Source organism: Erpetoichthys calabaricus, chromosome 2 (genome assembly GCF_900747795.2).
Source record: "Erpetoichthys calabaricus chromosome 2, fErpCal1.3, whole genome shotgun sequence".
In the NCBI taxonomy this organism is placed as follows: domain Eukaryota; kingdom Metazoa; phylum Chordata; class Cladistia; order Polypteriformes; family Polypteridae; genus Erpetoichthys; species Erpetoichthys calabaricus.
The window spans coordinates 188794005-189082362 of record NC_041395.2 but is presented as its reverse complement, the minus strand read 5'-3'; the positions used below and the strand labels follow the sequence as shown (position 1 = coordinate 189082362).

The 288358-nt window shown below is 39.8% G+C and overlaps 3 protein-coding genes across 3 annotated transcripts in view; 2 read left to right on the top strand and 1 right to left on the bottom strand.

The window, feature by feature from the left end:
* LOC114642656 (cleavage and polyadenylation specificity factor subunit 7-like) overlaps positions 1-13789 on the bottom strand; it is a 209011-nt gene extending 195222 nt beyond the window's left edge. Inside the window, exon 1 of the mRNA XM_051922065.1 lies at positions 13502-13789. The gene's annotated coding sequence lies outside the window, so the exon portion shown is untranslated. The remainder of the gene's footprint in view (positions 1-13501) is intronic.
* Positions 13790-22701: 8912 nt separating this feature from the next.
* On the top strand, positions 22702-87394 carry sdhaf2 (succinate dehydrogenase complex assembly factor 2). The gene is made up of 4 exons (XM_051922072.1): positions 22702-22816; positions 64161-64381; positions 86180-86289; positions 86466-87394. The coding sequence occupies exons 1-4, from the start codon at positions 22790-22792 to the stop codon at positions 86594-86596; spliced, it is 489 nt and encodes a 162-aa protein (XP_051778032.1). The 5' UTR covers positions 22702-22789; the 3' UTR covers positions 86597-87394.
* Positions 87395-152496: 65102 nt separating this feature from the next.
* ppp1r32 (protein phosphatase 1, regulatory subunit 32) lies at positions 152497-283800 on the top strand. Its single transcript, XM_028792591.2, has 11 exons — positions 152497-152613; positions 178974-179091; positions 213589-213736; positions 266577-266640; positions 266835-266929; positions 267094-267165; positions 274352-274432; positions 274543-274626; positions 281766-281860; positions 282671-282832; positions 283093-283800. Exons 1-11 carry the CDS (start codon positions 152508-152510, stop codon positions 283112-283114), a joined length of 1047 nt encoding a protein of 348 aa, XP_028648424.2. The 5' UTR covers positions 152497-152507; the 3' UTR covers positions 283115-283800.
* Positions 283801-288358: the final 4558 nt, after the last annotated feature.

Here is a 288358-nt window from a genome sequence, read left to right as displayed (position 1 = left end):
GAAGGGAGGTAATGATTAGTGACCAGCAGTATGGTTTAATGCCAAGAAACAGCACCAGAGATGCGATGTTACCTCAGAGGGTGTTGATGGAGAAGTATAGAAAAGGCCAGAATGAGTTGCATTGTTTGTCTTTGTGGACCTGGAGAAAGTATAAGACAGGGTGCCTTGAGAGGAGATGTGGTATTGTATGAAGAAGTCGGGAGTGGCAGAGAAGTATGTAAGAGCTGTACGGGGATAAGTACGAGGGAAGTGTGACAATGGTGAGGTCTGCAGTAGGAGCGACAGATGCATTCAATGTGAAGGTGGGATTACATCAGGGATCGTCTCTTTCTTAGTTGCAATGGTGATGCACAGGCTGACAGACGAGATAAGACAGAAGTCCCCATGGACTATGATGTTTGCTGATGACATTGTGATCTGTAGGGAGAGTAGGAAGCATGTTGGGGAGACCCTGAAGAGGTGGAGATATGCTCAAGAGAGGAGAGGAATGAAGGTCAGTAGGAACAAGACACAATGCATGTGTGCAAATGAGGAGGTAAGAGGAATGGAGAGGATGCAAGGAGTAGAGTTGGCGAAGGTGTAGGAGTTTAAATACTTGGGATCAACAGTACAGAGTAATGGGAATTGTGGAAGAGAGGGGAAAAAAAGAGTGCAGGCAGGGTGGAAGGGGTGGAGAAGAGCGTCAGGAGTAATTTGTGACAGATGAGTATCAGCAAGAGTGAAAGGGAAGGTCTACAAGACGGTAGCGAAACCAGCTATGTTATATGGTTGGAGGCAGTGACACTGACAAAAAAACAGGAGACAGAGCTGGAGGTGGCAAAGTTAAAGATGCTAAGATTTGCATTGGGTGTGACGAGGATGGATAGGATTAGGAATGAGTACCTTAAAGGGTCAGCTCAGGTTGGACAGTTTGGGGACAAAGTCAGCAAGACGAGATTGCTTTGGTTTGGAAATGTGCTGAGGAAAGATGCAGGTTATTTTGAGAAAAGGATGCTAAGGATAGAGCTGCCAGGCAAGAGGAAAAGAGGAAGGCCTAAGCGAAGGTTTATGGATATAGTGACAGAGGACATACAGGTGATGGGTGTAAAAGAGCAAGTTGCAGAGGACAAGAGGATATGGAAAAAGATGACCTACTGTGGCAACCCCTAATGGAAGCATCCAAAAGAGGAAGAATAAGGTGTTGTATTAAAGCATAAATCGCAGAAATTTATCACCAACTCTACAATTAAACTAACCTGGACATTCAAGTGCAGAATTACTTTGTCTGTTAGCACCAGATGACCCTGAGGCACTAAGTTCTCTGATTCAATGTCTCGTTGTGGAATGGATGAATATTCAAATTTAACAAGGTTAAAAAAAGAAAAAAAAAAAACTCAAAAATTTTGCTTATTGGCAAAAATAAAATGTGAGGATGCCAGAAATTAACTCTAGATGCTTCTGGTTTAATCTGTAATGCCAGATGATCAAGTCTAACTTCATAACATGCTATCCACATTGTTAAAACTAAGAGTTAAACCTCTTATAATACATATAATCATATAATGCATCAAGACACTAAGTAATACATTCATTAGCTCTTAGCCAACTGGATTACTGAAATTAACTCATGACAGACAACCCCAAAAGAGGCACACATCAGGTGCCAACTAGTTCAAAATGTAGCAGCAGGAATAAACAAAAACAAAATTTGACCACACTTCCCTGGTCATAATATTATTACACTACCTATGTCCTTTAAAATATGTTTTCATGACCTATACATTTAATAGTATTTGCCCCCTTCCTGATTTCCCCTATAACACTAAATTGTTTCTGATCTCCAGTACAAAACCCATACCGGAGTAAACACAATACAGTTTTTAAATGTTCATTTGATTTATTGAAGGAAAAAAGTTCAACACCTCCATCACCAGTGTTAAAAGGTTGTTGCCCCCTTAGTCACTCAATCAGCCAAAGAATCTAATTTAAATAACTTCACACCCTAGCTTGATTTGCTGCCAATTCTATTGAATTTAAACATCACTTCAATAGAACCTTTCTAGCAATGTGAAGTTGGCTAAAAGGTCACGCATCACACTATGCTTTAATCAAATGAAATTCCAGAAGACCTGAGAAAGAAAGTTCTTTAAAATGTACCAGTCAGGAACAGGTTACAAATTAATCTCTAAAACACCGGGACTCCAACAATCCACAATGACAGAGATCAACTTCAAATGGAGGAAACTTGGAACAGTGGTAAATCTACCCAGGAGAGGCTGACATAACAAAATTACTTCAATAGCACATCGAAAACTAATCCAAGAAGTCACAGAAGAGCCTAGATGAATATCTAAGGAACTGCAGACCACTCTCACCTCAGTTAATAGCAATGTTAATGATTCCACCATTAAAAGACACGGGGAGGGGAATGATATCCTTGGGAGTGTTTAACAGTGGTTGTCACCGTGTAACAAGAGGAACATAAAGGCTGGTCTAACATTTGCCAAAAAAACCTTGACTCCCTACAAAATATTTGGCAAAATGTTCTGTGGACTGATGAGCCAAAACTAGAACGTTCAGGAAGACACAGATCCCATTACATATGGTGTAAAGCTAACACAGCTTTCAACAAAAAGAACATAGTGCCCACAGCCAAACATTCCAATGGCAGTGAAATGGTGTGGAGTCACTTTGCACTTTCAGGGCCTGAATGAATTGTCAAAACTGAGGGAAGCATGAAATCAGGTCTCTATCAGAATGTTGAAGGAAAATCACAAGTCATCATTCCATGATTTGAAGCTCAAACAATTGGGTTATGCAGTAAAACAACAATTCAAAGCACAAGAGCATGTCCAGCTCTGAATAGCTGAAAAACAAAATTAAAGTTTTGTACAACTGTACAGAAAAGACCGCACAGAAAGTAATTGAAAGTGTGAACTGCTGGGTATTCTGCAGTGATTATAGTTAAACACCCTAAAATTAACTTTGTCCAAGTCATTAATTTGTTCATATTCAATACACTATATTATTAAGCCATAATGAGTAAAAGGCTCATTCAGAAAATTACGCTAATAATTTTTAAAGAGATGAAATGTCTAAACATAGTGTGAAGCTACCAAATCTATGACAGAATTTATGGTTTACCAGTAATGGCGCACTGCATGTACACTTGACTTGAACATTAGTTTTCAATGTTCATACATTGAGTATGTACATACTCTTTCTCTGTACATTTAGCATTCGTTTGCTCAGAGGCTGATGCGCCTGCTTCTTCCTAAGCAGCTCTTCTTTTCTCCACCCTAGCAGCCTGCTTCTTCTCTTCTTTCGTCGGCTTCTATTCACGTTAAAACTGATTAAGGCAGTGTTTGTGTTGCAATTACGTAGTACATTTTCTTTCATTTTTCACTAAAGCTGGCACTGATGTCTTCAATATGCCTCAAGAATGATTTAAGATATGAAGAGGTAGGGGAAGTGACGGAGAAGATGGTAGGGATGAGAACGGCACCTGTACACATGCGCTGCATGGCCGCCCTGCTGGCCGCTGCCAAGAGTTGATTCTACAATAAAATAAAAATAAAAAGAGGAATAACCTTGGAGGTCAATCATCACCCCGAAAGCAGGTAGTACACATCACGTAGTATATATGTACCAAATTTCAGGTCAATAGATAGATAGGTCAAATGGTTTGCGAGTTATATGTGATTTAAAATCCTGGACAGACAAACGAACAGCCACAGTAGCATATTATATATAAAGATAAAGTGGAGGTTAGTCAATCTGACAAATTACCTTTGTATTCTATATAAAAATGTCAGCTTAGTAATCCTTCGTTGTACTAAATTGATTTTGTTAATTGATCTAAAACATACTGCAGAGTTCTTTTGGAAAAAGGCCATCTGGCTACTTCACTCCACCAAGAAAACCAAAAAAAAAAAAATTCTGGAGGAACTCCATTTACCAATAAACTTCTAAAAACCTACTTCTTTAAATTAGCTTTTTAATAATTATTTTTATGGCAATTATATAATAGGTACTACAATGTCATACAGTGCATTTATCAACACAGTAGTTAAACCACACTTTTTTGCCTCTCTCTATTTCCAGTTATTTGTGGTAGCATCCTCTACCGGATACTCCAGATACTAACAAAACCCACAAAATGTAATCTTCAGCAATATCTACATATGAGGTCCTAAAAGTACTTTACCACATTTACTGTATATTTTTAATGTATATTTTGTAGGACATCCAGTGTGGGCTGTGTTGTCCTCTGGCATTGGAACTCCGGAACCATTTAAATCTGCAGCATCCAATCGGCTGGAGTTTTGTGTTATTCTCTCTCTTTGGCCATCTGACCACAGTATTAGACTATAATCTTTACCATAAATAACTTAAAAACTGTATCCGTTAGGTCAGATTATCTCGGGGCATAACGCGAGTTACCACAGCTATGCGGATGACACGCAGCTGGATTTAACAATAGCACCTGATGACCCCGATTCTGTTGTTTCACTAACACAATGTCTTACTTGTGTTTCTAAGTGGATGAATAGTAATTTCCTCAAGCTAAATAAAGAGAAAACAAAAATTTTAATGATTGGCAATAATGGATACTAGCAGGAGTACCGGGTGTTGCCCAGGAATCTATAACTGGTGAATTTTCCAAATGAAAGAAACAGAACATAGAAATAGAACAAACAGTTTTCTGATTCACATTTTATTGTAAGTTCGTCCACTTTGGATTGTGTCTGCTGTCGCGTTTGAGACGCCCTTGAAATATACTTTTCTCTGGCATCTGAAGTGGACCGTGGGATTGTACATCTTTTTTTCGGTGGCATGGGTATATTTACGTAAAGCAGGAGAATTATAATGTGTTACATGGTATTACATATGGAATATGCACCACAGTGAGATGAATTTACTTTATTTACACTACGTCGGAAAGTGAACAAATCAAAGACATATATAGATACACGCCGCATTAACTGTATTGCCCAGTCGACACGATACGTCAGCGCATCCGCCCTATTACGAGTGGTAAAAGTGCCATTTAAACTAATACACGTAGACGTGAAAACTGGCATTTCTGATGAAAAAACAATAGCATTTAACACTAGAATTACCAGAGTCTACGAAAAAACTCGTAGATCCGGCCCACCTTAAAACTGTTCTCACCTCTCTTTTGTCTTCTAAATGTGCCGATTAAGACAAGCCAGCCAGCAGCCGGCTATTCCATCCCCCACCATCACAGAATGTTCACTAAGTATTCCCAGCTCATGCCTTGTTTGATTATCTGGGAGTGACTGAACTGCTAGAGTTTTAGAGTAGAAATAATAGAACGTTATTTGGAACATGCATTTCATGTGTGTTCCGTTTCTACAGTAATCTGTGTAAACACATTTTTAAAATAAACATTTTTCATATTTTAGTAGTAAATGACAAAATGTAGGCATAAACTATATAATATATGAAGCCTGAAGTCCAAAGATCAAGTAAACACTTTCACAAAAGGTTAAAGAAAAAAAACAGCAGTTTCCGTAGAGTAGTGGTAATATTTGCTGACTTGTAATCAAACGTCCCCGGTGTAATCAAGAGTCCCTGGTTCGATCCCGTCTCACTCCTATATTTGCTATTTTCAGTAATGAGCTGCTCTTATTGTTAATATTATACAGTACACACATACACTTGGTTTGCGTCTGTAACACATGGTGTACATTTATAGTATCTATACTAATAAAAGGCAAAGCCCTCACTGACTGACTGACTGACTCACTCATCACTAATTGTCCAACTTCCCGTGTAGGTGGAAGGCTGAAATTTGGCAGGCTCATTCCTTACAGCTTACTTACAAAAGTTAGGCAGGTTTCATTTCAAAATTCTACGTGTAATGGTCAAAACTGGAACCTCTTTTTTGTCCATATACTGTAATAGAAGAGGCGGAGTCATGTATCGCGTCATCACGCCTCCTACGTAATCACGTGAACTGAAAACAAGGAAGAGATTTACAGCACGACTCAAACGTGGGAACGAAGGTAAATGACGTTAATTGTTGAGTGTCTTTTAATACTGTGTAAGCATACATATTAACACATGTGCAATTAAACGTGTGAATTTACGGGGTGATTTCTCAGGCTTAAAAGCTCGCCTTTTATTAAAAAGGTAAATGCAAACTGTTTTCATTCTGAAGGGCACAAACCACGTTAGATTTCAGCCGTTAAACACACAAAAATGTCGGTACACCAGATAAATAAGCGCAACATATTATCAGTTGTATTGTATGCTTACAATACATATAGAAATGTGTTAATCGTTAACTAATAGTATGGGATGGAGTTTTTCGACTCGCGCCTTGATTTAAACGATTGCAGGTCTTGGTGGGTTTGTGTAGCTTACTGTCAATATCTTTACACCTCTTTTTAAGACTTATTGACTGAAACGGGCTTTCACGAAAAAAATTAGGGCTTTGCTACAGGATACACCCTCCACAAGTTAAGGAAGTAAAAATAAAGGTGTATATTTCTGTTTTATTTAAACCTTTTAAGTTCGTATGCATAGCCCCATTTGGCTGTTTTAGTTTTTTTTTTTTTTCTTTCTTCAGTAATATTTAATCTCCTTAAAGAAAAACAACATATGCATTTTACTTTTTTGTATCTCTTTAGTAATATTTTAGAGTAAAAGGATAACCAGTATTTAAACCTTTTATGTTACTTTATAAAGTTATTTTACACAATGTTGAAAAATTAATAAGAAAGCTACATATTTTGGCAGCTGCTGCTTTAATTTTCAATGAAATAAAAAAAGCTCTCCAAGAGAAAACCTCAATGAAGAAGAAACAGTTTGCACTATCTAAAAAGGAGAAACCCTCATTTATAAAGGTTTGCTGCAGACGACTTAACTGAAAATAAATGAATAGTTCCTATGTGTATAATACATATTTATCTATTTGACTTATGCCTTTGAACCGTGAACACACAACTGCTGACTCCCAATCAAGAGCTTCTGGGTTCGATGCTAGCAGCTTCTCAAGTTTGCCGTTTTGAGTAGAGAGCTGCTGTTATTGTTAATATTATACAATAAAAACATACATTTGATTTACGTCTGTAACAACCACTGTAAATTTATAGTGCTTGTCAAAGTTAGCGTTGACGCTCGCCCCAATCTGACACTGCTGTTTTCAAATAAAGACGCGCAATAACAGAGGTGAACTCAGATCGGAGAAAACAGAAGGCCTCCCCGCAATAAATGTCGACTCACATAAAACAACAACGCAGCTACACCAGGCGTAAAGGCGAAAGTCCGGCGTCATCCTACCAATCACCTGTCCTTCAAAGAAACAGCACGGCTTACAGAGCTCGCCAACACTACGCCTTCCAGATCTAAACACTAGCGTGGTGTACAGTATGTGCCCAAAAAAAGTCTAACTGCATTCTCGTACCATTGCTCGCGTACTAAAGTGTCAGCAGGTATTTTTCGTGGCATTACACGTGTAATTTGTGAGCATGCCCTTGACGATCAAACAGAGGAAGCTCAACAGTTCACTTGTGACTTTATGCTATAGGAAGATAAGTAAATAAATCCGCTCAAATGTTATTTATTTGGATCAAATAAAGACGCGCTATAGCTATTTATCTATCCCCTTAGCTGTTTTTATATATATTAACAGTTATAAAGACACTTGTTTATGCTAATTGCAGTCTCAATTGTTAAAAATAATATTTTAAAAGGAGCATCCCACATGAAAATACAACAATCTGACTGACTGACAGTGCATACCACTTTATATGGTTAAAAAGATAAAAAAATAACACTTTCTTTCCAGCGGGGAATCGAACTCGAGTCTCTAAGGCTCAACAGGCCTGCTGCGCACTGATTGGCTGAACAGTCTGTGTCAACTATCCGCGACTTAGTATGTATCGTGATCGTGATTTAGAGAGAATAAAAGTGAAAAAAAACGGAAACTTTTACAAGTCCTATAAATGTACACCGTGTGTTACAGACGCAAACCAAGTGTATGTGTGTACTGTATAATATTAACAATAAGAGCAGCTCATTACTAAAAACAGCAAATATAGGAGTAAGTCGGGATCGAACCGGGGACTCTTGATTACACTGGGGACATTTGATTACAACTCAGCAAATCTTACCACTACTCTACGGAAACTATAGTTTTGCCTTTAACCTTTTGTGAAAGTGTTTACTTGATCTTTGGACTTCAAGCTTCATATATTATATAGTTTATGCCTACATTTTGTCATTTACTACTAAAATATGAAAAATGTTTGTTTTTAAAATGTGTTTACACAGATTACTGTAGAAACGGAACACACATGAAATGAGTGTGTTCCAAATAACGATCTATTATTTCCACTCAAACTCTAGCAGTTCAGTCACTCCCAGATAATCAAACAAGGCATGAGCTGGGAAAACTTAGTGAACGTTCTGCGGCGGTGGGGGATGGAATAGCCGGCTGCTTGCTGGCTCGTCTTAATCGGCACATTTAGAAGACAGAAGAGAGGTGACAATGGTTTTAAGGTGGGCCGGATCTACGAGTTTTTTCGTAGACTCTGGTAATTCTAGTGTTAAAACAGTATCGTTTACATACAACAGATTTTGGCGAATCGTTTAAATGTAATTATTTATATCCATTTATACACTAATAAAGGCAATTATTAAATAATAATTATTAAATAATTCCTCCCATATAAGTAACATTTCGCGGACTGCTTTCACCATCTCCGAAACATTTCTAGACTTTGTCCTGTTCTTACGCAGCACAGTACTGAAGTATTAATTAATGCCCGACTCACCTCACATATAAATTACTGTAATGCTACTCTATCTGGCATACCACAAAAACTTATCCATTGCTTACAACTTCTTCAAAATTCTGCTGCCAGGATAATAAACTGCTGTTCTAAATCCACTGAACATATTACACCAATTCTCTCTCAACTTCACTGGCTCCCTGTTAACTACAGAATACAATACAAAATATTGCTCTTAACATTTCAAGCTCTCCACAACCTCACTGATCTCCTACAGACTAACACCCCTCTTGCTCACTCAGATCCTCATCTGCAGCTCTACTTTCTGTACCACACGTCAGACTCTGTTATAAGGATCTCGAGCGTCTCTCATAGTGCTCCTGAACTCAGGAATTCTCTTCCGGCTCATATACGTCAGCTCGATTCAATAACACATTTTAAAACTGCCCTCAAAACTTCTCTTTTCAAACTTGCATACCAATTGTGAATTTTGCACTGTTACTGGCAGTTATCTTTGTTTGTTTGTTTGCTAAGTAATGATGTTTGATTTATCATTCTCTTGTTTTAATTTTACCAATGTTGTTTAATTTTATTGTAAGGTGACCTTGAGTGCTAAGATTATAAAATGGTATTTTCTAATGGCGAAATATAACCAAAAGAATTGTTGATCCTCATCTATGAAATGTAATCCCCCGGGATCTGGTTTGGAGCGTACAGCGGTTTGTACAATCCTATGGTTGGCCTTCTCATACTTGGGACACTTCCGCCATCTCTTGGCAATTTAAAGAAACATAGCGACTGGGAGCCCGATCGAATCGTGCTACAAATCCTACATTTGTGAAATCCATACTTTCTCTGCAAAGAATTATTTGTTTTTTTAAGTCATTGAAATGATTTTGTTATCATGGCACGGATTTGTGCTTAAAATAAACCTTTTCGGCCGATGTAATGAAGAGCTTCCCGTTTAAACGGGGCTGCGAGACGTGAATTCAGCTCTTCGGCGCACCTCATTTGATTTTTTCCAGCAAACAAATTTTCAAAAACCAACTATATTTTACGACTCTATTCAGAGCAGGAGTAATAATTATGCTGCCATGGTCATTTTAGATCTGAGATCGGCTAAAATTTAAACAATGACCGTTGTTAATACCCAGTCATCATTACTCAGTTTGCCAATAGATGTCAGAAGGACGAATGTCAAAACTGAACTGCCCAAAGACAGATTTCGACGTACCAAGCAAATGGCGATACGTTCTAAATTACTTACGGTTCCGGAGCTGTCAAAGGGTTTAAGTCAGTCGACAATGTTAGTCTTGGAAAGTACGCCCCACCAAACCAATGTTCCAAAAACCAACCGAACTTACTGTTATGTGCTTGAACCAACACCGACTTACTATACTCGGCCGTCCAGCGGCGTCACTGTAGCATTCGAACATTCTTAGCCGATCATGCAATACTGCGTCCACGTTTGCCACGTTATGTTCTAACTACAGAGGCAGAGTCCCATTGCACGGTTCTAACTTGTATTGAGTCGAGGTATTGACGCGAATACCATACATTGTCAAACATACAGGATATTGATGCGAACACCACACATACGGATACTATCAAATTATATATAAGGACAATGAGGTTATTAGAAATACACTTGATGCATTAGGATTAAAAATCAAGATGGAGGTAAAGAATTTAGGGGTAACTGTTGACTGTGACCTGAATTTTAAATCACATATTAAATCAGATCACTAGGACAGCATTTTTTCACTTAAGAAATATAGCAAAAGTTAGACCTCTTACATCATTGAAAGATGCTGAGAAATTAGTTCACGCTTTTGTTTTCAGTCGACTAGATTAGTGTAACACACTCCTCTCAGGACTACCCAAAAAAGACATAAATTGTTTGCAACTAGTGCAGAATGTAGCTACTAGAATCCTAACTGGGAAAAGAAAATCTGAGCACATTTCTCCAGTTTTGGTGTCACTACACTGGTTACCTGTGTCATTCAGAATACTGCTCATGGTTTACAAAGCCTTAAATAATCTCGCTCCACCTTATATACCAGAATGACTGACATCTTATATTCCAAATCGTAACCTTAGATCTTCAAATGAGTGTCTGCTTAGAATTGCAAGAGCTAAACTTAAAAGAAGTGGTGAGGTGGCCTTCTGCTGTTATGCACCTAAAATCTGGAATAGCCTGCCAATAGGAATTCGCCAGGCTAATACAGAGGAGCACTTTAAAAAAACTGCTAAAAACACATTACTTTAACATGACTTTCTCATAACTTCATTTTAGTTTAATCCTGATGCTCTGTATATTCAATTAATTATCATTACTATTCAGGGTGGCTCCAAAATCCGTACTAACCCCTACTCTCTCTTCTGTTTTTTTTTTCCTCGAGTTTTCTGTGGTGGCGACCAGCGCCACCACCACCTAATCAAAGCACCATGATGTTCCTACATTGATGGATTAAAAGCCAGAAGTCTACATGACCATCATCATCAAGTTCTTCCATGAGAATCCTAAATACAAAGAGGACTGATCCTTTATGTTAGGTAGAATGCCCAGAGGGGGCTGGGCGTTCTCATGGTCTGGAACTCCTGCAGATTTTATTTTTTTCTCCAGCCGTCTGGAGTTTTTTTTTGTTTTTTCTGTCCTCCCTAGCCATCGGACCTTACTCTTATTCTATGTTAATTAGTGTTGTCTTATTTTAATTCTTACTTTGTCTTTTTTTTCTTTTCTTCATCATGTAAAGCACTTTGAGCTACATTATTTGTATGAAAATGTGCTATATAAATAAATGTTGTTGTTATAGTGAATTCCAGTTTAAGTTATGCTTGGTAATGGTTCAATTTCTAGCTCTTATTTGTAGTGTGTATGTATTTAGCTAGTATTTGTCCATTTCCTTCCTAACTTCATCTTTTGTTTTATATTTCTTGCAAAGCTCTATGAGCCACACTTTTTTCTGAAAATGCGCTAGAGAAATAAATGCTGGTGACATGCTTGAAATAAGAACCAACACCAAAAAAGAAAATGTTCAACAACAAAAAAAAAAAAAATCAACCACAAAAAGATTAATTTTAGCAACTGCTGTTGACTAGTCACTACACATTCAGTAAATGACTAAATTGACAAACTGAAGAAATTAACTAACTATTGGACACTCAGCTTAATTATTTTCTGAACTATTCAGCAGGGCTATACCGTGGATAAAGGACCATTACTATTGTAAGTAATGTTAATTTTGAGATTTTCTTGAAATACAGAAATACAGTACTCAGTATTCTGTCAGGGTCAAGTAATCCCTGACCACGTGAATAACAGACTATTTGTCTGCAATGCATTTCATTTTGAATTCAACCCCACACAAAATTAATAGAAACACTCAAATTATGCATTTTCTGAACCCAGAAACTTGAACACATGCTCTTGGGAACATTAACTTTCCAGCGAACTCCAAACCTTCTCTGGACAAAGCATATCAATCAATTTAGAATTACAGTTTAACCTAACCTGCACTTCTTCGGAATCTGGGTGAAAAACTGGATTGCTCAGTGAAACCAACAATGACAGCGTGCAAAAACTCCATGGGAAAACCAGTAATGAATATGAGCAAAAGACTTACATGCAGCTCTTATGAAACTGGTCGGGAGGAAAAAAAAATGTTTGATTACAAGAAAAAAAATATACTGTGGTTTAAATACAAGGACTTTTTTTTAATCAAACTATCATTCTGGCACAATAATCACATATATAAGATTTTAAAACACCCGCTGTCATTACACATTTTGAGCAAGAATTTATCAAAAACCAAACATTAAAAGGAACAATCCATAAATCCTAAGCCATGCCCGCCTTGTCTTGACAGTATGACATACAAACTAGAGTTAAATTTTCTTTTCATCTCACCACCGTTATTAATACTAAAGGTAGAGGCTTTGTATTAACAAAATGCAAGTGAATGGACTACCAGGTTTAAAATGGTATTCTCTCTCCTCCACTGCCATGTACACATATCGTGGCTGGTAACAGAAACCAGATTGCTTTTACTGTATGTTTGTTTACTTAGAGAAGATTGTTTATGTAAATATATTGTGTGGTTATGCACTGTTTTTTTATTTCACGCAGAAGCGATGAACCTGCATTTTTGTAATTATTAAAAACAAAAGCACAAAAAAATTTCCAGGTTCGAGCAACTCGACAAAGCAGTACGAACTAACTTACAAAACGGTAGAACTTAAGCAACACCGGTAATACGTTATTGAGGAAAAAAATATTGAATGTAGAGTTACGGCTCAAATAGGCTTGATATTTATTTTTTAACCTGCCTGAGATCAAAGTGCAATTAAAAATATTTAAACAATAACGTACCAAGAAATTACGACTTTTACTATCGTGTATATGACATACGTAAACTTTACAAATATGCACAGTAAGGTTAAAATGCTGACAAAATGCCAATGTTGCGAGCTGCAGCACGTTTTGTCAATTTATGTCTCGAGCTACAAAACCTTAAAAAAATCCAGACACAAAATGCTGAACAGTAGAAAGTTTAAACGAAACAGCGAATCAACTGCAAATGCGAAATAAGATGAAGATATACTCTAAAATGTTTTTTTTAATACCCCAACAATGTTTAATGCATTAGGAGCAATGATTAGTCGAGCACGAATAAAAATTTGAGTCCTGTTCTAAATGTCTAAGAAATAAAGGCTGTCTGCTCTCTTCTAAATCACAACTCTAGTGAACAGCGCACCTCCGTTCCAACTTGATTAAGCTCTTCCTCGGCGTAGATATCGATGACATCTGTGCCTTCAGTCGGCCCAGTAGCTGCCATTAAAGAAACGTGTCACTCCGCCCGAAATTCGTCACAACAAAGACACCGTCAAGGGACTGATATGATGTCCGTTGCTTGAGTCTGCGTTAAACCAAGAACTGAGAACTATGTCCTGCTACAAAACCGCCTCCGTAAAACGATCGTCTTTTCACGTCGCCGGAATCTTCTAAGAGAACTGAGTAACAATTATCACCCTTCCGGATAGGAAACACAAGCCTTCTGATAGGTACATAACGTTCCGACATGGCTTGCTGAAAAAGTAATACTCGTCTTCAGAGGCAGAGCGACATTACATCGCTAAGGCTTTTAGGGAACATATGACGTGTAGACGTTACAGAATGTTAATAGCGTAAATTTTGGAATTAAGGATTTATTTCTATAAAACGCAAAGTAAGTAAGATAGGCTTGCTCTTTCACGTTTGTCCAGAAGCCCACTATGAGCAGTATTGCTCCATTATGATTAATTTATTTTATTTTTTAAATGAAGTTTATAACTTACATGGGTTCATCATTAAGATGAACAGTCCGATTAAACGCCTTTTAAGGGTCTCCTGAGGAGTTTCTAACTGAATGTTTTTCTTTAGGTGGAATAATGAGATATATAATAGATGTTAGCTTATTTAATAAACTTAATAAATTTATAATTTATGCAGATTAAGAAAATGAGTTTGATAAAAACATAATTTGCAATCACGTTTGTAAATAGTTGTTTTTAAATAACTAATTTCATTCTTCTGTTCTAACAGAGAGTAGCATGGTCCTGTCGGGTTCAAATTCCACACCCTCTTTTACTTTCCAAATTATTTTTTCTATGTTTTTGTGAGCTTTCTTTCCATATCCCCAGTGAAGCGCAGTATAGGTTAATTATTGTTTCTAATTTAACTTTGTGTGGATACTATGGTGAACTGACATCAACTAGGAATACCATGTTGGTTTTGATTAAGAAAGTTTGAGAGAAGATTAAATGGTAATAGTTGGTAGGCTATTTTATGAAGTATAAAAAGTGTCTCTAAAGTACTGGTTTCTGTTCCCAGACCCATAGGACTACAGGTTTTTCTTTAAGGTTTCTTCTTCTTTTGTTATGCATTTAGAAAATACATTGGTGATTTTGAAATTTATAAAAAAAATATTAATATTTATATTTTTGCCATAGTTTTCACATTTTAACTTTCTTTTGTTATTTTCCCATTCAAAGCTTTCTGTGGAATATGCCCCACAGCAACTTCTTCCATTATTTCTCTTAGTAATGACAACTAACAACAAGTAGACACAAGCGCAAATGACTCTGAAGAAGAAATTGCTAAAGCTATAGACACAAGGGCAAATGACTCTGAAGAAGAAATTGCTAAAGCTACTTTGTTTTCAAACCCCTTGCTTGATTTATAAGAAATACAGTAGCTGGTTAAATAAGCATACCATCTTGAAAGGCTGAATGAAAATCATAATGATGATGATGAAAATTTTAGAAAACAAAATAAAAAACGCTTAATTATCTTCCTACAACACAGAAAAATTTTGTTACAGTCCAATCTGTAGTACTAGGGTGTTGTACCGTGTTAGCCATTATGAATGTAGAGAAAAGCCAAGCAAAATGACACCTTTTATTGGCTAACTAGAAAGATTACAATATGCAAGCTTTCGAGGCAACTCAGGCCCCTTCTTAAGGCTTACATCTTGCCTGAAGAAGGGGCCTGAGTTGCCTCGAAAGCTTGCATATTGTAATCTTTCTAGTTAGCCAATAAAAGGTGTCATTTTGCTTGGCTTTTCTTTACAGTCCAATAAAATTTAGCAAACTCAGTTTTTAAATTTCTGATATGAAGCCTTTTATCTGTTCTGTGTCATTAGCTAAGCCTGGTGTCTTCTTCATTAATTGTTAATTGTAAATATTAAGATTCAATTATGGGAGGAATCTATATATATAAAATCCCTATGTGCGTCCAGGTGTCTGTGTGTGGGTGTCTTCTGATGAAGTGCGCATGCGCGGGGCACGGTGCGATATTACTGTCAGAGAAAGTTAGAGTCGTTTTACGGAAATACAAACCAGTATTACTGCGAGAGGAAATGAAAGGTACACAATACAGTGACGCATATTACAGCCACATACAAGCCAGTATTACTGTCAGAGGAGATTAAAGGCATATTACCGACGCGCACGCCTGTATTACCGCCAGAGAAAATTAAAGGTATATTACGGACGTACAAGCCAGCGGACGTACAAGACGGTATCCTTCAATAAGGGTGCGCACAAAAAGACGAGCCTCAAAAGGGCGACCTCAATTGGGAGCAGCGAATAAAGGCGGGCTCAATTGAGGTCACCTTTTTTGAAGTCAAATCCCCTTGCCATTTAATATAGACTGTTCCTACTAATGTTTATGCACTACTGTTCTAGCGCCCGTTATTATAACGGGCTAAATGACTAGTATTATAGATAAATGACAAAAAAGAGTTAAGAACTTACTACGGTAAACATATACATATTTATATATATATTTATGAATTTCACACTAATTCCCTTTTCTAAATGCAAACTGAGACAAGAAAGAGTGACTTACTAAAAAAGCAAAGTGCAATCTGCCTCAGTTAGAAGTTTTTTGCTCAGACTGACTGTGATGAACTCTTTGGGACTCTTTTATACATGTCAAGGCTGTTTTACATCTATACATTTTTTCTTTCTTGTTTATGTAATTGAATAATCTTGCTTTTGAATGCCAGAAGTTTACAAACTACATGTAAAGGAAATTGGAGAAAATTTAGTACAATGCCAAAATAGAACAAGTAGAAACTGACTTTTGCAATGAAGATGGAAGATGAAAGGGCAACCAGATTTGTTGAGGAACTGATTTATGCCTACACAGAACTTGAAGTGTCAAAGGGTATGAAATCTAAATGAGGGGAGGAACCCTGCAGTACAATGTCCTGTTGTCTGAAGAGGTTGGTTCCATCTCAAAGCCATAGGACTGGCATAAAATCAAACTAATAGAGAAGCTCTGAGTCGTTACATCATTCCATCATTCCTTCACCCATACACCATGGCAGAGAGAGATGTCAGAGACCAAAGACCAGACTGACTGGTAGTTTTAAAAAAGCCATCCTGGACAACAACCTCTTTTAGCACTGCTGCTAATCTTCAGAAAGCTTTCTGACTTTAAAACAATATTACATTTTTCTTTACACACACATACACTAGGACCACTATAGCAATGCCAATTCACCTAAGTTTAATCAGGCTGAAATTAAGTGTTTAGTAAAGTTGTTTTACCATAAGCAAAGTGGAAGTGCAGAGCAATCCTCACAGCAGTTCCAGGAATCTGCGAAAAAATGTACTATTTCCAGTTTACTTTTGTTGTCACACGCATACCGCAGAAATGTGGAAGACATGGTCATTTAAATCAAAACCTTTGCAACCTCAAAATCAATGTATTTGGTAAATTTTCACAGTGGGAGCGCAGTACCCATTAGATTCATTATAAAATGTCTGCCTGCCTGTTTCCCTAGGAAAACACTCTTCACCGCTTTTTTTCACTCCAACCCAGCTATAAATACTATGACTGTTTAAATACCCACATTTTAAATGTGTTTTCTTTAAATCTTCTAACATCAATGCACACTAACTTGTGCTTATTGTACCCAATTTAACTATTAATCCTTTACTACATTCTTTACTGTAAAACTCATTTGCGTATTTACTGTTAACAAATATGAAGAGTAGGTAAGAAAAAGCTGCCATTTGAGAAGATGGGAGAGAAATTAAAAAGTTAATTAGTCATTAAGAGTTGAAGCAATATGTGATTCGAGGGTAAAATGAGCTTAGCTTTTTCTGTTTTTCTTTAGAAAGGGTTTTTGAAGCCCTGTGAAAGACAACAGACATATCAGTGTGGCTATGATCAGGGGATCTTAAGATTTCCACAATTGGCTTTGTAATGTCTTTGATATTAATTGCTTGAATAGGATCACATATTTCTCCAGATCCTGACTAACATTTTAATACCTCCTTTTGTCTTCTTTAATTGCAGCGTTTTCATTTGTACTCTCATTTTTACCTTTCCCCTGCCCTGCTTTTATTCCTTCATTTTCTTTTAAGTTGCACATTTGATGAAGCCAACAGAGCAAAAACATTGTTTCTTTTACATACTTTCATGGAAATAACTTATTTTTTTTCTTTATTGTAATATATCTACTATATAGTAAAACACTACTGTCTGTGGGTGTCCTGTCCCTTAGAGTGATATGATTGGTCAGTTTCACTTTGGTCACGCAATTGACACACGAGGAGCAGATTGCGCTCAAGAGAAGGAGCGCTGGTGAAGAGATGTTCAGACACATGAGGATACAGAAGAAAGGCACTGAAGGTACATGAAGGGCAAAAGATACCAAATACTTTTAAATTACTTTACTACCTGTATAATGCATTATGTACTATACAATAGAAAGGACATTTGTATTAAAATAAAGTGCAAGAGAATCTACAGAAGGATCTATGAAGGCTTGTATTTTGATCAACTTTTTAATCAAATTAATACACATTCACATGACAAAACAAAATTGAATAGAAGTGATGAGATATATATATTTATATATAGTAACAAAACAAAACAGACAGAGAGAGTTGAGGCACCTTGAAGGCAAACTCTGTATATTTGTTGGCCAAAGAGAAAATAAGAAGCAAGGCAAAATGCAACAAAGTATAAATGTCTTTCCAGACTGTTGTCAGAGCTTGACCATCTTGAACACGGTGGCGTTGCCCCTTTAGAGGAAACCAGACTGGGGCCAGGAGACAAAAACCTGGAAGTGAAGTCAGGTAGACATGCAGCACTTTCAGCCAATGAATTTTTCAGCCATTCATAAAGAAACACTACTGGAGTTCCTTCATATCAACAGTATTAAGATTTTATAATGCATCACTGTGACTGTGACTGCTCTTCTTATTTTTAACCAAGTAAAATTTTCTTCCTTTTTAATCATTTTGATGTGTATTTGAGTGCAAGTTTTTTTTCATCATAATATAATAATACAGTACCATAAAGTTTTAAAGATGGTATGCTGGGAAGAAGCAAGACAGAGTAAGTTGGGATAGGATTGGAACTTGTTTTCAGTTGTTACTAGTTTTACAGTTTTAGGTTGCTTTTTTGCAAGTACTGCTGCTTATTTAAGGACAGTTGCATTTCAATTCATGGGCAAATCAAAGGTTCTTTATTTGTGGACTAGCACCCAGATAGAGCTGATTGACTGTAATAGCCTATATGCACATGGTAGAGCTGATGTACTTCTGGTGAAATCTCAGCCAGCTCAGTCACTTCCATTGTCCATACTGCAGTTTAGTGGCAAGAATGTCAAGAGAAAAAGAAGTTTAAGTTTCAGAGTTCAGATGTCTCGACAGCTGAACATTGTTGTGTACCTTTATGTTGAGAATACAGTAAATGCAACAAGGTACTTAGTGTTCATACATTTCCCGCCAATGCAGAAACCCAATCTAAATGGATTGTCACTACTGTAGCTTTACAGTTAGTCTCCATACACTGTTTTGTAGCCGGCATTTTAAAAAAGAGGATTTTCGCAAGCTAGGGAAACAGGACGACAACTATTGAAGAAGGGAGCACTTTTTGCGTTGTTTGAGAACAATTTCACTGTTCTTCTTACAAGACTGAGGGTTTGGGAGAGGAGAAAGCAACCAACAAAGGATGACATACTAGGCAAGGAGGAGGGTGACAAAATCCTCAAAGACCACAACTATGCTATGGATCCAGCAGTGGTCCATCCAGCGCTTGATGAAAACATGTTTCTCAGAGAGGAGATCTCTAGCTGAGGAAACAAACTGAAATCCTTACAAAGAAGCAATGGTTTGGCATTCACCATTTTGCTGGTTCAGTCAGAGAATTTCGCTTTTTTACAAGGTGAGATGTCCACCAGACTCATGTTATTATTATTTGACTTGACAAACAGGGACCTGTCTCATGAATGAGCCTGCGGGATAACATTCCATTATGCTCAAACTGTGAGGTTTTTGTTTTTTTCTCATTGGTCTGTAGTACTGAGCCCTAATGGTAACCTAACTTATCCTTTCTCTGAATCCTTGTTTGAAACTGAGATTGACAAAGATGTTAGGAAAATTGTAACAGTGATTGACACAGACACATGACATTAGTGGTATCATTATGTTAGACTTGGCTAGTACATAAACATGTTACTACATCCAGATCTTACCTTTGTAATTGTGGATGTAGCTTGAAACATACTGTATAGCCCTTAACCTTTTTAGCTCCGGACGTTTGGCACAATGTTTGAAAAGTGGAACTTGCGTTGTTTACTATAAATCTGGACATGTCTTGAAGCAATCAGGTGAAAAACACCATAGCTAGTCCTTTTTAGTATGTAGTGCCGGAAGTGAGGCAGCTGCATGATGCAGACTCTGGAACAGAGTGTGCATATAGCCTATCTATCTATCTATCTATCTATCTATCTATCTATCTATCTATCTATCTATCTATCTATCTATCTATCTATCTATCTATCTATCTATCTATCTATCTATCTATCTATCTATCTATCTATCTAATTGAGGCTTTATGTTCCTTCTTGTCAACATCACTCATACTTTCCACAATTTTAATAGAGGTAAAGATGCCCTTCTTTTGAATCCGATCAAACAGATATGCTGTAGTAATACCGTCGAGGGGACTGGGCGACTGCTAATGATAAACTAGTGCTGATATGCTTTTTATTAGAATTCAAACCTTTCATATCCACCCATTCTGGAGGACCCATTCGAAGTACATAGAGGATGACTTTACTAATTCCACGACATAAATATTGATATCTATACTCATCTATCTATGAAAGGCTATGTACATACAGCAGCAGAAAGGCTTTTCGAGACTGTAAAATTAGAATTCTGTTCGTTTGTACCATGCAATGCATCTTTACAAAGCATTGCTTTTCTGCTTAGCTGTAAAGTTATTTGAAAATAAAATTACATTTTAAATTAATGCCACGTAGCGTTTTCCTTAAAGGAAGGTTAACTCTAATGTTTTAACTTGTGACATTTTGGGTTATATATACATCGGCTACTTTTTTCTTAATATGAATGCAAGACATTGGAAATAAACTGTCTGACAATGACTGTTACCTGCTTGCTTACAAATTGCAAGAGCTACTGATTCCCACACAGTGTTCTGATTGTCAGAACCATAGACATAGAATTACTAGACGCCTCATGACCAGCAGCATCGTACGTCAACGTCGCCGCCATATTGCGAGTGGCACTGCTGTGGAGTGAAGTGATGGATAAAGATGCCACACGCATGTGCTGCTTGGGATTGTACAAACCGCTGTACACTCCAAACCAGATCACAGGGATTACATTTCATAGGTAAAGCTGAACAGTTGTTTTGGTTATATCTGGCCATTAGAAAATCCCGTTTTATAATCTTAACTTTAGCTATGCCAGGCTAAGCTAGCAAAGCTATGCATTTATGTGCTTAAGTGAGCCTCCAAACAACATTTTGGCTAAACGTATTTAGTCACTAACTATGTAGATTGTTGTTAGCTGTTAACATTTCTCAAACTTTGAAAGTTTCCCAAAGAAATCCACCTCAGGAAGCAGTGGGAGGTAACCCTTAGACAGGATTTTGAGAAAGCTGTCCTGTGATTTGTGCCGTGCAAGTTTGGTAACAGATGCTGTACCGGCATCACATGATCAAAGCTACCACTTGCTCACATTAAAAAACAAAGTGACGTTTGATGATTCCTTCTGAGGGTACAGTCAAGGTGGTCAAAGTAGATGAGCGTGTTATCTAACAGTCGACATTAGGGCAAGCTGTCAGTGTATCTTTGATCAGTTTGTTCGGGCTGAGGTTGGTTCAGATGATGTGTTTTTTCTCAAGGAGCACATTGAGGAAACACAGTTTGAAATTGACAACCATCATTTTATGCTCATGTCTTCAGTTTTGTCTGTCTTCCACAAACTAAGACTGCACCATATTGCCAGAATGAATACTCTCAAATTACAGAGTGGCGACACACGGAAAAAGCTATGTAAGACAGTTCTGTTTCATGGATTTTAGATCCTATCCTGTATATATTTAAGTAACCACATTGTGTGTGTGTGAGAGAGAGAGAGATTGAGAGAGGAATGAGTGAAATGTTTTCAGAAATTATTAAGCCAATTTGTATACAATAAAATTGTTTATTTTTGTCATTGAGTGTATCATTTCACTGTTAAAAGAAAGACAAACAAAGATAACTGGCAGTAACAGTGCAAAATTCACAATTGGTATGCCAGTTTGAAAAGGGTTTTAAGGGTAGTTTTAAAATGTGTTATTGAATCGAACTGACGTATATGAGAGGGAAGAGAATTCCCGAGTTGAGGAGCACTATGAGAGACGCTCGAGCTCCCATAGAACAGAGTTTGATGTGTGGTACAGAAAGTGGAGCTGCAGATGAGGATCTGAGTGAGCGAGAGAGAGTGTAAGTCTGGAGGAGATCAGTGAGGTTGTGGAGAGCTTTAAATGTTAAGAGCGGTATTTTGTATTGTATTCTGTAGTTAACAGGGAGCCAGTGAAGTTCAGAGAGAATAGGTGTAATATGTTCAGTGGATTTAGAACAGCAGGTTATTATCCTGGCAGCAGAATTTTGAAGAAGTTGTAAGCGATGGGATTTTTTTGTGGGATGCCAGATAGAATAGCATTACAGTAATCTATATGTGAGGTGACTAGGGCATTAACCAATACTTCAGTACTGTGCTGCATAAGAACAGGACAAAGTCTAGAAATGTTTCGGAGATGGCGAAGGCAGTCCGAGAAATGTTACTTATATGTGAGGAATTTAATAATAATAATTATTATTTAATAATTGTCATTATTAGTGTATAAATGGATATAAATAGTTGCATTTAAACGATTCGCCAAAATCTGTTGTATGTAAACTGTTTTAAACGTTATTGTTTTTTCATCAGAAAACCCGGTTTCCACAATTACATGTATTAGTTTAAAATGGCACTTTTGCCACTCGCAATATGGCGTACGCGCTGACGTACCGTGTCGACTGGGCAAATGCGGCGTCTATCTATATATGTCTATGGGCAGAACTTCTAAGTAATATATACATATTATAATAAGCAGTAACGTCACTTCCTTATATTGTGCGTCATGAAAAATTTCCGAGTTGCTATTTAAGTAACGCGTCTTTCGTGGTCACGACTGAGGGAAAAATATGGCTCATGTATTTAAAGCTGCAAAGGTACGTGATAAAAGCACGAATACATATGCGTTTGCTTTTAAACATTACCTCAAGATATCGTTAACTGTTATGCTTCCTCCATTATTGTGAACAGTTAGTGCTAGTGTACCGCCGGTCATTGAAAATCGGCGCTCCAGGTTAAATACTGAATTTACGACAACTACACATACTGTATGTAATTTAACATGACAGAGTCTATCATTTTTTTTTATATATGTGGGTATCAGTACTGTCATTGTATTGCTTCAGGTTCGTAATTTAAATGTTGTTACGCATGGAAAATTAACCTATGTTACAGGTCTGTTTGGATAGGAAGGAAGATGCTGAAAATGTGGTAGTAGTAACAAAGTACTGTAAGGAGGAGGTAAAATGAGCGCAGGGTAGCAGTGAAGCTGGGCAACTACAGCAGAAGAGTAAGGCCAGGTTTATACTTCAAGCGACGCATGCTCCTGCTACGCAAGCGTTTACTTGCGCGCGTACTTTACGTAAATCTGGAGGAATCCACCAGGTGGCAGTGCGAGATGTCACGGTGAGAACAGTTTCAGCTTCTCTGTGTTGTGAATTGCGCCAATGTGATAAAAGTTGGAATGTGACGTCAGAGTCTCTGGTTACTATTTACTAGTGATGGGCATAGTGAAGCCTCACGAAGCATCAACACGTTTGAAGCAATTGTGTTAGAAATCGTTTCGAAGCATTTGACACTCACCTCTCTAGTGACACCTCCTGGTCATTTTCATTAACTTTACACAAACGTATGATTAACTTCAATGACGTCTGTTACAACACTTATTGCTTTATTTTTTCGCTGCTACAGACTGACAACGAAGAGAAGGGTTAGTCAGCAGGTTCTAGTGTCTGATGTCTGAAAAATATAAATATAACTAACGCCGACAGGCAGAATGCACTATACGATAGCAAGAGTTAAACAAAATAAGACGCCTCACTCATGGATTCCCGGCTCTTTCAATTAGTATATACTTTTGCACTGTATCATTATAATCGCTCCTGTTATTAGTATTATAATTAACCCTCATCTTTTCTTGAGATCACATTTAATAGCCTTAAATGTTTTCTTTGGTCTGACTTAATTAAAACGGAGTAGACAGAAAGTAAAGGTTCATCTCTGTACTTTGCCATGATATAGGTAAGCACATTTGAGAAATAAAAGGTGAAATCCATAAATCACATATGTTATTATTCGATCAAGTATTGAAATATTTCATTTATTAATACTTTACAATATTTTGTGGAGCTCAAAAGTAACGAGTTCGCTACAAAGAAAAGACGCCGTCAGTGGCTCAACTAACTAAGGTGGTTGCTTTTCAAATTCTGAGAGTAGTGCTAGCCCAAGTTCGATCCGAATTAAATACTCATCATAATTAATAATACTTAAAAAAAATAATCTGGAGTGAAATCTTTATAACCAATTTGAACTAAATAATTTTGAGAGATACTGTGGAAGGATCGCATAAGAGATCTGAATCATCCCCACTTAAAATCGCCATCATTGCGTAAAGCAGCTCACATATTTACATTAATTCATCTTCTATTCATTGCCATTTGACGTCCATGAACCCCTCCATTGAATAAGGTGATAACAAACCCACTGTGGTAGATCAGGTTGAATTTGCTGTGTTGCACCATACATTCAAAGGTGTCAATCCAGAGCACATCAGAGAAGCAGAGAGACACGGAGCAGATCAGTCACCGGCACACAGACACACGGGACACTCCAAGGTGAGCAGTGTATAGATCAAGGTGGGCATTAAAGATCCTCTTGAGTGCTGAGGCAACAAAAAGCAGCGGGATAAATACATCTGGACCTGCTGTCGAAAAAGCATTTGCTTTTAACAGCAGCATCCCTCCCTCGTGAACACATCTTCAAGGTCCTGACAGGCGATCACTAAAAAGATGTCTTAGTCACAGCACAGTGCAATAATAAAACATTTCCTAAAACATATAGTTGTCCAGTCTGTATCATTCCTAAGCAATCTTCAGGGTGGACGTGGAACCCGAACCCATGTAAGCCTTATTATGGAGCGGCAACGCTACCGCAACACCACTACTGTTTTCAGCAGGGTGAATGTATAAAATGTATGTTTTTTATGTATGTATGTGTGTAATGAAGACGAAAACAATTATATATAGATGTATACTATATGACATACAATCAGTGTTGCATGAAAACGTTGCATGATGCGAAGAATGGATGAGAGTATTATAGTCAGAGATGTGTTGTCACCCATATTACTAAAGCTGTTCTTTGCAGCATTATGCATTCTACAAGTCTGCATTCATATGATGTAAAATTTATAATTTTATTTTTTTTGCACAATCATTTAACATGTATGGATCATCCATAAACATTCATTTCAATGGGAATTCTGTCAAGTTTTTGAACTCTGTTAATGCCATATGTACTTCAGACAGGAACTCGATGAATAATGATTCAAAGCACTAAGCAGACATGGGCACTGGAATCGTCAAGCTTGGTTAGAAGCACTGAGCGGACATGCGTACTGAAATTGCATCTTGATGGGGCTTTGAAGCCTCGAACATGCGCACTGGGTTAACAGAGGCTTCGAAGCCTCGAGCAGATTCGAAGCCTCGAACATGCGCACTGGGTTAACAGAGGCTCCGAAGCCTCAGACATGCGTAGTACTGAGATCATGACGGGGCTCTGAAGCCTCAGACATGCGTAGTACTGAGATCATGATGGGGCTCCAAAGCCTCAGACATGTGTAGTACTGAGATCATGACGGGGCTCCGAAGCCTCAGACATGCATAGTACTGAGATCATGACGGGACTTGAAAGCCTCAGACATGCATAGTACTGAGATCATGATGGGGCACTGAATCCTCAAGCAGACATGGTCACTGGTTACTGAATCTTTGTGAAGCCTCAGCACACTCGTAAGGCATTGACCTCTATATTTTGAGAGTCTATCTGACATTTAACTCTCTAGTTATATTTTGTAATTTGTATTGATATTACACACTTTAGTTGATATAGTTAAACTACAATTCAGGTAGTTGCTGAGAATTAATTATTGTTCTTGTGGATTGCTGTGATTTCCTTTGTCTGATACATAGTGTCAAAGATATATTGTCATATATCAACTTTATATATATATATATATATATATATATATATATATATATATATATATATATATATATATATATATATATATATTTATATAAAGATTAGGTAAATTGTGCAACCTTTTTATGGAACACTTAATTTTGTTCAAAACCGTACATCATATAGTATACATCTATAAATATAATTTTTTCGTCTTCATTAGGAGAATACAACAATGATACTCTCGTGTCAATTAAACCAATTTAACGTGTGTATGTCAAACAACATATTTTTACATCCGCTGCAGTAAGAACAGTAGTAGTAGTTCAGTTGTGTGGAGCTCGTTAATTATCCCGATTAGGTGGCTCAATGGTATTGCAACTGTCTTTCAGTAAAAATACCAGGGGTTCGCGTCGTTGATCCTCCTCTTGTGAAAGGTTTTTTTTTTTTTTTCAATTCCTCCATTTAACAATATTTTCAGCTTGGACGGATAGCGAGCAAATCGAGCTATCGAGGGAAGGTTTGGCCGCCATAGTCAGGCAGGGGGCACACGTTCCTAATTATATTGTGTATGTAAAGAGTTTCACTGTAAAACGTAATAAGCTTCATTTGTGTGTTTGGAGACCCTGGTGTCATACTGAATTTGTATTGTGGAAAAAGAAAATACTGTGCAGCATGCCCTAATGTGTCTTTTCGTTTCTGATCGCTTACCGGCACTTACAACTTGGGACAATTCGCTATAAACAGTTTCAGCCAATCAGCGCCTTCTAAACTTGCAGAATGACAGTGTGAACCTTTATTGTAGCGGCGCAGCATCTTCGTTTCAGTCACTCATTGTCCTGTTAGACTATTTACTGTTAAGTGCTGCTTGAGCTACCGTTTATAGTACAACAGGTAGCCTACATAGTTCTTAAATTGATATTGAAATGCACACACAAGTCTCCTAAATTATTTATTGAAATGCCTACATTTACAGTGTCCGTTTTAGGAAGTCGTAGTTTTTACTTGTTCCCGTTATTAGGAATTATAATTTCTCAGTGTCACATATTATTCGTTCCTACTCGCAAGTCCTGTATCATTGAGATTCTGTTTTATATTCTGTATAAGCAAACTTTTTAAAAGTAGCGTTAATTGAACTGACTATAGCAGACTTGTCATCTTCTTAAAATGACTTTATTGATTTGATATTGACAATTAATCATAAGGTCAAAAATCAAGGAGGCTGTGAGTTTACATGGACTGAGCTGTTTCTTTGTTTTTGTGACATCGCATCAGTAGAGAGTGCGTCAGGTTAACAATGCATTCTGTCCTAAATGACAGCGCACATGCTTTTTGATATTTCCTAAAGGCCAATGTGTCTCAATTTGCTCATTAATATATTTTGACAGTGTATTTTACTGAGAATGATTATAAACATATTACCCATGTTCATTTCCCATATATGTAAGTAACAACACATATAATAGTTATGTTGCATTGTTTATGATTAACAAAATTCAGTTTATCTGAAATGTTCTACTTATACAGTTGATTTATTCCACTTCTGAAGGTGTACATTGTCGGTATTCTCCATTGCATTTGCTCCCCAGTGTAACGTGTGCCAGTGCAACTGAGGGGAGGCAGACAAGCTCACGTAATGGGTGACAAGGTACATCCATACCCTGATGCCAAGGCTCTTGTCATGAATATTCCCATCTTGTGCTTTTTCTCGTTCCTGCCAGTTTACTATTATTATTGGACACGTATGTAGAGGAAATGTGAGTCTTATTTTATGTTTATGAAAAGAAGGACGGTAAAGCCTTGAATGAAACTGAGTGTTGATGCTTTGGGTAACAAGACAGGTAAGGAGCAGGGAACGTTAAATGTGACAGTGACTGCGGGGGATTGTATAACTGGAAGATGGTTTAAGAATACAGAAATGACAAAAGCTTAGTCTTTCAATTATTCTATTTACATCAATGATTTACTCTGTTGTGTTGCAGTTCGGAAGATTACTTATTTACCCCCCCAGCGCAGCCTTTGATAAGATGCATTCAGAAGGAAAGGATGTTGCTGACAAAGTCAGGTGCTTTTTTGAAAGTTTGGCTCCAGATGTGCTTATCCAGCTGCTCCTTCTTGTCAGTACTTGAGAGATCTTTATGTTCACCTCAGGATAAATTCGTAAAGTTTCTTTACAACTTTTTTGTCTCATTAACGCAGAAATCCCGAGGCTTTCCTAAAATTGCAGAAGATACTGTTGATGGCGCTGATTCTGTTTTAAAGACTGTTGTGATTAGTTATGCAGCATACGCTTTTACTCACATTGCTTTTTGGAAATCAATAATATAAATCAGCTACAGATCTGGGAATCACTGAATAGTAAAAAGTTTAATGAGGAGTGTCTTGCGCATATACTAGTGTAATGACCACGTCGGCTTTAGTGAAGCGTTTCTTAGCCTCTCTGATATGATCGACAGGGGGTAGAATAGATTCTGGATTGTTGTAATACGTGCTACCTTATGCAAAATATGCTCATTAATTTGTTATAGATTTTAGGTGGACACGATTCCACACCAAGGAAAAAGGTGCCCCATGTAAATCGTTCATAATGTCTCCAAAATATATTTGTTAATTTATAGACAAGTACTACTTAACTGTTTTATACAAAATCCTTATTTCAACATAAGCGAGCCCCAATTAGGATTTGAACTCGGGTTAGCACACCTTACTGCTGTAGCACAGACAACTGCTTTTACGCTTTGAGCCAAAGCACTTTAGCAGACTAGTGAGTGACCAAATCGACTGCTGACTGCACAGATATCAATGACGTCATTACGCTAGTGTGCCTCAAAATCACGTGACGGGGCGCATTTGAAATAAGCCTCGAAGCAGTGCTTCGAAAGCTTGACACAGTGTCGAAACCTTTAGTATCAAGCGGCCCATCACTACTATCTACATGTGACAGAAAGCCGCTTTGCGGATCCTACGAGATCAATGTGTGTGCTTTGATGTTTGATGAATAGTTCGATGTGGTGAAGCAAAATGCCAACATGCAGATGCATTCGTGGTGCTTTTATATTCAAGCGTCGCATATTCCCGATTGTAATGACACATGCCAAGTCTCACATGCCATCTTTTGTGCTGTCTTTTTTTTTTTCTGGAGCTTCCTCTTGTCCTGACAGCAGTGGCAAACAGCAATAGATCACCACACAGAACACATTAAATTTATGATATTCCAACTCTGCACATTTAGAATCCTTAAGATTTATACTTGATATCACTTTTTATTGTCCAGTTATTGACTGGAAGTCAAAGTGTTACTTTTATATAAAAAATGAGTAGGAAGAATTAACATAAGCTTTTGCTATATCCAAAATATGCTACAACTCTTGACTTTTCCAGAAAATATTTCCATGATATTTATTTGTTTGAATTTCCAGTTTATGCTAAAGGGTAAAATCACTAGCTAGCTATATACAGTGCATCCAGAAAGTATTCACAGCGCATCACTTTTTCCACATTTTGTTATGTTACAGCCTTATTCCAAAATGGATTAAATTCATTTTTTTCCTCAGAATTCTACACACAACACCCCATAATGACAACATGAAAAAAGTTTACTTGAGGTTTTTGCAAATTTATTAAAAATAAAAAAAACTGAGAAATCACATGTACATAAGTATTCACAGCCTTTGCTCAATACTTTGTTGATGCACCTTTGGCAGCAATTACAGCCTCAAGTCTTTTTGAATATGATGCCACAAGCTTGGCACACCTATCCTTGGCCAGTTTCGCCCATTCCCCTTTGCAGCACCTCTCAAGCTCCATCAGGTTGGATGGGAAGTGTCGGTTCACAGCCATTTTAAGATCTCTCCAGAGATTTTCAATCAGATTCAAGTCTGGGCTCTGGCTGGGCCACTCAAGGACATTCACAGAGTTGTCCTGAAGCCACTCCTTTGATATCTTGGCTGTGTGCTTAGGGTTGTTGTCCTGCTGAAAGATGAACTGTCGCCCCAGTCTGAGGTCAAGAGCGCTCTGGAGCAGGTTTTCATCCAGGATGTCTCTGTATATTGCTGCAGTCATCTTTCCCTTTATCCTGACTAGTCTCCCAGTTCCTGCCGCTGAAAAACATCCCCACAGCATGATGCTGCCACCACCATGCTTCACTGTAGGGATGGTATTGGCCTGGTGATGAGTGGTGCCTGGTTTCCTCCAAACGTGACGCCTGGCATTCACACCAAAGAGTTCAATCTTTGTCTCATCAGTCCAGAGAATCTTCCTTCTCATGGTCTGAGAGTCCCTTCAGGTGCCTTTTGGCAAACTCCAGGCGGGCTGCCATGTGCCTTTTACTAAGGAGTGGCTTCCGTCTGGCCACTCTACCATACAGGCCTGATTGGTGGATTGCTGCAGAGATTGTTGTCCTTCTGGAAGGTTCTCCTCTCTCCACAGAGGACCTCTGGAGCTCTGACAGAGTGACCATCGGGTTCTTGGTCACCTCCCTGACTAAGGCCCTTCTCCCCCGATAGCTCAGTTTAGATGGCCGGCCAGCTCTAGGAAGAGTCCTGGTGGTTTCAAATTTCTTCCACTTACAGATGATGGAGGCCACTGTGCTCATTGGGACCTTCAAAGCAGGAGAAATTTTTCTGTAACCTTCTCCAGATTTGTGTCTCGAGACAATCTTGTCAAGGTCTACAGACAATTCCTTTGGCTTCATGCTTGGTTTGTGCTCTGACATGAAATGTCAACTGTGGGACCTTATATAGACAGGTGTGTGCCTTTCCAAATCATGTCCAATCAACTGAATTTACCACAGGCGGACTCCAATTAAATTGTAGAAACATCTCAAGGATGATCAGGGGAAACAGGATGCACCTGAGCTCAATTTTGAGCTTCATGGCAAAGGCTGTGAATATTTATGTACATGTGCTTTCTCAGTTTTTTTATTTTTAATAAATTTGCAAAAATCTCAAGTAAACTTTTTTCACGTTGTCATTATGGGGTGTTGTGTGTAGAATTCTGAGGGAAAAAAATGAATTTAATCCATTTTGGAATAAGGCTGTAACATAACAAAATGTGGAAAAAGTGATGCGCTGTGAATACTTTCCGGATGCACTGTATAAATAGAAAAGATGTACTGTATGAACAGTTTCACAAATTTGGTATGATTGGATGGAAGAATAGTACTAAGCCAATTTGTGGAGATACTCAGTTACTTTATATACTTTCACTTTATTTTAAAGAAATATTTCCAGTATCTGTCAGCAAATCATATCAGAATGTTCAGTGTTAAAATAGATTGGTCTTTCATCCTAAACAAGGTGGCCTGTCTTTTTTTCTGCACTTTTTTTAAAGAAATATTTCCAGTATCTGTCCGCAAATCATATCAGAATGTTCAGTGTTAAAATAGATTGGTCTTTCAATCTAAACAAGGTGGCCTGTCTTTTTTTCTGAAGGTGGAGATACAGATTAAAACTCCTTACCATTTTGCCTGGATGCATGTGCAATTTTGTTTGTTGTGGAAATAATAGGCCTTTCTGATTTTGAAAGTTTTGGAGAGAGAGAGAGAGAGATGTGTATGTGAGCATTGGTATTGATACTGAAATATATGCAGTGCTTTCCCTTAATATTGACACCCTTAGTGTAGCTGTGTTTACCCAAAATTACCAAAGTGCTGCAGCTTTAGTTTGCTTCATGGGGTTTTAGCAAAAGTGTGATATGTTGAAACGATTGCACAGACAAAATGTCTTTGTTTTAAAAGCTTTAGTAAAAATTCAAAGCAAGTTCACACAAAAATAGTTGAAAGGTTGTTTTGCAAAGTAAAGTCCTTGTTTAAAGAAAAATTCCATTTTATTGTGTTTGTTTCTCTAAGTTTGCTCATACAGTCGGACCCTTTCTAAATGGTTAGAAAACTGCATGCCTATTCCATTTACAAGTTGCAAATGGGTCATCAGTGCATGCTGGCAATTCGACTAATTTCAAACTGACTTAATTAACACACTGTATTACAGGTATAGCTAAGAAGGTTCTATTTCACGTTAAGTACAGGGGTTAAAGGCTATACCATAATCTACAACAATGAAAGAAAACTATATTCACATTAAGCAAACAACAATATGAGTTTAACTTAAAGCATTAACTTTCTGAGATTGTCTCTTAAACGTATTACTGTATATATAAAAACGTCTACGCGTGGAAGTGTGTGTGTCTTTCCGGCTCGGAAGTGAGAGGTGGAGTTGGGGTAAGGGCTCCACCTCCGAGGATATGCAAGTGAGGCCAGCATGACGGCAAAGCGAAACCTCAGAAGAAAGAGTCGCTCGCTTAACAGCTAATACAGAAGTGAGGCGAGGACATCGGCAAAAGGAAACCTCTGAAGAAAGACAGTCACTTAGCCACTAATGCACAAGCAATGTGAGCACGTCTACAGCACGAAACCTCCTTTCAATTACCTGACATCTCTACATTCCAATTTTTTTCTGACGATTTCAATAGTTTCTAGGACCCGGGCTTACACCGCTAGTAGTAAATAAAAGCAAAATAGGCTGTGGAAATAAACTTGATAGTTTATAGGTAATAGATCTGTGTCTTCTCCTATAATGCCTAATGAGGCTGGAGAACATATTGCAAGAGATCTGAGACCATTCTTCCTTACAGAAACTTCTTGAACCTTCAGATTTTTAGGTCCTTGTGCATTCTCCTCCTCAGGTCATTCTATCATTTTTCAAGACACCTCTGTATGAAATCTTCAGTTTCTTGGCAATCTGTTGTATGGAATAACCTTCATTCTGCAGAAAAACAACAGACTGACCTATTTCTTCAGAAAACAGGTTCATTTGGCCAATTTTGAACCCAGAACCTGAACTTTAAGAATACTAGTATCTTGCAACCCAAGTGAGCAGAATGACACGTTTCTATATTAAATAATTAGCATTTATGGATGATTAATATGGATAAGCTAAGGGAGTTTAATTAGCATTTGGACACAGAAGGAAGGGCTACAGAAAATGGGACTTTGCAGTCATATGTGAATTCTTCTTCTTCTTCTTCTTTCAGCTGCTCCCATTAGGGGTTGCCACAATGGATCATCTTGTTCCATATCTTCCTGTCCTCTTCATCTTGCTCTGTCACACCTGCATGTCCTCTCTCACCACATCCATAAACCTTCTCTTAGGCCTTCCTCTTTTCCTCTTGCCTGGCAGCTCTATCTTTAACCTCCTTTTCCCAATATACCCAGCATCTATCCTCTGCACATGTCCAGACCAACGTAATCTCGCCTCTCTGACTTTGTCCTGTTTAACCTGAGCCGACCCTCTAATGTACTCATTTCTAATCCTGTTCATCCTTGTCATACCCAATGGAAATCTTAGCATCTTTAACTCTGCCACCTCCAGCTCTGTCTCCTGCTTTCTGGTCAATGCCACCATCTCCAACTCATGTAACAAAGCTGGTCTAACTACCGTCCTGTAGATCATCCCTTTCGGTCTTCCACTCATTCCACCCTGCCTGCACTCTCTTTTTCACCTTTCTTCCACAATCCCTGTTACTCTAGAATGTTGATCCCAAGCATTTAAACTCATCTGTCTTCGCCAACTCTACTCTCTGCATCCTCACCATTCCACTGACCTTCCTTTCATTCACACACATATATTCTGCCTTGTTCTTTCATTCCTCTCCTCTCTAGAGCATATCTCCATCTCTCCAGGGTCTCCTCAACCTGCTCCCTACTCTCACTACAGATCACAATGTCATTGGCAAACATCATAGTCCAAGGGGACTCCTGTCTAATCTCATCTGTCAACCTGTCCATCACCACTGCAAATAAGAAAGGGCTCAGAGCCGACCCCTGATGTAATCCATAACTGCTACCGCAGACCCCCCCACTATGACACTTCCCTTGTACATATCCTTTACAGCTCTTGCATACTTCTCTGCCACTTGCATACTCCTCTCGAGGCACCCTGTCATATGCTTTCTCCAAGTCCACAAAGACACAATGCAACTCCTTCTGGCCGCCTTTATACTTCTCCATCAACACCGTCATAGCAAACATTGAATCTGTTGTGCTATTTCTTGGTATGAAACCATAATGGTGCTCACTAATCATTACCTCCCTTCTTAACCAAGCTTCCACTACTCTTTCCCATAACTTCATGCTGTGGCTCATCAATTTTATTCCCCTGTAGTTACTACAGCTGTGCACATCCCCCTTACAGTGTTCCTAAAATCGGTACCAGTACACTTCTTCTCCACTCCTCAGGCATCCTCTCACTTTCCAAAATTCCATTAAACAATCTGGTTAAAAAACCCACTGCCATCTCTCCTAAACACCTCCATGCTTCCAAAGGTATGTCATCTGGACAAATTGACTTTCCATTCTTCATCCTAGCTGTCCTTACTTCCTCCTTGCTAATCCATTGCACTTCCTGATTCACTATTTCCACATCACCCAACCTTCTCTCTCTCTCTCATTCTCTTCATTCATCAGCCTCTCAAAGTACTCTTTCCATCTTCTCAACACACCCTCCTCGCTTGTATGTTTTCATCTTTATCCTTTATAACCCTAACCTGCTGCACGTCTTTCCCAGCTCAGTCCCTCTGTCTAGCTCATCAGTACAGGTCCTTTTCTCCCTCGTTACTGTCCAACCTCTTGCACAACTCATCATACACCATTTCTTTGGCCTTCACTACCTCTCTTCTCTTTACACCTTATCTCCTTGTACTCTTGTCTACTTTCTGTATCTCTGTGACTATCCCACTTCTTCGCCATCCTCATCCTCTGTATACTCTCCTGTACGTCCCCATTCCACCACAGGTTTCCTTTTCCTCCTTCCAAAGTCCAGATGTTACACCAAGCACCCTTCTTGCTGTCCCCCTTACTACTTCTGTTGTAGTTGCCCAGCTGTCTGGTAACTCTTCATTGCTACCCAGTATCTGTCTTACCTCCTCCCTAAACTCAACCTTGCAGTCTTCTTTTTTCAACTTCCACCATTTGATCCTTGGCTCTGCCCTTACTCTCCTCCTCTTCTTGATCACCAACACAATCCTACAGACCACTATCCTGTGCTGTCTAACTACACTTTCCCATGCCACCACTTTGCAGTCTTTAATCTCCTTCAGATTGACTCTTCTGCCTAGGATATAATCTATCTGTGCGCATCCTCCTCCACTCTTGTACGTCACCCTATGTTCCTCCCTCTTCTTAAAATACGTATTCACCACAGCCATGCTCATCCTTTATGCAAAATCCACTATCGTCTGACCTTCTTTATTCCTCTCTTTGACACCATACCTACCCATTCACCTTCCATTGAAATCCGCTCCAATCACCACTTTCTTTCCCTTGGGTACACTGTCTATCACTTCATCCAACTCACTCCAGAAATCTTCTTTGTCATCCATCGCACACCCAACTTGCGGGGCATATGCACTAACAACATTCATCATCACACCTCCAATTTCAAGCTTTATAGTCATTACTCTGTCTGACACTCTTTTCACTTCCGAAACACTCTTGACATACTGTTCCTGTAGAGCAGTGGTCCCCAACCTTCTTGACATCAAGGACCACTTTATTAGATGCAAATTTTTCCACGGACCGGTCAATGGTGGGGGGGGGCAGTTTTATACACAATTTACATAACATTTCTATTATTATTAAGTTATTAAGCAGTTCGCATACGTTTGCAACCCGAGATTTTTCTTCTTTTTTTGCATATAATAAAGACATATGCTTTGCATTTGTCATTCCAACAGATTGCACATCACAAACATTAACACTGCTATCTTTCTTTCGTGTCTGCCGTTTCTATAGGAGGGTGACAATGAGTTAAATTCCAATGGATGTTTTTCAGATGTTGACAAGCAATAAGCAAAAGGTATCACTGAAAACCACAGAAAACAAAAACAGCAAAAAAAAAAAAAAAGTATGAGGAAAGTTCGAAGAAAAAGATTTTTTTTACAATATTTCTGTTTTGGGGATCGTTGTGCAAACGTGCACAACTGAGCTGTGACCACAGATCTAACTGCTCTGTGGATGATTTGTTCAAGCATTTCAAGGTCACTTCGTTGTAATGAAAGCATCTGCTGAATGTACTTCGTAGTAACGCGATTTCTATAGACTCGTGTCATATGGGGAAACTGTCGGGACCATAACAATAACTTTGTTGTAATACTCTCTCACCTTGGTCTCTCTCCTCTCTCTGCGCTGCTGCAAAGCCCCGCCTGCCAAGCGTTCTGAAAAGTCTGAGTGAGTCTCCGTTGCCGGCAGTTCTCTCGCGGCCCGGCTGTCAGACGGCTGCGGCCCGGTAGTGGGCCGCGGACCGGGTGTTAGGGACCCCTGCTGTAGAGTAACCCCTACCCCATTTCTCCTCCCATCCACACCATGATAGAACAATTTGAATCCACCTCCGATCCACCTGGCCTTACTCCCCTTCCATTTAGACTCTTACACACACAATACATTAACCCTCCTTCTCTCCGTCATATTGGCTAACTGTCTCCCCTTACCTGTCATACTGCCAACATTCAAAGTTCCTACACTAAGTTCCACTCTCTTTACCTTCCTCCTCTCCTCTTTCCTCCAGACACGTCTCCCCCCTTTTTTTGTCTCCTTCTTCGGCCAACAGTATTCCAATTTCCACCAGCATCCTGTTGGCTAACAGTACTGGTAGTCATCGTTGTTAACCCGTCTAAATTTTCAAACTAGTAAGTAGTTCAATTGTTTTGTAAATGGTATACATAAAATATAAAAACATTAAATAAACATTTAAGTAAAAGGAACGTTACATTAATGAAAACAAGGTAGTGTAATTACCAAGAAAAATAATGCACAGACCACTAAGTTGCTTAAAGGCTTTAAATAGAGGCAAACAATGCACACTGCATTTTCCTGTAAATAGACTACAGTGCCTTTATAACGTCCCGGTTTTTACAAGGAAGACTAGCATGGCAATGTGCTCTTGTTGGGCTGTAAATGAGCTCAGAAATACTAAATACATGATCTGAAGCAGTGAAGTTATTGCACCTTACATTATATAGTAAATGTGATGAAATAGAATTTTAAAATCGCACATAATAAAGTAACACACTACAGTAGCATAATAAAGTAACACACTACAGTAGCACACTTTATGGTGAAGGTTTAAAAATTGAGAGAGCAAAGGAACTTTAGTGAACAGCATAGAATAAAGCTGGTTATCAAGTAAAATAAATTGCAGTCCACTGTCTAAATATCTTTCTGTCCTGGGTATGATGTTAAACTGCACGGAAAACTTGGGGGTTGGTGGCAGGATTGGCACTCCAGCCACCATAAAAAAAACTTCACACAGCTCCAAAATGGCAGACAGGACTCCTTTCTGCTCTCAGCGGGAGTAGCTCTGCTGCAGCTGCCCATAGAAAGGCTGCTCACCTTATGGGGGAATGCCCTTGGGAGCCTCATCTCTGGAAGAGTCGATACCGATGGAGAGCCAATGAGGTTGAGCTTGTTGGGGATCGGAACTGGTGAGGTGCTGAGGCATCACCTGCTGTACAACATCACCAGCACTTGAGTCTCAATTTGAAGTGGCCCATTCGGTTAGGCAAGTGGAAAATCTTTTCTGTCCAGCATGATGATGATTTTCCTCTGCTGTCGGAGAAGCTTCGTAAAGTCCGCATTTCGGTGGCAACATTCTCTGAGGTGCGCAGACCTGGGACTGGCCAGATCTCTGTAGGTGGGAACACCTTTTAATGGTCTGATCACTCTGATGGCTGTCATACTGGTAGATCGGGTCCTTCCAATGGTGTCCGATGTTACTCCTTTCAACGAGCATATTATGAGGCCCAGATTAAGGCACTCTCAGGGTGTCTTCTCTGTCATCTCAGTGTATGCTTTGACCATGGTGAGGGAGACACTCTTTTTGCAACTTCACTTGGTGGTTGATGGATGCCTGCGAGGTGACACTCCTCTGGTCATGGGTGACTTCAATGCAACCACTGACACTTACAGGGCTGGCTATGATGACTGTGTTGGTCCCCATGGGTCTGGTGACCGTGCTGAAAGTGGGTCCACTTGACTTGCATAAGGTCAGGGGCTGAACATTGCTGGATCCTAGTTCCAGCGCACTGAGCCACGTTGTTGGACTTGGTACTCCAATACAGGAGGTAAGTTGAAGGAGATCGATTACATCCTTGTGGACAGATGCTGGAGGCTCCAATAGAACTGTAGGGTCTACAGTAATTCCCAGTTTGGGATTTCTGACTGCATACTTGTTTCTACTCTGAAGATCCAGCTTAGGTCCAGTAGGCTTCCAACTACTAGGAGAATGAGGCTGGACTTGGCCAGAATCAAAGATCCGACTGTTTCTAATGAGTTTGCACGTGAGGAACTTGCAGACTTGGGTGTGACTGCCAATCCTAATGTGGTGTGAGAAACCTTCTCTGACAAGATCCTAAAGGTTTCTGAGGGTTGTGTTGGTGTTAATGGTGTTCCCAAAAGGAGGTGTTTCATTTTGCAGGGCACCCTGGATATCAGCCAGATGAGTCGCAGCGCATGGCTTAATGGCAACTCCTGTCTGTACCTGGAAAATGAGAAGGATGGATGGTAGGGCTCTGAGGGCAGATAAGAAGGCTTTTGTTAGAGGAATCTGTGAGCAAGTTACACACCATCTATGGTCTAGTGACCCGCGTCTTGCTTACAGAGTAATCAAAGCATTGCAGGGTCAAGTCCTTGCTAGTGTCATTCTCAATAGGATCTGTGATCACTTGCTTACCTACCAGCAACCGGAGCAGTCTGTTTTTATGCCCAAGAAGTCTACCATCAACTACATCCTAGCACTGAGGGCTTTCACCAAGTGCAAACATGAATATCAGCAAAGTTTCTTTGCAGCCTTTGTTTTTCTTAAAGTGTTTGACTCAGTTGATCGAGTTGCCCTGTGGGACATCCTGAGACTTCGTGGGATCTCCCCAAAGTAGCTGGGTATCATGGCCAGTTTCTACACTGGTACTGTGAATGCTGTCCAGAGTGGAGGCAGAACGTCTGCATTTTTCCCAGTTAATTCTGGGGTTTGTCGGTTGTGTTCTTGCTCCTACTCTGTTCAGTGTTTGCACGGATTGGGTGTTGGGCAGGGTTATGGAGTCCAGTGGCCGTGGAGCATCTGTTGGTGAAGAAAGATTCACTGATCTTGACTTTGCCAATGATGCTGTGATCTTTGTGGAGTAAATGGAGGCACTGATCGGGGTTCTCGAGAGACAGACCAAGGAATCCGAGTGTCTGAGCTTGTGAGTTTCCTGGATAAAAACCAAGATCCAGGCCTTCAGTGACCTCTTGGGCATAGCCATCAGAAGAATGACTGTCTGCAGAGGGAATGTCGACCTTGTCGAGAGGTTTACTTGCTTGCCTCGGCAACAACACTGCTTTCTCTGGTGACTCTTCCTATGAAGTTTGTAGACAGATTAGGAGAGCATGGGAGACTATTAGGGCCCTATGGAATCCGTTCTATTTCTTCACAAATTCGTTTTTTTTTTTTTTTTGATTTTCGGTTTTCACAGTTTTATTTTTCTTTGATTCAAATTTTTGGGTTTTTATTTTTATTATTTTTTTACTGTAAGTAGTAACAGCTACAACAAAACAAACAATGAAATAGCACGTCATATTCCTTTTAATGAAACGGCACACTAGCACAACTGAACCTTGATTTGTAGTTTTATTCATTAGGTAGGAGCCCAGATGCTCCATGATTCTCTGTGCTGAGACTGCAGTAGGACAGTGAGTTCCCTCCATAATTTTAAGAGCTGTTACTAGTTTGATCTCCTTCTGAGATGAAGGTTAACTTCACTTCTAGGGTCTAGGATATTTGTTACAGCCTGGGTTGATGTATTCTTGGCCAGAAAGAACTTTTTGTAGAGGTGAATATGTTCAGCGAGGTACCCTACTGATTCGAACCAGCTATTCTAACTGGTGTTTCCTGCCTCGGGGGTTCCTGGCAGGCTTCTTGAAGAAGGCAGACTTTACCCACATCACTAGTGATGCAGCCTCACTAAAGTATTTATAGTGCTGCCAGGTCTCTCCCACCAAACTGATGACATGACACAAGCAGGTTTAATGTACACTGTTAAGCATAACCCCTTTTAAAACTTCCTGGTATGCTTTTAGGCCGTATGATGCATTATTTATAACCACTGCTAAAATGTCATCAAGGTTCAGCTGGTGGCTGTGAAGGGACTGAGATTCTCCCTGTGATAAGGTGGAAAAGTTGCAGCTCTCTATAAAGATAACATCTGCCAAAAAGTACTGGTCTTCAGTACATGTAATTGTAATTATGTAAATTATTTCTAATGATTATTAAACCTTAAATGTTTACAGATTGAAAATGTGCACCATTACATCTGCAGCTTCATCTGCTGCATATCTTAAAATAATTCATTAAAAAGCAAAAGCAAACTAATCTGCAAGACGCTAAATCCGGGAATTAAACAGAAAAAAAGAAAGAGAGACCTCCTTTTAAGGGCTTATTGCATCTGAGGAGAAGCCTGCTGTTTTGCCTAGGTTTGTAGGTGCCGAGTTTATCGGAATGATAGAACTACAGATTATTCAATCGTTTTAATTTATTGGGAAGTTTTGTAACACTCACCCCTTCAGTGTCTAAGTTACACACATTTCCATTTTTAAATCTAAAATCCGTTATGCGATAATTTAGTGATTCCGTCCATGTTTTTTGCATTGTAGAAATAATAGGCCCTAGAGCATTAGATCAAATGAAAGGGGTGTGTGGCATTCTTAATATATGTGCAAAAGGATGAAGGTTCAAGTCTAACGAGTCCTTGTGCTGCCCGTTTTGTTATATGGTTGAGAGACAAGGACACTGTCCAGTGACCTGAGATGAAGACTGAACTCCTTCGGGACTACGTCTCTTCAGAGAATCGTTGAGTACCGCTGATTTGACTTTTGTGTCGACTGAGCAGTTGCTCATGGAGTCTCGAATGAGCCCCATTACCTGCATTGTGATGAATCATTTGCCAAACCACGGCCATGTGGCGCAAATCCCCAAGGGTGATCTGGCTCACAGGGTCCTCATTGTTGAGAACTTGACTCTCTACACCAGGCCAAGGGGACGCCCACTTAACACTGGCTGCAGCAGATAGACGGTCATTTCCAGGGGATGGGACTACACCAGACCATGTATCTGCCTGGGGGTTGCCAACAAGTATCCCAAGCTGTTTCATCATGTGGTGCGTACGGCAATGCGCTGTACCAGCGCATGCTCCCCAACCTGACCTGACCTGCCCTGCCTTGACCTGTCCTGTCTAAATGCAAGAAACATTTAACTGACTTCAAAAGATCATCTAACCCAGGGGTCGGCAACCTACTGCACATGTGCCGGAACAATTTTAAATGGCACTCTGATTGAATCCATATTACTAACCGAGAATACACCGGATATGGACGCAGGGACACCGCGATGGGACCATGAGACGTACTGCGCAGGCGCGCGTTCCATAAACTGCAAGCGAAGTCGTATCCACCGCGAACGAAGGAGTCACGGCCCAAGAACGAAAGAGCTCAACTAACGTGAATGAGAAATGAAGCAACAACGCGCCCATAGCTACCACTAACGACACAACCACACAGAAAAGAGGATTCTGCGCTGCACCCCAGAGTCAAACGTGAGAGGCTATGGATGCCCCACAGGTCCACAAAGATAGTACGAAAAGCGCAGGCGTCACCGCCATATTGTGAGTGGCACTACTGCGGAGTGAAGGCGCAGGCGTCACCGCTATATTGTGAGTGGCACTACTGCGGAGTGAAGTTAGGAATAATGTGCTTCTTGGGATTGTAAAAAACCGCTGAACGCTTTACACCAAATTCAAACACAATACAGCTCAACGATACAAACACGAGCCCACCTGGATAAGATCAATGAACACAGGCGCCTACAACGCGCGTCTGAAACTGCGGAAGCAAAGCAGGCACGGGTTCAAAACGAACGACCTTGACTGACGGATATACAAACACGAGCCCGTCTGGATAAAATCAATGAACGCAGACGCCTACAACGCGCATCTGAAATGCCGCGGGCAAAGCGGGCACGGCTCCAAAACGAACAAGCTCGATTAATGTATTTCAGGATACCCAACGCCGGGGGTAGGCGAGTGAAGCGAGCAGGGGGCGGAGCCCCCTTGTTGAAATATAGTGAAAACATATTTTAATTACAAAGCACGCGTTTGCGCCGTCACCTATGTTTTGCGTATACAACTCACATGTAAACGGAAACTATATGTTCAGTGCAGGCTGTGGCAAGTTAAAACAAAAATTGTTATACTTTAACTAGAGGGCAAAAAGGCGCCCAACCCCCAGTTGCTGCCAGAATATTAGTAAAATCTATAAATGTACAAAATTATTATTATTATTTTTGCCTCCTGCTCGCTTCGCTCACCAACCCCCCGGCTTGCGCTACGCATCAGCCTCTTCGCATCTCTGCCACTTGCATTGTGAAGAGGGGGGCTGAACGCACCCCAAGTAGATGCGGTCGCTTAAACGGTATTAAACAAAAAGTCACATAAAATCGTTGCACTTTTTTATATTATACAGTAATCCCTCGCTATATCGCACTTCGCCTTTCGCAGCTTCACTCCATCGCAGATTTTATATGTAAGCATATTTAAATATATATCGCAGATTTTTTGCTGGTTCGCGGATTTCTGCGGACAATGGGTCTTTTAATTTCTGGTACATGCTTCCTCAGTTGGTTTGCCCAGTTGATTTCATACAAGGGACGCTATTGGCAGATGGCTGAGAAGCTACCCAACTTACTTTTCTCCCTCTCTCTCTTGCGCTGAGTTTCTCTGATCCTGACGTAGGGGGATTGAGCAGGGGGGCTGTTCGCAAACCTAGACGATACGGACGCTCATCTAAAAATGCTGAAAGATTATCTTCACGTTGCTACCTTCTGTGCAAGCTGCATTCTGAAGCGACATGCTGCACAGTGCTTCGCATACTTCAAAGCTCAAAGGGCACGTATTGATTTTTGACTTTGTTTTTATCTGTCTCTCTCTCTCTCTCTCCCTGCTCCTGACGGAGGGGGTGTGAGCTGCCGCCTTCAACAGCTTTGTGCCGCGGTGGTTCGCATACTTAAAAGCCAAACAGCGTATTGATTTGTTTGCTTTTCTTTATCTCTCTGACATCTGCTCCTGACGCAAACTCCTTTGAACAGGAAGATATGTTTGCATTCTTTTAATTGTGAGACGGAACTGTCATCTCTGTTTTGTCATGGAGCACAGTTTAAACTTTTGAAAAAGAGACAAATGTTTGTTTGCAGTGTTTGAATAACGTTCCTGTCTCTCTACAACCTCCTGTGTTTCTGCGCAAATCTGTAACCCAAGCATGACAATATAAAAATAACCATATAAACATATGGTTTGTACTTCGCGGATTTTCTTATTTCACGGGTGGCTCTGGAACGCAACCCCCGCGATGGAGGAGGGATTACTGTATATATATATATATATATGAGAGAGCGAGAGAGAGTAGATTACAGCGCATGCATTCGCGCTCCATGTCCCCACCTACGTTTTGCGCATGTGACTCAAATGTAAAGGGAAACCATGTGTTCAGTGCAGGCTGTCGTACGTTAAAACAAACCTCTTGTTATTATTAAGTAATATACTGCCCTAACAAAAGGATCATGTTGTGTGTGCATTATGCTGTGAAAGTGCAATGTGTCGTATTTCAAGTGTACAAAGACATTATGAAACTAAACATCAGTCCACGTTTAAAAACTCTTGAGAAAAGTGAAACCGAATGTAGTTATACAATTGCTTCGCATTAACTGATTAATAGCTCTGATTAATAATAAAGAATGATCAATCATATTAGAATTCTTGATATTTTTTTCTTGTTCAAACTATGTATTTTGTTTTGAAAAAAATTGTATTACAATTTTTAATAAATGTGTTGAAAATTAAAATTTCACAAAACATTCTTTTCACATATGATCCTATGTATTTTAAAATATTGAATGACCAATAATATAAGATCCAGTTATAATGGGCTTCAAAAGAATGCCCATTATAATCAGACCAATTTTGATACCATATACAGTAATCCCTCCTCCATCGCGGGGGTTCCGTTCCAGAGCCACCCGCGAAATAAGAAAATCCGCGAAGTAGAAACCATATGTTTATATGGTTATTTTTATATTTTCATGCTTGGGTCACAGATTTGCGCAGAAACACAGGAGGTTGTAGAGAGACAGGAACGTTATTCAAACACTGCAAACAAACATTTGTCTCTTTTTCAAAAGTTTAAACTGTGCTCCATGACAAGACAGAGATGACAGTTCAGTCTCACAATTAAAAGAATGCAAACATATCTTCCTCTTCAAAGGAGCAAACAAATCAATAGGGCTGTTTGGCTTTTAAGTATGCGAAGCACCGCGGCACAAAGCTGTTGAAGGTGGCAGCTCACACCCCCTCCATCAGGAGCAGAGAGAGAGAGAGAGACAGATAAAAAAAATCAATACGTGCCCTTCGAGCTTTTAAGTATGCGAAGCACCATGCAGCATGTCGCTTCCCGAAGCAGCTGCACAGAAGGTAGCCAACGTGAAGATAATCTTTCATCATTTTTAGACGAGCGTCCGTATCGTCTAGGAGTGCCAACAGCCCCCCTGCTCACACCCCCTACGTCAGGATCAGAGAAAGTCAGCACAAGAGAGACAGAGAAAAGTAAGTTAGGTAGCTTCTCAGCCATCTGCCAATAGCGTCCCTTGTATGAAATCAACTGGGCAAACCAACTGAGGAAGCATGTACCAGAAATTAAAAGACCCATTGTCCGCAGAAATCCGCGAACCAGCAAAAAATCTGCGATATATATTTAAATATGCTTACATATAAAATCCGCGATAGAGTGAAGCCGCGAAAGGCGAAGCGCGATATAGCGAGGGATCACTGTATAACAAAATTTGTAGAATTATGTCGGCACACGGAATAACATTGTAACACAGGTTTGGCACAACACCGCTGAAAGGTTGCCGACCCCTGCTCTAACCTATAGGAAAGAAAACAAGCATCACATTCCCTACTTCGCACACAACAATTTTCATTCTTATACTGTTTCTGTAAGTTGAGATCCCTACCCCTTTAAATTCTTTGTATTGACTTCTGTGTCTGTCCTTTAAGTGTATGACTAAATTGCTTTAGCCCCTTTAGTTGGTGTCCCTCCATTGTCAATTAAGTATGCTGGTAAAAGCTCTGATACTACTAAAGTAGCAAAGGTTTTGATTTAAGAGAACATGCCTTCCATATTTATGAGGCATGCTTGTGATAATAAAAGTAAATTAGTAATAACTATTTTTTTTCACAGATTCTTGATCCTGTTGGTCTTGAGGTAAGAATACATTTCCTGTTTGTTTGTCTACTCATAGCCATTGTTATGAGTGGATTTATGACAACCAAACTCCCACAGCCCCTTTGCAAAGCTATATTTTATGCTTAATAAACTACATTTGTTTCTTCAGTGATTATGTTCTGCCATAGCTTGTAACAACAGACAGATGCTTAAATCGTATGATTATTTTTTTTGAAATAGCGCTGACTTTTTGTACATTGTAGACCAGGCATGTCAAACTCACTACCATTGGTGGGCCACTTCGACTGCCATACGTGCGTCAGCGGGCCGCACTGTAACAAATACTATTATACAAAGTTACTGTAGCTTTCTTTCCAATACTGTAAACTTTAAAAAATGTAACACTTAAAGTTTAAAGAAAAGCAATTTATTTCTATATAGTCTCCGTACAACAGTGTAGAATTACAGTCTTAGCCTCTTAGCTAGGTCCTTATTATATTATATTCATTATATTATATTCATTGCTTATATAGGAATCTTACAGTGTGAGATTTATTTCTTTTGTCCCAACACTTGACATCTCTTGTTAGTAACCAGTTCGTCAAAATCAGGCTTGAAATCTTGTGCAGCTGCAACTTTTATGAGGGATGAAAGGTGCTCGACAGTAAGTCTTGAGCGATGTGGGGTTTTGGTAGCTTTCATTAACGAAAACAATTGCTCACAAAGGTAAGTGCTTCCAAACATTGACAGTACTCTCGCTGCCAACTTACGGATCTGCACATACGAGGGTGGCAGGTAAGCATACAAGCCTGGCACACCAACTTCGTTGTATTTTGCCTTCAGAATAGAATCTGACTGCACTTCAATCAATTCCATTTGGATATTCTCAGGCGCATTCTCAACGTTGTAAGAGAACAGCGCAATGCCCTGTTTGTGTGAACTGAAATCACAAAAATGCTCACTGAATTCATTGCTCAGTAATTCAAGTTGGAAAACAAATCCTCCAAAAATCAAATTTTACTTTACTAAGTTTACTTCAAAGTTTATATTGTAAAATAAGCCGATATGCAAAAAGCCACCTGACCTACACTAATTTTACAAACTCAAAATCACAAAAATATGTTAATAAACACCTCACCAACTTCTCGCGTCCACTTCAGATCTTCAGCTGTAGTCTGCACTAACTGTTCGTTACAATACTAGCACAAAATTACATGAAACTAGAGCAAAAAAACGTGAAAATATGCGGGCTATTACTACTCGTGATGGTCATTTCTGCCCAGTGGCCAGTCTCAGCAGCCCAGCCAGTAGTGTAGCCTTAGCAGGGGCGGCTCTAGGCTCGTGGTGGCCCTGGGCAGAGAAAGAATCGGTGGCCCCTTCGCCTGCCAATGTCAATATGGTATCTTATGCACGGCGGATGGCCACGTCCATTGCAGACACTGCATAGCTGCCTCGTGCTCATGACACGCTTCTATATGCGCGTGTCCGTAACTTGAAAACCAAGTGGTGGCCCATGATATTCTCATTACGGCAGAACGTTATAATACTACATATAGCTTACTGCTCCGACTCAAGCGACATTAGTAAATACAGCGTACAAGAAACACAATGTTTTTCGGCCACATTGCCGTAAGCTGTGTTGTTACTTTCTCTTTCTGTTTTATATTCAATATATATTGGTGTGGCGGCCCCTGGGATTTGGCGGCCCTGTGCAGGTGCACAGTTTGCACATGCCTAAGGCCGCCCCTGCTGCACGCTGCTGCAGCCTAGCACTTCAGTTGTGACGCTGCAGCTCATTAACTTTGGTCAAGGCTCGTGGCTATACTAGCAGATGACGTTTCCGGTACCGTAATGCCATGGGAAAACGCGCTTTTGTCAGAAGGCACAAGTAAGAAAAGTCAATAAGTAACACCGAAGATGCAGAATGATTCAATCACAAACGATGGTAATCATTTTGTACAAGTTCAGTGCTAACTAGGATCTGTCATGCGGGCCGCACAGATTTCTGTTGCGGGCCATGTGTTTGAAATGCCTGTTGTAGACTATGTATAATAACAACTAAGAATTTAGAGTGGAATCATACGAAGAAACAGCATAGTGAAAAGAACACGTATGAGTATTATTGTACTTTTAACACATAGCAATAAATCTGAACTGAACTGATTATGGTGTATTGTATTTTTAATAAAAAACCTTAGGTTTTTCAAAGACTCGAGCCACATTTTTTTAAGTGGCTGTGAATAAGTAGCCAGTGGAATAAGCAGCTAACTTCAGCCTTGTAGATGAGTTGCTGTTGCTGTGAATATAACAATAAAAGAATTGAGGGCAATATATTTAAATGAGTAAACTTGCTAACACTTACTCACATCAATCAGTCTCTAAGGACACGGGGAGAACGTGCAGAACTTGTGCAAGCCACAGTGAAGTAGCAATGACAGCTATTCGCTCACTCAGCCTATGCTAAAATATATTAATCTTCAGCCTGATTAAACCTAGGTGAACTGGTGTTCTGCCTTTCCTTTGATCCTGCCCTCATGAATGGATGGATGCCTATAAGCAAGGTTTGAAGTGGTCTTACTGGTGAATACAGGCATTTTGCGCTTCAGCATGCTCTGCTTTGCAAGGGAGACTTCCAAGACTCTTCAATATCATATACTTATATCAACATACTCAGCTGTTTTGTGGAGATGAAATGTCCTGCAAAATTTAAACCACATTACGAGGATGACCAAAATGTCAATAACATAGAGCATTGCCAGTAATATGTTTCTGCTTCAAGCACTGCCTATAGTGTTGGCTCAGTTCTTATTGCAAGCTATGCAATAAGGACAGTAGACCCCCGTGAAGTCACGGTTCAGAGTTCTCAGCCTCGGTCTTTCGTGGATTTTTCCTTAGAAACTAACAATTGTTAGTGGAAACCGCAAATATCCTCCGCAATTTTTATGGCTTTTTTCGTGGCAATACTATACTGTTGAGAGAACAGAAAGCAACTGTAGAGGAAAACACTGCTTGGGATGGTGAAAGTAGCCAATAGAATTTGAAACTGCAACTCCCAGCAGTCCCTGCAGTGGCTTCGATTGGTCTTCTGCTGAGGTTGTTGGAGTCAAAGGATGTCAGCACGACTTTTAAAAAGGGGGCCGGTGACCAAAAGCTAAAAAAAAAGAAGTTTTTGTAATTTGTGTTTCAAGTTCCTGTCTGTCTGCCTTCACATGGGTTACCTGTGCTTATTTGTTTTGTCCTGGATCGTTTCGTGGTTGGCGTCTGGATTGTCTGCCGTCTGCCTGTATACATGAGCACTGTAAGTGGATTCATTGCCATCCTGCAAAGAAAGGAGCGCTCCTGAACCCGTCCACCCATCTTCACCATTTCAGGAACTAGCGGTAGGACTACCTTTACATTCCTATTCAATGTGCGGATCTCTGTACTATCTACTGTATTTTCATTACATTTCATCCGTTGCCGTTTTTCATGAATGTTTTTCATGATTTACTGTGTGTTTTGTTTGTGCTTTGTTGTATTTACAGTAATGAGTAATCGCCATAAGGGGAATAAGGGTGGCATCGTTGTTTTCATTTATTTCATTTGTTTTCATTACATTCTTTATTTGCTGTCTGATTACCGGTTTCCTTTGTTTTTGTCTCTGTTTGTGAGTGTGTGCTGGTCAAGCTAAGGCTAGGTACTTCCCTGTAATCTCCACCATAAAAATAAATAAATCGCCGTCTTCTCGACGGTGTGAATCTTGGCGGCACAGGACCGCTACGGCGTTGTTCATTTCTCCTTGCTGCTGATTGACTGTGTTGCATCTCCAGCTGAGTGTTCTTGTGTTTTCCATTTTGTTCCTCTTAACCCTTAAATTGCCACAACCAGCTATAGTCGTTTCCCAGTGCCATTTGCGAGCACGCAGGAGCTGAACAGTCAGTGCCGTACATTCGTTGAGCAGCCAGCTCATGACCACTGCCCGCCCCTTGTGAGGAGGGGGGCTGAACACACCCCTAGAAGACACAGACGCTCCTGAAAAAACCCTCTTTAAAAAAAACACTGATAAACTACTTTCACATTGTTCCCTTACTTGCTGGGCTTACTGTTGGGGGTCCCGCTCCCGTTGTGCTCCCCTATGATGTTTGTTTATTCTTTAATCGGTTTAATCGGTTCGGTGATTTACTGAATTTCATCCATGGCGTCAGTTGCACCTTGTACAGTAGTTTTTTTTAAACAGTTTTTACAGTTCATTGGCAGTGTGTAAAATGATCAGTGTTGCAGTAATGGTGATGTTCTTTGCATGAAAAAAATGTGTTCCATTAAAATTGCATTAACCCCCAAGTATGTGGCAATTTAAGGGTTAGCACTAGAATTACCAGAGCCAACGAAAAAACTTGTAATTCCGGCCCACCTTAAATCCCTTTGCACCTCTCTGTCGGCGTCTTTTGTCTTTTAAATGTGTCGATAAGCAGCAAGCAGCCTGCTATACCATCCCCTCCCACCGCCTCAGAACGGGCAAGAAGTTCTCCCAGTTCCTGCCTTGATTGATTATATGGGAGTGTGCTACCCAGAATTGTAAGGGGAAATAATTTGATGTATGTTTTGTGTCTACAACAATCTATGTGAACACATTGTTAAAACAGAAACATTTTTTATGTTTTAGTAATAAATAACAAAAGGTATACATGAACTGTATAATGTGTGAAGGCTGATGGCCAAATATCAAATAAACACTTTCACAAAAGGTGCAAGTACGATACTACAGCTTCCGTGGTGCTGTGGTTAGATCTGCGGACTTATAATCCGGAGGTTGTGAATTCAATACCAGCTCCTGGGCAAATTTACCATTTACAGTAGTGAGCTGCTCTTACTGTTACTATTATACAATATAAACGTACATTTGATTTGTGTCTAACAGCCAGTGTAAATTTTATAGTACTTGTAAAAATTAGCATTTTTTTTCATCTTTACTCTCTCAGTCACGATCACGGTACAACACCCCCCCAGCCCCAGATCTGACGTGGTTACTTTTTATCTGAAACTGGGAATAACTGTAGATGTCAGTGGTGTTTTCAGACAATGGAACTGGAAATTCTCTGTTCTGGAGGGATAAAAGCTGACACACAAACACTGGTGAATCTGCCTTCTTCATATCTCACCGTCGCTTGAATTTTTTTTTTCCAGTTTTATTGAGTGTTCTTGCTCATGCCAAATTAGTATGCACCTTATGGTCCATGATGTCAAAGCCGCACTGACAAAAAAACAGACATAGGTATATGATATTTAGAATAACTAATTTTATGATCTGTATAGTACATTTCGGAAAACATTGTGGCACTGATGCAACATTATTCATATTCATTCGCATAACACCTTGCGCTTGTAATCAATGGCCGCATTTTTTTTTTTTTTTGATTTTGCCAGTGTCCACTTTTGGGTGCATGTGTCCTGGAGTACAAACGAAACAACACGCAGAGGAAAGAATAGTACATAGAGGTCAGTTCCTCGCAATAGGCAATCAGCTATTCCACTGTCATGAGAATTGTACATTGTACAAAAAAACATTTTAATGTGCACACAAGTATTAATACAGGTTTGCATGGCCCCATAAAGTGATAGTTTTCAAGGGGGTGGCACTAATGAAGAGAAGGAATCACATTGCATGACAAATGTAGTCAAAATATAGAGCCTTTTTATTGAACAAAGTTTGCAAACTAAAATTTTGACAACATAGTCTAAATGCCTCTTTGGATGGTTAAAAATTAGTAAAATATCCAGAGGTGCTTGTCAAAAGTTGTATTGCACTGAACATGGAAAAGAAATAAATAGTAAATGTTTTTTGTAAATCAGCTAAACTTTGTTAATGTTAACAATCTCTGTCCACTGACACGTTAAAGTGACTTTTTAAACAACTTTACCATCTTTAAACTGCATAATATTTAAACTAATAAATAATAACAATAAAATAAATTATAAACTGCATAATATTTAAACTAATAAATAATAACAATAAAATAAATAATAGTATTATTACTGGAACTTGCACTATTACTTCCAAGACTTCAAGCCCAGGTGCATTGCACAGCATTCACCAAATGAAAATAAAATAAAAAAAACAAGTGCAACTTGGTGATGACATCTTTACCAACTGAACCATCATTAAGGCAAACTACATTAATATGGACCTTGCTTCAAGCTAAGCTATATACATAAATAATAAAACTGCAACTTGCATTTGTAATGCTATTTGTGGTATAGCCCTATGGAAGCATATTAGGGCCACGGTGAAAAAAAAAAAATACGGACACAGTGAAGAAAAAAAACAACTATATGTCGAGATTAAAGTCGACATTTCCACTTTATTCTCATAGTTTATTTTGTCATTAAAGCAGAATGTCGTAAACTAAACTTCATCCTAATATCAATGTTTAATTTACTAGATTTTCTCAAACCCTGTCATAAGTTAATCTAGCACATTAAATGCTTTGTGTTAAGTGTTCCCCGACCCAGTTATTAATTGCTACGCGCTTTCTCTGCACTAAGAGGTGGCACAGGCAGCGATCGCTGCACAGAATACATTCACTTCATGATATTCCTGCTCTCTGAAAATGTAGAATGCTAATCTCTGAAAATGTAGAATGCTAAGATAAATTTTCATGATGAAATGCATTAAAGCAGGTATTAAACATGCACAGTAGTGTTGCTTCCTCGCAGTAAGGGGTCCCCAGGTGTACGTTCAGTGTAGAGAACTTTATGGCAGGTGTGACGAGGCTCCAAAAAACTGGATGTATGAATGGGTGTCGCACAGGTTTAACGTAAATATTGTGTAAGTATTGGGTTCGGGATCTGGTGGTTGGAGACACGAACACTGAATTCAATTGATGTTCTTCTGAGCGGGCTTTCTTTATTGCATGCGTGCTCTATCTGTCTGATGTACCAAATCCCCAGTTCCTATCTTTCCTTTTTCTTTCTCCACATAACCAATCACCACACGATAAATGTCTTTGCGAAATTAAAACTATTTATAAACTCAGACCACGGAGTGTTCAGAACTTTTAAAAAATCTTTGTTATACATGTTTAATTATGCCATCCATTCAGGGTTGCACCCATCCCAGCAAGCAACAGCAAATCCTGAACAGGGTGCCAGCACATCACAGGGTGAATACAAGCAATACATACACTAACAGGGTCAATATAGCAGAACAAAACCCCACATCCAACATGACTTTGAATAAAACTGAAGCACACCGATTAAACCCACCAAAAAAACTTGCAAATTCAAGGCAGGGAACACCCAGGACCCCCTTGCTGCTTTTAATGAAGGCGTTCATGGAAGTTGGCCTCCACTCTTTTCAACATCGCTCTGTCGATTTGGGCGACTTCCACGCGAATGGCTTCCTTCAGTTCCTCCAATGTATGGGGCTTATGCTCGTATACATTTGCCTTGAGGTGACCCCACAAGAAATAATCGCACATGGATAAGTCAGGGGACCGAGGAGGCCAATGAATGTCACCAAAACTGGAAATGAGGTGACCAGGGAAGAGAGGGCGAATAACATCCATTGATGCTCTAGCTGTGTGGGCTGTCGCCCCATCCTGTTGAAACCACACACGCTGGATGGGAATACATTTTCATCGTAATTCAGGTAAAAAGAAGTTGTTTATCATCTCGATATAGTGCTCCGAACGATTACTGAGACCAAGTTCAGAAGAATGCTTCATAGCAGATCGACTTAGACTGCGCAGCAGGGCTAGTCGTACGCTTTCCACATTTTCAGGGGTACGTGCTGTTCATGTAGCCCCTGGCGGTCTTTTGTTCATTAGTGTACCTCGTGTACGAAGTGCTTTAACCCAACGTAGGATAGTGTTACGAGCGGGAACATCTTTATTTCTGTGGATATTGAAATGGCAACAAAACTCATGCTGAACTGCGGTAATACATTAGTTGTTCTTGACAAAACAATCGTACGAAAAACGCGGTGTTCTATTGTCCACGATTCCATGGCTTCAACTAAAAAGAAAATAAAAAAATGCTAAGACTTCGCGAACCTAACGCCACCTACCGCACATCTTACTCCACCTAGTGGTGAGTTGTAGCCATTTCAAAGACGTCCGTCCTTTCTGCCTCACCCTGTATTAACAGTAAGAGCAACTCACTACTCTAAATGGTAAATTTGCTTGGGAGCTGGTATCATACTCATGACTTCCGGATTATAAGTCAGCAGTTCTAACCACACCACCACGGAAGCTGTCGTATTGTACTTGCACCTTTTGTGAAAGTGTTTATTTGATATTTGGCCATATGTTTTCACACATTATACAGTTCATGTCTACCTTTTGTTATTTATTACTAAAACATGAAAAATGTTTCTGTTTTAACAATGTGTAATCAATCAAGGCAGGAACTGGGAGAACTTCTTGCCCGTTCTGAGTTAGTGGGAGGGATGGTATAGCAAGCTGCTTATTGACACATTTAGAAGACAAAAGATGCTGACAGAGATGCAAAGGGATTTAAAATGGGCCGGAATTACGAGTTTTTTCGTTGGCTCTGGTAATTCTAGTGTTAAAGCCCCAAAATGCCAACGAAACGCCCTGCACCTTCTAAGGCAATGAAAACGCGCTTGCATGAATTACAGTACATATAGCGGTAACATCAGTATTTTACATTCTAGCACTTTGGGTGACATAGCAGTACAGTATACAGGTTTATCTTTACATTCTTTTTTTTAGGTAATGTATTAAGCTGAGCTTGAAATTACAAGTGGTTTGGGGGCATATTTAGGGTTTAAACTATAGAAATAGGCATTTTTTTTAAACACATCCAAAATTCACGGTTTTTCACAATTCGCGGGTGCTGTAGGGATGTAAACCCCCGGAAATTTTGTGGGTGTATTTTCTAACTGCAGCATATGCATCTATTTTCAATCAAGTGGAAGCATATGTTACATTATTTGTGAAACAATAAAAATGGATGCATAGATGAAATAAGATAATAGATAAATCAGTATAGCAGAAGAATGTAAGCAAATATAATGTTGCCATTTTCAGTTATTATTGTCTAGTTGTCCACAGAACAGAGACTGCATTTCATTTCTGGGCGGCAACATTCAATAACGTCAATAACTGTGCTTAGTGATTACTTTATAAGATGAATCCATACCACTTGGTCTTAAAGGTCACTGCAAAGAAGGATAGAGTAAAGTAAAGGGAACAGCCAGTCTTTTAACACTAGAATCCCTGAAGCCTACAAATAAAGTCTTTTTCCCGGGTCACCTTAAATTCCTTCGCCCCTCTCCATTAGCATCTTTTGTTTTGCAAATGTGTCGATCACCACAAGCAGCAAGGACCCTGCTATCCCATTCCCCCCACTGCTGCAGCTCAAGTCAGACAAAAAGTTCTCTCAGCTCAAGTCTGTTTATCAGGGTGTGAGGTGCCTGAAGTTGTATACGGTAAAACAATATATCATTATTTGGAACACATGCATTTCATATATGTTCTGTGTCTATAATGATCTATGTAATGTAGTAAGACAGGAAATACAATGCGAAATGTTTAACACATAGCTAAAACAGAAACTTTTTTCATGTTATAGTTATAAGAGCCAATCTTAGAAGTTTAATGCTTTAAGTTTAAACTTTTTTTAGTACATGCACAATTTAAATAGAATATAATTTTTTTTCATAGCCATAGACAACGGTATGGCCTTCACCCCCTGCAAGTTAATATTAGATAGACCTTCTTGGTATATCTACAATACAGTGTGTTTATTGAGTAAATTGTTGTTTAGAACAGGTCCCACATGGACTGAAAGACCCATTTACAGCATGAAAATGGGATAAGCATACAGTTTTCTGACCGTTTACAAATGGTTCAACTGTAAGCAAACTTAACAAAATGAAACAAGATTTATAAGGTTTGAACAGAATTTTTCTTAAAAACAAGAACTTTTCTTTACTTTGCTATATCAATTTTTTTCTTTATTTTTGTGTCAACTGTTTTACTTTGAATTTTTACTAAAGTTTTTTAAAATGAAGATATTTTGTCTGTGGAATCATTTCAAAGCATCAAGCTTTTTGCCAGAATCCCACTAACAATGCCGAACCTGCAGAACTTTAATTTTGGGTAAACGCAGCAACAGTAGTACTAATGACAAAATTTTGAAATGAAGTGTATAATATGTGAAGACTGAAGTCCAAATAGCAAAAGATCACTTTCACAAAAGGTTCAAGTATAACAAAAAAAGCTCGCTTTTATTCAAGAGTATAACTAAACAAAAAGAAATTGGATTAGGTTACGATGCTGGTACGACCACTTGCCTGGTGCAGAGGTAAGAACTGCTGACTTATAATCAAGAGGTTATGGGTTCAATTCCAGGACCTTCCTACATTTACCGTTTTGAGTAGTGAGCTGCTGTTATTGTTACTAATATGGAATAAACATACATTTGATTTGAGTCTGTAAAAGCTGGTGTAAATTTATGGTACTTGTAAAGGTTAGCATTTTTTTTTTTTTTTTATTCGGTTTTATTTTCTGCCACGTTCATGCTCCCCCTGATCTGACACTGCTGTTTTCAAATAAAGATGTGCTATAACAGAGGTGAACTCAGATGAGGATCTACATCGGAGAAAGAGAACAGAACCCATTTCCGCAAGAAAGTCCAGTCACACATGAGAATAACACAGCTGCACTATGCATGAAGGCGAAAGATGGCACCATTTGGATGCAGCAACAGGTTGGGCGTCATCCTGCCAGTGAATCTGCCCACCCACATGTCCTTCAGCGAAACAACAGCAGGGCCTACTGAGCTCGCCAAGGTATTGTACAAAGTTCCGTTTGCAATTATGATTTTTGATGGTCTTTATATGAAAAACATTTATATGTTACTTACATAAACGCCACATTGAATGTTGTTTACCTATATTTATTTACTGATTTTCCTACTTTGTAAAGACAAAGTAGACTGCAGAGCTTCCTGTGTTTGATCGACATAGGCATGCTGACAAAAGTACATGTGCAATGCCACACCTTATTTAGGAAAAGATCAGCTACATAAAGTGTGACTGCAGCTTCCACCTGCAGCTAAAGTCACTTCAGTATGCAAGAAACTCTCTACGCTAGTGTTTAGATCTGGCAGTGTCATGCTGACGGTGTATGTGCCCAAAGAAAGAAGTTTGACTGCATTCTCGGTTCCATTGCTTATGTACTGAAGTGTCTGTAGGACCCTCATCCTCATAAATGTACACCACCTGTTACAGACTCAAATCAAATGTATATTTTTATTCTATAACAGTATCAATAAGAGCAGCTCACTACTCAAAATGGTAAGTCTAGGAAGGTCCCAGAATCAAACCCGCAACCTCTTGATTATAAGTCAGCAGTTTTTACCTCAGCACCAACCAAGTGGTTGTGTCAGCATCATACCCTAATCCTTTTTCTTTTTCTTTGGTTACATTCTTGAATAAAAGCACATTTGTTTATTTATACTTGTACCTTTTATGAAAGTATTTATTTGCTATTTGGACTTAAGTCGTCACACATTATACACTTCATGTCAAAATTTTGTCATTAGTATAACACAAAAAAAGTGTCTGTTTTAGCTATGTGTTCAACATTTCTTGCCTCGCATTTCCTGTCATCCTCCATTTACTCAGATCGTTGTAGACACGGAACACACATTAAATGCATGTGTTCCAAATAACAATTTATTATTTACCCTGTACAACTCCAGGCACCTCAAACCCTGATAACCAGACTTGAGCTTGGAAAACTTATTGTCCAACTTGAGCTGCGGTGATGGGGTGGACGGGGTGGTGGTAGTTCTGGTATAGCAGGCTGTTTGCTGCTTGTGCTGATTGACATATTTGCAAAACAAAAGATGCTAATGGAGAGGTGTGAAGAAATTTTAAGGTGGCCCGGGATTACGGCTTTCTTTGTAGGCTTGAGTGATTCTAGTGTTAAAATGATTGAATATCACAATGATGTTTTGCCTTTTGCTTTTTTTCTTCATAAAACAACATTGGTACAATGTTTTGCAATGTAATCTCAAAACACAGATCAATACTTGATAACATTTTTTTGGCTTGAAACACTGACGTATTCCAAGTTTCAAGGCTTTTTCTATCTATGGACCCGTTTTCCCATTAGCCCTATTGTAATTTAAAGGAACAGATAAAGTATTTATAAAATTTATGTGACAAATTGATATATACCATGATTGTGAAGAAACAAGTTCAACTAGAAAAATCGGTAACTTTAATATATCCTTTAATATATGTTAAATTGTTTTTTTAAAATCTGCTATTTAGTAGTTACAGTTTGGGCATGTATTTAATTGTGTGTGTGTGTGTGTACATACATACACATTATATATATATATGTATATATATATATATATATATATATATATATATATATATATATATATATATATATATATACTGTATATATAATCATGGCATTCATAGTCTGAATCACAATCTGATTGTATGGGTGGTTACCTACCAGGTAACGCTTGTGGTTGGTCTGCAAGTTGGCAAACATCCGCCATGGTGCCCTCTTTCAGTTGCGAGAAGCAGATCATAGAATGGTTGAATAGTTTACTGTCAAATAATGCAAAGATTACGCGACACGTGTTTCGCCCTAATTCTGGGCTCATCAAGTATACACACTCACTGCACCCCCCTCTCGGGGCGAAACACTTGTCGCGTACTCTTTGCATTATTTGACAGTAAACTATTCAACCATATATATATGTATGTATGTATGTATGTATGTATGTATGTGTGTGTGTGTGTGTGTATGTGTATATATACAGTGATCCCTCCTCGATCGTGGGGGTTGCGTTCCAGAACGCCCCGCGAAAATCTGCGAAGTAAAAACCGTATGTTTATATGGTTATTTTTATATTGTCACACTTGGGTCACAGATTTGCACAGAAACACAGGAGGTTGTAGAGAGACAGGAACTTTATTCAAACACTGCAAACAAACATTTGTCTCTTTTTCAAAAGTTTTAAACGTGCTCCATGACAAGACAGAGATGACAGTCTGTCTCACAATTAAAAGAATGCAAACATATCTTCCTCTTCAAAGGAGTGCGAGACAGGAGCAGGGAATGTCAGAGAGAGAGAGAAAAGCAAACAATCAAAAATCAATAGGTGCTGTTTGAGCTTTTAAGTATGCGAAGCACTGTGCGGGAAGCATATCGCGCAACAAAGCAGCCACAAGTAAGCCCAGCAAGGAAGGGAGCAATGTGAAGGTAGTCTTCAGCATTTTTTGAGGAGCATCCGTATCGTCTAGGGGTGCGAACAGCCCCCCTGCTCACAATATATTTGAAGAGTTTTTTTTATTATGTAATACGTGCTCTGATTGGGTAGCTTCTCAGCCATCTGCCAATAGCGTCCCTTGTATGAAATCAAATGGCAAACCAACTGAGGACGCAAGTATCAGAAATTAAAAGACATATTGTCCACTGAAACCCACGAACCAGCGAAAATATATATTTAAATATGCTTACATATAAAATCTGCGATAGAGTGAAGCCACGAAAGTCAAAGCGCGATATAGCGAGGGATTACTGTGTGTGTAATATATATATATCAGTCATGGCCAAAATTATCTGCACCCCTGGAATTTTCCTTGAAAATGCACCATTTCTCCCAGAAAATTGTTGCAATTACAAATGTTTTGGTATACACATGTTTATTTCCTTTATGTGCATTGGAACAACACAAAAAAACAGAAAAAAAAGCCAAATCGTACACAATTTCACACAAAACTCAAAAACCGGGCTGGACAAAATTATTGGCACCCTCTACTTAATATTTTGTTGCACGCCCTTTGGAAAAAATAACTGAAATCAAGCACTTCCTATAACCATCAACAAGCTTGTTACACCTCTCAACTGGAATTTCCGACCACTCTTCTTTTGCAAACTGCTCAAGGTTTCTCAGATTTGAAGGTCGCCTTCTCCCAACAGCAATTTTGAGATCTCTCCATAAGTGTTCAATCGGATTTAGATCCAGACTCATTGCTGGCCACTTCAGAACTCTTCAGCGCTTTGTCTTCAACCATTTCTGAGTGCTTTTAGAGGTATGTTTGGGGTCATTGTCCTGCTGGAACACCCATGACCTCTGACGCAGACCCAGCTTTCTGACACTGGGCCCTACATTGCGATGGATAGTTCGAGCTGACACTGTTGCACCCTGAGTCTGCAGAACAACTTGAATATGTTTTGAAGTTGATTAGGGTTGTTTATCCGCCATTCGGTCTATCCTTCGTTGCAGTCTTTTATCAATTTTTCTCTTCCGTCCACATCCAGGGAGATTGCGCACAGTGGACAAAGGAACATGAAGGTCTCTGGAGATGGACTTGTAGCCTTGAGATTGTTGATATTTTTCCACAATTTTTGTTCTCAAGTCCTCAGACAATTCTCTGCTCTTCTTTCTGTTCTCCATGCTTAATGTGGCTCTCTCAGACACACAAAAAAAGGCTGAGCCAACTTTTCTCCATTTTAACTGGCTTCAGGTGTGATTGCTATATCGCCAGCACCTGTTTCTTGCCACAGGTGAGTTCAAACGAGCATCATATGCTTGAAATAAAACGATTTACCCACAATTTTGAAAGGGTGCCAATAATTTTGTTCGGCCCATTTTTGGAGTTCTGTGTGATATGATGTCAGTTTTGGCTTTTTTTCTCTGATTTTTTGTGTTGTTCCAATGCACATAAAGGAAATAAACATGTATATACAAAAATGTTTGTAATTGCAATAATTTTATAGGAGAAATGGTGCATTTTCTGGGAAAATTCCAGGGGTGCCGATAATTTCAGCCATGACTGTATATGTATGTGTGTGTGTATATATTGTGACACTAGGGGTCGCTGTTGTCCCGTAAAACCCACAGACAAAATGTCCAAACACCAGGTTAAAAATCCCAGTAATATTTTTAATTATTACTATAATGTGCACAAAGCACCTCCACAATACACAAATAAATCAATAATCATTCAAATAATCAACAATAAATCAATCCTCCACTCCCAGCAGCTCTGTCACTCTTCCTCCCAACTCCGGCTCTCCTGCTGGGTTTCCCACAGTCCATTAAATAGTCCTTGACCCGGAAGTGCTCCTGTCCTTCAGTCCACGTGATTCCATAGCACTTCTGGGTCAAATAAAGAGTTATATTTTTCTTCAGCCTAGAAGTACTTCAGTTTTTCCGTCCCCGTGACTTGGGAGTACTTCTGGGCTATACGGGAAATAAAAATCCCCTTGTCTTCCTGCAGCGTCCCACGGTGGCCCTCAGGGTCCCCAACAGGACTGTGAAACCGAACTCCATCTCCCATGATGCCCTGTGGGAATCCTGGGCACTTCTATGCTGCAGGGAAGACGCCATCTAGCGGCCTGGATGTGTTGGCTGGGTAAGTTGCCGGTCGTCCATCACAGTTCCCTCCCCTCAGCAAAGCATAGTGGAGCGTAACGTCCAGCCCTGCGAGGGTCGTCTTCCTCCAGGAGGAGCCACTGGCTGTGGCCGGTCCCTGGCTACACCCTGTAAAATAATCATGGGAGAACCGAGGTGAGACATTGTATATAAATACTTTACTTTCTCCCCGGTTCTCCGTGGACAATTTTGCCACATATGGCCCGGCCGGCAGCATTCATAGCACAGCCGCCTTCCTCCTGTTTGTCTTTCCCTGCGAGACTGAAAGCAGTTTGGAAACCCTTGCTCCGCCCCTTTAGTCGCTAAGGAGGGGTCATCTGCCGCACATGAGCTCACAGCTCCACGCTCTATGTTATCAGGAGATCCCTGTTTCTCTTCCAGGATCTCCTTTTTAATCTGGGGCTTTCTTACAGTCTGAGTCTCTCTGTGTAAGAGAGAGACCCTTCGCTGCTTGAACCCCTTTAGATTTATAAATGACCGGCTCCGATGTCTTAAGGACCGCATTGCTCCGGGAGGCAACACTACCCCGCTGCTCCATCTTTTGCGATCCTTCCCCCAGACACTCGGTCATCATTCCATACTCCTTTGTAAGGCTCGAGGTTACTTGGCACCCGCTACTAATTAATTGTGGGCCCGTTTCACTCTGCGTCCTTCTTTCATGTACGGTACCGGTGACACTTACCTGAACCACCGAATTAACCATTACGGGAGGCTCCCAACAACATCGCCGCAGGTATTCTTCTAAGTGTTTCAAAGGTGCTTTGGCCGCTGGTCCCAGTTCCTCCACGATCTTCTTGATTGACGTCGCTACCTGAAAGAAACTATGTACGGGCTGGAGTAGTTTTTCCAGCTCCCGCACGTCCATATTATTAGTTGAATCGGCTGGAGGTAGGCTCGAGCCATCATCAGCCCTACCTCCTGGCCGTGAGCCAATGAGCACGCCCGTTTCTGGCACGTGCTCTGTTGGGTTTCGTAATGGCGGCTGGGATTTGGAGTTTTTCCCTTCAGAGGCCCGCGGTGCTGTCATCAGCTGACTGTGATCCGCCTGTTTTTAATTTATCGGCGGACCGATCAGTCATGTCCCGGACTCCCTTACCTTTATGTGGGGTGAGCGATGCCTCACACGCCTCCCCCTTCCTCTTCGGAAAGTCCAAGTCCGTCATTTCAGGGGCTAAGTAAAACGCAGCAGGATGTGGATCTTCTCCTTCCCAGAATACCTCGGGGTAGGTCACGTGTCCCTCATCGGCAAACTGCAGACGGAAGTCCTCATTACTCATACGATCCTGTATGAGTGCGCTACTATCTTCGGGATTATATTCTGCTTCCCGCAGAACCTCCGCATGATCTCCTACGCGGTATGAGCACGGGACAAAGTGCATTACTTTAAAAATGTTCTTAATTCTTTCCCCAGCACATAGCTTGTCTTGGACGCTGTCCTCCGGAAGTTTCTCCCGATGTGCATAGCCACTCCGTGGCTCGTTCTGAGTGCAGGCAATGTTGAGCTCTTCAGTTCCACTTGAGTTGTTGGTCTGCTTTGTCTTTTTCTTCCCCATGATGGACTGGCAAATAGGTTTGGCAGGTGCCTACGTGTCGTGATGCGGTCTTGTGGGTTGTGTGCACAGACTATTTTTCTTTTCAGGTTCTCTGCCAACAGATGGCCATAAAATCCTGCCGACTACGCCACTGTGACACTAGGGGTCGCTGTTGCCCCATAAAACCCACAGACAAAACGTCCAAACACCAGGTTAAAAGTCCCAGTAATATTTTTAATTATTACTATAATGTGCACAAAGCACCTCCACAATACACAAATAAATCAATAATCATACAAATAATCAACAATAAATCAATCCTCCACTCCCAGCAGCTCTGTCACTCTTCCTCCCAACTCCGGCTCTCCTGCTGGGTTTCCCACAGTCCTTTAAATAGTCCTTGACCCGGAAGTGCTCCTGTCCTTCAGTGCACGTGATTCCATAGCACTTCCGGGTCAGTACTTCAGTTCTTCACGCTCTTGGTAATAAGAGTCACTAGCAGAGCAAGCCTGTTTAAGTGCATATTCTAATGAGCTATCAGCATGCTGCAAGTGCACAAAATCTGTCTGCTCGCTAGTGCTCGGTTTGTGTTCGGAGGCATTTGTATGTTGAAGTTGTAGCCTCTCTAGGAAATTGGAGGAATCATTCCCGGTATCACTGGAGAGATCAGGTTCAATGTCCAAGGCTTGAGGCCTTCTCCGACAGCCACCAGTTCCTTTCCTTCGTTCATGATGACAGGGGTCTCTAGGGCTGATTCCCCAAACTCAGCTACGAGCCTAGGGAATAGGACGTTCCTCCTGTCGATCAGCAAGGGCCATGGGCAGGAATCCGAAATGGCAGTCCAAACTTTAAAGTTCCGACCCTTATATTTTAAAGGAAGCAGCACAGTCTCAGTCCTTAACATCCCCATGCACACAGCATATGTTCACAGTCTCGGTGCTACACAGGGACATACTGCTGAGGCAGTCAAGTCTGACAACACAAAGGTCACTCACTACCTGAGTCCAACAAGGCAGAGATCTCGTGGTCCACTAACATCACAGAGATCATTAAGTGGTGCTTTTTCAGTGAAGTAGAAGGAACATGGGAGCAAGACACCTAGGCTAAGCCGACCTCGAAGGACCGAGCAGGGGAGAGGTGACATTCTCTGGTGACCTGATCACACCGGAAACAACTGCGCTCGGCACCACTACAGAAATATGCACATTAGCGTCTATGACCAGGAGCCTGTCCAGATGTGGTCATATCAGCACCAATGGGAGCCCAGGGTTGTCTTTCTGAGGAAACTGAAAGTTCAAGGCCCTGAGCCCGCTGTTCATTGTGACAATATTGGGCAGGCTGTGAGTGTGCCCCTGGCAAAGCAAATGCACCACCCTGTCTCCAAGTGGCCTGGGAGCCTTCCAATCGTATGTCGAAGGTGGAGAATGAGTCAACATCATGACAAAAAAACTTATCGCAGAGAACTTCATTAATCCCCACCAGTACCACATCACTGGATACTTTCTCCACAATCCACTCGATCGAGTCCCCCTCAAACCAGCTGTGAATGAGATGAATTAAATCCTGCAACTGGGCACGAGGAGGGCGATCCAGGTCCAGTTTCCATTGGCAAAGTGTAGAGGCCTTAGCCAGACCCAGAACATTCACATCGTCTTAAGGATCCTTCTGTGCAACCACTCCTGGTATCACTTGTCACGCTTGGGTCACAGAATTGCACAGAAACATAGGAGATTGTAAAGACAGGAACTTTATTCAAACACTTCAAACAAACATGTCTCTTTCAGAAGTAAAACAAGCTTAGTATGCAGTTAGTTCTCATTTAAAAGAATAGGCAAACGTGAGAAGCATATCACACAACAGAGCAGCGGCAAGTATGCCCAGCAAGGGAGCAATGTGAAGGTAGTCTATCTGCGTTTTTAAGAGGGTTTTTTTGAGGAGCGTCCGTGTATTCTAAGGGTGCGTTCAGCCCCCCTGCTCACAATATATATTATATAATATTTTTTTTTTTTAACACAGATTACTACTTGTCTTCTGAGAATCTCGTGTTGTCATCTTTCGGCAAGAATTCCATCATTGGGATACTGCAACAACAACTGTGATGACACCAGAAAAGACTTGATTGACATTTCCATTCCATCATGGAAGCCTAGGCTCAAAGAAAAATTAGAAACAAAGCGAGCCCGGCTATTATATGAGAGTCGAAAGAGGGGCATGCTGGAAAACTGCATATTACTTAGGTATGTGATCAATCATTGTGACCTTAAAAAAATATTCTGTATGGAGATAAATTTAAACATGGCCACTGGATTTTGCTGTTTTTCAGTATGGCAATTTTACGACAAAGTAGTGATAATATCATTAATGATGCCATTTACAGTCTTGTTATATGAATTTCATTAATATAATTTTAGTTATTGGAATGTGCAAACTTCAGTGCAATAAATATCAGGTCAACTTTATAAAATAACTTTCAAACTCTTTTAATAGTTATTAAATGCTATTAACATTGAATGTGTTAAAGTAATTATTAAAACAGATTTTATTTTATATTCGAGATGCCCTTATTTAACAAATTGTAAATGGCACTTTTCCATCCATTTATTTTTTTTTACTCACTCTAGCTTGTTAACCTTTGCAAAACATAAATAAATGTCAATCTGTTACAGGATTCATTGCTCCTTTCAATGACATTCAATACACTTTATTCATACAGCCATTTAATATTTCTACATATTTCTGTTCTATACAGTGGAACCTCGGGTCACGACCGTAATTCGTTCCAAAACTGTGGTCGCAACCTGATTTGGTCATGACCCGAAGTAATTTCCCCCATAGGATTGTATGTAAATACAAGTAATCCGTTCTGAACCGTACGAGCTGTATGTAAATATGTTTTTTTAAAGATTTTAAAAAAATAGTAAATTTTACCATAGAATGCACAGTGTAATAGTAAACTAAATGTTTACTTACTTCTGTAATGTTTATTTCTTCTGCTTGGGCTCTCTCTCTCGCTCTCTCTCTCGCTCTCTCTCTCTCTCTCGCTCGCTGCACGGGGAATGCACAGGGAGAGACTGAACATGTGCAGAAATCATCGTCGCGTACTAACCGGAAGGGAAACTGGCTTGTTCGTCACCCAAGTGTGTGGTCGTGAACAGATGCAAAAGTTTGGCGAACTTTTTGGTCATAACCAGAGTTGTACATGGTCCGAGATGTTCGTGACCTGAGGTTCCACTGTATCTGGTTGCACCATACCCATTTTCAGTTTACCTACAGCCTGTAGTTAGAGGCTTGCTTATTATTTTCTCTCTCAAACTACTTTAAAAGCAGTGTAAAGTGTGCCATGCGAACATTTCATTAATTGTAAATTATTATTAGAAATGATTTTATTATCTTATATCGTCAAGACACGAATTCATCTGACAGAACACCACATCATGGGCGGTCTTTTGGCCCTGCAGAATTTTTTTTTTTTCTCTAGCCTAACTGGAGTTTTTTTTTCTGTCCTCTTGGCCGTCCAACCTTACTTTTTCCCTTGTTACATGCTGTATACAGTGGGGCAAAAAAGTATTTAGTCAGCCACCACTTGTGCAAGTTCTCCCACTTAAAAAGATGAGAGAGGCCTGTAATTTTCATCATAGGTATACCTCAACTATGAGAGACAAAATGAGAAAAAAAAATCCAGAAAATCACATTGTCTGATTTTTGAAGAATTTATTTGCAAATTATGGTGGAAAAAAAGTATTTGGTCAATCACAAAAGTTCATCTCAATACTTTGTTATATACCCTTTGTTGGCAATGACAGAGGTCAAACGTTTTCTGTAAGTCTTCACAAGGTTTTCACACACTGTTGCTGGTATTTTGGCCCATTCCTCCATGCAAATCTCCTCTAGAGCAGTGGTGTTTTGGGGCTGTCGCTGGGCAACACGGACTTTCAACTCAGTGGGGTTGAGATCTGGAGACTGGCTAGGCCACTCCAGGACCTTGAAATGCTTCTTACGAAGCCACTTCTTCGTTACCCGGGCGGTGTGTTTGGGATCATTGTCATGCTGAAAGACCCAGCCACGTTTCATCTTCAATGCCCTTGCTGATGGAAGGAGGTTTTCACTCAAAATCTGATGATACATGGCCCCATTCATTCTTTCCTTTACACGGATCAGTCATCCTGGTCCCTTTGCAGAAAAACAGCCCCAAAGCATGATGTTTTCTACCCCCATGCTTTACAGTAGGTATGGTGTTCTTTGGATGCAACTCAGCATTCTTTCTCCTCCAAACACGACGAGTAGAGTTTTTACCAAAAAGTTCTATTTTGGTTTCATTCCTCTTCTGGATCATCCAAATGCTTTCTAGCAAACTTCAGACGGGCCTGCACATGTACTGGCTTAAGCAGGGGGCACGTCTAGCACTGCAGGATTTGAGTCCCTGGCGGCGTAGTGTGTTACTGATGGTAGCCTTTGTTACTTTGGTCCCAGCTCTCTGCAGGTCATTCACTAGGTCCCCCCCCGTGTGGTTCTGGGATTTTTGCTCACCGTTCTTGTGATCATTTTGAACCCACGGGGTGAGATCTTGCGTGGAGCCCCAGATCGAGGGAGATTATCAGTGGTCTTGTATGTCTTCCATTTTCTAATAATTGCTCCCACGGTTGATTTCTTCATACCAAGCTGCTTACCTATTGCATATTCAGTCTTCCCAGCCTCGTGCAGGTCTACAATTTTGTTTCTGGTGTCCTTTGACAGCTCTTTGGTCTTGGCCATAGTGGAGTTTGGAGTGTAACTGTTTGAGGTTGTGGACAGGTGTCTTTTATATTGATAACGAGTTCAAACAGGTGCCATTAATACAGATAACGAGTGGAGGACAGAGGACCCTCTTACAGAAGAAGTTACAGGTCTGTGAGAGCCAGAAATCTTGCTTGTTTGTAGGTGACCAAATACTTATTTTCCACCATAATTTGCAAATAAATTCTTTAAAAATCAGACTGTGATTTTCTGGATTTTTTTTTCTCATTTTGTCTCTCATAGTTGAGGTATACCTATGATGAAAATTACAGGCCTCTCTCATCTTTTTAAGTGGGAGAACTTGCACAATTGGTGGCTGACTAAATACTTTTTTGCCCCACTGTAATATTCCATCCATCCATTCATTATCCAACCTGCTATATCCTAACACAGGGTAACGGGTCTGCTGGAGCCAATCCCAGCCAACACAGGGCGCAAGGCAGGAAGCAAACCCCGGGCAGGTCGTCAACCCACCGCAGGGCACGCACACACACACCCACACACCAAGCACACACTAGGGACAATGTAGAATCGCCAATGCACCTAACCTGCATGTCTTTGGACTGTGGAGGAAACCGGAATACCCGGAGGAAAGCCACGCAGACACAGCAAAAGAACATGCAAACTCCATGCCCGGGTCTCTTAACTGTGAGACAGCAGCGCTACCCACTGCACCACCGTGCCACCCTGCTTTATAATGTTATTGTCTAATCTTCTTCTTTGTTTATGTTTTATATATTAACTTCCTTTTTATGTCATCTTGTAAAGCACTTTGAGCTACATTGTTTGTATGAAAATGTTCTATATAAGTAAATGTTGTTATTTGTAGTAAGTGTTTTATATATGCTATATAGTGCAATTGCTATGTCCATATCATTGTCTACCCATCTTTATTTGTATTGGTAACCTACTGGCATATTAATCATTAGTATATTAGTGAAGGGCGGCACGGTGGCGCAGTGGGTAGCGCTGCTGCCTCGCAGTTGGGAGATCTGGGGACCTGGGTTCGATTCCCAGGTCCTCCCTGCGTGGAGTTTGCATGTTCTCCCCGTGTCTGCGTGGGTTTCCTCCCACAGTCCAAAGACTTGCAGGTTAGGTGGATTGGCGATTCTAAATTGGCCCTAGTGTGTGCTTGGTGTGTGGGTGTGTTTGTGTGTGTCCTGCGGTGGGTTGGCACCCTGCCCAGGATTGTTTCCTGCCTTGTGCCCTGTGTTGGCTGGGATTGGCTCCAGCAGACCCCCGTGACCCTGTGTTCGGATTCAGCGGGTTGGAAAATGGATGGATGGATGGATATTAGTGAAGCTTACTATATTATAGAAAGATACAATTCTCTGTCCCACTTAATCCAGTTCAGGGTTGTGGAGAGTGTATTTTTCATATCTGACTATTTTGTAATGTAGGGACCAGATGCTGCCTTGAGTCTTGCCACAGAGAATTCTGAAAGGATCATTTAAAAAAAAAAAAAAAAAAAAGGAAGATTTCCAAACAAAAAAGGACTTTGGTAGGTTTCCAGTGACTGGCAGAGGCACATTTTGCAGTGAATGCTTCTAAAGCAAATAGCCTCTGCTGGATAGCAGAAAATTAGGGGTAAGAAAGGTCTAGAACAGGATTGTCAGATTCAGTTCCTGGAGGTTGTAATGACTGCTAGTTTTTGTCTGAACTACTTCAATTATGAATTAAATTGTCATTACTAATGGATTGTACTACAGTATATTGTCTTGATTTTAGTTAACTTGCATTATAGCTTTTTTTTTCTTTAAACAGCAGCCAAATAATGAGATGGAAAGCACACCAACAGATGACCAATGTTACTGGATCCCATTGTCTCTCATACAATATCTGTCTCAGTAAACTATTATACAAAAAAATCCTGGAACGAGACGAGACTTTTTAGCCTGATACAAGACGTGACTTTTCAGAGAGATACTTTCAAGTCCCGTAAGACAAGACTTTGTGCCAAGAGATTTAACCACACCCAGGGCCCGAAATAAAAGACAAAGTGTAGATGACAAAGTAGAATATCATAAAGAGGTTCAAAAACGTTGGCGTGAAACACATGCAGAGCAGGATAGAGATAATGAAAGTACTAAAATTCGAAAGTCTCAAAGAAATGATAGTAAAGATCGCATTAGCGCAAACAAACAGAAATTATTACTTTGTGAAATAATGGAAAAGCAAAAAGAGATTGAATGTATTGTTCGGATTTAAACTTTAAGTCGGAGAATTGTAGACAGTCTATTTCATGTTGCCATTAGGGAAAAGTAGTGTTTCTTCCCAATGAAGAGGTGTATCCATTATAATTAAAAGATTTGTTTGATGAAAGTGAAATCCACAAAAGCGAGCAGCAGAGACACAAAATGGCTGGCAGGGTTTGGCGAGTGAAGCGAGCAGGGGACGAAGCCCCCTAGTATTTTAAAAGAAAAAAGTCAAGGTCTGAGAAATACTGATCTGTGGTGGTCTACTCTGGGAACAAGCCATGTAATTGAACAAAGGGTTACATTAACAACTAGTTAGGAAATTGATTGGAATGAATATAGTGGCCCTCCAGGACTGTTGGATATCCCTGAGTTGGCTGGTCATCTATTGACTTTGCATGTCTTTTTTGTTTTGCTGCCATGTGATTGGGGAAAAAAAAAAACAAGTAAGTCCGTTATAATTAAGAGTCTGTTAATTAGTAGCAGGAACTGGTTACTTATTGAGAATGTGGCTGGAATTAAAACCTGCAGCCACTGTGGCCCTCCAGGGTCTGAGTTTGAGACCCCTGGTCTAGAAATAGAAAATTGTTAGGAAAAATAGGAATGTGAATTGCAAGAGTTTATGTATGAAAATTAAATTGGGCACTCCAGTCCAAAAACTAAACACTGAAGGACAGTCCATTATCATGCACATACAGTGCATCCGGAAAGTATTCACAGTGCATCACTTTTTCCACATTTTGTTATGTTACAGCCTTATTCCAAAATGGATTAAATTCATTTTTTTCCTCAGAATTCCACACACAACACCCCATAATGACAACATGAAAAAAGTTTACTTGAGGTTTTTGCAAATATATTAAAAATAAAAACATTGAGAAAGCACATGTACGTAAGTATTCACAGCCTTTGCCGTGAAGCTTGAAATTGAGCTCAGGTGCATCCTGTTTCCCCTGATCATCCTTGAGATGTTTCTGCAGCTTAATTGGAGTCCACCTGTGGTAAATTCAGTTGACTGGACATGAATTGGAAAGGCACACACCTGTCTATATAAGGTCCCACAGTTGACAGTTCATGTTAGAGCACAAACCAAGCATGAAGTCAAAGGAATTGTCTGTAGACCTCTGAGACAGGATTGTCTCGAGGCACAAATCTGGGGAAGGTTACAGAAAAATTTCAGCTGCTTTGAAGGTCCCAATGGGCACAGTGGCCTCCATCATCCGTAAGTGGAAGAAGTTCGAAACCACCAGGACTCTTCCTAGAGCTGGCCGGCCATCTAAACTGAGCGATCGGGGGAGAAAGACCTTAGTCAGGGAGGTGACCAAGAACCCGATGGTCACTCTGTCAGAGCTCCAGAGATCCTCTGTGGGGAGAGGAGAACCTTCCAGAAGGACAACCATCTCTGCAGCAATCCACCAATCAGGCCTGTATGGTAGAGTGGCCAGATGGAAGCTACTCCTTAGTAAAAGGCACATGGCAGCCCACCTGGAGTTTGCCAAAAGGCACCTGAAGGACTCTCAGACCATGAGAAAGAAAATTCCCTTGTCTGATGAGACAAAGATTGAACTCATTGGTATGAATGCCAGGCGGCACGTTTGGAGGAAACTTGGCACCATCCCTACAGTGAAGCATGGTGGTGGCAGCATCATGCTGTGGGTATGTTTTTCAGTGGCAGGAACTGGGAGACTAGTCAGGATAAAGGGAAAGATGACTGCAGCAATGTACAGAGACATCCTGGATGAAAACCTGCTCCAGAGCGCTCTTGACCTCAGACTGGGGCGACGGTTCATCTTTCAGCAGGACAACGACCCTAAGCACACAGCCAAGATATCAAAGGAATGGCTTCAGGACAACTCTGTGAATGTCCTTGAGTGGCCCAGCCAGAGCCCAGACTTGAATCCGATTGAACACCTCTGGAGAGATCTTAAAATGGCTGTGCACCAACGCTTCCCATCCAACCTGATGGAGCTTGAGAGGTGCTGCAAAGAGGAATGGGTGAAACTGGCCAAGGATATGTGTGCCAAACTTGTGGCATCATATTCAACAAGACTTCAGGCTGTAATTGCTGCCAAAGGTGCATCGACAAAGTACTGAGCAAAGGCTGTGAATACTTATGTACATGTGATTTCTTAGTTTTTTTATTTTTAATAAATTTGCAAAAACCTCAAGTAAACTTTTTTCACGTTGTTATTATAGGGTGTTTTGTTCAGAATTCTGAGGAAAAAAATGAATTAAATCCATTTTGGAATAAGGCTGTAACATAACAAAATGTGGAAAAAGTGATGCGCTGTGAATACTTTCTGGAGTAGATTATGCTTTTTCTTTTTTGCATTTTTTTTCTCTCCTGCGCTTTTGAGTCTCTTTTCTCCATGCTGCTCTTTCTTCTTCGCTTAGTCGTCGAAGTTTCATCTATAACGTATTGTCCTTAAACGCTTTATATGCGCTGAGAGCCCTGGATCTGTGTGTGCTGAAAGCCTTGACATGACTGAGTGTTTTGCTGCCCGTGGTCTTATTTGATATCGGTTGTAAGTAGGGCGTGTCTTGCAAGAATCTCATGTTCTACATCCCCGCGAGACGGTCCAGGGTAAATTTCTTGGCACAAAGTCTCATGTTTAAGGTCCCTGTGAGACACTCCGTGGCCAATCTCTTTCATCTCGCGGGTCTTTTAAGTGTCTTCTGTGATCTTCACGTCTCATCTCCCTAGTCATTATCTCCCAGGATTTTTTTATAATAGAGATATATATAATAGTGTGTGTGTGTATGTATATCCATATTACTAAACGAGAATGGTAAACCGGATATGGACGCAGGGACCTGCCCATGGACGCAAAAGACATAGTGCGCAAGTGCCACACAAAGCCCCCCCCCCCCAGAGTGAAACGGGAAAGATTACGCACGTGCGCAGGCGCCACACAAAGCCCCCCCCCCCCCACCAGAGCAAAACGGGAGAGACTATGAACCGTCAGAGTAGGAAACAAAGTAAAACCTCATAAAGAGGTTAAAGAACAGGGACAAACACATGGAGAGCAGGTTACAGAACAAAGCACCCCTGCCCAGAGTAAAACGAGACAGACTACGAACCGTCTGACATGCCGCAAGCAGGATAAAGCGAGCGTCAGAGTAGGAAACAAAGTAAAACCTCATAAATAGGTTAAAGAACAGGGATAAACACATGGAGAACAGGTTACAGAACAAAGCCCCCCGCCCAGAGTAAAACGAGAAAGACTACGAACCGTCTGACATGCCGCAAGTAGGATAAAGCGAGGTCAGAAATAAAACACAGAGTAGGAAACAAAGTAAAACTTTATAAAGGGATTAAAGAACGGGGACGAACACATTGAGAGCGGGTTACAGATGATGAAAACTGGAATGCAACAGCTTCAAAAATACCTAGGCACGAAACACATGCACACCGAGATACAGAATATCTAAAGACAGAAACAACGACAGTTAAACGTCCACACCACACAGTGGAGGTACACAGCATGGTAAAAACCGACATAATACGGAAAGTGCAGGCGTCGCCGCCATATTGTGAGTGGCACTAATGCGTGGTGAAATCGCAGGAGGAGACATAGTAAAACAAGAGGAGTCAACGCCCCCTACGGAGTGCACAAAGGTTCATACATCAAACCCGAGATGGTACGGACACGCGTCTGAAACTGCGGAAGCAAAACTGTCTCGGCTCCAAAACCAAACAGCTCAACAAGTGACACAGCTTCGACACTGAGCCCGCGTGGACAGATCTAATGGACGTGGACGCCTACAACGCACGTCTCAAACTGCGTAGGCAAAGCAGGCACGGATTCAACACGACACAGCTCCAGTGACCGAGATACAAACACGCGCCTGCCTGGATATAATTAATAAACGCAGGCGCCTACAACGTGTGTCTGAAATGCCGCAGACCAGGCAGGCACTGCTCCAAAAAGAAAGAGCTTGACTAAACGAGATACGAAGTGAAACGGGAAACACTACAGAGTCCGCAATGCTCCACAATGCACCGCATAATAGTTCGGAAAGAGCTTCGTAGTAACAGTGGGGAGACCCACAGTGACACGGGCGAACGCTACGTATTAAACATACGTCATCCTCACACATCTAACCTATACAGCATAGGTAAATCACATTACAGTGATGTATTATTAACAGTACAATAAACGTCACAGTATCGCAAACAAATGAAAATTATTACTCGCAAAAGGGAAATTATATTCACCACGGACCAGGTGTCATTGAAACAAAAGCAGAATAAAGCGAGATCAGAAATGAAAGACAGAGTAGAAAGCAAAGTAAGACGTCATAAACAGGTTAAACGAGGGGGCCAAACACATGGACAGCAAGTTACTGATAATGAAGACTGGAATTCAAAAGCTTCAAAAACCAAAGCTCGATTGACCGAGATACAAACTGAAACGGCAAACACTACGGGGTCCGCAGTAGTCCACAGTGCACCGCATAATAGTACGGACGGAGCTCCATATTAACAGTGGGGGGCCCCAGAGTGACACGAGCGAACGCTCCGTATTAAACGTGCGTCATCCTCACACGTGGCTGCCCAGCGGGCACGGGTTCAAAACGCCGGGGGTAGGCGAGCGAAGCGAGCAGGGGGCGGAGCCCCCTTGTATGTGTGTGTGTGTGTGTGTGTATATATATATATATATATATATATATATATATATATATATATATATATACAGTGGGTACGGAAAGTATTCAGACCCCCTTCAATTTTTCACTCTTTGTTATATTGCAGCCATTTGCTAAAATCATTTCAATTAATTTTTTTCCTCATTAATGTACACACAGCACCCCATATTGACAGACAAAAAAAAGAATTTTTGAAATTGTTGCAGATTTATTAAAAAAGAAAAACTGAAATATCACATGGTCCTAAGTATTCAGACCCTTTGCTGTGACACTCATATATTTAACTCAGGTGCTTTCCATTTCTTCTGATCATCCTTGAGATCACCTTCATTTGAGTCCAGCTGTGTTTGATTATACTGATTGGACTTGATTAGGAATGCCACACACCTGTCTATATAAGACCTTACAGCTCACAATGCATGTCAGAGCAAATGAGAATCATGAGGTCAAAGGAACTGCCTGAAGAGCTCAGAGACAGAATTGTGGCAAGGCACAGATCTGGCCAAGGTTACAAAAAAATTTCTGCTGCACTTAAGGTTCCCAAGAGCACAGTGGCCTCCATAATCCTTAAATGGAAGACGTTTGGGACGACCAGAACCCTTCCTAGAGCTGGCCGTCCGGCCAAGCTGAGCTACCGGGGGAGAAGAGTCTTGGCGAGAGAGGTAAAGAAGAACCCAAAGATCACTTTGGCTGAGCTCCAGAGATGCAGTCAGGAGATGGGAGAAAGTTGTAGAAAGTCAACCATCACTGCAGCCCTCCACCAGTCAGGGCTTTATGGCAGAGTGGCCTGTCAGAAGCCTCTCCTCAGTGCAAGACACATGACAGCCCACATGGAGTTTGCTAAAAGACACCTAAAGGACTCTGAGATGGTGAGAAATAAGATTCTCTGGTCTGATGAGACCAAGATAGAACTTTTTGGCCTTAATTCTAAGCGGTATGTGTGGAGACAACCAGGCACTGCTCATCACTTGTCCAATACAGTCCCCACAGTGAAGCATGGCGGTGGCAGCATCATGCTGTGGGGGTGTTTTTCAGCTGCAGGGACAGGACGACTGGTTGCAATCGAGGGAAAGATGAATGCGGCCAAGTACAGGGATATCCTGGACAAAAACCTTCTCCAGAATGCTAAGGACCTCAGACTGGGCCGAAGGTTTACCTTCCAACAAGACAATGACCCTAAGCACACAGCTAAAATAACGAAGGAGTGGCTTCACAACAACTCTGTGACTGTTCTTGAATGGCCCAGCCAGAGCCCTGACTTAAACCCAATTGAGCATCTCTGGAGAGACCTAAAATGGCTGTCCACCAACGTTTACCATCCAACCTGACAGAACTGGAGAGGATCTGCAAGGAGGAATGGCAGAGGATCCCCAAATCCAGGTGTGAAAAACTTGTTGCATCTTTCCCAAGAAGACTCATGGCTGTATTAGCTCAAAAGGGTGCTTCTACTAAATACTGAGCAAAGGGTCTGAATACTTAGGACCATGTGATATTTCAGTTTTTCTTTTTTAATAAATCTGCAACAATTTCAAAAATTCTTTTTTTTTGTCTGTCAATATGGGGTGCTGTGTGTACATTAATGAGGAAAAAAATTAATTGAAATGATTTTAGCAAATGGCTGCAATATAACAAAGAGTGAAAAATTGAAGGGGGTCTGAATACTTTCCGTACCCACTGTATAATACGTGTATATTCCATTTATCATTTTGTAACAATTGTGTTGTCTTTGTAACTGAAATGTCAGTACAATTACTGAAAGAAGCTAGTTGCATCAACCTGGGTATGAGTCCCTGTAAGAAAGACGTAGCATTCATTCAATCAAATGAGCAGTTTTTGAGCCAACTGCTGGAGTGCCTATTAAAACAGCAAGCCTGCCGAAGCAGCATGAGCACACAGCTCTGGCTGGTGTAGAAAAAAATATTCTTAAAGTTTGTGATTTACATATATTCAAAGAGAATTATAAACGTGTATGAAAATAGGTATTAAGAGCTCTTTTAATTTTTAATCCACATTTCTATAGTAAGGGTTAAATCATAAAAACCTGTGTCTGCCTATTTTATTATTTTACTCTTTGCAGCCACAAGCCACCAATATCTTGCTGCTAAGCTTATAAACTTTAGTCAAGGACACTGTGTACTTTGAGAGGGCTAAGCAGACTATTGTTTTAGAAATGCAGCTGCTTAAACCTTCAACCTTGAGAGATGCTTGGACATCAAGTAACTTTCATTTGAACAACACAATGTCTCATAAGTGGGTCCTCCCGATTTCAACTTAAAATGTGTACTTGATCAATGAATAAGTTTTGGATATCTGCACAGGGTATTACTGTAAGTAATGATTGCAGTTTCGGTAAAGTGATGGACATTACGTAATCGTGGGTTTGAACATTAGGTAATTATGGGAAGAACTAGAAGGAGGAGAATATTTTGCATAAGTGATAAGAATTATGATAAATGTAAGCTTGCTGAATTTGCTAATGGCTCATCTCGCTTGTTTTGAGTCCATGTATGCATCACGCAATAAAAGCTTGATTCTGCTGCCTTCCCGAGACTCCATGTGCCTTCTTTGAGCAGCATGATTCTACCACAATATAAAACTTGGTGACCAACCAACATGAATAGAGAAGAGGCTGAGTGCTGATCCGAAGGCAGGGACAAGGGTCCGGGAACACACACAGACGGCAGCCATCTAAACAGAGGGTAAGCAATACTTTTTCACTGTGAAAGTGTTTTGTGTTGCTTCCATGGAGACTGCCCCTCTAACGGAGAAGTGGAAACGGGCCTCACTAAAAAAAACAGTATAGCACAGAGGAGAAGATAGGTACACAGAATTTAAAGCAGAAAAGCCAGCTACGCTTTGCTGATTTACACTGTTTGCTGTAAGGTCACGTGATTGACTGAGTGTGTGTGTGTGTATGTTAAAAAGCTCGAGCTTTAGGGACTGACAGATACCACCATGGTGAGGCAAGGGGCTGAAATGGTCAGTCAAAGACCTATGGTTAAATGCTCCACTGTGACGACAATGGGGGGGGGTGCAGAGGCTGCACAAGGAGTTGCTGAACCTAAGCCATTGTGTAAACCAGTTGGGTGCAGGAGGCTGCAGAAGGGGCCGAATTTTGGTGATCACGCAGGTTATGGGTGCAGGAGGCTGCACAAGGAGTTATTGAGCCTGGACCGATCCTGAGGGGGAAGTATCGGGGGTGTCCAGATCACTTTCCCGGTGAATTGCACTTGGGCTGGCTGGTGCAGGAGGCTGCACAAGGAGTTGCTGAGCTTTAAGCCAGTCGTTAGAGAGGGTGCTGGAGGAGGTACGCTAAAAAGCCACATAGTGCTAAAAGCACCTCTGTTCCTTTGCCCATCAGTGGGTGAATTGACTCCAGGTGAAGACCCACGGCTACCGGCCCCGGATTAAAGACGGGGGTCTAATACGGGCAGGTGAAATTCCCGTAAGATACTGCTCTCGTTCTGTCATAGTAGTACAGTCTGGAGAGGACTGAATCGAGGCAGGTGGTGTGAATGAATAGTTATAGGGCAAGAATAGCTTAGTGAAGGGACTGTTTAATAGATGGTTTAGAGAGGGCTAGCATAGTGTGTGAATGAGCTAGTGTGAGGGAAAGACCGCATTAGAATAAATGACATATTAGTGCAGGGAAACGTGGGCAAGAATAGGTCTAGTATAGCAGCATTACAAAAATAGATAGGTGAGCATAGGATAGAATAGAGGTTATGGAGAACAAGGGGGCTCCGCCCCCTGCTCGCTTTGCTCACCTACCCCCGGCGTTTTGAACCCGTGCCCGCTGGGCAGCCACGTGTGAGAATGACGCACGTTTAATACAGAGCGTTCGCCCGTGTCTGTCCTGCTCCACAGACAGATTGAGGAGATCGTTCCTCCCCCAAACTATGTGACTCTTCAATTTCACGCGGGGGGGGGGGGGGTTAAATGTTAACTTTTAACATTATTATACAAAGTTATTGTCTGTTTTTCACCTGCATTATTATCTTTCTTTAATTTAATATTATTTTTTGTATCAGTATGCTGCTGCTGGAGAATGTGAATTTCCCATTGGGATTAATAAAGTATCTATCTATCTATCTATGTATCTACTCTGTGTTTTATTTTTGACCTTGCTTTATCCTGCTTGCGGCATGTCAGACGGTTCGCAGTCTTTCTCGTTTTACTCTGGGCAGGGGGGCTTTGTTCTGTAACCTGCTCTCTATGTGTTTGTCCCTGTTCTTTAACTGGAGCTTTGCCTGCTTGTTTTCCGGCATTTCAGATGCGCGTTGTAGACGTCTGCGTTCATTTATTTTGTCCCTTCACTCTCGTTTTTGTATCTCTGTGACTCGAGCTCTTTCGTTTTGAACCCGTGCCTGTTTCGTTTCAGCACTTTGAGACGCGCGCTGCATGCGTCTACGTTCATTGTGTCTGTCCATCTGGGCTCGTTTCTGTAACTGTGTTAGTTGAGCTTTGCGTTTTTGGAGCCGAGACATTTATTCTTCCGCGGTTTCAGAAGCGCGTTGTAGGCGCCGACGTTTATTGTTTTTTTTCAAGCGGGTTCGTGTTTGTGGTCCCGTTACTTGAGCCGTATCGGTTTGTACCCGTGATCGTGAATTCATGACTTGTTTGTTCTTTATCGTTAGTAATATGGATAAGTAATAAGGAGGATCGCAGTCACTGTTAATATGGAGCCTTTTCTGTGGTTGTACGGTTAATAGTGCATCATTGTAATGAGATCCACCTATGCTGCATAGTTTGAACGTGTTCAGATGACATATGTTTAATACGGACTGTTCGTTTAGTAATATGGATTACCCATGAGGTGTCGCGCCTGTATATGTATTGTAGTCCGTTGTGTTGTTGTTTATGTATGACGTCGTTTGTTGACGTGTGTTTTTTTTAGAAGTGCGTGGAATGTGCTGTATAGTCTGTACGTTGATTTCAGATGCGAGTTGTAGGCGAATGCTTCTATCGTAGTATCTGCCGTTTTCCGAAACACAAATCGCTTTCTGTAATATGTTGGGTTTGATGTGTGACCCTTTGAGGACTCCGTAGTCTGTTCCATTTAACTGTGTTGTGGGGGTGTGAGTCCTGTTTTTCAGTACCATGTCGGGCTTGATTTGTGAAGTTTTGTGGACTCCTTACACTGTCCCGTTTCACTGTTAGGCGGGGATAATCAGATTCAAATATGTTGTGTTGTCCGTATGTGTGGGTGTTTTGTATGATCTCGAGTGTTCGCTTTTGGTTGCTCTTCCGTTTTTGAGCCTCAATCTCGGGCTCGATGGGTGACCGTGTGTGGAGTCCTAAGTCTGTCCCGTTTCACTTTGGGGTGTGTGTCTGAGTCCTCGTTTTTGTGTGTTATGGGCGCGTTGCCTCATTTCATATTTCTGTTAGTGGAGGGGCGCTTTGTGTCTCATTTCTTATTTATGTTAGTGTGTGAAATCCGTAGTCTGTCCCGTTTCGTGTGCTATGGGCTTTGTGTGGCGCTTGTGTCTGACTCCTTGTTTATGTGTGCTAGGGGCGTGTTGCCTCATTTTTTATTTCTGTTAGTGGAGGGGGGCTTTGTGTGTCGTGGGTCTGAATCCTCCTTTTTGTATACGTTTCGTGTGCTATGTCTGTAGTCTGTCCCGTTTCGTGTGCAATGGGCTTTGTGTGGCGCTTGCGTCTGACTCCTTTTTTTGTGTGTGCTAGGGGCGCGTTGCCTGACTTTTTATTTCTGTTAGTGGAGGAGGTCTTTGTGTGTCGTGGGTCTGAATCGTCTTTTTTGTGTGCGTACCATTTCGTGTGCTATGTGGCGCTTGCGTCTGACTCCTTTGTTTTTGGTGTTCTAGGGGCGCGTCGCCTCATTTCTTATTTCTGTTAGTGGAGGGGGGCTTTGTGTGTCGTGTGTCTCAATCCTCTTTTTTGTGTCTGTCCCGTTTCGTGCGCCATGGGCTTCGTGTGGCGCTGTGTGCCATGGGTTTGTGTGGCGCCGGCGTCTGACTCCTTTTTTCTGTTTTTCCGTTGCTTGGAGGGGGGCTTTGTGTGGCGCCTGCGCACTACGTCTTTTGCGTCCACGGCCCATGTGCCTGCGTCCATCCGGTTTACCATTCTCGTTTAGTAATATGGATATGAGGAAATGGTGATAAATTGACTGAATATAGATTCTGCGCAGATATACATATAAGCTTTGCATATAGGGTTGAATATACATATAGTGTGTTATGAGCTTGAATAAAATGTAATTCTGTGTAAGTAAGTGCCAGTGTAGACCTGCAACTGCGTTTTTAGGTTAACATTACTGAATTACAAAAGCACCTAGGTGAAGTGAAAGTAATATATATATATATATATATAAAACACATAAATAAGGAATGATTGAGTGACAGACTGCATGAGTTCTGCTATCTCTCAATGGTAGTAAGATAAGTCACACGATCAGGGACAAGTGTGAGTGTGCAAGAGCACCGGGACCCAACTACTAGGTAATGAGAGATGCAATAAGGTAATTAAGCATATAACGAGTGTGAGTGGGATTTTGTAATTGAGCACACAGATTTTTGTTAGGTCAGTGTCCCTTTTGGGATGTATAGCAATTAGAGATATGAAAGCCAAAGTACTTCAAATAAGGTTAGTATAAATTACAAAAACCTTTGGAAGCAAGTCCTGTGATACACATAAAAGAGTAGGTTAGAGATAATGGAAGTAGGAAAATTTGAAAGTCTCAAAAAAAGGAAAGTAAAGATCGCATTAGCGCAAACAAACGGAAAATATTACTTGGGGAAATAACGGAACAGCGAAAAGAAATCGAGTAGTGTTTGAGGATGTCTGGGGGAGAAAAGAGACAAAGCAGTGAGACAAAAAGACAGCTGCTGTACAGGCTTTTAAATGCTCAAAGCGCCGCAAGAAATGCAGATCACGCAGCAAGCCAGCAGCTGATCGAGCAAAGAGGAGGTTAAAAAACAATACTTGGTGAAATAACGGAACAGCGAAAAGAAATCGAGTAGTGTTTGATAGATCACGCAGCAAGCCAGCAGCTGATCGAGCAAAGAGGAGGTTAAAAAACAATACTTGGTGAAATAACGAAACAGTGAAAAGAAATCGAGTAGTGTTTGAGGATGTCTGGGGGAGAAGAGAGACAAAGCAGTGAGACAAAAAGACCGCTGCTATACAGGCTTTTAAATGCTCAGATCACTGCAAGAAATGCAGATCATGCAGCAAGCCAGCAGCTGATCGAGCAAAGAGGAGGTTAAAAAACAACTGTTATTTGTTTCCCGTTGTGTCACCGTTTAAGAGGGCTTTTGGAGGAGCGGCCACGTCTACTTGGGATGCGTTCAGCACCCTTCTTCACAATGGCGCATAGCGCTGGTGGGAGGGGAAAGGGGTTGGCAAGCAAAGCCCCATAGTGTGTGTGTGTGTGCGTGTGCATATATGTGTGTATATGTATGTGTGTGTGTGTGTGTGTGTATATATATATATATATATATATATATATATATATATATATATATATATATTCCTTCATAGCAAATAAACAAACCACACGCCATCGCAACATAAAGGGACTTCACCTCTGATGCTGACGTCCGAGGTTCGATCCCCGTAAGGGGTGCAGTACAGTGTCTACACCTGATGAGCCCAAATAAGAGTGAAACATGTGTCACATACTCTTTGCATTATTTGACAGTAAACTATGTAATATATATATGATAAAGAATGATGGCAATTAAGAAGAGTTAAGTAAAGTGGATACAGCTGATACTGTAACTGGAGTCTGTTTAGAAGAAGTCTGATTGCTTGCAGTCAGCATATAGAAGAACAGAGAGAGAGAGAGAGAATACACTGCAAAAATGCAATGTGTGTTTTGCCAGGAAAAATCTGCTAAAGGAATAACAAAGTTTATTGGACGAAATTTCTTAAAGTAACTTTAATCCCCTGATTTAAATACTCTCACTTAGCTTAGGTTTAGTTTTTTCTGTGTACTAGGATTTCATAAAAGAAGCATAACTGAAACAAGCATAAGAAAATTAGGAGTGGAAAAAGTAAGCATATGGGAATTGTAAAAGTATTTTAAGTAGAATTTGGATAATAAAATGTAAGAGTACTGTTGAAAAAGTTAACCCAATTCAAATACTTGTGATTCATGTTAGTTCATATCAAAGAACAATTTGAGCAGTATTTACAGTTTGCTGAGCAAAACAGTCTTGAGAGAGGAGTAGGAGGAGACCACTAAAAGAAAAATTAAGAGATAAGAAAATTTGTGCGTGTATAGACTATATATGTGTATGTGTATATATTTATGTACATATTTGTGGGGAAATAATGTAATTACTGTAGATGAGACAGAAAGCAATGTGCACTGTATTTGGTATTATAGGTACCTACCACACCCTGATGTCTGTGTGTGTGTCTATGCTGAATTTATTCAGTGTGTATGTGCATCTTTTAAACCTTATCTTCCTTCTCACTAGGGCTGTGTGGATTGAAAGCAGCTTTTTCAAACTTAGTGTTTGAACCTAGAGAGAGTGGTGGAATGGTATGTATGAGTGAGGGAGTAAGCGAAACATGGACACCTCTGGGTAATGTAGTTCAGTTGTAATTTGCTGAAACTATCTTGTGTGTATAAAATATCAGATATAAATTTCCAGTGCTCTGAGCAAATTTGGGTTGAAATGAGTTTTGAATATGTGTTTTGTTTGATAAAATGAAAACGTCTTCACTTTTGGTTATAAAAATGTTTATAAATGTGCAAAGCATCTTTCCTTCAGATCCTGATCAAGTCTTAGGGAAAGATGCTCTTTTGATAAGTATAAAATAAAATGGAGACAATTTCTTTTCTTTCCTTTCTTTTTCCTGATGTGTGTGTGTGAGGTTGTGTGTTTTGGGAACTATTACGGTGGATTCTGTAGTGGCGCAGTGGTTAGCTAACATGCCCAACAATGGGAAGTGAAGGATCAAGCTTTTATGTTCTTTGTGTCGAGTTGCTGTATTCTGTGTGCCTGCGTAGCTTTCCCTGGGAGTGCTTTCTTGCTGTGGTATTGTACTGCGTGATTTCTCCATAGTTGGATTTGATCTTCTTGTCACTGACTCGGTTCGCCAACAGAGATCTCCTTGATCTGGAGACCAGCACCATATAGATCTGAAGAGGATTGTGTTGTGCTCCCTATTTGATGACGTTTAACACCAGCTAGCATCGTGGGAGGTTGATTGATGTTTGCTTGTCGTGAGCAGTGCACTAAGTGAGAGTGGAACTTGGTCTTCTTCAGAGTTCATTTCTTTTCTGTTTTCCTTTGCTGCAGTGTTTGTTTTCAAACATAGTGTGTGTGTGTAAACAGATGTCTTAAAGTGTGGTGAATTAAGAGAGGGCAATTAGAAGCCTGAGAGATAAAGGGTGTGTTAATGCTTCAAATAATAATACTGAAGTGAGTTTAAATGTGTTAAAGACAGTTATGGTGATTTTGTATATGTTATATAGTGTGTTAAAGGGATCCCTGTGTGTGCATTTAAAACATGTATAATCATGTTTGAGAGTGTTTGCATCAACATATGTGCTGCTGTTTGAAAGGATGAGATGAGTGATAAAAATGTGTTCAAGAATGGAAATACGTTTGTTCAAAATTTAAAAAATTAAAAGAGCTCTTAATTCTAAATAAAAGAGATATGAACAGGTGGTGTAAAAGTTCTCCAAATTAGGCATGATACTGTATGAGCACCCCTTTCCTTTAGCCAGGCTATGTATAAAAACTAAACTTGGCATATGAGCTATTTTGCTTTTCTTTTCTCTGTACCCTAATACGCTTCCATATGACACTTGGACGGGGGGCTACGACTTGCCTTTTCACTGCGACTTTGATATCTGACCACTTCTTATTCATTTCAGGCACTTTGCAACTTTCTGAACATGAACTTTTGAGTTTCTCTGCCACTCGATCAGCTTCCTTTTGTTGTTTATATCACTGCTTAAACCAACAAATAGTACGTTTTTCCTTGCCTCTACTTGGTATTCACTGAAATGTTTTTTTTCCTTGTGCTTTTGCCATTGTCTTTTCACAGAACGCAAAACATAAGGGGCTATTTATATTGATTTGAATATTCAAAAAGAGGCCTAATTCTGGGAGGGGCGGCAGGTGCATGCACGAGCGTTACATGTCACACACACCAGATTTATGTAGCGGAAGAACGAGGAAGTTGGCGTACACATACTGTTTGCATGAGGGCCCTGGAATGTATCAGTGAAAGAGTGTTCAAGATCAGTTGGCTTTGATAGGAGATTATGAGGTGAAAGAATCTAGTATTTTCGTAGGTTAAGATTCTGTGACAAAGGAGCCCTTTCTTAACATGGGTGGGAATGCGCCAATTTCCTAGAGGGAATTTAAAAAAAAAAAAAACAGATTTTGTATTAAAAGGCATTTTGATCTATTAATTTCTTTTCTCATCCCCTTCTTGTGTTATAGGTAACTTATATATTTTAAATGTGAAACAGATTGGAATGCTGGTGTGTATATGACGACAAAGCTGGTGAAAAGTTTACTTTTATAATTTGATCCTTTAATGAAACATTCCAGACAATTTTTATTAAGCCTGTAAACCCTAAAATAGAAATGTATGTGGTACTTTAATTAGTAACACAATTAGTGAAGAAAGAGGAAATAAAATAGTACTTGGGATATATGTATATATATTTTTTAAAACTTTTAGATAGCAGGTTACAGGTGTTAATAGATAGGTTCAGAGATAATTTTTGCTGATCTAAGTGACATATGAATTAATTTAAGGGTCGTTGTCAGAAGAAGTACAGTATTTTATACCATTTACCTTGTTAATCTTAGATACGGTCAATTATAAATTTCTGCATAAAAGGAAAAACGTTCTTAATATTTTACACATTTGAACATATTTTAACTGTTTTGGTTATAGTTAATGTCTAAAAATAATTAAGAATTTATCCGTCCAGACTGTGGTTTCTTTCTTGACCTTTGCTTACTATGCTGGAGGACTCAGGTCTACATTGCCTTCCATTTACGGGAAGAGTACGGTGAACACTGAGACAAATTTATGTTTAGAGTAACTGAAATTTTCTTGCTTTTTACAGGAACCTCCACAGAACATGGCTGTATAACTAATAACCTCCATAACAATCTACCTTCTCTTTGCTTTTGTTTGTTTTCAATCCCTGGATGTATTTTTATTCTCTGTAAGAGAACATTTGGCTTTTATTAAGTTGTTATATTAATGGGATCGGTTTCAGGGTTTTTTGCTGTCCGATACCTTGTTGCTCCACATCTCCTCTAATAGTAAATAAATATTGATACAAGTGCCAATAAGGGGGGTAGGGTTGTTATAGTAAATTTTAATTTTTGAAGCCTGACACCTTATGAGACATTATTTCTGGGATCAATTAAATAGCTACCAATGACGAATTAGCATGCTGACTATTTAAATGAAAATTTCTAAGTCTTTACACCAGCAGATGAAAGCGGCTCTTTCATAGTACTTCGTAGATGACAGCATTTGAAGTTGAACTGAGAAACTGGGCTTTGATAAAGGTCTGCAGATAAATCAATCATCTGACTCCAAGGAGAACCCAGCCATACCAGAGTGGGGATCAAGTCATGGATCAGGCCTTCAACTGACTGACTACTGGGCAACATACTTAAATTCCAGTCCAAAGCACCCCAGGTCACTGCTGCTAAGAACTCGATTGTGCTGGTGACGGTTGATAGCAAAAGATCATTGTGGTTCCAAATTGTAGATGGCATCCATCCACTTTGGACCAAGAGTTTTAGATATTGGCTTTTTGCCTTGAGGTATTGGACACTAAGACTGGCTTAAAATCCTCGCCAGAAATTAAATTTTGTCACACTTCTATTCTGCAGGGCTCATTATTCTTTGCTGGAGCCCACTTTACCTGGCTACAGTTAGTCCACTTGTTTGACAACCAGCAGTGTCTTTCAAAAAAGGATTTGAACCATGAAATTATTAAAGATATAGAAGGAAAAGCTAATTATCTGCAAGCAAAGTGGCATAAAGGAACTCATAATATGTATTTGTTGACTATTTATATTAATGGGAATACTACATGACTATTATGAATTCAAAGTGGTTGGGTTTCACTGGTATAGAAATTGGAATAATTAAATAATTAAAAAATGTGATTAGCATTACATGGTCAGCACCTAGTATATAAGCAAATGTGTAAGAGTAAATATTTTTAGATAAGTACTTTTATATGCCCTTTGATGCTTAGTATGAGATGATAAGTTACCTTTAAGGACCAATGATTTTTGTAATCTGGAGCTAATCAAAATCTAATGTAACACATCAAGAAATGTCTATTTGAGATTACTGTATGTTAAGTTACTATCATTGCAGAGGTAGTCCAGCATTACTAACTAGGTAACAACCAGGTATATCTCAACTTTGTTTTTTTTGGGTTTTTTTTAGTCTGTTTGCAAAGGAGCATTTGAGCAACATGAGTGAGAGTCAGCTGTGTTTGTATGACCAGCTCATCAATGAACCTTCTAATGACTGGGACATCTATTACTGGGCTACTGGTATGCTACAAGTAGTTGAAAAAATGTTTTATTATAGAAAATTAAAAATAAACTTTTTGGTGGGTGAAGGGGAGGTGGTAGGGGGAACTGGCAACAATAAAATGCTAATGCAGGCTACCATGTACAAAGAGGTCCAAATCTAACTGATTGTAATATCTTCTTGTTCTTTCCATCAGGAGCCCAACCAACACCAGGGGTATATTGCAATGAAGTGATGGACCAATTGAAAGAATATGCTAAGAATCACAATAGAGAGCAAAGACTAAGGCAACCTGATCTAGAATACCTGTTTGAGAACAAGCAGTAAGAACACTGAGCAAATGCTAAGAAGAAATGTATGCATCGGAGTATGTATTTGTATACTGTCTAGGCTATACATTTTTAAAGTAGAAAATTCTTGAGTTTGGATATAAAACTTTTATTACATTATAAAGCAAGCTAATCAGAATTAATGATACTCCTAACAAACATTTCATTGTTGACTATTTTCTGTCTTTGTTGAGCATTTTGTTTACTTGAGCAGACTGATGTTTTGTGATTCCCAGTAATTGATATAGTAGTTTTACATTAGTAAATTTTATAAGGAACTATATATGTAGTACCTTGGAAAAATATTTTTTAAGAGAATAAATACAGGTCTTTATCATGATGTTAATTTAGTAAAGCATGACATTTTTTATTAGAAATGCAAAGATCTTAGGACAACAAAAAAGTAAATGTGATTAAGAAAAGCCTTTGGCTATCAGCTCATATTTTTTACACATCACTTTAATGCTAAATACACTGGGAGCATGCACAAAGCATTCAAGTATTTTAAAAGAATTGTCTTTTCTTTTTTCTTTATGCATTCTTTCATTATTTATTATTTATAGTAGAGATATTCAAGTTTGATCCAGAAGAATCGCTGTCATTGTAGGTTTATTTTCAGCAAATTAATTAGGAGACTTACAAAATGAACCTTTATACTTAATTAAATTCAGTTTCTTAAAGTGCATTTTTCTTAATTGTTAAAAAACTGCATTAACAGTTTTTGTCTTCTTTTGTTAACCAGATGGCAATTAACATTGCAACACAAATTACAATAAAAACAAAAGTTGCTAGCTAACTTGATCTTGCTTAAGCCTGTGTTTGTTCTTCATGAAGTAACTTATTCACTAAAACGTTTTCAAAATAAATAAAATGAATATATTTCTTTATTCAAAACCATTTCAGTGATATTTAGAAAAAGAAAAATCCAGAATATTAGAAAACCTGACAAAAAATAACTCCACTATTTAATTATTTTCTCATAGTTATTTTAAATGACGTGCATTTGATCATTACAGGAGTTAAAACCTTTCAGTTTAATCTTTCCAATAGTCCTAGAAAAAGTCTTGTACCTTCATCTACATTTTATTTAGTATTTTTTTTATTTTTTTTTTGTTTGTTAGTTTATTTTATTTAGTATTTATTTTTTTGTTTGTTAGTTTATTATTTAATGTGGCCAAAAACACTATTATATTTTAAATGAGGCATTGTGATTACATTGTACAACTTAATGATAACGATCCAACACAGCAAGCTATGTTATCCAGTATGCTATTAGCCTAAATTATTGCATACTCTGAGTGTTAATAGTGGCAAGTCAATTATAAATTGTAAGGCCTATTTATTACTACTAGTAATATTTTTATACTTCTTATGGAAGAAGATGATCTGCTGTGGCAACCTCTAACGGGAGCAGCCGAAAAAAGTAGTAATATTTTTATACTTCCCTGCAAAACTTTACATTTATTTACTTCATACTTAAATCTGCCACATACCTGTTCAAGTCTGAATTTTGATCAGGTCCATGTGCAGCAGACTACATCTCATATATTGCAAATGAAGTGGAGAAATGTTAATTCAGCCCTTCCCTAAGGGAAAAATTATCATACACTTAATTTTTCCACATATACACAATAGGTTGTAGAAAAATACAAAGTTGTTTATACTTGTTTGACAGTGAATTTTGTGTTGTACCTTTGGTCAGTCTGAGTTTGACATGGTTGGGTGGTATTTGGTAGTTATACAGCGAGGCAGGTTTCTGTTTTATGGCTTACTAAGATGAAAATGCTTCTTTGTAATCAGAAGGCATTGTTTTATGGCTGAGTGGTAGCATTTGGCTGGTTGATACCACAGAACATATTCCTGATCAAAAATATCCTTTGAAGGTGAGGTTATGATTTTCCCAAAGGAGAGTGGGTTATTCTCTCTAGTAATGACAAAATGTCTCTAGTGTCAGAACATATGGGGATCTTGATCAAAAGTGAGAGTTGAGGCAGCAAGATATTTATGTCCAGAATTGAGGTTATAGCAACAGTGCTCCATGTGCTTTATCACACCATTCCAGTAAAGCTTTCAGCTAAAGTAAGTGTTAAGCTAAAATATTCAGTTCCTTCTTAATTGGCTGAATAAATACTGATCTGAGTTTAAAGTGTAAATAAACAATTAAAATATATACTGAAGCTTTCAGGTCCCTTTGCTAAAGTGAAAGTTCAGGTTGCACACTTGCACATATATGCAAGGTTATGAATAGATCCATTGTTCATTGCTACAACATTTAGACCTAGTAATGTGCAGATTGAAGCTTTGTGAAGCATCTAAATATTTAAAACAATTATGTAGGTGTTGCTTCAGATTTTGTCCCTTAATCCTGTTTGGCAAAAACATAAATCAAAACTTAAAATCTGTGATAATTTTAGAGATGTTCTTTGTGATCCCAAGCTGTAAGGTTTGGTGGAGGAGGTTATTCACAGCTTATCTTTATACTATAGAGTTTCAATTAAAACAGCATTTGTTGGTTTCCACATTCCAAGAACAAATTGTGTGTGTGTGTCCATCTCTCCCTCACTGTCTCATTAGTCGCTACAGTGGTGTCAGAAGGAGGATGATGGAACAGACTCCCATAGTGACCAATGTTCCCTCTAAGCTGAGCGCGTGAGCAATCGCTCACACGAATTCAGAGCGTCGCTCATACTTCCCGCACGATCGCTCACTCCGACCGTCGGAGTTGGTGCTCATAAATTTTTGGCTTAAACAAAATGTCGCTCATAAACAATGTTTTTTGCTCACTATATGCTACTCCTTAGAGGGAACATTGATAGTGACTACCCAAGAACATGAACAAGAGGTGCAAGACCTGGGGCCTTATGTATAAACGATGCATACAGACAAAAATGTTGCATATGCCGGTTTCCATGTTTATGTTGAGTTGAGATGTACAGTATACTGTATAGTGAGAAGTCAAGCAAAATGACACCTTTTATTGGCTAACTAAAACGATTACAACATGCAAGCTTTCGAGGCAACTCAGGCCCCTTCTCCTGAAGAAGATGCAGGCTTTACCATATACACTGAAATAAACTGCATTTCATTTACAAATTTTAAGGCACTTGATTACATCTTGCCTGAAAAAGGGGTCTGAGTTAACCTCAAAAACTTGCATATTGTAATCTTTTTAGTTAGCCAATAAAAGGTGTCATTTTGCTTGACTTCTCAGTGCAAGGCACTTGATTGTAATCAATCCATCCATCCATCCATTTTCCAACCCGCTGAATCCGAACACAGGGTCACGGGGGGTCTGCTGGAGCCGATCCCAGCCAACACAGGGCACAAGGCAGGAACCAATCCTGGGCAGGGTGCCAACCCACCGCAGGACACACACAAACACACCCACACACCAAGCACACACTAGGGCCAATTTTAGAATCACCAATCCACCTAACCTGCATGTCTTTGGACTGTGGGAGGAAACCCACGCAGACACGGGGAGAACATGCAAACTCCACGCAGGGAGGACCCGGGAAGCGAACCCAGGTCCCCAGGTCTACCAACTGCGAGGCAGCAGCGCTACCCACTGCGCCAACGTGCCGCCCTTGTAATCAATCTGTAACAATATAATGATGCATGGAATATCCAAACTATTCCAACTACCATGGCTGTTTTAGCGTTAGAAGACATCACAAATGGAAGAATCCTATGCTGATGACTGGCTTCTAAGTCAATTTAGATTTCCAAAAGCTATCCTCTTGGAGCTGTATGCTGAAGTGGGGCAGGGTTTACAAAGGCAGACCTTGAGGAATTGTGCTCTATCTGTTCCTTTGCAAGTTCTGTCCACTCTTGGGTTTTTAGCCATATGAGCTTTTCAACACAAACTGGCTGACAGATCGAGTATTTCTCAGTCATCCTGGATTCGCACCATGTATGGGATGGTATTATCCGCTTATTATCCAGATGTATGAGATTTCCTTAAACTGTGGTTGAGCAGGCAAACATCCAAGCAAAATTCGCGGTAATGTCCTGTTTTACCAAATGTAATCGTAGCAGTCGACTGCATGCACATTGCTATGAAGGTGCCAACAGAGAATGAATTTGTTTATTAAATAGAAATCATTTCCACTCTATTAATGTGCAAATGATCAATGATGTGATAATGTGAGTTATGGCAAGACGGCCTGGCTCAAGTCAAGCAAGATTCATTCATTCTGAGAAACAGTAATGTTGTGAACAGTTTTGAATATGGTGTGTGTGATGGCCGGCTTCTCATTAAGATAAGACATTTAATATTACCCCTTTGGTCAAAAATTGTAAGTTATGTGTATAATGTAACCATATAACATGATTACTTTGGTAACAGCAGGTCTCAACTTATGACACTGCTTATCTCCCCGTTTGCCAACCCACTGACTGAACAAGAGCAACGGTATAATGACATCCACTATCAGGCTCAGGCAGTGTTAGAACATACTGTATATAGGGCAGCTTAAAGGCTGTTGGTGCTGCTCTATAGTCCACAGAAAGTGTGTTGCATTGTGCAGGCATGTAGCGTGCTGCATAATGTCGCACACAATTGTGACATGCTCATACCCGCTGAGATTTGGCATGATGAATCTGACCCTGTCCCACCAAATCAGACATCTTTATAGCTTTGTTTGTATTTAGCAGAACATAAAAATATTGGCATGATGAATCTGACCCTGTCCCACCAAATCAGACATCTTTATAGCTTTGTTTGTATTTAGCAGAATGTAAAATATGTAATCAGATGCAGCTTTTATTTTTAACTAATTCGTTTAATTTGTGGTCAATATCACATAGTTCAGCCTTTATATTTCTTAATTCCTTTCTCCACATCTCTTACAGCATCTACTATTGCATTTTGTTAAGTCCAAACTAGTCTGTCAACACATGGCCAGATGGTTGCCCAGTAGTTTCCAAGGCAGGGGTGTGTGTGCAGCCATTGCATGAAGATGGGCCCAGGACAGCAGCAGCATCACTGCCTGGAGTCACCTCCCTCGTACGAGAGAGTGTGACAATGCGGGTTCGCTGCATGCTCCCATTCAGCTTCTGGGAGCACTTGAACCTGACACCGTGAGTAATGTCACCGATGAGCTAGGCAGTGAGGCACAACAAATGGAGCAAGGGGATGGTGCCAAAAGTGCCTTTATTTAAAATCAACAAACAAAACAAAGTGTCCAAATAGTTCAGTGCATCACAATCCTTAAGGCTGGAAGCTGTCCCTTTTAAAAATAAAGACCAGGGCCTTTCTTCTACTGGTGACTCTCCTACTTCTCCCATCCAGGCTATGTACCAGGGGAGCCACCCTACCTGCAGCTGACCTGCTCTGCCTTCTGATCTGGAGGCTTCCCGATCCCTGGCTTCAGTTCAGATCTACTCAGACTGAGACTTGGGTTCCCCGAATGGCCAGGATGCTCACGCTGGGGAATCCACCTCCCAAGACTCCCGCTGTCTTCCGCAGCGAGCCATCCTTTTTCCAGTCACTCCTGCTCTTCAAAATGCTCAGCGGGAGCAACCACAATCGACTGCCCTAGGTGTCGGCCAAACACCCTGCTAGGGCTCACTGTCCAGCTGCCTGTGCTCGCTCGCTCTCGTACCGGCTGTCCTCTCCCTGCTTCCTGCTTTCTTCTCCTGCCACCTTAACCTCCATCCATCTTTTCTTCTTTTTTTCTTCCCCCAAGCCGCCTTGCGCTTATGTTTATCACGAGGACATGGATCAGATGTTGCTGCCTGCTTCTTTGTCCTAGAGTATAGATAATGGTAAGAGAAAAAAAACAATTATAAGGCTGGTTATAAGTTGGTCGCTGCTCAAATGGGGTCAGCCCCAGAATTTCAATAACTCCCCATGATATCAGATGTTGCTGCCTGCTTCTTTGTCTTACGAGTATGGATAATGGTAAGAGGAAAAAAAAAATTAAAGGCTAGTTATAAGCTGGTCGCTGCTCAAAAAGTGTCAGCCCCAGAATTTCAGTAACTCCTCCAGTGGTGTTGACAATCAGATGGTGGGCTGCATCTCGCCCTTTTACATCGACTTTGATATCTGATCACTTCTTTTTTACTTCAAGAACTGTGTGGCTCTCTGAACCTGAACTTTTGAGTGTCTCCGCCTTGCTGTGCCACTCCATTTTTTTTTTTGTTGCTTATACCACCACCTAAGCACCAAATAGTATGGCTTTCCTTGCCTTCACTTCACTGAGCAGGACCTCCATTTCGCATTGGCTGAAATTCTTTTTTTTTTATAGCTTTTGCCATTGTCTTAACAAAACACTGAGTGAAAGGGGCTATTTATATTGATTTGCATATTCAAACAGGTGAAATTCTCTGAGGAATTAAGGCCGAGAATTAAGGTGGTGGGGCTGTAGGTTTGTGCATGTGTGTTAAAATTCAGTGATTGGGATTTATAAAGGGAAAGTGCATAGAACTGCATCTGAATTTTTTTTGTGCGTACACACCAGTTTTGTCCATTTTGTCCATGAATTCCACGCAAGGCATTATACACGAGGCATTTGGCCATTTCATTTTGACAAGCACATAGGTATGTTACCTAATGCATGGGTCATGTGAATACCACCTCGGTGGGGCAGAAACATGTAGCTGAAGTATACAGCTTTGTAAGTTATAAGTAGTTGGAAGCAGTGGACCTCATGTTTGAAACACCTAGCCTGCAGAGCTTCTTTTGGGTATGTTGCCCTTAGTATCTGCTACACTGAGAAAGTAATGTACAATCTGCAGCATCCAATAGCAGTTTGTCAGGGTCAACCACCTATAGAATATAACAAGGCACCCTGCAGGAGTAATATGATATAATCGGGGATGAGGAGATGGAGGAACCTGGAGGCAACTGTCCATCATTAGATCTCCAGCTCAAGGTGGTATGCTATGATGGACTGAGCTTGTGATAGACATTTCTAGCACATTTTTAGACAGCCACGTTACAAATGGTTTGAATCTGTATGATCAGGCTATAATTTTAAGTTATCTAAAATCTCTCAAAGTTGAAGCACTGCAGGCTCTCACTGATCTCAGAAGCAGAACTTTACAATCATTGGCAAGCAGTGTCTCTTCAGAAATCCAGGCATTAATTTGAACATTTCTCAGGAAACCTTAGCTGTACTAGCATTTCTGCAACACCTGTCTCCTTGAGACAGCAAGTGAACATGGAAGCCTCTACCGCTAGCTCAGAAGATATCAGGTCTTGAAAGACAGGCACTATATAAATGAAATGTATTAGCCTCTTAACCAAGAGTCACCAGCCATCCCGTGAAACATAGGGAGCACTTACAGAACCTGGTAACCACAAAGGCAATGGACAAATTTCTTCATATTGTCAAGTTGGCATTATGGAAAGGGTGGTTATTTAAAGGAAAGACTGTCCAGTAAAAGATCAACACCTGTTGGAAAATGCTGGGATGCCAATGTGAATGGGATGGGAATGGGATTGCCTTACTCTTCCCTGTAATTGGCCCAAGAAATGGTGAGGAGCCCTTAGCCAAATCAGTTTAATCATTGAAGCTGCTATGTAGCTATCCAGATTGAGAATAAGCTTTGCTATGCATTGGATCTGGCAGGGCAGATCACAAATGATTAGAAAGTAGAAAAGAAGGTTGAAATTAACTCCTTGGCACCAGGAGCATGAAATAAGGTTAGATGTAATGCAAGACCTGTATAATTTGGAACTGGGTTATCTGTGTAAAATCGACACTGACATTTTACAAACAGGAACTCTGCATCTGGCTGAAGGTTCAACAACTACCTTAAAAAGCTTTCTCGTGTCCCTTGAAGAAGCTGTCCAAAACTCTTAAATCAATCCCTGTCCAATCTATCTTGTCAGAATCAGTCTTTTCCATCTACCACAAAGCCACATCACCCAGAGGTTCCTTCTACTGTGCAACAAGATGCTGTCCTTTTGATGGAAGAAAAGTCTATCTAGTCCCAGACACAGGCAGTCCCTCCAACCTGGTCCTGCAAAGAAAATGTGTTGTGCCTTCAGTTGCAAAATCAGTTAATCAGTTAGGGGTTCAAACCAGCCTTGATTTTTAAACAAGTCCAACAACTGGATGAGCTATTCATGGGGCATGAGGACCAACTTAATTGATGTTGGACAGACTGATCAATTATAGCAGAATATTGTTACTGGAAATGCCCATACCCTAGCCACAATTCTGCCCCCAATGCCACCAATCTAGAAAAATCAATACAGAAATTCCATAAAATTGTAAGAAGTTCTGGGAGAGGTACAGAATTAAGGTATGATTGAACCCTCTGACAACCCTTGATCATCCCCAGTAGTAATACAGTAAAAAGATGATGGTTCTCGTATTGCTGATGGTTGAATAGTGTCACACATAAGGACTTCTACCACCTACCCAGGACTGAGAAATCTCTTAAACTGGTTGCAGGGCTTGCCTGGTTCTCCTCCTTTGACCTGCGGAGCGGGTATTACCAAGTGGTTCTTACTCCACAGGCCTAGCCTAAAACTGCATTTTTCTAATAGTTCGAAGTCTGTGGTAGTTCCAAGTCATGTCTATTAAACTGTATCCCCATGACTTTTTAATATTTAATGGAGCAAGTGACTGCTGTGATCCTGCCTATGTGCTGTTTAGTGTACCTGAATGATCGCTTGGTTCTTAGAAGATTGTTAATGATACACTGAAGGTTCTGCAGAATGTTTTAATGGAGCATACAGATAGCAGGGGTAATGACACACCCATAGAAATGCCATCAAATGCAGAGTAAGATTTTCTTATCCTTGCAACTCAAAACAATAGGCTATGGGAGTGTTAATCACAGTTTCAGCTTTACATTGTTTCATTAAAAATGGTACCTGTTTGCCATGTTGAATATTTTTTTTTTTCTCTCTCATTAGTTGGTACAATATTTGCCTGAACGAATGCTCTCAGCAAGGAACATGTGTGCATATTTTTATAGCTGACTTCCTGGTCAATATTAATTATACTTACAGAGAAACTAGAAGCTGAGCCAAAATATTTTATTCTTTCATGTCAAAGAGATTGAAATATGCATGAATTCACATATTGATATACCTTAACATGTACTAAAATAAAAAGCAGTTTACAGTTTATTCTAAAACATTTTCTCTTGGTGACTGTGGTGACTAACTTTTCAGGCATATGACATGGCTTAGTTCTCTTATAATTGTTTTTCAGGTAAAAGGTTGTAACTGTTACAAAGTACATCATATTATATACAGTATTTTAATATCACTGACTCTAGGGGAGGAGGCAGCAGCAGAATGAACTGGTGTTTCATTTTCAAATGAGCAGTTTTTCACGCCAGCCACAGAGGCACCTCTAAAAAAGGCAAAGCTCCCATAATCGTACAATCTCCTTTCTAGTGTAGTTAAAATGAGCCATCCTCAAGCTATCGAAAATATTGATGAAATGAGCAAAAATTGGGTCAGCAATGGTAAGCACTGGGCAGCATTACTGTTTATTTGAAGTCAATACTGTAGTTTTGATCTGAATCACATTTAACAAACCACCTATAGCTGCAATAGTTCTTCTCTGAAAAACATAATAGATGTGTAAAAATGTGAAAAAATAGAACAAATAATGACTCTTTTTTCATCCCATAAAGTAGCCTACTGAAGTTCATACTGGCATGAATGGCTTACTCTTTCAAATTTAAAATGCATGTATGTATGAATGGCTTACTCTTTCAAATTTAAAATGCATGTATGTAAATTCTTACTTATTAATGACTGAAATTACTCTTTGTTGTTAATGTGTGGTTGAGGTACTCAGATAAATTATTTATATTTTATAAATAAAGGATACAAAAGCTGGAAGATTACTTACTTCTTGTATGAATGAGGAATGGGAAGGCAGAGTATTAAAAAATGCTGTGTATATGCTGTAGTTAGTGCAACTACATTGTTTAGTCTGAAAATAAAAGTGGGTATGAAAATTGACAATTAGGATTACCAAATCAATTTGCTTAATAACATTCTGAACATTATAGAACAGATAAATCATCTGTTACATGTAAAGCAAATCTGCATTTAAGGTATTGTGGTCGAAATTTAACATCTTATTAAAGAATGAAACATCCTCTAACAGGACAATTCAGTAATCAGGCAGGAGAAAAGCTGTTCATTGTATCTTAATTACTCCTCGGCAAAATGCCTTGGAGGGAGCATTCTTTAAAAGCTGTCTGTTACAGCATGGTCAGAGAAACAAAAGACTAGAGGTTCATTTTATTAACTGTTGAATTTACATACAGTGTCAATCAATGCATACATCTTACTCTGATTTGTTGTTTTACACCCAATGATTTATATAGAATAAAAGCATGATAAAAGTTTATAGGACATCTGCTGATTTCTTAGTCATCCTTCAGTATTTATATAGAATAAAAGTATTTTATTATATTCTAGTTCTTCTTATACCTTTTGAGATGAGACACCACCCTTGAAATTTCTGTGCATATAACTGTCCATTGTAGTTTATAGGACATCTGCTGGTTTCTTAGTCATCCTTCAGTACATTTTGTATATTACATCAACCTTTCTTCTGGTACATTATTTACTTGGCCATCTCAGTATTTTTCCTAAACCAGATCTTATATTTCAGTGTACATGTTGTTGTTCACTTGATCTTTATCTCGTTTTCAACATTTATTAACCCTTTATGCTATTTCTTTAAGATGAATGCTATGTTACCCAAAAATTATTCTTCCACATTCCCCCCTATGAGATTTCATAAAGTCTCACTAAAACTAAGGAATAATTTCCTATTATAACCCTATTCCTATCCCCCCTATGAGACTTCATAAAGTCTCACTAAAACTAAGGAATAATTTCCTATTATAACCCTATTCCTAATCTGTATAAAATGTATGTATACTGAATATTTCCCCCCCTTAGAGGCTAAAAGGAAGTAAAAAATTCCTGGCTACATGCATTTGGGGAATAACAGAAATCAGTGCAAATCATTGATACCTAAATATAAATCACATAAATCAGTAATCCTTTTTAATAAAATCCCTGTGTGCATCCATGTGTCCGTGTGTGTGTGTCTTCTGGTGAAGTACGCATGCGTGGGGCACGGTGCGATGCTCCAAAGGCTGCCTGACACGTCACACAACACAGAGAGGGCGGGACCTATAAAATATCGTGTGGCCGATCCAATCGGATTTCGGTAAATGAGGTAAGACCTAAAACATAACACACGAAAAATCCAATCGGGTACTGAGACGCGGAGACCAGCTTCCCCAAAGAGGTGGGATTAGTGTTTGTTGTTGTGCAAGTGTTCACGCTGAGGATGTCAGATTTGCAATTAACAACCTTGGCCCGGTAAAATGTAAAGTGTTTTCCTAAATATACGAATTTTCATGATATTATAATAGGATGACTTTTAAAAGTAGATTTATTTTCACGCACATAAAATCCGTTGCTGGGGAGACGACATACATACAATAATCAGCTGCATGCCAGCACAGATTAAAATACTTGCTGGAGAGACGTATTACTGTGAGAGAAAATTAAAGGCACACAATACAGTGACGCATATTTCAGCCACATACAAGCCAGTATTACTGTAACAGAAAATAGACGGTCCTTTGACATTTAATATAGACTGTTCCTACTAATGTTTATGCACTACTATTCTAGCGCCCGTTATTGTAACAGGCTTAATGTGTAGTAACTAATAAAATCAATAATAGTGAACATAGAAAATCAAATAACATGTATCAAAGTTCTTTTTTCCCCAGAGTATACTGCCATTTCCTCTGTAAATCTCAGATTTATATCCCATAACCTTACAACTTCTATTTGATAAAAACATTGTCAACTATTTGATTTACTTCCTTCTTATCCAACAAACATTAGCTGTCTTAGTTCACAGAAGTGTACCTACTCCTATATTTTTCATCAATAGTCAATAGCATTTCATATTATTGTTGGTGGTGACAGTCAATACAAGTATTTACTTTAAAAACGTCCAAAGTCCCTAGTTTATGGTGCCAATGATGTGTACAACAATAACCAGAGATAGAATCCTTATACAAACAACCATGCTCACATCCTTGTGCTCTCATTCACAAAGTTTCCCCAGTTTACATCCTGCTGTGGCCTTAAATTAGATTACTTTTGCTGCATAAAAAGAGCAATCTTGCTAAAAGTATGTCAATCCTCCCTTCAGAAGATGTCAGCACTACTCATTAACGCAAGCCACTAGTTCATGTCAAGGTCACATTTAAATTGCAAGTCTTCTGCCACCAGCTGAGATCCTTGGTTTGCATCTGGGCTTTCCAATTTCACAAACTGCTAACTCACTACTCCATGCATAAGAAACTCCGTCTCTGTTGTGCTGAATTATTACTTTGTTTTGCTAACTTCTATATTACTTAGGCGCAAAAAGCCATAATAATTATTTGTCCTGTATTGCCACCAACTATTTCTGTCTATATAGCCCTAATTACCCCAGTTCCTAAAAAGACAGCACTATCTCACAAACTTCTTTCCCCTTATACCATGTTCTACAAACTTTAAAGGTTTGCACTATACCCTGCATCTAACTTGGCACATTTAAACCTTAAAACCCAATATAAAATCTGTCCTAATGTTGCATTTAATCCTAATGCAAAATTCCTAATATATTAATATTCATATTTATTCCATCTTTCTGCATCAATTACTATTACACAATAAATTTCACATCCTTCATAAAAAAAACAATAGTTAACAAATGGTTCGTTTTGCTTGTATCAAGAGACTTCTAGTTAAAACTTTATCTTCACCTTATATCAATAGATTGACATTTTGTCCTGAGTGTCTGTATTCCCAAAACACTTGACTGACCCTCAAGTTTACTACCATTCTTCATAGTCAACAAATTTTTATTCATGTTAAACTCTTATTATTCAATTATTAAAACCAATAACCAAGAAAGTTTAAATTGGACTGACTTAACTGGTAATGCTGCAAATGCTAATAATCATGTGTTAAAAGTTGATTAACAGTCCAAATTACAAACAAACATCCATCCATCCATTTTCCAACCCGCTGAATCCGAACACAGGGTCACGGGGGTCTGCTGGAGCCAATCCCAGCCAACACAGGGCACAAGGCAGGGAACCAATCCCGGGCAGGGTGCCAACCCACCGCAGGACACACACAAACACACCCACACACCAAGCACACACTAGGGCCAATTTAGAATCGCCAATCCACCTAACCTGCATGTCTTTGGACTGTGGGAGGAAACCGGAGCGCCCGGAGGAAACCCACGCAGACACGGGGAGAACATGCAAACTCCACGCAGGGAGGACCCGGGAAGTGAACCCGGGTCCCCAGATCTCTCAACTGCGAGGCAGCAGCGCTACCCACTGTGCCACCGTGCCGCCCACAAACAAACATTGTTCTTTAAAACTTTTTTAAGCATCAATAGACTCAGATGTACTAGAAACATCTATCTTTTACTGTAAGTGCTGACCATGTTATGCTAATCACATTTTCTAAACTTGTTCAGTTATACTACTCCAATTGCTATACAGGTTATAGGTTAAACAATTTAAATAATAATTGTGCAGTATTTCCATTAATAGATACAAATATTCAATAAATACATATTGCTTATGAAAAGGAGTTCATTTGCTTTGCTGTGCTTGCAGATAATTAGCCTTTCCTTCTATTACCATCCATAACTCCATGGTTCATATCTTCCTTAAAGACATTGCTGCAGAAAAAGACAAATTAGGTTGTGGTTCCAACTCCTAGGGCAAGAAGAATTCAAGTACTTGGTCAACAACTGTCATAAAATTGAAAACGAGTGGGCAAATTGTAAGGCATATCAAGCACAGTTAAAGTGGGCTCTTAATACCCCCAAAGCAAAGGATATCAATATCCTGGAACTCTTCATCTAATGATTGAGGCTCTGGTCTGGATGCCATGCAGGCTGCCCTCTACGATTATGGACCCATGATTATCTTTTGATGTCAATGGTCACCAGCACAGTTGACTTGTTAGCAGCAGGAATCCATGATCCCTTGGACTGGATTTGAGTATGTTGTCCAGTAGTCAACTGATCAATGGCCTGGTCCACAGCTTAATCCCCTCTCTGATATGGTTTGCTTCTCTAGGAATCAGATGATTCATTTCTCTGCAGACATTTAGCAAAGCTCAGTCTCAAGGTTCAAATTCAAGCACTGTCATAAAAAATGCCCTAGGAAAAACAGCTTTTACCGGCAGGTGCAAAGATTTCAAAGTTTTGTTCCATATTATTCAGCATTGCAATACTTCATCTGTAATTTTTAAGATACTTATGGATCCAAAAAATAGTCTCTCATGAGATATCAGGCCTGTTTCGTTGGGGGTACCCCTTATCAAAAATAAGTAAAACAGTCATTTTATCCATTCTCTGCTTGTCTGTTAGCCAATTTGTTTTTAATGGTCAAAAATTAATTCTTCAGCTGGTAAGCATAATGCAGACATTTCCACTCATTGTAGCCATTATGTTCAAAAAATATATCCCTCAATAAAAAAAAAATCTCTATAGTTGTATCTAGTTTGGCCATTGTTGTGGACCCCAATCAAAAGCATATTCATCATAACAAGTAAATCACAATATAAAATAAAGTCAGTCTTTATATATATATACACATACACAGTGCATCAGGAAAGTATTCACAGCTCATCACTTTTTCCACAGCCATTTTGTTACAGCCATATTCCAAAATGGATTAAATTCATTTTTTTCCTCAGAATTCTACACACAGCACCCCATAATGACAACGTGAAAAAAGTTTACTTGAGGTTTTTGCAAATTTATTTAAAAAAATTTGAGAAAGCACTTGTAATAAAGTATTCACAGCCTTTGCCATGAAGCTCAAAATTGAGCTCAGGTGCATCCTGGTTCTCCTGATCATCCTTGAGATGTTTCTGCAGCTTAATTGGAGTCCACCTATGTAAATTCAGTTGATTGGACATGATTTAGAAAGGCACACGCCTGTCTATATAAGGTCCCACAGTTGACAGTTCATGTCAGAGCACAAACCAAGCATGAAGTCAAAGGAATTGTCTGTAGACCACAGAGACAGGATTGTCTCGAGGCACAAATCTGGGGAAAGTTACAGAAAAATTTCTGCTGCTTTGAAGGTCCCAATGAGCACAGTGACCTCCATCATCCGTAAGTTGAAGAAGTTCGAAACCACCAGGACTCTTCCTAGAGCTGGCTGGCCATCTAAACTGAGCGATCGGGGAAGAAGGGCCTTAGTCAGGGAGGTGACCAAGAACCCGATGGTCACTCTGTCAGAGCTCCAGAGGTCCTCTGTGGAGAGAGGAGAACCTTCCAGAAGGACAACCATCTCTGCAGCAATCCACCAATCAGGCCTGTATGGTAGAGTGGCCAGACGGAAGCCACTCCTTAGTAAAAGGCACATGGCAGCCCGCCTGGAGTTTGCCAAAAGGCACCTGAAGGACTCTCAGACCAAGAGAAAGAAAATTCTCTGGTCTGATGAGACAAAGATTGAACTCTTTGGTGTGAATGCCAGGCATCACGTTTGGAGGAGACCAGGCACCGCTCATCACCAGGCCAATACCATCCCTACAGTGAAGCATGGTGGTGGCAGCATCATGCTGTGGGGATGTTTTTCAGCGGCAGGGACTGGGAGACTAGTCAGGATAAAGGGAAAGATGACTGCAGCAATGAACAGAGACATCCTGGATGAAAACCTGCTCCAGAGCGTTCTTGACCTCAGACTGGGGCAACGGTTCATCTTTCAGCAGGACAACGACCCTAAGCACACAGTCAAGATATCAAAGGAGTGGCTTCAGGACAACTCTGTGAATGTCCTTGAGTGGCCCAGCCGGAGCCCAGACTTGAATCCGATTGAACATCTCTGGAGAGATCTTAAAATGGCTGTGCACCGACGCTTCCCATCCAACCTGATGTAGCTTGAGAGGTGCTGCAAAGAGGAATCGGCAAAACTGGCCAAGGATAGGTGTGCCAAGCTTGTGGCATCATATTCAAAAAGACTTGAGGCTGTAATTGCTGCCAAAGGTGCATCGACAAAGTATTGAGCAAAGGCTGTGAATACTTATGTACATGTGATTTCTCAGTTTTTTTTTTATTTTTAATAAATTTGAAAAAACCTCAAGTAAACTTTTTTCACGTTGTCATTATGGGGTGTTGTGTGTAGAATTCTGAGGAAAAAAATGAATTTTACCAATTTTGGAATAAGGCTGTAACATAACAAAATGTGGAAAAAGTGATGCGCTGTAAATACTTTCCAGATGCACTGTATGTATGTGTATATTTTATATATATATATATATATATATATATATATATATATATATATATATAATGTGTGTGTGTATATAGATGTGTATATACAGTATATGTATATAATAATAATAATACATTTTATTTATACAAGGCGCCTTTCAGAGCACTCAAGGACACCGAACAAACAATAAATAAATAAAAGACACAATTATAAACAACTTAAAACATCAGAAAATCTAAAAATTAAAAGAAAATCTAAAAATTAAAATCAAACAAAACCACTATAATCAGGAGGAAAAAGAAAAAGCAGATGTGTTTTAAGTTTACATTTGAAGGATGAATATGATTTGATATTTCGGAGATCCGCTGGTAATGAATTCCAGAGCTTGGGAGCAGAACGGCTGAAAGCTCTGCTCCCCATGGTGGTTAGACGGGCGGGAGGGACGGTCAGATGGGTGGAGGAAGAGGATCTAAGGTTACGGGATGGAATGGCAACATGAAGAAGGTCAGACAGATATGGAGGGGCGAGGTTATGGATGGCCGTAAATGTTAATAGCAGAATCTTAAAATCAATACGAAACTTGATCGGGAGCCAATGAAGCTGCTGCAAGACCGGAGTAATATGGTGAAAAGATGGGGTTCGAGTGATGATACGTGCTGCAGAATTCTGGACTAACTGAAGCTTATGAAGAGATTTATTAGGGAGACCAAAGAGGAGTGAATTGCAGTAGTCCAGCCGAGAAGTGACAAGACTATGAACAAGAATGGCAGTGGTATGAGGAGTGAGGGAGGGGCGAATGCGATTAATATTACGTAGATGGAAGTAAGCAGACCAGGTGATGTTATTAATGTGACATTGGAAAGATAGAGTACTGTCGAGGATGACACCCAGACTCTTGACCTGAGATGATGGGGAAACAACAGAGTTAAGGTTTTAAGCTGTATGAACTGAGTGCGGCCTGAGAGGTAGGATCTAAACCAATCAAATGGAGTGTGAGTAATGCCAATCAAAGATAATCTATTAAGGAGAGTGGTATGACAAATAGTATCAAAGGTCACACTCAGATCAAGGAGGATGAGAATAGTGATTAGACCAGAATCAGCAGCCATAAGGAGGTCATTGGTAATTTTAACAAGTGCCGTTTCTGTACTATGAAGGGGGCGAAAACCAGACTGGAACTTTTCATATAGATTTTTGTGAGATAAGTGGGTGTGAAGTTGGATAGCTACTATTCTTTCAAGAATTTTGGAGATAAAGGGCAAGTTAGAAATGGGGAAAAAATATTGAAATTAGTAGGATCCGCACCAGGTTTTTTTTAGTATTGGGGTTATAGCAGCAGTTTTGAAAGATGAGGGAATAATACCAGTAGTAAGAGAAGAGTGAATGATGGCCGAAATAAGAGGGACTAGAGAAGGGAGGCAGGCTTTAACCAGAACTGTAGGCAGGAGGTCCAGCTGACAAGTAGATGTCTTGGATTTGCAGATGAGATCTGAGATTTCAGAGGAAGTGGGAAGCTGGAAAGAAGAGAAAGAGTGAATAGGTGAGTGTAGTTCAGAAGGAATACAGAGAGGATCTGGACCAAGGTGCTGATGTATCTTTTGGATTTTCTCATTGAAAAAAGACATAAGAGAATTACAGAAAGCAGTTGAGTAAAGGTGAGATGGTAAAGAGTCTGGAGGTTGTGTAACATGATTAAGTAAAGAAAACAAAGACTTGGTGTTACCTGTATTACAAGTAATTAACTGAGTGTAATAATTAGATTTGGTTTGAGCTATACAATCCTTGTAATAGAGCAGATGATTTTTATTCATCTCTTTGTGGACAAAGAGTCCGGATTTTTTAAACAACCTTTCAAGTTGCCTGCCCTTAGCTTTCCGAAGCCAAAGTTCAGGTGTAAACCAGGGGGCAGAAAAAGAAACACATCTGGTTTTTAGTGGAGCCAGAGAATTAAGAATACCATTAAGACAAGTGTTTTAATATGAGACCAGTTCTATGGGAGTGGATAAATTATAAAAGTCCATTAGGGAATCAATTCTAGAAGACAGCAAATTCAAGTTAATATTCTCAATGTTACGAAAGGCTATGAGACGTGGAAGCTTAGGAACAGAAAAGGTAAGTTTGGCATTGAATGAAAGGAGAAAATGGTCGGTTATAGCGAGTTCATCAGCTGTAAGATCAAATGGAACAACACCAGAGCAGCAGATCAGGTCCAAGATATACATACCAAAGGAAAAGCACTCAGTTGTCTCAAAATATTCAAACTATTGGCACATAACCTTTGCTGTTATACAAATAAATTTGCAAACTATCAATCTTTCCCCCCTTAGATACCCTACTGCTCCACATTCCTTCTATCAGTCAGCAAGAACCCAGTGGCGTAGCGTAGTGGGGGCGGCCCGCCCCGGGTGGCACTTTTAGGGGGCGGCAAAATTTCACAATAAATAATAATAATATCTTGTAAAAATTTGAACCATACCTAAATAAGGGGGCGGCTGACACCCACGCTAAGATACTGCAAGAACCCTGAAACCAATCCCATTAATATTACAAGTTCATAACAGCCAAATGTTATAGTTCTCCTATAGAGAACACAAATATGTCCAGGAGCAGCAAACCAAACCAAAGAAAAGAGAAAGTAAGTGGTGTGGAGGTTATTAGTTAAAGAGTTGTGTTCTGTGGAGGTTCTTGTAGAAAATTTTAAAGTATTTATACTTTCTTATTCCAGTCTTGAACTGAAGCCTAGACAGGCATTCTCAATCCCCTTTTCATCATAAATGTAATATAATAGTGTCCTCCAGAGAACATCTCTGAGACAGCATAGTAAGCAGAAGTCAAAGAAGAAATCCAATCTAATTATTTCTGGAAATGAGAAAAATAAACTAAAACAGTTAAGCTCCAAATTCCATTTTCCCAATTGCTCTAATTACAGAATACTGTTCAAATATGTGCAGTGTTGGGATTTACATTATTTAGAAAATAAATTTTTATTTCACTTCATCTAAGGCTAACTAACAGGTTATTTTCAAAAGTTACAATTATCTTAAAATACATCTATTATTACCTCTCAAAACTTTCAGTCTTAAAGCTAAGCAGTTTCTATACTCATATCCCAGCTATTTTTCTTTAACCTAATATCTTACTAATTAATTTGACTCATACATTTCTACCTATGGCTTCAGAATTTGACAAGTGTCCGGAATGTTTCATTTGAACATTAAATTATAGAAAATAAAGCTAAACCCTATTATCAGCTACTGTATGTAGTCATTCAAACTATTAACATTCTAATTCACATTTAAGGTATTCAAATTACTTGTGAATAAGGAGTGATGGGAAAAGAAATAAACATTTCATACTGTGTCAAGTGCCTTATAATTTAAAATCTTGTTTTTATTAAAAAAAATGCTCTCATGGTAGTTTAAAAAATGCTGTCATTGTAGTTAGTGCATGAAACCATTACATACAGTACCTTAAAGAAAATATTTTGATATATAAAATTTAGCTTTGCTTAATAATATTGACTTCTTTTACCCATAACCTCTTGTTAAGGCTATATAGTCCATGCATGCTTTTTTCGTTGATGTCATCCCAAGATGCTTATTGCAGCTTCTCCAGAGTGATGATCTGCAGAAAAACTTTTTGTTAGTTAACCCCCCCTTTTGTACAGCATCTTAATATAAAACGCAACCTGGACTGGAAGCCAATGCTCATCACCAGCTTTCTTGCTATCCTAGATAATAGAGGATTTATTTTTTTCCATCTGAGTATGGCCAGTACTCAAAGGAAAAAGGCACACACATTTATACTAAATCTGGAAACCTTTCATTGGACCTAATCATATTCACTTTTTAAGTTTAAATTTAAAACATTTTCCATTGGACCCAATCATATTCACTTTTTAGTTTAAATTTAAAACATATGTACAGTACTGTGCAAAAGTTTTAGGCAGGTGTGAAAAAATGCTGTCAACAAAGAATGCTTTCAGAAATATAAACAATGATTGTTTATTGTTATCAGTTTACAAAATGCAAAGTCAGCGAACAAAAGAAAAATCTAAATCAAATCAATATTTGGTGTTACTACCTTTTGTCTTCAAACCAGCATCAATTCTTATAGGTACACTTGCACAAAGTCAGGGATTTTGTAGGATTATAGTCAGGTGTTTGATCAACCAAATATACGAAACAGGTGCTAATGATCATCAAAGTCACATGTAGGTTGAAACACAGTCATTAACTGAAACAGAAACAGCTGTGTAGGAGTCTTAAAACTGGGTGAGGAACAGCTAAACTCTGCTACCAAGGTGAGGTTGTGGAAGACAGTTTCATGTCATGGCAAGATTGAGCACAGCAACAAGACACAAGGTAGTTATACTGCATCAGCAAGGTCTATCCCAGACAAAGATTTCAAAGCAGACTGGGGTTTCAAGATGTGCTGTTCAAGCTCTTTTGAAGAAGCCCAAAGAAACGGGCAACGTTGAGGATCGTAGACGCAGTGGTCGGCCAAGGAAACTTAGTGCAGCAGATGAAAGACACATCAAGCTTATTACCCTTTGAAATCGGAAGATGTCCAGCAGTGCCATCAGCTCAGAACTGGCAGAAACCAGTGGGACCCAGGTACACCCATCTACTGTCTGGAGAAGTCTGGGAAGAACAGTCTTTATGGAAGAGTTGCAGCCAAAAAGCCATACCTCCAATGTGGAAACAAGGCCAAGTGACTCAAGTATGCACGAAAACATTGGAACTGGGGTGCAGCAGAAAAATGGCAGCAGGTGCTCTGGACTGAGTCAAAATTTGACATATTTGGCTGTAGCAGAAGGCAGTTTGTTCGTCAAAGGGCTGGAGAGCGGTACAATAATGAGTGTCTGCAGGCAACAGTGAAGCATGGTGGAGGTTCCTTGAACGTTTGGGGCTGCATTTCTGCAAATGAAGTTGGAGATTTGGTCAGGAGTAATGGTGTTCTCAATACTGAGAAATACAGGCAAGATACTTATCCATCATGCAGTACCATCAGGGAGGCATATGATTGGCCCCAAATTTATTCTGCAGCAGGACAACGACCCCGAACATACAGCCAAAGTCATTAAGAACTATCTTCAGCGTAAAGAAGAACAAGAAGTCCTGGAAGAGATGGTATGGCCCCCACAGAGCCCTGATCTCAACATCATCGAGTGTGTCTGGGATTACATGAAGAGACAGAAGGATGTGAGGAAGCCTACATCCACAGAAGATCTGTGGTTAGTTCTCCAAGATGTTTGGAACACCATACCAGCCGAGTTCCTTCAAAAACTGTGTGCAAGTGTACCTAGAAGAATTGATGCTATTTTGAAGGCAAAGGGTGGTCACACCAAATATTGATTTGATTTACATTTCTCTTTTGTTCATTCACTGCATTTTGTTGATTGATGAAAATAAATGATTAACACTTCCATTTTTGAAAGCATTCTTTGTTTACAGCATTTTTTCACAACTGCCTAAAACATTTGCACAGTACTGTATGTGCACCTTTATCAATTGTCTCATCATTTAAAGCAACACCACATATTTTCACACAATTTAACCAAACGTATTCCCAAACTCATTTAAATTCCTTCAAATATACTTTACTCACGGAGATCTTTCACATTGTACAACATACTCAAACTGACTTAAACTGTTTTTAACACATTAAACTTACTCAAGTTTTATTATTATTATTTAGCATCTACTATTTAAAGCATTTACATACTCTTTTCCTCTCATTGCTTACATTTATTTTACTCCATGCAGACAATATGCAATTTTGAACCTTAATTTCCTTTTAGTGGGCAACAGTGCCAACCACTGCACCACCCTATCACTCCTACTTCAACCACCAAATCGCCAAACAGCTCATGGAAAGCATTTAAAACAATGTCTATAACAAACATGCACTTCTACACATGCACACACACGCACATAACAGCAGCATTTTATCCTTGAAAGAAATTGTCTCCTTTATATTTTATAATTATCAAAGAACTTTTTTTCCCCAGGACTTGATCAGGGTCTAAAGGAAAGATGTTTTATACATATAAACATTTTTATAAGCAAAGTGGAGACGTTTTCATTTTATCAAATATTACACATTTTCAAAACTCACATTTTAACCCAAATTAACTAAGAGTTCTGGAACTTTATCAGATATTTCTAAATTTGTGTGCACAATATATTTTACTTTAAACATTCAGTTTAATACAAGTACATTTCAGACAAAGATATCCCATTCACACATTTCTTAGGCACAGAACAACATTTTTAGACACACGTCATCTCATACACACATTTCTTTAAATTCGCTGCGCATCAAGATGTCATTCATTCATTTTATAAACTTGAATTTACATACAGTGTCAATCAATGCATACATTTTACTCTGGTTGGTTCGTTGGTTTACACCCAAATGATTTATATAGAATAAAAGTCTATTATATTATATTCTGGTTCATCTTATACCTTTTGAGATGAGCCACCACCCTTGAAATTTCTGTGCCTATAACAATTGTCCATTCTTGTTGCTTATAGTACATCTGTTGATTTCTTAGTCATCCTTCAGTACATTTTGTATATTACATCAGTCTTTTTTCTGGTACATTCTTTACTTACCCGTATACATCGGACTTCCAATACAACTCGGAGTCATGCCACGTGCAACAGTTTGCTGACGACACTGCTTTCATGGGCTGCATCAGGAGTGGGCAGGAGGAGGAGTATAGGAACCTAATCAAGGACTTTGTTAAATGGTGCGACTCAAACCATCTACAACTGAACACCAGCAAAACCAAGGAGCTGGTGGTAGATTTTAGGAGGCCCAGGCCCCTAATGGACCCTGCAATCATCAGAGGTGACTGTGTGCAGAGGGTGCAGACCTATAAATACCTGGGAGTGCAGCTGGATGATAAATTGGACTGGACTGCCAATACTGATGCTCTGTTCAAGAGAGGACAGAGCCGACTATACTTCCTTAGAAGGCTGGCGTCTTTCAACATCTGCAATAAGATGCTGCAGATGTTCTATCAGACGGTTGTGGCGAGCGCCCTCTTCTATGCGGTGATGTGCTGGGTAGGCAGCATAAAGAAGAGGGAGGCCTCACGCCTGGACAAACTGGTGAGGAAGGCCAGCTCTATTGTAGGCATGGAGCTGAACAGTTTGACATCCGTGGCAGAGGTACGGGTGCTGAGCAGGCTCCTGTCAATCATGGAGAATCCACTGCATCCACTGAACAGTATCATCTCTAGACAGAGAAGCAGCTTCAGCGACAGATTGCTGTCACTGTCCTGCTCCACTGACAGACTGAGGAGATCGTTCCTCCCCCACACTATGCAACTCTTCAATTCCACTTGGGGGGGGGGGGGGGGGTGTAAACGTTAACATTATACAAAGTTATTGTCTGTTATACCTGCATTTTTATCACTCTTTAATTTAATATTGTTTCTTATCAGTATGCTGCTGCTGGAGTATGTGAATTTCCCTTTGGGATTAATAAATTATCTATCTATCTATCTATCTATCTATCTATCTATCTATCTATCTATCTATCTATCTATCTATCTATCTATCTATCTATCTTATTTTGTTGGGAGGTTTATAAACCAGTTGTGACCCCTGATGACAAAATCAATTAAATATTTTTGTCAAGGCATATGGCATGCTTCATAATGGTACACACAACTATTACTGTTATTTGGAAAGGGTAATTTTCAATTAATTGTTTTGAGTGTTAGGCATGTACAGCAATCATTTCATTGTATATTTAATTTTCCTTTAAATTTTGTTATTGGTTGGGTATTCGTTACTTTATCTTTCCTTTGGTTCGAAGTGGTATGTCAAATCCCTTTGGTTTACTGAAAATGTTAATAAATAAAAAATAAATGGGCTGGTGTTACAGTGTATGTTTAACATGATTGGTAGTAGTCATTAGACAGTTAACAGAACCTTAAGTTGTATTTTCAACAAACACCAAGAGATAGTATCTTATTTTAGTATCTTAAATATCAAGGTTCTTCAAAAAGCCTCATTTAGATGAAGAGGAACGTCCAGGCACAAATGAGACACACAATACACAACAGTATGCAGCTGAGAAAATGACTGGAGCAGACATTTCAATCACATCTTCATCTGAGGAGACTCTGACTTTAGCGGCTCCAAAAGACAAGTATGTTGTGTCGGAATCACCAAAAGATTTGTCATCCACTGACAAACCAGCCACACAATGTAATTTGCAATCATTTTTAACAACTACACTAATGGTAAAGGCTCTGTGTTTCTCTGCAAAATGGCATAAACAATTCAAATGGATCAAATACAGCATAGTGAAAGATGCAGTATTCTGCAAAGGAACAATGTTTGACTGCCTTGATCATTTTTGCTCAATTTTTGCATGGTCCTAATGTAATAATTAAGTTAAGTCAATGTACCACAGTATGGATAGATGTATTTTTTGGAAAAGTGCCCTTATATATCCTACTAAAAAATAGAACACCCATTTTACACAGATCCACCCTAAAATCTATTCCTGGCTACGTCCCTGATGTACTGTACAGGTTACCTAATCATTTGATAAATGGCAGACAACAGGACCTCATTTAAGAAACTTATAAGTGCAACACGCCATTAGGTTTTTAACATTGGTTATTTACAGTTATGTTTTAGAGTTTTGCAGGTAGTATTATGCAAAGTTTCAACAAAAAAGCAATACATGTTCATATTACAAATTCTTAATGATGTGTAATTATAGCAAAGTGTAAAAGATCAATAACTGAAATAGGCTAATGGAACTGCATGTCTGGCAAAATTCTTTCTCCCAGCCAAATATGCTATTAATTAATATTTATGGATATTAAGATGTGCTACTATGACATTGTGGTTAACAGTTATGCAACTATTATAAAATTACTCAAAGCACAGTTTGGTTTTTACATATTTATTAAGAAAGTGATGGTTTTCACAAAGCAATAATTACAGCAGCTTATTTCCACCATTCAGAAACAAAATGCATTATTTCAAAAATATATTGCCTGCTGCTGCCAGTATAGTCATGCACTCTCGTGTTTTGGTATTCCAATGACAATTATTAAGGGATAGGTTAGGAATGCACGGAGTGTGCAATCAAGCATCAAGGACTTGCATTTAGTTTTAACCAGGTTAAAGTATAGTAGCTTTAGTACAGATGTTTTAACATAGGCAGAGTGGTAAAACAGCTAGCATTCTCACTCCACAGCACTTGGGTCTACATGGGATTTGCACAGTTTCCCTATGTATTTGTGGATTGTTTGGTATCAGTGAGTACCGTTAACTGCGGATGATCATGTGCTGTAAAGTAAATAACATCCATCCCCTTTTTTCTGGGTATAAATTTGTTATACATTTAGAATTATTACATTTTAAGGCTTTTAAATGTTATTTCATTGCAAAAACCTTGTTTTATAGTTTCATATCTTTTGATAACATTACACATTTTGTATATGCTTTAACAATTGGCATCCACCACTTTTAACTAAACATCCTAATACTAATTTTCTTCTCCAGAGAGTTGTAATGTATTGAGAGTTGATTAACTGACTTTGCAAGCCCACTTGTGTTACCAGGTTTATGACTGAAGTGCTTATCCTCCACTTTTGTGTGCAAAAGTGGATATATTCCCTCACAACCATTGTATTTTGACTCAGTGTTGAACTGAGCATTGTGAACTACATGTCTTGTATGTTGAAAAAGAGTTAAAATTCAAGTAAACACAGAGAGAATGTGCAAATTTTACACAAATAATGATGGATCTGAAATTTGAACTGAGGAGTATGAGGCAACATCTCTAAACAATGTCAGTCAGACTGTAATTGTCACTCCATTAACATATACTATACATCTGCATTAACTAAACAGCATCTTGTAACATTTATTCAATTACCAATATTCAATTAACATTTTAACAACTTTCTCTCTCCTTATTACCAATGCCTTACTGCTAAACATATGCTGGAAGTATTATTGTATGTTTTTGCATAAGGCAAAAGTTCAAAGACACAATGATACTGGTTGTACATATGCAAGGACATCTGCCCTAAGATCTTTTGGAAAATATGCTTGTAGCATAGGGCCTAGGGCAGGAATCAACACTGGATGTTGCACGTGCATTTCATGGGAGGCAATCATATATAGCAATCAGCCTATGCAAACATACCAGCTTTTACAAGGCTAAGAATTAAGCCTGACCCCCTGAAGATTTAATGTATGAATATAAGCTGCACTACAGGATTACCCTGTCTCACAGTAATATCTATGTGGTGAGCCCACCCAAACAATGGACCACATTCTCCATGAGTGTTCATGAGGCCCTACATGTAGCGATAAAGATCTTAAGGATGTTAATGATGCCGCTCTTACCTGGATACGGCAGTGGCGTGATAAGATATGATGACAGTAATATCTATAGCATATAACTGGATTAAAAACAATCTGATACTTTATTTATAGGTTTCTAATACTGGACTGAATGCAGTGCTTTTTTTTAGTTGGCTTGTGTGATGGTGCCATGCAAAGTACTGGCATACCATCCACCATGGTTGGTTCTGGCCTTATGCTAGAAATCACTAGCTCCCTTTGACACTAAACTTGGTACTAGGGTGTTGTACCGTGTTAGCCATTATGAATGTAGAGAAAAGCCAAGCAAAATGACACCTTTTATTGGCTAACTAAAAAGATTACAATATGCAAGCTTTCGAGGCAACTCAGGCCCCTTCTTCAGGCAAGATGTACCTGAGGAAGGGGCCTCAGTTGCATCGAAAGCTTGCATATTGTAATCTTTTTAGTTAGCCAATAAAAGGTGTCATTTTGCTTGGCTTTTCTCTACACTAAACTTGGTAAATTAAAGCTACCTCTCACTCTGTGTAGGAGTAAATATTTTTTCCCTTAACATCTGTTTAGTTCTTGTCACTTGATTGCAGGTTACACACATGCTAAATGTCCATCACTAAGTGTCACTAGTTCACCAAAACATACATGGTCACGGGCAATATCTTTTTGAAATAACGCAATAATTATTTTGAAATAATACTATTGTGACATATTGCATTATTTTACAAAACAATTGCATTAATTAGATAGATAGATAGATAGATAGATAGATAGATAGATAGATAGATAGATAGATAGATAGATAGATAGATAGATAGATAGATAGATAATCTATGATGATAAAAACAATATTAATTAAAGAGCAATGAAAACACAGTGCAAGTTTAAAAAAAAATGCAAGGTGGACCGTGCGTGGCAGGTATAATAGACAAAAATCTTGTATAGTGTTAACGTTTACCACCCCCCGGGTGGAATTAAAGAGTCGCATAGTGTGGGGGAGGAATGATTTCCTCAGTCTATCAGTGGAGCAGGACAGTGACAGCAGTCTGTCGCTGAAGCTGCTCCTGTCTGGAGATGATACTGTTCAGTGGATGCAGTGGATTCTCCATGACTGACAGGAGCCTGCTCAGCACCCATCGCTCGGCCGCAAATGTCAAACTGTCCAGCTCCATGCCTACAATGCAGCCTGCCTTCCTCACCAGTTTGTCCAGGCGTGAGGCCTCCCTCTTCTTTATGCTGCCTCCCCAGCACACCACCGCGTAGAAGGGTGCACTCGTCACAACCATTTGATAGAACATCTGCATCATCTTATTGCAGATGTTGAAAGACGCCAGCCTTCTAAGGAAGTATAGTCAACTCTGTCCTCTCTTGAACAGAGCATTAGTATTGGCAGTCCAGTCCAGTTTATCATCCAGCTGCACTCCCAGGTATTTATGGGTCTGTACCCTCTGCACACAGTCACCTCTGATAATCAAAACAATGCAACACTTTTGCAAAATAATGCAATATTTGTTCTTTTTTAATGGTGGAAATAAGTTTGCACATAAAAAAAAAATATATTTTTTTTTTTTTGCAGAAATAAGTCCCTGTGACCCTGTAGTTAGGATACACCAGGTTGAATAATGGATGGGTGGATAAGTTGATCATTGCATTCAAATATTTTTATTTGCTTTTGCTATGAGTCTGATTGAATTGTAATCATTAGCAAACTGCTCTCTTAAGAGGTATATTATAGTTGTATGATGCAGAACTGTAACTGTAGTTTTATGTAAGGAACATTCTATGCCACAAAACCATACTGTGCCTGAGCCTGCTGTCCCATGTGATGTGTGCACACAAACCAGTGAAATACATCATTTGGCAAATAAGAGCTGTGGTAATATGAAAGAATATGACTGTTTCACTGTAATGTCCAATCACTTCTCATATAATACTCTTTTTTCTTTTTATCATTATTGTCACTATTACAGTATATAAATGAAAACATAAAGAAAATGTATCTTTTTCTTGTGACAAAAAGCAAAGTAATACCTTAAATAATTCATTGGGGAACACATTTTTTGTTGAGCTAGATCTTACACTTGTTTTTTACTAATTTTTGGGTGGTGAATCCAGAAATGACCCCAATTTTTTGCTATCACATCCAGTTTTTACGATACAGGGTACCCTACATTTTTGTCAAAAAACATACAATAGGAGCGAGGGTGCAAGTGATGCAGGTCACGATGGATCGCCGATTTCAGAAGATCACTTGAAACTAGAAAAGGCCTTGCAGTATGTGCTCTCATCTACTCCTCGTGAGCCTGAAGCATTGGCTGTAACAGGGGCTGCAATTCCACCCACCGAGCACGAAAGCCGAAACGATGTGTCCGAACTGAAGGAAATGATCACAACATTGGAAACAGCCGTAAGTGAGCTTAAGAAAGACATTCAGAGAAATATGAAGAAAGAAAGAAAGAAGTGACTCGCTTAAGACAAACGAGAAACTGCGACAGGAGCTGCGTCAGGATAATAAAGACCTGGAAATGCATCTATTTAATCATTTTGACGCGACCTTTAAAGGCATAGTGGCGAAATTAGAGGAACACATTGAAGAAAATAGGTCTAAACTGAAAAAACTTGCCGATCAGCTGGATGACGTTAAGCAGGCATTCACGGCTCGAATTGAAACTGCGTAATAATTGGCATCTAACGCCGATGAAAAAGCTACAGCTGTGAATTCCGATTGCAAAACACTTGGAGACAGACTTGCAGCCCTGGAAGATGGGTGCAGAAGGAATAATATTAGAATCGAAGGTCTACCTGAGAAACGTGAAAGTACAAACCCAATGAAATTTGCAGTAGAATTACTCCCAAAAATAATTGGAGTTGACTTTAAATCAGATACCGAGATAGCAGCAGCTTATCGCATACACGGATCAAATACCTTTAAACCTAGGTCTTTCGTTGTTTGCTTTGAGCGATCGCAAGAGATTATATTTGAAAATAATCTCATTCGTATTTTCCCTGACTTCTCACCTTCTACTGCTGCTAAACGTGCAGCCTTCTTAAACATTAAACAGCTGTTACAGAAAGCCGATATCAAATACAGCCTCTTGTTTCCCGCCAAACTGAAAGTGGATGTTCAAGGCCAATATTAAGGAAGCTGATCCCGACACTCTTTTGAAAGTCAATAGTGACAATAGTGAGCCGTATCCTGTCATGGCATGGCAAGGATATATCACCTGCTATCTGTTCCACTTGTAAAGATACGGGTATTATAATTATACATTCTTATCTCTACTTGGACGCTTTACGTTTATGTTTTAATTACAGTTACAGACGTGTGTGTGGAAGTAATTAAAGTAGGTTTTTTTTTTTTTTCTTTTTCTTTTACTACCCTAAAGGAGAGTGTTTAACATCATACCCTTGGTTTATAGTTATTGCTATTAGGGCATTAGGATTTACTATGCTTATCCTAGACCACTTTTTAACACCATTCCCAGGGTTCATTATTTTATTATCTTAATATCTTAAGATTGCTGAAGATTATATTTTAAGCTTAACGTCTGTTAATAATTATATTTTTGGCAGATAGTATTTAGACTTTAGCTGCAATAGATATCTCCACTTTTCAATTCTCAAACGCCGCTGCGGAGGGGGCTTGTTTTGTTTTGGACATACTCTGTCTCTTGGTATGTCAGAGGACTGGGACATTGTGAAGTGGGGTCCGGCATCACGTGGGGAGGCAAAATGGGGGGGGTGGGGGGATATGGGGGGAGAGAAAGAGAGCAGGCTATATCTAATCGGTTGTATATATATCAGACCCAGAAAACACTGTGCCTGCAGTTTTAACAGCGCATACAGAATTTCAAAAGATCTCTGGTCTCAGAATTAATTTGAATAAAAGTATATACTCTTCCCAGTGAATTCTCAAGCATATAAAATTAGATTGGACACCCTACCTTTAACCATAACAGATCAGTTTAAATACCTAGGGATAAACATCACAAGTAAACATAAAGCTCTTTATCAACAAAATTTCGCCGTCTGTATGGAAAAAATTAAGCAAGACTTGCATAGATGGTCAACCCTTCATCTCACTCTAGCTAGAAGAATTAATGTTGTTAAGATGAATATCCTTCAGCAGCTTCTTTTTTATTTCAAAACATCCCAATATACATCAATAAATAATTTTTTAAACAATTAGATTCAAACATAACCTCATTTATTTGGAACTCAAAACATTCATGTATCCAAAGAGCGACCCTACAAAGACCTCAGGCAGAAGGTGGCATGGCTCTACCTAATTTTCAGTTTTATTACTGGGCAGCAAACATACAAGCTATAAAAACCTGGACACAAATAGATGAACATACACAGGCTTGGTCCGCAATAGAAATAAAATCCTGCAGTACTTCTTTATATTCCCTGCTCTGCACCCCAATAAATGCAAGTTATTGCAAATATACTAATAACCTAATTGCGCTTCAGTCACTCAGAACATGGAACCAATTTAGAAAGCATTTTAAGATGGAGAATCTTTTATCTGTGGCACCTCTGCAAGAGAACCACCTCTTTCAATCCTCGCAAACATATCTAGTTTTTACTATCTGGAAAAGATTTGGGATTAAATTGCTCAGAGATCTTTATATAGACAATACCTTTGCATCCTTTGAACAATTACATTCCAAATTTAACCTTCCAGCTACACATTTCTTTCACTATCTTCAAATTAGAAACTTTGTTAAACAGAACCTGCCCGATTTTCCTCACCTCGTACCCTCCACCATGCTGGAAAAAATATTGCTCAATTTCAAGGAATTAGACACCATTTCTGCAATATATAAAATTTTATTAGAGTCCTTTCCTTTCAAAGATCCAAGAGGACAATGGGAAAAAGATCTCTTAATTAATATATCAGAAATGGAGTGGAAGGTAGCAATGCAGAGAATCCACTCGAGTTTCATATGCACAAAGCATACAATTATTCAACTCAAAATTATATATCGAACACATCTGTCTTGCTTAAAACTGTCCAAAATATTTCCAGGGCAAGATCCAACCTGCGAACGCTGCAACCAGGCTCCTGCCTCACTGGGTCACATGTTTTGGGCCTGCACCAAATTAACATAATTTTGGACCAAAATTTTTAAGTGCCTTTCAGACAGCCTTGGTGTCACAATCCCTCCTAACCCATTAATAGCTGTGTTTGGTGTTCTTCCAGATGGATTTGAAGTGGAGACGGACAAACAAACTGTGATTGCATTCACTACACTTTTGGCACGCAGACTTATTTTGTTAAATTGGAAGAATCCTAACTCTCCTCTTATAAGTCAGTGGGAAACCGATGTTTTATATTATTTGAAATTGGAAAAAATCTAATTCTCAGTTAGAGGATCTGTACAGAACTTTTTCAAAAGCTGGCAGGATCTAATCAATAATATTTTAGAATAAGAATTATCTCCGCATTTATTTTTCTTCTCCATTTATCTTTATTGCCCTATTAAACTCAACAATTTAGGTATGTTTACAAGCTTTAAGTATTACTCCTTTGGCCATGCTCTCCTTCTCAGAGGTGGGGTTTGATTTATTTTCAATCCTATTTTTTGTAAAAATTGATCTATTTGTACGGAATGATTACAATAAAATTCATAAAAAAAAATATAAATTTTACGTACAATAAAAAAATAATGAAATAATAACTTGAATGTACTGTTTATTTAAATTTCCTTTGTTTATACAAAGGATTTATTGTTAATCTATGACATTTTTTTTTAACAGTAAAACATTTGAAAATTAATTGGGTAAGTGGTTAAGGTAAAAATTTACACTTATAGCTTTTCCTGGAGTGTTCAGTGTTAGGACAATCCCGCCGGATGCTCCAACAATAGTCAGCCAACATATGTATATCCCATCTACCCTGATACCGTCCTTCCATGACCTTCAAATTTTGGTGGAATCATTCACCTTGCTCATCACTGACTGCACCAAGGTTTTCCGGGAAGTTAGAAAGATGGCTATGCAGAAAATGCACCTTGATGCTCATATTGCAACCATGCATTTTGTAACTCTCCAAGAGCTTCTGGACAATTTCTGTGTAATTATTTGTTCATGTGTTTCCAAGAAAGTCCTTGACAATGGCTTTGAATGATAACCAAGCATTCTTTTTGACTTCTGACATTGTCCTGATGAAATGTTCATCTTTGGTGAGCTGCTGAATCTGTGGACCATCAAACACACAAGCCTTTATTTTTTCAAATGATAGGCTAGGAAATGCCAAAATGAGGTACTTGAAACAGTCTCCTTCAGTTGGCAAAGCTTTACCGAACTGCTTCATCAGACCCAGTTTCATATGTAGAGGTGGGAATATAATATTCTTTCTATCAACAAGTGGCTCATGTAGAATGTTTGGATCACCTGGTTTTAGGGCAGATCTTGGAGGCCAATTCCTTTCCACCCAATGCCTCTCACAAGCTCTGCTGTCCCACATGCACAGATAACAGGGATACTTGGTGTATCCGCGTTGCTGACCAAGAAGGAAGCATACCATTTTAAGGTCAACACAGATGACCCAATTGTGTTGGTGATATTGCAACAACTCAATGACTCTCTTTATGTCTGCATATTCTTCACAAAGAGAAACTGAATGGCCAATTGGGCCTGACCCAAATTTATTGCCATTGTGAAGGAGGACACACTTTAAGCTCCGCCTTGAGCTATCCATGAATAGTCGCCATTCAGTTGAGTTATAGATTGGAATTCACAATTCCTCCATTAAACCAGGTATGTCATGGCAATACACAAAGCCACTGTCAGTTCTAAAATACTGCAATTTCTCTGGTTCAAAAGTACAATACCTCTGTTCCTTTTTCAAGTAAGTTTTTCTCGAGAAGTCTTGATGCTAGGAGTTCTGAAGCCTTCTTCGATAGTCCCAAATTACTCAACTCATGCTGATCAAATCCCTTATGAACAGAGTCCGCTTCAGTTTCAAACTCTTCATCATTGTTGTCACCTAGTTCATTACCATATTCATGTTCTTCAAGAGAGGGTAGTGTAACGAAAACCGGCACTGGGATTTCATCTGAATGAGCCACTGAGCATATAGCCAATGGTAGACTAGGATACCCTATGTTACATTTATTTTTCTTGTTATATCCTGAAGTTTTCACTATACAAAAGTAACAGACACTGAAATGATCTCCTGGCCCTCGCCAAACCATAGGTATACCAAATGGTATCTTATCACGTGTTCCCTTTGCCCACATCCGTAAACCCTCAACACACATTTTGCACACCTTATGAGGGGCCCAAGACTTATCTTGATCACCAAGTTTAACTTTGAAATATGCCAAATAGGCTTGCTCTACAAATGTGCTGATGTTCGCCCTTTTACTGGGAATGGTGAAACTGGTTGTTTAGGCACTTACGACGAGAAACAGCAGAGCCAGACATGATCTGAAAGAAAGACAAACGGATTTTGCTTATTCACTACGTAGAGCAGCGCACAACCTCTGACCAAACTGTCTTGCGTGTAAATGAACAGCCTATACAAATCCACGCTACAGTAATCGCACTAATATAAGCGGTAGAGAAAAAACCTGACATGATAGAAGAAAACTAACTGCACTCGCAGAATCAGCATACCTATTTTAAGCTTAAAAATTGAAGTCAACAAAAAATTTCTTCAAAACTGTACCCCACTGAGTTGCAGTGGTTATTATTGGTAGCCAGTAAAATACATTGGTTATAGATTTAAAAAAAAAAAAAAAAGTTTCAGAAAGTTTAAGATACCCTGCCATAGAGCTATTGAGTCCTGGCTGTAGCTAAATGATTGCGGACAGGTGTGAACTGATGCTGCTTAACTGTTTTTTCCCTCTGTAATGGCTGGGTGCGGAGACTTCAAATAATGAAAAACAAATTATACTATTACAATAAGCAAACTTCTTTTCCCTGAAATATACAGTACATTGTAATTTGATTGGGGTTTTACTCTAAAGAAAATATTTTGTTCTATGAACTTTCCACGTAATCTCTCAAAAGGTATTTCTCTGCTTATACAACGAGATTCTTAGGGCTTTGACTTGGCCACTCCAAAACATTCACCTTTCTGTTTTTGAGCTATCCCAGTGTCACATTGTCCTAATGCTTAAGGTCATTATCATGTTGAAAGATGAATCTTCTCCTGAGCTTTCATAGCAGACTGGAACAAGTTCTCTTGCAAAATTGTGCAGTATATGTGTCCATCCATTGTCCCTTCAACTCTGACAAGATTCTCAGACCCAGCACATGAAAAACATCCCCATAGCATGAGACTGCCACCACCATATTCCACTGTAGGAATGTTGTTTCTTGAGGCCTGGGCAATGTTAGTGTTACACTTCACATACCTCTTACATCTGTCCAAAAACTTCTATTTTGGTCTCATATGACCATAAAACCTTCTCCCACATTTTAACTGGGTCTTTCTCATGCTTTGTGGCAAACGCCGTACATTGTCTTATGTGGACCTTCTTAAGGAATGGCTTCTTTCATGCTTCCCTCCCATAGAAGCCTGTTTTATGGAGAACTCTTGAAATTGTGGACCCCAGCACCTTTACTCCAGCTAAAGATCATCGCAGATGTCTGAGAGTGACAGTTGGATTTCTAGTCACCTCTCTCACCAGTTGATGTCTCACTCTGATGTTGAGTTTTGAGGGACAGCCTGTTCTAGTCAGAGTCTGTGTACTTTGATGAACCTTCCACTTTCTGGTGATGAATGCAACAGTGCGCAATGGGACATTCAAACTCTTTTGATATTTTTATAGTCATTCCCAGTCTTGTGCATTTCAATAACTTTGTTTCTCACAACAGTAGAATGCTCCTTTGTTTTCATTTTTGCAGTGACTGTCCACCAAAGATTACGGCCCTTACAAAGGGGGCTGTTTATATCCAGAGAGACAGAAAGGACTCACAAGTAGCACCTCATCATGTTTAATTATGACTGTTAAATGACTGTCACCTTTGTAATTAATTTGTAATTGGTGTAATGATGGAGCTTCCAAAGCACAGAGGTTTAAATACCTATGCAAACATTAACTTTGGAGTTTTTCTTCTTCAGTTAAACGTCTACAGAAAATGGTTTATTTTGTCTTTGGAAATGTTTTGTCACAGCATAAGAAAAATACTGAATGAATAAATGTGTATAAATCTTTTGTCTTGCAGAAAATTATGACTTTCAAGGGGATTGAATACTTTTGTATGCCACTTAATGTTTGTGAAAGGGCTTGGTGATGATTAACGTTTAACATCTGAAATGATCACGGGACTTAAGTTAGGTACACATTCAGGTGGCTTTTTATTCACTCCTAGCTACACATATGCTTATAGTCAACTACTTATTCACAAACCAGCTTCTTCTTCAATGTTAAGTGCATGGTAAAATATTATACAGCGTGTACATTAATCTGCAAATTGATACATTATTTGAAAGAATAAATATCCCAGATTTAGCTCTTGAACGGGTTGAAAATGTTACACTCAACTTTAACAAAGGAATCTGCCCTGGACAAGATTATATTATGTCAAATAATATACACATTGCAGATGTGCAAGCATTGGGGCATTGTGGTAAGGGCTTTGCCCTCTAAATCCTACATTTCTCGGTTAAAGTCCTGATAGTGACACTGTGTGACCATGAGCATGTCACTTCACCTGAATAGTCGGCACGGTGCGGGATCGCTGGGCATAAGAAATGTACCCAGTAGTAACTAAATGTTATACTGGATAAAGGCGTCAGTCGTAAATGTAGAATATTTTGCCTTTAGAATAAGTAACTAGCTTGCAAAAGCTGTGTGAAAAAGTACAGTCGCGGGTTGCAAGCGAGCATGTAGCTGGAAGCGAATAAAAAGACGACCAAATACGTACTTAACTTCAGCTTTGTGTTCATTACACACTCAATGGCAGATTCTATTAAATAGTAATAATTACCACCAAGTCCTTTCCCAAACCTATTGTGTGGAAAAAAATACTGCACTGTTTAAAGTAAACCCAGATCCGTCTCCTGTCAGCTTCTCTACATGCTCCATGACACTACCGGCCCCTGAGTTCCTGTTTCTTGCCCCGCCCATTTCCACTGAAGATCACGTGAACAACCAATATAGTTCGTACGCAAAACCGATATAGTTCATACACAGAGTTGCAATAGTGTTCGTTCGCAAACCAGTATGTTTCGTACGAGAAACCGACATGGAACACACATACAACCAACAGAGTCCAAGCGCAAGACCGATATGTTACCCACATGAAACCAGTATAAGACGTGCATGAAACCAATATAGTGCATACACAAATCCATCGTTAGACCGGCACAGAACGCAAGCCAATATAGTTCATACGCAAACCGATAACATACAACCGAAAACCAATGCAGTTCACTCACAAATCAATAACAAACGTACTGGAACCACTGATATACACACGCGAATCAATATAGTTCATATGCAAACCAGTGCTATGCATATACAAACGGATATAGTTCACGCACAAACCGATAATATACGGACACGAACCAATATAGTTCATATGAATGAAACCAGTATTATACGCACGCAAACCAATTAAGTATGCACGCAAACCGATAGTAAATATTCATAAACCAATAGTGTTGATACGTAAACCAATAGATTACACACAGAAATATATGATTAATGGCCTGTTTGGCCCCTCATACTGTTTCACTCTGTTGGGGGCTCAATCTCAAGTACTCTATAGCAGGCAGTTTAGTACCGCCTCTCTGCCTTGTCAACCGTTGCCAAGATACTATGTGTATTTGAATTTCTACACTATACAAACAGACAAACCTCATAGAACGTCCTGAGCAGTGCAGGTAAGGTGTACTGTGGGAGTGGGATTACTCGTGGATGTCACCAGGACACCTGGGGTCTGTACTTGAAAGACGAACTTTAATGTAACGGACTCCATTCCACATTCGATTAACAGATGATTTGAAAAAATATTTATCTATACACATCCTTAGTCTAATTCAGTACAAGGCTAATAATTAGCTTGTAACCAGCTACTTATTTGTGCAGTTCTATAGTAACAGAGATACAACGATTTCAAACAAACATTAATATACGCAATTCAATCCGATCAAAATTTTCAAAGAGAGGTGATTTCACATTTTAATAACGTAAGGTATTCCAAAACAAATTTACTGACAAACTATTGGGGTGAACGTATTAAACATTTAACAAACCACTATTTTTACTGTTTGCAACAAGAGGCACACCTCTTTTAAAAGACATATTTTCCCAGAGAGACGAGGGTAAACAACATACTGTGGCAAACATTCCAAACTACATGCTGTAAGAGAAGGACACAAGTTACACTTTTTACACCTGGGTTAGGAGTCGTCAGGTCACTTTTCTTTTCATAGTTTTTCAACAAATAGACACATTTTAGTCAATATGCACCCTCCTTCTGTTTTTTGGTTTATGGTCATTGTTCAAAAAAAGATGAGCAAACATGAGAGAATCGTGTGAAATAAAGAGGAAACAAAACGGTTAGTGTCTTGTAGAAGCACCTTAGGCAGCAAAGAATTGAAGTTACTTTTATGATTTCATTGAAGAAATTTTGGCCCACTCATCGTTACAAAAATGCTTCAGTGTATTGACGTTTGAGGCCATTGATGCATGTGCAGATGTTTTAACATGCAGCCCCAATAGGTCAATGGGGTTATGTCTGGATTATGACGTGGTCATTCAAAACAGGCAGTGTGTCTGCAGTGAATAAAGCTTTGGACTTTAAGCCATGAGGATGTAGGCTCAAATCCTACTGTTGACACTGTGTGACCCTGAGCAAGTCACTTCACCTGCCAGTGCTCCAATTGGAAAAACATAAAAAGAAATGTAACCAATTGCATCTTAAATGCTGTAAGTCACTTTGGATAAAAGTGTCAGCCAAATAAATAGATTTAACTCTGCATTTCTTTTCACCTGCTATCTGTACATTTGCTGATGTGTTTAGGGTCATTTTCCTGTTGCATATTTAAGTAAGCATAAGCTGTTAGCTAAATGACCTTATATTCATACAGAACTCAAAAACTGAAGAATTCAAGTTCTGTATGATTTACCATATTTAATGTAGCTGGAATTGATAGGATGTAATGGTACTGGGCCAGTTCTTTGTTAAATTTCAGCTCAGATTTGTCCATCCTAAAATGGGTACACTAGTCAATGACAGGGGCTTATAAATGTTAAATGTGGCTTTTAGGTGAAATTGCAGGGACGCTTGTTTTTTTGACTGGCCTCCATTTGTAGCTTATCCTCCTTACTGTAGAATGATACACTAATTTGTAGGAACGGTCTCTTTTCTAAGAATAATATAAATGCTACATACCAAACTGAGATGGCAGCATTGAACTAATTATCAGCCAAGCAAGAGTATTTGGTTAGGAGTGTGTGGCTTTAATTACCTTCTTAATTCATATAGGAGCAGTAAGAGTGTATGTACTGTTTAGCACATGGCTTTTTCATGTTGTGACATCTGTATCCATTGAACTATCTATTGATCAGATAGATCCATTAATGAAAATAGTTTTCCTTTTGATTCTTTTAAGACAGCTAAGACATTTTTCAGTCAATTAGCAGCGAAATGTCTTCTCTGTCTTCAAGAAATCAAAAGGAAAACTATTTTCACTAACACATCAATCTGATGTCACAGAGGCGCAGAAAAATCCAACCCCATTGTTAAGTTAATTTAATCATGAAAAAAGAGAAAATTTATGTAATTTTATATTTAATATGTGGAAAGCACTATTTTCGCAAAATATTGAGCTGTCTTGGCAACCTCTGTAGCATTGAAAAGAAGGATGTGTAATTAGAAGTTATTAAAAAGAAGCACAAAATTGTATAGTCTTACTGAAAGTCAGTAACATCATGGTTTGAGCCCCAACTCTTTTTTTATCTTATTTATATTTCAATCCAAAAATATACACAGAAGAATAATTATCAACACAACATAAGTGATATCATAAAACGTTAATTGACTATTCCTCCATCCCATGCAACTAACATTGCTTACAAATAATTAATATATTTCTGAAACTGTAAATATTTTGTTTCCAACAATATTTTGGTAATATTATGTATTGAATAAATCTTAAATTATTAGTATCTTCATTGATGAAAAGGGCTTTGCGCAGCTAATTAGAATAGTATTTGTTTAAATCTACTCTCTCTATATAAAATCCTAAGCCTAAAAGTGCAATGGAAGTGCAAAAGTGACATTTTTAATGTCATGTTTTTTGTCACACTTTAAATCATGCTTATTTTAAAACCTTCTTCTTTAAAGAATTTATCTAACTTTAATGTGATGTTGTTAGATTTTCAAATTCTTATTCCGTTTTTAAATTATAAACTAAAAAATATCAAGAACTCACGTCTTGCGAGACTGGACTTTGTGCCAAAAGATTTAACCAGGCCCGGGGCTGGGAATAAAACAGAAGCAGTAGGACAGCTGCTGTACAGGCTTTTAAAATGTTCGAAGTGCCGCACAAGATGAAGATCACGCAGCACGGCAGCAGCAGCAAGCCAGCAGCTAAACGAGCAAAGAGGAGGTAAAAAAAACTGTATTTGTTTCCCATTGTATCACTGTTTAAGAGGGTGTTTCGGAGGAGTGGCACCCTAGAGTGATAGAGCCAAGCGCTACTGAAACTTAGCATTTTATGCCAGTGTCCACAATAATGGAGTGGTGGCTCTGAGGCTAGGGATCTGCACTGGCAATCGGAAGGTTGCTGGTTTGAATCCCGTAAATGCCAAAAGAGACTCTGTCCTGTTGGGCCCTTGAGCAAGGCCCTTAACCTGCAATTGCTGAGTGCTTTGAGTAGTGAGAAAAGTGCTATATAAATGAAAAGAATTATTATTAATGAGTGAATTTCTCATGTGTTAAGGCGAGTATTTATTTCATACTGGCATCTTTTTATTTTTGATTTTTAGTTTTCCATTGCTGTCTTTTGCATTCTGAAATTAAAATTAATTATATCACTAGTGTACCTTAGAGGAATACTCCATGTAAAACTGATATTTTTTTGCATGTTACTCACATCATGTACTTTGTAGTGATGGCCAAGAAATATTTTTAATCTCATGGTTTAATGCAGAATGGAGAGAAAGAGTTAATGATATAATAGAAGCCAATAGTGACCAATAGTATACAGTGATAAACACTGTAAACAAATTTGGATGTGAGCGTCAGTAGGCTATGCGGCATAGGAACTAAGTTACCCAAACTATTATATAAGTTTTCAGTAATTATTTACCGCTGTAATGCTGAAGTAGGATATTATGATACCATTTGATAAGAAGAATTCATAATTAATTGCAGACTTACGGTATTTGAGGGTTCCTCTAGAGTGCCTCTTTCTCTTATACTAATCAGCACATCATCATCTCATAACAGGCTTAAGTTTTGAGTTTCGTATTTTGCCACACAGACACAACCCATCATCGAGATATTGATGTTTTCGGTACCAGGGGTCCCTAAATTATTGGGATCTGTCAAAAACCGAAGATTGAAATTTTTGATGAATCTAAAGCTTTTGCTCTTCCCCCATAGATTATAGGTTATGGTGGGGGAGGGTGCAAAGCAACAAAAAAAAGTCCATGGAAAAAAAAACAAAAAACAAAAACACATTACTCGTGTTGCATAATCCACATGTCATTTAGTGATAAACTCAAAACATGCAAAATGCATGTTTTTTTCTGAACTATTGTTAAATACTAGTGAAACACATGAACGTACAGTCTTAAAATAAAATACTACAAATGGCTAGTGTAATTAAATAGGCAGTAGACATAAAAGATTTGGGGAAGGCCACCACGTTTACTTGAAAAAAGGCAGGCAAAAAAGAAAAATGCATCTTCACAAAAACGAGTTCAAGACAGAACTGATTAACATGATGAAACTGGGCTATAAATATAATGGAATACAGGAAGAGGTGTAGTCAGGGAGGTCGGAAAAGGAACTGATGTGGCAGGTAGATGGATTCTGGGTACTGGAAGTGACATCATCACAGGGTGCTGGAAGAGACATCATCAGTGGGTGGACCGGTAGTGATGTCACTGAGAGGCATGGTCTTTGGCTGGACAGCATAGGAACAAAAGGAGAAAGGATCAGATGACAGTGCCAACCACTGGCTTAGCTGAAAAACAATACTATTTGAGCTTGTAAAGCGTCTCCCATGTGTACGTGTGTGACACTAGATATAAACAAAAGTAAACTTCCCTCCTGTTGTTTAGAAAACAACTTACACATTATTATGAAATTTGAACACTAAGTGCCATGCCCTGGGGGATTAGCATTAGATGGGCTTGCAGGGACCATGCTTTAATTACAGTAAACTTTCCTTCCTTACCAGTAAAGTGCCCACCAGGTTACAGCTACATAAAATTTTTAGATATCCCAGAACATATCAGATCATACTTGTAAGCTTTTGATTAAGAGCAAGATCAAAGTTCTAGCTCCGTTAGTTTTCAAGTAATCAAGTGGCAGATGGGCAGGCATTATCATTTATATATATATTATTATTATTACATTTATATATATCATACATATACACAAAGTACATGGGATAAGTAACATTTAAAAAAATCATTTTTGGGTGAAGTATTCCTTTAAGAAACTGGTTTGTTGTGGTCTCTATCTACAGTATCCTGCAGTTCAAATGTCTGACTTGTTCCTGCACAACTATTTAGCTGGAACTTTCAAATTACCACTCCAGATCATAAACATGTCATTACTATTTGCACACAAGAGTGAAGATAAATGCATCACCATGGTCTGTGTATTTAATAAGATTTAGTTTCATTTAAATATTCTGATGAAATATTATTCTTTCATGTACAATATATGTATTTTATTTCTGATTATTACTATTACTATTATCACTATGTTACATTGCTCACTTATGCTTTCTGTTATGCATTAGTTTACTTTCATTTTTGTGCTTTTTAAACATGTGAGAAAGTTTTTCTTTTGCTCTGCCAATGTCATGATTCAGCCAGAGATTTTTTCCGGACTCAAAAATGTTTTCTGTTTCTTTAATCTTTTTGTTGTCTTTTAAGTATTATTTTATAAATACAGCTATTTTCATTTTCATTTTTATGCTGTACAATTTGATTAATATTATTTTGTTTATGAGAATTTTGTGTTTATGAATGAGGTTTGTTTTGTGGCGTATTGCCCTTTAAATTCTTGCAATCTGTATATTGAGGCTGTAGTAGTAGTAAGATGTTTAAGAGGAAGTACTTCTGACTGCTTTGGCACTGATGAGTTTTTTTGTATTTTTTTGATTGTTCTTTTTGGGATTATTTTTGGATTTCCTATCCTTTAAATCTCTGCTATTGATTTAAGGTACTGTCTTGGATTTGTTCAGGTTTGTTATTAGGCAAACATACAGTATTTGGTTTTGTTATATTTTGTTTCTACCTTTGTTTTTTTCCTCTCTTTTTTATTGTATCCTTCAAAAAATATTTTAATATTTAAGAAAGTTTCATTTAACCAGAGTTTTAAAATTTTTTTTCCTATCTCTCCTTTTGATATGTGTACATTTAAAAGCCTTTTTGTTCCATTTTTGGGTCTGCGCTGGTCATAAGCCTATGTGTTGAGTTTTGGGCCAACTAAGGTGATGAGTGTAATAGTTTAGCGCAGACCTGAGAAGAAAAGAGCTGGTCTGTCTTTTGGTTTTTGAGGCCTACATCAATTTTCTGAGCCTTTGTGTGACAGTGTAACGGCAGCCAGGAGAAAGGCCAAGAATGATGTTTGTTTTACAGAATCTTCGAAGGAAGGAAGGAAGGATGGATGGACAGACAGTTGGTAGGTAGGTAGGTAGGTAGGTAGGTAGGTAGGTAGGTAGGTAGGTAGGTAGGTAGGTAGGTAGGTATTTTAAATCCTGAAGTAAATTGCAGGATTACAGCAACAGACAAGAAGACACAAATTTACATGTAACAATAAATATAATAATTACAGTAAAAACAAGGTACAAATACACGTATAAAATTAATATTATAAAATTAAATGTCTGTAAGTAGTTATTTACTAATTGTAAAATGATTACAATTTAACATACTTACAAGTTACAATTTTACAGTACAGGACGTCATTGGAACAGCATATTGTAGAAGGTGTCACTCTCTGTAAAGATGTCTGCTAGACCAACAGAGTACCATTCATAAAAAAAAGAAGAAATGATGGGGTGACTCATTATAGAGCCTGATAGCTAACGATAGAAATGACCTTATAAAGAGCTCCATAAGCAATACAATTGTCTTAGTTTGTTACTAATGTGATCCTGTCTTTAGCCAAAACTTCATACAAGGGGTGAACGTCATTGTCCAGGATAGTTAGCAGCTTCCTGAATGACTTCTGTTGTACCGTTTCTCTGAGTGAGTCCAAAGTGACTCCCAAGATTGAACAAGCCTTTTTTATTTATTAGACTGTCATTTCTCCAGCACACTACAGCACAGAAAAATGTGCTGGCCATGACATACTGATTGAAGACATGAAAGAGTGGTTTGCATACATCAAACATCCTTAACCTCCTCAGGAAATAGAGGCAACTCTGAACTTTTCAGTGTATAATCAGGCTCTGTGTTGGTACTACACTCATGCCTGTTATTCAGATGGATCCCATGGTATTTGTATGTCTTCTCCACCTCAACATCTTAACCATCAATGAGAACTGGGGGCAGAGTGGGCTTGGTCTTCCAGAAGTCTACAATAATATCCTTTGTATTACTGATGTTGAGGTGCAGGTGATTCAATTAACACCATTCAACAAAGTCATTCACTAGTGTTCTGTATTTATTCCCCTGTCCACCTTTAATTCAACCAATTATGGCTGTGTCATCAAAAAATGTCTGTAGATGACATGATTTGGCATTGTATCCAAAGTCTGAAGTGTACTGAGTAAATAGGCTACAGTTCCCTGTAGAATCCATGTGTTACTCCTGACCATGTCAGATAACACATTCCTTAAGCTTCACTTAAGCTGTGGTCTGAAAATTAAGTTAAAGGAATGACAAAACTCTTACTTAGACGGTGACTGGTATATTGGACCAAAAATATCCTAAAATTTCCACTGTTTGACCTAATCAGGTTTGACCTGAAACACACAGTAGCTCCATGGCTACTGCTTAACTCTGAGACTTTGGAACTGGTGCTCTCTGTAACGTTCCACAGTATACACTTCTGCATGTTCCTATGGCATTTGGAGAAGACAACAGCCACAGCTCCAACAGCACTGCCCTCTGCATTCATCTTTTTTTTACTTTTATCTTCTGTCTTCTGACAGAGCCTGACTGGATATGGTTACAAAAACAAAGTATTCTATAAATTTGTCGGTTTCCATATGTACCATCATAATTAACTGTTATCCACTCCATGAGAAAATGAAATGGTTTGCAGAATGCCACCCTTATTTACTACTAGTGTTGCAATAAAGTAATTGACTAAGTGATTGAAGGAATTAGTACGGACTAGAAGATTATAAGATACTAGACATTAAGCCTGTTACAATAACGGGCGCTAGAATAGTAGTTTCATAAACATTAGTAGGAACAGTCTATATTAAATGGCAAAGGACCGTCTATTTTCTGTTACAGTAATACTGGCTTGTATGTGGCTGTAATATGCATCACTGTATTGTGTGCCTTTAATTTTCTCTCACAGTAATACGTCTCTCCAGCAAGTATGCTGGCGTGCAGCTGATTATTGTATGTATGGTGTCTCCCCAGCAACGGATTTTATGTGTGCGAAAATAAATCTACTTTTAAAAGTCATCCTATTGTAATATCATGAAAATTTGTATATTTCGGAAAACACTTTACACTTTACTGGGCCAAGTTTGTTAATCGCAAATCTGACATCCTCAGCGTGAACACTTGCACAACAACAAACACTAATCCCACCTCTTTGGGGAAGCTGGTCTCCGCGTCTCAGTACCCGATTGGATTTTTCATGTGTTATGTTTTAGGTCTTACCTCATTTACCGAAATCCGATTGGATCGGCCGCGCGATATTTTATAGGTCCCACCCTCTCTGTCTTGTGTGACGCATCAGGCAGCCTTTGAAGCATTGCACCGTGCCCCGCGCATGCGCACTTCACCAGAAGACACACACACACGAACACATGGACGCACACAGGGATTTTATTAAAGAGGATGACCTGATATGTAAAACTAAAAAAATGAAAAAGGTACTTTCTTTTTCACATCACTGTATATAACAATTCATTCCTTTGTGCAGCCCATGTGGGAGTCTGCCAGGTCTGTCAATTGATTTTGCTAAAAGAAACGTTGAGCCAGAGAAATCTTAAATGCAATGTTATGCTTGAATCACTGTTATGTGAAATGTGTTAAAATTAAAGTTGCCAAACAAGATGTATTGGGCACCTTTTCTTGTGTCAGTGAAATTCTGCTGGTAGTCCTATACTGTATTCTAGATATTAGAATGGGCTGGAAAATCCTCACCTGCAATTTGATAAAGAAATTCTTGTCATTGCAAACATTTGGAAATAAAAGTGCCCCAGCATGATTTAGTCCTTTATAATGCACATTAAACATCATACTGCAAATTGTCCCATCAATCGGGTCCAGCTCGCAGGGATTTGTTTGGGGCTGGGTCATTTAGCTAGGCAAAGCTCCAACCCATACTGTTGGGCTTGACACAGTGAGTTGGGTGAGCCATAAGGCAATTGCCACAGGCCGCACTTTGGTAAGAGTGATATTGTCATGTAACTTTTTTGTTAACATTATGAAATAATAAAACAAATAAAGTTAAATGTGAATCCTAAGAATAAATGCACATACAGTGCCTTATTTATATATTACCTTTTAAAAAATTGTAAGTGGTACTAGACAAAAGTTACAATGGTAAAAATTGCAACTATAATGAATGTGGAGAGTAGAATCATCAAGGCAGATTTAATGTAAGCCTATTTCACAGATTATTATCTATGTTGTAAACTGTACTTTATCGCCCCCTCTTCCCAATATTTACAACAGGTCGGTGCCCATGCATATTGCATTTTTTTAAAACAACCTATAGAGACATACTTCTCAGGTATGGACCCAGAGGCGCTGTATTATATATACTGATATATATACTGATATATACTGATAATGTTATTTAGTAAAATTTTGTTAATATCTAAAATCTTTTAAAGCTGTAAGTTACAATATATGCTAAAAAGTCTCTTAACTTCTCACTTTGCATGTTTATTTTAAAAGGTAGGCACCTTTTAACTTTCAGAACAGTTTAAAACAGCCAAGGGACATAGAGAAGCATGCAGGAGGAGGATGCAGCAGAGGTTCATATCGCAATGAGTTTTATAGTTTTCAATACAAATGTTGAGTGTTTCATTGTTTTAAAGGTAATAATTTTTATTGTTTTCCAAATATTATATATATTCTACTGCCCTGTATAATCTTCTTCTTTTGCCTGCTCCCATTAGGGGTTGCCACAGCGGCTCATCTTCTTCCATATCTTTCTGTCCTCTGCATCGTGCTCTGTTACACCCATCACCTGCATATCCTCTCTCACCACATCCATAAACCTTCGCTTAGGCCTTCCTCTTTTCCTCTTCCCTGGCAGCTCTATTCTTAGCATCCTTCTCCCAATATACCCAGCATCTCTCCTCTGCACATACACAAACCAATGCAATCTTGCCTCTCTGACTTTGTCTCCCAACCGTCCAACTTGATCTGACCCTCTAATGTACTCATTTCTAATGCTATCCATCCTCGTCACACCCAGTGCAAATCTTAGCATCTTTAACTCTGCCACCTCCAGCTTTGTCTCCTGCTTTCTGGTCAGTGCCACCGTCTCCAACCCATATAACATAGCTGGTCTCACTACCGTCCTATAGACCTTCCCTTTCACTCTTGCTGATACCCGTCTGTCACAAATCACTCCTGACACTCTTCTCCACCCATTCCACCCTGCCTGCACTCTCTTTTTCACCACTCTTCCACAATCCCCATTACTCTGTACTGTTGATCCCAAGTATTTAAACTCATCCACCTTCGCCAACTGTACTCCCTGCATCCTCATCATTCCACTGACCTCCCTCTCATTTACACACATGTATTCTGTCTTGTTCCTACCAACCTTAACCTGCTCCCTACTATCGCTACAGATCACAATGTTATCAGCAAACATAGCGGGGACTCCTGTCTAATCTCATCTGTCAACCTGTCCATCACCATTGCAAATAAGAAAGGGCTCAGAGCCGATCCCTGATGTAATCCCACCTCCAACATGAATGCATCCGTCACTCCTACCACAGACCTCACCACTGTCACACTTTCCTCATACATATCCTGTACGACTCTTACATACTTCTCTGCCACTCCTGACTTCCTCATACAATACCACAGCTCTTCTCAAGGCACCCTGTCATATGTCCACAAAGACGCAATGCATCTCCTTCTGGTCTTCTCTAAACTTCTCCATCAACATCCTCAGAGCAAACATTGCATCAGTGGTGCTCTTTCTTGGCATGAAACCATACTGCTGCTCACTAATCACCTCACTTCTTTACCTAGCTTCCACTACTCTTTCCCATAACTCCATGCTGTGGCTCATCAATTTTATTCCTCTGTAGTTACTGCAGTCCTGCACATCCCATCCCCCTTATTCATAAATATCAGCACCAGTACACATCTTCTCCAGTCCTCAGGCATCCTCTCACTTTCCAAGATTCCATTAAACAATCTGGTTAAAAACTCCACTGCCATCTCTCCTAAACACCTTCTTGCTTCCATAGGTATGTCATCTGGACCAACGGCCTTTCCATTTTTCGTCCTCTTCATAGCTGTCCTTACTTCCTCCTTGCTAATACATTGCACTTCCTGATTCACTATCTCCACATCATCCAACCTCTTCTCTCTGTCATTCTCTTCATTCATCAGCCTCTCAAAGTACTATTTCCATCTGCTCAACACACTCTCCTCGCTTGTGAGTATGTTTCCATCTTTATCCTTTATCACCCTAACCTGCTGAACATCTATCCCAGCTCTGTCCCTCTGTCTAGCTAATCGGTACAGGTCCTTTTCTCCCTCCTTAGTATCCAACCTCTCATACAACTGATCATATTGCTTTTCTTTAGCCTTCTCCACCCCTCTCTTCACCTTGCGCCTTATCTCTTTGTACTCTTGTCTACTTTCTGCATCTCTCTGACTATCCCACTTCTTCCTTGCCATCCTCTTCCTCTGTATACTCTCCTGTATTTCCTCATTCCACCACCAGGTTTCCTTTTCCTCCTTCCTCTTTCCAGATGTCATGCCAAGCACCCTTCTTGCTGTCACCCTTACTACATCTGCTGTAGTTTCCCAGCTGTCTGGTAACTCTTCACTGCCACCCAGTCCTCAATCTCTTTCAGATTAACTCTTCTGCATAGGATGTAATCTACCTGTGTGCATCTTCCTCCACTCTTGTATGTAACCCTATGTTCCTCCCTCTTCTTAAAATACGTATTCATCACAGCCATGTCCATCCTTTTGGCAAAATCCACTATCCTCTGACCTTCTTCATTCCTCTCCTTGACACCATACCTACCCATCACCTCCTCGTCTTCATTGTTCCCTTCACCAAAATGCCCATTGAAATCCACTCCAATCACCACTTTCTGTCCCTTGGGTACACTGTTCATCACTTCATCCAACTCACTCCAAAAATCTTCTTTCTCACCCATTGCACACCCAACTTGCAGTGCATATGTACTAACAACACTCATCATCACACCTCCAATTTCCAGCTTCATAATCATTACTCTGCCTGACACTCTTTTCACTTCCAAAACACTCTTAATATACTGTTCCTTCAGAATAACCCCTACCCATTTCTCCTCCCATCTACACCATGATAGAACAATTTGAATCCACCTCTGATCCACCTGACCTTACTCCCCTTCCATTTAGTCTCTTGCACGCACAACATATCAACCTTCCTTCTCTCCATCATATCTGCTAACTCTCTGTTATATATTGCTGAAATAAATGGACCACGCAATGTAGTCAGTTCTTCCTTAACTTTATTCACTCCTCCTCTTTTTCTCTTCCTTTTCTCCTCCACCCCTTTCCTCACAGCAACCTCTACCTCCTGACTGATTACATCAATATCCCACATATACCCCCTTTTGAAGAAAAAAAAAACAACAAAGGGAACAATCATCAATAATATTAAAATATTACAATAAAGAGAAAACTGCAATCTCTAATTTGCAACATTATAATAACCAACCAATTAAACTATCCCATTCCCTTATAACTGTTAAGGTAGCCTCAGGTCAAAACAGGCCATTGTAGGGGCCTGTCTGGTCCGTAGACCATCATGCCTGATCAGGAGCATAGCCATAGAGGTGCTGATTGTTAACCGTTCAAAACACATCGTTGAAAAAAGTTTTTTATAGCCCGGCACATCCTGGCCGCTTGGGGGCAAAGACTCTTTGAAAAGAGACTCCCACCCCACCCGCCTGATTGGTCCTCCTTTGTGTCAAGAGCATTTTGATAGATGTCTCTTATTCAGGTCTGTGAAATGTACTTCTACATAAAAAAAACGGCCTAAGGTCTCGGGAGTATGGTCATTGTGAATAGTTAATACAGAAAAGAGAATACAGAGCACACGCCGCACTTGTCCTATCTCTTCTGAAAAACCCTAGGTGAATTTTGAACATCATGTCCTATGATTGGTTAACACTGTGGACACAGGCGCTACATCTCCGTCATATTGACCTTTACAGAGTAAAGATTATAGAATCTTTTACACTCTCCATTACAAGATCCACAGCCACTGCAGAAATTTTCACAGTTAAGTGGAGACCCTTTAGTTTGTCAGAATCATGGGGTTAGCACACAGGTCCATATTCTAAAATATCTTAGATTATATCTATTTAGTTAGCATGTCGGTACTGTTCATTTTCAATATATGTGGTATATGTCCCTGTCCAGGGGTTTCTTGTCAAAAGGTTAAAATAAAACAGAGATCCAAAATATCCCTATTGAAACAGCAACATTTGTTATTAAGTGTATAGGTTCATCTTGAATTCTAATTCTTAAAGCTGTATCAAACTATTGTTAATTTCAAAGCAAAATGCAGCCAATCATTTTGCTTATAACTAAATTAAATAAATCTTATAAACAGAACCCGGTGCCTGATAATACTTAACACTAATGGATATCATTAAAGGCTACTTCTGTGCTTTATTCAGTTTTAATATTTAATATTTTTAATATGTTTTATTTAAAAATTAACTCTTTAAGGCATATTCAGACTATTCCAGACTGCACATGTCAAAAATGCTTATTATTTATTTCAAAAGGTTTCTTTTCATGCTGTTTTTGTCATCTGTCAATGTTTTATATACATCACGGCAGTTTTTCAAATTGTAATAACTCCTTTATAACTCCACTTTTCATGTGATTATTTACTTCATAATTAACTTTTATTTATTTAATTATTTTGGCACAAATGTCCTTACCATCAAGACTACCAGTCTAGTTAATATTCTAAACTCTAATATTTAATGTTCTTCCTGAATCAGAAGGAACACAAGCCTCACTTTTAGTGCCAGATAAGATTCTAACAAAAACAGGCTAATGTTAATTAGCATCATACTAGCAGATGTTAAATAATGTTTTCCCCAACTCTTTGCAACCTCATGGAACTGCCTAAATAGATGACAGTTTAACTGATAATATACCGCAGAACACGTAGGTTCTGTTGTAGTGTGCTGTGAGCTTGGGGTGATCCCTTGTTGATCCAGTCTTATTATGTTTTTTAATCTCCTCTGTGACTTAGTAAAAACTAAAATTTACAAATACTATCTTATATTTGTGATATGGGTGACTCAATGTTTCATTTTGGAATAATAATGTCTAGCTTAACTCTGCCCCTGATCATGATCATTGCACAAACCCTGGTCCTTTGACTCGTATTCAAGAAGATTGCAGACACTTGTTGACTCTTGGAATCACATTTCAAACTTACATCCTCTTCACCCTGAATGCTACTAAAACAAAGGGTGCTTTTTCACAAGGGGGAAAGCAGTTTTCAAGCAGTTGTCCAATGTAACCTGTACTACCTAAAAGAAAGAATAAACCTCACAGTTTTAGTAAAATTTTAATCCTTGTGTTAACACATATAATAGATATTATGTAACTATTCACTAAAACATTTTCCTTCCTGATTTGCCTAACGTGTCCAAAATAAGCTTAATCATCAGCCCTGTAGTTTATAGGCTCCTATAACATACTATAACCATTCTTATTTTTCAGGGGCTCATAACTATGTAAAATGGAAGGCTGTTACCAAGCATTAACAGAATTTCTAAAACTTTGTATTATACAAAGCACCCTGAGTAACAAAGTGGTTATAACCTGTTGATGAAAATGCTGATTTAAATTAAAGTCTGACCAAGATAACTGTTTTCTAATCATCATATAAAATGTTTAGTAAATAAAGAGAGACTAAATACAATTTATAACAAAAATGGATCACTGATGGACAGCTGAATAACTGAGGGAATCTAATTTAGCTTGAAGTGCCACAGAGTGTTTTACAAATAACCCCCTACAACAATGGTTCTCAAACTGTGGGGCGGGCCCCACCTAGGGGGCGCAAAGATGTGAAAAAAAGAAAACAAGAATTGAAAATATGAAAAATACATCTATTGAACCCAAAACAAATTAACTTAAACTACATTCCGATAATAGAAAAATAAATATAGAGATAAGATAAATGTCGATAAAAGTTAAGTATGTATAATAAAATATGCAAATAAACTGTAATGAGAATAAAATCTGATTTTTATTTTTATTTTTTTTTCATGATTAGCATGACAAAGATGTGGCCATTTGAGAAAAAATAACCGTACATTTGTGTTGTGAGCAGAATCTGAATTACTTGGGCTTGCAAAAAAAAAATATATGATAGAAGATATCAGATGTCTCCAGTTCCTACCCAGTTCCTTTAGGGACTTTATACTGACTATTATCATTTAAAATGAGTACAGTACAGAAATTAAGTTATATGCTATGTTTGAGGTGGATGTGATCAGAAAGGCACTGATGATTCCAAAGATCAGTCAAGAAACCTGTTGGAAAATGGGCAGAACTCTTTTGGAAACAAGGATTTTTCTTATAATGTTTTAAAATTGGACCTTTACAATGATGCTTTTAGATGCTTTATTTTCTAAAGATGCTTTATTTTCATGTTAAAGCAACTGGTCATTTTACTTGGCTACTGAAAATGTATTTTGTTGACATGCTTTAGTGTTTAATTAAGAATTAGCTGAATATTTGATAATTAGTTTAAGCAGAAAGAGTAATTAGCTCTGCTATTTTGTGAGCTATACAAGCGTGCTGAGCTGTTGACTCCCATTTATGAGGTCACTAGTATGAGCTAAAGCTGCTGCTTTTAAAAACATGATTTTAGTTCAATGAACTTCGGATGTGCAGAAGAGTGCTTCTTACAACCCTTGCCTCTAGTTAAACAAGCACACCACACTATAGCTTCCTGGCTCTAAGAGCAGAAGCGTATGAGCTATGAATGAATTTTCAGAGACAAGAAATTTAAATGTAATAAAGGTAAAGTTGTCTTGGAGACAGGATGACCACATCATACCTAGGTTATCTTTATAAAATCAGTATAAAAGCTGATCAAAAAAGAATAAAAGAAAGATCTTGACTTATGGCTGATGCCTCAAACAATGCATAAAATGGGTCACCTGGAAAAAACAAAACATCTAGCAATACCAGGTTGTGTGGTGTTCACACTTTATTTTTCTTTTGTTTTATGGCACTGTGTATTTGACCTATAATACTTTTCTTTTTTCTCTTGCCTGTTATGGAGCTCTGTCTAATTACCTGAAGTTACAGGAATTGGGAAGTGATGAACTATTTTGGTAAGAATATGTGTTAAGGTCTACGTAAGAAAGAGTATAAAGGGGAAAAGTGTCACCCTAGGACCCTCCCATGACAAAACAAAAATCATAATTGGGCTTTTCTGTTTTTAACTTTTTAATTAAAGATAGTAAAATGTTTTCTAATTATCACCTGTGTTAATAGAAATAATTTGAGTTTTTGAGTAGACAGAAAATATCAAAATTTTGTGCTAGTGTAACAGTGAGTGCTTTTAAATGCACGTACAAAACTGGGATAAGGTGTGTAACCAGGCTAAGGTAGAAACCTGCTTTCTTATAAATCTCCGTTTAAATGCACAAGTGTATTTATAGAGTTTTACTTTGTCAAAAGGCTCCTATGTTATAGAAATGAGCTAAGCAAAAAAATTAAAAATCATCATAAGCGCGGCCATTCCTTTCATTGCTAGTTTAATAGGTTCGAGAGGATAAATATGAATACACGCACAAGATGTACCTCGAAAACAAAAGGCTCCAATGCGGCGGAAAGCTCCGGCTTCCAGCGACCTTTTAAAAGCTACGGAAATTGAACTGAATAAACAAATGAAATTCATACTTGAACGTGGTGACTTGAGCTCCGATGCAAAAGTAAAACTTTATACGACCGTCTTACAAAGATACCTGACTTTTGTGAAAAAAGCAGATAAAGAAACAGGTACCACAGAAAAATGTATACAGCTGATACGTGCTCCGTTCACTTTGGGATTATCAGAGTACACTTCTAACGTTTAGAAAACTATTCGCAATGTGTTACCTTAGGGGCAGCTGATTATTTAAAATGGGAGGTAATGGATGGAACAGGGCTTTTTTTTTAAGATATACAAAATATATATCCGAGGCTAGATTTTTCTTAGACGTCTCAAACGTGGTTTAAAAGGTCCCTGTTGCCTATTATTTAACTGTGTGGGTGTGATTTTTTAAATCCCTTAACTTTAAAAGTTACACACATAACTTGTTCTCCCGGACTGAGGAGCTGCGCGCGAGCGAACTTAGTGCACACTCCCGTTCCGGGGGTAGGGTGGGGGGAACTTACAGACATCTGTTAATAAGCGTGCGCATGCAGAACGCAGCAGGGGACTGTCAGTTTCCCGGCCTGTGGCGGTCACTGGCTGGATCTAGCAGGAGTGCGCAGAGGCTGTCAGCTCCGAGAGTTTCTGTGTAGACAGAGAGCCTGCCAGCTTGTATTTCAAACTACACGCTTAGAACTTCAGCCCTGGGCATCTCACGGGAGCATGCAGAGGCTGTCTGCTCAGCTCTTATGCGTCAACTGTGGGGCTGCTAACAGCAGGAATTCTTGTCAGCGCAGAGACTGTCTGGGGTCTTTCTCTGCTTGACTTAGATAAAATAATAAATACGGTTTACAAGTGATAACGCAAAGTTTAGATAGATATTTAAAGTAATAGATATTTTAAATAATAGATACAGGGGTTCTTACCCAAAACAGTACAGGCAACAACGGCTATAAGGTAGATCGCTCTGGCTGGAACATGTTCTGGGCCTGTCCTCGGTAAGGAAGTGGAAGGGGCCACCAATAGGTGTGGACAGCAGGGTCCTTCTGTAACATGCCTGGACTTGTCTTCGGGAGAGGGGGCTGGGGGTGAAGGAGGGGGGAAAGACATCCATCAAGTCTGCTCTTGACAGAAAGGAGAAACAGGCAGGTGAAGGGGGGCCGGGAGTGGGTTCTGGGGGGCGGGACCGACATCCTCTTACCTGTAAACGACACATTTCTTACAGAAATCTTAAAAATATCTGTCCCTCTATCCTTTCTGGATCCATTTCTGATCTTTTACTGTCTTCACCTATTCCATCAACACTAGATAGTCTTGCTGACCACTATAACTCAGCCCTTCATTCAGCATTAGATAAAACAGCTCCTTTAAACCATGAAGAGGTTTCCTTTAAACGTTCAGCTCCTTGGTATAACTCAGAATTGTGATCTATGAAAGCAGCTGGCCAACATCTTGAGAGAATGTCATGTAAGACTGGCCTCACCGTACACATCCAGGCTTCCTCTGACCACCAAAGAGCTTACAGAGAAGCACTAAATTCTGCCAAGAACACCCATTACGGCAGAATAATAGAAAGTGGCCATGATAACCCAAGGGCTTTGTTCTCTGTAGTTAATAAACTACTCGAACCCGCATCTGGCCCAACTACCTCTTCTACTGAAGTCTGTGAGGAATTCCTCCACTTTTTCCATAACAAAATTAACGATCTAAATAATTCAACTAACATAAATACATCATCTGTTTATATCTCTCCTTGTTTTCCCACACCACCCAGCTCCTTCTCTAAGTTCTCACCAGTCACATCTGTGTTTGTTAATAACCTGCTTTGTAAGATGAGGCCAACTACTTGTGTACTGGACCCCATCCCCACCACACTACTTAAATCCTGCCTTCATGCCATAATCCCGACTGTTACAACAATAATAAACTCATCCCTTGACACTGCCTCTGTGCCGCTCACTTTTAAAATTGCTTCTGTAACCCCAATGTTAAAAAAGTCTGGTCTTGATGCTGACAATCTTAACAATTTCCGGCCTATTTCCCACTTACCTTTCCTGTCAAAAGTTCTTGAGCGTGTTGTAGCTTCCCAACTCACCAATTACCTAACCTCTAATAATTTGATGGAACCCTTTCAGTCTGGTTTCAGGGCTCGGCACAGCTGTGAAACTGCTCTGCTATGGGTAACCAATGATTTGCTTATGGCCGCAGACTCTGGACAAACCAGCATATTAATTCTGTTAGACCTCAGTGTAGCATTTGACACTGTCAGACATGACATCCTACTGTCCAGAATGGAGAACATGCAGGGTATCTCTGGCACTGCCCTCCAGTGGTTCAAATCTTATCTGACTGATAGGCAAGAGTTTTGTTAGTCTTGGCAACAGCAGATCCAGCTCAGCGCCGGTCACACAAGGAGTCCCTCAAGGCTCTGTCCTCGGTCCTCTGCTTTTCTGTATTTACATGCTTCCCCTTGGCCATATTATCCGTAGCTATGGACTGGGTTATCATTTTTATGCAGATGATACTCAACTCTACTTTAGTGTTAAAAGTGGAACTTCATCAGAGCTTTCTCAGCTCACAACCTGCCTTAGTGAAATTAAAACCTGGATGGAGCAGAACTCTTTAAAATTAAATTGCAATAAAACTGAACTCCTGCAAATTGGGACTAAATGCAACTTAATAAAATGAGCTCCTTCCCAGTCTATCTTGGTGGTGATCTCATCAGACCTGCCTCTACTGTAAAAAATCTTGGTGTCATTTTTGATTCCTCCCTCTCTTATTCCGCCCACATAAATCACATTAAGAAACTTTCTTACTTTCACATCTGTAACATATGCCGTGTTCGCTCCTTCCTCTCCTTCTCTAATGCTGAGAAATTTGTCCATGCTTTTATCACATCCCGCATCGATTATTGTAATTCCCTACTGGCAGGTGCCCCTTCTAATCTTATATCACAGCTCCAGCTTATTCAAAACTCAGCTGCAGGAGTCCTTACTCGAACCAGCAGCAGCGAGCACATAACACCCATCCTGCTCCGTCTTCACTGGCTCCCTGTGTCTTACAGAATCGAATATAAAATCCTTCTAATAACCTACAAAGCCTTAAATAACCTCGCGCCAAACTACATCAGTGACCTTCTCCATCACTATGTGTCTGCCCGCCCACTAATGTCCTCTGATTCTGGCAATCTTGTTGCACCCCACACTAATCTACACTTCATGGGTGACAGGGCCTTCAGCTGTATAGCGCCCAGACTCTGGAATGACCTACCGAAATTAATCAGGTCAGCTGACTCCATGAATTGTTTTAAAAAACAACTCAAAACTCATCTTTTTAGGAAGGCTTTTAGCTCTATTTGACTTTATTACCCTCCTCTCAGTTTACTTCTTTGTCAAGATGCTAATGTAACCTGTGTGTGTGTGCTAGACCATCAATTATGTTGTCTGTTTTTTTTCAGAATTCACTGTCTTAATCTTCTTTATTTATTTATCTGGTTTGTACAATGCTATATACTGTATATGCTGCCGTTCTTTATTATATTCTATTAAGTGCCTTGAGCATGGGAAAGGCGCTATATAAATAAAATGTATTATTATTATTATTATCTATCAAACGGCTCTTGACAGAAAGGAGAAACAGGTAGGTGAAGGGGGGCCAGGGATGAAGGAGGGGGGGTTAGATTGTGGGGGGGTGCGTTATGCCTCCTTCCCAGCCACCAATCAGGTGGAGGGGCGGGGACAGCATTCAAATCCACCAATCAGAGAACAGGGGCGGGGCTTAAGGTCATCAAACAAATTTGATTGACATTTTGACAGAAAGTTCCTGGCTTATACTACTCTTCTGGTCAGCTGTCTCTGGTTGTCACTCGTACCAAGTGTAAAACCAAGGGGGACAGGGCTTTTGCAGCTGCTGTGCCTCGCCTGTGGAACTCTTTAGCTCATCATATAAAGGAGTCATCTACAATTGAACTGTTTAAAACAAGATTAAAGACTCATTTCTATTCACTTGCATTCCGTGACCTTCAGTAATACTGATGGTTTCCTCTTTGTGATTATATAACATTACTTCTATTTATAATGTATTTTAATTTATGTTCATATATTTTATTTCTATTTATGTTTTATGTTAATTGTTTTGCTTTTCTTTTATTCTATTATTGTGAAGTACTTTGGCCACAGCATTACTATGTTGTTTTAAATGTGCTATATAAATAAATTGACATATAAGTCTTTAGTTGCACTTTTGACTGAACAAGTGGTACATTACTAAAATGCTGATGATAGAATACTTCTGGCAGAATGAAACTGCCGAGCCAGTGTCCACAAGTAAGTTTGCTTGAACTGGTTGAGTGCAGGCAGCTTGAAGGAACACTGTGCACCAAAGACCCTTTCTCCAACTGTAGTGTCATCAATGCTAAGAACAGTAAGGTCAGGCACAGTAACTTCTTGCACAGCACAAGTGGATGTGGCAACACGACATACTTTAGCAAAATTACCAAATTTACTACAATGTCTGCATCTTACTGCTTTTGCTGGACAACTGGGGTTATTAGCCAGGTGCATTCGAGATCCACAGCGATAACATGTTTTTTGTTGCACCGCAATTGAAGCCTGGGCTGCTGCTGTCTGTTTTGCGGATGCACGCACATTAAAAGCAGGTTCCTGCCTTGCTCTTCCCGTACCTTGTGAATTTGTGTGTATAGTATTAACAGACGATTCAGTATTAGTAACCATAGCATTAGCTTCAGCTACAGCACATTCAATTTGCCCAGCAATAGCAGTCGCTTTTTGTAATGTAAGGTCCGTGTCTAGCAATAATCGTTCTCGCATGTGAGGCATATTTGTTTTCTCTATGATCTGATCTCTAAGTATGTCATCCGCTAGAATGCTGAAATCACAGTTAGCAATGAGCTTGCGCAATGCGGCAACATATTGCAAAGTAGATTCACCAGGCTTCTGCACTCTTTGGTGAAACTTACTTCTTTTAGCCACAACGTTCACTTTTGGAATAAAAAAGTCTTTTAGTGCAGCAAGGGCAGCAGAGAATGTATCATCAGTAATAGCAAGAGTGTAGAAAATATGCTGAGCTTCAGTCCCTAGGCAATGAATCAATAGGGCACGTTTACGTTTATCCGATAGCGGCGTGTCAGTAAGAGCTAGCACATACTTCTCAAACATCCTTGGCCAAGAATTAAATGGTATTGCAGGCTCACCCGGAGTTTTGAGAAATACAGGACGGGGCAAGAGTTCAAAAGTTGACATCCTTGTCGCCAATATGTTATATATTGCTGAAATAAATGGACCATGCAATGTAGTCAGTTCTTCCTTAACTTTATTCACTCCTTCTCTTTTTCTTTTCCTTTTCTCCTCCACCCCTTTCCTCACAGCGACCTCTACCTCTTGACTGATTGCATCAATATCCCACACTCTCTCCCCTTACCAGTCATACTGCCAACATTCAAATTTCCTAGCCTCAGTTTCACTCTCTTTACTTTCCTCCTCTCCTTCTGCCTCCGGACACGTCTCCCCCCCTCTTCTTCTCCTTCTTCTTCTTTGGCCAACAGTAGCCCATTTTCCGCCAGCACCCTGTTGGCTAACAGTACTGGTGGCGGTTGTTGTTATCCTGGGGCTCGACTGATCCGGTATGGAAATTTGTATTGTTGTCTGCATATTGATTTGGCAAAATTTTACACCAGATGCCATTCCTGACGTAACCCTCCCCATTTATCCGGGCTTGGGACTGGCATGAAGAAACACACTGGTTTGTGCATCCCCTGTGGCTGGGTTACTGCCCTCCATAATGTTTAGGACAAACTGCCCTCCATAATGTTTGTGACAAAGACACATTTTACCTTGATTTAACCCTGTGCTCCACAGTTTAAAATTACGAATCAAACAAATCAGATGAGATTAAAGTGCAAATTGCAGACTTCAAATTAAGGGTATTTGCATACAGTGGTGGGTTGGCACCCTGACCGGGATTGGTTCCTGCCCTGTGTTGGCTGGGATTGGCTCCGGCTGACCCCCGTGACCCTGTGTTCGGATTCAGCGGGTTGGAAAATGGATGGATGGATGGATGGATGGATGGTATTTGCATACATTTCCGTCACACCATGTAGAAGTTACAACACTTTTCCCACATGGTCACCCCATTTCATGGCATCATAATGTTTGTGATATAGCAATGGTGAGTATATTAAAGCAGTCATACTTAGTTGCCAACCATCTTCTCTGGTAATGCTCTGCCAAGCCTCTAATGCAGCCGTCTTCATCTCCTGCTTGCTTCAGGGGCTTTTGTCCATAAGTTTTCTCTTTAACATATGGAAGGCATGCTCAATTGGATATTAAATCAGGTGACTGGCTTGGCCATTCAAGAATTATCAATTTTTTAGGTTTGAAAAACTTATGTGATGCCTTAGCATAATGTTTGGAATCATTATCTTATTGTAGGATGTGGAAGAATAATTTTAGAGTAACATAGCATTCATCTTAAAGAAATAGCACAAATACTTAATATATGCCAGAAACCTGTTCAGGCACACCAGGAAACCAGATAAAGGTCAAGTGAACATCAAAATGTTCACTGAAATGTAAGAATTGGTTTAGGAAAAATACAGAGATGGTCAAGTAAATAATGTACCAGAAGAAAGATTGATGTAATATTCAAAATGTCCTGAAGGATGACTAAGAAATCAGCACAAGAATTGACAATTTTTATATGCACATACATTTCAAGGTTGGTAGCCCATCTCAAAAGATATAAGAAGAACCAGAATATAATATAATAGACTTTTATTTTATATAAATCATTTGGGTGTAAACCAATGAACCAACCAGAGTAAAATGTATGCATTGTTTGACACTGTATGTAGATTCAACAGTATATAAAATGAACCTCTATTCTTTGGTTTCTCTGACCATTCTGACCATGCTGTATCAGTCTACTTTTGAAGAATGCTCCCTCTAAGGCATTTTGCCGAGGAGTAATTAAAAGATACAATGAACAACTTTTCTCCTGTCTGATTACTGAATTGTCCTGTTAGAGGACATTTCTTTCTTTAATAAGATGTTAAATTTCAACAACAAGGATGAAGTGCCATCCAAAGTGTTTAAAGGCTTTTACTGGAACTTGAGCAGGTAAGATGTTTCTATACACCTCAGAATTCATTGTACAAGTGCCATCAGCAGTGTGTTATAATGGGTTTTATAGGACATGCCAAGTCCGTTTCTAGGTTGGTCTACTCTCACATCTCTCGGGTGAAAGCCTAATTGTCAGTCATCTTGCAATATTCAACGTAGAACCCCCTCACAATCACACATAGATATCCTTAAATAGACAATCGAGCCTTAATATATCTCACAGTATTATACTGGAGTCTGTACTTAAGAACTTACTTATCATAAGCACTGACAAATATATGGGTGTCATCATGACATGATTAAACATGCAACTTTTTTGGCTATGCCACTTACCAACCAAACAATATGCCCTGCTTTTCCCACGGTTGGTCTCTTCTTTTGAGAAGCAACCTCTTAGCCTTGATAAACCTTATGAGCAGATAATGTGGCTGCCCCCCATAGAGGTGTCTTAATTTTCAAATGTATTATTTCAATCACTCTATATATAAAGCCAAAGTATAGAAATTTAAAAGCAACATGGTATTTATTAAATGAGTAATAATACCAAATAGAACAAGAAATAATTGAAAATAAGATTGATAGTAAAGTCTAGATATATATAGTCTTTAGAAAAAGCTTATGGAAAATTAAAGATACACAAAATGAATGCCATTGGGCGGCTTATTGATTAAATGATTGATGTTGTTCATGAGAGATTTTCACTGACAATTAGACGGTCATAAGTCTCTCACCCTTTCCTGATGTTGTTGGTGCCCTGACGTTGCTTCACCCTCTCCTGATGTCGCTCTCTTCTCCTCTTGATGTCGATCTTCTTTCTTCCCTCAGACAAAGCTATTTTGGAGTTACCAATGCTCAGCTTGATAGAGGAGTTCAAGTGCGCAAATACAAGATTGCACTTAATACTGTCTCATTCAAAAGATGTGGTAATAAGAAAGGCTGAAATCTTTATTCAAGCCGGATGCAAATGGGAACCAAAGGCAGTTGGCTCATGTACTGCATAGAAGAAGTTCAAATAGACGGTGCGCATGGCTGAGGCAGCATGTGCTAGATGCTGTATCCCAATAATACTCTTTCTGATCAGCTGCTGTATAGTTTTGATTCCACACTCAGATACAGTGGGTTAAAATACTCAGTGGTGCACTGAGAGTAACAGCGCTAAAGCAGAGATAGTATTTGGAATAGTTTTGCAATTCTGTGCACCATTATATGCTTATGGGTTGATTACAATCAGATGCCTTAAACTAATAAACGATATGCAGTTAATTTCAGTATATATGATAAAGCCGCCTCAGGAATGTGAATCTAAAAAATAAAGGGAAACCATACAGGAATAGTAGTACTGCTTTGACGCTGTGTGTTGCCAGTTTGCAAAACCAAGCGGAGAGCTTGCGTACACAAGGGATTGACCTGGCATGAAAATGTGCATGGCTTTACGCCAAGTTTAGTTTTTATACATAGCGATGTGAGCGTGGATATGTGTGTACGCAACATTTTTGTGTGTACGCATCATTTATTCATGAGGCCCCTGGTGAGGCTATAGCACCACGCCATGTATAACAAATATTGTCATTTCTACACGGTAGAATTGAAATGTATACAAATACCCTTAACTTAAAGTCTGTAAAGTGCATTTTAATCACATTTGAATTGTTTGATTCTCAAATTTTAAACTGTGCAGAGGGGAAAAACTGTGTTTTTGTCCCAGACATTATGGAGGGCATTGTAAAAATATATATATTGTCAGAAGTTAAGAGAATGTCCTGTTTTGCGATTCCTGTAAGGCAATACGTATTGTATGTGAATTAAGTGCATCATCATATGCCTAATAAAGATATGTAGCGGCTGGAGTGAATGGGCAGCAAAAATGCATCTTGCCTCATGGAACATTTTGAAAAATACTGTGATCTTCGCATTCACCTGAAGAAGCTCTCTTATTCTGTTGCTGGCTTCACACTCACATTATTTAAGGTATTGGCCCTGCTGTTGTGTATACTGTTACACGCTGGACATTTATGACTTAATCACACCAAGCCTACCCTAGCATTTCAAAAGCCACTTTATCATTTTGGTCTGAAGCCTGGTCTGCCATCAAGTGTGGCAGATCTAAAAGTATAACAGGTTTGCCTGTGAATTTGGTTCATACCATGCTATGAATCAGAATCAGAATTCACTTTATTGGTCAGGTACACTAATGTGAAATAGGAATTTGTTTTGGTATTATTGGAGCAACATAAAAGGACAACACAGAATACAAAAGATTAATAAAAAAGATAAAATATAAAATTTGATGCCATATACAAGAGCAAAAAATAAAGAGATAAAGTGGGATTGCAATGTCTAGGTAGTTTAATCTAGATAATGTGGGAGCATGACAAGTCTTCCAGTGAATTAGAGCAGTTTACCTATATTGTGCCAGGTTAAACTTGCATGCAATCAAAATGTAAAATATCTTTCTTTTATATATGTGGACTTTAAGGGGCACTCACAAGCAGTCCCTAAACCCAAAAAAATGAATCAGAAAATCAAAGTAACAAATCAAAAAGAATTTATCGGCACAGTATCAGTTCCTGCATGTTCCACATTACAACCATAGTACTAAAATAATGAATACTCTTGCAAGGCTGTGCTACCTTGAATAACACAGATGAGCAAAGCAATTTGTATTAATTTCTGTATTTCTTTTATTCATGTATTAATTTGTCCATGAAACAAGGCTGCAGATGTAATACCCCTCTGAATGGTACCAACAGTGTAAGTACTACAACAAATTTAATGACACAAACTAATATACCATTTAAAATGCTGCCTCTTTCAGTAGTTACTGTTGAGCTGTGCAAATACGTAACTGGCAGAGCAACTATAAATTACTTGTATCAGTCTCCTGGGCCATGTCATAGCACTCTTGAAGCAAATGTGTGAAAACACAACTGTCTCAAAAAAAATTAATTGCTCTGCATAATTGGTGAAACAACACAATTCATTCTGTGCTATGGTCCTATGTCAAGTTTAATAGTATACATTGCATTGAGTGGGGCAAACTTCACAATGATTTAACACCGGAGCATCCTTTGTAGCACCTACATTACTGGTCAAAAGTTTTAGAATACCTCCAATTTTCAAACTTTTATGGAAATTTAGGAAAGTGCAGAGAATAAACAGAAATGGTACAAAAGTAAGAGGTAAACTACCATAGATGTAAAAAAAAGTTTAGGTTACCAAAAACTGAAAAATAATGTAATTTTCAGAGTTATAGAAAAGGACACTTTAATGGAACATGTAATGAGTTAGCAAGTTACAGCTTTTGTGCAGCAAAGGAAGTTAATTAAGCCTTGATGCAAAGAAATTGCTGAGAAAGCCATGGTGTTAGTGAATATAGTTTCCTATGCCATCAAATGGAACTTGGAAACTGGAGGAAGCTCAGATAGGAACAGGTTTGACAGACCTAAAGACACAACAGAATCATAAGACAAATTTCTGAGAGTTAACAGCTGGAATGATAGGCACCTCAGAGGACAACAGCTTCAAGCACATCTTAAGAGCTGGGCAGTATGCAAATGTCCAATTGCTTATTTGTCCAATTCTTTGATTTCAGAGCACATTGTGACTGGAATTGGTTATTAGCACAGGCCATCTTCTTTTTCTTATTTTGAAATTTTACCAAAGACTTCCTTACTGCCACTTGAACTGGAGCAGCTTAAAATTTTCTCTTCACAGATGAAACTACTGTTTAAGGCGTCTTTCACCTATGAGTGTTGCTGTCGTTATTGTGGAGCAGCACTCGGTTGGAGGGGGGCAGTGCATTAGTAGTAGTGGTGGTGGTGAGAGAAAGGTATTGCGGAGAGAGAAAACTTGTGTCTTTGTTCTTTTTGCAACTTTATGGGAGAAGTGGATTAATAAACCTTCTATTATTTGAACCCAAGACTCACTGTGTGTTCGTGTTTGGGGGTTTGGGGCTCACTGACGCCCCTAGTTTCATCACAAAGGTTATGGAGCTAATGGTTTGTTATCAGACATTACTGGGGAACACTTGTGCCTACAGTGTTTTAGCAGACTTGAGGACTTATGATTATACAATAGCTTAGGCTCTTAGGACAAGTATAAGGATATTTTCTACTTCAAGAGGTTTCTTCGTAAAATATTTGCTATTGTAGTTATATTTTTCACAGTGTGACAATAGTTACTTTACAAACTGTGCATTGATAACCTTTGTTGGGTTCAGAGGGTGTTGTCATAAGATAGTAACAACACTTGTGTTACTTTAATTCAGTTTTCACAATTACTCCCCCCATTGTCCTTTCTGGATTCTGTTGACAGCATCAGCATTGTCTAATAACATAAGCAGAATCAAATTTTGATTGTGTGGACCAGACTGCTGGTTGGAATGGTCCTGGTATACCTATAAATAAGTTGGCCTCTAATATAGAAGCAATAATAATAATCCCCTTGGGATTAATAAAGTATCTATCTATCTATCTATCTATCTATCTATCTATCTATCTATCTATCTATCTAATGATACAATTGGACCTCAATGTTCCTACATTTATGTGAACATTTTCTTTGTTTTATTTTTTGCCTTGGTTTGCATTGTTTTTTGGAATGTGATGAAATCATTTTTGAAATCCTTGAGCAAATTAATAATAATAATAATTAATAATAATTATTTTTACTGTTACATTTTTCAGGCCACTTGACAATGGGTAGATTACCAGTTGGAGGCATGACACCCTATGTTTTAACAAGTACAGGAGGCGAAAGAGAACCAAAACGATTTTATTGTACCACCTACTGTAGCTCTTATGGTAAGTGTGTAATGGGACACTCTTTTCTGCAGTATCTACACAATGCTAGGTACTTTATATAGAGCTTGCATTCATATTAGTACTACTTGTTTCAGTTTAAAAGCCATTACTTTTTACCAACACTTAATTTTGGTCTTTTTTATTTTTTCATTTTGCTGTAACATTTCTGTCTTTAGACCTGACATATCTAGCCAGTCTAAACCTGGGTTTACTGATTTTCCATCATCCCACATATCAGCCTATTACTTGGACATTATAGTTAAAACTATTATCCATTTCCAAGTTCACAAAATTCACACCACCATTACTCATATTTTACATTTATTTGTGCCTTTTTTTCAGTTTCTGCTCCTTAATGAATGAGCATACTTAATATTTTGCATACATACAATACATGTAATCAGTTAACACTAGAATACCTCCAAAGCAAGTTGCCATGAACAAGTTGGCCATCTGATAGTCACCCTAGCAGTCTGTTGTAACCTGCAGATGTGTGTCAGATTCCTTACAGTCTCCTCCACAGTATGTGGTATCTTGTGTCACCTGAATCCTATAACCCAATTATCTTTTTGTAACATGCAAGTTCTTCTTAATTCCTGCATCACTGTCAAGGTACTGTGTAAGTTTGAACAGAAAAGGAATAATGACCAGGGGATAAATATAATGAGAAAAGAGCAGAAAAAATGTAGTTGTTAGAAAACAGACTGAGATAATTACCAGCAATTAAAATTAAAATAATCTTTATAAATTGCCAAACTGAGATCCATAAATTAGTAGTGATTATAAATTTAAAAAGATAGAGAAAACAAACTAGAAACTAAAATCCCTAACAAAAGTTTTATTTTTAGCAATCGGCTGCCTTTAATAAGAGTATCAAAAAGCTTTTTAATTTATGCTCCGCCCCCATTTCAAACAGGTGCTGGCATGTACTGCCATTACACTTTCTTTTATTATTAAACTAGTTGATTACCCAGTGGCTTTGCTCACTGAGTGCAAGGGAAAAAAATAAAATGTAGTCTATAAGTTATTAAACAGTAAAACATTATCATTTTAAGAAGTAAAAATACATTGAGCACTACTGGAGTGGTTTCGGGTAAACAACATTTTAAAGGCGGTATAATACAACAGGTAAGTAGTACTAACAGCAGCTAAAATGTATTTGGATCATCTGTCGGTAGTAGATCCTTTTTGAAAGGCGCTACACGACCGCTGTGGTATAGAAATTACATTTTCTATGTGAACGTTCAAATTGCATTCCGCGCCTCCCAGAGTCCACTTTGTTCTCACGACCCCTCGCCGCTGAAAGCGGTCTAGTCTTCACATTGTTTACAGCTCGGCGCAGTTAAAAAGTAGTAAGACGCAAAGCGGTTTTCCTCATCTCTTCTACTATCAAGTACTACCAACTAAAAAAAAGTTACAATGTGTCAGTTTCCGCGACAGTCACGTGGACGAATAAATAAAACTTCTCTGTCAGAACGCGCCTGGCGATTGGTTCCTGTATTATAATGTGTTCTGTGGTAATACGTAATTTCCATATCGCGTGGTCATACGTAATTTACGTTTCAAACGCGAAAAGAATTTTATATATATAGATATTAAAGATCATCAACAGCTTTACATAAAGTTGAATAGTTTGCCATCAGAATGGCGTATTACATGTGTCTGTATTCCTCCTTGCTCTTTTCCATGTGCCTGCAATCATGCCCGAGCTTTGATGTTTCAGTCAGCCCCCCTTCCCATTAGTGAGCATATAAATTCAGGCAGGGTCTATTTGATGTGCAAGTTTCTAATAAAAAATAGAAGTGGTTCAGCTCTTAAACGGTGCCAATCATTCTTTCCAATGGCGTGTGGTTCACAAGATAAGACAATTTGCAAAAATAGATTATAACAGTCACTAAATACTATCACAGACTTGTGCAGAGTCATACAGACCTCGGCCAACAAGCTGCCTTCCCATTCCACAGCTGAATTAGTACTGGACCGGACAATCGGATGAAAGGACACTTCTACCCAATGATTTCAGTGCTTCTTTATCAGAGATGAGTTTTCCATAGGCAGGTGAAGAACTTGGCATTAGAGCAGTGGCACTAAGGGCCACATGTGAGTACCAAGAAGAGAAACAGAGTAGGCGGGTGTTATTAAAAGTTTATAAATATCATATAATTTAATTTCTAAGTACAGTAATGATAAGATCAGATAATTAAACAGGACATTGGCCATTTAAGGCTGTATATGTTAAAAGGTGGATTTTGAAATCTACAGTGGAACATCTTTCAACAGTGGATATAAGAATGTTGTTTACGGCCAGATTGGAATTTATCAAATAAATTGTGATGTGTAAGGTGAGACTGAAAGTGATTGGCGACTACTTTTTCAGTAGTCAGTAAGTTTCAGTAAGAAAAAGGGTATATTTGAAATGTGTCTATAATTATTAAGTATATGTGGCTCTAGGTCTTATTTATTTATTTATTTATTTTAAGTAATTGTTTGATAACTGAAATTTCAGTGCTTCAGGCACTGTGCCATGCAATAATGAGCTGTTTCAAGATAGGTGCTGCAAGAACATCCATTGCTCTTTTTACTCATTTTGTTGGCACTGGATCTAGGGAACAAGTACAGTAGTAGGTTTCATTTTTGAAATTAAAGTTAAGACTTCTGTTGCAGACTTAAAATTTATGAAGTGTTGAATGGAAGGCAAGATGGGGTTTGCAAAGCTAGTATGAAGTTTGCACTGTGATGTTGAGATCTGGGATGTTATATTTTTGATTTTCTCATTAAATAAGTTCATAAAGTCGGCGTCGCTAATGTCTGCTGTTATTTTTGCACTGCAATTCTGAATCCACATTTGTTGGATTATCCATTATTCTAAACATTACATGAGAATTATTATTATTATATTTATTGATTATTTTAGAATGTAGTCTGAGCAGGTTTTAAAGAGAGCTTTTTATATTTTTAACCCTCTGTCCATGCAATTCTAAAGACCTGAAGCTTTGTTGTTCTCCATGTATGCTCCAGTTTTTGACAATCTGATTGAAGAGATCAAGTGTCCTCATTAACTCAAATTGAGTTTCTATGTGCTTTGATCACTTTTGTTTTCAGGGGAGCCACTGTGCCCAAAGCCTCTCTCAAGGTTATATAATTTGATGTTAGCTGATCTAAATTGTTTTCCATGATTACACCTGACATACTCAAAATATTTACAATCTAGATATTGCACTGTCTTTGTTTTAATCTGTGAATGTATTGGTAAGTGCAGTACCAAATGTTATTAAGCAGTGATCCGAAATAGGTTCATTTAATGGAGTAAAATTTAAATTTAGAATTTCAACTTTGTGAGTTATACTCATAACCACACATTAGACTTAATTATGAGTTGGACCATTGACAATCTGACAAAATCCTGTTGAATTAAACAAATAAGTAAAACATTTGCAGAAAGTGTCAGTTTCCACATCAATGTGCACATTAAAATTCCCATCAAAACTATACAATCATAATTTATAGCCAAATCAGATAAAAGGTTGTCAGTTTCAGTCATGGACAATGTATATGGCCCTGGTGCTCTGTAGACTAGCATGACAGTTGTAATGGAATCTGTTTTAATATCTAAAATGAGTGCCTCAAAAGATGTGAATTCACATAAATTTTTAGAAGGGATTTGTATTTTTTCGTAATGAATTATTTCAAGGCCACCTCATCAACCAGTATCTCTTGATTTATGAAGGAATATGTATCTTTCTGGTAATGCCTCAGCTAGGGGAACAGTGTCAGATTTACTAAGCCTGGTTTCAGTGGGAAGACACAAATCAGATTTTGTACTTAATAGGGCACTTATTCCAACATTTTTGCTAAGATTAATATTCAAAGTGCTTTTAGTAAATGTGATTGCATTTTGATTGCACTGTTCAAACCTTCTATGATGAATGAAAACTTTGGACGCCGTTTTCCCTTGCCCGGACGCGGGTCACCGGGGCCCCACTCTGGAGCTAGGCCTGGAGGTGGGGCTCGATGGCGAACGCCTGGTGGCCGGGCCTGCACCCATGGGGCTCGGCCGGGCACAGCCTGAAGAGGCAACGTGGGTCCCCCTTCCCATGGGCTCACCACCTATGGGAGGGGCCAAGGAGGTCGGGTGCAGTGTGAGTTGGGTGGTGGCCGAAGGCGGGGACCTTGGCGGTCCGATCCTCGGCTACAGAAGCTGGCTCTTGGGACGTGGAATGTCACCTCTCTGAAGGGGAAGGAGCCTGAGCTAGTGCGCGAAGTTGAGAGGTTCCGGCTAGATATAGTCGGACTGACCTCGACGCACAGCTTGGACTCTGGAACCAATCTCCTTGAGAGGGGCTGGACTCTGTGCCACTCTGGAGTTGCCCCCGGTGAGAGGCGCCGAGCGGGTGTGGGTATACTTATTGCCCCCCGACTTGGAGCCTGTACATTGGGGTTTACCCCGGTGGACGAGAGGGTAGCCTCCCTTCGCCTTCGGGTGGGGGGACGGGTCCTAACTGTTGTTTGTGCGTATGCACCGAACAGCAGTTCGGAGTACCCACCCTTTTTGGAGTCCCTGGAGGGGATGCTAGAGGGCATACCTCCTGGGGACTCCCTTGTTCTGCTGGGAGACTTCAATGCTCACGTGGGCAATGACAGTGAGACCTGGAAGGGCATGATTGGGAGGAATGGCCCCCCCGATCTGAACCCGAGCGGTGTTTTGTTATTGGACTTCTGTGCTCGTCACGGATTGTCCATAACGAACACCATGTTCAAGCATAGGGGTGTTCATATGTGCACTTGGCACCAGGACACCCTAGGCCTCAGTTCGATGATCGACTTTGTGGTCATGTCGTCGGACTTGCGGCCACATGTCTTGGACACTCGGGTGAAGAGAGGGGCGGACCTGTCAACTGATCACCACCTGGTGGTGAGTTGGCTTCGATGGTGGGGGAGGATGCCGGTCAGGCGTGGTAGGCCCAAACGTGTTGTGAGGGTCTGCTGGGAACGTCTGGCAGAGCCCCCTGTCAGAAGTAGTTTCAACTCCCACCTCCGGCAGAACTTCGACCATGTCCCGAGGGAGGTGGGGGACATTGAGTCCGAATGGGCCATGTTCCATGCCTCTATTGTTGAGGCGGCTGACCGGAGCTGTGGCCGTAAGGTGGTCGGCGCCTGTCGTGGCGGCAATCCCCGAACCCGTTGGTGGACACCGGTGGTGAAGGATGCCGTCAAGCTGAAGAAGGAGTCCTACAGGACCCTTTTGTCCTGTGGGACCCTGGAGGCAGCCGATAGGTACCGGCAGGCCAAGCAGAATGCGGCTTTGGTGGTTGCTGAGGCAAAAACTCGGGCGTGGGAGGAGTTTGGGGAGGCTTCGAGGAGATTCTGGTCCACCATCCGGCGTCTTAGGAAGGGGAAGCAGTGCAGTGTCAACACTGTATATGGTGGGGATGGTGCGCTGCTGATCTCGACTCGGGACGTTGTGGGTCGGTGGGGGGAGTACTTCGAAGACCTCCTCAATCCCATTAACATGCCTTCCAATGAGGAAGCAGAGCCTGGGGACTCAGAGGTGGGCTCCCCCATCTCTGGGACTGAGGTCACCGAGGTGGTCAAAAAACTCCTTGGTGGCAGGGCCCCGGGGGTGGATGAGATACGCCCGGAGTTCCTCAAGGCTCTGGATGTTGTAGGACTGTCTTGGTTGACACGCCTCTGCAACATCGCATGGACATCAGGGACAGTGCCTCTGGATTGGCAGACCGGGGTGGTGATCCCCCTCTTTAAGAAGGGGGATCGGAGGGTGTGTTCCAACTACAGAGGGATCACACTCCTCAGCCTCCCTGGAAAAGTCTATTCAGGGGTCCTGGAGAGGAGGGTCCGTCGGATAGTCGAGCCTCGGATTCAGGAGGAACAGTGTGGTTTTCGTCCTGGTCGCGGAACAGTGGACCAGCTCTATACCCTTAGGAGGGTCCTGGAGGGTGCATGGGAGTTTGCCCAACCAGTCTACATGTGTTTTGTGGACTTGGAAAAAGCATTCGACCGTGTCCCTCGGGGAATCCTGTGGGGGGTACTCCGAGAGTATGGGGTACCGGCCCCCCTGATAAGGGCTGTTCGGTCCCTGTACGATCGGTGCCAGAGCTTGGTCCGCATTGCCGGCAGTAAGTCGAACCCGTTTCCAGTGAGAGTTGGACTCCGCCAGGGCTGCCCTTTGTCACCGATTCTGTTCATAACTTTTATGGACAGAATTTCTAGGCGCAGCCAGGGCGTTGAGGGGGTCCGGTTTGGTGGGCTCAGGATTGGGTCACTGCTTTTTGCAGATGATGTTGTCCTGTTTGCTTCATCAGGCCGTGATCTTCAGCTCTCTCTGGATCGGTTCGCAGCCGAGTGTGAAGCGGCTGGGATGAGAATCAGCACCTCCAAATCCGAGACCATGGTCCTCAGCCGGAAAAGGGTGGAGTGCCCTCTCAGGGTTGGTAGCGAGATCCTGCCTCAAGTGGAGGAGTTCAAGTATCTCGGGATCTTGTTCACGAGTGAGGGAAGAATGGAGCGTGAGATCGACAGGCGGATCGATGCGGCTTCCGCAGTAATGCGGGCGCTGCATCGTTCTGTCGTGGTGAAAAAGGAGCTGAGCCGCAAGGCGAAGTTCTCAATTTACCAGTCGATCTATGTTCCTACCCTCACCTATGGTCATGAACTATGGGTAGTGACCGAAAGAACGAGATCGCGAATACAAGCGGCTGAAATGAGTTTCCTCCGCAGGGTGTCTGGGCTTTCCCTTAAAGATAGGGTGAGAAGCTCAGTCATCCGGGAGGGGCTCAGAGTAGAGCCGCTGCTCCTCCGCATCGAGAGGAGTCAGATGAGGTGGCTTGGGCATCTGATCAGGATGCCTCCTGGACGCCTCCCTGGTGAGGTGTTCCAGGCACGTCTAACCAGGAGGAGGCCCCGGGGAAGACCCAGGACACGCTGGAGGGACTATGTCTCCCGGCTGGCCTGGGAACGCCTTGGGATTCTCCCGGAAGAGCTAGAAGAAGTGGCCGGGGAGAGGGAAGTCTGGGCATCTCTGCTCAAGCTGCTGCCCCCGCGACCCGACCTCGGATAAGCGGGAGACAATGGATGGATGGATGGATGGATGGATGGATGGACTTTACTGTTATATGCAATTTATAATTGTATTTTATCCATATAGAGAAATGTCTGCCCTTCATTTTGTAGTATAAAACATGTGTACTGAGTTGAATATGAAGAATTTGTGGCAAGGTAAATCAAAGCAGCAGAAAACAGCCAAAACTGAGGCTCAGTTTAGCTGTGGACAGCTATCTTAAATAGGTAGGCAGCAATGATATCATATGTCATGTAACCAGCAACCAATCTAACAACATGGCCATTGCTGTAGCACGGACTGACCCAAAATTGTGATGACTGTAGCCACACACCGAAGTTAACAAAACAAAATGGCATTTGCAAAATTATAATAAAAGACATAAATGAGTAAAAAAAATGATTATGACTCTTGTATCTGCTTTGTGTGACACTAAAGAGGTTTGGGGCAGCCACCAGTATAATATTCCCTGTCTGCAAATGGGTAAATTGCTAGCACTGATCTGCTCAGAATATAGTCCAAAACAGAACTGACTAGATTAGTCAAATATGGAGGCTTTAAAGGCCAGAAAAGGAAGTGAAGTCATCGAGGGCGGAAGGGTCCTCTTCCATAGGTTCAGACCCGGATGTGACATCATCAAAAGGGCCGAAACAGGAAATCTCTTTGGTCATGGGTTCTTCACCGGAAGTGACGTCATCCAAGGGTACAGATCCGGAAGTGGCGTCACTGGGGTCAGGCGGAATTTCCCATGAATGGTCTGCAGGAAAGTAAGAAAAAAGGTCAGTGCACTCCGCCACCCCCTGGTCTGGCGTGGAATTACTCTTATTTAGACCCTTTAGCTGCCTCCCATGCGCACGTGTGTGACATTAGAAATGAAAATTAAAGGAAAATTTACCAAGAATCATGACAACTCAATTTGCATTTCAGCCTGTCTGCACTAACTTCTTCTCTGTTCCCAAAGATCTTTCCTGCTCAAGGCTCTCTATGCTTTTTACTACACCTGGAATATGGGAACAGCTTAGTTTTGCTGCTATCTTATATAAACCCTATAATTTCCTCCTTGGTAAAATCCACTCTTTTTACTCACTAATTTAATAATAATAATTAATAATTTAATTATTTTTAAATTTGTTTTTAATAATCTGATATGTTAAATAAAATGGATTTAACTGTAGTATGCCTGTATAACCCACATTTTTACTCCAAAGCCAAATAGATAAAATTAGTATTGTGTGTGTGTTGAAAACATTTTTCTCTCCTTTTCCATTACCACCATTAACTCTTATGTTGCAACTTTTTCAACACTGTGATCACCATCTGAATAAAACACCACTATTATTATATTATTTATAAAGTGAAAGCTAAAGTGAAGCTAGCAAATACAGTATATTTTCATTCGCAGGATAGTAACTCTTGTTAACTACTGGACAACTAGTCTAGGTAATAGACAAGTTCCTCCATTTCCTCAGTACCGTTTTCCTTTTGATCCATTTTTTAATCCTTCTTATATACTTTTACTTCTTCCATTCCTTTAGCTTTTATTCCTAATACTTTCATAATTTTCTTCACCTGAATCCAACATTCTGTTTTTTTCTTCCCTTTTCCTCATATTATACAATGACACTTTTCAATGTACATTTTTGACCCATAATCTTTAAAAAAATTGTTACTTTTTTCATCCCTTTCCTGGTGTATTTATCTCTTAATTTTGTGTTTTAAGAAGACTTCTTATCCTACTTGATAATAGTTTCTCATAGCTCATGAAAACTAGTACAGATAGAAGGCACCTTTGCCTATACAAATTGAGGGACCACGTATAAAAACTGCTGTAATTTCTACATGGTGTGACTGAAATATGCATGTACCTTTTTAACAATGTACACCTCTAGATGCTCTGAAACCGCACTTAACTTCCTTGCAATTAAAAGCACAAACATTAAATGGAAACCAGTCATAGGCAAATGTTTTATTCGTATATCTATGTAAATTATATACAGCTCTCTTAAACTGTACTGTTAAAAATACACCCTTGATTAGTTTTTACTTTTCAGACATAACGAGAAGTAGTATTTTCATTTGATCACAAATTTTGGCTTAATTCTCTTCTAAAGCCTTACTAGGCAATAACATTTACCTAATTACTGGGCAGATTTGTGATTACCAGAAATTGTAATCCTTTCATGTCTGGTCTTGAATTCTAACTTTAGATTAGACTGGATAAACTTTATTAATCCCATGGGGAAATTTAGATGCATACAGCAGCAGAAACATAAAAACAAGCATATAGACTTAAAGGACAATAAATATAATCCATCCATCCATCCATTTTCCAACCCGCTGAATCCGAACACAGGGTCACGGGGGTCTGCTGGAGCCAATCCCAGCCAACACAGGGCACAAGGCAGAAACCAATCCCGGGCAGGGTGCCAACCCACCGCAGGACACACACAAACACACCCACACACCAAGCACACACTAGGGCCAATTTAGAATCGCCAATCCACCTAACCTGCATGTCTTTGGACTGTGGGAGGAAACCGGAGCGCCCGGAGGAAACCCACGCAGACACGGGGAGAACATGCAAACTCCACGCAGGGAGGACCCAGGAAGCGAACCCAGGTCCCCAGGTCTCTCAACTGCGAGGCAACAGCGCTACCCACTGCGCCACCGTGCCGCCATAAATATAATCAATACATAGATTATATATTATATATTTATCAGGTAGAATCCCAGATCCTCCATGATGCTGTATGCTGAGATTGCAGTAGAACAGTGAGTGCCCTCCAGAATTGTAAGACATGTTATTAGTTTGACACATCCTTCTGAGATGAAGGTTAACTTCACTTTTAGAAAAAAGAAAGAGTGACCTGCTTTTAAGGGCTCGTTGCATCTGAGGGAAAGCCTGCTCTTCTGTCCACGTTTATAGGTGCCGAGTTTATAACGGAACAGTCAAATGTGGACCTTGCGTGCCTCATCACAGTGGGGCAAAACATTTATTAAACCCCGAAACATCATTGCTAATTTTTAAATGGGAACCTATTAACAACCAGTGCCATTCACTGATAACATTTTTCTACGGGAAAGAATGTTAATACCAGTTAAATACCTGTATAATTTAATCAGTTAAATGATTCACAGTAAATACATCATGTACAATTAGAACTGCCTACATAAAAGCAGTGGCGGACTGTGAAGGGCCTGCAAGGCCTTCTCTGCTGGCCTAAAAAAATATCTGAATCACAAACTGATGTTAATTATATTTTGTCCATGAATACTTATTAAATAATTCCAAATAGTCTGTCCGCTTCCTTTCATAGCTTTTCCGATGGTTGTGCTGCTTCCAGACATGTATTTTCGTATTAAAGCATTTAACCAATCACATTTCATACATCATTTGTTGCCAGGCAGGGTCAAAGTCAAAGAAGTCTGCCCGGGAGGCCTTCACAATCTGTTCTGCAGGCCCTCTAACACAAAATAAATGTTGATTAATCTGTTGCTTCAACCAATCAGATTTTGAGTTGGTTTCACTAGGGCCCTCTAGCAGGCGTACGGCAACGTCACCGTATTCAGACCCATTGATTGGATAGGATGGTGTAATAGCTATTTTGTTACCCCATGGCTGAAGAAGGAGAAGAAATAGATTTGGTGGCAGATTTACTTTCAAGGTCATTTTCAAGACGGACTTTTCAAGAAAAGCTGGACATTGTTAAGAAAGGTCGGACAACTCCGAAGCTAGCTAGCATGTCACAACCAGGAGGAGGATTTGTCCGCCACTTTCAGGTTACCAACTACGAGTGGTACCCCTGGCTCACAGGGTCCGAGGAACACTGCAAATTGTATTGCTGGGAGTGCTTGTTATTTGCCATTGGTTGACATGGTGTTTGGAGCCAAACTGTGTTTGTAAATTTGACTTGCGTAACCAAGGCAGCAACGAGACATCAAAGCACTGCCGGACACTTACAAGCAACAGTGCTTTCCAAAACTTTTGGGGAAACCAGAGTGAATCTACAGCTGAACGAGCAAGTGCACAGGGAAACGGAGCTCCACAATGAAAAGGTGAAGAAAAACAGAGAAATCTTAAAAAGACTGATAGACTGTGTCATTTTTTTGGGCAAACAGGAACTTTCATTTCGGGGAAAAAGCACCGTTTGTCTCTATTATGGTGGATGAGACGACAGACGCAAGTAACGCAGCGCAGCCAGCACTGGTCCTGCGTTACGTAACGGGCACAGGTGTCAAGGAGCGATTCATATTACTAAACGAGAATGGTAAACCGGATGGACGCAGGGACATCCGGACATGGGCCGTGGACGCAAAAGACGTATTGCGCAGGCGCCCCCACAAAACCCCCCTTCCAAGCAACGGAAACCGGATGGAAAGCAATGTAAAATAAGAAATGAGGCGCCCATAGCACACAGAAAAAAGGAGTCAGACGCCGGCGCCGCACACAGCGCTGCACGAAGCCCATGGCACACGAAACGGAACACACACTAAGAAGAGAATTGAGACCCACGACACACAAAGCCCCCCTCCAGTAACTGAAATAAGAAATGAGGCGACGTGCCCCTAGAACATCAAAAAGAAAGGAGTCAGACGCAAGCGCCACATAGCACACGAAACGGTACGCACACAAAGAAGAGGATTCAGACCCACGACACACAAACACCCCCTCCACTAACAGAGATAAAAAAAAGTGAGGCAACGCGCCCCTAGCACACAAAAAAAAAAAGAAGTCAGACGCGAGCGCCACACAAACCCATTGGACACGAAACGGGACAGACTACGGACATAGCACACGAAACATACACAAAAAGGAGGATTCAGACCCACGACCACACTAACATAAATAAGAAATGAGACACAAAGCCCCATTACTGAACGAACCGTCCGTATTAAACATACGTCATCTGAACACATTCAAATTATGCAGCATAGGTCGATCTCATTACACTGATGCACTATTAACCGTTCAACCACAGAAAAGGCTCCATATTAACAGTGAGTACGATCCTCCTTATTACTTATCCATATTTCTAACGCTGAAGAACAAACAAGTCATGAATTCACGATCACGGGTACAAAACGATATGGCTCGAGTGACGGGACCAAACACATGAACCCGCATGAAAAAAAACAATACACGTCGGTGCCTACAATGCGCTTCTGAAACCCCGGAAGAAAAAATGTCTCGGCTCCAAAAACGCAAAGCTCAACTAACACAGTTACAGAAACGAGCGCAGATGGACAGACACAATGAACGTAGACGCATGCAGCACGCGTCTCAAAGTGCTGCATCGAAACAGGCAAGGGTTCAAAACGAAACACCTCGAGTCTCAGAGATACAAAAACAGCAGCGAAGGGACAAAATAAATAAACGCAGACGTCTACAACGCGCATCTGAAATGCTGGAAAACAAGCAGGCAAGGCTCCAAAAAGAGAAAGCTCGACTAACCGACATACAAAAACGGGCAAGGCTCAATACAAACAATGAACGCCGTAAACTGCAACGGGCTTCTCACACAGCACAGGCAAATCGATTACAGCTCCAGAATAGCACGTCCCAAATCCTGCACATACAACGACGCGCCTCTCAAATGGCACAGACAAAAGATACACGTCAAGGACATCAACGACAGACACCTGCTAAACGATTGCGCCAGTTAGCTGACAATGCGTTCAATAATGAGTCTACTATTCATGAAAATTCATTGGGATTAATGAATGTCATTTACAATCATTGTCATTCACTTAACTTCCCTGAAGAAACAACTGGCAATACAAGTAATGAATTTACACGTTGTTGTCAAAAGGGTCAAATTAGACTGCCTCCTTTACATTCATATCCTGCATATCTACAGAAGCTTCTAACTAATGAAGTACCTGAAAGTAAAAACTTTATGAACTGCATTAGATCCTACAATAGTTCATTTGCTTTTGCATCTAATGGCATCCAGTCACTTACTCAACACCATTGATAAACTTCTACAAACGTTGATGAATAATAATATTCCCTTTGGAGGAAAGGTACTTTTATTAGGAGGAGATTTTACACAGTGCTTAGCTATTGTTCCACATGCCATGCGCTCGGCTATTCTTCAGTCCACCTTAAAATACGCAGACAATTGGCATTGCTTTCAAAAGAGTTACGGAGATATTTGGAACAGCAATCTCATTACACCAAATACCCCTTTTAACACAACGAACTATATTCTGTCCAAAAAATATTAATGTTGATCACATTAATAACCAGGTCATTTCATTACTTCCTGGAGTTGCACAGCTCTTTCTAAGCTCTGACAAAGTTGACTCTGATGACGACAATGACCATCTTAATTTCCCCTTAGAATATTTGAACACTATTAACCCAGCCGAATTACCATAACACAATCTTAGCCTTAAAAACGGAACAATAATCATGCTATTAAGAAACCTTAACACTAAACAGGGTTTAGGGTTTATGCAATGGTACACGTTTAGTCGTCAACACCATGCCACACAATGTTATTGAAGCAAAACTTCTGACAGGATCACATGCTAACAATACTGTTCTAATTCCTAGAATTGACCTTACAAGTTCTGACCTGGAATTACCTTTTACACTTAAACGGCGACAGTTCCCCATTAAACCTGCCTTTGCCATGACCATCAACAAATCACAAGGACAAACCATGGACAAGGTTGGCATCTACCTCTCTGAGCCCGTTTTTGGACATGGACAACTTTATTTGCTTCCTATATGCATCATCTACACCTTCACACTATGCTATATCTCATTCATATATCACGCGCTTTGTAATTTCACAACACCAGGGGTTGGCGAGCGAAGCGAGCAGGGGGCGGAGCCCCCTAGTTTGTCAGATTTGAAGATGTTACCAGTGGGAAGCGAGCCGATGACATTGCAGGTCTTATCATCAGATTTTTGTTGGAAAATGAATGTCTGGGTAAAGTTGTTGCACAGTGTTTTGACGGCGCAGCAGTCATGTCTTCTGAATTAAATGGGGTGCAGGCTAAAGTTAAAGAGAGAGCACCTTTGGCTTTATTCATACACTGCTATGCACAATGGCTCATTTTAGTACTGACTCAAGGGGCCTCAAAGCTTAAAGAACGCAAGATCTTTTTCGGCCACCTCAATGGCCTTGCTGCATTTTTTTCTAGATCGCCTCGGCGCACACAACTACTGGACGAAATCTGCCAGCGGCGTCTCCCTCGTGTGGCACCAACACGCTGATATGAGGAACTCTACGAGGCCACTGAACGCACCGCAGGTGCTCCGAGCGCACGAAGAGGTCAAGTGCAAGATCCTCGCGCGCACTACCACCAACTCCATGGCAGGATTCTGGACAATATTATTTGCCAGACACAGATCAGATTTCAAGACCACAAAAGACTGAGGTTTGTCACGCTCCTCGACCCCCAGAAGTTTTGGGAATACAAGAAAAATTTCCCGCATGCAGCCTTCTCCAGTTTAACACAAAGCCACGGAGCACTTTTTGATCTGTCTCGGCTAAAAACAGAACTGACTGTAATGTATGCCATGGATGATTTTGCAGGAAAATCTCCCACTGATCTCCTTGACATCCTTCATCAGAAAAATGTTGCGATTTTCCTAAATAATATTGCAAGTTTATGAGTTATTATTGATATTTTTTATGTGTGTCGCGGCTGTAGCTGCAGTAGAAAGGAACTTGTTCACCCCTGGTTTGTCTATTCAATAAAGGCATTTATTGTGGCTACAGGAGTTATCTATCTGCGATGCAACGGCTCTTTATACTGTATTTCTGCATATTAAGATGGTTTTTATAACCATAAATTAGTTTTTGAGGGGTGGGTTGATTCAGACGGAGTACTATTGAAGGCCTAGGTGTGAAATGCACGGTCCGCCAGTGCATAAAAGAATTACCATACAGCCAAATGTTTACTCAACTATCACTAAGTTGAGAACTATGTGGTCTCGGCCATCTGTGGTTTCATCAACTACAACATATATTTTGTTGCCACGAATCTTTCGAAGAACGGCGTTCGTATGTTGTTCAAATACACGTGAGCCAAATGAGTTTGGCGAAGACTGCTCTCGTTTTCTGGCAGCGTGCCTCCTTGTTTACAATGCTTAATAAATTAAAGACTCATCAACATCATTTTCTCGAGCGGTGTACCGTCTAACTCACATGGTCGCAAACTAGCGTCTTGCATCTGATTATTTTGTTATTTCGTCTATTGTTGAAGGGGAACACTTAATTTCTCCTTGTTCTTGAGATGGGTTTTAGATTTGATGTGGTCATTCTTTTTCTTTCAGCTGCTCCCGTTAGGGGTTGCCACAGCGGATCATCTTCTTCCATATCTTTCTGTTCTCTGCATCTTGTTGTTTTACACCCATCACCTGCATGTTCTCTCTCACCACATCCATAAACCTTCGCTTAGGCCTTCCTCTTTTCCTCTTCCCTGGCTGCTCTATCCTTAGCATCCTTCTCCCAACATACCCAACATCTCTCCTCTGCACATGTCCAAACCAACGCAATCTCACCTCTCTGACGTTGTCTCCCAACCATCCAACTTGAGCTGACCCTCTAATGTATTCATTTCTAATCCTATCCATCCTCGTCACACCCAATGCAAATCTTAGCATCTTTAACTCTGCCACCTCCAGCTCTGTCTCCTGCTTTCTGGTCAGTGCCACCGTCTCCAACACATATAACATAGCTGGTCTCACTACCGTCCTGTAGACCTTCCCTTTCACTCTTGCTGAAAACCGTCTGTCACAAATTACTCCTGACACTCTTCTCCACCCATTCCACCCTGCCTGCACTCTCTTCTTCACCTCTCTTCCACAATCCCCATTCCTCTGTACTGTTGATCCCAAGTATTTAAACTCATCCACCTTCGCCAACTGTACTCCCTGCATCCTCATCATTCCACTGACCTCCCTCTCATTTACGCACATGTATTCTATCTTGTTCCTACTGACCTTCATTCCTCTCCTCTCTAGAGCATATCTCCACCTCTCCAGGGTCTCCTCAACCTGCTCCCTACCATTGCTACAGATCACAATGTCATCATCAAACATCATAGTCCATGGGGACTCCTGTCTAATCTCGTCTATCAACCTGTCCATCACCATTGCAAATAAGAAAGGGCTCAGAGTTGATTCCTGATGTAACCCCACCTCCACGCTGAATGCATCCGTTGCGCCTACCGCAGACCTCACCACTGTCACACTTCCCTCATACATATCCTGTACAACTCTTACATACTTCTCTGCCACTCCCGACTTCCTCATACAATACCACAGCTCCTCTCGAGGCACCCTGTCATATGCTTTCTCCAGGTCCACAAATACGCAATGCAACTTCTTCTGGCCTTCTCTAAACTTCTCCATCAACATCCTCAGAGCAAACATTGCATCAGTGGTGCTCTTTCTTGGCATGAAACCATACTGCTGCTCACTAATCAACACCTCACTTCTTAACCTAGCTTCCACTACTCTTTCCCATAACTTCATGCTGTGGCTCATCAATTTTATTCCCCTGTAGTTACTGCAGTCCTGCACATCCCCCTTTTTCTTAAATATCGGCACCAGTACACTTCGTCTCCACTCCTCAGGCATCCTCTCACTTTCCAAGTTTCCATTAAACAATCTGGTTAAAAACTCCACTGCCATCTCTCCTAACCACCTCCATACTTCCATAGGTATATCATCTGGACCAACGGCCTTTCCATTTTTCATCCTCTTCATAGCTGTCCTTACTTCCCCCTTGCTAATCCGTTGCACTTCCTGATTCACTATCTCCACATCATCCAACCTCTTCTCTCTCTCATTCTCTTCATTCATCAGCCTCTCAAAGTACTCTTTCCATGTGCTCAACACACTCTCATCGCTTGTGAGTACGTTTCCATCTTTATCCTTTATCACCCTAACCTGCTGCACATCTTTCCCAGCTCAGTCCCTTTGTCTAGCCAATCGGTCCATGTCCTTTTCTCTCTCCTTATTGTTCAACCTCTCATACAACTCATCATACGCCTTTTCTTTAGCCTTCGCCACCACTCTCTTCACCTTGCGCCTTACTTCTTTGTACTCTTGTCTACTTTCTGCATCTCTCTGACTATCCTACTTCTTCTTTGCCATCCTCTTCCTCTGTATACTCTCCTGTATTTCCCCATTCCACCACCAGGTTTCCTTTTCCTCCTTCCTCTTTCCAGATGTCACACCAAGCACCCTTCTTGCTGTCACCCTTACTACATCTGCTGTAGTTTCCCAGCTGTTTGGTAACTCTTCACTGCCACCCAGTGCCTGTCTCACCTCCTCCTTAAACTCAACCTTGCAGTCTTCCTTTTTCAACTTCCACCATTTGATCCTTGGCTCTGCCCTCACTCTCTTCCTCTTCTTGATCTCCAACATCATCCTACAGACCACCATCCTATGCTGCTTAACTACACTTTCCCCTGCCACCACTTTGCAGTCTTCAATCTCCTTCAGATTGACTCTTCTGCATAGGATGTAATCTACCTGTGTACATCTTCCTCCACTCTTGTACGTCACCCTATGTTCCTCCCTCTTCTTAAAATCCGTATTCACCACAGCCATGTTCATCCTTTTGGCACAATCCACTATCCTCTGACCTTCTTCATTCCTCTCCTTGACACCATACCTACCAATCACCTCCTCGTCTCCTCTGCTCCCTTCACCAACATGTCCATTGAAATCCGCTCCGATCACCACTTTCTGTCCCTTGGGTACACTTCACCACTTCATCCAACTCACTCCAAAAATCTCCTTTCTCACCCATTGCACACACAACTTGCGGGGCATATGCACTAACAACATTCATCATCACACCTCCAATTTCCAGCTTCATAATCATTACTCTGTCTGACACTCTTTTCACCTCCAAAACACTCTTGACATACAGTTCCTCAGAATAACACCTGCTCCATTTCTCCTCCTATCCATACCATGATAGAACAATTTGAATCCACCTCTGATCCACCTGGCCTTACTCCCCTTCCATTTAGTCTCTTGCACACACAATATACCAACCTTCCTTCTCTCCATCATATCGGCTAACTCTCTCCCCTTACCAGTCATACTGCCCACGTTCAAAGTTCCTACCCTCAGTTCCACTCTCTTTACTTTCCTCCTCTCCTCCTGCCTCCAGATATCTCTCCCCCCTCTTCTTCTCCTTCTTCGGCCTACAGTAGCCCATTTTCCGCCAGCACCCTGTTGAATAACAGTATTGGTGGTGGTCGTTGTTAACCCGGGGCTCAACCGATCTTGTATGGAAATTTGTATTGTTTTCCGCATATTGATTTGGCAAAATTTTACACTGGATGCCCTTCCTGACATAACCCTCCCCATTTATCCGGGCTTGGGACCGGCACAAAGAAACGCACTGGTTTGTGCATCCCCTGTGGCTGGGTCATTGCAAGTATATTTTCGTGTCCGGTCAATGGTATGATGGCAAAACTTGCAGAAAAGTTCATAAAAGTCACCGGGATATTGTTGTGCCCTCAATTTTGCAGTTAAGCTCATATTTCTTAGTTTTTTCAATGTAGTTAGGGTGTCTGATACTGCTCACTTCAACATTTCTCTCTCGTGCAGCAGGCTAATTCATGTGCCTTTAATGAGAAAACATACAGGAAACGTGCACAAACAGAGGCACGACTGGATTTCTATGAAAAATTACAAACTAGAAAATAGTATTGGAATGATAGAACTACAGATTATTCAATCGTTTTATTAATTGGGAAGTTTTGTAACAGTCACCCCTTCAGTCTCTAAATTCCACACACTTACGTTTTTAAATCTAAAATTCATTTTAATTAACTCCGTGATTCCGCATCACAGAAATCATAGGGCCCTAGAAAAGATCCCTAGAGGTGCTTTTTAGCACACCATGGAGGAATGAGCTTGTGACTAAAATTGGTCTAACAGATCAACTCCTGAAGAGGATAGAGAGGATTTTTAATGATGGCATCCAGTTTTGCCACTATTTTCTTTTCTACAGCAGCTTCCAGTGTATCTAGGGTTTGCCCTGTGATAGAGCAGGCTTTCCTGATCAGTTTGTTCAGGCATTATGCATCTTTTGAACTCAAGTTGCTTCCCCAGGAGACTACAGTGTATGCTACAGTACAGTACACCTACTCTATTGTAAATGCTTTTACAGGCAAACTGCAGAGCAAAAAGATGTTCTGAAACCAGGAATTGAAGCTGTTTCAGCCTCTCAAAGGTTTTCATAATGTTTGAAATAAGAGCAAATGTTTTGAATTCCTTAGGATCCATGGAATGCTCGTTCTTTAGCCCTGAGACCTCACAGGATGTTTTTCACAGCTGAGCAACCTTCTAGAGACTCAAGGAAAGGGAGAACAGGTGTTGAAGGACCCCACAGAACTAGCTGACACGTTTTCAGTACCTGTTTGCCTAGCTCTCTGGTCACTTGATCGGCAGAGACAATCAGCCCAGGAAGTGGAAGGGTACTGGAGACCACAGGTGTGATATCATTCATTGTAAGGGAAGGTTATCGAGGGTAGATATGGTGGTTGACATTCCAGAACATCCTCAGTTTGCACACAGAGTCAGACAATGTTGGGAAAGGGCTGGACTAACAAAAATAAATCAATTGGCTCTGTTCTTGTTCCTTTCCTCTGCAGGTTTTATACCCTTCTTGTAGCCAGTGATAGCCTTCATCCCGTTCCATACCTCCTTTATGTTTTTCGGCTGTAACCTGTGCTCCAGTTTGTCCCTGTAATGAGGTTCTCCTTGCAGAGCTGCTTCCTCAGTTTTAACTGCACCTGCTTGATTTCCTCTTTATCGTCAGACCTGTAAGCTCTCTTCATTTTATTTAGTAAGGCTTTTAGGTCTTTTGTGACCACAGTTTGTTGTTAGGAAAACAGTGCATTGTCTTTGTTGGGACTGTGTTATCCACACAAAACTTGATTTAGTCTGTGATACAGTGACTGAGTCCTTCAGTGTCCTCACCATGTGACTCGCAAAGCATGTCTCAAGTCAGTGTTCTCAAATATTTCCTGCAGCATTCTTGGCCTGTGTTTGTTCATACCTATGTTGTCCTGGTTGTGACTGACAGCCACTGACCAGTGGGTTTATATGTGGGTATGAGCTGTACCAAATTAGGTTGCAAAGCAGCAGCGGTATATACATTTTTAACATTGACATATAACAGCCCCAGGGTCCTGCTTTCCTTTGTTGTACAGTCCATAAACTGGAAAAAACTGGTGTGGTTGGAGTAAAGTCAAACATGGATAAAGACCCCAGAAATTGTGATGAAAGCACTGGGATGGTTGATAGTGAGTTTGCTTACCACAGAATATACTGCTTTTGGAGTGGATGATGCAAATTGCTAACACATGTGAAAACTCCCTCAGATTATAACAAGGCTGTAATCCCATTGGGAGCAGCTCAACATTGGGGTCGCATACCTGTGCTTTAATTGTAATGTGTCCAGGGTCGCACAAGTTATCATTCATAAAAATGGCAAGTACACCTCCCTTCTTCCTACCGCTTTCAACTCTTGCTTCTCTCCACCCATATTGTTGTGAGTTGGAGTCACAGAGAGAATGAAAAGGGATATGAGGCCTCCAAAAAGATCTACTAAAGCAGGACCTTCAATAACCTGCCCAGAGGAGTCTTATTGTAAATCAGCCAGTCCCCAACCACTACCTGCTGGCTTCTTTGAACACACACACCCAAAGTTCAAAATACACAGAAAGTCCCAAAATATAACTCAGAAATGCCTCATATGTAAGGGAAACCATCAAGGTTTGGCTTGAAAGGTCCCACAAGAAATATGTATAAAGTGTTGATTTAGCCAAAAATATGACAATAGAAAAAAGTTTCAAAAACAGATTTGCCTAAAATGGCAATCCACAGCAAGTCCCAAAACACATTCCACAAGCAAAATCCAATAACAGAAGTGAGAAATGAAATAAAATCAGCAATTAAACAACAATTGGCAATGAACATAAGCCAAGGAATAAACCCTGGCTGAAACATAAGACATATAATGAAAAACTAGAACTGTACACTGGAATACATAACTGAATCATGAGTATAATGAACCAAGCTATACTTTTTTGTTTATATTTAAAGAAACTGCATTTAAATAATGTAAAAGATAGTTGTGGGCACCAATAATGTATCCATAAACAGAGTGTGGTTTAAAAATATTAGTTTATTCTAAACAGTTTAACATACAGTATAGTATATGTTTTTCTACATATCTTAAAATCCCATCTCATTATCCAACCCCACCTAATCTAATTTGGGGTCATGTAGGGCTAAAATCTATCCTAGCTACACTGGGCACTAGGCATGAAACAGCAATGAATAGGGCACCAGTCCTTTGCAGAGCTCATCCACAAATACACCCAAAGTGAAAAGTTGTCAAATAACCTGACTTGCAAACCTTTTGAAAGAAGAAGGAAACTGGGGTACCTAGAGGAAAATTCAACCACACACATTGAGAATGTGCAGTCTATACACAGACAATGTCTGGGCATGGAATTTTTATCCCATGAGGTGGTGGCACTATCCAGTGTATCTGTGATATTTTAGTACCTTACCTTAGTACCTTTACCTTATCGTGGTGGAGGGGTTTGCGTGTCCCAATGATCCTAGGAGCTCTGTTGTCCGGGGCTTTATGCCCCTGGTAGGGCCACCCAAGGCAAACTGGTCCTAGGTGAGGGATGAGACAAAGAGCGGTTAAACAAACCTCCTATGAAGAAAAACAATTTTGGACGGCGTTTTCCCTTGCCTGGACGTGGGTCACCGGGGCCCCACTCTGGAGCCAGGCCTGGAGGTGGGGCTCAATGGCGAGCGCCTGGTGGCCGGGCCTGCACCCATGGGACTCGGCCGGGCACAGCCCAAAGAGGCAACGTGGGTCCCCCTTCCCATGGGCTCACCACCTATGGGAGGGGCCAAGGAGGTCGGGTGCAGTGTGAGTTGGGTGGTGGCCGAAGGCGGGGACCTTGGCGGTCCGATCCTCGGCTACAGAAGCTGGCTCTTGGGACGTGGAATGTCACCTCTCTGAAGGGGAAGGAGCCTGAGCTAGTGCGCGAAGTTGAGAGGTTCCGGCTAGATATAGTCGGACTCACCTCGACGCACAGCTTGGACTCTGGAACCAATCTCCTTGAGAGGGGCTGGACTCTGTACCACTCTGGAGTTGCCCCCAGTGAGAGGTGCCGAGCAGGTGTGGGTATACTTATTGCCCCCCAACTTGGAGCCTGTATATTGGGGTTTACCCCGGTGGACGAGAGGGTAGCCTCCCTTCGCCTTCGGGTGGGGGGACGGGTCCTAACTGTTGTTTGTGCATATGCACCGCACAGCAGTTAGGAGTACCCACCCTTTTTGGAGTCCCTGGAGGGGGTGCTAGAGGGCATACCTTCTGGGGACTCCCTCGTTCTGCTGGGAGACTTCAATGCTCACGTGGGCAATGACAGTGAGACCTGGAACGGCGTGATTGGGAGGAATGGCCCCCCTGATCTGAACCCGAGCGGTGTTTTGTTATTGGACTTCTGTGCTCGTCACGGATTGTCCATAACGAACACCATGTTCAAGCATAGGGGTGTTCATATGTGCACTTGGCACCAGGACACCCTAGGCCTCAGTTCGATGATCGACTTTGTGGTCGTGTCGTCGGACTTACGGCCACATGTCTTGGACACTCGGGTGAAGAGAGGGGCGGAGCTGTCAACTGATCACCACCTGGTGGTGAGTTGGCTTCGATGGTGGGGGAGGATGTCGGTCAGGCGTGGTAGGCCCAAACGTGTTGTGAGGGTCTGCTGGGAACGTCTGGCAGAGCCCCCTGTCAGAAGTAGCTTCAACTCCCACCTCCGGCAGAACTTCGACCACATCCCGAGGGAGGTGGGGGACATTGAGTCCGAATGGGCCATGTTCCGTGCCTCTATTGTTGAGGCAGCTGACCGGAGATGTGGCCGTAAGGTGGTTGGTTTCCTTTTCGTGGCGGCAATCCCTGATCCTGTTGGTGGACACCGGCGGTGAAGGATGCCGTCAAGCTGAAGAAGGAGTCCTACAGGACCCTTTTGTCCTGTGGGACCCTGGAGGCAGCTGATAGGTACCGGCAGGCCAAGCGGAATGCGGCTTTGGTGGTTGCTGAGGCAAAAACTCGGGTGTGGGAGGAGTTTGGGGAGGCCATGGAGAACAACTTTCGGACGGCTTCGAGGAGATTCTGGTCCACCATCCGGCATCTCAGGAAGGGGAAGCAGTGCAGTGTCAACACTGTATATGGTGGGGAAGGTGCGCTGCTGACCTCGACTCGGGACGTTGTGGGTCGGTGGGGGGAGTACTTCGAAGACCTCCTCAATCCTATTAACATGCCTTCCAATGAGGAAGCAGAGCCTGGGGACTCAGAGGTGGGCTCCCCCATCTCTGGGACTGAGGTCACTGAGGTGGTCAAAAAACTCCTTGGTGGCAGGGCCCCGGGGGTGGATGAGATACACCCGGAGTTCCTCAAGGCTCTGGATGTTGTAGGACTGTCTTGGCTGACACGCCTCTGCAACATCGCATGGACATCAGGGACAGTGCCTCTGGATTGGCAGACCGGGGTGGTGGTCCCCCTCTTTAAGAAAGGGGATTGGAGGGTGTGTTCCAACTACAGAGGGATCACACTCCTCAGCCTCCCTGGAAAAGTCTATTCAGGGGTCCTGGAGAGGAGGGTCCGTCGGATAGTCGAGCCTCGGATTCAGGAGGAACAGTGTGGTTTTCGTCCTGGTCGCGGAACAGTGGACCAGCTCTATACCCTTAGCAGAGTCCTGGAGGGTGCATGGGAGTTTGCCCAACCAGTCTACATGTGTTTTCTGGACTTGGAAAAGGCATTCGACCGTGTCCCTCGGGGAATCCTGTGGGGGGTACTCCGAGAGTATGGGGTACCGGCCCCTCTGATAAGGGCTGTTCAGTCCCTGTACGATTGGTGCCAGAGCTTGGTCCGCATTGCCGGCAGTAAGTCGAACCCATTTCCAGTGAGAGTTGGACTCCGCCAGGGCTGCCCTTTGTCACCGATTCTGTTCATAACTTTTATGGACAGAATTTCTAGGCGCAGCCAGGGCGTTGAGGGGGTCCGGTTTGGTGGGCTCAGGATTGAGTCACTGCTTTTTGCAGATGATGTTGTCCTGTTTGCTTCATCAGGCCGTGATCTTCAGCTCTCTCTGGATCGGTTCGCAGCCGAGTGTGAAGCGGCTGGGATGAGAATCAGCACCTCCAAATCCGAGACCATGGTCCTCAGCCGGAAAAGGGTGGAGTGTCCTCTCAGGGTTGGTAGCGAGATCCTGCCCCAAGTGGAGGAGTTCAAGTATCTCGGGGTCTTGTTCACGAGTGAGGGAAGAATGGAGCGTGAGATCGACAGGCGGATCGGTGCGGCATCCGCAGTAATGCGGGCGCTGCATCGGTCTGTCGTGGTGAAAAAGGAGCTGAGCCGCAAGGTGAAGCTCTCAATTTACCAGTCGATCTATGTTCCTACCCTCACCTATGGTCATGAGCTATGGGTAGTGACCGAAAGAACGAGATCGCGAATACAAGCGGCTGAAATGAGTTTCCTCCGCAGGGTGTCTGGGCTTTCCCTTAAAGATAGGGTGAAAAGCTCAGTCATCCGGTAGGGGCTCAGAGTAGAGCTGCTGCTCCTCCGCATCGAGAGGAGTCAGATGAGGTGGCTCGGGCATCTGATCAGGATGCCTCCTGGACGCCTCCCTGGTGAGGTGTTCCGGGCACGTCTAACCGGGAGGAGGCCCCGGGGAAGACCCAGGACACGCTGGAGGGACTATGTCTCTCGACTGGCCTGGGAACGCCTTGGGATTCTCCCGGAAGAGCTAGAAGAAGTGGCCGGGGAGAGGGAAGTCTGGGCATCTCTGCTCAAGCTGCTGCCCCCCGCGACCTGACCTCGGATAAGCGGGAGACAATGGATGGATGGATGGATGGATGGAGTAAATTTACAGTACTGTATATCCTATAAGTAATTTCATATTTGTCTAGCTTTTGACTTTGCAGTGGTGTTTTGCTGCTGTGTTTTGTATGAGAACTGTATGTTGAAGTTACTGTATTAGAATCTTGCTATTTTGCTTAATTACTTGAGATACCACTATAGAAGCTATTGTTTTAACATTTGCTCCTAAATTTTTAGCTGTCACTATAGAATTCTGCAGTGTTTATAAACTGACAAAAAATCCTAATCTTCTGAATCTGCTTTTTTCAGTTCAGGGCTAAGGTGAGCAATATATGCATGCATTTATTCAAACCATGATGTAAAGACAGTAGTGTGTGTTAACAGGACAAGCATCTGTAATCATTCACAACTACTGTCTACTAGGTTTGAGGAAGAATACTGCAGCTGCCCCAGGACATATATATTGTAAACAGGACAGTGAACCTATATGAGTGAGTTTAGGTGTCTTTGTGAGTGTGGTCTGAAACAAGGTTGACACCTAATCCAGGGTTGTTTCCTGTCATGCAACCAATGCTGCTGAGATAGACACTGGCTTCCTATGTCCCAGAACTGTGATTATTAGATGAATGGAAGGATGAAATCAATTAACACTTGAAGAAGCTGGATATTGTAAGAGACACTGTTTTATTAAAGGAACAATTTTGCACCCTATAGCAAAGGTATCTGACTACTATATTGTATGCAGTCTCTGTCCACAGAGGCTTCATCTTTCAGATGCTTTCAAAATCTTTTCATGGATACAATCTACCATTATATTATAAAGAACAGCAAAGACAGCATAAGCCCCATAGAGCATAAAGACCTTTGTTCGAAAATACCAATAGGGAGGAATGTTCCAAAATTTTGTTGTGGAATAATCACCCTTGATTTTAATGTAATGAGAAGCTTTCAGGAAGATAAGTTCTTTATTCAGAAATGGTTCTTGCCCTTGCTTGGTAAGATTATTGGGGATGTTAATGGTTCTTACAATTATATTCTGAGTCAGTTGCTGTCAGCTGATAGTTTATATAAAACTGCAGTTGGACTGAAAATTGAAGAAATCATATCAAAACTGCTTCTATATCTGAAATACACTAGTAGCCGCTGAAACGGACTTAAACACAATTATTATAGTATTATTATTATAACCAAAATTTCATAAAACATACAAAGGTAGAAAAATTATGTTTCTTCTTTAAACTATGCAGAAAAGGAGGAAAATTTTAAAAATAGTAAATTAGATTATCCTTTGCCTTTGTCATTATTTGCCTTGAACAGATGGATACCCTAATTAACTAAGTGTCAAAAGGTAGACTCTAGATATTTGTGCTTTTCTGTTACAGGAATAGAGGGCTTTAAACCAAGAAGAAGCCAGCATACAGGGACAGGATATACAGCCAGTATGAGGCCAGCTTTATATTACAATTCCATCTTGGACCAACATGACAATAAAACTCTGGGGTATGTAGACATTACAGAAAAGACTGATATGTTTTAAGAAGTGGAATCTGAGTTCTAAGTAGCACGTAACCAGATTTTAGAAACAAAAAAACAAGATATCATATGTAACTAAAGAAGCTATTATCCTTACTTGATAAATATATTTTTTTAAATGAAGCAGTGTGGCCAGAATAGAAGACAATATTGTATTCCAATGTGTGTGCATTTGTTAAGTTAACTGATAAATTTTAAACTTTGTTTAAAAACTGTATGTTCAAGGGTATGCACTGTGAAAATCTGATGTTTCCTTGTCTTACTTCTTAAAACTTCAGACAATGTATTGGAATGGACACTATTCATTGTAAGTTGTGAGTTTTCTAGATTATTCTACTATATACATGGATGCTTTGCATTTTTATCTACATTTAGCACAAATTTGGGTCCTCTGTGAAGTGTGCAGAACAGAATACATGCTGTGTGGGAAGGTGGGGGAGAGAAATAATAACTCCTGCACTTTGCACTAATGGAACGTCACTATTTAAAAAGCAGCTTCATGTTTGCTAGTTGCCCTTATTGTAATATGGGCTCAGTTCATTGCTCTGATTAAGTTATGAAAACCAGACACTGCTGCAAATTTGCTTTTTATGTTGAAATTTTTTTTTTGTTGACAAAATCCAGTTATATTTTATGTATTTACACCCACACCTTACTAAAACTGAATGTAGCACCTCATCAGTCAATTAATGGTTTCCAGCACAATGGGCATGATGGAGTGAAGTCTGGCTGAGGTATTCCTGACCTGTTGGCCAGTTCTCTGAGAAATGACAACAGGTAGCCTGTATAAGCTAAACTAATGAAAAAAACTAAACGTTCAGTCCAAATGCACAGCATTTACCCTCTTAAAAGGAAAGTAAAATACAGTCTGTACATAATTTTCATCACTTTTGAGGTTTGATGTGTTTGTCACGTTAACACGCATTACAGTAATGGCACGGTGATGTGAATTATTATACACGTGAGTTATCATTTAGCTGGTTTGCCTACACTTCCCTACTTGATCAAGAGTGTCCCCAAGATGTCTCATTATATTCATGCAAATATTCTAAAAACAGTGGAGCCCACTGTATTAGTGATTATTATTCACATTTTTGCATGAAACATAAATAACAAAGATAAAAAAGCAGGACTCAAACAACAATACTGCTGACTTAGACATGTTGGACATGCTACCATATGCACAATTCAGCAGATGTTATAGATTGAAACTTAAGATCACAAAACATGCAAAATATTATTATGGATTTATCAGATTTTCTTCATTATTAAATTCATGTTTTGGCAAGGCTGAATTTTTGTGGGCCTCAGGGCAATGAGACAAATCCTTAGGGTTTTTGCAAAACCTAGGAATTTCTTGTCAGTGAGCCAGTGAATCATTTAGGGATGGTAGCTTTATATAAATTAGATATCCCTTTCTCATTCAGGTATAGTGGGTAGGTTAGGATTCTTTGTGCAAAATATGTTGACCAGTAAGAAATGTAATACTGTATAAGAAATTATTAAAAAAATGTCACTGCAGACTCTTGACTCATGTAGTACCTTTAAAGGTTTAGGATGAATTATGAATTCAGTATTCAATGAAAAATAAGATATTTTTCCCCAGTAATTATGTTAGTTTAGGATAATCCCAAATCATATGACATACTTGGTCCAGTGCTTAATGTCATATTGGACACTTATGGTTCCATCCTTTGATAATTCTGATATTGAAAGATGTATGTTTGAAGATGTATGTCATGCTTTGCATAGATTGACCATGAGTGTATGTAATGAATGAGTGAATCTGGTCCTTGTCCAAAAGATTACTTGGGAAACCTTCTCCCATCATTCCCTAAGATTATGTACAGGTATCCACCATAAAATTAGTTGATAGTATCTAGAAATACTTTACAATAATCTCTCTCATCACTAGCTAAAATAAATTCTAATGTAAATGCTGATGGAAGGTTTGTATAAGAGCCAATCTTAGAAATTTAAATTTAATGTAAAAGTCATATAGTGCCTGGTAATTTCAATAAAGTATCATTTTATCATTGTTACTTAGATTGTGGTAGTCTTTTAGCTCCTGTAAGTTAACATAAAATAAAACATTCTTAGCTATTCCTGTAAATAAAACTGTGCTAATTAAGCTAGTTAAGAGAAGTGTGGACTGTTAGATTAGCTTACCAGTAGAACAGTGGCATACAGTGTTTGACCATCTCCTGATCTTCATACAAACCTTTAAAGAACATATGAAAATTTGAAAGTATAACTGTATAACCAAATACAGAGAGAAATGAAATAAGATAAGTGAGCCTTGAACAGAACTTTCTTTAAACAATCATTTTTCTTTTCTTTGCAATATCAATTTTCTTTATTTCTGTGTGAACTGTTTGCTTTGATTTTTACTAAAACTTTTCAAACAAAGATATTTGAATCATGGAATTATTTGAAAATATGTCACACTATTGCCTGAATTGTTTTGTGAAGTAACCTAAAGCTGCAGAACCTTAGGAATTTTGGACAAATGCAGCTACACTTAGGGTGCTCTTCCCTAGGTACTAAAGTGTCTGCTAAATAAAGTAGAGTGGTCCAGCAGATTAAATTTATTCAAGAGTAGAGCAGGGTAAAAGCTGATCAGATCATAACCTAGAAATAAAACATTGTGAAATTTACATTTCTCTAACATACAGTATACAGGTAAAATTCCGTTACAACGAATATCTTTACAACTAAATTTTCATTACAACGAAGTATTTTTATGGTCCTGACAGTTTCCCCATATGACACGTGTCTATTGAAATCTCATTACTACGAAATACATTCAGCAGATACTTTCATTACAACGAAGTGCCCAAAAGACCTTGAAATGCCTGAATGAATCATCCACAGAGCAGTTAGTTCTGTGGTCGTAGCTCAATTGTGCACAACGATTCCCCAAACAGAAACACTGCAAATTTTTTTTTCTTTCTTTAAACTTTCCTCATACTGTTTTTTGCTGTTTGTTTTCTGTGGTTTTCTGTGATACCTTTTGCTTATTGCTTGTTAACATTTGAAAAACATTGGAATTTAACTCATTGTCACACTCCTATAGAAACGGCAGACATGAAAAAACGATCATATCTCGTTTCCGGCAAAAAGAAAAAAGATGTTGCCAGTGAATTCAGAATTTCGTCATCAGGAATGTCAACTTTCTTGAAAGGCCGAGCAAAAAAAGAAGAAAAATCACGGGTTGCAAACATATGTGAACTGCTGCATTTGAAGACGTCGAAAAAGACGTTTTTTTGTGGTTAAGTGATGCTCGTTCAAGAAACATTCCTATTAATGCAACACTCATTCAAGAAAATGTGAGTTTTCCAAACTCTCTTGGGACCTCCCCCAACTGGACAACACACCGAAGAGCATCCTGAAGTGCGATCACTGCGTCTGTGGAAGACTATTTATCCATTGCCAGGGCAACAGCAGGCTCACAGCTCTGCTGCAGCTCTTCACCAAAGCAAACAGAAAAGATGTCAATGGGTGATGCAAGGAACATTGTAAATGCAGGGAACAGTATTACTTGGCCACTAACCTGGCCACGACCCTGCCTGACTGCTGTGTCTGAGTATAGGAGAGTGACAGATCACGCTACAATAAATAACCCTGCTGTTCCTGTTTCAAGCTGAATAAAGCTGGTTTTGCTAAAGTACTGAGACTAAGCCTCGTGTTTTGAGGTGCAAAACAGGGACTTAAAGCACAACCACAATCTGTTAGGATTTGCTTCTGTGGCACTTCACTGCAGCCCTTCCACAATCTTCCACAGACGCGGCAATCGTGCTTCGGGATGCACTTCAGCATGTCATTCCCATTGGGTGGGGGGTGCACAGCAGTGCTTCAGCCATTGGATTTGGGCATCATTCACATCCTGAAAGTGTATCATCACAAGGAAATGCTGAGAAACATTCTCATCTGCATAACTTTTAGACAGGAGGAGATGAAAATTACGTGAAAGAAGGTTTTGAAATGATTGCAAACTCCTGGACACAAGTTAAAGAAAGCACTATAGTGACAAATACAGAATCTCATTACTACAAAATTTTCATTGCAACGAAATATTTTTTAGGTCCCTGACAGTTTGTTGTAACAGAATTTTACCTGTAGTTTTTTTTTCTCAAAGTCTCTTGAGAACTTTAGCGAAAAAATATGATTTAAGGGCAACTACTGTATATTGAAATGCTGGCTCATACAGTCATATGAAAAAGTTTGGGAACCCCTTTTAAATCTTTAGATTTTTGTTAATCATTGGCTGAGCTTTCAAAGTAGCAACTTCCTTTTAATATATGACATGTCTTATGGAAACAGTAGTATTTCAGCAGTAACATTAAGTTTATTGGATTAACAGAAAATATGCAATATACATCATAACAAAATTAGGCAGGTGCATAAATTTGGGCACCCCAACGGAGATATTACATCAATACTTAGTTGAGCCTCCTTTTGCAAATATACCAGCCTCTAGACGCCTCCTATAGCCTTTGATGAGTGTCTGGATTCTGGATGGAGGTATTTTTGACCATTCTTCCATACAAAATCTCTCCAGTTCAGTTAAATTTGATGGCTGCTGAGCATGGACAGCCTGCTTCAAATCATCCCATAGATTTTCGATGATATTCAAGTCAGGGAGCTGTGACGGGCCCAGAACATTGTACTTCTCCCTCTGCATGAATGCCTTTGTAGATTTCGAACTGTATTTTGGGTCATTGTCTTGTTGGAATATCCAACCCCTGCGTAACTTCAAACTTTGTGACTGATGCTTGAACATTATCCTGAAGAATTTGTTGATAACTGGGTTGAATTCATCTGACCCTCGACTTTAACAAGGGCCCCAGTCCCTGAACTAGCCACACAGCCCCACAGAATGATGGAAATCCACCAAATTTGACAATAGGTAGCAGGTGTTTTTCTTGGAATGTGGTGTTCTTCTTCTGCCATGCAAAGCATTTTTTTGTTATGACCAAATAACTCAGTTTTTGTCTCATCAGTCCAAAGCACTTTTTTTCCAAAATGAATCTGGCTTGTCTAAATGAGCATTTGCATACAACAAGCGACTCTGTTTGTGGCGTGAGTGCAGAAAGGGCTTCTTTCTCATCACCCTGCCATATAGATGCTCTTTGTGAAAATTGCGCTGAATTGTAGAAGGATGTACAGATACACCATCTGAAGCAAGATGTTCTTGCAAGTCTTTGGAGGTGATCTGTGGGTTGTCTGTAACCATTCTCACAATCCTGCGCATATGCCACTCCTGTATTTTTCTTGGCCTGCCAGACTTGGGTTTAACAGCAACTGTGCTTGTGGCCTTCCATTTCCTTATTACATTCCTTACAGTTGAAATTGACAGTTTAAACTTCTGAGATAGCTTTTTGTAGCCTTCCCCTAAACCATGAGACTGAACAATCTTTGTTTTCAGATCTTTTGAGAGTTGCTTTGAGGATCCCATGTTGTCACTCTTCAGAGGAGAGTCAAAGGGAAGAACAACTTGCAATTGACCACCTTAAATACCTTTTCTCATGATTGGACACACCTGTCTATGAAGTTCAAGGCTTATTGAGCTAATCCAACCAATTTGGTGTTGCAAACAATCCGTATTGAGCAGTTACATGCATTCAAATCAGCAAAATTACAAGGGGACCCACATTTTTGCACAGCCAGTTTTTCACATTTGATTTAATTTCATACAACTAAATACTGCTTCACTAAAATCTTTGTTCGGAAAACACCCCAGTACTCAGATGTTCCTAGGAAATGAAAGACATACCACTGTTATCTTTTTTGTTGAAAGTAGAGTAAATCATTATGCAGGCTGACAGGGGTTCCCAAACTTTTTCATATGACTGTATTTTGAGTATTGCATGAATTGAACCACATACACAATGGCTTAAATGCAGATATAGTATATACACAAGCAAAGAAACCTGACTGTTTATTCTTGTATTTGCATACATTGTTAGATCTGCAGTGTCTGTGAAAACATTGCAAGTGAACAGCCTTCCAGCGCCGTGCACTTCATTCATGGCTTGTTCCATCCATGATGTGCTATTTTGCATGTTCTCCTTTCCCCATGTCAAACTGATGTTGCTGTATCAGACACATTGCACTCTTTGTACTGAACTGCATCAAGCATTAGAAATAAGGGCTGAACATAACTATTGATGAGCAGTTATTTCCGTTGAAATGTCAATGCTGTTTCACTGAGTTCCAGTCGAGCAAACTTGACAATTTTGGGATTAAATTTTGAATAGTTGCTGGTATAAATAACAAATATATGCTAATTACTTGGAGAAAGATCACAATGATTATCAGGGTAAGACAGTCATTGGTTCTGGTCATGTAACTCGTTGAACCTTTCACAGGCAATGGGAAATGTCACAGCTAATGATATTTTCACATCATTTTCCATGGTAAATAAGCTATTTGCCTAAAAGACAAGCCTGCTCCATATCAAATTGTAAAAACTGAAACATGAGCTGCCACACAACTTTGGTAACACAAGAGGTCTAGTAGACAGACAATGATGAAGTGCCAGTACATTTGCAACAAAACAAGAGTAAATAACGTGCCACCGTTTTTAGTACAGCAGCTACTTAGTCTGTGAAAATAAGTGTGGATTGTTGATATGGACAGTACTATATTCAGTCCATCATGACACTTGCTGTTTACCTACATATTCTGCGAAATATGTATTTATAGAGAAAAACATTTGTTTTTGCTTAATTTATTAATTTATGTTTCAAGCTGATTGGAAGGGTTTTTTTGCTTTTAATGATTAAATATTAAAGTAGTTTTAAGCCTAGCAGCATCACGAGTTTGGATAGCCACTCATGCCACAACATCCTTCTGGGTCCTTCTCACTCCTGATCGAATAAAGCAATATAATGTGGGAAGATGTACATACAGTTTATCCAACAAAAACTGTGTAAAGTGTCACTTTAAAGATTGCAAGAATAAGTGCTGACGGCTTTATAAGGGAGTGTTTCATAATAAGCCTACATTCCCCTTGTCATTTACAAATGTTTGCATTTCTATACATACATGTAAATATGGTTGTACATTTTTTAAATATTTATACCAGCAGATTGACATACATTGTTTTGTTTTTCACTAACAAATAATAATAAATAGTAAAGCAGTTTTCTGTCTATTAAGCAGTATCACATTCAGGAGTTACTGCTGTGGGCTGGTGCCCTGCCTGGGGTTTGTTTCCTGCCTTGCACCCTGTGTTGGCTGGGATTGGCTCCAGCAGAACCCTGTGACCCTGTAGTTTGGAAATAGCAGGTTGGATAATGGATGGATGGACATTCAGGAGTTATTATATTCTTAAAGGATTATTATTAAAATGAAAATATATGCTGTGTGCAAGGAATTTATTTATTTTTAAGTTTATTCAAATTGTATTAAGTTATCTTTATTTTTTGTAGTAGGACTGTAAGGGCACATTATTAGGACCAGTAGTGAGAACAAAAGGATTCAGATACTACTTTGCATATGCAATGGGCTAAAAATTGGCTTTTTTAAGAAAAGGACATTTCTGTGTGTTGCTTTTAGGAAAAACATGAAAATAACAAATGTACAGTAACAGCCAAGTGATGAGGGGGCAGTAGGCACCATTTCTTTGACACTGGGATGATAAGTGAAAAGGCAAATTTCCTGAGTATCTGTTACAGGTTATTGTTGATTGGTATGACATAGATATTTACCTGTCTTGCAAAAGAGACACCTACTTTGAAGATCAGACTACTATGATTGATATCTCATCAATATATAATATTATGATACAGAACTGCCTGCCTCCTTTGAAAATTAACGAGTTCTAGGGACATTGGTTTCTAACCAGCATATAATGGTATATGTACTTCTTGGTAGCTGACAACAATGCTATTATTTAATCAAAGAAATTGTGATTACACTATTGTTCAGAATAGAAAATTGATATGTTCCGATGTTTAACTGTTCATCATGTTGATTTAGGCAGAGAATGAAACAGATTTACTTATGGGTAAATCAGAATAAAAAAAAGAAAGTATGGTAAAAGGCTCTGAACTGCTGCCTGCTTCTTTAATGTTTTTGGCACCATATTGCTGTGGCTAGACCCTGTAGCAACAGTGGTTTGTACCTCGCCCAGGTTCCCCTATATCTGAGGCCAGTAATAGTAGCCTTGTTGATTTTAGTACTGAGAAAATGCACAGTGTTACTAGTGTTAAAGTAAATGTGATAGTATGCACTACGAAGATCTAATTTAGTAAATTTATGCATCTTACTCCAGGCTCTGTGCTAGCAGCAGCCTTTTTACAGAAGTTCTGTATTATTCACTGTTTTTCTTTTTTGATTAACATATTTACTAGTTACTAGTCTTATTTAAAATTAGAATTGATCTGGCTCCTGGCTTGTCACTGATAGTAGCTGCTAGAAATGGGCTAAATGGATTTTAAACGGATTTCAGATTTACTGACGAACTGCAAGGCATGCAAACCCAGGTATAGGCTTGTCAAGACTGCACTTCAAACAGGCTGAAAACTTGGATGAAGTTGTGAAGAGGACCCGAAGGCTGCCTTCAATCTACACCACCTGAAACTGAGAAAATGAAAGTGGGTGTATTAACTACTCCTGTAAGCAGCTCAGTTACATTTTTTTTGCAGGAGGTGTTTGTCTACAGATGTAGAGGGAGACAGGATGGTGCGAGAATAAAAGCAAAGCGAAAAAGTTTTAGAATTGTGTACCATTTAATGTAATGGGAAATGTTTGATCGCTGTCAAAAAAGATGGATGATCTCTCTGCACTTATAACACACGATAGAGTATTAAAGTATTGTAGCATTTTTAGCTTTATGGAGAACTGGCTTAAACCTGACACTGTTTTAATAACGGATGGATTTCATCTTATATGAGCAGACAGAGACCTGGGGCCTCATGTATAAACAATGCAAATGCACAAAAATGTTGCGTACGCCCGATGTAAAAAAACTAAACTTGGCATAAAGCCATGCACATTTTCACGCTAGCTCAATCGCTTACGTGTGCAAGTTCTCCACTCAGTTTTGCATACTGGCAGCACCCAGCGTCAAAGCAGTGCTACTGTTCCTGTGTGGTTTCCCTTTGGTTTTTAGATTCACATCCCTGACGCAGCTTTATCAAATGCACTGAAATTAACCACATATCATTTATTAGTTTAAGGCATCTCATTGTAATCAACCCGTAACCATATAATGGTGCACCGAATGGCCAAACAATTCTAAATGCCATCACTGCTTTAGTGTTGTTATTCCCATGGCACCACTGAGTATTTAACCCACTGTATCTGAGTGTGGAATGACAGCTGTAAAGCAGCTGATCAGATTATCGGTATACAGCATCTTGCACAAGCTGTCTCATCCATGTGCACAACCTATTTGAACTGTTCCCATACAGCAAGCACTTCAGAGCTTTTCCTGTAGGGATCTCGCGGTTCAGAAGCAGTTTCATCACAAGTGCTCTAAACACACTCAATCAGTCCATCAATTATTCCTGGTAGAACTGTTTGTACTTATAAGTACAATCACCTCACTGTAAACTTGCACTACAGTTATAATATTGCACAACCTGAGTCACTTTGTAAAGCGCGTATTTACATATGATGATTACTGGCTTCTAAGTCAATTTAGATTTCCGAGCTCTATCTTCTTGGAGCTCTTGATATCATTTTTAAGATGAAATCCAATTAGCATATTTATTACATTATACAGATAAGTTTTAAACTTCATTTAAAAAATGTATATATTGTTAATAATTAAACATGTGAGGACAGGGTGGCACAGTGCTAGCGATGAGCTGACGGCCTATTCAGGGATTGTTCCTGCCTCACGCTGTATGCTTTCTAGGATTGGCATGACCCTGGATGGATAGATGGATGGAATAATTAAAAATGTACTATGAAGATATTTCAATGTTTCATAAAAGTTTTGAAGAATCAGCATTCTAAACTTACAGATGGCTTGGCATCTATTACAGAGCTCATCATGTGGCGATTGGTTACTTGGAGAAAGAAAAGGAAGGACAGGAATAGGAGGTTAGTAAGTTTGAGAGAGACAGTACTGCTGCAGTAAATTATTTCATCGAAGGTCGCGCACAGCGCAGCAAGCATCTTGCGGGAGGCAGGAACAATCTCTGGACATGGCGCCACCGTGTCCCCATGTTTAATACATGCTTTAATTGCTATCATTATGAAAATGATATCAAGTATACATCTTAATATTTAAATTGTTCAGAGAGCTGTAATATCATGAATGTAATGTATTCTGTGTCCTGTCGGCAGAAGAGAAAGCCCATTTAAGAAGTACATAGTGATTCACACACATAGAGCACATAAAAGAACACATAGAAAGAAGCATTTAACGTGCTACTTTAGTTGCGATGGGATCTGAGAAACTTGTAAATTAAACTATTTTAAGATGAAGTTTATGACGTTCTACTTTGATGACAAAATAAAGTACATAATTAAAGTGGAAATTTCAAGATTAAAGTTGACATTTGGACATTTTTTTCAATTGACACTCAGACAGGGGCTATGACTTTGATATCTGACCATTTCTTGTTTATTTCGGGCACTTTGCAACTTTCTGAACTTGAACTTTCGAGTTTCTCCACCACTCTGTTACTCGGATCAACTTCCTTTTGTTGTTTATATCACTGCTTTAACCAACAAAGAGTACATTTTTCCTCGCCTCCACTTGGTATTCACTGAAATTCTTCTATTTCCCCCGTGCTTTTGCCATTGTCTTTTCACAGAACGCTGAGCTTAAGGGCTATTTATATTGATTTGCATATTCAAAGAGGTGTAATTCTGGGAGAAGTTGGGGCAGGACAGCAGACGCGTGCACATGCGTTACTTTTCACGCTGACCTGGATTTATATAGTGGAAGTACGTGAAAGTTGGCGTTGGCACAGATTTATGCATCTGGATTTATTTGTGCGTAAGCACATTTCCGCTTTTGTCCGTATGCCATGCTATAGTGTGAATTCTACGCACGGCATTATACATGACCCCCCAGGTCTTTCGTTTGGTGCCTTCCCTGCCACAGAATCTTTGATGTAAAGTGAAATGTGGGCAGGGTGGTTCTTCCTGAAGTCTACGATCATCTCTTTATTTTATCAGCATTGTCAGACAACTTGTTGTACTTGCACCAGTCTAACATAACAGCTACTCCACTACCATCGTGCACTTTGTCACATCATTATAGCAGATAAGACTACTGTCATGTCATCAGAAAACTTGATGCTTTTGCAGCTGTACATTGCTGTATAGTCATAGCATGTGCGTTACTTTTCACACTGACCAGGATTTATGGAGCGGAAGAACATGGAAGTTAGTGTACGCACAGATTCATGCATCTGGATTTTTTGTGCGTACGCACATTTCCGCTTTTGTCCATATGTCATGTTTTTGTGTGAATTCTACGCATGCCGTTTTGCATGAGGCCCCTGGTGTGGAAAAAAGACAGGAGGGGGACTGATTATCAGCATGAATGGGGAATGGTGTAAAAGGGAGCATGTTACAGTAAAAGTAGTTTTTAATTTAGACATTGCAATTCTGGCTGTTGGAATTTGTCAGCGTTATTTGCCCAGGGAGCTAAATTACATCATCCTTATTAATGTTTATATTCCTCCCTCTGCAAAGGGTGACCTAGCACCGGAAATGATTCATTTTGTCATTTCTATCAGTTTGTGACGTGTTCCACTCTAGGAAATAACAAGATGGACCTTCTGTATTCAAATGTTAAAGATGCCTTTAAGTGTAATCATTAACGACAGACTTGGACTGGTCTCAGGACACAGAGAAACTGTATAAGAAAGTGCAGAGCAGACTCTTTTTTCCTTGGTAGATTGCATTCCTTTAATGTGGGAAGTGACATCCTCCACATCTTCTATAACTCAGTGATGGCCAATGTGATTTTCTGTGCTGTGGTGGATTGGGATGGTGACATCACTTCAAAAGAGGCCCACCAGATCAACAGACTAATTAAAAGGGCAAGCTCAGTTATAGGATGCACTTTGGAGCCCCTGGAGGCAGTTTTGCTTTAATGCTGCACATCCATTCTGTGACACACTGAGTACTTTCAACCAACAAATTATTCAACAGAAGTGTATCAAGAAACTCTACTGGGGCTTCTTTATACCAACAGGAATATGCCTGCATAATGACTCGCTGCTAGTGTAGCAGCCAAATCAGAACTTTTCTTTCTTGTGAATGTTTCCTGCTTTACAGTAATTCCAGTGTGTGTTTATTTATTTATTTATTTAATTTATTTATTTATTTATTCAAAGAACTTCTTTAAAAAGCCAAATTTCTCCCTGGAGACAACATTTTTTCTATCTATCTGTCTGTCTGTCTGTCTGTCTGGGAACTTATGACTTGATTAAGTAAGCTTGAGATAACTGGAAGGGTATTATTGTAATTTTGTTTAGTTTTCCTGTAATCAATGTCGAAATGTAACCCTCCATTCTTTTTCTCAACAAAGAAAAAGCGAATACCCATTGGACTACTGGGTGGTCTAACAAAACCTGTTGTAGATTCTCTTTTATCTAAGTTTGTAAGAATAGAAATTCCCCTTGCCTAACATTGTTTTATTAGGTGTCTCAGTTTTTTATTTCTAAAGCCGGCTATATAATGTTATTCTCCAAAAGAAGCACAAAGCTGAGATGAGTTTGTTGATGTGTTTTCAATATCTTATTTGCTCAACCAGAATAAATTATGTCTTATTAGCTAAATTCTCCATTGTAGGATCCATATTGTATAAAGGTCCAAAACCTTTTTCATAGAAATGGTCCTACCGCTAGACTGGAAGTCCTTTACTATTATCCCCGAGATAAGTCATCAATTTCTAGTTGCACACACCTCATCATTCCAGAGTTTACACATCTCCAGTGAATTGAAAGTAGTGACAGAGGCAGCTGTTAGACAGCGTTTGCAACAGCAGGAGAGTTGCAAACAGGCTGTCAGAGCATTAAGAAAAAGTGAAGTGTCCTTTCATAATAGTGACAGCATTATAGATTACAGTTCTAGTGGTTGTGAAGCAAATGAAGGTGATGATTTTGCATAATTGGTAAACTTTGATGCTACTTCTGAATTTGTTTATAAAGAGCATTGTGCAGCTTTCAAAGGTGTAGGTCACAGATCCCTTCGGCGAAAGGCAGATATACAAGGTATAGATGGTCACTTACAGAATTTCAGACTATTCGTAAGTATCAACAGTTAGATCATTGTGACTGAGTTAAATAATTGTGGTCAGAAATTGTCCACCAATGCATGTTAAACAAACTTCCAGGGTGCATATGCTGTCTGTCAGTTGTAACAAGTTGCTGGATTTCTTTGCACTTATTGCATGTATTAATTGTAAATGTCTGATGTTGAAATGTACTGATCAACAAAACCTTTACTTAAAATGTCTCATGAACCATCCTGGATTATGGATCACAATGGAAAAAGTTTCAGCTTATTTGTGAGATGTTTGCATTTTGTTGACAAATCTTGCTTATAACTTCACGGAGTAGTGAGAACTTATTTTGAATATAATGTCCTTCTCTACATTTTACATATCTGAGCAGAATATTGTTGTAGACAAACCACAAACTGTACCTCGTTGGCTTTTATCTCTCTATACTTAACAACCAACAGGCAAAGGGCCCAGCATGTGAAAACTGGTGAAAAACAAAACCTGCTAATGTGTTTTTCTTTTTTAAAATTACCTTTATCTATTTTTACTTTTGGTTTCATGTTTTTCTTTTATTTTTTATTAACAACTAAAATACCTTATACTGTAAAAAATAATGTTTTTAAATATTTTTCCTCCCTTTTTCTTCTTTCTGGCTCTCAAAACAGATACTTGACTCATCTGACTCTGTTTTTTTTTTGGTATTTGATATGGTGTACTGTTTTCTGAAGGCTATTGAGTATAATTCTAAGCTTTGCCTTTGCAGCATCTCTGTCCTTGTCATATCACTCATAATCTCATATGTTGTTTTGTGGATTTTGCTGATATCCACATTCTGTACTGGGATTTCCATGGTTCCCTCAGAATGCCTATGAGGGACCTGAAGAGTGGTTCAAGCTCGGGTCTCCCCCCCTCCTAAGTCCATCTCTGTGCATAATGGTGCTATCTAGACATCACTAGGTTCTGTAGTGGTCAGACAAGTTTTTAAGGAAAAGATTGCACATTCAGCCTGAAATTACTGTAATATCATAATAATGATCTATTTAATCCTATACCTAAGGAAGCTGAAATGAGTATCAACCATGAGGGTACTAGTCATATTTCATGTGATGGACCTCATAGTGGGCTTTGCAGTAAGGACATCCAAGAAGGTAAAACAGTAAACAGAAAAGTTGTCATTGTCACATCAATCCTTAAATTTTGTTAAGCTCTGCAATTATTGTGCTGTGTTCAAGTAATATATTGTATAATGTACATATTTCCAGAGATAATTGTGTACGTTTTTAATTCTGCATTTGCCTCAAAGAGACTTATTATTATTATTATTATTATTATTAACACTACGTTGCGTGCACTTTGCACATGTATAGTTCACCACTAATTTGGTGTATTCTATAAAAATGAAGGCATCTATTTTTTGCTTGTGCATTTATTTTGGCATGACATTTTTTTGGAGGGGTCACCAGTGGTGAACTTTCCCTAGGGCCCCACATGGACTTTGATCAGAACTGCTCACAGAATATGAATATGAAACTTTGTGTTAGTAAAGGTGGAAGTTTGCTAATGGCATGTGACTGCTTCCATGGGCTGTTGTAACCCAGACAATGTGGGTATGCCACTGACCACGGACAGTTACCATTTTCAAATGTAGTAATAGTATGCTTGAAAGGGAGTCATAACATGTTATTAGTTTTATATATTTTGATGTTTCACAAACAGGGCTGAAAAATTTGAGCAGTAAAACTTAAATGATTACATGTTTTCTCAAAATAAACATCATATGATTTCTCTATAGTAGTAATGCCACTCAAAGAAGAGGTCACTTCTTTTAATGAATTTATCTTTATCGGCATGGGCTGCCTCGCAGTTAGAAGACCTGGGTTCGCTCCCCTGGTCCTCCCTGCGTGGAGTTTGCATGTTCTCCCCGTGTCTGCGTGGGTTTCCTCCGGGTATTCCGGTTTCTTCCCACAGTCCAAAGACATGCAGGTTAGGTGGATTGGCGATTCTAAATTGTCCCTAATGTGTGCTTGGTGTGTGGGTGTGTGCGTGTGTGTGCCCTGTGGTGGGCTGGCGCCCTGCCCGGGGTTTGTTTCCTGCCTTGTGCCCTGTGTTGGCTGGGATTGGCTCCAGCAGACCCCCGTGACCCTGTAGTCAGGATATAGTGGGTTGGATAATGGATGGATCTTTATCGGCTAAACAGCTTCTTGCTAAATATACACTAAGAATCTACTTAAAAAAATTAGACCATTAGAAACAAATTTGACAAGAACAGGCCAATCAGTCCAACAAAGCTTGTTAATCCTTTCCACTTAATTCCTTCAGAATAACAAGTCACACTACGTGGTGGTAACTTACTCCATGTGTCTATAGTATTCTAAAGGAAAGCTTCCTAATGTTTATTCAAAATTAACCATTATGTTTCCAAAATTGTGCCCCTGGATTCTTGTTGAACTTTACAGTAAATGTGCTCATTCCTTTCATAATATTAAACACTTAAATCACAATTTTCTTAAACTGAATAGGTTCAAATCTGAATAAATTTTATTCATATCTCACACTCTGCAGTCCTGGGATAAATTTAGTTGCTCTTCTCTATGCTTTTTTTCCTAGCTTGTTGGTTTTATTCCTATTCAAATTATTTATATACAGTATACATTAAAATAGCAGCAGCCCTACCACTAACCCCTAAGGGACACCAGTTCTGATAAGGTTCCTTCCTTTATATAACTTTACAGTAAATGTGCTCATTCCTTTCATAATATTAAACACTTAAATCACAATTTTCTTAAACTGAATAGGTTCAAATCTGAATAAATTTTATTCATATCTCACACTCTGCAGTCCTGGGGTAAATTTAGTTGCTCTTCTCTATGCTTTTTTCCCTAGCTTGTTGGTTTTATTCCTATTCAAATTATTTATATACAGTATACAATAAAATAGCAGCAGCCCTACCACTAACCCCTAAGGGACACCAGTTCTGATAAGGTTCCTTCCTTTATATAACTTTACAGTAAATGTGCTCATTCCTTTCATAATATTAAACACTTAAATCACAATTTTCTTAAACTGAATAGGTTCAAATCTGAATAAATTTTATTCATATCTCACACTCTGCAGTCCTGGGATAAATTTAGTTGCTCTTCTCTATGCTTTTTTTCCTAGCTTGTTGGTTTTATTCCTATTCAAATTATATATATACAGTATACATTAAAATATCAGCAGCCCTACCACTAACCCCTAAGGGACACCAGTTCTGATAAGGTTCCTTCCTTAAAATAACACTGCTGGCAGAAGCTTGTCCAATGCTTCTTTTATTTATTATTATGAAGAGCGATACATGAATGGTCACAAAGACAGTGAGCTGTATTTATAAATAACTTAATTTACATAACAGTGCTAAATTAATGCTTACTCTGATTGGTTCACTAGCTTGCATTCATTCTGACTGGGTAAAAGGCGAGGTGTTTTAGCAGAGAGCATTAACCAGCTTACATATCCCAAAATAAAAGTCTCAGTTCTACTACATTTTTGGTCCTTACAATACCTTTTTAAGTTCCTTTGTTCATGACATCTGACAAGTCTTGCAGGACACATGATAGTCAGCCAACTTCTTGAATCATCACCTAGAACCTTCTTGTTCTTTGTTGTTCAATTGACCTTTATCTGGTTTCCTGATATACTTGAACGAGTTTGACATTTATTAACCCTTTGATACATACCAAAATATTGTACACTTTATCTATATTACTAAACCACAGTTGTATAATTATATGCATGGACGCCGGACGTAGGACGCACCGAGGCGCATGCGCACAGTGCCTCAGCGCCCCAGAGTCAAACCCAGCGGCTTCCCAGAGTCAGTAGGTGGCGCCCAAACAACACAACCTGTAAACTAACAGTAAACGACTTCTACCTAATGACACAGCCACAGAAAAACAAAAACGAGACCGCATGGATAAGAACACTAAATGAAGGCTCCTACAACGCGCTTCAGAGACACCAGAAACAAAGAAGTTGCGGCTCCAAAAAGAAAGAGCTCAACTAACGAAAATACAAAAACGAGCCCGTATGGATAAAAACAATGAACGAAGGCGCCCACAACGCGCTTCTGAAACAGCAGAGGCAAAGGAGTCATGGCTCCAAAAAGAAAGAGCTCAATGATTAGAAATACAAAAACGAGCCCGTATGGATACGACCTGTAAACTAAACCTGAGGTAAAGTGTGCACGCCAGGTTGTACAGTATATATGTACAGATGCCAGAGGCAACAGGCAAGCCGTACACACTACCACCGCTGCCCGAACTCGACCACCCACACCACCACATATACCACCTTCGTTTAGTACTGTGCCCCTCCAAGCCTGGGTCCGTCGCCATCGTCACTTCAGCATGCGAATCCGCCGCCGTCAGCAAACGACTTCTAGCTGACGACACAGCCACAGAAAAACAAAAATGAGACTGCATGGATAAAAACAATAAACGAAGGCGCCTACAACGCACTTCTGAAACACCAGAACCAGATGAGTCACAGCTCCAGAAAGAAACTGCTTCAGTACAAATATGTTTATTTAATTGAATGAAAAATTTCCAAGGACACACCCACCCTCCATGATTTTTCATCCCTCCAAATATCGGAGGGAACAGAAAGTGATTGGCATTCTTGGATTTGTGATTCTTTCGAGAATCGCGGGGTTACTGGTATACAATAACTGTAATACCTCTAAATGACTGTGACTCCTAGTCTCATTTTTCAACCACACATTATCAAATGTTTTCTGAAAATAAAGATAAATAATATCATTTGCACTACTCTAAATATAACCTGTAGTTGCTTCCTCATAGAATTCCAGCATATTAGTGAAAATCGACTTCTCCCTTTTGCTGGCTGTCCTTAATAATTAATCCTTCTCCTGAATAATTACTCTCAATAATTTACCTGTGATGTTCAATCACCAATTTCATGCAACAAAATAATGTTTTTCTAATTTTCAGTGCTTAGGATATCCCCAGTGTTCAATGACTTTCAAAAAATATGTGTCAAGGGTTTATATTGTGAAAGTTCAGCCCGTGTACACAGACAGACAGACACCAGATGTCCAAAAACAACACACATTTAATAACCTTTTCTTCTTTACAGCACCACACAATGCATAAAAAAGCCACATACTCAGTCCCTTCTTTCTTTCTCTGTTTGTCTCTCTTCTTCTCTTTCTGCCGACCTCACTCCTCCATGTGCAAGCTTCATCCTCTTCCACCCAACTCCAGCTCGACTAATGGAGTTAGGTGGCCTCTTTTATACTGCCCCGCATGTTCTCCAGATGCTCCATAATGCTCTTCCGACAGCACTTCCTGGTGTGGCGGAAGTGCTGCATGAGCACCCCGAAGCACTCCAGGTGTGCCTAGATTCACTTCCGGGTGTGACGGAAGTGCTGCACTCCATGGCTCTATAATCATCAGGGTGCCCCCAGGTGGTGGCCATGGGCCCCAACAGGGTTGAGATTCTAAGCTCTGATCCCGTGGCCTCTCGTGGTCTAGGGGAGGTATTGTCCCTCTCCTGGTCCTTCCAGGTGTTCTGACTGGGCAGGATCCCCAGCCGTCCGCCACAATATGCACATTCACTAACCTCCTTAAGCACTCAAGGATAAATGTTATCTGGTTCTGGTGTTTTGCTAGATTTCAGCCTATTTAATGTAGGTATTTCTCTTCCTTCTTACATTTCCAAATCACTCACTACCTCCTTGCCATTTCACTGTATATTTTATTTCCCCCTTGCTATACCCGATACACTTCAGTTCCTCCTTGACTGTGCTTTCACTACTAAAATACAGAAAAAAATCCCTTTGGGTCATCTTTCACCTTATATGCAATATTCTTATTTAACTGCCTTTTAGCTTTCCTAATATCATTCAAAATTGTTTCCATTATGCTCTCATAATAAGCCCTACAGTTAGGATTAGAGTTACTAGTCTTATATACCTTATACAGCTGTGTTTTTTTATTTTTATAGCTTCTTTCTCATCTCCTTACTTACACATTGTGGATTTTAAAGTTTTTTACTAATTCCATATTTTAGGATGAACTTCTCCTGCATTATATGTAAAATATTTTTAAACCTGTTCCTCTGCTCATCAGCTTTTTCTACACTTACAACTTTATCCAAGTTAATCCCTTTTAGACATTGCGGCAAGATTTTCTTTAGCAAAGTTTTTTTTAAATTTCAGTCTATGTATATGTGCTCTGCTAAAACGCTGAGAATTGTATTGTATAGTGGTCACTTGACCCTAGCAGTTCAATCACCTCTACGCTCTGAATTTTATCCTGGTTACTACAAAATAGTGAATCTAGATGGGATTTTTTCTGTGTTGGTGCTTTAACATGCTGTATTTAAAAAATAGTCATTGACTGTTTTTTAAAAAAACTCCTGCTCTTGTGCTCTGCTATTTGCAAACATTAATAAGGATTATATAATTTATTTCCAATGGCAAATAACTTTTCCAGCAGCCAGAATTTCATTGTTTAAATTACAAATGGTAATATATTCCCTTTTACACCAATCCTCATTCATTTAGATGAGCAGTCCCATTACTGTCTTTTTTACCACACCATGCTAGATCTGCATGAATAAGATGAAATCTGTCCAGCATTAACATGGTGTCAGGTCAGGTTTAACCCAGCTCTCCATAAAACACAAAATGCCACTATACTTGTATGCTATATGGCCCACTATACGAGCAGACAGCATCCATTTCATTGGACAACAATCAATGATAGACCAGTTCTAAAACTGTTTTGCCTTGCTTTTACTCTTGTGTCAGTACGTCACCATGTTCGTCTTTGGAAAAACAACTCCTGTGGTAAAATAAAACTAAGCTTGTTGCAGATGCAGTGCCGCTAAGATTCACACCACTTATATAAAGAAACACAGAAACAAATGGGTTAAACAGTAATCAACATGAAGGTAGTAAACAAAAAATAGCAGGATATAATCAACTACACAACAATCAAAACAGTCCTTCCCTCTGTCCTCTGCCAGCGATCACACATATAACAAAACCTGTAAACAGCACCACACATGGTAAACACAAAGTCCAATGCACTGTCCATATGAAATGCCAACTGATGATATGGAAATAATGCAGATGAGATAATCCAGAGAACTGCTTGCAGTAAGTAATGTAAAGCGGCCTTACCAGTATTCCTGATGTGTCGAGGGATGATGAAATTGGGAGCGCTTCCTCCAACAAAGAACAAAAACCAATCAAACACAGTACTCACATGACAGGCAGGCACAAAGCAGTCCATACACTCATACAGGTAAGGTGATCCAGGACAAGTGATAATCCAAATGCAGATGATACTGAGAGCAAAACTGATGGGTGAACATAGGCATAAACTGAAGAATTCTAAACCCACTTACTGACTAGCCGGCTTCCCTTTTCAAAGCTCCTGCTGGCCGGTCTTGTCCCCAGCAGTCCCTGTGCTTTCCACAGACGTCCAATCAGGGCCACAGCAGGGTATGACTGGAGTTGAAGTTCTTAAGTCACACAGCACTGCTACAAGCTGCTTTGGCACTTGCAATTGCAATGCAAGTAGCTGATTACAAAAGTATTTAATACACTTTGCTTTTATTTTCTCAGCTTCTCTTATGTTTCCAGGTTTTGCAGGCATAATGCAGCCTTCAGGTTCTCTTTGCAACTAGGGGGCTTTGCCCCCTGCTCGCTTCGCTCGCCAACCCCCGTTTGATTTTTTTTTCTTTGAAATGTTGCTATTTCATTAGTTTCAGTTTTATTTCTGAACTTCTGTAAAAACAATATTTGGAATCTTTCGAGTCCCAATGTGCTGAATCTTTTAAATGAGGTCCGTTTGATGTGTTTAATGACTTTGTACCAATCATTCAGGACTGGTTTCTCTGTTTAGCATTTCAGCAAAGACAAAACAATCCACATCATCAGCAGTCAATAATTTCTTTTGCAAAGTAACCAATAAATGCATGTGTGGTAAAGTCTGTTTTTGATATTCTCTTGACTTAAACATCAAAGCCTTACAATATTCACATACTTTTAACATATCACCTGTGTCCATATATTCGATCTCTATTCAACTTGTTGTTATCTCTCCGAGTAATAATTTCTCTTTCTTTGCGCTATTGCAATGTTTACTTTGTTTGTCTTGACATTGTCGTTTTTTTCCGCTTTCATATTCTGTATCTTGCTCTGCATGTGTTTCGTGCCTACGTTTTTTTTGAAGCTTTTGAATTCCGGTTTTCATTCTCTGTAACCTGCTCTCCATGTGTTTGGCCCCCTTTTTTAACCTCTTTATGATGTTTTACTTTGTTTTCTACTGTCTTTCATTTCTGACCTCGCTTTATCCTGCTTTTGTTTCAGTGACACCTGGTCCGTAGTGATTATATTTTCCCTTTTTCAAGTAATAATTTCCATTTGTTTGCGATACTGTGATCTTTACCGTACTGTTAATAATGCATCACTGTAATGTGATTCACCTATGCTGTATAGTTTGGATGTGTGAGGATGACGTATGTTTAATACGGAGCGTTCGCCCGTGTCACTCTGGGGCCCCCCACTGTTAATACAGAGCTCTTTCCGAACTATTATGTGGTGCATTGTGGACCACTGCGGACTCCGTAGTGTTTCCCGTTTCACTTTGTATCTCGGTTAGTCGAGCTCTTTCTTTTTGGAGCCGTGCCTGCCTCGTTTACGGCATTTCAGGCGCACGTTGTAGGCGCCTGCGTTCATTAATTATATGCAGGCAGGCGCGTTTTTGTATCTCCGTCACTCGAGCTGTTTCGTTTTGAACCCATGCCTGCTTTGCCTCCGCAGTTTGAGACGCGCATTGTAGCCGTCTACGTTCATTAGATCTGTCCACGCGGGCTCGTTGTTGTAGCTGTGTTAGTTGTTAAGCTGTTTGGTTTTGGAGCCGAGACAGTTTTGATGTATGAACCTTTGTGGACTCTGTAGTGTGTCCCGTTTCACTCTGGGGCGGGGCTTTGACTCCTTGTTTTACTATGTCTCCTGCGTCCATGGGTGTGTACCTGCTTCCATATTACTTCTCTCCTGTTTCACTGTGGGGGAGGGGTGGGGGCTTTGTGTGGCGCCTGCGCACGTTCGTAGTCTCTCCCGTTTCACTCTGGGGAGGGGGGCTTTGTGTGGCGCCTGCGCACTATGTCTCCTGCGTCCACGGGCATGTACCTGCGTCCATATCCGGTTTACCATTCTCGGTTAGTAATATGGATTCCATTCAAGTTTGCAGTCCTTCTGAAGTACAGTCAAGACAAGCTGGCACCTGGGTTTACATGCGTAGTCAGTAAATTTAAAATCTATTTATCCTAATTCTAGTGGCCACTATCAGTGAAATGTCAGAAGCCAGATCAACCCTAATCTAATCTTTATTGAGACTGGTAACTAGAAAATAAGTTCAGAAGCAAAAAGAAAAGCAGTAAGAAATGTGGAGCTTCTGTAAAAAGCTGCTGCTTGCACAGTGTCTGGAAGTTTGCCCCTCCAGCCTTAAGTTTAAATCCCATCTGGACTGATAAGACTTTAAACCTTCTGTTGAGGTCACTTTCATTGAAGTATTGGAATTACTTCTCTGCTTATGTGTGTTACCGTATGATCTTGAGGTTTTAGAACATGACCTTAACTTCTTTTGGTCTTAAAGGAATACTCCACCCAAAAGTAATATTTTTTTTGTTACTTACCCCATGTAGTTTTTAGTGAAGGGAGAGGAAAAAATGTAATCTTATATTATTATGGAGAATACCATACCATTTTCCCAACCCGCTGAATCCTAACACAGGGTCACGAGGGTCTGCTGGAGCCAATCCCAGCTAACACAGGACACAAGGCAGGAACAAACCCCAGGCAGGGCCCCAGCCCACACACCGACAATTTAGAACTGCCAATACACCTAACCTGCATGTCTTTAGACTGTGGGAGGAAACCAGAGCACCCAGAGGAAACGCACGCAGACACAGGGAGAACATGCAAACTCCATGCAGGGAGGACCTGAGAAGCAAACCCAGGTCTCCTTACTGCAAGGCAGCAGCACTACCCGCCACGCCATCGTGACGCCCATTATGGAGATATTATATTATATGTGAGTAGACGTTTCTTGCGTGGAGGGCTTCTATTCTCTTTCTCTGATGTAGAACCCTCATCCTCATCTGAGTTCACCTCAGCTATAGCACATCTTTATTTGAAAACAGCAGTGGCAGATCAGGGCAAGTGTGAATGCAACTGAGAGAATAAAACTGAATAAAAATGTTAACCTTTTACAAGTACTAGGGGGCTTCGCCCCCTGCTTGCTTCGCTCACCAACCCCCGTGTTTGGTTTTCCAGATACACACTTTTAAGATTTTTTTTTCTTTCAATTGTTGCTATTTCATTAGTTTCACTTTTATTTCAGAACTTCTTTAAAAACAATATTTGGAATCTTTAGAGTCCCAACATGCTGAATCTTTTAAATGAGGTCCGTGAGACATGTGTTTAATGACTTTGTACCATAATTCAGGATAGGTTTCTCTGTTTGGAATTTCAGCACAGACAAAACGATCTACATCATCAGCAGTTAATAATTTTTTTTGCAAAGTAACCAATAAATGCATGTGAGGTAAACCCCGTTTTTGAAATTCTCTGACCTAAACTTCAAAACCTTACAATATTTACATACTTACATGTACATATCACCTATGTCCTTATATTCGATCTCTATTCACCTTTTCGTTATTTCTCTGAGTAATAATTTCTCTTTGTTTGCGCTAATGCGATGTTTACTTTCTTTGTCTTGACACTTTTGTTTTTTTCTGATTTCATATTCTGTATCTTGCTCTGCATGTGTTTCGCGCCTACGTTTTTTTGAGTCTTTTGAACTCCACTGTTTTCATTATCTCAAACCTGCTCTGCATGTGTTTGACCCCCATGTTTTTTAACCTCTTTATGATGTTTTACTTTGTTTTATGCTCTTTGTCTTTTATTTCTGACCTCGCTTTGTCCTGCTATTTTTTCACTTACACCTGGTCCATGATGATTATTTTCCCTTTTTTCGAGTAATAATTTCTTATTGTTTGTGCTAATGTGACCTTTACTATCTTTTTTTGATACTGTAGTGACCTCCATGTCCGGCTCGAAAAGAGAAGAAGTAAAAAAAAAACAGACAGACATAGTAAAGTCTCACAAAAGGTTTACTTGAACAATCAAGAAAAAGAACCCCGACTTCGTAACACAACCTTCCAGCACCCTCTCCAACCCCACCTCCTGCCCCGATCCCCCCCCTCCTTACCACATCAATCAATACCCCGCTGTCAGTCTTCCGTGCTGTACTCCGCCCTCCCTCAATTGAACCTAGCAGTCACTCAAAAATAAAGGCTTCAACCTGCCTGGGATGCTACAATACTTTCGAATTTTACTGCTTTCATATTCTTTACCTTTCTCTGCATGTGTATCACGCCATCGTTTTTTTTTTTTTTGAGCCTTTTGAATTCCACTGCTTTCATAATCTCTAACCTGTTCTTCATGTATATAGCGCCAACGTTTTTGAACATCTTTATGAAGTTCTACTTTGTCTTTTACTCTCGGTCTTCTAATTCTGAGCCCGATTGGACGCTTTTGAGTCTTTTTTCTCCACGATGCTCTTTCTTATTTTATTAATTTGTTAACTTATTAAATAACTTGTAGCATTTATAGAGATATGCGTCTTTAAATGTAAGGCTGATGGAGTTAACTGCATATTATAGGATTGTATGTATATTAAGGGATATAGATGAAGGAAGTAAACGGCACATGTAAGAAGCCATCCTGTGCTTCTGAGACCTATAAATAGAATAAAGCAGTAGAACATATAACATGAAGTCAGTGTTAAAACGTAAATACATAAAATAAACAGTTATGAATGTCGGGAGTGGGAGTTCCTTCACCTCAAATAGACTGGGATTCAGTCAATTTGTGAGACTCATGGTGAAAGTTCAAACAGCACATACCGCTAATGTTCATGGGCCCAATTCAAAACAAAGGGGAAAAGGAAAAGTGTAGTTACTTGCTGCTGCAAAGGACAATGGATGGAACACCTGAAACACACTGACGTTATCTGAAGATGACAGTAAGAAATTACAAACATATTATGATAATTTTGAGGCTTATGTAATGCCAAAAGCAAACCCGATATTCGTGCTATTTAATGAAAAGGTGCAGCTGGTGAATTGTTTGAACAGTTTGTGACTGAGCTATGGCTTCTGGTCAAAGACTGTGCATATGGGAATAGCTAGAGACATATGTTACTTTAAATGTAAGGCTGATAGGATTATTGTAACTGCTTATTATTTTTTTTTGGTCTCGTCCGTTTTATGAGAAGGATGTCTGAGACGGCCCTCCATTAGCAGCAGCGTGATTTTTTTCCTTTTCTTAATCATTCCGAGGTATCCTGTATTTATTCAACCCGGAGGGCTTCAATTATAGTATATGCAAGTATATATAAGCATGAGTGGCAGAAAAAAGTCCCAGAAAGAAACGGAAAAGACAGCTAAAGCTTCAACCAAACCTAAACAGGCCTCAAGTTCAAGGTACAGCCTGCTAGAGACTGACCTGGAACAGAAAGGCGAAAGCACAGATCTCCCAGGACCTGACGCTGCAGCATTGCCTCCATCCAAGATCGAAAGTGCAAATAAGTTGTTCCAGGAGAACTCGTCGATTCCAGAAAGTTCATTTAAATTAAAAATGGCCTTACTTTCCACAGTGTCAACTACCCATCATGTGTCAGCGACGCAGCCTCTGACTGGGCTTGCTACACCACCCGAGAAGCACAGGGTAGACCAAAATGAGCAGTCTGAGCTGATAGCAACGATCGCCGCGATGATCACCGCAATAACTACTACACTCAGGGCGGGGGGATGGGAGGGGGACATAAATGAGATAAATAATAATATAAAGAAATTTTCAAAGGATATAATAAATGAGATAAATAATAATATAAAGAAAATTTCAAAGGATATAAGGAAAGATATAAAGGACATAAACATGACAAATGAGAAGCTGTTTTGATTTGGAGAAACATTTAAGTAATCGCTTTGAGACAAAATACAGGAAAATAAGAGTAAGTTTGAAAATAAATTTAGAGCACTTGGTGCTCAGCTTGAAGACATTAATCAAATGTTCATGACTCGTATTGATATAGTTGAACAATTGGCTTGTGCCTCTGACGAAAAAGCAATGGCTACAAAATCCGAATGCAAATTGCTTAGTGACAGACTAGCTGCGTTGGAAGATAGATATAGAAGAAATAATATCAGAATTCAAGGGGTCCTGGAAAATTGAGAAAGCCCAAACCCAGTGAAATTCATCGCTGAACTATTCTCTCAAATAATTGGAAAGGACTTCAAATCAGACATCGGGATATCAGCAGCTTACCACATACGTGGATGTAATGCCTCACAACCTAGAAGCCTTATTTTACGTTTCAACGAATTACAATCTAAAGTACTGTACATTCTCAGGCTGAAACAAGAGATTACATATGAAAATAACCGCATTTGCATTTTCTTTGATTTTTCATCTTCAACAGATGCTAAACGTGTTGCATTTTACAGTATTAAAGAGCACTTACTTAAAGCCGAATTCAGATACAGCCTCTTGTATCCTGCTAAATGGACATTCAAGGCAAGTTCTACATTTTTAGTTATCTGGAAGAAGCAGAAAAAGAGCTAAGAATATTTTATATATATATATTATATATATATATACATATACAATAATATATAGTATATACAGTACATATATATACATACACACAGATATGTAAATACATGTATGCATTTTTTTTTCCCCAAACAGGACTGTTTAACATTACACCCTTGGATTATTGTATTAGGATTATACTATCATACATTATCTGCTTCTCCATGCGTACTGTTTAGCATTATATCCTGGGTTTATTCTTTCATGAATGGTCAAGATTATATTATAAGTTTATAGTATTTGGACTGTATTGCCAATAGATATCTCTGCTATGTTGCTTCTACACCGCTGCCTGGGGGCTTGTTTTGTTCTGGGCGTGCTCTGTGTCTAGACATGTTAGAGGACTGGGACTTTGTGAAGTGTGGTCTAGCCTCACTTGGGGTGGCAAAATGGGGTGGCTGGGGGGCCTGAGGGAGGAGAGAAAGACAGCAAGGTATTTCTGATCTATCCTTTTTGTCACTACAATTGTAAGTGAGAACACAACAATAGGCTTAATTGCTATAACTTCTAGCAATATTGGAAATTACGGTTAATAATGTACAACCTTAATTTAAGACTATAAAATGACAACAAAAGTTCAGAAGCAATCTATCTATGACCAAACAGTGAACTTTGTGAGCTGGAATGTCAAAGGTGTCAATTATGAATTAAGGAGGAAGAAAGTATTCTCTCACCTAACAGGTCTAAATGCTAATATAGAATTTTTACAGGAGACTCACTTAATCAGCAAGGATCAGTTTTGGTTCCAAAGTGACTGGACTGACCAAATATTCAACTTCAGCTATACAAAGAAAACTAGAGGTGTGGGAATCTTAATTCATAGGAAAATTTCATTTGTAGTGTCAGATGTAGTATCTAATCCTGAAGGACAATATTTGATGGTGATGGGTAATTTATTTAACTGTAAGTGATTTTGATAAATATCTATGCACACAATGTGGATGATAGAGACTTCATTTAAAACATATTTTCATCCATTCCTAGCTTGAACATTCATAAAATTATAATGGCCAGAGACTTTAACAGTAGAATCCAAGAATCCTACAAAAAAAGTTGTAATGCCGGCCACCCTAAATTCCTTTGCACCTCTTCATCAATGTCTTTGTTTTGCAAATGTGTCAATCTGCAGTGGCAGCAGACAGACTGCTATCCCATCCCCCCTACTGACGCAGCTTAAATTCTCCCAGCTCAAATTTGTTTATCTGGGTGTGAGGTGCCTGGAATTGTATTGGGTAAATAATATATCGTTATTTGGGGTATATACATATCATGTGTGTTCCGTGTCTACAACGAATCATGTAAATGTAGGATGACAGGAAATGAGAGGCAAGAAATATTGAAGACATAACTAAAATAGAAACTTTTTTCATGTTATAGTGATATTTGAAAAAATGCTGATGTGAAGTGTATAATGTGTGAAGACTGAAGTCCAAATTTTAAATCAACACTTTCACAAAATGTATAATAAAACAAGTGCGCTTTTATTCAAGATTATTTATGTAAAAACTGAAGCCCAATTATCAATTGACATAAAGCCGAAACATCTCCTTGGCTGGTGCAGAGGTAAGAACCACTGCCTCATGTTAAAGAGGTTAGCGATTTGAACCCAGGTTCTACCCATTTAGAGTAGTGAGATGGAATTATTATTACTATTATAGCACAACAAATCCAGAAAGTTCACAATGCAGTATGTTAAGATGCTCACCAAAGTTCTAGCTAGAAGGACTGAGAATTGCTTCCTTCTGTAATATCACAAGTCCAAACCGGATTTATTAAAGGTAGACATCTGGCTTCCAATCTTCGACACCTATTTAATGTAATATATTCACCCACGAAGTCTAACACTCCAGAGATCATATTATCTTTGAATGCAGAAAAAGCATTTGATATGGTTGAATGGGAATACCTGTTCACCACTTTGCATAAATTTGGGTTTGGCCCGAACATATGTGCATGGATCAAACTGCTGTATACTTGTCCAGAAGCTTCAGTTTGTATTAACAACATTATTTCAGACTACTTCAAACTAGAACGCGGTAATGCCCCTTGTCACCACTACTATTTGCAATCGCCATTGAGCCATTGGCTGTTTACTTTCGAAATGTACCAGAGATAAAGGGGATTTTCAGAGAAGGACTTTAACAGAAAATATCACTATATGCAGATGATATGGTACTGTATATATTAGACCCACAAAATTCTGTGCCTACAGCCCTAACAGCACTAGTAGAATTACAAGAGATATCTGGACTCAAAATTAATGTGAACAAATGTGTGCTTTTTCCAGTAAATTCTCTAGCAAGCAACATTAGATTGGACACCTTCCCTTTTATCATTTCAGATCAGTTTAAGTACCTAGGGGTAAACATCACAAGTAAATATAAAGCTCTTTTTCAACAAAATTTTGCTGTTTGCATTGAAAAACTTAAACAAGATGTGCATAGATGGTCTACCCTCCATCTTACTTTAGCAGGGAAAATTAACACTATCAAGATGAATATTCTTCCTAAGTTTCTATTTTTATTTCATAACATCCCCATTTACATTAAACAATAATTTTCTAAGAAATATTGATCATTCTTGAAGACTCAGGCAGCATTTCTATATATAAAAACATTTTCAAGTCCCTTCTTTTCGAGGATCCCAGAATACAGTTGAAAAAGGATCTCTTACTCGACATTTCAGAAAAGGAGTGGAAGGCAACCATGCACAGAATTCACTTTAGCTCCATATGCACAAAGCATTCAATTGTCAAATTAAAATCTTTTATCAAGCACATCTATCTATCCATCCATCCAGTTTCCAACCCGCTGAATCCGAACACAGGGTCACGGGGGTCTGCTGGAGCCAATCCCAGCCAACCCGGGGCACAAGGCAGGAACCAATCCCGGGCAGGGTGCCAACCCCCCGCAGGACACACACAAACACACCCACACACCAAGCAAACACTAGGGCCAATTTAGAATTGCCAATCCACCTAACCTGCATGTCTTTGGACTGTGGGAGGAAACCGGAGCACCCGGAGGAAACCCACGCAGACATGGGGAGAACTTGCAAACTCCACGCAGGGAGGACCCAGGAAGCGAACCCAGGTCCCCAGGTCTCCCAATTGCGAGGCAGCAGCGCCACCGTGCCGCCCCTCAAGCACATTTATTTTATTTAAAATTGTTCAAAATGTTTTCAGGGAAAGGTCCAACCTGCGAATGTTACAATCGAGCTCCAGCCTCACTAGGCCACATGTTTTGGGTGTGTACCTGTTACGAACTACTCTAGACCTTTTTGTTAAACTGTAGTCTAATTTGGTGCTGATGACTTAATTCAGTTCTGCCCTAATTACCCACCTATTGAGTTGCCCATTGTTAATAAATCACCTGGGTTGTGGGTGGGATGTAGATTCTAAAAAGCTTCTTTGTGTTTTAGGTTAGTGTGTGTGTGCGTGTGTGTGTGCGTGGAGAAGGACAGAGCAAGATATGAAGAGTTAGGGTTGGATGGCCTGGCTTTGGGTTTTTGTTTCTTATTGCTTATTAAAAAAACATAATTCTTGTAAGCTAGCCATCTATATGATAAATGTGGCTAGTATGTATCTAGCTGTGTAAACTTTGCGTAGCCTGGTAGTTAAGTTAGTGTTGTCCTTCTGCCTTGTTTCTGTTTTGTGTAACTTTCTCCATATTTTATGAGTTTTTTTTCCTTCTTGACAATAAATGGAATCTGTTTTTATTTAGCTAGTTTAGTTTTTTTCTGTGTTTTGTTTCCCTCTCTTTCTCACTTGTGTGTGGCTATTTACAGTGCATTCGGAAAGTATTCACAGCGCATCACTTTTTCCACATTTTGTTATGTTACAGCCTTATTCCAAAATGGATTCAATTCATTTTTTTCCTCAGAATTCTACACACAACACCCCATAATGACAACATGAAAAAAGTTTACTTTAGATTTTTGCAAATTAATTAAAAATAAAAAAAATTGAGAAAGCACATATACATAAGTATTCGCAGCCTTTGCCATGAAGCTCAAAATTGAGCTCAGGTGCATCCTGTTTCCCCTGATCATCCTTGAGATGTTTCTGCAGCTTAATTGGAGTCCACCTGTGGTAAATTCAGTTGATTGGACGTGATTTGGAAAGGCACACATGTGTCTATATAAGGTCCCACAGTTTACAGTTCATGACAGACCACAAACCAAGCATGAGGTCAAAGGAATTGTCTGTAGACCTCCAAGACAGGATTGTCTCGAGGCACAAATCTGGGAAAGGTTACAGAAAAATTTCTGCTGCTTTGAAGGTCCCAATGAGCACAGTGGCCTCCATCATCCATAAGTGGAAGAAGTTCGAAACCACCAGGACTCTTCCTAGAGCTGGCTGGCTATCTAAACTGAGCAATCGGGGGAGAAGGGCTTTAGTCAGGGAGGTGACCAAGAACTCGATGGTCACTCTGTCAGAGCTCCAGAGGTCCTCTATGGAGAGAGAAGAACCTTGCAGAAGGACAACCATCTCTGCAGCAATCCACCAATCAGGCCTGTATGGTAGAGTGGCCAGACTGAAGCCACTCCTTAGTAAAAGGCACATGGCAGCCCACCTGGAGTTTGCCAAAAGGCACCTGAAGGACTCTCAGACCATGAGAAAGAAAATTCTCTGGTCTGATGAAACAAAGATTGAACTCTTTGGTGTGAATGCCAGGCGTCACGTTTGGAGGAAACCTGGCACCATCCCTACAGTGAAGCATGGTGGTGGCAGCATCATTCTGTGGGGATGTTTTTCAGCGGCAGGAACTGGGAGACTAGTCAGGATAAAGGGAAAGATGACTGCAGCAATGTACAGAGACATCCTGGATGAAAACCTGCTCCCGAGCACTCTTGACCTCAGACTAGGGCGACAGTTCATCTTTTAGCAGGACAACGACCCTAAGCACACAGCCAAGATATCAAAGGAGTGGCTTCAGGACAACTCTGTGAATGTCCTTGAGTGGCGCAGCCAGAGCTTAGAATTGAATCCGATTGAACATCTCTGGAGAGATCTTAAAATGGCTGTGCACCGACGCTTCCCATCCAACCTGATGGAGCTTGAGAGGTGCTGCAAAGAGGAATGGGTGAAACTGGCCAAGGATAGGTGTGCCAAGCTTGTGGCATCATATTCAACAAGACTTGAGGCTGTAATTGCTGCCAAAGGTGCATCGACAAAGTATTGAGCAAAGGCTGTGAATACTTATGTACATGTGATTTCTCAGTTTTTTTATTTTTAATAAATTTGCAAAAACCTCAAGTAAACTTTTTTCACATTGTCATTATGGGGTGTTGTGTGCAGAATTCTGAGGAAAAAAATGAATTTAATCCATTTTGGAATAAGGCTCTAACATAACAAAAGGTGGAAAAAGTGATGCGCTCTGAATACTGTCTGGATGCACTGTACATAAACAACCTTCAGACCTAGATGTTTTTCTTGTCCAGGTGACAGATGAAGGACAGATGTTATGGCATCTTTGGTGAACACGTTGGAATGATAGGTGAACTGCAAGGGGGATGAAGTGCTTCTCCAACATTACACAGCACAGCCTTCCATGTGGGCACATTGTTTAGAGCATCAAACCGTGCATAGAATTTGTTCATCACTACTAGAAGGAGGCTTCACTGACACAGACCTGTGATGTGCATCTATACTGATAGATGGTCTGAATGCCTTGACACAGGTACCACTCTGGAGTCTTGGAAGTGGTTGTGTATTCCCTGTGCATATGCTTGCTTCACTGCTGTAACACCTCAAGACAGGTTGGCCCCTGCTATCCTTAGACCTGCCTTATCTCCTCTCCTATAAACAGCATTGCAATTTCTCAGCAGCATGTGAAGTTCTGAAAGAAAGAATTCAGGGTTTATGGTTAGCTCTAATGGTGATGGACCTGAGGATAGTCACATTATCTATACACTTACTGATTGTATCCTATGACATATGATGCATACTCCACTATATTTATGTTATCACTGTAGGTGGTAGCATCCTTGAACAGGCACCAGTATGTAGAGCTGAGACAGCTCCATCTGGCCACATTCTGATCTGTTTTTCTACAGGCTTGGTGCATTTAACTTGACATCTATATGAAGGCAGTAGCAAGACAGAGATGTGATCATGAGGGTACAGTGTATGCTTCATAAACATTTGTGTACACAAGGTCACATGTATTTTCATTCCTTGTCAGGAAGTGTACATGTTGGTAAAATTGAGGAAGTATAGATTTCAGCTTTATGTGGTTAAAGACCGCAGCAACAATGAAAAGTCAGTTTGGATGTGCTGTTTGAAGCATGTTGATGACTTTGTAAATGCTTCACTGCACTTCCGTCAAGTTGCTGTCTAGAGTTTTGTAAACAAACACAATAATAAATGTAGTAAACTCCTGCGGCAGATAGTACAGACAGCATCTGAGAGCTAAAAGCTCCAATGACATTGACCAAAAACTGTTGGTAATGACGGAGTTTGTGCAACATCACTTGGTAGTGTACACATGCAGCCCTCCACCACAGACTTTACTGAACAAAGCAGTGTTCCTGTCTACACAAAAGGCATTTAACCAAGTTTCTGTAAAAATGTAGATGTGCCAGTCCCACATCACACGCGTTGTAGGGCGCTGAATCTGGGTGTAGCCAAGCTTGTGTAACTGTGTGGACGCTTGGTGGCACTCTTGCTTACCTTTTCCCCAACAGACAAACACACTGGACACAAGTTAAAAGCACTAAGAAGTAATTTAATTTCTTCTTTTTTGGATGCAGTGCCTCCAAAGCACCCCAGCCACGTTAAACACAAATTCTCAAGACTTAAATACAATACTCTCCTCCACCTCCAGGCAAGCTCCGTCACTCTCCCTCCCAACTCCGGCTTGCTTGCTGCGTCTTCACCACCCCTTTATATAGTCCTTGAGCTGGAAAAGCCTCCATTCTTCCTTCCACATGACTTTCCAGCACTACCGGGCCAAATGGAGAGCTTGAGTTTTCTTCAGCCCGGAAGTACTGTGGGGCTTCCGTCCCTGTGACTTGGGAGTACTTCTGGGCTATATGGGAAGCAAAGATACCCTGTCTCCTTGCGATACCCAGCAGGGAGATGAAGCCGAACTTCATATCCCGTGGTGCCCTGTGGGAATTCGGGGCAACACTATGCTGCAGGGAAATTGCCATCTAGCGTCTTGGGGGAGGCAGCGTCCCAAAGTAGCTGCATTCCCCCATCCTTCCACTCTTTGGGCGTGCCAGCCTGGTTGAGCTGCCGGCCATCCATCACACTTGTTATACAGCAAAAAATCCATTTAGTCACAAGGAGACTGTGCAAAGTTCTCCAAGATAGTGTTCAGGTCAAAATGTGATAAAGACTGCATAATCTTTACACTTTCATATTTTTTTTAGAGTTTATGTACTTATGTATTTTTTTTTTCATCTCTGGTCATCATCATCATAAGCCTGACCTATTCTATGTAGTGAGAAAATATTACAGGCTATGGCAGCCATGTTGCATTACCTATTTTTGATCTGACTTCTTTGGTCCCTTACACAGGCTCTGCCTGGCAGATGTTTTCTCTTCAATGACCCATAGTCACTTCCTCCCGCTACAGAACTTCAATGGAACTGAAACTCTGCCTCAGCATGGCCATGCTCAAAGTAGCGGCTTCACCCAGTTGTCAGGATTGACAGTTCCCAGACAGGTAAGCAAAAAGTTGATGTATCGTAATGCCATCCTTCTCCACAGCAATTACAATTCATAGTGTCACACTGCTGGAGTATTTACTAAAGAACAAGCCTGCATGAAATAAAATTTTTTTAATGGGAATGGTGATTGTGAAGATTAGACTCATAGGATATAATACATCAAATTGTTGGCACTTGTGCTACACACATACTCCATGTGTTGCAAATGCTATATGTATATGCCTGAAGGAGATTAAATACCGTGCAGCATTTGAAGCAGCTTTTCATATGAAATAAAAATAATCACTGAGAAGCACTATAAGGTAAGATGAACATGGCCATTTGTTCCCCATACACTTACCACAGTATTTTTTAAAAGGAGCTCTTTGAATTCAGTTGCATTTAAATGTAATGCTCCAAATATGTTATTATTCTCAGGTTTTCCATGATTTTGTTCACTATATACTGTGACGTTGCGGGTTCCGCTCCATGCTCCCATCTTGCTTCTGGGAGCCCTTGAACCTAACACCATCGGTAATGTCATCGATGAGCTAGGCAGTGAGGCACAACAAAGCAAGGGGATGGTGCAAAAAGCCATCCTCCTTTCCGGTCACTCCCGCTCTTCACAAAATGCTCAGTGGGAGCGACCACAATTGACTGCTCCTCGGGTGCCGGCCAAACACCTAGGCTCACTGCTCAGCTGCCTGCGATCGCTCATTCTCGCTCTCTTGCACAGGCTTTCCTCTACCTGCTTCCAGCCTTCTTCTCTCTTAACCTCCCGTTCTCTCTCCTCTCTTTTCTCTGTCCTTTTTTCTCCCCCCATATCCACCTTGCACTTCTATTTATTACAGGGATGTAGACCAGATGTGGCAATTAGCAGCTCCTGGTATCAATTACGGATGCAGACGACTCCTCACGCTCTGGCCACACATACCACGCCCACTTCTCTAAGCCGCGAGTGCGGCAATTATTTATTCAAAAAGTGGCCTTTTTGACGTGAGCTGTGGACCCGCTACACCACATTCCACCCCCATAAGCCCCATTTGCACGGGAAGGCTCCATGACACTGCCAACCCTGTGCAACTGGCGGCCCAGGTCCACAGCTCGGCCACACTACCACTGCACTAAAATAATAAATAAAAGCACTAAAAACAACCCCACACTAAAACCAACCCAAGCCCCCCTTGTAAAAACAGGACATCAAAAGTATAAGAACTTTTAAAATGACAATAAAAACAAACAATAAAGACATGTCCATTAAAAAGCTCTGTCCTTTAAAATGTCCTCCTCCGGCTTGGGTCCTTGGGTTTTTTAAAAAAATCTGGCACCAATCCCGCTTGCTGTACTGTCTCCAGTTCTTCTGTCCCCACTGCCAGCTCATCCCACCGCTGCCACCAAATGTGACGATGTGTGTTCTGCTCAGTGCTCCCATCTTGATTAAGGGAGCCCTTGAATCCGACATCATCGGTAATGTCACCGATGAGCTAGGCAGTGAGGCACAACAAAGCAAGGGGATGGTACAAAAAGTGCAAAAGTGCTTTTATTTAAAATAAACAAAACAGTGTCCAAATAAATAGTGCAGTGCTCCACAATTCCAATAAATAATCCATAAAAACAAGTAAAAGGGTGGAGGTTAAAAACACACTAGCAAAAGTCTTTTAAAAACAACGAGGTTAAAACAATGGCTAGAAGCTGTTCTTTTAAAAATCAAGCCTGGTGTCTTTCTATTGGTGACTCCCCTGCTTCTCCAGTCCAGGCTATGCACCAGGGGAGACACCCTACCTGCAGCTGACCTTCATTGTACCTTCTTCTGCTGGTCTGTTCGCCTCACCGATCTCTGGCTCCGGTAGGCTTAACCAGACCGTGACTTGGGACGTGAAAGCCCCAGTGTAAGCGCCCTGGTCACTGGGGAGCCCAAGTCCCGACTCCCGCTGCTGTCTTGGCCTTACGCGGCGAGCCACCCTCCTTCCGGTCACTCCCGCTCTTCACGAAATGTTCAGCGAGAGCGACCACAATCCTCGGCTCCTCGGATGCCGGCCAAACACCCAGGCTCACTGCTCAGCTGCCTGCGAGCCTGCGCTCGCTCTCTCTCTCTCTCTTGCACTGGCTTTCCTCTACTTGCTTCTAGCCTTCTTCTCTCTTAACCTCCCATTCTCTCTCCTCTCTTTTCTCCTTCTTTTTTTCTCCCCCCTAGCGCCTCTATTTATTACGGGGATGTGGATCAGATGTGGCAATTAGCAGCTCCCAGAATCAATTACGGATTTGGACAACTTCTCACCTGTGCACTTAAGTGAGGACCGTCTGCCTCACGCTTCAACTGGGAGCCGCTCTGGCCACACATACCACGCCCCTTCTCTAAGCCACAAGTGCAGCAATTATTTATTTAAAAAGTGGCCTTTTTGACGTGAGCTGTGGACCCACTTCAACACATATACAGACTACCACCTATTCCAACTTAAGTCTTGGCTTTCTTTTATTTGTATGACCTTTACTTAGATTCACCTTACCATATGCCTTAGTTGGTATTTATCTTTTAGTGAGTGTATGGATGTCAAAATCCTGATGGTCACATAGTACATTGTACTCAATAAAAGGTTTCTTCCTTATAGCATAGGCAAAAAGGTAAATATTTAGTGGTAACAACAAACTGAAGCATTCTTCACCTTATATGTTTGAGGAGTTGAGCTCCAAACAAAGTCAGGCCCTCCTTACAAATGAACATTTTAACTGAAATGTCTTTGGTACTTGCTATGGCACTTTGAGACACAGAAGTGAGCATCTTTATTCTGACAAAAAAAGTCCTTTTTGGCTGCGCACACTGTTGTCAGTCATACCTTCCCACTGAGCTTGTGTGTGCTGTAAGGATTAGCATTGCTGAGACTGCCATTGGGGAGTTCAATATTTGGTGGCTCCAGTGCAATAATGCTGTCCTCTGATGCCACATGACAGGCACAGGTACAAGGCAAATAGTAAATAGAACCATTATTTAGTTTTTACTTTCTTTTTGCAGCTGCTTTTAGCAATTCATATTGTAAATCGGGCAGCACGGTGGCGCAGTGGTAGCACTGCTGCCTCGCAGTTAGGAGATCCGGGTTCACTTCCCGGGTCCTCCCTGCGTGGAGTTTGCATATTCTCTCCGTATCTGCGTCGGTTTCCTCCTACAGTCCAAAGACATGCAGGTTAGGTACATTGGTGATTCTAAATTGTCCCTAGCGTGTGGCGCCCTGCCCGGGGTTTGTTTCCTGCCTTGTGCCCTGTGTTGGCTGGGATTCGCTCCAGCAGACCCCCGTGACCCTGTAGTTAGGATATAGTGGGTTGGATGATGGATGGATATTGTAAATCATTTTGAGTTACTTTCATGTATGAAAATGTGTTATATAAATAAATGTTGTCATAGTAGTTGTTACTTTATCTTTGGTCTTATCTTCTGACAGCATTTTTTGCTTATCTGATGACACAGAATTAGTCTCTGACAAATATGTTAGTGGCTGGTCCAAGGCTAACAATATGTTTTGGCTAGAACTAATTGGTGGGCTAACTGATGTAGCTAATAAACCATCCTCTCCTAGGACAGATTACAATAAAGTTAAAATTTCATTGTGTTTTGTTTATTTCTTTTTAATTAGTGCCAGCTCTCTTAGCTCTGTTGCTCTTTTAATTTTTTGTGTTTCCCGCTTTGATATCTCCTGAATTCTGTTATTTTGACAAATATTGTACTTCTATTCTATCTTAAGAAGTAAACAAAATTGCATGTGTTACTTTAATTGACGATCAGTGGCCAAGGATTTATGACATAGGTATCCTGAAAGGGACATAAATGACAGACAAAGATGCTTGGGGAAATGAAAACAATGTTATTATCATCAGGTGCAGACAAGGATCAGAACTGAGTGGTTGTTATATAAAAATGTCAACACCCAGTATGGAAATCACAATTGGAAGTTGAAATACACATGTAAAGTCTTAATGCTCCAAATAGATATTGAAAAAGTGAATCCATGAAAAACAGGTCTCTATTTCAAACAATCCAAAATCTTAGAGAACACACATTTAGCACACTACCGGTTTAAATAGTGATGCAGGGTTGACGCCATACACACAACTTGCTATTCTGTGACAATTGGATATTAACAGGAGCACATTCCCAAATACAACATGGATGCCACAATAAAGAAACCCCCAAATTAGTAGCAAAGATGATAAAAATAATAATTTGGAAAGTGAACAGTAGTGTATGAACTTTAGAAAATTAAATGAATCTTGATTAGAACAGGCCAATCAGCCCAAAAAGGCTTGACAGTCCTATCTACTTAATTCTTCCAAAATAACATCTAGTCTAGTTTTGAAAGTCCCTCAAGTCCTATTGTCTATCACACTACTTGATCACTTATTCTATGTGTCTATGGTTCTCTTTGTAAAGAAAAATTTCCTAATGTTTGTATGAAATGTACCCTTAACAAGTTTCCAACTGTGTCCCTGTGTTCTTGATGAACTCATTTTAAAGTAATAGTCACGATCCACTGTAATAATTTGCATCATTATTTTAAATACATCAATCACATCTCCTCTTAATCTTCTTTTACTTAAACTGAAAAGGTTCAGTTCTTTAAAATTTTCCTCATAATTCACCCATTGTATTACTGGAATCAAACTAGTCCCTCTTCTCTGGACTTTTTCCAGCAGTGCTATGTCCTTTTTGTAGCCTGGAGACCAAAAACTGTACATAGTACTCCAGGGGCCTCATGTATAAACGGTGCGTACGCACAGAAATGTTGCGTACGAACCTTTCCACGCTCAAATCGCGATGTATAAAACCTAAACTTGGCGTAAAGCCACGCACATTTCCACGGTAACTCATTCCTTGGCGTACGCAATTTATCCGCCCGGTTTTGCAGATTGGCGGCCCCCAGCGTCAAAGCAGTGCTACTGTTCCTGTGTGATCACCCTTTCATTCTTAAATCCACATTCCTGGCGCGGCTTTATAAATACACTGAAATTAACTGCATATTGTTTATTAGTGTAATGCATCTGATTGTAATTAACCTGTAGCAATATAATGGTCCAGGGAATAGTCATAGTATTCCAAATACCATAACTGCTTTAGCGTTGTAACTCTCACTGCATGTTCTTTCAGCTGATCCCGTTAAGGGTTGCCACAGCAGATAATTTTTTTCCATATTACTCTCACTGCACCACTCGAAGTATTTATAATCACTGTATCTGAGTGGGAAATCACAGCAGCAGCTGATTGGAAAGAGAATTATCGGTACACAGCATGAAGCAGATGCTGCCTGAGCCACAGCAAACGCTTTAGTCCCTGTACGGACTTCGCGGTTTAGAAACAGTTTCATCCCAAGAACTCTAAACACACTAAATCAGTCCATCAAGTGCTCCTTGTATAAATATTTGGACTTATAAGTACAATTACCCCACTGTAAACTTGCACTACAGTTATATTATTGCACAACCTGCGCCACTTTATAAAGCGCGTATTTACATGTGATGACGGTATTCATTTCTAAGACGAAATGCAGCAAAACATGTTGATTATATTATACAGATAAAACTTTAACTTCATTTAAATAATCTGTATTGTTTATAATTAAACATGTGAGGACACGGTGCCTTGCGCTAGCTAGTTCAGTAATTGTTCCTGCCTTGCGCTGTATTCTTGCTGGTGCTGACGCGACACTGGAAAGATAGACGGATATAATAATTAAACACGTACTACTAAGATATTTCAATGTTCCTTAAAAGTTTTGAAGAATCGAAGTTCTAAGCTTACAGATGGCTTCACGTCTATTACATAGCTTATTGTGTGGCGACTGAGTTTTTGGAGAAAGAAAAGTAAGGACAGGAATTGGAGGTTAGTACGTTTGAAAGAGACAGTACTGCTGTGATAAATTATTTAATTGAAGGTTGCGCATGGCGCAGCAAGCCTCTTGCGTGAGACATGAACAAGCACTGCGCCACCGTGTTCCCATGTTTAATAACATGCTTTCATTCCTATCATCATGAAAAAGATATCACATATACATCTCAGTATTTTAATTATTCAGAGAGCTGTAATATCAAGAATGTAATGGAGTATGTGTCCCGTCGGAGAAAGAGAAAGCCCGTTTAAAAAGCAGGTAGTGATTCATACACACAGAGCACATATAAGATCAAATACAGAACAAAGCATTTAACATGCCACTTTAGTTACAATAGGATTTGAGAAACTAGTAAATTAAACGATTTTAAGATGAAGTTTATGATGTTCTACTTTAATGGCAAAATAAACTACGTGATTAAAGTGGAAATTTCGAGATTAAAGTTGACATTTCGTGCTTTTTTCCCCACTGTGTGCCTTTTTTTTGTCTGTACCCTAATAAGCTTTCATATGACACTCAGACGGTGGGCTACGACTCGCTTTTTCACGGCGACTTTGATATGTGATTTCTTTTTTATTTCGGGCACTGTGCGACTTTGTGAAGTTGAGCCTTCGAGTTTCTCCGACACTCTGTCACTCGATCAGCTTCCTTTTGTTGATTATACCACTGTTTAAACCAACAAATAGTACGTTTTTCCTTTGCCTCCACTTGGTATTCGCTGAAATTCTTATATTTTCTCCCGTGCTTTTCCCATTGTCTTTTCACAGAAGGCTATTTATATTGATTTGCATATTCAAAGAGGCGTAATTCTGGGAGGAGTTGGGGCGGGACAGAAGGCGCGTGCACGTGCGTTACTTTTCACGCAAATCGGGATTTATGTAGTAGAAGAACGTGAAAGTATGCGTGCGCACAGATTCCTGCATCTGGATTTTTCTGTGCGTACGCACAATCCCGCTTTTGTGCTTACGCCATGTTATAGTGTGAGTTCTACGCACGGCGTTATACATGAGGCCCCAGGTGAGGTCTAACCAGTGCGTTATAAAGCTTAAGCATAACATCCTTGGACTTGTAATCTAAGCATCATGCAAAATAATCTAACATTCTATTAGCCTTCTCAATTCCTTCTGAGTACTGTCTGGCACTTGTTAGTGTTGAGTCTATAGTGACTCCTGAATTCTTCTCATAAGGTGTACTTTTGATTTTCAGATCTCCCATAGTGTATTCAAACCTAACATTTTTACTTCTTATGTGCAATACTTAACATTTACTTGCATTAAATTTCATCTTTCACAAATCTTCCCAGGACCGTATGCTGTCCAAGTCCCTTCAGCAGATTCTAGATTATCTGCCAATACAGCTAGGTTGGTATAATCTGCAAACTTAACCAGCTTGTTACTTATGTTCCTATTCAAATCATTTATATAAAATAAAATTAGCAGCAGCCATAACACTGATCCCTGTGGGAAATCACTATTAACTTCACCCAATTCTGATCTTGTTCCTCATACCATAATCCTCTGCTTCCTGTGTCTGAGCCAGTTTTGCTCCCACTACGCCCTGAACTCCCACTTCTTTTAGTATGATGCTCAACCTCTCATGTGGCACCTTATCAAATGCTTTCTGAAAGTCAGGATTCCAGCATGTTGGTGAAACATGACCTCCCTCTTGTGAACCCATGCTGACTGTTCAGTAAAACTCCTGTTTTTGCCATGTGTTTCTCAATGTTTTCCTTCATAATTCCTTCCATTAATTTACCTGTGATGCAAGTTAAGATTACTGGCCTATAGCTGCTTGGATCTGCCCGATCACCCTTTTTATGTAATTGGATAATATTTGCCATTTTCCAGTTCTTCAGAATTTTCCCAGTTTGCTTCCTAAAAGTTTGTATTTATGTATTCACTAACCTCCTTAAGAACTTGAGGAAGAATATTATCTGGTCCTGGTTATTTGTTTGATTTCAGCCTTTTTATACTAAGCCAGGGTTGGGCAATGTCGGTCCTGGAGAGCCGCAGTGGCTACAGGTTTTTCATTCTGTGGTCGAAATTTAACATCTTATTAAAGAAAGAAGCATCCTCTAATAGGACAATTCAGTAATCAGGCAGGAGAAAAGCTGTTCATTGTATCTTTAAATTACTCCCCGGAAAAATACCTTGGATGGAGCATTCATGAAAAGCAGTCCGTTACAGCATGGTCAAAATGATCAGAATGGTCAGAGAAACAAAGGCTAGAGGTTCATTTTATAAATGTTGAATTTACATACAGTGTAAATCAATGCATACATTTTACTCTGGTTGGTTCGTTGGTTTACACCCAAATATTTATATCGAATAAAAGTCTATTATATTATATTCTGGTTCATCTTATACCTTTTGAGATGAGACACCACCTTTGAAATTTCTGTGCATATAACTGTCCATTCTAGTTTATAGGACATCTCCTGATTTCTTAGTCATCTCTTAGTCATCCTTCAGTACATTTTGTATATTACATCAACCTTTCTTCTGGTACATTATTTATTTGACCATCTCAGTATTTTTCCTAAACCAAATCTTATATTTCAGTGTATATTTTATTGTTCACTTGACCTTTATTTGGTTCCCCACATGTATTAACCCTTTATGCTATTTCTTTAAGATGAATTCTATGTTACCCTAAAATTATTTTTTACACATTCCCCCCTTTGAGACTACATAAAGTCTCACTAAAACTGTAAGGAATAATTTCCTATTATAACCCTATTCCTAATCTGTATAACACATATGTATACTGAATATGTCCCCCCTTAGAGGCTAAAAGTAAGTAAAAGATTCCTGGCTAGCTGCATTTGGGAAATAACAGAAGTCAGCGCAAATTATTACTACCTAAAGATAAATCACATAAATCAATAACTAATAAAATCAATAATAGTGAACATAGAAAATCAAGTCAAATAACAATATGTATCAAAGTTATTTTTCTTCAGAGTATACTGGCTTTACATGTTTTCCCCTATAAATCTCAGATTTGTGTCCCATAACCTCATAACTACCATTTAGAATGATAAAAACATTGCCAACAACTGTTTCATTGCCTTCTTATCCAACAAACATGAGCTATCTTGGTTCACAGAAGTGTACCCAGTCCTATTTTTCATCAATGTGTAACGGCCGACCCCTTTTACCCAGCCGGCAGCTACACTCCCAAGACCTGTGGCTTGGATAATTGACTGAGAAATAATCTTATTATCAAGCCGTACTTCTTACCAATTAAACTTTTCCCCCACAATCGACGGTGAAAAATATAAGCACACAAAAACAGGATGTAAAATTTAAACGGATTAAATGTATTAAGTGAAATGACATGCAAAAAACAGAAATATAAATATCCCTCCACCCCAGCAATAACAAGACACCACCAAATATATATATATATATATACACATACAACAAAAACCCTCCCTTGTCCCTGTAACAAATAAACACACAACACGAATAACAACAATGAATGATAAACTGAAAATGAATGAGAACGTGAGTCCGGTAATAAAGAAACTGTCCTGAAAGGGGATGACTGAATTAGTGAAATTGCGATGTTTGATTCTCCCCGGAAAAAATGGAACAGCCTCACCGTGAATCCTCGTGTGTGTGGTGGATGATTAAGTCCTACCCCGGGATCTCTCGTGGTGAGGTCCTTGAAATAAATCCGGCTGATGGAAAAACAAACTGGATGGATATGCGCGATGTGGACAATAACTGGAACAGTTGGCTCGTGGTCGTGAATGAAAAATCTCCTTCTCTCCTCTCTCTTCCTTCTCCTCCTGCTGGCTTAAATAGTCCTGTGACGGCTGTGATTGATTGATTGTAAACCGGTGTTTTCCAGGTTTGCGGCTGTGGTCTCCTTCCATCATCCGTCCCCCTTTTTCGGGGACGGCATTAACTGATGCACATAAACAGTAAACGGGACAATAAAACGAGACGCACTCAGTACTGACATTTAAACACTATGTGGCCCCCGCTACGTCCCCCCCCCCCCAACCTTGGACAAGGGAGGGCCGAAGTACGGCTTGAGATTGGCCACATGGATTGTGTCTATCTTGGAGTCAGTGCCGATACCCCTTTGAAACTGGAAGTTGACTGGACCTGTTTGAGATATGATTTTGGCTGGACCTAACCATTTAGGCGCTAGCTTGGCAGAGAACCTTTTGCTGGCATCCGAGAGATGGTGAGCTCTAATCCAGACCAAATCACCTGGCTGAAAGTGCGCTTCCTTACGCCGGGCATTATATAACATGGCATGTCTGGATGTCGAACTCACCAACCTCTGTCGGATTCTCCGCCATAATTCCTCCATTTTAAATAAATTATTGTAGCTGGTGGTTTCTGGACTAGGGGCTCTGGGAAGGAGTCGGTCAAGCGGGCCCTTTAGCTGTCTGCCCAGCGCAACCAAAGCAGGCGTCTCACCTGTGGCTTCATGCACAGCGGTGTTCAGGGCAAACCGGAGCTCGGGGAGCCATTTATCCCAATCCTGATGGCGTTCACCCACATAGGAGGCGATCATGTTCTTCAGGGTCCGGTTCACTCGCTCTGTCATGTTAGCCTGGGGATGGTAAGCTGTTGTCAGGTTTTTCTTCACTCCCCAGGCTGTATAAAGTTCATCTAATAGAGAGCTCGTGAACTGCGGACCCCGGTCTGAGACGATGTTCTTCGGCACCCCCCCAGCGGGTGAAGATTTCGTTCTTCAGGGTGGAGCAGATCTTGTTAGTTTTGGCATCCGTTAAGGCAAACAGCTCCACCCACTTTGAAAAATAATCAATCACCACCATCAGGACGGTCTTCCTCGAGCTGGTAACAGGAAATGGCCCCATCAGGTCGACTCCCAAAGTCTCCCCCGGTCCATCCGCGATTGTCGATTGTAGAAATCCTGCCGGTTTACCAGGTGGGTTTTTGAGCTGCTGGCAGGTGATGCACTTCTTCACGTGGTGGCAAACGTCTTTCCGGACAGACGGCCACCACGCAACCCCCAGGATCTTTAATAAAGTTTTTTGTCCTTCCAAGGTGACCTCCTAAAGGACTGTCATGATAGTAAGTTAGGAAGTCTGGGATGAGCTCTTCCGGGACCACTAGTTGGTGTTGCAGACCCCCAAGGGAGGATGGAGTGGTCCTGTACAGAACCCCCTGGAGGTCCACGAAGTGTACCCGGTCGGTACGCTGCTGTTCCAGTCCCTCCCTGATGCTCTGGCAGAATGGACTGGTGGCTTGTGCTTGAGCCAGGTCTTCCAGGCTTCTTGGCAGAGGGAGGATCATCTTCTTTGCCTCTGCCATACACACCATCCCCGGTGGCTCTGACACCCTGGACAGAGCATCAGGCACAATATTGCCACAGCCCTTCCGATAGGTCACCTTGAAAGTGAAGTTCTGGAGGCGGAGTACCCACCTGGTTAGACGGGAGGAGGTCTTCGGGTGATTAAATACCCAGGTCAGAGCGTGATGGTCGGGTGTACACTTCAAATTCAACCCCCTCCAGATAGTGTCTCCATTTTTCCACAGCCCACACGACAGCCAAACACTCTTTTTCAGCTGTTGAATAATTGAGCTCAGCGCCGTGCAAGGCTCGAGAGGCGTAAGCGATGACGTGTTCAGCCTGGTGGATTTTCTGAGTGAGCACGGCGCCAAGCCCCAGGTTGCTGGCATCTGTTTGTACCTGGAAAGTGAGCTGCGGATCTGGCTGGGCCAGAACGGGCGGCTCTTGAAGGTGGCTCTTTAGTTGCTCGACCGCGTCCTGGCACTCTGTTGTCCACTCCCACCGGACATCTTTTTTTCTTAGGTTGTTCAAGGGAGCCGCTATATCAGCCATCCGGGGAATGAACTTGTGATACCACCCCACTAACCCAAGGAAACGTTGCAAAGATTTCAAATCCGTGGGCGTGGGGTAGTCTCGGATGGCTAAGGTCTTCTTGGGGTCTACAGCGACCCCCTCAGATGAAAGAATGTGCCCGAGGAAGCGTATGTGGGGTTGAATGAAGGTACACTTCTTCGTGTTCAGCGTAAGGTGCGCTTGATGTAATCGTTGGAAGATGGTGTCCAGGTCCTGGAGATGTTGTTTAATAGAAGGGGAGTAAATAATGACGTCGTCGATGTATACAAAGCAGATCTTGCCTATCAACCCCCTCAGAACTTGCTCCATGAGCCGCTGGAAGGTGGCCCCAGCATTTTTAAGCCCAAAAGGCATGACTTAGAACTGGAACAAGCCTTCGGGGGTGATGACTGCCGTCTTCCTCTTACTCCCCCTCGTCCATCGGCACCTGCCAATAGCCACTGCGGAGGTCTAGTGTGCTGAAAACTGCAGCTCCATGCAGTGACTCCAGAATCTCATGAACCAGGGGCATGGGATATGCGTCCAGGCTCGTCTTCCCGTTAACCCCCCTGTAGTCCACGCAGAAACGATAGGTGTCATCCGTCTTCTTCACGAGGACCACAGGGGACGCCCAGGAGGAGGAAGATGGTTCAATTATTCTCTCGGCGAGCATTCGATCCAGATGTTCTTTAATTAGGCCCTTTTTTAGTGGAGAAACACGATAAGCTCGGTGCCTTCTTGGAACTTCGGACAAGGTGTGGATCACGTGGGTAACTCCACGGGCGACTCCTAATTTCTCAGTCCACACCTCGGCCCACTTCTTCAGCACCGGCCTCACCTCTTCGGGCTGTTCCTCCACAGGGGCTGCCGCCGAGGTGCTTACGTCACTCCTCACTGCCGCGTAGAAGCCAATGAATTCGGAGCCCAGATCTTCTTTTGATTTATAAATGAAGTCGCATACCCCTTCCCCTGGCACCGTATACCCCCTGGGACTGAGATGGATGGTCATCCTCATGGTGGTTAAAGAGTCCAGCCCAAGGAGTAACGGGACGGACAGGTGCCGGTCATCCAGGACATACGTATCCATTTCCCAGGTGGTGGAGAGTACACTGTACCTCAAGGGGACTTTGCCCAGGGCTCTGTGTTCACTCCCATCTGCCAATACAAATCGGACAGACGGGGCAGATGTTAAGTTCTCTGTCGGTCGGCTAATCTTCTTCCACATGCTTGAGTGGATTAAGGTGTGATGGCTCCCTGTATCCACCACCGCATCCACCTGCCACCCCCCGCAGCTTCACTGGGACGATCAGGAGGGACGTACTCGCTTGCATGATGGCGAGATCGGCTTCCGACCGGCAAGGTTTGGCTCGCTAGGGTTTTAGGGGCTGGGTTTCTCGTGTACTGGCTTGTACCTTGTTCCAGTACGTTTGAGTTTCCCCAGTCCCGTTCCACTTGTGAGCCCACCTTCACCAGGTCTTCCACCGACCCCACAACCCCCCTGAGACCCCCAGCTAACCGCGGGTTACAGGCATTAAGGATGCGGCGGACCACCTCTTCTTCAGACATTGCCGGCCACCACTTCAAACACAAAGCCCGATATTCATAGGCGAAGTCCCGGATGGATTGTGAAGGTAGTTGCACCATGGATCGCAGCTTGTCCTCCAGTTCAGATTCATAGTCTTCCGGAAGAAAAGCCGCGAGGAAAGATCGACGAAAGGATCCCCAGTCTTTAATGTTCTTCTTGGCCGTCAGCCACCAGCTCCGCACCGGCCCCGAGAGGGATGCCCCTATCACCCCCATAAGCTCTTCTGGGGTTAAAGGGTTAACAGCCAGGTACGCCTCTCCTTCCACAAAGTTGAGGACATCATCGATGTTATAAGGGGCCCCCAACTTGGGAAAGGAAAGGCGCACCCCAGGAACAGAGGGCCGATTGATGTATTCACCACCCCCCCACGAGACCCGTACGGCGTTGAATGACAGGGTGACTGACGTAACGTCTGGAGACTCCTTCGGACCTCCCCCTGAAGAGTTTCTTGCCAGCGTTGATCCCGCCTCTGGAGGCACAACACGATTTCCCGCCCCAGGAGTTGAACTTGCTCATTGAGGTATTCTTTTATTTCCTCCTGGGAGCTGCTGATGCGAGCCCGCAAGGCATCTTCGCGCTCGAGTGCACTTTCAGCAACCTCGCGGACTTTCTCATCAAGCCGGGTTAGTTGTTGCGCCAGATCTTCCCACGGAGGCGAGACATCCTCAAGGCATTCCTCCTCAGGTCCATGGTGATCTTCGAGGTACAGCGACTGCAACGAATCCACCACCTCCTGCACCGCTGAACACGCTCTGACCGTGACGTGCCGCGCCCCGGCTACTCCATTATCACACCGCGGCGAAGCAATGGTGTCGTCCTGCTCGGCACGCACTATAGACATATTAATTGGGGAAAATGTTTAAAGGCAGACAGCGATAGATATTTATTAAGATTTCCTCAGAGAGGGGACCACTTTATGTAACGGCCGACCCCTTTTACACAGCCAGCAGCTACACTCCCAAGACCTGTGGCTTGGATAATTGACTGAGAAATAATCTTATTATCAAGCCGTACTTCTTACCAATTAAACTTTTCCCCCACAATCGACGGTGAAAAATATAAGCACACAAAAACAGGATGTAAAATTTAAACGGATTAAATGTATTAAGTGAAATGACATGCAAAAAACAGAAATATAAATATCCCTCCACCCCAGCAATAACAAGACACCACCAAATATATATATATACATACAACAAAAACCCTCCCTTGTCCCTGTAACAAATAAACACACAACACGAATAACAACAATGAATGATAAACTGAAAATGACTGAGAACGTGAGTCCGGTAATAAAGAAACTGTCCTGAAAGCGGATGACTTAATTAGTGAAATTGCGATGTTTGATTCTCCCCGGAAAAAATGGAACAGCCTCACCGTGAATCCTCGTGTGTGTGGTGGATGATTAAGTCCTACCCCGGGGTCTCTCGTGGTGAGGTCCTTGAAATAAATCCGGCTGATGGAAAAACAAACTGGATGGATATGCGCGATGTGGACAATAACTGGAACTGAATGAAAAATCTCCTTCTCTCCTCTCTCTTCCTTCTCCTCCTGCTGGCTTAAATAGTCCTGTGACGGCTGTGATTGATTGATTGTAAACCGGTGTTTTCCAGGTTTGCGGCTGTGGTCTCCTTCCATCATCCATCCCCCTTTTTCGGGGACGGCATTAACTGATGCACATAAACAGTAAACGGGACAATAAAACGAGACGCACTCAGTACTGACATTTAAACACTATGTGGCCCCGCTACAAATGTTATTGTTGATGATGATACAGACAGCCCAAGTATTTACTTTAAAAACATCCAAAGTCCCTAGTTTATGGTGCCGGTGATGTGTACAACAATAACCAGAGATAGAATCCTTATACAAACAACCATGCTCACATCCTCGTGCTTTCATTCACGAAGTTGCCCCAATTTACATCCTGCTGTGGCCTTAAATTTGATGATCACCTTTGCTACATAAAAACAGATATCTTGCTAAAAGTAGGTGTCAATCCTCCCTTCAGAAGATGCCAGCACTACTCTCATTAATGCAAGCCATTGGCTCATGTCCAGGTCACATTAAAATTGCAAGGGTTGTACCCAAGCTTCTTATTGATGTTAAAGTGTTCTGCCACCAGCTGGGATCCTTGGTTTATATCTGGGCTTTCCAATTTCACAAACTGCTCACTCACCACTCCATGCATAAGAAACTCCATCTCTGATGTGCTGAATTATTACTTTGTTTTGCTAACTTCCGTATTACTTAGGCCCAAAAAGATTAATTATTTGTCCTGTATTACCACCAACTATTTCTGTCTATATACCCAGTTCCTAAAAACACTTAGCACTATCCCACAAACCTCTTTTCCCTTATACCATGTTCTACAAACTTTAAAGGTTTGTACTATACCCTGAATCTAATTTAGCACATTTAAACCTTAAAACACAATATAAAATCTGTCCTGATGTTGCATCTAATCCTAATGCAAAATTCTGAATACACTAATATTCATATACAGTGGTGTGAAAAACTATTTGCCCCCTTCCTGATTTCTTATTCTTTTGCATGTTTGTCACACAAAATGTTTCTGATTATCAAACACATTTAACCATTAGTCAAATATAACACAAGTAAACACAAAATGCAGTTTGTAAATGGTGGTTTTTATTATTTAGGGAGAAAAAAAAATCCAAACCTGTGTGAAAAAGTAATTGCCCCCTGAACCTAATAACTGGTTGGGCCACCCTTAGCAGCAATAACTGCAATCAAGCGTTTGCGATAACTTGCAATGAGTCTTTTACAGCGCTCTGGAGGAATTTTGGCCCACTCATCTTTGCAAAATTGTTGTAATTCAGCTTTATTTGAGGGTTTTCTAGCATGAACCGCCTTTTTAAGGTCATGCCATAGCATCTCAATTGGATTCAGGTCAGGACTTTGACTATGCCACTCCAAAGTCTTCATTTTGTTTTTCTTCAGCCATTCAGAGGTGGATTTGCTGGTGTGTTTTGGGTCATTGTCCTGTTGCAGCACCCAAGATCGCTTCAGCTTGAGTTGACGAACAGATGGCCGGACATTCTCCTTCAGGATTTTTTGGTAGACAGTAGAATTCATGGTTCCATCTATCACAGCAAGCCTTCCAGGTCCTGAAGCAGCAAAACAACCCCAGACCATCACACTACCACCACCATATTTTACTGTTGGTATGATGTTCTTTTTCTGAAATGCTGTGTTCCTTTTACGCCAGATGTAACGGGACATTTGCCTTCCAAAAAGTTCAACTTTTGTCTCATCAGTCCACAAGGTATTTTCCCAAAAGTCTTGGCAATCATTGAGATGTTTCTTAGCAAAATTGAGACGAGCCCTAATGTTCTTTTTGCTTAACAGTGGTTTGCGTCTTGGACATCTGCCATGCAGGCCATTTTTGCCCAGTCTCTTTCTTATGGTGGAGTCGTGAACACTGACCTTAATTGAGGCAAGTGAGGCCTGCAGTTCTTTAGACGTTGTCCTGGGGTCTTTTGTGACCTCTCGGATGAGTCGTCTCTGCGCTCTTGGGGTAATTTTGGTCGGCCAGCCACTCCTGGGAAGGTTCACCACTGTTCCATGTTTTTGCCATTTGTGGATAATGGCTCTCACTGTGGTTCGCTGGAGTCCCAAAGCTTTAGAAATGGCTTTATAACCTTTACCAGACTGATAGATCTCAATTACTTCTGTTCTCATTTGTTCCTGAATTTCTTTGGATCTTGGCATGATGTCTAGCTTTTGAGGTGCTTTTGGTCTACTTCTCTGTGTCAGGCAGCTCCTATTTAAGTGATTTCTTGATTGAAACAGGTGTGGCAGTAATCAGGCCTGGGGGTGGCTACGGAAATTGAACTCAGGTGTGATACACCACAGTTAGGTTATTTTTTTAACAAGGGGGCAATTACTTTTTCACACAGGGCCATGTAGGTTTGGATTTTTTTTCTCCCTAAATAATAAAAACCATCATTTAAAAACTGCATTTTGTGTTTACTTGTGTTATATTTGACTAATGGTTAAATGTGTTTGATGATCAGAAACATTTTGTGTGACAAACATGCAAAAGAATAAGAAATCAGGAAGGGGGCAAATAGTTTTTCACACCACTATATGTTCAATCTTTGTGTATCAATTACTGTTTACACAATATAATTCACATCCTTCATGAAAAAAAAACAATAATTTAAACTTTACATTCATCTTATATCAAAAGATTTAGACATTTTGTCCTGAGTGTCTCTATTCCCAAAACACTTGACTGTCCCTCAAGTTTAGTACCATTCTTCATAGTTAACAAATTTCTCTTTATGTTAAACTCTATTATTCATTCAATTATTAAAACCAAGAAAGTTTAAATTGAATTGATTTTTAACTGGTAATGCTGCAAATGCTAATAATCATGTATTAAAATTTGATTAACAGTCCAAATAATATACAAACCCTCAGTTTGCAGGTGCCCTGCCATGGGGTTTGTTTCCTGTGTTGGTTGGGATTGGCTCCAGCAGACCCCCGTGACCCTGTAGTTAGTATATAGCAGGTTGGATAATGGATGGATGGATTATATACAAACATTGTTCCTTAAAACTTTTTTAAGTATCAATAGACTCAGATGTACTAGAAACATCTATCTAAAAATATTTAGTCTTTGCTCTAAGTGCTGACCATGATGTGCTAATCATTTTTTCTAAACTTGTTCAGTTATACTACCCCAATTGCTGTACAGGTTAAACAATTTAAATAATAATTGGGCAGTATTTCCATTAATACAATAGTTACAAATATTCAATTAATACATATTGCTTATGAAAAGGAGTTCATTTTGCTTTGCTGTGCTTGCAGATAATTAGTCTTTCCTTCTATACCATAACTCCATGGTTCAAATCTTCCTTAAAGACATTGCTGCAGAAAAGACAGATTAGGTTGTGGTTCCAGCTCCTAGGGCAAGAAGAATTCAAGTACTTGGTCAACAACTGTCATAAAACTGAAAATGAGCACTGTTAAATTGGGCTGTGGCAAAGAACATAGAACCCTGCAAAGTAAAAGTGTGAATCAGATCTTGGGTTCCAATGCCCCAAAGCAAAGGATCCTGGAACTCTTTACCTGATGAATAAGGCTCTGGTCTGGATGCCATGCAGGCTGCCCTCTACGATTCTGGACCCATGATTATCTTTTGATGTCAATGGTCACTAGCACAGTTGACTTGTTAGCAGCAGGAACCCATGATCCATCCATCCATCCATCCATTATCCAACCCGCTGAATCCAAACACAGGGTCACGGGGGTCTGCTGGAGCCAATCCCAGCCAACACAGGGCACAAGGCAGGGAACCAATCCTGGGCAGGGTGCCAACCCACCGCAGAACCCATGATCCCTTGGACTGTAATTTGAGTACGTTGTCCAGTAGTCAACTGATCAATGGCCTGGTCCACAGCTGGATCCCCTCTCTGATATAGCTTGCTTCTGCTAGGAATCGGATGATTTGTTTGTCTGCAGACCTTTAGCAAAGCTCAGTCTCAAGGTTCAAATTCAAGCACTATCATAAAAAATGTCCTAGGAAAAACAGCTTTTACCTGCAGGTGCAAAGACTTCAAAGTTTTGTTCCATATTATTCAGCATTGCAATACTTCATCTGTAATTTTTAAGATACTTATGGATCCAAAAATTAGTGTCTCATGAGATATCAGGTCTGTTTCATTGGGGGTACCCCTTATCAAAAATAACGCTAGCAGTAAAACAGTAATTTTATCCATTCTCTGCTGTCTGTTAGCCAATTTGTTTTTAATGGTCAAAAATTAATTCTGCAGCTGGTAAGCATAATGCAGACGTTTCCACTCATTGTAGTCATTGTGTTCAAAAAATATATCCGTCAATAAAAAAAAAATCTCTATAGTTATATCTAGTTTGTCCATTGTCGTGGACCCCACTCAAAAGCATAATCATCATATCAAGTAAATCACCACAATTTAAAATAAAGTCAGTCTTAATATATATATATATACATACCAAAGGAAAAGCATTCAATTGTCTCAAAAAATTCAAACTATTGGCACATAACCTTTGCTGTTACACAAATAACTTTGCAAACTAAATATCAATCTTTCCCCCCTTAGAAGGAATGTGGAGCAGTAGGGTATCTATCAGTCAGCAAGAACCCTGAAACCAATCCCATTAATATTGTGATGTACTGTAATTTTTGTTTTCTGTTTACTCTGTTTAGGGCAGGCTCTGCATTTTTACAACTACATAGAAAGAGAGAAGGTGTGTGCGCAGGGAGAGGGAGAAGACAGGAAGGAAGGGGGTGTGGGGACATGTGTGTACGGATGAGAAGAGAGAAAGAAAGTCTCAAAAAAGGCAACAGTGTACGAAAAACGGGTAAAGACAAAACAAGTAGTGACATTTTGTTGTTTTATAGGTGTGCCTAGCAACCCTAAACAGCAGGCTGGGGAAGTTTTATTGTTTTTCTGTTCAGTTCTTGTTTAATAAACTCAGCATCTTTGGACACCATGTTTCCAGCACTTGTTTTGTGTCTCACCCTACTTAGTTGCTACAATATTACAAGTTCATAAGAGCCAAATGTTATAGTTCTCCTATAGAGAACACGCATATGTCCAGGAGCACCAAGCCAAACCAAAGAAAAGAGAAAGTAGAGTGGTGTGGAGGTTATTAGTTAAAAATCTGTCTGTCTGTCTGTCTGTCTGTCTGTCTTGATCCCCTTTTCATCACGAATGTAATATAATACCAGTGTCCTCCAGAGAACATCTCTCAGCCAGCATAGCAAGCAAAAGTCAAAGAAGAAATCCACAGTCTGGACTGGCAAATTCCTAATTATTTCTTGAAATAAGATAAAAATAAACTAAAACAGTTACACTCCACATTCCCTTTCCCAATTGCTCTAATTACAGAATATCGTTGAATTATGTGCAGTCTTGGGATTTACATTATTTAGAAAAGAAATTTGTATTTCACTCCATCTAAGGCTAACAGGTTATTTTCTAAAGTTACAATTATATTAAAATACATCTATTATTACCTCTCAACTTTTAATCTTAAAGCTAAACAGTTTCTATATTCATATCCCAGCTATTTTTCTTTAACCTAATATTTTACTAATTAAATTGACTCATACATTTCTACCTATGGCTTCAGAATTTAAGTGTCCGGAATGTTTCATTTGAGCATCAAATTATAGAAAACAAGGGGGCTCTGCCCCCTGCTCGCTTCGCTCGCCTACCCCCGGGGTTGGGTAACCCGAAATACATTGATGAATGAATGAGATATATTGGAGTGTAAAGGTGTAGATGACGAACAAAGGAAGTAAAGAACCCATAGCATGGCACATTAGAAGGATCTATTGGAATACTTCTTTATACACAACATTTGTAGTAAAATCGTTGATAGATTGCATCATCTGGATCTAACACGTAGATCTGTGCATAATTGCGTTCGTGATTTGGCTCAGGGTGCACTGTTCCAATCCGATGTAATATTTGTCCACATACGCGAAAGCAGTATGGGCCATTGCCAGCTGGTGGCCTGATATTCACCCTGGTAGATGCAAAAGCAAATGAACTATTGTAGGATCTAATGCAGTCCATAATGTTTTTACTTTCGGGTACATTGTTAGTTAGAAACATCCGTAGATATTCAGGATATTCATCTAAAGGAGGCAGTCTAACCTGACCCCTTTGACAACAACGTGTAAACTCATTAGTTGTATTGCCAGTTGTTTCTTCAGGGAAGTTAAGTGAATGACAATGACAGCAAATGATATTCATTAATCCTAATGAATGTTCATTAATAGTGGACACACTTAAAACCAAAAAGCCCTCAACCTGGGTGGGACGCTACAATACTTTCGAATTTTACTGCTTTCATATTGTGTACCTTTGTCTGCATGTGTATCGCGCCATCGTTTGTTTGAGCCTTTCGAATTCCACTGCTTTCATAATCTCTTATCTGCCTTTTTTTCTCTCCAATGCCTTTGGGTCTCTATTCTCCGTATTGTCCTTATACGCTTTCTATGCGCTGAGAGCACATGATTTGTGTGTACTACGTGCTTTTACACGATTGATTTTTTTTTGATCGGTGTGCTCTTATATATTCCGTACTATCCTTGTGGACCTTTGCGGACCCCGTAGTGTCTTAACCCGTGCCTGCTTTGCTTCCGCAGTTTCTGACGTGCCTTGTAGGCGCCTGCGTTCATTGATCTTATCCAGGTGGGCTCGTGTGTGTATCGTTGAGCTGTATTGTGTTTGAATTTGGTGTAAAGCATTCAGCGGTTTGTACAATCCCAAGCAGCACATTATTCCTAACTTCACTCCGCAGTAGTGCCACTCACAATATGGCGGTTGTTTTATTTGCTATTTCCATTAGTTGAGCTGTACACGCCTGCGCAGTACGTCTCATGGTCCCATCGCCATCTACCTGCGTCTATGCCATCCGGTTTACCATTCTCGGTTAGTAATATGGATAAAGCTAAACCCTATTATCAGCTATGTAGTCATTGAAACATTAACATTCTAATTTACATTTAAGATATTCAAATTACTTGTGAACAAGGAGTGATAGGAAAAGAAATCAACATCTCATACTGTATCAAATGCCTTATAATTTAAAATCTTGTTTTTATTAAAAATGGTAGTTTAAAAAATGCTCTCATGGTAGTTAGTGCATCACACCATTACATACAGTACTTTAAAGAAAACATTTTGATATATAAAATTTAGCTATGCTTAATAATATTGATTTCTTTTAACCTCTTATTAAGGCTATAGTCCATGCATGCTTTTTTCATTGATATCATCCTGAGATGCTTATTGCAGCTTCTCCAGAGTGATGATCTGCAGAAAAAGCACAGTCTACTCTTTTTGTTAGTTAATCCCCCCTTTTGTACAGCATATCTTAATACAGAACACTACCTGGACTGGAAGCCAGTGCTCATCACCAGCTTTCTTGCTATCCTAGAGAATAGTTTTTTTTTTTGTTTTTGTTTTACTGAAAGATCTTTCTCCATCAGAGTATGGCCAGTACTCAAAGGAAAAAGGCACACACATTTATACTAAATCTGGAAACATTTCATTGGACCTAATCATATTCACTTTTTAAGTTTAAATTTAAAACATATTTATGTAAACCTTTGTCCATTTCCTCATTTAAAACAACACCACATATTTTCACACAATGTCCTTAACCAAACATATTCCCCAAATCACTTAAATTAAAAAATGGAGATCTTTCACATTGCACAACATACTCAAACGTAAACTGTCTTTAACACATTATAGTTACTCAAGTTTTATTATTATTTAGCATCTAATATTTAAAGCATTTACATACACTTTTCCTCTTGTTGCTTACATTTATTTTACTGGGGCAACAATGCCAATCACTGCGCCACCGTATCACCCCAACTTCAATCACCTAACAGCTCATGGAAAGCATTTAAAACAATGCCCATAGCAAATATGCACCTTCACACACACACACACATGTGCACATATTATAATATACATACAATAATAATAATAATAATAATAATAGTAATAATAATTATGTCCCATTCACACATTTCTTAGCACAGAACAACATTTTCAGACACATGAAACAATTCTTTCAACACGTCATCTCATACACACATTTCTTTAAATTCACTGTGCATCAAGAAGTCTTATTTACTGACACACAAAACAAAAATACATACTCATTTATTTTCACAGAACATACAAACTCTACATAAACCTTCTATATTCCTTGTTTTACTAGTTAATATTTTCCACATACTGTGTAGCGTTAATTGATTACTCTTCTTCAATTATTATACAATTACCTTATTCTACCTTTAGCCCTATCTTCCTGTGGAGTTCTTACCTCTCACTGGTTGCAACCTTATTACCTCAAGGAGAACTTTAACCTCCTTTCTTTTTTACTGAGGTGGAGAATGCTGTCCCCTTGTTACGTTGCCTGGGACTTGAACCCAGGACTTCTCTATCCATTTAACAGCATTACTCTGGGTCATATCCCTGGCAAACCTATGCATTTAATCTGCTGTGTTTACAGTAGCTATGGCAAAAGAGTGGTGGAAAAACAAACTCCAGGAAGCCAGATCTTGGATACCATACAGTAAATATCTGGGGGTTCTGGGTGTTTAGTAATTCAGGAATATTAATATTTGTTGACCTAGACAGAAGTGATTGAAGAACCCTTCTTGCAGATTATGCATTACATTATCCATATCGGTTACTGCTTTTATCAGATCCTGGCAGTGTAATGGTGCCAGAGTCACTGTACACACATTTTCATTGAAGCCAATATGTTGTGTAAGCTAGGAAACATTGACAACAGAGCAATAGCACATAATACCACATGAAGGTCAAAAGAAAGAAAGTCAAATAGAAGTGTTTAATAAATAATGATAATAATTAGACCTATAAATACCTGGGAGTGCAGCTGGATGATAAATTGGACTGGTCTGCCAATACTGATTCTCTGTGCAAGAGAGGACAGAGCTGACTATACTTCCTTAGAAGACTGGCGTCCTTCAACATCTGCAGTAAGATGCTGCAGATGTTCTATCAGATGGTTGTGGTGAGCGCCCTCTTCTACGTGGTGGTGTGCTGGGGAGGCAGCCTTAAGAAGAAGGATGCCTCACGCCTGGACAAACTGGTGAGGAAAGCAGGCTCTATTGTAGGCATGGAGCTGGACAGTTTGACATCCGTGGCAGAGTGAGGGGGCGCTCAACAGGCTCCTATCAATCATGGAGAATCCACTGCATCCATGTCATCTCCAGACAGAGGAGCAGCTTCAGTGACAGACTGCTGTCACTGTCCTGCTCCACTGACAGACTGAGGAGATCATTCCTCCCCCAAACTATGCGACTCTTCAATTCCACCTGGGGGGATAAACGTTAACATTATTCAAAGTTATTGTCTGTTTTTACCTGCATTTTTATTACTCTTTAATTTAATATTTTTTATTTATTTATTTATTTTTTGTTCCTGCGGTGGGTTGGCACCCTGCCCAGGCTTGGTTCCCTGCCTTGTGCCCTGTGTTGGCTGGGATTGGCTCCAGCAGACCCCCGTGACCCTGTGTTCGGATTCAGCGGGTTGGAAAATGGATGGATGGATGGATTTATTTTTTGTATCAGTATGCTGCTGCTGGAGTATGTGAATTTCCCCTTGGGATTAATAAAGTATCTATCTATCTATCTATCTATCTATCTATCTATCTATCTATCTATCTATCTATCTATCTATCTATCTATCTATCTATCTATCTATCTATCTAATGCTAACAAGCACACTTTTTATTACACATTTGAATGTGCATAAGCTTAGTGTGCTCTAAAATAAAACAGTTTCAGTATGTATTAGAGTTTAATACGTTTGAAACAAGAACTAATAATAGTTGATGAAAAAGCCAAACTGAACAAATGAGTTAGCATTATTTAAAAGTGCAGTACAGTACAGTATGGTACAGTATCTCTCTTGGTAAAACATTCCAAATTTGTATTGTATAAACAAGTAGCCTCCCCAGTCCTGTTTTCCCTCATTCACTCAAATATGCTGAGAAATCTATCTTATATATATATTTAACTTATAAATCATGGCACCGCAAAATACTAGCTCTCAAGTATTTTGTCCATTTTTCTTTATTTGACCCGTTGTTTGGTTTTCAGCTGTAATCAAGTATACCCATGATATTCGACAATTCACTTCATGTGATTAGACACCAGATTTTTCACAATTGAGAACTTTTCTGGATATCTTAGCTGGTGGAGCAGCAGTTGTCGGCAGCAGATGAAGACACAGGTATCGCAAAAGGCGGAATTGCGCTGGTGCACTCGTTGGGAGCACCTTTTGAGAAACCTGCGCTCTCAGCCTAAGTTTACATCTGTTGAATCTCCTATAGGCACTAAAATGGATGAATTGTTACTCCTCAACAGAACACACAATGACTTTTCATTTTCTTCTCCTCTTTGTTTCACGGAAATCTGGTTTAAAAATCTGGAAATCTGGTTAAATGAATCCATCCCGCAATTGGCATTACAACTGACCTGGCTTTCAACTTTATACAGCAGACCATGCATTGGAGACAACAGGGAAATGAAAATGAGGGAGAATCTGCTTTTATATCAATGAAGGTTGGTGTACTGATGTCATGGTGTTAAGTAAAATGTGCTATCCTGACTTAGAAACGCCTTTTGTTAACTGTAGGCCTTTTTATTCACGTTAGGCATTTTCCTCATTTATACTGGTTAGTGCCTGTGTTCCACCTTGCGCCTGCGTGAGTGTGGCGCTACAAAAACTGGCTGATCAGATAACGAACATGGAGCAAAATTATCCAAACTCCCTTCTGATTTTTCTAGGCAAATCTCAGCTAGATACTTCCCAAATTTATACAGCACATAAAGTGCCCAACTAGAGACAATAACACACTGGGTCATTGCTATACAGTGTTAAAGCATGCATATCATGCTGTCCCCTGTGCAGCTTTGGGTTTCTCTGATTATAGTTTGATTAATTTGCTTCCAACCTATAGGAGTAAGTTAAAATCTGATAAACCTGTGATTAATACAGTAAGAAGGTGGACTAATGAGGCAAAGTTGAATCTGTAAGCTCGCTTTGACTGTATGAACTGGGGTGTTTTTGAAAATACTGCTGCTGGTAGACACATTAACATCTTATGTTAACTTTTGTGAAGATATGTATGTCTCCACCAAGACCTGGTTAGAATTTAACAATAGTAAACCATGGTTCACTGCAAAACTCAAGCAGCTTAATTAAGCTAAGAAAGTTGCCTATAGAAGTTGGGCTAGAACACTCTTTAGAGGCAAGGACCACACTGACAAAAGAAATCAGATTTGCTCAAATGAGTTACTCTGAAAAGCTGAAAAATTTTTTTTACAGTAAATCACCAGCTGGCTGACGAATTGAATGCTTTTTGCTGCAGGTTTGATAAGTAGAATACAATGGACATTATCTACAGCACTGTCAGTGAACAGACTTGTACAACTCTCCCACTCCACCCATCTCTGAAGAGGATATGTGTCTGCTCTTCAAAGGACAACTCACTAAGAAAGCAATAGGTCTGGATGGACCTAAAACTGCTGATCAACTGGCCTCTGTCTTCACTCGGATTTTCAACAAATCATTAGTGTTGTGTCCCCAAAAATCCATTATAACAGAATTGAATGACTATAGCCCTGTTGCTCTGAAATCTGTCATCATGAAGACTCTTTGAGAGAATGGTATTAGCTCACTTAAAGGACATCACAGCTTCCATGTTGGACCCCTTCAGTTTGCTAATTGAGAGAACCAGTCAGTGGATGATGCAGTCAACAGAGGTCTTCACTACATCCTCCAACATCTTGTCAAGCCAGGGACATACAGTATATGCAAGGATTCTGTGTGTGGACTTCAACTCTTCTTTCAACACAATAACCCCGAAGCTCCTCCACTCGAAACTCACCCAGCTTTCCATCTCTGCCTCCACCAGTCAATGCATCACCAATTTCCTGACCAATAGGAAACAGAAGGTGAAACTGGGGAAACACATATCTAGCTATCGTACACTTGAAGCGGGGTGCCTGCATCGAGAGAGACAGGGAGAAAGCAAACCTGATGAACAACTTTTTTAGCAGGTTTGACCACCCTAACCCACTCTCACTCTCACCTCAGAGTACTGCATCCTCCACCCATCCTTCTGCTGATACCAGCATAGGAGAGAGTTTTCCCCCACCCACAATTACAGCAGCCCAGGTAAGCAGAAAGCTGAGGAGACTTCGTGCCAGCAAAGCAGTGGGTCCAGATGGAGTATCGTCACGACTGTTGAAGACCTTTGCAGTGGAGCTGGGGAGTCCTCTACAGTGCATCTTCAACCTGAGCCTGGAACAGGGGAGAGTCCCGAGGCTTTGGAAAACATCTTGCATACCAGTCCCAAAGGTTTCCCGTCCTTGTGAGCTGAATGACTTCAGGTCTGTTCCCCTGACGTCACATGTGATGAAGACCATGGAGAGCCTGCTGTTTCACCACCTGAGGCCACAGGTCCGCCACGCCCTCGACCCTCTGCGGATGATGCCATCATCTACATGCTACACCGCTCCCTCTCCCACTTGAACAGAAGCAGTGGTGCATTAAGAATTATGTTTCTGGACTTCTCTAGCACCTTCAACACCATCCAAACTCTGCTCCTTATGGACAAGCTGACAGAGATGGGAGTAGATTCATACCTGGTGGCATGGATTGTGAACTATCTTACAGACAGACCTCAGTATGTGCGTCTTGGGAACTGCATGTCTGACATTATGGTAAGCAGCACAGGAGCACCGCAGGGGACTGTGCTTTCTCCGGTCCTGTTCAGCCTATATACATCGGACTTCCAATACAACTCGGAGTCCTGCCACGTGCAAAGGTTCGCTGACAACACTGCTATCGTGGGCTGCATCAGGAGTGGGCAGAAGGAGGAGTATAGGAACCTAATCAATTAATAAAGTATCTATCTAATCGACATGGGCACCCCCCAGGGATGTGTGGTCTCCCCCACTGTTCTTCTTCCTCTACACTAATGACTGTACCTCTAAGGACCCCTCTGTCAAACATCAACTATGCGGACAACACAACCATCATTTTGCTCATCAGGAATGCTGACAAATCTGCATACAGACAGGGGGTTGAGCAGCTGGACCTTTGGTGTAGTCATAACAATCTGGAGCTAAACACTCAAAAGTGTGCAGATGGCAGTGGAATTTAGGAGAGGTCCCTCAATATTATCCCCTCTCTCCATACTTAATACTGCTGTGAAAGTTGTGGAAACCTTCATGTTTCTGGGATCTATAATCTCTCAGGACTTGAAAGGGGAGACAAATATAGGATCCATCTTAGAAAGGGCACAACAGTGAATGTACTTCCTGTGAAAGCTGAGGAAGTTCAACTTTCTACAGGACCTGCTGATTCAGTTTTACATAGAAGTCACTGAGTCTGTTCTCAGCTCATCCATAACAGTGTGGTTCTGATCAGTGACTAAACATGACAAAAACAGGCTACATCATCTGCCTAGAATATCATTGGTGCCAGTTTGCCCACCTTACAGGACTTGTATTATTCCAGACTCATGAAATGGGTTAGGAAAATCATTACTGACCCCTCACAACCAGGCCACAACCTTTCTGAATTTCTTCCATTGGCCAGGAGTGGCAATATAATATAATATATGGCAAAACAAATTGATATAAGAACAGTTTTTTCCCACAGGCCATCAAGCTTACAGATGGTTAGTTTCAAGCCCCCAGGCCTCCCAGGGTCTTGCAATGCTATTGTTAATACTTTTTTTTCCCCCCAATGTTTATTTTAGCATTTCTCGCACAGAGTTGTACTCTGCACTTCGAATGCACACACACACACACATATATATATATATATATATATATATATACAGTATATCTATACTAATAAAAGGCAAAGCCCTCACTGACTCACTGACTGACTGACTGACTGACTGACTGACTGACTGACTCACTCACTCATCACTAATTGTCCAACTTCCCATGTAGGTGGAAGGCTGAAATTTGGCAGGCTCATTCCTTACAGCTTACTTACAAAAGTTAGGCAGGTTTCATTTCGAAATTCTACGCGTAATGGTCATAACTGGAACCTCTTTTTTGTCCATATACTGTAATGGAAGAGGCGGAGTCACGTATCGCGTCATCACGCCTCCTACGTAATCACGTGAACTGAAAACAAGGAAGAGATTTACAGCACGACTCAAACGTGGGAACGAAGGTAAATGACGTTAATTGTTGAGTGTCTTTTAATACTGTGTAAGCATACATATTAACACATGTGCAATTAAACGTGTGCATTTACGGGGTGATTTCTCAGGCTTAAAAGCTCGCCTTTTATCAAACGCGGGAACGAAGGTAAATGACGTTAATTGTTGAGTGTCTTTTAATACTGTGTAAGCATACATATTAAGACATGTGCAATTAAACGTGTGCATTTACGGGGTGATTTCTCAGGCTTAAAAGCTCGCCTTTTATTAAAAAGGTAAATGCAAACTGTTTTCATTCTGAAGGGCACAAACCACGTTAGATTTCAGCTGTTAAACGCGCAAAAATGTCGGTACACCAGATAAATAAGCGCAACATATTATCAGTTGTATTGTATGCTTACAATACATATAGAAATGTGTTAATCGTTAACTAATAGTATGGGATGCTGTTTTTCGACTCGCGCCTTGATTTAAACGATTGCATGTCTTGGTGGGTTTGCGTAGCTTATTGTCAATATCTTTACACCTCTTTTTAAGACTTATTGACTGAAACGGGCTTTTACGAAAAAAGTTAGGGCTTTGCTACAGGATACACCCTCCACAAGTTAAGGAAGTAAAAATAAAGGTGTATATTTCTGTTTTATTTAAACCTTTTAAGTTCGTATGCATAGCCCCATTTGGCTGTTTTAGTTTTTTTTTCGTTCTTCAGTAATATTTAATCTCCTTAAAGAAAAACAACATATGCATTTTACTTTTTTTGTATCTCTTTAGTAATATTTTAGTGTAAAAGGATAACCAGTATTAACACATGTGCAATTAAACGTGTGCATTTACGGGGTGATTTCTCAGGCTTAAAAGCTCGCCTTTTATTAAAAAGGTAAATGCAAACTGTTTTCATTCTGAAGGGCACAAACCACGTTGGATTTCAGCCGTTAAACACACAAAAATGTCGGTACACCAGATAAATAAGCGCAACATATTATCAGTTGTATTGTATGCTTACAATCCATATTACTAACCGAGAATGCTAAACCGGATGGACGCAGGGACATCCGGCCATGGGCCGTAGCCGCAAAAAGATGTACTGCGCAGGTGCCCCAAGAAATGAGGCTCTGCAAGAGGCGGCCGCGACCACAGAAAAAAGGAGTGAGCACAGAAAAAAGGAGTCAAAGAAATGAGGCCCCGCGACCACAGAAAAAAGGAGTCAGCACAGAAAAAAGGAGTCAAACGCAGGCGACGCACAGCACCGCACGAAACCCATTGCACACGAAACTAGCACACAAAAAAAAAGAAGCCGCTTGCGCCCACCTGCAAGCTCCCCCCCCTACAGGCACCGGACGGGACACACACAAAGAGGACGATTCCACAAGCCCCTGGCACACAAAAAAAAAGAACCCAAAACCACCCCACCCACCGTACAAGCAACGGACGGGACACACACAAAGAGGAGGATTCAACAAGCCCCTAGCACACAAAAAGAAAGAAGACGCTCGCGCCCCACCAAACCTCCAGCACCCAGCTCAGACGCCGAAAAATCACACAGCGCCGCACGAATCCCATTGCACACGAAACGGGACCCACACAAACAGGAGGATTTAACAAGCTCCTAACACACCGAAAAAAAGAAGCCGTGACCGCCACGCCAGGCCCATTAGAGACGAGACATGGCACACGAAACGTTCACAACAACGACGAATCAGACCCACAAACACACTAACATCAATAAGAAGTGACACCCAAAGCCCCATTTCTAAAGGAACCGTCCATATTAAACATACGTCATCTCAACACCTTCACACTAGGCAGCATAGGTGGATCTCCTTACAATAAAGCACTATTAACCGTTCAACTGCAGAAAAGACTCCATATTAACAGTGAGTGCGATCCTCCTTATTACTTATCCATATTTCGCATGCTGAGGAACAAACAAGTCATGAATACACGCTCACGGGTACAAAACGATTCGGCTCGGATAACGGGACCAAACACACGAACCCGCATGAAACAACAAAATACACAGCGGCGCATCTGCATTACATCCTACAATAGTTCATTTGATTTTGCATCTACCGGAGTAAATATCAGGTCACCATGTGGACAAATATTACATCGCATTGGAACAGTGCACCCTGAAACAAATCAAGAACGCAAATATGCACAAATCACGTCAGCACCTACAAAGCGCTTCTGAAACCGCGGAAGAAAAAATGTCTCGGCTCCAAAAACACATGTCACTCCTTATTCCAAATACCGCTCCCAATCACAGAAACATCAGTATCCACTATGACAATGCACAGTAACAATGCACGTGACATCCCTCTTGCCACACTATTAATTATAGATGAATGTACAATGGCATCCAGTCACTTACTCAACACCATTGATAAACTTCTACAAACGTTGATGAATAATAATATTCCCTTTGCGGGAAAGGTACTTTTATTAGCAGGAGATTTTAGACAGTGCTTAACTATTACTCCACTTACAATGCGCTCAGCTATTGTTCAGTCCACCTTAAAATCCGCGGACAATTGGCATTGCGTGGATGAATAATAATATTCCCTTTGGAGTAAAGGTACTTTTATTAGGAGTAGATTTTAGACAGTGCTTACCTATTGCTCCACATGCCATGCGCTCAACTATTATTCAGTCCACCTTAAAATACGCGACGACGTCATATAAACAACACGAGACCGAACTACAATACATATACAGGCGCGAGACCTGATTGGTGATAATACGAAGAAACGAACAGTCCGCATATTAACAGTGAGTTCGATCCTACTTATTACTTATCCATATTCCTAACGATAAAGATCAAACAAGTCATCAATTCACGATCACGGATACAAAACTAGACGGCTCGAGTAACGGGACCACAAACACGCACCCGCATCAAACAAAAAAATTCACCTCGGCGCGCTTCTAAAACCGCGGAACAAAAAATGTTACGCGAACAATTGGCTTTGCTTTCTAAAGATACACTTGGTACAAAACATGCGATTTCCAGATCCCCAATATAACAATTGGTTATTACAACTAGAACATTGTACACTCACCAATACAGATAGACTTCACCCAGATATTATTACAATTCCTCAACCCTTCATCTGCGATGACTTACTTAGGGAGATATTTGGAACAGCGGTCTCATTAGACCAAATGCCCCTTTTAACACAACGCACTATATTATGTCCAAAAAATATTAATGTTGATCACATTAATAACCAAGTCATTTCATTACTTCCTGGAGAGGCACGGCTCTTTCTAAGCTCTGACAAAGTTGACTCTGATGACGACAATGAACATCTGAATTTCCCTTTAGAATATTTGAACACTATTAACCCAGCCGGATTACCACAACACAATCTTAGCCTTAAAAACGGAACAATAATCATGCTATTGAGAAACCTTAACACTAAACAGGGTTTATGCAATGGCACACGTTTAGTCGTCAACACCATGACACACAATGTTATTCAAGCAACAGTTCTTACAGGATCACATGCTAACAATACTGTTCTCATTCCTAGAATTGACCTTACGAGTTCTGACCTAGAATTACCTTTTACATTGAAACGCCGACAGTTCCCCATTAAACCTGCATTTGCCATGACCATCAACAAATCACAAGAACAAACCATGGACAAGGTTGGCATCTACCTCTCTGAGCCCGTTTTTGGACATGAACAACTTTATGTTGCCTTCTCACGTCTTCGACGTTCATCTGACGTTAAAGTTATAAATGCTCCATGCCAAGGAAGACTCATTCAAGGACAGGACACCATCTTTACTACTAATGTTGTGTACAAAGAAATATTCCAATAAACCATTACTCTGTGCCAAACACTGTATTTTTTGCTTTCTATATGCATCATCCACACCTGCACACTATTCTATATCTAATTCATAAATCTCACTCTTTGTCATGCCCCGACGCCAGGGGTTGGCGAGCGAAGCGAGCAGGGTGCGGAGCCCCCTAGTACATATAGAAATGTGTTAATCGTTAACTAATAGTATGGGATGGAGTTTTTCGACTCGCGCCTTGATTTAAACGATTGCATGTCTTGGTGGGTTTGCGTAGCTTATTGTCAATATCTTTACACCTCTTTTTAAGACTTATTGACTGAAACGGGCTTTCACGAAAAAAATTAGGGCTTTGCTACAGGATACATCCTCCACAAGTTAAGGAAGTAAAAATAAAGGTGTATATTTCTGTTTTATTTAAACCTTTTAAGTTCGTATGCATAGCCCCATTTGGCTGTTTTAGTTTTTTTTTTTCTTTCTTCAGTAATATTTAATCTCCTTAAAGAAAAACAACATATGCATGTTACTTTTTTTGTATCTCTTTAGTAATATTTTAGAGTAAAAGAATAACCAGTATTTAAACCTTTTATGTTACTTTGTAAAGTTATTTTACACAATGTTGAAAAATTAATAAGAAAGCTACATATTTTGGCAGCTGCCGCTTTAATTTTCAATGAAATAAAAAAAGCTCTCCAAGAGAAAACCTCAATGAAGAAGAAACAGTTTGCACTATCTAAAAAGGAGAAACCCTCATTTATAAAGGTTTGCTGCAGACGACTTAACTGAAAATAAATGAATAGTTCCTATGTGTATAATACATATTTATCTATTTGACTTATGCCTTATTCCAGCAACTTGCAACATCTGAGGTACAATTTGTTACATTACTTTTGTTTTTTGCAGCACAGGCAGGTGAAGTGACTTCCTCAGGGTCACACAGTGGTGTCAGTACCAGGATTTGAACTGACAAGCTCCGGGTTTGCTGAAATATTACTGAAGAAAAGAAAAAAAAACGAAAACGGGCAAATGGGGCTATGCATACAAATGTCCATCCATCCATTATCCAACCCGTTATATCCTAAATACAGGAGCCAATCCCTGCCAACACAGGGCACAAGGCAGGAAACAAACCCCGGACAAGGTGCCAGCCCACCGCAGGGCGCACACACCCACACACACCCACACACCACGGACAATTTAGAATCACCAATGCACCTAACCTGCATGTCTTTGGACTGTGGGATGAAACCGGAGTACCCAGAGGAAACCCAGACAGACACGGGGAGAACATTCAAACTCCACGCAGGGAAGCGAACCCGGGTCTCCTAACTGGCACCTTTCACTGCGCCACCATACCGCCGCATACAAACTTAAAAGGTTTAAATAAAACAGAAATATATACCTTTATTTTTACTTTCTTAACTTGTGGAGCGTGTATCCTGTAGCAAGGCCCTAACGTTTTTCATGAAAGCACCTTTCAGTCAATAAGACTTAAAAACAGGTGTAAAGCTAAACTTGCAGCACCAATTACAGGCCCGATTAGAAAGCGGGAAGCTGTGATTTGTCGTCTCCCTTCCATGTAACAATCACAGCCCGTGTTACAACGCACTATGTATGTATGTGTATATGTATATATGTATATATGTGTATGTGTGTGTGTATGTATGTGTGTATATGTATGTGTATATATATGTTGATATGTGTGTGTATATATATATATATATATATATATATATATGTGGATGTGTATATGTATATATATATGTATATATATGTATATGTAGATATGTGTATATGTAGATATGTATATATATATATATATGTATATATGTATATGTATATATATGTTTACATAACCTCTTTAACACACTACTTCTCCGCTGCGAAGCGCGGGTATTTTGCTAAGTATATATATATATATATATAATATATATATATATATATATATATATATATATATATATTGTGGGACATGGCCGGCCTTTTATCCCGGCCAATACCCCCAGGCTACCAGGTGGAGCCCTGCCTGCAACATAGAGGTGCCCAGAGTTCCAGCAGGGCCTCATGGACAGTGGAGTTTTTCATCACAGCCCTGTTGGATACCATGGGAACCTCCAGGGGTCGCTGCAGGAAGGCCCAGAGACTTTTGTTTCACCTATAACCCGGAAGCGCGTCTTAGTCACGGCAACAGAGCGAATGACACACTTCCGTGTTGAAGAAAAGGATCTTTTATCTGACCCAGAAGTATTCATGGTCACATGGACAGAGAGACAGAAACGTTTCCGGGTCACGGACTATATAAAGGACTGAAAGAGACCAGAGCATTGAGCTGAGCTGGGTGGGAGGGTGGCAACGCGTCTGGGAGTGGAGGATTAGTGTATTGATTATTGAGTGTTGTATTGGGAATTTATGAGTATTGTGGAGTGGAGGGTGCTTTGTGCACTGTTTATTGTTTAAATAAATTATATTTGGACTTTTACCTGGTGTCTGGAGTCAAGTCTGAGGGTTCAAGAGGTCAACAGCGCCCTCTATCTGTCGCAATGTATATATATATATATATAAATAAGCCCACAAGACTGAGAATGTAAATTTTTTATTCATCATCTCAGGTGTGTGAACTCTTATGTGTATGTCGATTATGTAACTTATAATCAAAAAATCACCAAAACAAGAGTCAAATTTCTTATATGCAGGCATATTTGGCCAATAAATCTGATTCTCAAATCCTGCACTAAAGGATCAGAAAGAACAGTTTTGAGCATATATTGACAGGCATTCTGACATATACTGTATGAATGTGCAAGAATGTTAACGTCTTTGTGTACATTAAAGAGGATTTTTAAAGCAATCCTAAACAATGCTAGAATCGAGTAAAGTCTAGATGAAACTAATTTTATATGCTCAAGTACTCTTTTTTGCTGTATTTTGTACAATCTCTAGCCTATTATATCTTTTTTTAACAATCCTGTTAAAATTGCATTACAGCAATCTAGTCAACTAAAAAACAAAAGTGTGTGTTGACTTCTCAGGTTCTTGATGTGCAGTGCAGGTCTAAAAATTTATGGAACCCTGGGATGGGAAGGTCAGTGTTTGGAGCATGCACCCCTTGAGTTATTTAAACCATGCCGCTTGGTGTCCATGGTGTAGTGGATGGGGGTGGGTGATTCCAGAGCACATGCTGCTTCAGTTTACTTTAACTTTAATGGCAGTGGTGGTGTTCTGTCCTGTTAAAGAAGGCACAAAATGCATGAAAGGAAAAATGGGTGGACAAGGAGAAGAAAATAAACAAAGCCTTATAACGTGCAATTGACAAGTTAGAAAATCATAATAGTAACTAAAACCCAAATGTAGTCCAATTTGAAGTCGGAAAACAAACATGCAAGTTTTCATCACCAGGAAATGGAGATGGTGTCAATAATGAAAATAATAATAATAAATAAAAATTATTTATTCAAGAGCAATTGGTAAAAATGTTAATTAGACCATAATTGAAAAACCCTTAATGCAGAAAGTACAAAATATGTATTGTTCACTAGTAAAATAATTTAAACATTTAGAAAAGATTTTTTTTAATTACATGCAAGCAGCCACAACCATGACAGGTGGCTTAAGTGTTGATGTCCTAGTTTTGACATTTTTAAATAAAACAAATCTGTGTGTAGTGATTTACTTTGCCAAACCTACTTTTCCTTTTTTCTCATTTCCTGGCTTTGTTTTTTGCCACTGTATTTTTAATAAACATTTTTGGATTTAGACAACTTGTTTTTGTTCCATTTTCATTTTTGACCTTTTGCCTCTTTATTATTTAAAGTTAAATTTAGGATTTGAGATTAATTTTACCTTGGTTAATTAATTATTTGTTTGCCTCTGGCATTGCTGGTAATTCATTAAATAATTCAATAAGACCTCCACTTTATTTTTCTTACGTATCTCTGTTGTAGAAGGCTGGTATCCAGCCATTATACTTATATACAGGTGTCTGAAGCAGACTTGTTTTACGAAACCGAATAATAAAATTAATGGATATAATAATGATAACTACATATATATCTTCTTATATAATACGCTACCGTGTCTGTTCGTTTGTTTGTCCAGGATTTTAAATCACCTGTAGCTCACGAACCGTTTGACTTATTGACCTGAAATTTGGTACATATATACTACATGATGTCTACTATCCGCTTTCGGGGTGATGATGGACCTCCAAGATTATTCCTCTTTTTATTTTTGTTTTATTTTATTGTAGAATCAACTCTCAGCAGCAGCCAGCAGGGCATGCCTACAGGCACCATTCTCATCCCTACCACCTTCGCTGTCACTTCCCCTACCTCTTCATATCTTAAATCATTCTTGAGGCAGATTGAAGACTTAAGTGCCAGTTTAAGTGAAAAATTAAAGAAAACACACTAAGTAACTGCAACAGAAACACTGACTAAATCACTTTTAATGCAAAAAGATGCAGACGAAAGAAGAAAAGAAGCGGGCTGCAAAATTTTCAGAATTCTTTAACAGAATAAAAAAATGACTTTTTAGCAAAGTGAAAGCCTCAGAAAACCTCTTTGCACACTGGTCAAGAGGTTCGACTTTGGACTAGCATTGTATTCTTGTTTCTACTCAGGAATTTGCTTAAGACTTCCCCACATAACTGTTTCTTCCCAGTCAACCTCATGTGCAGCAGCTAGTTCTATCTTAGCTTCACTGAACTCATTCTTTTAATTACACTCATCTCTGTTCTAGGGTGAGGTGACCTTATTTTTATTATGTAGACCTTACTAGAACACCTCAAATCCTATACTCTTAACATACTGTCAAGTACTATAGTTTAGCACACCCCCCTTCTTTTTGCTTCTGTAACCCCAGGCAATAAGGCAGAATATACAGTACATTAAGTAATCAGAGTACAAATATGTGTGCTGGCAAAATAATATTAATACAGTCTAGATAATAATCAGTTCATCTTGCTTAGACTACCAGTTTGCTCTTTGCTCCTGCAAGGCCTTTGAATGGAGACAGCGATGACATGGCCTCTCCTTAGGATAGAAAAAAAAATGGCAGACAGACTTAGCATTTGTCTCAGCTCTTAATTTAAAGGAATCCTTTGACATATTGACACACCACTTAAATTACAGCCCCCATTCTACCCTAGGCTTTCCTCATGGACAGGGAAAAGCATCATAATTTTACCTGTCTCTTCTATTCCAGTCTATGCCTGCCGTTAATGCTCTTTCACCTCAGCCCACTTGTATTTTCCCAGGCTAGCTGACCAGTCAGTCTCTGAGTTTTTATCATTACTAATTTTAACCTGTAGTATTATTTTTTTTTGTCATTATATGGTCACACTGTCCTTATGACACACCATAATACATATTTAGCAAATTAATGCAAAACAAATAATTATATATTAAAGGTATTAGGCAGTGTTGTATAACAACAAAGTAGAAACACTTTGTTACTGTAATTGAGTATGTTTTGAGATTATTTCTACTTTACCTGAGCATAAAATTTTCTTTCTACTTTAACTTCACTACATTTTCAAGCACAAAATGCTACTTTTACTCCAATATATTTTTCTGGTCTCATTCTTTACTGCAGTATGAAATCTGAGAACAGAAGAGCAACACAAATACATACAATATTTTACTCAGTGAATTATTGAAAGTATTTGCTTCCTCCATTTTGGAAAATTCATGTATACAAAGAATCTGGAATGATTTTCAAATATGTGCTGCTGATGCTAATGCTCAATTATCTATCTTAAATCCCCTTTTTGTTGTAGTCCAATTTCTTATTTAGAAGCCAATTATGGCCAATAACAAAGAGAGAGAGAGGAGGTTAGGAGCATGTGCTGATACAGCGCATTGCCACACCCACCACATGACAAGCCTACTCAGGATCCGAGTGCAGTCATGCATTGGGTGACACCTCAGCACCACACTAGTTCAGATGGAATGGAACCAGTGTGAGGTTTTTAATGGTGGCTGGAGTGCCAATTCTGCCACCAACCCCCAGGTTTTTCCTGCAGGTTGGAGGACCCACATGCAGGGCTGGATGCAGATTAATGTCACACCCAGGACAGAGCAATTGCAGGTTAAGGGCCTTGCTCAAGCCACCACTCCGCCAAGGTAACAAAACTTGTTATTAAATTATATCTTTTTTGCCATGCCAGGTTATTCTTAAATTGTAGATTTTTCTTTTACAAGAATGTTATCCAACTGACTTGTGGCCGGAGCAGATTAGTACTTTTAAATTGTTCACTTTTTCTTTTCCATCTTATTCTAAATATTTTATTTATTAAACATATTCTTCAAGATAAACACTCACACAGGTGTAAATAGGATTTTTATATGATCAGCTGTTGGCTCCTTTGTCATTTTCATTGCATTGTTAACTGGCAGCTGTTAAAGAAAATAAAAAGTAATTAAAACAGAGAAAACAGATGTTTAAGACTAAAGAAAGCAATTAAGGGGATCTTTAAAAGCAATTAAACTGAAGTACAAAATGTTGTTTAAGTAATAAGTTGGCTTTAGCAGCTATAATAGGTTTCTAATTAAGCAATTTGATTTGAACAAAAAACCTACAGCTGCTGTGGTGCTCAATTATTGAACCTAAGAATATCTGATCTATGTAGTCATTCCAAGAACATGTCACCACAGCTCATAGAACGGGGTGGGCTGGATGTTGGAGATGCACAATTCCAGGCTCAGTTATTTCTACAGCTGATGCTTCTGCTGCATTCAGACACCAGCCAACGTAAAGCATTGTATTATATATTGCTTGGGTTTGTTTCATGACTGATGTTGTTATTACTAAGCAAATTATTTGAATTTTCATATTATTTGAACAAACATGGTTATTAAAGAAGGCTTTCAGTGACCTCTGGAAAATGTGCTGATTCGCACGGTTTAACAAAAGGAAAGCAGAGTGCAGGAGTCACAGGTAGATGACTGAAGATGAGAGACTGGTGAATTCCAGTATTTTGCAATTTATTCAAAATAACAAACAATTTAGAACAATAAACAAGTAAGCATGTTGTAGGTAAACCAAAATGGCAGAATGTAAAGTATATTGGGAACAGGAAACCCCTTCAGCCTAGGACGAGACTTTACTAAACTTGTGCAACAAATTTGAAAACAAGAAGAATGTTTAAATTATACTCAACAATCTTTGGTATCACCTGTAAGGTCAGGAAGCAGTATCAGTCTTGACACTAAACATTTACTGTATAATGCAGTCTGTGTGGAATTTACCATCACCTTCTTCAAAGGTTTAAGTAACTTTTGCAGTTGGCTATTGGGCTTTTGGAAACTGAGGATCACCAATCATGACAACAATACTTGTAGACCAAAATGGAGGCTTGTAAAAGTACAGGTGTGCAGGAGGTATATCTGCCATTTTTGGAATTTCTGGATTTGCTCTGAGCTCTCTAATTGAGCTTACTGAAGAAGTAACTCTGTCTCTTCTACGTTCTGCTACAGCTCAACTGACTGATTCAGTACTAGCCACCCCATGAAGGGACATAATTGTAGATAATTGTTACCAACTCATCTCCAGTACTGCATTTACTTAGATCTGGATAAATGTCATTAGGTCTTGGAACTGATCTGTTTCCATAGAACATAGACTTGTTCAGGTCTATCAGGTCCCCTTCTTGTGGAGGCTATGACATGCTCAGCCAACTTTCTGGTGCTTGTGAAAAGAAAGAAGGACTATCCTTCCACATACTAAGCTGATTAAGTTCTCAATGTTTTTTTTGTGTGATGACAACTGCAAGATTATTAGTTGTATCCACATAATGCCATCTCTGAGTTTCAGTCAGATGTTGGATATCAGCAACTCTGGTGGCTACAAATACTTTATACTGGCATGAATCAGATATTAGCCAGTTAAGTACTGTCGTGGAATAGCTCCATAGGCTCACTTGTCTAATATGCTTGGTGAGTTCAGACAATAGCAGATGGGAAAGCTGAGCTCCAGTGAGAGCTGCACAAAGCTCTAGTCTTGGCATGGAAACTTGGCATTTTGGGGCAACACGTGACCGTGCTATTATGAATCTAATGTGAACATGGCCTAGATTATCCACAGTGCAAAGGTGCACCACTGAGCCATAAATGTGTTCAGATGCATCACAAAATGTATAAAGTCCTTCATAGCTTCTGATTCACCAGCACAGAAAGGTGTGCAGCATCTTGGCAACATTATTTGTCCCAAATCTTTTAGTTCTCTCTCACACATAATCCGTTTATTATGCAAGTTTTAAGATTTACTAATAGCAACCCATTCCAGTTTAGCTTTCCACGGGTCCTGAATGAGTATATTTGCTCTTGCAGTGTATAGAACAAGGAATTCAAGAGGGTCATATTAACTAGCAAGGACTTTATAAATATGTCTGATAGTTGTCAAGGTACACTCAATAGCATGATGTTTGTAGCCTAAACATTCTGTACTACAGATCCACTGCAATCCAAGTATGGATTCCTATGGGTCTACTTTCTCCTGAGAATGCCACAATTCACAGTTCTCTTATTAAGCCTCTGGAGGCAGCTCCTCAGTACTTCTGGACAATTACTAGCCCAGTGTCTTATTTCAGATTCACCCACCCTCAGCAAGCAGTTTCCTTAATCTAGGCTGTAGGTTTGGATAGCAAACACTGTAAGCGGTTATCTACATTGAATACATTGATAATGGAGTTAAACACATCTTCATTACCTTCTTTATGGTCCTGTGCATGCTTCTGCAATACAAATGTTGCATAACAGGGACTACATGGTAATACCTGCCATTCGTAAACCTCTGGTGGGTTGTTTTTGTTCATATTTCTCCAAATACATTAAATCTAAGCAGGGCTCAATCCTCAGACAAAAGACAAACTTGATGGAACATTTCTTAAATGTCCCCACAGATAGTCACTGGAAGCTCCTGAAATATGAGAAGCACTCCTAAAGATGGGGCAAGAGTGGACCTTGACCTTAAATGGTTTTTTATCAGTAATCATTGATGACTAAACGAACAATTAAAGAGTTTATCATCATGGTGCACAATGTAGTGAGGCAAATACCAGGACTTTCCAGTGGCTTTAACTTCTGCTTGAGTTAAAACTCTTGCATGTCCAGAATCTATCAGCCGCTGGGTTTGCTGGTGATAAACCTTAGCTAGTTCTGTATTTCTAGAAAGATGATGTTCAGTGCACTGGGTACTATTACCTTTTTTGTGACTTTAAAATGGGTCCCATCTTGCTTATGCAATAATGGGGTAGCATAGTGTTACACTTCTTTGATACTCACTTTCATGGTTTTTGCTTGCAACGGCTCTACAGCTTGTATGTCCAACTTCAATTGAGTAGCATGTCCCTCGTTCATGTAGGGAAATGTGTCCATCTGCCATAGGCGCTCTACATTTCTCATAAGCTGAGGATACTGGTGCACTAATGGATGTCTGCATTCATGAGTGGTCATTTAACTGCAGCTTCTGCAGGCTTGTGGGACCTTGTAAAGTCCAGTCTAAATTAGTATGCATGGCTAAAGGTGTGCCCCATGATCCCTGTATCATTGGGTGGATTGGCAAAATCAGATTGGGAAAGTGTGAACCAATGAGAAGCATGGGATGGACCTTATTAATTTTTGGCAATGGAAGGCTCTGTAGATGATTGTAATACTTCTGAAGCTGGAAAATTGGGTAGGAATACTCTGAGAACCCCAGACAGTCTGCAGTGAATGCCTGAGTTATCTTTTATTTTATAGGACTCTGCTACTTAGAGAGATATCAAAGGTGGCTGATGCACCCTTCACCTGTAAAATGTCCTGTCTCACTGTTCTAAGAGTCAGTGTCTTTGCTCCAGCTTAAGATTCCATACAGCTGAAGACAAGATAATTGTTCTCTCTGAACCATTGTGTAGTGTAGCATAGGCCTCAATGCAATGTCCAGCATTGTGAAGTAGCACCTTTACAGTCTTCACCATGACATTATGCAGTCTGGGTTGCTGATCAAAATATATCATTTCTGGCTTAGCAACTGGTATTAGAACACTGTTCTTCAAGTCAGTAACTGTCTGCTGCAGTATGCAAGAGCTGTGAGGCTTCTTTAAGTTGCAGGCTTCAGGCTTATGTGAACATGCACATTTCCAGCAGTGTTCATTGTCTTTAATTTATTTTACAACCTGGTCAGTATTTAACTTCTTAAATTCTGCACAACTATTAAGGTAATGGTCTTTACTATCACAGTATGAACAGTATGGCATTGCCTTTGATTTACCTTTTGTCTGTAATAATGCACTGTGGTGAATTTTTCTTCTTGATGCAACAGGGTGATATTTTTTTCTCTGACTTTGCAATCTCATCTTGGTAAAGAAGAACAGTTCACTCAGATTTGTTTCGCTCATGACTTGGTCTGTAACCAGGTCCTGCAGTGTATAAGGTCTGTCTGCATTTCTGGTCAATACTCCATGTGTGATGCAGTAATCAACAAATCCATCTCTAAAACTAGGAAGTAGTTTGTCCAGAGGCCAACATCTCAGTTCATACCCATTGTCTCCTTCAAGCATTTTCAACATTCCAACAAGCAAGTGGACTGAGTGAGCAAATTCATCAAATGCCTCGGTGTTTCCTATTTTAATAGGAGATGTATTCATTAGTTCTCCAATTTGATTCTGGACAAGTTGACAAAGGTGTCCATACTAATCCTTTAAAGGTCATAATGCTGCTGTGTATGGGTATGCATCATGCATGCATGGTTTGGCTCATTTTTACTTACTTGATAGTTCAAATTGTCCCAAGTAACACTTAATACTTATACTGTTCAGTAAGATGTGCATGGTTATTAATAAGACTGTCAAGTGCCATCAGAAGAAGGACAAGGTCACTTTCCTTACCACTTTCAATATAAGGCAGGGTTGATTTTGGAAAATCATGTGATGAGGCAATTAATAAATTCTTCATGTTTGCTGCAAGAAAATACAGATTCTGCTGTGGTTGGTGATGGGTACACTAGATGATGAAATAGTGAAGATGCTGTGTTCTGTGTGGAAATTTGGCTGATGAAAATAAGGTCTCTAACTGTCTGAAACAGGTTTATTTTGTTGGAGATCTAGGAAATGAGCTGTCCCCATAAGGGGTGCATTCAGGTTCAGAACAGATGTTGTTCCAGTCAGTTTCTGGTGTTGCACCTTGTCACCTAAGAGTATATGATAGCTTAAATTCTTACCATCCCTTGGTGTAGTATATGGCATTTTCTGAATAAACTCAGTTGTAGTGGCAGCGGGAATCTGTGATGTGCCATCACCTTGAAGTTTTACACCCAAATCCTTAGAAGGAGTATTAGCAGGTGTAATTTTTGGACTGGTAATTATTCCACCTGTATTACAATTTCAGGGTGTGGTGTATATCATACTGCACTTGATGATCCACATTTACTTCTAGAGAAACATTAGCAGACTGACAAGCATGCAAAGATAAACGTTCTTTATCATCATTCTGTTTCAGAAAGGTTGATATCAAACAAACCTCCTGCAATCTTGTTTAAGATGCTGCTCTTTAGAAAGCCTTTGCACTATGCTCTGCCTTTGGTGAAGGGCATCATGCGCTTGGTTATCAAGCTGGCTGCATAACTCATCAGTTCTATTGTCCATCTCAGTCTGCCATTTAATCCCCTCCAGTTCAAAACATTTCTTTTCCTACTGCTGATTGTGAGTCTCGAAGGGAAAAACCGGAGACTCCGCTTAAAGCAGTCTTGGTTGCGTACTGTGAGCTTACTGCACACTCCAGCTAAGTCCATTGACTACAAGGCACTCGCAGCACCCGCAGACTGGTTGCCTTGTGAGCTGGGGACAAAACAAGCAGTACAGCTGGATGCGGTGATTCTGCTCGTGTGTTCTCATCTGCATCTATGCTCGGTCCACTAGAGATGAGGTTAAGCTCCTCCATACACACTGTTATATATGAAAGCAATAATTTTGCACTCACACAATGAAAAAGACAGAGGTAACAAATTCCTTTTACTGAGGTTGTTGCTGAGTACACATATTTGTATTATAATCTACTTCCTATCCATCCATTATCCAACCCACTACATCCTAACACAGGGTCACAGAGTTCTGCTGGAGCCAATCCCAGCCAACACAGGGCGCACGGCAGGAACAAATCCCTGGTCAGGGCGCCAGCCCATCGCAAGGGCACATACTCACACACACCCACACACCAAGCACACACTAGGGACAATTTAGGATCGCCAATGCACCTAACCTGCATGTCTTTGTACTGTGGGAGGAAACCCACACAGACACAGGGAGAACATGCAGACTCCATGCAGGGAGGACCTGGGAAGTGAACCCAGGTCTCCTTACTGTGGGGCAGCATTGCTACCACTGAACCACCGTGCCTCTGTAATCTACTTCCTATTGGCTCCCTAATGCCCATAATTCCTTAATACTACAGAACCCCCAGTAGTTTAACAGACTTACAATTTACTACATGCTACCTTGTCTATTTTGTTCCTGGTCAGTCAGTTTAGCATCTGGCTCAAAGGACCATATTAAAGAGGCTTTCAGGGACTCCTAGAGAGTGCGCTAAACTGGAGGGTTTAGGAAACAGAAAGCCAAATGCAGGAGTCACAGGCAGATGACTGGAGATAAGAGACGGTGAATTCCAGTATTTTGTAATGTTTCAAAGCAACAAACAATTTATAACAACAGACAAGTAAGCACACTTTAGGTAAACCAAAATAGCAGAATTCAAAGTCTCTCTGGAACAGGAAAACCCTTCCAGTTGAGGCCGTGACTTTACTAAACATTCTTAGAGTGGGGACCATATTTTGGGACAGAATAAGCTTAAAATGTTTTCCATTTAAATTAATTTTTATTAGGTGTTTGAGTTACAAGAATTAAATTTACAGCGGGGTGTTTCTTTTAGCATCTTCTTATTTTCGGAGAGCCTGTACACCTCTCCTATTAGCACCTACAACACTGAATGAAGATGCAATCATTAAAATATCCACTCACGTTGAATGTCACAGCTTCAAGCTGCAGTTATCTGGCTTGTGCTTTAGTGATTGTAATACATATTAGATGCAAAAAGAAGGTAGGTTGAATTATTTTAAGTTTGTAAGAAGTGTTAGCACTGTAGCTTTGCAAGAAGAAGACCAAGGTGCTAGCTAAATAAAGTCTTCTTGTTCTCTCTGTATGCACTTGGGTTTCCTCTGGTTGCACCAGCTTCCTTCCCCAGTCCAAAGAAATGCATTTTATGTCAACTGGTTAATCTGTAGCTGAAGATGTCCATGGTTCAAGAACTTGGATGTACATTTGTTTGACAGCAATTCTGGTAACAATTAATTAGAAAACTGGCAAGCAGCAAAATACCATTCAAAGACACAACGATGCAATCAAGGGAGTAATTCCCGCTTTGACAAACATAGGTCCCCATGTTCCTAGGTTCAAATGAAGCCAGTACTAAATATACTGGTTTTACCTTTTGTTTCTAAGATGAGTTTACACATAATGTTAGGATTGTTCCAATTCCTAAATATGGTGAAATAACTATTTAATATACCTAGTTCTTTGTGATCATCTACAATCAGACCTGTTAATAATACTGTTGCTAGCGACACAGATAGCATAAATATTTATCTTGAAAAACTCAAAAGTTCCCAATTTTATGTTGCCACTGCTGTGCACAATAATGATCAGAGATAAAGTCCTTATACACCTCACTATGCTCACATCCTAACACATTCATTCAGAAAGTTGCCCATATTTACTCCCAGCTGTGGTCTCAATCTTGAACCACCTTTATAATATTAATGCAGTTATTCTGTGGACAGTAGGTGTCAATCCTCCCTTCGGAAGATGTCAGCACTACTTTCCAAAATGCAAGTCATTGGGTCATCTCTGAGGTCCCATTCAAATTTCAAGGGTTATACCCAAGCTTCTCATTAAGGGTTCAAATCTTCTGTCACCAGTAGAGATTTTCAAATTTTCATCTGGGTTTTTTACTTCACTGACTGCACATTCACCACCACATGTATAAGACACTCCATCTCTTATGGGCCAAATTATTAGTTCATTTCACTGTCTTTTATAATATATACTGTATACTCAACAAGCCATAATGTTAATCATTTGACCTGTATTGCCATCAACATGCCAGCCTAAACTGTATCATCCTATTGTAAAGGTTATGGATGTTCTGACCTGTTCTGTAAGTGTCCCTTATTCCCAAAATACTAGTTATGTGTGTTATCCCATAAGTTTACTATTATTCTTCTCAATTAATAAATGTATCTAAATGTTAAGCTCTACATTATTTGTTATAATATTACAATCAATAACTAGAATATCTAAACTGGACTGGCCCTAACTGGCAATGGTGGAATAAGAGGCATCAAACAAATGTACATCCAAGTTCTTGAACCATGGACATCTTCAGCTACAGATTTTGGTGACCCCGACCGTGAAGAGTAAAAGGCAGCTGCACGGATCCAGCGGCAGGGACGGTGCTGTACGAAACGATCACATACGGTGGCCACACAGAAAGGTAAGCGATATTTCGCAAAACTTGTTTATGTAAAGTTTCAAAGAGCGTCTGCCCCTCCAACGGAGACAAGCGACATTTGGCCTCTCTAAAAAGAACAAGGTAAAGGAAAAAAAGGGATGAGCATACAGACTTAAATGGAATGTGTGAAGACTGTACAGCTAATATGAATATGCTTGTATGAATGTTGGTGCAGTAAATAAGACGCTCCGATCCGGTAGACGGAGGACGGGGGGGTAGGCTGCACTAGTAATGGGTGGTGATGAAATCCTATCAAATACTAAGGTTATCGTGGCGACGGCAAAACCGTGTATAGATAGGTGTGGAATCCCTGAGCCAACACCCCTTGCTGTGGCTGTACATGTTCTCCAGTGAGACGTGAGCAGGAAGACATTGACATCCGTTTGCAAGCCGTTTTTAGAGCCAGTGAAAAGTGAGCTTGAAGGCGTAAAATTGCCATCCGTCTGCAAGCCATTTTAAGAGCCAGTGTGAAACGTGAGCGGGAAGGCGTGTCATCCGTATGCAAGCTGGCTTGAGAGTGAACCAGTTTTTAGGAAAAGCTACAGCATACCGGCGCTGACAGTTCCTTCTAACTGTGCCCCAGTAAAAGAGTTGGTTCAGGTGCGACTGGAGACCTATCATTGCCACCCTGGATTAGAGAAGGGGAATTGGCAACGTGTAGGCAAAAAAATCCTGTTCAAATAAACGCTTTCAAGTTCGTATAGAGAGCTGGTGGAAGGGGTCCGCGTTGAGACAGGTGGGTTGAATGTGCTAGCATTAAGGGACAGATAAGGGAATTAGAACTTTGTTTTATTTTATGATTTTTCTTATGGTAGGTAAGGGAAGCACGTAGGGAAGGGTGCTGTAGGCCTATGTGTGGAGCGCATTAAAAAGCGCTGCGGCGATCGAAGAGGCACATTAGTGCAGAATGTGTGGAGTGCATTAGAAGCGACACGGCAAATGAAGCACACAGGTGCAGTCTGAAGAGTGTAAGTGCCACAAAGGTGCAAAACCAGCGTAGGGCAAGGATAGGGCAATAGGGCTAGCACGTTAGGTGCTAAAAAGTGTGAGTGAGTATGAGTGTGGAAGTTAGGGAATGTAAAATATGTACTGTATATATGTATATAAAAAGTGTGTAACTTTTCGTGTGCAAAAATAAAAGAAATATATTGCTTTAAAAGAAAAATAAAGAAACATGTGCGTGTAAAAGTAGCTATATATAAATTTCACCCTGTAGGAGGAAGAGTAGAGCTAAAACATTCAGTAAAAATAAAAATAAGAGGGCTATTGTTTTTTAGAACTTGCATTTGCAAGAAAGTGAGAAAAGAATCAAAAGAAAAATAACAATTAAGAACATTTGAGTTAAGCGGATGAAACTGATTTTGTGGCCGAATTTGAATTTGAATAATAAAAATGTAAGAGCAGTGTTGAATGAGTTAATACGATCCGAATATTTGTGTTTTTTGAGTTTAGTTCCTATTAAGACATTATTATCGCCATAATTACAGTTTGCTGAAAAAAATAGCCTTGACAGAGGAGTAGGAGGAAAGCACTAAAAGTAAAATTAGGTGAGACAAAAATTGTGAAGCATATGTGTGTGTATGTGTATATATTTGTACATATAGTTGTGGGGAAAGAATCTAATTAGATGCGCTAAAAAGAAATGTGCACTGTATTTAACTTCAAAGGTACCTGGCGCTTGCTGATGTCTGTGTGTGTGAGTGTGTCTGTGCTGAACTTATTTAATGTGTGTGCGGGCGCGTTGTTTGTCCTGTGTGTGAGTTTGGGAGTGAAAAAGCGAAACATGGAGACCTCTGGGTAATGTAGTTTAATTGTGATTTGCTGAAACTGCCTTGTGCATATACATTTCCAGAACTCTGAGCAAATATGGGTTAAAATGAGTTTTGAGTATGTGTAATAATTGATAAAATGAAAACGTTTCCACTTTTAATTATACAAATGTTTGTGAATATGTAAAGCATCTTTCCTTCAGACCCTGATCAAATCTTAGGGAAAAATGTTCTTTTGATAACTATAACATACAAGGGAAACAATTTCTTTCAATTTCTTCTGTCCTTTTCTTTTTTCTTGTGATCTGTGTATGTGAGGTTGTGTATTATGGGGTTATTACTGTGGAGTGTGTGGTGGCGCAGTAGTTAGCACTCATGCTAAGATTCAAGCTTACATGTTATTTGTTTTGAGTTAATATTCTCTGTGACTGTGTAGCCTTTTTTCTGTTTTGCTGTGGTATCGTTCCGCGTGATTTCTCGATAGTTGGATTTGTCCTTGTTGCCGCAGGGAATGGATCGCCACGCAAGCTATTCCTTGTTGTCACTGAGTCAGTCCGCCAACGGAGTCTCCTTGATCTAGAAACCAGCACCGTTTAGAGCTGAGCAGGATTCTGTTATGTTTCCTAGGGTTAACACCAGCTAGCGTCACAAGAGGCTGTTTTATGTTTGTCTGTCCTGATTAGTAACGTTAAGTGAGAGGGAACTTGCTCTCCTTCAGAGTCCATTTCTTTCTGTTTCCTTTGCTGCACTGTTTCCAAATATGTGTATGTTATTGCAATAATAAATAATAAGTAATAAATACTGGGGTAAGGTTAAGTGTGTTAAAAATGGTTTTGGTGATTTCATGTATGTTATATAGTGTATTAAAGGGGATCCCTGTGAGTGCATTTTAAACAAGTTTAAGTGTGTTTGAGAGTGTGTCTAAACATGTTGTGTTGCTTGAAAGGATGAGATGATCGATATTAATGTGTATGAGAATATAAATGTTTGTTGAAATTAAAAGAGCTCTTAATTTTAACTGAATAAGATATAAACAGGTGGTGTAAAAAGGTGTCCAGATTAGGCATGATACAATATGAGCACCCCTTTCATTTGAGTACTAGCCAGACTCAAATACAAGGAGAATTTTTATTTAAAAAGAGTATAAATTTTAATGAGAGGAGACATTCTTTAAAACAGTAATGAAGCCGAAGAAAAACAGTGGCTTCCCATCTAGGTAGTGTTTTGTGCTAAGATATGCTATAAAGAAAAGGGTATAAGGGGGGTTAAGTAACAGAAAGACAGACTGTGCTTTTTGCAGTCAACATTCTGGAAAACATGCAATAAACATCTGAAAGATAATAATGAAAGAACGTGCAAGATCTGCTGGTTTTGGCAGAAGGTTATGGAGAAAAGAAATCAGTGTATGTAACTGTAATAGATCTGGAGTATTTTCTTGGTTTGAGATTCTGGGAAGATTAACTAACAGAGAAGTGGATTCTTCAGTCTAAATATGGGATGAATGTGCTAATTTCCTAGAGGGCATTTTAAAAATAAATAAATTAAAACTTTGCTTTGACCACCAAACAGACTAGGAAGGGAAAATGACGAGAGGAAATCCATACATGGAAGAAAGGCCTTGAAAAAAATAAGCAAAAACAGAAACTAGAGATGAACAATAGACAGTAGAAATACTGGGGGGCCAGCTGCAGGGAAACTCAGGAGATAATAATGGCTTCCATGAGAACTTGAGGTATCGGCTGGGCAGGTGCAGAGAGGAGTCAGAGAAAACAGCAAATGAGCTAATCTGAGCAAGGTTAGAGTGATAAGAAATGACTATATAAGTTTGGAGTCCTGAACTGTTCGGGGCTCAGCTCAATTTGGCCGTATTGGGTTGAGTCCGTGTTATTATCATTATGGTTATTTTATTGCAATAAAACTATACTCTGTTTGCCTATCCCGAGACTCCTAATAGCCTTCATTTCAGGTAAAAAGCCTTCCGGTGACAATTTTTCGCTATGACACTGGTCATGCTAAATTGCCATCTGATGTGTGCATGTGTGTGAAAAAAAACAATGGGCTGGTGTCCTGGGCTTGTTGCTGCCTTGTGCCTGATTAAGCAGTTTTGGAAATGGATGGATTTATAAAACAGGGATAGACCCTACATTTATTTGTACTCAATCACAATTAATATCAGATACTTTAAAATTTCTACTTAAGTAGTTTGTTCATGGGCAAATTTTACTTTTGTGAATCTTTTCAGAAAGGTATTTCAACTTTTACGTAAGTATGGCCATTGGGTACTTTGTACAACACTGGTATTGGGTAAAAATCACTTTGATATCTGCCTCCATCACCAAATAAAGTGACAAACAGTTACAAAAATGGAAAAACAGTGAGGAAAAAAAGAGAGAAAGAAATACAGCAGAGATAAGACAGGAGGAAGGCTTACAGTGATTATGTGTGGTCACTGTTTACAGGAGTAGTTGCCACCTATATAGTGACATTGGCACAGTGCTTAAAAACCACATACAAATACTTCACCATCTAAAATTTTATAGGATATTCAGACATAGAGTTGGGCTAACTCAAAAACATATATTAAATACTTTGTAATTACTCATGAAATAAGCAAGAAAGAGTAATGGTGTAAAAATAAAACAACACTTTACGGTTGTGTATATGATAGAAATATGTTTACCTTTATTCACTGTTTTATATTTTCTGTAGCTTCCTTGTGTATCAACTTTCTAACTGCATTGTAGTTTCCCATGATTGTCTCAGATTTTCCACTTGTGAATACACAAGTAAAGTTTTATCAGAAGAGGCAGTTTACACAGATTTACAACTATAATGTGATAACAGTATTTTACAACATTTACATACATAAATACACAAAATTTAAAATAGGCTTACATTTCAAAGATTGATATAAATAAATCATGGCAAATAAAGTCCTGCTACCATAATAATAGAGATCTAACTTATTGACAATAGAGGAGTGGAAAACAAAAGCTCAAATTAACAAAATTGTTAGAGAGGGAAAATTTCATTAGGGTCCACAGTTGGTAACCACAAACAAAATCATGACTCTGATGATTTAGTCCAATTGACTGTCTTTCCTCTCATAAATACTACTGTAAAACTTGAGGTATAGTAAACAGCAGATTGAATCCAGATAAATTCCAAAATAATTTCAATATCACTTTCCATGAGTTTAGCATTGAGATATGTTCCATTGTAGGATACTGAGAACAATATCCAAACACATGAGGATCATTAACAGTTTACAATGATTGGCAAAATATTTTATGAGAAAATTGACACGTTTTTGTGTTTTGAACAGTAAATCTTTATCTTGCGTTTAGATGCACTTCCTTGGCATTGTTTCTGTTTAGTTATATAACAGCTCCTGCTTATTTCAGACTAAGTCAAAACTGTTTTCTTTTTTTTTTCTCAGTTTTTGATTACTTCTGTTCTCATAATCAGTCTATGAAATTATGGGTGCTATCATCAGAAACCATACACCCGAAAGTGACTTACCAGTTGTGTGATTGCTGACTGCAGCTCCAAGATTTGATGACTTTGCTGTATAGAATTCATAGCATAAGAATGACACATTTATGGCTTTAAGTGCTACTGATATGGAAACTATCAAACCAAACGCAAGTGAAAGCTTGATCTACTCGTAACTTTATTTTTTTCAGAATTCTACTCTCCTGCAGACAGAGTACAAAGGGAGAATCACTGCATCAATGCCAGCATCTCCTGGTAAGGACCCACTACTGGGATTGTTCGTTCTCCCAAAAGATAGATTATAGTTTAGATTATAGTTTTGAAGTTACTCAAAGGTAGCCCTGTTCGCAAGAAATTTCAAATATGTGTGTTAATCTGCTTGCTATCTACTATTCATTCTTTTGCAGTGTCTAAACCAGACCATAGTTTTCATCCTTTTTTTCTTACAGAGTTTATGCAGCACAAAATAGTAGGACCAAAGAAACATTCTGGTTTCTCAAAAGCGTCAAATATGGAGCCAATCACGTTTCAGCCCAGTGGTGTGGTGAGTTACTCATAATGCACAGAAACATGGAAGACAATTGGAGATAACTCTCACAATTCTCTTCACTTTCACATGCGCTCTCCAACAGCTCTCTCTGCTTATTTTTTGTTTTTGTTTCTTTTCAGAGGAGGTTTCAAACTCATTGATAAATGTGTTTTTTTCAGGGTTACATTGCAGAATCTGTTCCTGGAAGAAGTATTATGAAGGCAGATTTTCTTCCTTTTAACATTATGCAAGTATGAACAATAAGTGTTTTAATTTAGGTCATCATGTGGATATGGAAATGATCCCCACAGATGTTTTTTTTTTTTTTTTGTAGCTTTGTGGTTTTTTGGATACATAGTTAAGGTGGCAGTGATATGTAGTCCATCAAACAACCCAAACCCCTATTAATTTATTTTGGTTAGGCATGGGTATTACAGATTTTTGTCTGTTAGGTTTGTTCCTGCTTTCATATCTATTTCATGAACAAAGTGAGGAAGAATAAAAAGTATCTTCAAGAAAACCATTCTGGGACTCTTTAACACACAAATGTCATATACTTCTGAATGAACAATGAACCGCAATATAAACATGTTTCTATTGTATAAAATAAAAGGCGTTTAAATTCAAAATGTCCACAGTAAGAGGAGAAAAAAAACTTAAAATCTCTGGTGCAAAGAAAAAACAAATAAATATCTTTTATATTAAGATTTATTCAAACAGAAATTTAAAAAGAAAGGTAAGGTGTGACCAAAATGAGCAAAAGAGGTTTTCTGTAAAAAAAGGCAAAACCAACAGCAAATATTTAAAATCAGTAACCAGAAATTGTACCTTTACACAATAGCAGGAGTCAAAGCCAGGAGATACAAACATCAGAAAGAAGCACAAATCAAAGGACAGAATCAACAACAATGCAGAAGCTGCATTATAACTTACTAGCCAACCCGCGGCGTACCATACGCCGCATAATCAGGCCGCTTTTTTAATGATTTTTAAGCACAGGGAAAAAATTAACATTTGAAAAATCCGGAGGAGAGGGGAAGGACGCCCATTACGCCCCAGCCATCATGCTAGTCTGCTGATTTCTCGTTCAGTAACCTGTGAGTAGTGATGGGCGGGGTGAAGCCTCGCGAAGCATCAACACGTTTGAAGCAATTGTGTTGGAAATCGTATCGAAGCTTCGAAGCATTTGACACTCACCTCTCTCATGACAACTCCTGGCCATTTTCATTAACATTACAGAAACTTATGATACACTTCAATGACGTCTGTTAAAAGTCGTATTGCTTTTATTTTTTCGTAGCTACAGACTGACAACGAAGAGAAGGGTTCGTCAGCAGTTTGTAGTGTGTGATGTCTAAAAAATATAAATATAACTAACGGTGACAGGCAGAATGCACTATACGATAGCAAGAGTTAAAACAAAATAAGACGCCTCACCTCATGCATTCCCGGCTCTTTCAATTAGTATTTACTTTTGCACTGTATCATTATAATCGCTCCTGTTATTAGTATTATAATTAACCCTGATCTTTTCTTGAGATCACATTTAATAGCCTTAAATGTTTTCTTTGGTCTGTCTTAATTAAAACAGAGTAGACAGATAATAAAGGTTTATCCCTGTACTTTGCCATGATATAGGTAAGCACATTTGAGAAAGAAAATGTGAAATCCCTAAATCACAGATGTCATTATTCGATCAAGTATTAAAATCTGCAGTGCTTCGAAAGCTCGACACAGTGTCGAAACCTTAGTATCGAGCGACCCATCACTACCTGTGAGTCACGTAGAGTTTTCATTGTTGTTTGCGATTCTGGCCACTTTTCGCGTACTGAGTTGTTCCGGAGTCACAGTTGAGAAGCAGTTTTTTAATGTCTTTTAAGCACAGGGGAAAAAAATGAACATGTGGCCCGGTGCATTCTATAACTGCCTTGTGGCGCTGTAGTAGTACGGCTGCTTTGCAGTAAGGAGACAGTGGAAGATTGTGGGTTTGCTTCCCAGTTCCTCCCTGTGTGGATAGCAAATTATCCGCAACAAACAAACTGTTTTACACGCTGCAAACCAATACGCGCCACTTTTTCAATGTTTTTTAAGCAGAGGGAAAAAAATGAACATTTGGAAAATCCGTAACGCTGCTTTCAGTAAGTACAATGCACACGCGTTTAATTTGTCAGCCACTTTTTGCCAGCTGTCTTTTCTGGTTTGGGCCGCTTTTGCAGTGTTACCTCATGTGTATATTATATCTTGAAATCCTTCGAGTTGCTAATTAACTAACTAACACCCACCCACTCAGCTTGTGTGAAAAAAATGCGCCCGTTCTTTCATCATTTTGTTGCAGCCTATCAAAGACTTGCTGATCATGTTTTGTAGACTCAATATATATTAGCTTTTCACTCAGCGCGAGGGCGCGCATTCATCTCGGATTATTACATCTTGCTAGACTAATCTGCTACACGGCTGCGTTTGAAAAACCGACTTAGCCCGGATGAGTTTCACCGGCATTAATGATTAGGAATCTGGTTGGAACAAAACCCTGCAGCCACAGGGGTTCACCAGGACCGAGTTTGGCAAACACTGCTGAACAGAGACGAAACCGACTCAGGTGAGGAGTGGGGGCGGGCAAAGTAGTTGCAGCTATTGATTATTCAGTGTTGTTTGCCTGGGTGTCTGATCTGCTCAACAGGATTATAAATAAAAGGAAAACAATGTGAAGGCAATGTCACAGGTGATCCGGTGGTATAGCGGGTCCACAGCTCCCCTTCAAAAGCCCATTTTTAAATAAATAATCATCGCACTCACAGTGTAGCGAGGGGCGTGGAAGTGTGGCTGAAACGGTTTCAGGGTAGACTCGTGCTTCGGGCATTTCTCCCCTGTGCAGTGTGTGAGCGAGCGAGTGAGGAGAGAGAGAGAAAGCCGGTACGTTAGAGTGAGCGAGAGCAGGCTCAAAGGCAATGTGTTCCTATGGTATAGCGGGTCCATAGCTCACCTTCAAAAGGCCATTTTTAATCAGGCGACTGACAGTAGTGGAGTCAGGCACAGAGATGGTCAGCTGCAGAGAAAGCGTCTCGACTGTTGCAGGGGCCTGAAGCAGGTGAGACGCTAATGAAAAAGAGGCACAGGGCTTATTGGTTTTTAAAGACTGCTTCCTTCATTGTGTTTTAACTTCAGTTTTAAAGGATTGCGCGGCTCTCTCTCGCGCTGCCTGTGTATGCCTCTGTCTCTCTCTGGCGTTGCCTCTGTGTGTGTGTGTGTGCCTCTGTCTCTCTGGCGCTGCCTCTGTGTGTGCCTCTGTCGCTGCCTGTGTGTGCGCGTGGCTCTCTCTCTTGCGCTGCCTGTGTGTGCCTCTGTCTCTCTCTGGCGCTGCCTCTGTGTGAACCAAGATTCCACTGAGGTTGACTAATGAAAAGTCAACATGGCTCAGAGCTGCAAGTGGACTGTGGCACAGACAAACAGAAATGACAGCATGTTTTTCGAGGCGTCGCGTCCGAGTTGGTGGGCGTGGCTGTGATTTTTTCGTTGTATCCAATAGTCTAAGAGTTGGTGGGCGTGGCTCCTTCCTGCGTGCGCCATTGGCGTCTTACTTGTCGGCAGTTTAGTGAATCCACACCCCTTCCGGCGTGCTTTCCATGGTCGGCTACTTGTCTTCTGGCTTAGTGAATTATATATAAAGATTTTTGTATACTGCTGGTGACTATCCATTAGCTACAGGAGTCATGGCAGAGAACAAAAACATACATTAGTAACATAACTCTGAATAATACAATTAATACACAATGTTCAATAAACAAAATGTAGAAAAAATACCAAGAACATAATCAATAAAACAAAACACAAAAAGAAAATACACTTGAGCCAGGGATAATATCCTAACTGAAACATAACACATGGGAAGTCTGCCGTATTGTTGTACAAGAACACATTACTTCAAGAAGCTATTAAACTATCTACCTCTTTTTGTAGAGGTTTATGATCTTAAAGTTTAGCCAAGATTTACAGTGTATATGTAAACCTCTACAGTGAGAAATTTTTATTTGCATTGTTTATGAAAGTAGATAAAAACAAATCATTCTTGTGATGTATAATATGCTTGCTTTCTTTAGAGTGAACACTGTGTGAATTTCTAGCTGATATGTCAATAGATATATCCAAATGAAATCCAGCCAGAAATTAACTATTTCAAAGATATTATTTTAGTTCAACCTTTCGTAAATAGAAAATACAGAGAACAATGTCAAAGAGTATGGGTACTAGGTGTAGCCCTATTTACCATAGCGATTTTAGGATGGTTTAAAAAAAAAGAATTAGAAGCAGCATCAGAGTGCTTTCCTCCTCCGTCATCAGTAGACCTTTGACGTGTAAAGTATGTGGCAGAAATAATCCTGTCCAAAATGGAAGAGGCAGGGCTGGAGTCCAAAGTGTTTATGTTAAGAGTTCTGATCTTTCTGGCTAAGAATTGTACAAGGCTGTCCATCTGTGTAGCACTGACACAGGGCAGAAAGTGAATTAATTACTATTATTATTATTATTATTGGCGGCACGGTGGCGCAGTGGGTAGCGCTGCTGCCTCGCAGTTGGGAGATCTGGGGACCTGGGTTCGCTTCCCGGGTCCTCCCTGCGTGGAGTTTGCATGTTCTCCCCGTGTCTGCGTGGGTTTCCTCCGGGCGCTCCGGTTTCCTCCCCGCAGTCCAAAGACATGCAGGTTAGGTGGATTAGCGATTCTAAATTGGCCCTAGAGTGTGCTTGGTGTGTGGGTGTGTTTGTGTGTGTCCTGCGGTGGGTTGGCACCCTGCCCGGGATTGGTTCCTGCCTTGTGCCCTGTGTTGGCTGGGATTGGCTCCAGCAGACCCCCGTGACCCTGTGTTCGGATTCAGCGGGTTGGTAAATGGATGGATGGATTATTATTATTAACAAAGGCAATTAATCAAAAATATTTTTGTGATTGAAAAGTACAAATTTAATAAGCACTGGAGAAAAAAATAAAGCACAAGAAGTATGTTTCTACAATTATTCTTAATTCCAGATGAAAAACTAAAACTCAAACATAACCTAAGTTGCTTGATTGTTGACTCTGTAAATGAAGCTACAGGTATCCAGGAGCAAAGGTGATGGAAAGGAAGTATGTAAAGAAGTTTATTTTCAAGAGAAGCATGAGCATCATTAGTTTAGATGTTCAGGTGGTCATGGAAAGCTCCCTATACGTCTTGGGAGCAAGAACTAAGAAGAAGTTTATTTTTACTTTCAGCATATCTTGTTAGAGGAGTGCCAGTAAGCAGACAAGCACAGAGACTTCAAGCAGACAAGAAGGAAAGAGAACACCGTTGGTGACAACTTGAAGGAGATCTTCAGGAATTGTTCATAAATAAGAATGACGCAATTGTGATACTTCTTTTAACCCTGATCTGCATTATACCTCCAATAGCAAGAGGTTTAGCTTACATACCAGTGGCAACTGGGTGCACATTTATTGAACATTTAGAACGGTGGTTCCTGAGTTTAGTCTTGGGGCTCCCTATAGCTGCAGGTTTTTATTCCAACAGGTTTCCCAATCATTGAGTCATTTTGGCTCAAACTGAACTCATTGTTTCATTAGCTGTGTTTTTTTTTCATCTCTTATTCTCATTTAGAAGAGAGCAGCAATATGAGAGTTAAAGTTACAAGAAATTTACAAATAATCATGTTCTGCCATAGTTTTAAGTTCTTACTGCAATTCTGATTGTCATTTTGCAGTTAATTCACTTTTGCTCTCTTAATTATATCCTTATAACAACAATTAATGACTATTAATGGTAAATTGGGCAGACTCCAGGGAAAATTACAAGGAATGCTGTAAAGGAGCAGCTATTCTACGTCAGTGTCAGATCTGCTAGTGTCCTCATTAGTAAATAATGGCTTAAATAACCAGAACGCCCCAAAAAGTGGAATGTGTCAGACACGTGCACATGGGAGGCAGCTAAAGGGTCTAAATTCCACACCAGACCAGGGAGTAGTGGAGTGCGATGAACTTTTTTCTCACTTTCCTGCAGACCATTCACAGGAAATTCCGCCTGGCCCCGATGATGTCACTTTCCGTTTACGACCTTGATGACATCAGTTCTGATTCCGCCCATGATGATGTTACCTCTGGTTCCAGACAGAATAGCATCACGTCCAGTTCCGGACCCTTGGATGACGTCACTTCCGGTGAAGAACCCATGACCAAAGAGACTTCCAGTTCCAGCCTTTTTTGACGACATCTCGAGCCTATGGAAGAGGGCCCCTCTGCTTCCGCCCTTGATGACTTCATTTTCTTTTCTGGCCTTTAAATCGGCCATATTTAACTAACCCCTAACCAGTTCTGTTTTGGACTATGTTCTGAGCACATCAGTGCTAGCTATTTAACAATTTACAGCAAGGGAAAATTATACGGGTGGCTGCCCCAAACCTTTTTATGACTCTTGCGTCTGCTTTTTGTGACAAATGATAATAATAATGAGGTATCTTAAAAATTAAAATTAAAACTTACTGAATTATTTTAATGTAGCATAGGGCCTACATAAATGTTGCCATATTCCCAAAAAAGGGAAAACCAGTTTTGGAATTTCTGTATATACCTAATTGTAGAACTAACAGCCTGTTTAATAAAGGTAGGAGTTCAATAAAAAAATTTAGTAGGAACGAAAACCTACAGCCTAGGACTGCACTTAAAAACCACTATTTTATAAAGTATATCCACAATTTCATTTGATTCTAGCTTTCAAGTTATATTTGTACCGTGCTAGGTAAGTGGCAAAAAGGTGTACTTTGAAAATAAGCGTTATTTTCAATGTCTAACTATAATTTAGCAAAACACTTAAAGACATTTCCTATGCAAAAATGAACTTCCTAAAATACAATAAAATCCATGAATTCACAAAGACGTGTGCTGCTCATATACTTACAGACTGATTAGTAATAGCTATAAATATTGTATAATAAATATTATGTAGCATTTTCCTTTTATAACCAAGGAGTCATGGCAAGAAAGAAACACATCACTTTTTAGTAGTGTTTAAAATTAGTATTATAGTATTTATCAACAAACTTTTCGTGTTCCCTGTAAATACCGGTACTTCTAACTCATAAAAATGGCAAATGCAATAGACTGCCAATGCATGGTTTATTTTTGAGCTAAATATTAGACAGTGTTCTTATGCACTTACATTTTAGTGATGGAGGAAATGTAAAATAAGGAACCAAACAGAAGCAGAAATTTACTTGCATGGAACATAACAGATTGATCAGCACAGCTAAATATACTGTAATTAAAGCAAAAAGCCTTAATTATACCTTAAAATTAGTCAAGTGTGAGTGGTTTTAAAAAAAATGGATTACAGGAACATACACACGCTTTGAAACACAAGTAAAGATCTGTCTTTATTGCTTTCAAAAATAAGGCCTTTTAATTAATTTCTGTCTCTTCAGTGCAGGGATGCTTTTCCAGCTGTGGCTGATCGCAGCTTGAGAGAAACTGGCTTCACCAGGGACAATATTGCATCATTGCCTGTAAGAACAGTTGTTGCTACCAACAGCTTTCATTTTCAGAAAAAAACACTGGTATATCATTAATACTTCTGTAATTTTGGAACTTCTGTTTTTGTCTTTTGCATATCCAGAGCCAAAGTAGCCACGCACCTCAAGATTGCTGTCGGCCTTGCAATAGTAATCACTTTCTTTGTCGAATACCTGAGAGAACCAAAGTAAGTACTCATAATTGCAAAAAAAAAAAAGAAATTGAATAACACTACAATAGATTTATTGATCATAGATACATCTAAGAAATTGAACAAACTGAGGAATTACCCTATAAAATCATCAAAGTGTCTTTGTGCTTTCTAAATCAAGTATTATTATCTTTTGCTGTGTAATCAGAATTATGCTCTGCATTTTATGTCTTCCAGATTAAGACACATTCCATTTCACATTCATTTTTCCTGGTGAGGGTCACAGTGACAACATACATTATTGGACAGATGAGGGGGTTCATTTATAAAACTTTGCAAGGATTCAAGCGTGAAAATGTGTATGCCAAAAAACTGGAAAACGCATACCACCAAAAAATTCTGATTTACAAAACCTAACATATGTACTTTCTATGACATTTACCATTTACAAATCACAATCATTTTGTAAATGTGTGTATGTGAATGTTATTCAAACCCCACCTGGTTCCTTCCCTGAAACAATTATACTGTATATAGACTATGCTAATGAACCTCAAACATATGCAATCATGATGCTGCAGACCTTTACTGGCTGGTAGATCAGCCTCCCACCTGATGGATTCAGACAATGGCACCTATATTTGAGGAGTGTGTACACTGCATAAAAGCACCTCTCCTCTACACTTTTGGGGTGGGTATGTCCTGTCGGCGAGGGCACAGAGAAGGAAAGTGACCAGAGAAAAACATAGTCAGAAACCGACAGTTCAAAACTGGGAGATCAAGACAACCAAATTGTCAAAATAAAGAGCATCATTTTGGTAGACCATTAAACCCGTCGCCAATTCAGCTGTTGCCAGCACCATATATCCCACTGAATGCATAGATGTTCCCATGGTTAAGGGAAATGCAAATAATGCAAAATGTCAGGGTTCATTGGTAACCAAATAGCGTTGTGGTAAAAAAAAATAACTATAACAGAGTCACCCCTTCTGAACACAATCATCTGGCTTGTAAGGATATCAAACATGAAAGCTGGAAAATAAAGAGGAGGCATGAAGATCAGCAAAGCACACCCAAGAACGATCCTCGGGAATGTATACCTACCAACGCACAAGGTTTTCAACTTGGCAACCATAATGGCAAGAGTTCAAAATAAACTGAACCTCAGATTCATCAGAACCACCCACCTGAACATGGTGTGGAATAATAATGTCTATAATATTGACTACAATGTACTGTCATTAACCAAGATACATGAAATGAGCAATATATTATATTTTAAAATGTGCTAGAATAGCCAAACTGTAAGAAACAGGATCCCCTCTCCTACAAACCACATACGGTCCAACGAAATGTGGGGCCTGTCTACAACCTGGAATCCATGTGGCTAACCAACCTCTCTGCCTGATTGCAAAAATGGGAGCTTTATGACATCTATGGTCTATAAACCATTTGACAAAAACACTCATTTTCAAAGGGTTCTCTTGAACTGGTCACCAAATTGATAGCATTGCAAACAGGTAGTCATTAAGGCTAGGAAAAGGAGAGAGACTCATATTCTTTAATCTAAGATTTAATGTCCTTAGCATATTTCAGTAATCGGGTTATTTTTTCTTAACCAAGGAGCACCAAATTTTAAGTGTGAGATCGCGGACAGAGTCAAAGATTTTTTTTTTTACGGAATAACCCCACCTATAACTGAAGGGACATTTATTCCACCAACCCATGACTGATAGCTTTCCAGTCCACATAGACAACTCGTGGTTTCACATGTAATTCTGTAGCATGTATTCCTAAATTTTTTAAATAGTGAAGCCCTTATAAAATTTTCTGCAGCCCTGCAATCAATAAGTGCTGACACCTGCACATTTTTCAGAACTGTGGGAGTCATAAATAATTCCATGCAGGAAACTTGGTTGCCTAAACTCACTTTTCCAATCTTAGCCGACTGGATAGCTTTCATACTCAGATTCTCACATGAGTTTAGTTCCTTTCTAATGACTCTACCTTTACTTTCATTAACATGTTTAATAACTTGTAGTGTTTTTCTCCCCTCCTTACGTAAATTAATTTCACATGCTAGAAAAACTTTTACCTCAAACACATTTTCATATAAGTCTGTGGTTATATCAGAGACTTTTTCCTGCAAATCATTTACCATATTGCATAATTTCTTTAACAGAAAGAAACACAGATCATTCTTGGGGTGAAGCATTTTTAGTTTGGTCTGACTTTTTGTCTCATTAGCAAGGGTACAGAGAAGGAAAGTGATAGTCAGAAACATGAGATCAAGCCAGGCAAATCATCAAAATGCAGAGTGCATGATGGTAATCAGTAACAAAAAAAAAACATCTTGGTGACCATTTCAAAACGTATCACATGAAGGACATGTACTAAATCTGCATCTCTACAGTACTGGACCCTAAATATACCTTTCTTGCTATATTTATGTTGACATTTTTATGTTGTACACATTTCTGTTAAACATAATAACATTTTCCTTGTTGAAAAAAAGTTCAATGTTTTTGGCTTGTTTTTTCCAGGGATAAATATAACACTAAGGAGGATAGGGACCTCCCGGGGAATTGTCAGGCAGTCCCTAGCCAGTTGATAGATATATTCCTACCTGCATGTCCTAGACCTGCTCCTGGATCCTCTCCCTGTAAATCCTCCATGAGATATGCCTAGAAAGTGTATTAAACAAACATTCACATACAGACCACCTCTGCTGGCTCCTCTCAGCAGTTTACTCAAATGTCATTCCATAGTGGTGAGCTCCTAAACCTGCTCATTTCAATTTTTAAACTACCAAGAACTTATAACCACTGGTAAGGATGGGAATGAACACTGACCAGTGCATTGAGAGCATGGTTCTATAGCTCAGGTCTCTTTTCACCACCAAAATTTGGTACAACATTAGCAAAATTGCTGCTGCACCCATTCACTCGTAAACTTCACAATCCCTTCTGCTTTCCCACATGAACAAGATCTTATGGTAGCTGAACTGCCACACTTAGGGCAGGTATTTACCCCTACCTATAGTATATGGAATATAGTATTCTTTTCCAAATGATGACCATGATTTCATTTTTGGAGGAGCTAATTTTCATCCAAATTGCATCACATTTAGCAACAAACTATTCTAGTATATGTTGTACTAGGGTGTTGTACCGTGTTAGCCATTATGAATGTAGAGAAAAGCCAAGCAAAATGACACCTTTTATTGGCTAACTAAAAAGATTACAATATGCAAGCTTTCGAGGCAACTCAGGCCCCTTCTTCAGGCAAGATACTGCAGCCTGAAGAAGGGGCCTGAGTTGCCTCGAAAGCTTGCATATTGTAATCTTTTTAGTTAGCCAATAAAAGGTGTCATTTTGCTTGGCTTTTCTCTAGTATATGTTCAAATGAAATCAAATTTTTATTTTCACATTTAAATTATACATTCAATACAATATGCAGTGAAATGCTTAGTTGCTCAACTCTAATCACAGTGCCTTTTAGAAGCATATAAAGAACAGCAACAATAATACATGACTTTATACCGTAAATATCAAAAATCATGAATTTTTAAATATGTGATAAATAATAACTAAATAAATAACAATGTAAAAGAGCATTGTGTAGTTTTAGATTCTTTCCTTTTTCAAGATGTGTGTGGACTAGGTAGCGGTACCGTTTACCTTACCGTAGTACAGAAAAGAGGCCCTTGTTGGGATAGCTGGTATTACTGATAATTTTCTTTGCTCTGGTCCAACATTGCTTGATGTAGATATTCATTAAGTTATGGGGTGCACACTCTTTGATGTGTTCAACTGACCGCATCAGTCTCTGCAGAGCCTTGCAGTGCTACTTTCTGCTGTTCCCAAACAAGGCGGTAATACTTCCTGTCAGAATACTTTCAATGGTGGAAAAGTAGAAGTTCTTTAGTAATTGGGATGGCAGGCTCAAATCCCAGAGGCGTCTGAGGTGGTAAAGGTGTTGTGCCTTCTTTACCAAGGTGTCGGTTTGCTTGGACCAGGGTAGGTCCTCAGTAATATGCACAATGAGGTATCTAAAACCGCCCACCCTCTATCCTTTAATGCTGTTAATACCGAGGAGGTAGTAGTGTTTCTGCTGTTTTTTGCCCCAGTGTCCACAATCAGCTCCTTTGTCTGGCTGACATTCAGTAGAAGACTATTGTCCTGACACCAGTGTGATAGACCCCCCTCTACTGTTGTTTGATATCAGGCTTACCACAGCTGTGTCTTCAGCAATCTTGACAATGATGTTGGAGGCAGGTGCAGCCATGCAGAGTATAGCAGGTGGCTCAGAGCATAGCCCTTTCACTTTCTTTTTCATCTGTAAACAATAGAAGTACAATCTGTAGCTTCCCAAACTTGATTCTCTCCGGTCAGTGACTGTGCTATCCTGTACTGTCTTATTTCATTGTAAAAGTCATGATCTGTAGTGAAGACAATGAATGCATCCTTGGTGGACTTCACCACACACAGTCACCCAAAAAAAACTTTATAAAGTATTGAACTGCAAATACAATTGGCCCCACTACTGGAATCAGGTACACTTCCTCAGGAATCAGGTACACTTCCTCAAGATTCAGTATATCCTGGCTTTTATAACACGTCTTTTTCATATCACTGTTTTATCATGATATTTCCCTCTACTTATCCTTTACCTATTTTCTTCAATGAGAAGAGTACTCATCAGGTTCGTTACCGGGTTGGTCTACTGTCAAACCTTAAGATTAACACACACACATAGATATTCACATACGCATAGACCCTAACCACAACAGTGCCCTATGAATGACGCACACACAGCTCGTTAATCTTTAACATTTCAAAGCACACGTGTCTTATGAATAACACAAACACAACTTGTTACTTTCTTAGCACTTCAAGAGACTTTCTTATTATCGGCACAAACAACATACAATGTTTTAAATATATCTCAGACCTAAATATTACTTTGGTCTCTAGGAATATATTCAAACATGGAAAGGCTGAACATCCTTGGCTATAGGCCATTTATCTACCAAGAATGCTTTACTTTACGTACTGTTCCCTACTATTAGGTGGAGCTCTCACCTTCATCCTTAATAAACCTTGCAGATCAGGGTGTATGGCAAACTTCCGACTGCTCCAAGTGCTTCTTAATAAAAATTACCTTATTACCTCAATCACTCTAAATATGAAGACAAAGTATTGAAATTTAAAAGCAGTATGGTATTTATTACATAAATAATAATACCAAATAGAATAAAGAATAATAGAAACTAGGATTGATAGTAAAGTCTGGATATAGTCTTTAAGAAAAGCTTACGAAAAAGTAAAGATGTCAAAGATGACTGTCCCAGGCGGCTTGTGATCTAGTACTCAAAGTTGTACATGAGATGCTTTTCTGACGATCAGATGAAAACGGCCACACATTGATGGTGATCTCTTCTGACATCTTTCTTCTGTTGTCTCTGTTTCCTCTTCTTATTCTTCTTCTTCTTCTCTTCAGAAGATACTTATTGTAAAATTCTTCACGGGGGTTTGGCAACATGTGATTGTTAGATATTCCGATTGGCTGGCTGTCAATACGATGAATGAATTCACTCACACTTTTTCATCTATTTGAATCCGTCGGTTTTCCCAAGCAATAAATTTTTTGATGTTTTAAGAATCTCCTACCTCAAGCTGTAAATTGGTTTGGCCATTTCTAGTCCCACGGTATCTAGTCCCACAGGTTGTAAAGTAATTGGGTACAACTTGAAGCCTCGGCATGTCTTCCTTTCCCAAGCTGTAAACCAATTAATCCAGGTGCCCATCTCTTCACAGGTGATAAAATCATCAATACAGCTTAAGGCATCTCCTGAATTGCTGGTCAGTTCAAACAGATGTTACTGTGATTGATACTGGTACAATTCAGGAAAACAGAATGCTTTTGATGTTAAACTGCCCATGCAAGTGACCTGTATTTAAGTTCATCTTGTTTTTGTCTTGAGCAAAATATAATAAAAATATAAAACAAAATTTACAGATTTTGCACATCACAACAATCACCTACTATGCAACCTTAATGGAAAGAAACTTTTCAGACACCACAGTAACTTCAGCCAGAAAGATGCACTTAACCCCAGCCAGTTCCAGTATTGCCTCATCCAAAGAGGATGTACAGTTTGCTTTGGGTTTAGGAGTTTGTATCAGTGCTCTTTCAGGCACTCAAAGATACCCAAGTTGAAGTTAACATTTCCCAGCCTTGTTGAGAACAGCACAGGAAACATACTGATTATTCATCCTGAGTATTTGACTGGTTTGCCACAACCCTCAGATCAGATCACTTTACTGCCAGGTTACTTTTTACTTACCAGGAACCATGGGTTTGAGCATGATGCTTGTTTTCAACAATGACTAGCACAGAGATCCAAAACCAATTCACTGGTTAACAAAAAAAAAAATCTTAACTATACCTGACCAAGCCAGGACCTTAAATATCCTCACATTTCTCTGGAGCCTCTACCTGTAAGGAAGCTCCAGACTTACAGAGACACATTTCTGAGCTAGAAGTTTGGATCCAGGTCTAATGTTTTGAATAGAAGTGAGTTCAACTATATTTAAATATGTTTCATATCGCAAGGTTTAGTTTTTATTGGATCCATTCCAGCCTTGCTCGTTACCTAACTGTAACTAGAAGAACAGTCATCTGCATCTGTCTTTATAAAAAATGGTGGTGCTTTATACCAAACACTGATGCATGTGTAAATTTACTGGGCCACTGAAAGTATGCAGTATAAAAATACAGTACAGCCATTTAAGAAATAACACAACTTTATAATAAAAAATATTTTCCAAGAAATTAACATTTAAATGAAGCTTTAATCAAACACAGTATGTGATCAGCTAAAATGTCACTCTGGTTTATTCATTGCAAAAGTGGCTCAATGAAGTATATTGAAATCAGTGTTATGTTTAGGTTTTAAAATTACTATAATTTTAATATTTTAACAACCACCCAGTGTACAAATTGAAATAACAATAACATTAAACAAAGATCCCTAGTGTGCTTTCTTTAATTCACTTTTGTTAGCATACTTAATTTATTTTTTTTCTAAACACTTTAATGGATAGCTTATACTGTACATATGGGTGACATTTCTTGCATTTGTATATTAATAATTGTGTATTGATTTTTAGCAACCTTCTGGGTTTACTGAGAACATGACAGGCTTTGTGAGCCAGGCCCCCAACCTTAGAGCCAGTGATTATTTTCTCACAAACTACAATCTAAGGTAGGTATGATTATTCCAACCATAGAAACTGGGTTTATATTACTCTTTAGTTTATATGTATAAGTATAGTTTTACCTTATGCACTGATAAGGCAAAAGCATGAGAGACTGTATTAGAGTGGTATTAATTATTCCAAATATCAGTGACTCTAGATGTATGCTTCATCTGCTACAAATTCAGCTTCTTTTCCTTTTGTTGAGACTACAGTTTTTACTGTCAGGTTTTACAATTGCTTCTGTTTCTATTGTTTTACATCACTTTTGTTGTCAGGGACTGTCTTTCACTTTCTATATGTATATCACTGTCATGTGTAGTCACTGTCATTTGTGTTCAGATTCCTTTGACTTCAGCTGTGTGGGTTCTTATGCATCTGGTCATCCTCAGCACTCACATGTCAGAGTCTAATGGTTGTGGCAGGCATTATTACACTTACAAAAACATTATTTGGAATACACACAGCGTATAGGTAATCCTATTGCTGAAATGCTAAGCCCCATCCTCGTGATTTTTTGCTTCGTGTTTACTGAGGTTTGCTATCATTTCTTACTGTATTATTTTTGCCTAAATTATTTTCTCCACCAATGTTCCTTTCCCTCATATCAGTTATGGGCTTCTTTCAGTTATAGTTATTGTGTTATAGTTGACCGTTATAGTATTGTGTTTGTTTATATTAGGTTGAATTAGAATCTGCTGTGTCTGTGTAGGACAAGAGAGACAAATAACTTCCTTATGGACTTCATTTTAGGGCTTCTACTTATCTGACATATTACAAGAGATTTAAAATTTAATGTTTGATAATCCTTTTACTAGATTCAGCAATACGAGTCCAGCAGGTCTCAAGCTGGAAGGGTGGACACATGGAGGCATCCAGAGACAAATGCCTAATGGTTATACTGTTAATAATGAGTTACACTGTATGGTTAACAACAGGACAACAGGATCATCTGGTCTCATGCACCCACATCAAGCCAGGTAAAGGAAATGAATAAAAATCCTTATGCTGCAGAATAATAGTTTCTTAAGGCATTATCAGGAAAGTACTGTTCATGCCTGGCCAGAATAACATCACATAAGCACTAATGTGCTACCTCTGGTGTAGTAAATAGTGTAAAGCAGAAAAAAATGGTCAGGATGGTCAGAAATGTGGATGTAAAAAATATTTTCACTATGCTTGAAAGTATTATCTATTAGTATTTTTTTAATATCGCCTGGTTCCCATTTTCTGATTTTAGGACAGTGAAGAAGACTGAGTAATTCTTTAACCTTCACATCTATTACCATCTGCAACAGCAAGGAAAAATGGTATTGTGACACTTAACACAACTGAACTGTGTAACATGATCACTGGGTACACTATCAGAATCTGAACCAGAAGTAATAAAGCATAAGAAGACATGAAATGTAAATCTGTATGGGATACAGTGAACTAGTCCAGCTCATGCAGAGCAAGTGGGAAATCCAGATCCCCCTGTAATATCAACTTATCAGAACTCATGAAAATACTTAATTGCTTTGTCATATATAATAAATAGAATTCAGTATACAACATGAAATAAAATGACTACGTAAGGAGTGAATGGGGGACCATTAATATTAACACATCGACACCTTATTTGTTCAACTCGTAAGAACAATTGCAATTGATTCCTAAAATCTTTGGTGTTTTTTTTAATCTGTTTGTTTTTGGTTTGATTTGAGTGTAAATAATGTACGACAGTGGTCATGCTTTGTTTTACATGGTAAGAGCAAGTGCTGTGCTATCCTTAAACAAACACTTCTTGTGTCAGAAGCTCTGAATCTTCTTTCAGATGTAACTCACTTTATGTCAAGCTCAAGGGTTTAATAGACTTAACCAGTGACAGCATGTTTTCTTCATGTTTTAGAATGTACTTTATTACAAATCTGTTATTGAGGCAATAAACATGATATATTGATTCAAACTGAGATGTTGCTGCCATTAATTTCTGTTACAAGGACAAAACTGTTCAACTAACTACTTACATCATGTTGCTTTCTTCAGCAGGGTGCAGACCTGGTCATATTTCAGCCCAGTGCCTATTAATGTATCAATTACCCATTTACACACTTTTGTAATGCATGAATAGTTGCAACTGTAGATTAGGTACTGAAAAAACCTCCACTACTAATAAATAAATGGTTTATAAACATGTGCAAACCTGTATATTGCATGAAGAGTTTCAATTTTAGATTGGGTACTGCAAAAAACATTTACAACTAATGAATAAATGATTTTTAAAAATGTACAAATGATTACAATGGACAAATTGTTTAATCATCTACTATTCATGAATAACTGATATGAAAACATGCAAAAGCTGGCAAAAATTCTTGCAATGTTACAAGCAGGCCAGAACATTAAATAACCAGTTTAACAGACTGTACAACCCATGAACCACACACTTTCATATGATAAATAAAGCATGTGCAACTAATATTTAAAGATATTTGTCCCTAATCAGCTAGACATTAGTGAATGCAGTGTCAACATGAGTAATGTGCTAACAAACAGTAAAAAATGCCTTACTAACCATTTGTTAAATAATTTTTAAATGTTTAAAAGTACATTACCTAATGTATGAATTATCATTTAATAAAATGTATAACTATTTGAATGAACATGAACTCATGATCTGTTAAACATTACATAATGCTTGTTAATTCTTTATTAATAAAAGTTATTATAAAGTGCTACCGGATTTTCAATACAGAGCAATTGCCAGTCAGACTAAAATTGACTAATATTGAATAGATCAATTTTTTTATTTCTATTTGCAACATCCCTTTTAATTTAAGGGGGTACTTCTTAAGGTCCAATGTTAATCTTATTTGTCTCTAGAAGCCCCTGAAATATTTAGTTTGACTAAAATAACCCACACACCCAATTGGCTAGTAATTTTCAACAAATTTGTTAATATGGAGAAAAATACAATGTATTGATATATTATACAGCAGCTGTTTTCACAAAGCATTCAATAAATGTACATAACAGTTCATTAAGCCAACATTTTCAACAAATGTATTTTTATCTCTCAATATCAATCCAGTTAATTAAAAACAAAGTGAAAGATCAAAATAAAAGTCACTTTTAGTATTCCATTTCTCTATCCCTGCTTAAATTACTATAACATGTCCACTTACCTGGGTCCCTGTATCAAAAAAGAAAAATATCTTCCAAAATCAGTCCCATTTATCCACAGCTTATCTAGTAATTTCTTCCTCTCAGCTCACCATTCCTAAATTGGCAAGGAAAAAAAACAGCCTGTATACACAACAAGTAAAGTTGTCTTTTTAAAATCACAGTATAGTAAAGAAACACGAAATATTTCAGCTATCAATTTTTTTTATTGTCCTCTGTCTGACATTTTTGTTTTTAACTCTTTTTCCATAGCAAGCATACCCATATTTTATTTATTTTTTGTTTTTAAATAACATTGCACTCACCAAAAGTCAGTTTCTATCTATGTTTTTAAAATTCCTATCATCTTTTTTCATAGTTTCTTTTAAAGAACCCTCTTTTAAAGAACCCTTATCGATGACTGTGGTCTGTTTAAATCCTGCTTATCTAGGACAGCGTTGCTGTGTGTCTCTTTATTTCAATATGTGTCTTTTTTCCCATCTCTCTCCCTGTGTGTGTATTCGTGCCAGTGCAAGGATATTCACAACTCCTCTGCCTCTCAGTCTAGAAAAGTCCTTGAAGTATACATTCTCATTTAATGAAAGAAATGCCAGTTTCCTAGATTCTTATGTAAATATATACTACTGATTTATATTTATTTACTTTAGTAGAGTTCCTGCTAAGAGAGTTTGAGGAGAGCATGAGAGCATTGAGCAGATGGAAAGAGTACTTTGAGAGGCTGATGAATGAAGAGAACGAGAGAGAGAAGAGGTTGGATGATGTGGAGATAGTGAATCAGGAAGTGCAACTGATTAGCAAGGACAACTATGAAGAGGATGAAAAATGGAAGGGCAGTTGGTCCAGATGACATACCTGTGGAAGCATGGAGGTGTTTAGGAGAGATGTCAGTGGAGTTTTTAACCAGATTATTCAATGGAATCTTGGAAAGTGAGAGAATGCCTGAGGAGTGGAGAAGAAGTGTACTGGTGCCGATATTTAAGAATAAGAGGGATGTGCAGGACTGAAATAACTACATAGGGGTAAAATTGATGTGCCACAGCATGAAGTTTTGGGAAAGAGTAGTGGAAGCTAGGTTAAGAAGTGAGGTGATGATTAGTGAGCAGCAGTATGGTTTCATGCCAAGAAAGAGCACCACAGATGCATTGTTTGCTAATAGGATGTTGATGGAGAAGTATAGAGAAGGCCAGAAAGAGTTGCATTGTGTCTTTGTGGACCTGGAGAAAGCATATGAAACGTTGCCTCGAGAGATGAAGAAGTCAGGAGTGGCAGAGAAGTATATAAGAGTTGTACAGGATATGTACAAGGGAAGTGTGACAGTAGTGAAGTCTGCGGTAGGAGTGATTTATGCATTCAAGGTGGAGATGGGATTACATCAAGGATTGACCCCTTTCTTATTTGCAGTGGTGATGGACAGGTTGACAGACAAAATTAGACAGGAATCCCCATGGATTATGATGTTTGCTGATGACATTGTGATCTGTAGCGATAGTAGGGAGCAGGTTGAGGAGACCCTGGAGAGGTGGAGATATTCCCTGGAGAGGAGAGGAATGAAGGTCGGTAGGAACAAGACAGAATATGTGTGTGAATGAGAGGGAGGTCAGTGGAATGGTGAGGATGCAAGGAGTAGAGTTGGCGAAGGTGGATGAGTTTAAATACTTGGGATCAACAGTACAGAGTAATGGGGATTGTGGAAGAGAGGTGAAAAAGAGAGTGCAGACAGGGTGGAATGGGTGGAGAAGAGTGACAGGAGTAATTTGTGACAGGCGGGTATCAGTAAGAGTGAAAGGGAAGGTCTACAGGATGGTAGTGAGACCAACTACAGTATGTTATATGGGTTGGAGATGGTGGCACAGACCAAAAAGCAGGAGACAGAGCTGGAGGTGGCAGAGTTAAAGATGTTAAGATTTGCACTGGGTGTGACAAGGATGGATAGGATTAGAAATGAGTATATTAGAGGGTCAGCTCAAGTTGGATGGTTGGGAGACAAAGTCAGAGAGGCGAGATTGCATTGGTTTGGACATGTGCAGAGGAGAGATGCTGAGTATATTGGGAGAAGGATATTAAGGATAGAGCTGCCAGGCAAGATGAAAAGAGGAAGGCCTAAGAGAAGGTTTAGGGATGTGGTTAGAGAGGACATGCAGGTGATGGGTGTTAACAGAACAAGATGCAGAGGACAGAAAGATATGGAAGAAGATGATCCACTGTGGCAACTCCTAACGGAAGCAGCTGAAAGAAGAAGTAGAGTTCCTGCTGGTTACATTCTCCTCCCCTTACTCAACATACGTCTTCAAAAATTCTGCCCTAATACTAATAATACTCCCACTTTACTAAATTCTGGTTTGTTATTAATCCTCACTAATTGTCACTATCTAGGACCTGAGTAAGATCTTCATTTAGACCACACAACAAAGACTGCACTGCTACTGAGAGGAGATTTCCCAGTGTTATGATATTGCAGTCTCTATGGGGCAGTCCTTTGCCGGGTAGATCTTCTTAGTTCTGGAGACTCTTTTGGTCATTCTGACTCAATATCATCTGCTGAAGAACTATAATAATTTGAGTCATTCAGTTATGGATCAGTCGAAACATTCTGCTCAAGAACCAAATCATTTGATCTAGTTCTAGGTGTTTCTTCAACTACATCTTGTGTACAGTAAATTCTGATGTACACAGATCAAATGGATTAGTGATATTGGGCTCCATATGACTTCGAGTACTAATCACAGTTGGCATTGTTGATCTCTCCACACCAACGCTACTTCCCTTTTGGTTCTCATTATTATCTATTGCGTCTGAATCAGATGTACTGCAATTTAGAAAGGATATTTGTCCCATTTTTCTGTCAACTGGACTGCTATAATCAAGCAACAGTTCAGCTTCATAAAATCCACAATTTCCTCTTAAATCAGGGTCTTCCTTACACTCTGTTTCTTCCTCCTTGGGATGCAAAGTCAATTCACCTTCATGTAAGAATGCCAGAACATGACAGGAGCAAAGCTTGATGTAAAGTTCTTTCAAGGCGCGGCTGATTTTCAGGCTTAACTATATACAATACAATACAATTAATTTTTATATAGCCCAAAATTACACAAGAAGTGCTGCAATGGGCTTTAATAGGCCCTGCCTTTTGACAGCCCCCATCCTTGAATCTCTAAGAAGACAGGGAAAAACTCCCAAAAAAACCCTTGTAGAGGAAAAAAATGGAAGAAACCTTGGGGAAGGCAGTTCAAAGAGATACCCCTTTCCAGGTTGGTTGGGCGTGTAGTGGGTGTCAAAAAAGGGGGTAAATACTATACAATACACAGTCAATACAGAAATACACTCTACAATATAATAGTGCA

Excerpts from the sequence above, each read along its gene's own strand:
- sdhaf2 (XM_051922072.1), top strand. The coding sequence starts at position 22,790 with ATGGCTCATGTATTTAAAGCTGCAAAG. Across the intron at positions 22,817-64,160 it reads ATGTATTTAAAGCTGCAAAG|ATTACTACTTGTCTTCTGAG; the intron begins GTACGTGATAAA and ends TTTTTAACACAG. Across the intron at positions 86,290-86,465 it reads CATCTATTACTGGGCTACTG|GAGCCCAACCAACACCAGGG; the intron begins GTATGCTACAAG and ends TCTTTCCATCAG.
- ppp1r32 (XM_028792591.2), top strand. The coding sequence starts at position 152,508 with ATGGGTAGATTACCAGTTGGAGGCATGACACCCTATGTTTTAACAAGT. Across the intron at positions 179,092-213,588 it reads CATGACAATAAAACTCTGGG|GCTCTGCCTGGCAGATGTTT; the intron begins GTATGTAGACAT and ends TCCCTTACACAG. Across the intron at positions 274,433-274,542 it reads ACAATATTGCATCATTGCCT|AGCCAAAGTAGCCACGCACC; the intron begins GTAAGAACAGTT and ends TTGCATATCCAG.